The sequence below is a fragment of the Aricia agestis genome, chromosome Z, assembly GCF_905147365.1.
Source record: "Aricia agestis chromosome Z, ilAriAges1.1, whole genome shotgun sequence".
NCBI lineage: Eukaryota > Metazoa > Arthropoda > Insecta > Lepidoptera > Lycaenidae > Aricia > Aricia agestis.
Genome location: NC_056428.1, coordinates 7,303,139 through 7,591,496, shown reverse-complemented (window position 1 = coordinate 7,591,496; position 288,358 = coordinate 7,303,139). Strand labels below are relative to the sequence as shown.

The window sequence follows — 288,358 nt, the reverse complement described above, 5'->3', positions numbered from 1 at the left end:
CCCATAGGAATATGACAGTTTTCATCATGCTCGTATTGCAATTTGCACATAGAAACAGTATACTAATGATATTCACAGACGAAATAAAACAAGTCATCGACTACAAGACGTGTCGCTTTTTTGTCGGTCTGTCTGGTTAGGTATCTCAGACATTACGTATTAATCACTGACACACTCAATTTTTACGACACGTCTAGAGTCTAGACTGGAACGTAGACTACATTGTGTGTTAATCGCTTTTTTTACTGGACCGATAACAATGTTCACTAAAATTGAAACGCGTAATCTATGTATCTGTGGCCATGTTTGGGGTTATTAACGATGAATAGCTGTGTCTCTTTGCAATACAAAGTCGAAAAATTATGTACCCCATATCAAAAATATATTCAAAAAACTAAAAATAAAATATCTGTTTGTCACACGGGAACCGTTTGTTTTGACACAAAAATATACTTGTTGCACTCGGGGACTGTCGCGGTATAGCTATTTAACATATGCAACGTTTAGTTGCACACAAACACCGTGCCGACGTCTGACAACGCCGTAAAAACCGGCAAAGCATTGCCGCAGTTGCCGCACCGCTGTGTGGTCGGAGTGAGGCGTGTTAGGTTTTTTTCGTTACGGAATTTCTTGATTCGGTCCCCGCGCTCCAAGCCCGCGATAAAAGCTATGCAACAGCTTAAAATGTTATGCTGTCTTTCCTCGGAACAAACTATCTATACAGTGTGTAACAAAAATAAGAGATAATACTTTAGGGTGTGTACGTGTTCCTTGTAGAGAGTTCACTGTGAAAGTAGCAGCTCTGAAAGACGAATTTTTTTTTTTCACTTTTGTATGGGCAAGGGCCCGAGCGTCACGAGTTTCCCCATACAAAAGTGAAAAAAATTAGGTCTTTCAGCGCTGCTACTTTCACAGTAAACTCTCTACAAGGAAAACGTACACACCCTAAAATAATATTATCACTTATTTTTGTTACACCCTGTATAGTCAATTACATTATAATGGCTTAAACTTAACAGACGGAACATTAGGAATCAAAATAGAATCAAAACCTCACCTAAGCATCCCAATTCCCAACATATTGTAGCATTTTGCCGTTCAATAACAGTCAGTCGGATGTAATAATACACCTGCAACTTCACCTGCAACGAGATCAACGCACATAATCCATATCCTGTCGGCTCGGGGATTCACATCAAAGAGCACTCCACCCGGTCCACACTCGGTCCAGTGGTCGCGAGCATTTGCATCAATTCAGTTAATTTGATAGCTCAACGTGTGGGTATAAACTGTTTTTAATGGTCTTCCTTTGATATGTTGTGCGGAAACAAAATCTCGATGGGGCCCCCCGGACCCCGTACGATTGGCCTCCGGCCCCCAGCTCATTCAAGCTATTGAAGGGCATGTTTCAGCTCGGTGTTCAGGAGTGGATACGCGAGGGTCAACGAGACCACTATTGAGTTTAGATCAAGGGTGGCCAACACGCGGCCCGCGGGCCACATGCGGCCCGCCGTCTGTTACACACACATTTTTTTAAAGTAAAAAATGTTAATACTAAATTATAATTAAGTACCTACCTACTATAAAAAGCAAACTAAACACTTCTTTTCTTTTAAGTACTTTTAAGATCAACACAATATGCTTTATCTACATAAAGTGGGGCTCACTTTAACATAACGTACTGAGCGCGTGACTGGCGTGTTTTCTTTGCTTATAGAGCTTAGAACAAAAAATGTACTGTACATTTTTTTGTTCTAAGCTCTAATTTCTAATATTCAAAATTAGTATCCGATTTTGACTGTGCGCAGAAATATCTGGCGCGGACTACGAGTATAATACATAAAATTTGGTAGTGCGGCCCGGGGTAAAATTTTACTTCCGAATTTTGGCCCAAGTGTCGAAAAGGTTGGCCACCCTTGGTTTAGATTAGATACACTTTTCTAGCAGCCGCGTTGAGTGTAGTACAGTAGTACAACTTTTCTATTCACGGTAATTAGACCTACATAATATCATTTTCCCGTTTCCACTTATCCACTACCATCCAGATATAATTAAGTATGTTTAAAAAAATAACTGGTCTTTATTTACTTGCTTACCATTATCACCGAAAACAATACGATATTTTTCTAAAAATATATTTAATGCGTAACTTATATTATAATTTAGTTGCCTAAACTTTAATTTAATGAAGTCGCCAGTGTAAATTATTTCTTTGTCTTCTCAATTCTCATAAGTACAATTTAAACAAATGGCTACGAAGACATACTTAATAATACTCTTTTATAAATAATTTTATACAAAGAGGTAAGTATAAAATTACTTGAAATTTATATCAGTTATAATTTTGTTAATTATTGTTATACAGATAAAAACTAAATCCGTAGGCACCTCGTCGTAACCTCGTTTTAACTATAGAGTTTCCTAATTAATTTCTAAGTGTTGTACCTTTCAGAAATTAATATTAAAGCAATTAGCCAAAAATTCAAGCCAAAAAGTCAGAAGGCGGAAATCCTACTATGTGCACATACAAAGGAGGTAATCGCATTTTTCCACGTCCCGTTATAATTTAGTGTCAGCTTCCTGCTGCCGTTGTCTAGACGTCGCGGTCGGCTGCATGGGAACATGCACAAGAATCGATACAAATTACATGTGACAGCGTCCGCGGTCGCTGATGCGACGTGCTCCGACTGTCATGTCCGCCGCGCCGACCGACATTTCGGCGTTTTTATTGAACGCGACATTTCCGAATTGTCGGATACGTTCGAATTATGAAAAAATAGAGTATGTTTGGGCCTCTACGAATAATAAAAACTAAGGAAACGTTTCCTTAGTTTTTATTATTCGTATTTAATTAACTCCCATACTTCAATCGTTTTGAATTTGGTTCCTGTTCGCACACTAAAATAAGGCAATATAGCTACGAAACACTACATTCAAATTGACAAAAAGCTGTTGACAATAATTGTCACTTCTATAATTACACAAAATTTTTGCATGTATTCGGATTTCGGATCTCTTTTTGCATAAAGTATGCATGTATTCGGGTCACATTTTGTAAAATAGGAACAAAGTTTTTGACGCAGTTACTCTTCTTTAGTTTGTATTATTCGTAGATGGGCTAACAAGGTTTTTTGACGCGTAGCTAATGTCATGGACAGTACGATTTGGAGTCAGGACAATAGGTGGCACCAGCGGTCATTGACCTTTCTAGTCTAAAAGCTATGTGAAAAATACTCGCACTGCATTCTGATAACAATTAAATTCTTGTAAAGAAATAGACTATTATAGTTTTTGCGGAAAACGTCTTGGTAACTCTTCGTATGATAAATCTCCAACTATTTTAAATGAGTTTGAAGTGATATAATTCATAATCTGTAATCTGTTTACATCGTGTATACAAAATAGGGACGATATCGCCCTTAGACTAGAAACATCTGTCACTTCATTGTCAATCGCGGTGTGTAATAGAAGACGACGAAATATGACAAGTCCCTATTTTCTTCCTTACCCTCCCCTACCCTATTACCCTATTCCCTCTTAAAAGACCGGTAACACACCTGCAGATCTTCTGCTGTTGCGAGTGTCCATGGGCGACGGAAGTTGCTTTCCATCAGGTGACCCTGCTCGTTTGCCCTTTTATTTCATAAAAAAAAAGTTTTTTGACAGGGAGTCAATAACCGCTACAGACAGAATTCAGTGATTCATACATTCAGAATAAATAATATGCGCATTGCGCTATGCACATAAGCATATTAATTGAAATTTTTATACTAAACTGGTCGCCCGCGGCTCCGCTCGCGTAGATGTCAGTTACCGCTGCAATTTGCAAAAAGCCTACCCAGGAAAGACACGGTCAGCAAAATGGTTTCCAGGTCAATTCACAAACACCGACATTAACATCGACGACGCAGTCATTATCCGCAGGCTGTAAGATTATCTTTCTGTGGATCTTAAAGTTGTTAATGATGAGAATATTTAAATGTAATTAGTAAAAATTAATAAGTTTTCACTTCTGACGGTAGTCCCGGAGTACAACCCGTTGTTTTAGGATAGATAACTAAAGCGATTATTGTAGAGCTTCTCTATAAACAACATTTGACGTTTAGTTATTTTCGTAACAAAATATACTGATGGTCGGGAGCCCCGACTCGTAATAGGGCAATGTAAAGTTACCCATACATACTAATAATATATTATATTCTGTGCCCATACGTAAAACATTATTTTTAACCGACTTCCAAAAAGGAGGAGGTTATAACTTCACCGTTTGTTGACCGATTTTCATGATTCTTTTGTCGTTGTACAGGGTTGAATTCAAATTTGGTATCATGTTCACAAAAGCGGTGATCTGATGATGGCATCCATGAGGAATCGAGAGGACTCCTTGAAATTTGTATGGAAACATATAGTGATTTCGATTTTTTCTGAAGCATTTGAGGTAAATGCTATCAAAAAGTAAGACTTCGTACCAGGTTATGCCCTGAATCTGAAGGTACCGAACAGAACTATTAAATCCTTATAGATACGGGTTCGGGGATTAGGCGTTATTTAAACAACTGAAAGCATAAGTCAACACATCAATTTGATTCATCATTATAATCACAACCATAATTACACCATGGGTCATCACATTATGACCCAATTATTGGTACTATTACTTCAAACGAATGAAATTATTGTACAATTTTGAAAAAGGCACTAATGAATAATTAGGATTATTTCATATTTTTAGGTCATTTTAAGAATATTGTCTTTTCCTTGGAAGTCGGGTTCAATTTTTTGTTAAAAAGTAATAATCGTAAATCTATTCCTACTAATTTGAATGTTTGGCCCTGGGATTTATTTATCGTTAGTGCAAAAGATTTTTTTACAGGAAATTGGAGCCTTTTGAAGGGTACTTATAGGTAATATCAGTAGGGATCATTTGTATTCTTGTTAAGTATATGAACTAATTCACCAGCTGCAGGGCCGGTCATAATCTTCGCTAGTACTGCGCGCCTTGGTAGTTGGTACTTAGCGCCCACTTCGAAACGGGTGTAAATCGCAATTTTTAATTTCACCATAACTTCTAAACCAAACGTCCAATTTTAATCATTCAAAGACAAAATATTATCTAAACAAACTGTACTTAGTGATGAAATAATTTATTTTGATAAGGATTCTCAGCATGAGTAAAATAAATGCGTTTAAATGTAGTCCACAAAAAAATCAAGATTTTTAAATAAAAAAATGGTTGTTGTGCCTCAATCGACATAGATAGGTATAGTGTGTCCCGGACATTTTTGTAGATATTTATAAGATCTACATTTACTTTCAACATTGTATGGTTCTATCTTTTAAAGTTTAGGCAGCGTACGCAAAATAACTAAATTTTCTGGTTGATTTTTTTCACCTTGTGTCAGAAAAACCAAAATATCTTACGGAACCCTATATTTTCCAAAATAAAAAGTAGCCTATGTTACTCGTAGATAATGTAGCTTTCAAATGGTGAAAGAATTTTTAAAATCGGTCCAGTAGTTTTTGAGCCTATTCATTACAATTAAACAAACAAACATACAAAGTTACAAACAAACAAACAAAGTTTACCTCTTTATAATATTAGTATAGACTACTGTTTATAATTACACAATACTTTGATGATTTAGTTTAGGGTGTAACGATATTTGCTGGTATTTAAACTATATTTTATGTGGGTGACTAATTGATTATACTATATATATAGCAAAAAAAAATACTTGAAATGATGTTTCCTTGTGTATCAAAAAATTTGTTTTTCCCAATATGCATTTAAGATACGTAGGGTGAAATGACTAGTGATTGGACAGTTCTAGTCATTCGAGAAAGCACAATTTAACACTATATTTAGGTTGCTTTAAAAACTACCTGTTTTTCTTTAAAATCAGGAGTTCTTTTGCTTTAAAAACAGGCAATTTTTAAGGCAACATTAATAAAAATTGATTTTTTGCTTTTTCCAATGACTGGTACTGTCCAATCTACTAGTCATTTACCCTATACATAATATAGCACTTCTAAAATCTGTGATATACAGGTTGTAACAAAACTAAGTGATAAATGATAATACTTTAGGAATTAGGGTGTGTATGTGTTCCTTGTAAAGAGTTCACTGTGAATGTAGCAGCGCTGAAAGACCAACTTTTTTCACTTTTGTATGGGCAAGCATATCGGCGCGGCGTCACGAGTTTCCCCATACAAAAGTGAAAAAAGTTGGTCTTTCAGCGCTGCTACTTTCACAGTGAACTCTCTACGAGCAACACTTACTCAAGAAGTAGAATATCATTGCCCTCAAGTATTATCACTTAGTTTTGTTATACCATGTATAGCATTAAACTGGACAGAACAATAAACTGTAAAATAGAGTACTTAGAAATGTAATAAAAATATTATAAAAGTAATAAAATATAAGATTCAAGTTTTAATTAATTTCAATCTCGATTGAATAAAGATAACCCTCCTGGCAGTCGGGTAAAAATATTATGCTCATCCCTGATACTTCTAGACACATAATGTTATTTAATCTCGGAGGTATCGTCGGCATAAGGTGTCAGAGGTAAAACTGCTAAGGGAAGTGGAGAATAACATTTGGGAATGAATGGGTGCGGCATGTGGCAGGCGCCAGCTGTCTAGACGCCACCTGAAGGCTCTCGAGCGAGCTCACGGCGTCGATTACCGAGCGAACACCGGACATGCTAGCTGCGACGCGACGGCATTTTACGCGTTCGCGAATTGCACCTCCTTTATTTACGCCTCTATACTCCACTCGGGCTAACTTGTCGCTAGCGGTCATTTACTCCCTGTCAAAAACTTGTCATTTTCCATATAAAACCACGATAAACAATATCTGACACTTTATTGTCAATCACGGTTTATATGGAAAATTACAAGTTTTTGACAGGGAGTCAATGACCGCTAGCGACAACTTAGCCCGAGTGGAGTATAGTACACCGACGCTGCGAAACGCGAAAAATCTGCGAAACAGTAGCCCTAGCACGGCCACCAGTAGAAATGCGAGTACCTATAGACAAACTGTGGACATAAAGTAAAGGTGCTGTTCCGATCTTTACTGCGGCCAATTGCGACCGACAATAATTCAATTTAGCCTGGCCGCACATTGTCCGAATTCTGATCAGAAACAGTTGAATTTCGCCGGACCGCCACCCCGCACACTATCCGAAATATCCTTCCGGCGAGTTCGAGCTCACTCGGCTCAGTACAAAATGTAAGAGACAGCGCGGACGTTCAACTGTTTCGTATCAGAAATTTCGGACAATGTGCGGCTGGGCTAAAATGCCACTTTATGACAGACTATAGTATATGTCATACAGTAGGATATTATTTGAATTTTTAGGGCTATAATCTGTCATAAAGTGGCATTATATTTGATTCTGTTGTCGATCGCGGCTAGCCGCGGTAAAGATCGGAGCGGCACCTTCAGTTTATTTCCGCTATTTGTCTATACTGTCTATACTTAATTGAATTTTTGGGAACGAAAAAAGATCGGAACGCTACCTTAAGTTTATCTCCACAGTTAGTCCATACTTTCGCATTTCTACTGGTGGCCGTGCTAGGGCTACAGGAATAGAGCCAGACGCAATATTTAAAATGTCGTGTGGCGCGGGTGAGACAGTAAATCGGTTCACCGCTGTTTCGCGGTTCGCAGCGTCGGTGTACCTACTAGAAACGTTATGTCAGAATTTACTTTATAATATTTTTAACGAGCTGCACCGACTGTCATGAATTGGAATCCATGTTAAAGCTTTTACTTTTAAAATGTTTGTCCGTCTGCTTGAAATGAGCCAGAACTAAAAGAGTCAGACACTGAAGCCAAGAATATTACAAATTGACCTTTATCGGATTATAAGGTCAATAATAATAATATTATTATGTACTACCTAATAAATTGATTCATAGACAAGTGGGGGACTTGCTTTGGTGGCTTCTTAACTTAACGGTTGAGTTATAATGTATTATAATATCACAACGTATCGCGTAGGCTTCACATAAACTAACCAAATATATATATATATATATTTTTATATAGGGTACGGCCCTCAGTAGTCAGCCTTTTCCAGCTAAATTAATGTATGGTACAATTCAATAAAGTGGCTATAAGATTCCAAGGTCTATTTGAGTCTAGTCTGAAGTAGATAAGTACTTGATAATAGTCTGGGTCTGATAACAATTTCTTCCTATTGATAAGTAGGAAGTGATTTTTCCAGACAACCTTGGTTATAAATAAAACAAGAGTCAATGGAACTTCCTAGAGCCACTGAAGAATATCAACAGCAATTAGTAATGTAATTAGTAATTACTAATTATCAGTAGTTACTATAATGGAATAATAACAAAAATAATTTATTTGTTACTAGATATGGGCATTTTCGTTGCGCTGAAATGTGTTTAGGGTGCGGAAACCGTAATATTTCTGGAATAAACTCTTTTCTGTCATACATACAAACAAATAATTTTAGCAGTTTTAGCATAAAGGTGTAATTAAATATTAGTTGGTTTAAAAGAGACAATATTCTTAATTTTTAAAACAAAATTTAAACAATAGAGTTGTAGAGTTATATAATATGTCAGAAGTCAAGTTTCTATTTTATTATTGTAATAAATTGTTTATTAACCTAGATATTATAGCAACCACATTAAAAAAACCCTGAAAAACAAAGAAATATAAATATATAATCATTTATAAATTCAAGCTGTAGTCCGTAGAGATAGCTTATATTCTAGGACACTTTATGTCTAGACTTCCAATTAAAGAAAATAATACAGAAATAGCGCAATATTATGGTGACCTCAATACAGACAGACAACTCCGCAAACATTTGCCGGCCGCGCCTGCTCCGCAAACGAAGTGCCCTGTTATCATTACGATAGTGCATACATTTGTCACACAAGGATAGGCTATTGCGTACATCTGTTAACAATTGAACTCCCTTGTTTTATTATAATAAAAAAATCGGCCAAGTACGAGTCGGACTCGCGCACGAAGGGTTCCACACCGTTATAGGGGAAAAATAGGCCAAAAATTGTGTTTTTGTATGGGAGCCTTAAATTTTTATTTTATTTTAATATTACAATTAAATACTAAAGTAAGTACACATATAAAAAAGGACTTTGTGAAAAATTCAAGTACCTACCTTTTGCCATTATACATTTTATTTATTGCCATTTGATATAGAGCAAAAAAGGCCGAAAAATTTATATTTGCTGTAAGGGAGCCCCCTTAAATATTTATTTAATTTTTAGTATTTGTTGTTATAGCAGCAACAGCAATACACAATCTGTCAAAATTTCAGAAATCTAGCTACAGCCTGGAGACAGACAGACGGAGACGGACGGACGCACGGACAGACGGACAGACATCGAAGTCTTAGTAATAGGGTCCTGTTTTCACCCTTTGGGTACGGAACCCTAAAAAGATGTTGTTAAATCAGAAAACCTAAACTACAATCCCGAATATAATCAAAATTTGTTCACAAGTTTTTGTGTGAAGAAGCAAAATATATTAGGGCAGTTCCATGTAAAAGTCTACCGTAAACTAAAAAAATAAACTGATTTTGGTATTAAAAATACTTAATTATAGTCACAACATTATGGCACTATTAAGATTTTATAGAAGCAACAATTTCTAAGCATTACTTTTCTAGCAAAGCTGCCATTTATGAGATGATGTCGTGAGCTCGGCTGAATGTGGTTTTGTGTGATGAAGTTCTGACTTAGTTTTCACGTTATGTATTTTTGTCATATTTTGTTACACACTGATTGTTCAAACAATTAAATACCGATATAGCTTTTGAGATTCGAGAAAATTCATTTTTATAAAGATATAATAGGCTTGTAAGATCACAGTGTCGAGTTGTAGTGTCGGTCACTTAAAAATCATTACTTTTGTCTATAACTACAGTAAAATTACTTTTACATCAACAAAATTAGAAACTTTCCGACGTGACGGCGTTACTCAAATGATACCGGCATTAAAAATTTGTCATCGTTTTTTATAACACCTAAAATCTAAAAAATATTTTTGTAGTGTCAGTTACATTATAGAGTCGATCACGCCCAAAAGTAGCGTTTTGTTTGTTATTTTTGCTGATAGACGGCGAAAATAGCTATAGAAAGCAGAGAGAGAAGCAGAAAGCTAAATTATTATTTTAAGAACCTGCCAGACCACCTCAAAGTCAAATAAAATCCAAAATTTTGCGATGTCTGGAAATGGGGAGCAATTGTCACAAAAATCTGGCAGTAGGATATGAGATTATTACAGATATCGCAAGTAAATAAGATAAAATTATTGATTTTTAAACTTTATTGAACGTAAGATAGACCTGCAGAACTGGAAACCTTCTAAAGTAATAGCGACCGAAACTCCATAGTGTCTGGTCGTTCTTACCTCTATAGGGCTCATATAATGGAAAATTTTTAGCTTAAAAAAATGACGAAAGTCTGCCTATTGCTGCCTCTTGGGTTATTATGTTAATAGTTTTTGAGAAGATTTCGTGTTGAGTTATTTTTTGACTAATTATTAGTGATTTCGTTTTTGCGACATTTAAGTTCAAAAAAAGCTTTTTAATGAATTAAATAATTACTGATTAGCTTTTATATACTTTTAGAGTTCGTACTGTACGTGCTGAGATACATACATTTTAAAGTTTAATGTAAAACTACCGACTTTTACCTGCACAAAGTGAGTGTAGTATCGGTCACGTTTTGGGCTGTAGTGTCGGTCACGTTTTCTTTTGCTAATAAATATATTTTTTAAATAACTTACAGGTTATAGGTAACCATTTTATAATAGTTTGTTTGATGTGCTTTCGATAAAAATACAAAGTAGAGTTATTTAGCACACAGAGAGGAAGATTATTGGTGTTTACAAACACTCTCGGAAACGACTTCCTTTTGTATGTAGTGTCGGTCACGTTTATGTTTGACTAAATAAATGCTATTCGAAAACAACAGTGTATACCATTTTTTCTACATAAGTTAACTTGTTTTATCTGCTACAAAGGCATCTTAAAATTAATACTAATAACATGATAGTAACCATAATATATGACAAAATAAAACGCAAGTCGTATCAAATGTAGAGTCAGTCACATATGGAATTGCCCTAATATATATCTCACAAACTTCTGCCTATGTTATAATAATAAGAAGAAATAACTTAAAATTAGGTACAACTATGTACTTAACATAAAAAATAATCAATATAGGTAGGTACTATTCTAAATCTAAATCACGGAATTCTGTCTGTAGCGGTCATTGACTCCCTGTCAAAAAAATCATTTTCTATACAAACTGCGATTGACAATGAAGTGACAGATGTTTCTAGTCTAAGGGTGATATCGTATTTTGCATAGGTACACGATGTGAACACAGTGTGAATTATTATCACTTCAAACTTATAAATAGTTGGAGATTATTATCATACGAAGAAGTACCCCAGACGTTTTCTAATGAAAATATAATCTTCTGTTTCTTTACAAGAATTCAATTTTATTCTTAAGTTATACGAATGCAGTGCGAGTATTTTTCTCATAGCTCCTAGACTAGAAAGTCAATGACCACTGATCCCACCTTAAATTGTCCTGACTATAGTAAAAATATAGGCTTTCGTCAAAATTTTTCGCGCTAGTTATTATTTTGAACTTTGAAGCCAAATTACTAGTGTCCAGTTGTCGTCTATATTTTAATCCTTAATTCGACGGAATTTTTCATCGCGATTTTTAATTTTTTTTTGTTCATATACTTTTCCTTTAGTATCTAAATATGTACAGAAAAATATAAAAAAATTGCCTATTTGACAATTTTCGAGAAAATGATAGTATAGTATATTATACATTGCCGGGTTCCTACAAAACATACTTCCAATATATACGTAAAGCCCGCTATGCAACTCTGATTCAGAGAACATTACATTTAATATTTTTTTTAGAAATAAAATAAATTAAGAAGAAATAATTGGTTTCTAGGCTAAGTAAAGACTGATAATAGCTGTTTCTATAGCCTGTTATATCGATTTTCTTAAACTGTGACATTTATTGGGGATGAAACATAGGGGTAGTTTTAAGTTTCTGCAAAAAATAATTATAAGTGTCCTTTTTTTGGATCTTAAATGTCCACAGAGACTAGTAACAACATTATAGACTTAATTTCAAACGTAATATTCTACAAATTGGAGGTTTTTTTAAGGATTTGAAAATTAATCAAAATTTTACTACTAAGAACATTCGCATATGAAAGCTTCTGAAGCTTCAAGTAAAAGTATTTATCAACTGGCTGATTTCAAAAATCATTTAAAATATGCTTTTAAGGTTCTGATCTGTAAAAAATAGAATTTCAATAAAATTCAGCCATATAACTTACTTATGGCTGGTTGGTAAAAGCGCAGTAATGACAAAAACTATGAAAGCTCTAACACGATGTTTTTTGACCTATAATAGAGTCATATACCGAGAGAGCCTTAGTATAAACATTGGAAAAGATAATATAATATTAAAAACCAATTTAATAGCCATCTAAGTGCCTACTAAAATGCTTTAGTCAAGGAGGTTGGTGAGGATTTTCATCTAGACAGTAAAGATCAATTAGTTAAATTTAACTTGTAAAAATACGTCAATTATCGCGTCCAGTTATACTTTTGTTATGGTAATTATACCTTTTAAAAAAAATCATTGATATCTAAAAAGAAAAGCCTCAAACTAGCAATTTATCAATTTTTACAAAATTATGAATATCAGAAAAACTTTTTTTCAGTAAGCTACATCTTACTCAATGAGTAAAAGAAAACTTTTGTAAGAGCTTAGAGAGGGTAGAAATATAAAATTCCTATAATAACCAAAATATTTCTCATAGAACAATACAAAAGTAAGCTAAGACTGAAGGGGCCGAAAAATTTTCATATAGATATTATCAAATATGAGACCAAACATCGAAATATTAAGTCTAATGAAGATCATGGACGAAGCTAATCCAACAGCTCCAGCTGCAGCAGTTAACAAAAGGTCCAGGATGATATAACTTACTCCACCTTTAATTCGACGAAGTGAAACCCGCTATACATAGAATTTCGTAGTGTGATTTCTGAGAATGCGGCAATGTATAATCGGCTAAACGTATACTTTGGGCATAATTATAGGTACAATATGAAAGCAGATTTCTCCAAATTATTATTCAATCGCATGATTCAGATAGTTGACAATAAATAACTATTGCTAAAGTGTAACTTAGACCGTTATAAATATCTTAAATGACATTATTTAAAAACGTATCCTGCAAACGATCGACTTTGGCTTACATTTTTCGATTTTTTATATTATTTTTCTTTGGAACATTTAAAATAGTATTTTTTTATTAAATATAGAATAGTTTTTTAATAGTACAATACAGAAACCTCATGAAAATATGGAATAATTTTCGAGCTACAATTTTAAAAGTAAACGTATAGCCCACTATTTAGGGTCGAATTGAGGGTTAAAAACTTTAGTGCCCCAAAAGGTCACTAAAGAAGTAGACACATTGAGCTTCAAACTGTCACAATCTTTATAATATAAAATTTCATGTGTATTGTCTATATATACGATAATGGCAAAGATAACATTATCTCACACATACCTGTGTCATGTGTGTGACATATTGACATGGTTTGCCAAGCGCTTTATCGTGTTTAACAACAACTTCTACATAAGTGCCACGTGTGATATAATGTCAGGTGCTTTGTAGGGTTCCGTGCTCGAAAACTAAAAAAATAATCGGCCAAGTGCGAGTCGGACTCGCGCACAAAGGGTTCCGTATGATATGTGATCGAAGGTTCCGTACCGCCCCCCCTTAAATATTAATATTATTTTGTTTTCAGTGTTTGCTGTTATAGCAGAAAAAGTTATACACAATCTGTAAAAATTTCAGAAGTCTAGTTATAGCTGTTCTTGAGATTCAGCCTGGCGACATACAGACAGACAGACAGACAGACAGACGGACAGACAACGAAGTCTTAGTAATAGGGTCCCGTTTTTACCCTTTGGGTACGGAACCCTAAAAATGACTAAGAATCTCGCTGTACGTCTGTATGTCACTACTCACTAGGCTGTGGGTACCTGTCTACCTTTTTCATCACGCATTCGCGTTTCATCAAAATGCGTGATATTGACAAGAGTTAAGATGTTCTTTTTTTAAAACGCCAATGCACTTAATGTGTTGCTTAACTTGCTTATTATATGCCTTATAAAGCTGTTTCCCGCGACTTCGTCCGCGTGGACTTCAGTTTATAGCGCGCGATGTCAACAAAATTGGTGTCAAAAGCTTTTATAAAAAAAAACCCTGGTACCACTTAAATCAAAACAGCTGTGCAGTGTGCACATAATATTTCAATTTTTTAAATTAAACTTTACTTATATTATAATATATTTTATGCCAAATTTTTAAGCTTATTTAGCCCCCCAATTACACAACTTTACCCATAAACTATTTATCATTGATAGGTTTAAGGTTACGTCACTGCATAGATAAAAAGGTATTAAGTATCTTAAATTTGGTTTTTTCGATTGTTATTTCTTTTTTACGTTATTTAATAACGGCCTTTCCCAATATTTGATCTATCTCGGGTTTTGCCCTACCAGAGATAGGAATAGCTCACATTAGACATTAGAGACATATATTTTATGTGTATTGTGAGCTATTCCTATCTCTAGTAGGGCAAAACCAGAGATAGATCAAATATTGGGAACGGCCGTTATTAAATAACGTAAAAAAGAAATAACAATCGAAAAAACCAAATTTAAGATACTTAATACCACCTTTTATAGAAAGACTTTTGGGCAAACGCTACCGCGATCTATTATGAATTTTTGGAACTAACTTAATTTGAACAAATTTACGCATTTTCACCCCCTCACAACGCTTTTTTCCAGTAGAAAAGTAGCCTATGTCATTTCTCAGGCTTTAGACTATCTGTATATAAAATTTCATTAGTTTTGACGTGAAAGCAAGACAGACAGAGATACTTTCGCATTTATAATATTAGTATAGATTTCGCCCTTATTATTTGCATATTATTTTATTTAAGTGACTCAGTAAGTATGCTGATGACCTTAGTTATATAATATGTATTTAGATTTTAGATTGTTCTTCATTTATTTTTAATTTCTTTACAATATCCTCCGCACTATTGGCACCTACACAATTTTGTTTCTGAACACCTAAAGGTTGACTGGTAGAGAATGCCATTTGGCATTAAGTCCGCCTATGTACCAACATTGTGCAAAAAGTATAATGAAATAAATAAGTATGGCACTATGGCAACGTCCATCGCTGTCCCCTCGCACAAACAATGGTCGCAGTCAGTCTCGATTTGTAATAATCCCCCAGTCCCCAGAGGTTTTAACCTCCGAAAATTGTAATAGTGAATGGATTTTTGTTTTTGAGGTGTTATTTTCTTTTTTACACTATAACTTTCAAAGTTTACCAAAAATTTTTTTGTGCTTTTAATTTTTTAGTTAAGTAAGTGCTTAAATAAAAATTAATATTTCACCATATAAAACCGGTCCAAAAAAATTTTTATTTCTTGTTCCTGTAATTTAATGACTCTTATCCGATTGTTTACGTTGAAAATTAAACAAATACACAATTTTAAAAAAAGCAAGTTTGCTTTGCTAAGCTAAATACAACTACATATAAGGTTTTTGCAAAGTTTTTAGAGATTAACGCTCGTCGTAATCAAGACAAAATATAATACAATATAATAAATATATGTTTTAAAATAATATTTTAAGTGCGCTCGCGCGTGCGGAAAAATGCGATCTCGCGGGCAGGCTGCGGGCACGGGCCAACGGGCATGTCTGTGTCCGTACCTAGGAATTAACGAGCAGACATGCGACAGACCTGCCCGTGACGGGCGGCCCGTAGCGTGCGGCTCGGTAGTCAATATATTTTGTATCTGACGTCCGGTCCGGATGAATTGTCAGATGCCGTCTATCGGATGGCAGAAATTTTTAATTGCGTTCCGGCGGGCGTCTGACATTATGTGTCAGATGACTCAGATGACGTCGATCGGATGTCAGTTCAAATGTTTCTGACGGATCGCGCTCTCTCTTACATTTTGTACTGAGCCGAGTGAGCTCGAACTCGCCGGAAGGAAATTTCGGATAGTGTGCGGGGTGGCGGTCCAGAGGTAAACAAGATAGAACGGCGACGCGCGTGCGTTGCTAAGGAATCGAATTTTTGCTTTGCATTTAGTTAGAACAAATAACTTACCCGTAGAAAGAAATACCTCCTTTTGACCAATTCACTTCCATACTTCTGTTTTTACAATTAGACACTGCACAATGAGGCAGTTTTGCACAACCGCTCCGGTGTAATCAAGTCGAGATGTGCGCGCTGACTGAATGAACGTTCAACAAATCTTGCTCACTTGTGCAAGATTAAAACACGCTTACTCCACCCGCTTAGCCGTTCTATCTTGATTTATTTCTGTGGGAAATACTTTGAGTCACGGGAAAGGACATAGGTCACATAGGATACTTATTATCCCGGAAAAAATGTACGGTTCCCTCGCGATAAACGAATTGTGGCGCAACGGAGTTGCGGTGTTAAGTTATATATTTAGGGACATTTATTGATATAAATGTCTCTGAGGTCGGCCGTAAATGCCCTCTTCTATTTTTCATTTAAGCCGTTTCAGCGATTTCACCCATATTTCAGACTTAAAAACACCTCGTTATATTACATTGAACACGATATAAATTATTCACATATAGGTAAATAGATTCACTTACGCAACTTCCATCGCAAGTTTTGACATTTCCATTTAATAAGCAAATTAGTACTTATGTAGTTAATTAGGAAATTACTTGGAACGTTCGAAATTGGAACGACCTACATTTGTCGGATCGATTTTCGGAGCTCGTCCATAAATTGGCAGACAGGTGATCTAGACAAGTGGCTACAGACAGTGTATAGATGCTGAAAGCTTTCGGGACGTCTGCGTACTCGAATTTCAGCTAAAGACCACTATACATGTGTTGAGAGGGGTTTTGGATAAAATTGACATAGGGTTGTAACTTGTAGAGGGGTCTTATAATAAGATAAGATTTAACTACTAATTCGTCTTGGTGATGATACTCTAGGGTGTGTATGAGTCTCCTGTATTGAGTTAAGTGTGAAAGTAGCAGCGTTGAAAGAGTAACTTTTTTTACTTTAGTATGGGAAAATTCCTGATCCTTAGGCTGGCCCATACAAATCACGAAAAAAATTGCGCTTTTAGCGCTGCTACTTCCACAGTGAACTCTATAATAAGCAACACATAAACACCCTAAAATATTATCACTTTGTTTTGTTACACTCTGTATTTACATGCGCAATCTCTTCTATTATCAGTTCACACTCACTCACTAACTCCTTTAATTATGAGTTATCATAATATTAAAAAAATTATACTCTACACAATATGTGATCGTCTCTAATTATCCATCATGGCCGAACTAGTAGAGGTCGTATCGCAAGCAGCTACCGATATCGTGCCGTCCGCGTCGGTCGTCGGAAGGTCGTGCCGGTCGGACGCGTAGCCGGTGCATAAGCTCTGACTCACGGCTGTCTGCTATTGTTTAATGCCCTAAGTCCTAACTACGCCACGATTCACCAAGGGGAGTTTTCACAACGAAGGGATTATAATATTATATATAGTATATTTGTTCATACTATATTTATCTTATATCTTTAAACGAGAAATTTTTGTATATCTATAATTGGAATCTCGGAATCGGCTCCAATGATTTTCATGAAATTTAGTATATAGGGGGTTTCGGGGGCGATAAATCGATCTAGCTACGAATCAGTTTTAGAAAATGTCATTTTATTCGTGTTTTATCGAATACCGAGCAAAGCTCGGTCAAATAGCTAGTATATATTTATACTTACTAGCTGTCCCGGCAAACGTCTCTTTGCCGTAATGTATATGGCAAAGAAATGTTTGTGTTTCGTTGTTAGTTGTATTTCGCCCATATTATATTATTGAAGTAACTAAATAAGTATGTCACCATGGCAACGTCCATCGCTACCCCGTCGCACAAACATTAGTCGCCGTCAGTCTCGAGTTGTAATTACTTAAGTAATTTAAAAAACTTTGGTTAAAATCAGTAAAGCCGTTTCGGAGGAGTGGAATACGCTATCTAACATTGTGAGTTGTGACACGTGAATTTTATATATTAGATATTTAGAATTTACAGTAAATGACGTGCCGGTTGTTTGGTCAACGTAGATATATATGTATTATTATTTTATCATTGTATCAGAGGTCTAGATATTGACGAGGTCGTTTGAGTGGAATATTTAATATTACCGAAAATAAAATAATAAATATGTATAAAAATGGGTTTTATATTTATAGCGCTGTAAATAGAACAAAATATTTTGATTGATTTAGGCGACATGAGAGAACATAAAACTGCGAAAGGTCGACAACTAATAATTTTAATAATGAATCATGTTTTATTACCTTTTCTTTGTTATACAATTAGGATTATTATTTATTCCTAATAATAACCTATTTATTCCAAATAAAGAATTAAAATGCATATTTTTTTTTTTTTATAATTCGTGGTATTATTTATTGCCTTCAAAATGACAGCATTTCTAGAGATAAACAATATAAATATTCATAATACGGTGGTAATATTATTAATTGTTAAAATGATATATTAAGTAAATGCAAATATTATTATTATAGATATTGCATTAATTGGTTCTGATGATTCATGATAGCCAATTTAAAAAAAAAACATAAATCATTATATTATGAGTTCGATTTTTTAAATAACTTCTCAACCACGAGTTTGCGTTATCCAATTTAAAAAACCCAATAATATTGGATACAGTCAATGTGCATATTCCCTGTCCGTTACGCTTACGCGCTAGACGACCGCCCTCCCGCCGACCTTGTCTCGGCTGGGATTTATTGGTGCGCCACCGCACGTCACCAATCATCGCCACGCGCCACCACTCACCACCATTCACCACCACCTACGAATCCCATGACGCACTCCGAAGACTGCAATCGATAGAGTCCACACCGCGAGGTAAGATTTTGCGTTTGCGTAAATAAATAATAATTTTATATATACTTATCCTTATTTTTTATGAAACAATTAAATTGGGTTAGATAAGATACAAAAATAGTATCAAACCCGTATATTGGTACTTATAATAAAAACAAGGAAATACCAACCATTTTAAGGAAAAATCGCGTATTTTTCTAGGTATAAATCTTGTGAAATATTATGCAAAAAATTCATCAACGATTTCCTTACTGTCTAGTCAGTTTATTAAATCCATAGTTATTATATATATAAAATTCTCGTGTCACAATGTTAGCCGCGTACTCCTCCGAAACAGCTTTACTGATTTTAACCAAATTTTATATGCATATATAGTGGGTCTGAGAATCGGCTACTGGGTACTTTTTATATTGATAAGTGCATTTGTTGAACAAATATTAGTAAATTATTACAACTCGAGACTGACGGCGACCATTGTTTGTGCGACGGGATAGCGATGGACGTTGCCATGGGGACATACTTATTTAGTCACTTCAATAAAATAATATGGGCGAAATACTTTATAATACTGGCAAAACAAAGTTTGCCGGGACAGCTAGTAATATTATAAATGCAAAGGTGTCTGACTTTAACATCTTTACGCCCGAACCGGTGAACCGATTTTCTTGGTTATGGACACACTGAGTCCCGGAAAAGGACATAGAATACTTTTCATTCCGAGAAATGGACGGTTTCAGTTTGATAAGCGAATTTCGGCGTAACGAAGTTGCGGGCGTTATAAACGCAAAATTCCGTTAAGGTTATTTATATTCGGGCAATAAAACAAGCGAATCATTGACGCGTGACGAGGGCTCGCCAAAGTCATCGAGGTGACATGAATTTTATAATGTGTCTTACGACACGTAGAGCCAGACGTCTAGACGGTCGGTCGCGTCGGCCCAGCCCTGAAGGCTCTTCAGGAAGGCCGAAATACCTCGCCCCCCCCCCCCCCCCCCCCCGCCGCGCCACCTCGCGCCTCCCCGCCCGCCGCGCCACAGACACCTATTACGCAATATCGCACTTGCACCGATTTAACTTGACAAAAGAGCGTATTTCATTATACATAATTTCTATGAGATTAAATTGTCAACGTGCGGCACGTGCCGACTGGACGTCAAAAAAAGAGTGCTACTGTCATGTATCACACGTCTCCTTTTACCACGCAGTGTTACTGATAGTGACATCTCTCTTGCTCAGGCTTTTGTTTCTCTATTCCGCTAGGTATATTAACATTATGGTATGAACTTATATTTCTGACGGAGACCTACCTTCGTTCTTTTCTCCTCTTACTGTCTCCTACCTCTTAATGTGTTCCAGACACTAGAGAGGTCTAGAGTAGTTCTCTACTTTTTGCCTTGTCTTTACAAAAGAAAGACTTTGACCATTATATATTATATTTTCCAGTTAGTGTAAATTATAAAATATTACGAATGATTATTATTATGTATACGTATATGCCATCAAAATAATTTATTTCAAAAATTAAAATGTTTAATACCTAATTATTTATTATACCATGATAATAATATGCATAATATTACCTCTATAGTAGAGTTTTAAATGTATAAAAATGTTTGTCCGTAAAAATGCAGTTTGCAAATGCACCACTCTGCCCGCAGGGTGCTCAGGTGGTCGATTTTTATCCGCACGGCTCAGTTTCCTAATTTCCTATCCGAAAAAAAAGTGCAGTCTAGTGGCGGCTTAAGGGGAGGGCGCGGTTGGGCGACCGCCCAGGGCACCAAAGGCGTGCGCGAATCAACCTAGCACTTGGCTGATTTTTTCGTACCTATGTATTTGAATTGCAGCAATATTGAGGACGCCGAAGAAATGTCGCCCAGGGCGCTGGTTGTGCTAAAGCCGGCACTGGTCCAGCATTTACAATGATCCATTCCCCTCCTATCCCCTAAGGCCTGTCTTGGATACTTTTTGGGTTTGCCTCTGAGTATCTCTACAAAGGAAAAAATGTGATGGCAAAATGGCTAATATTGTCGAAATGATTTTTTGTTATTATTTGTAAGCAAAATGTTTACCCTCGAGTCTCGACCGAAGTGAATCAGAGTACTGTGTTGTATAATTATTAATTTGTCTATTTTGGATTTTTATAACTTTAGTCAGAACTCAGAGGCAAAAGTATTGTAAAACTATACCCAGTTATTTCCATATATTTTGCCAAAATCACTCGTATACCGTAAGAGCAATTATTACAACATCTCTTACATATACTAATTATGTATCTGTCGATTGTTATCAGTCGAACCCTAATCCAAGTTCCAACCCGCTTAATCTCCCTTGATTGTTACGAATAGTCTCGAATTTACCAATTTGCGGACGGGTTTTGTGCGTGATGCGGCCTTTCCACGTTGGCAAATTATGTACAAACACAAGCAGCTATTATGAACGTGTAGTGAAATGTAAAGGGCATGGGCGTACCAAGGGGGGGGGGGGGGGGGGGGGGGGGGAGGGGCAGGGGGGGGCAGCTGCCCCCCCTGGATCAAGTTGACGTCCCTACTAAGTATATTATCTAGTACTTTTATCTATAAAAATTTAAAATTAAGAACACGAATTTTTGCCATTTCTTTGCAATACAATATTTTTACAACTAAAAACTATTAATTTTTTATTCTTTATAAACACCTAGCTTATGAAAATTCTGATTTGCCCCCCCTGGCCTAGGACCTGGGTAATTTGCCCCCCCTGGCACCAGAACCTGGGTAATTTGCCCCCCTGGCCCAGAACCTGGGTACGCCCATGCTAAAGGGCATATATATTAAGGGCAATCGTGGGCAAAATGAGCGTCTATCGACTGCACACGTGCTATAGACAGCTTCGCAATGTGGTGGCAATGAAAATAGCCTAGCGTTGAGAAGAACTTTATTCCTCAACGATCAACATCATCGTCACCATACAAAGTAATGTAACAAGAATGAGACGAAGCAGGTACTGGGTTTTGCCCTTCGTGTCCTCGTAAAGATCTTTATGATAAGCCAACATCAGAGGTGACCTGTGACTCGAAGAAACCTTTTCGTAGGTCACCTTGAAAAGTGCATTGCAAATTGCAATAAACACTGCACGACAGAGAACTTGTTTCGTTGACATATCATACGTATCTGTTTGAAACGGTCTAAAATTCTTTTGTTTTCTTTGTTTCATGTTACTAGCACTTCGGGCAACTAAATATTGCTACAATGTAACCGGCCGGTCAGGAGACATTCCATCCAAACGGTCGTAGTTTTCACCATAAACGAAAGGTTTTTGGATTGTTGATCGGCCATTCGGTCCATACGTACCGTCAATGCTCAATGCTCACCCTAAAACATAATGTTTCGTCTTTGATGAGGATCTCTATCTTGTATAGAGAACTTCACAATTCACATACGCTACGAAGACTTGGCATATGATGTGTGGCAATGAGACAGTCATTCTTTTTTAAACGAGCTTCGATATAAATGAAGCAGGCAGCCCTGTCGGGCGCCAGGCGGGTGCATCGGCGTCAATGCTCGGATTATTATTTGAGAAGTGCAAATGAATGCACACTGCATATGCTGGTATCTTGCCCTTTCGACAGACGTCAGAGCTAAAATGATTTTTCGTTGGACAGTTATAGGTACAGCGACTGCGGATTTATTATTTATTTTTATTTTATTACTGCATAATGAAATTAGCAATAACGAATTAACGACGACAATGACAAAATATACGAGGTATATTTTGTCATTGTCGTCTATAATTTTCTTTTGTCCTAGTAAGATGGATGACTTTATGATGTGAACAGTTATAATCCTAATATCTCTCAAAGAAAAGTATAGTTCAATTAAAAATAGAGGAAGCTAATCACACATAAAGTAAATGTGTTAATATGTGCATGATGTGCTTGTACTCACCAAACACTAGTAAATGTGCATGATGATAAGTAACAAGTCCTTGGTGGCCTGATGGCCTGTAGGATTTCCTGGGACCCAAAATGTTGAGAAAAAGAACAGAGCTTAATACTTGTTCTTTTCCCCAATAATTATTTTGCTATTGGTTTTGAAATAAGTGACACATGATAATTAGTCATAGCACCTAAGCCTTCAGACCACTTATTATCTTTCCCCAAAAAAAAAGACATTTGGCTACCAGAATCGGCGAAATCATGACACAATGGTGATGAGGGTCATAGATGATGAGTTGAACCTAAGAACTCGACATCTATGACCCTATCTTAGTTAATTGCCCCAAAAAAAATATTGGTAACTCTTAGGTTTTCCCAAAAAAGATAGACATTCGGCTATCAGAATTATTGTCAAAATCGTGACGCATGGCGGCGATTTTGGCGACGATGAGTCAGTCGCAGTAGCGTGACGTGCCCGGTGCCCTGTGCAACATGACACGACTGAACTTGACCTGACCTTCCCCCTACTGTGCCCTGCCATTGGAATGTGCTTATTTATAGCTCACTTGCTAATTCACGCAGATTTCTCTTGGATACATTTCTGTACCAAAAAGTTTAAATGGACAATAATTTGTCTATTGTCTATTGGCACATACTAAATACCACATTCAGCATACTTGGTGCGAAGTCAGTTTAACGATGTAAGTAACCGAAAAAGTTTGGTAGCCACCATAATTATTATGTTTCCTCTGAAATTAATCCAGGCTTAAAATATCCTAATTCATGCCGGCGGTGCCTACTAAAAATAGAATGTAAGAAAGTCCGAAGTCTTAATATCTTAGAGGAGGTTTACATCTTGAAGGAAATATAGCAAAATCAATACATCTATCCAAATTGAAAATTCAGCCGAGATCTACGAACTCCACTATTGCAAGAACCTGACCAACCTGCCTGCACACAAAGCTCTTAACCCAAGAACGAATACAAAATAAAATATTGTAACATATTCGCAAAAAGAGTTACAAATGAGCGGGTAAGTTGGAAGTCCTGTTCAGGCGGCGTGAAATGCATCCAAAGGGCGGACGGCGGCTAAAACACTCGTCGTGTAGCCACAATGGACAGATGAAACCAGTAGGCCAACTTCAAACAAACTGACGAATCGGCGCGGGTACCGCTGTCCGTTGTAAAGGTGCGCGGCCATTGGATCTGAATCGGATTTGTTGCTTTGTAAAAGCAGTTGCATTGTTGCTATAGTACTGCGTGCACTGGATTGGCATTTCTACTCCTGATACCGATATCTGTGCTGATGACGTCATCCACAGTGAACGCTTCATTCGAATTCCAAACTTTTCAAGTTCTGATCTGTTTGCGATATGTGATCTAGGCGATGACAGTTGCTTTGCGAAACCCTTAATTGCCGATGCTGAATCCGAATGCAGTGGACGCACAACATCAGCATTTCGTGAATAACGACGCTCCGTCTGCTCCGATTCCAATCCTGTGGACGCGCAGCTTAAGCATGCTACGAACGGCTGAGGACCGCTTTGACAATGACATGCGCCTATATGACATACTGCGTCAAGCGTATACGTATAATTCCGAGAAATCTTCTTTTATTTCATTAACTAAGTCGGCCTACTGGTTCGTTCTGTCCATTGCGGTGTTGCCGACCACACCCGCCCCTCTCCGCCGCCGCGCCGCCCCCACCCCCGCTTACATCACTCAATATATACGCCTGTCTGATTCCCAAAGTGAACACAATATTGTGCTTTTACATTTTATCGGCTTTTATTTATTCCCGAATACGGGATTAAAGTTACAATGTATTTCGTGCGGTAAGTGTAGCTTTTAGCACCTTTAATGCGAGGAGGTAAAAATGTAGAGATTACGGAACTCTATTACATTCCTAAGGGTATGGTGGTACTAATCACATCGTACTTCCTACTAATCCTACTAATATTATAAAGGCGAAAGTTTGTTTGGATGTATGGATATATAGATGTATGGATGTGTGGATGTCCATACATTATTTCATTTCATGCGTGAAAGAGTAACAAACATCCATATGTTTGTTACTCTTTCACGCAAAAACTACTGAACGGATTTTAATGACACTTTACAATAATATAGCTTATAAACATCAGAATAACACAGGCTACAATTTTAACCGACTTTCAAAATGGGGGAGGTGTTATGTTCGTTTTCTTATGTTCAACGATTACTCCGCCGTTTGTTAACTGATATTCAAAATTTTTCTTTTGGTATGTAGGGTATCATCCCAATTTGGTATTATATTCACAAAAGTGGTGATCTGATGAAGGATCCATAAGTAATCGAGGGAACTCCTCAAAATTTATGGGGAAACATGTGGTGACTTCGGTTTCGTGAGAAGTATTCTAAGCATATGCTACAAACAAGTAAGATTTTGCACCGAGGTATACCTGGTACACCGTGGTTCAGAAGGTGCTGAGAGAACTCCTGATTCTTTATAGATACAAGTTTGGGAGTTTCGGCGTTGTTTTAAGAACGGAAAGCATATGCTACTATGCAAATTACATTCATCATCATCATCATCACTACCATAATATTATACCATGCATCGTCCCATGATTATGAGCCTTTTTATAGTCTTTTAGATCGAGGCTCGAGTTTGTCAAGCGATAATTAAAAAAAATCTATACTTAATATTATAAACCTGAAGAGTATGTTTGCTTGAATGCGCTAATCTCAGGAACTACAGGTCCTATTTAAAAACTTATTTCAGTGTTAGATATCTGATTTATCGAGTAAGGCTATAGGCTAAGACTAATACGACCGAAGAAACTCAGGAAAATGTGGTAAAAACGGGGAAAATATTAGAAAAGGGTTTATCTCACGAACTACTGGAGCAATTTTTATAGCAATATTTGGCACTTATATAGAGTAGACCACGTAAAAAGAGTATTTATAGCTATTTTTATTCGAAAATGTACGGTTTCTGTGAAATTCCTAATTTACGCGGGCGAAGCCGCGCGGGAAATCTAGTGAGTACTAAATTGAACAGCTTATCGCAATAGTTAATAATAGGCTAAGACTAATACGACCGAAGAAACTCAGGAAAATGTGGTAAAAACGGGGAAAATATTAGAAAAGGGTTTATCTCACGAACTACTGGAGCAATTTTCATAGCAATATTTGGCACTTATATAGAGTAGACCACGTAAAAAGAGTATTTATAGCTATTTTTATTCGAAAATGTACGGTTTCTGTGAAATTCCTAATTTACGCGGGCGAAGCCGCGCGGGAAATCTAGTGAGTACTAAATTGAACAGCTTATCGCAATAGTTAATAATAGGCTAAGACTAATACGACCGAAGAAACTCAGGAAAATGTGGTAAAAACGGGGAAAATATTAGAAAAGGGTTTATCTCACGAACTACTGGAGCAATTTTCATAGCAATATTTGGCACTTATATAGAGTAGACCACGTAAAAAGAGTATTTATAGCTATTTTTATTCGAAAATGTACGGTTTCTGTGAAATTCCTAATTTACGCGGGCGAAGCCGCGCGGGAAATCTAGTGAGTACTAAATTGAACAGCTTATCGCAATAGTTAATAATAGGCTAAGACTAATACGACCGAAGAAACTCAGGAAAATGTGGTAAAAACGGGGAAAATATTAGAAAAGGGTTTATCTCACGAACTACTGGAGCAATTTTCATAGCAATATTTGGCACTTATATAGAGTAGACCACGTAAAAAGAGTATTTATAGCTATTTTTATTCGAAAATGTACGGTTTCTGTGAAATTCCTAATTTACGCGGGCGAAGCCGCGCGGGAAATCTAGTGAGTACTAAATTGAACAGCTTATCGCAATAGTTAATAATTAACGAATATCCAAATTCCAAAAAAAAACTCTCACTGAATATATTAAATTAACCGCCCCTTTCTGAAGTCAGTTAAAATAAAAAATAAAAAAAATATTATCTACAGCCGAACATTTAACCTCCTCTTTTTTGGAAGTCGGTTATAAAGAACTGCTCATTTACTTACATTGCATTAAATAAATGTCTGACCATTTTTCTCTAGGCATAGTAATATTATTATGTTTTAGACTCGAGCAAATGTCCAGAGTCTACAGTCTAGACGTAGTTTTAATTCGATGTAACCTTTATACAACCTTTTCGAAATGTTCTCTACATTAAATCGTTATTCTGAATTCATCTTTACATGAGGTTCAAGTATTTGAAGACTATATTAGACGGTACCGTACATTTCTACCAGTACTAGGTTAATACCATCTGCTAAATGCTTCTGATAACACCCATGGTCAGAAACAGAAGGTTTAGATGGAATTTCAGTTCTAAAAGCGATGCAACAATTTTATCAATGAATACGTCGATGTCAATCATTTCTGCTAAGCCTTACAGTGTAGCCTACAGTAATCATGTTTTTCAGTTAAGTTATCCTCAAATTGCATATTTTTATTTTACTGTTTAACACCTAAAAATCGAAAACGGGTTAATGATGGCCACTAACACTACATTCGCATTGAATAGTTGCCAGGCCACAAAAAGCCTCGTTTTTCAATCAGCTTTTTAACCTATCACAATTCACAAGTACCTAGACTTTTCGGTCAACAAAATTGGCCAGTAATTGAAACAAAAAACTGTGTCTACGAGACACTACTATAATAAGGTACGGGCTTATATTTTAAAATCATTTCGTATTCCAGCCTCTCCATAATATCTAAGGGCGGCAGGCGTTGCATCTCCGGAGCTATTCGTTTCTCGAGTATACAGTATGAAGGTGGAATATTTATTGCAGAACAGCACAACCAGACAAGGGATCTGGAGCCGCGCCAGATTCCCTCCCGCTCAAATATTTACGTATTACGAATTCATAAAATTTATTGGAAGATTTCGTAATATTTTATCATTAAGTAAAACATTGAATAACGTTATTTCACTATCTGCTGACTCTACGGTTATATGGTTATGAGTTATGACTTATGAGTAATTTCTAATAAGGTCTCTACAAGACACAGCAGTTAGCTTCCACCATAAGTCCACCGTCTCCCTGATTTAGTGTTTGCGATAGCTTTTTAGGCAGTAGTTTAGATACTTATAAATTGTATACATATCGTCGGTGATTCCGAATATGTAAAAAACTCATTTTGATTTCTAGTGTCCCATGGTAACTTTTTTCTCCACCGTCGATATATGAGCACTTTCGACTTTATGTGAAATCGATTATTAATAAAGTTCAAGACGATTTTGAATGCTAAATGGTCTAGTCGTGCAGCGTGCTCTGTATCTAAATTTTAAGTGATTAGGACTAAGGCAGTAATTACTGTGTGCCATATTACATCTATGTAACAAGTTTATTATTAAGTCTAACTACGAGACAAGTCACAAAATCAATAATTACTTTAATATTACAAATGCGAAAGTGTGTCTATCTACTGTCTGTCTGTCTGGGCCTGTAGACAAGTGGCAAAGCGCTAACGCTAACGCTAACGCTAGCGCAACAAAATGTATGCGATTTGACATAAGCCATCGCTTCGCTAGCGAATACTAATGTCAAATCCATACATTTTGTAGCGCTAGCGTTAGCGTTAGCGTTTTGCCACTTGTCTACGGGGGCTGTTACCACTTTACGCTCACACCGCTCAACCGATCGTGATGAAATCTGGTATGGAGATACTTTGAGTCCCAGAGAAGGACAGTACAGTTTTGATCCCGGAAGTATGAACGCTTCCTGCACGTTAAACGATTTTTTTTGCGCAACGGAGTTGCGGGCTTCATGTAGTATACGAATTCTGAGATTTAATACTCGTCTAGTGTTTTAGAGCGCCGCTTAGCGACCGTTTTCGTGTTTCTCCTTCCTACATTGTATGGCGTATTGGCGTCACGACTCACAGTGTCAGTATGGAGGACACGGCTCCTGAGCCAAACTGGGAGTGTCCGTCTGCCCCCGATATACCTGTCCGCCTGTCCGCAGATTATACCGCAATAACCTAATTACGTCCGTACGTTGTTCACGACCAAATACTATACATAATATTTTGCCTGTTACTAAGGAGTAAGGACCTCATAATCCCGGTTTAAATATCATATCATTTGTATCGTTTTTCGTTTTATAAAAGGCAAAACACAGAGAACGAGAAAGATAACTTAAAGGTTTAATTTTAACTCAAGTCCGGTGTCCATTAGATTTTATGTGGTGAAAAGTTAATACATAACATGCCGCAGTGAGCACCTAGAATCTAGATTATACCTATCTACCATGGTATTTTGTTTATCTGTATTCTCACCAAATTTTATGAAAATAATGTTTAGGACTTAGGTGTTTAGGAGCTTATTGAATGCAATAAAATAGAAAATTATGCTTCAACCAAAATAAGCTTCTTTGATAAAACTTGGGGAAAACGATTCGTTGCTTTCTTTACGCGAATGGACATATAATCTTATACTAATAAAAACAACTTAATTATACTGTACTAAAATATGTAACTCTGTGGCAAAACATTTATTTTTCAGATTATTTATTTATTTATTTATATAACACGGAAAACTTACAGCTAAGTAATTTCGGTGGCAATTTTATGTATGATTATCAGAGAGCCATGTTTTAACCTCTAAATAATATTATATTATATTAGTAGTAAACAATTTAACTACTAACTTCAGTCGTGCAAGTTGCAAAAAAGCTAACTGTTTTGTGTCTTATAAATTCACACTACGACGAGGCGATATCAGAAAAAAAAATACATTAGAATAGTATGAATTATACATTCCGATCGTCAAGTGCCTAGTCTCAATCCGCGTTCTATTTTGTAACCTCTGTTTTACCGTCATAAGGGTCAACAGCACAGAAATAAATCAATTTCTGTGGTGAATTGATTTGTTTCTGTGGTCATCACTCATCATATAAATTCAATGTAATAATACGGGGAGCAAATAAATTTTACTTAACGGCTCCTAAGTTACTAAGAGAGATTTAATGATCAATTATTATCTTTATGTTATCAAGAGTCAAATTTTTCGTGAAATTAAAATTAAGTGATCACTGGTTGCAACACCGCCAACCAACTTGATTTATAAAATGGACTGAGAAACAAGCAGACTGATCGCATGATAAAAATTGATTGATTGATTTGAATTGAATATAACCTATGTCTTTAAAGTGCTTGCAGTGCTGTTGGAATTTACTATATTGCCACTACAGATAACTGAATTAATTAATTTATTTCCAATGACAAATAAAGACAATTTGCAATCCCCAACGGATGTTGGGGATTGTAATAAAATCCAGAAATGCAGCTGCGCACGATAACAAAGTTTTTACTGTTGCTGCAAGGGTAAGTTTCCACCAGAACTAGGAAGGTGTTTTTCTTCATATCCAATATAATCGCTAGGACCTAGGGTAGTAAGGAAAACAAAGCGATTATATTTGTTTTCAAAAACAATTCCTCGCAACGTAATTATTATAGGGGAAGCTTACCCTTACAGCTGTAAAAACACGTGCACCTGCATTTTTGGATTTTATTGCAATACCCAAAGTCCATTGGGGATTTCAAGTTTTTTTATATTTTTCACTGACAATAAAAATGTATTAATTCGTCGGTGGCAATACAGTAAAATTCAACAGCACTGCAAGTACTTTAAGACTTAGATTGTGGTCATCCGTTTTAAAGTAAAGCCTGCGTCTGTAACTAGCATAAGAATCAAACCAATAATTTACCGCTTCAGTAGTTTATAGTAAATATAGTATATATTTACATGCTTGAACTAACTGAAAAAAAAGTTCAACAAAAAAGGAGCATGAACTAAAGCACCAAAAAATTACCAACTAAAAAAAGAACTTCAACATAAAACTAAAAAAAAGTAATTAAACTTCAATGTTGATAAATTTTTAATTTTCTTTACATGCTCGAACTTTGTCCACTGGATGCAGTCGGGTCGTGTACTGCGGCGGGCGGCTGAGGGCGGGCAAAGGTCGCGCGGACGCCGCAAGGACACTGCAGTCGCCCTCGCGCCCTTGCGCCGCCCTGCACCGCCCCCGCCGCACGCTGCATCATAATGACGTCTATGATGTTATTATTCTCTGTACTTCACACGACTTTGTCAAAAGGCGGGTTGTGTTTTAGAGTATGTGTGTGAGTGTGTATTTAATTGTTAAGTACACTCTGCAACCTTAAAGCTTAACGGTTTGCAACAAAGGGTAACATCTAGATTCTAGATGTATCATACACAATAAATTCATTCATCACAATAAATCATAACTTGGTAGCATTTGCCCGCGGGATTCCTCGCATGAAATAATATATGCGTACAAACTTTAAAATACTCTAGTTCTGTTTCTAATAGGCTCCTCCTGAGCGTATGCTTATTGATAGACCAGTGTAGAAGCTTGCTACACTGCTGCACTGCTCTGTTCCACGCTCCTACACCCTGCTTTATTCTACTCTAATGCCTCCGTGGTGCAGTGGTTCAGAGCGTGGCTCTTGACTTGGTCGTGGGTTCGATTCCCGCGTTGGAACCGGTTTCCAACTTTGACTAGAACAATGCAGGCTGACCACCAGATTGTCTGACAAGTAAGATGATCCAAGCGTCGGATGGGCATATTAAAAGTCGGTTCTGCCCCTGGTCTCTCGCTAGTCGTGTCGGTCTTCAGTCCCGCTGGATTATGAGAGTAAAGGAATAAAGAGTGCTCTTGTGTACTGTGTACATACTTGGGCACTATAAAATAACTCCTGCGTAACTGGCCTGGTTAAAGTGAAACAGCCACCATCACCGTAACGGTGTAGGAGGTATCATTCTACTCTAACCAGATGTGACCAACGTCTGCTCTACCCCGCTCTAGCCTTCTGTAGTCTTTTTTATGCTTCGTTATCTTCAAAGGTAACTTTTTTTTTTTAATTTCCATAAATTTTACTAATAATTGTTTAAATACATACACAAATAAATAATTAAATTAACTAATTAAAAATCAGCGCCAACAAAATTACTAATAAAGAGGTACTAACTTACCGAACAAATGCTGAAATAAAAGGGCTCTAAGTTCTCACGCACCTCCAATATTGGAGGAATCTGAAATTGCTCATAGATTCCACATTTATTGGGAAAATTTTATAGGATCATTATCTTTTATAGGTAAAAATTATCTTTTAACACTCAAATAGTGATATTCTTTAAGAGTACTCAGATATTTGCAATATTGTTTTTACTTCTCTATATTACACCACAGCAAAAGTTTCAAAACTATTTACATTCTCATAGAATTAAACGTTACGACTTATGAGTATAATACCCTATTTTTTAGAACTTAAAAGTAATAATTTGTCTCTTATTCCAAACAAGTTTCAACCAGTAATAAGCCAAATATATCTCTACGTTTATTAGCACTAATCGATTCCCTATTGTTAATTGTACACAAGTATTGTGTTATTCGGACGTAAGCAGAAGTAAACTTAAATTGGCTATAAGCGACTTCGTAAATGGTAGTAGCAACGCGCCCGCTCCACCTTTCAACATACAATCTGCTGAGTATAATAGGATCATTGGCCACCATAGAAAGGCTTTCTTTCTGCTGTAGAATTGCTAGTATCATTGGTTATTATAATATTTTCTTTCGAATTTCATGCGAAACGCATAGAGCGTAGACTTCACTCTCGTCAAAAACCGGCTCAGTGCTCACGGACGTGGTCTAGACATTTGATACATACAACTAGGCCACTGTATATTCTATTATACACATCGGTATTCAACTATTCAATCCTCCAATATTTGGACTATCATGAATCATGATGATACTAATTTTTTAAAGAAGAGTCTATGGATAGGTACTATCAGCATTTTTCCCATTCAATAAAAACTGGCTTTTACTTTGAAAGGTTGTACATAACTCAAAGAAATTAGAAGTCGATGACGACGTTAGTAACCACCTCATCGGTCGGTGGAGTTGACAGGCCTTGTCCTGCCAATAACATCCCCTAGCACTTTACACATGGCAATTCAATGGGAGAAAGGGGTCTGGCGACCCTACTAGCTACAGCTAGTAGATTCGTCACAGAACGATATCTTCTTAACATCCTTGAAACTCCACCCAGCTTGAGTGACCGCTCTCCACCAAGCTAATGCCACAACATGGCATGGTGCAGTATCATAGCCGAAGAAATCCGAAAATGTCGGCTCTGCTGGCTACTAATGGGACCAGACACGCCCCTTCAGGGCATCAAACATTATAAAATAGTGATAAATATATATTTATTGTAGTTAGGTAGTTTTCTATACTGGCCCCTAATAGATGACCCTAATTATTGTAAAAAAACACCTCATCGATTTCGATTGTTCTGAATGCTAACGCCGTGAAAGTCGAGAGACATAAGGACTCGCCTAATATGTTCCTTGTCCGCATTACTGTCGCGCGTGTCGTCTACGTGTTACTCAACCCTCAGTATAGTTTGCACTCATGTGTCAAACATCACACGTCCTCAAATCCGATGTCAACGCCTCCTCGAACCTTCACGAATTTAACTCACAATGAGCCGCGATACTTTTGTATGCGCCCGCGCACAATACCTATTCAGATTTATTGAGTCGCTGAATCGACGACCGTCGATCCGACCGCGGCGGCCGGTCGCTCACCCTGCATTATAAATGCATCGTTATATTCTTTAAGGGGACAAAGCGAAGCCCAAATTTTAAACCAGCATAATAATTTAATTCGATCGGCGCGCCCGAGCCGCAATCAATAGCAACATCAAAGGATTTACAGCGCGCCTGGAAGATTGACCGAGGGTTTTTAAGTCGAAAAAGTGAGTATATTAAAGTGGGCAACTATAATTTCCGATTGTTGCCGACGTGGTTTTCAAATTTCAAAAAATTGTGCATACTTTTCGTCCCGGAAAATCGGGTTTACTTTTCGAACAAATTCGAACCAACGTATTTATAAATAAAATTGTTTAGTCGATATATTATACGACGACATCGACGACATTTTGCACATATCGACCTGCTCATGGGCGACGCTCGGATTAAAAATTCGACGCGAATATCTTCCGCTGAGGTGAAAACTAACGGGGTGTCTGTCATACTGTCATACATAATACATAACAATAGCAATACGGCAGGTGCCAAGTAGGTGGCCTGACCTGACATTGTTTTATGATTCAATCGTGTCTCGGCCTCCCATTATGTCCTCCATGTATGTTATGTAACGTACAAGTAGGTAATGGTGTTGTTCGTATTAGAACTCCATCTTAAATATTATTATTACATAGGAGATATTATTGTGTGATACGGAAAATATGTTTGTCGTGTTCAATTTAGCGGTATTTAAAATTTACAAAATGAGATAACAATGTTATGGAAATACATATAGTTGTATTAAAATATATTACACATTCGATAAAACAATATAATATCTGGGAGTACATTTTACAAGAAATTAACGAGTTAAGAACTAAGGACGCAATACACACAATATTTTTCTACTTAATTTTATACATAATATGTCATATAATACAATAAAATATTACATTTATAATGAATATATTATAAGATATGATACACTTTATGGTCTATGGATAATACTACATAAATTATATGGGTTAAGGCTATTCGATTCAGACTTGGTGAAAATTTAATTCAATGCATCATAGCTGTAAGCTTTAATCAATTTAACTTGAATTTTTCGCAATAGATCTTTACAATTCTTAGCAAGTTCGATAACACGTCTCGTAGGCGGTTGAGGGATGATCATCTGCAGATGATCGAGCACCAATCCTGCAACGTACCTCAATTCGGCTTCCTCCTCATTAGTTAGCCTATACTGATCCTTAATTTTTAATTTCTTGATCCTCTTGAGTTGCGCGAACAAACCGAGATAAAACGACTTAACATGGGTTTGTACAGCGTTCCAAACGTGCTCATATTTAACCCTGATTAAATCACTGACGATCGCATCCCCCGGCATACGATTTTCGATTTGCTCTATTTGTAGTATTTCTCTGTCACAGTCTACACAATACTTTCCATACTCCTCTATTTGACGGCGAAACTCTATCGACTGGTTGTCCATTTGGGCCCCCAATTCTTCCAAGGTGAGTGATCCGTTATCTATTTCTTTCAGATCGTGGTTCAGTTTTTCTATTTCATTTTCTACTTTTAAAGCATGAATCAATATCTTACCCGACTTTCCCAGAAACCCTTTTTCAATTTTGCGCCGCAACGCGTTCTCTTTCTTTGCTAATTTTTTATCAATTTTATTTATCAACGAATGGGCTGATGTTTTAATACTTTCGGCGACTACGGATAATTTTGATTCAATGTTGTCATATAAATCATGCAGGTTGACGCAAAAACTACGACCGAATTTTATTCTCTTCTCCACATGGTATTCTGAAAAGAAATTATAATTAGCGATCAAGGAATATTGTAATAGGCAAGAAGTATACAAGTAATTGTTTTAGGATGTGTGTTACATGCAGGAATTGATTTAAATTAATTGTTTAATATACCTATCAATGAATTTAATATAATAATATCAAAATAACTGTTCTAAGAACTACTACAAAATACTTACTCAGCTTACTCCTGCAGTTGTGTCTGCATATCTTTTTGAAATCTTTTAACATCCGTATAGACACATGCAAGTCCATTGCTCTCAGTTTGAACTCATTTTCTAATTGCGGCTTTTCATCAATTTCATCTTGAACTTGTTTCATTATTGGATCCATGGTCGAGTTTTTTAGAACGGCGAGCTCTTCTAGCGTATAATTCAAATGATGAGCGGGATCTCCCACCAAGACTTCAAGTTTGTCGACATGTTTCGAATGGATTTCAGCAACTTCTTGTGCGTGCTCCGTGTAGTTTGACATTATCTGTTCTTTATAAGATTGCCTATCGTAAATGTAGTCAATGAATGTCATTATATCTTCGGCATCAACCAAGCTCTCGTTTGTTGGACACTCGTGATAAATGCTGTCTTTACCCAATACTGAAAAGGTTAAAAATTCATATATAAGTTTATATCACTTTGTGTAATACAAAGTTAAAGGAATAGGAGGAAATATCTCTTAAAGAAAAATTGAGTATCTACTTACCCCATTTTGTCGGAGTTCGTGGTTGTACAATTTTATCTTTTTCTGAACTATGGCTTGCATCGTTTTCTATACTTGAAATATTGCCTCCATCGATTTCTCCACTCGCAATATTTTCTTCGCCGCTTCGTGTGCTAACATCATTGCTCTGATCGCTTTCTCCAGCTGAAACATTGCTGATATCGCTTTCTCCATTTGAAATATTGCTTTCATCGAATTCTGCACTTAAAACATGATCTTTAATGTTTTCTGCACTTAAATTATTGCCTTCGTAGCTTTCTTTATTCAGTGCCATCGATGTCGTCAAGTGTTGGTTAAAAAACACATACATGACTATCAACAGCGAATACAAAAACGTCAGAGACATGGTTAATGTTTTTGACGACTACTCCAGATTAAAAACTTTGATCAAAACAATGTCGTATCGGAGTACTTAGTCTCTGAACAATTTCTATGACATTATTGTACTGAGGCTCTCATTGAAAATATCGCTATTTATTGTACACGAAAAGTGACGGTTATCATAAAACAATAAAGTATTAAGCTTTTCTAATTGTAATAACGTCATAGTCATTGTAATCCTTGTAATATAGGTCATGCCTGGATTTATTTACAACCGCATCAAATGCCTAACAATGTCTTAATTAACAGTTTATCAGTGTTTACCTTAAAATTGGCAATTTTGTTTTTCTGTAAGTTACCTAAACCAATTCGTTAAGATTTTTTTTCTACGTACGGTGAAAAAAACTTGCTTAACCAGTTAATACTACCATACTTTAGTAGACTTAGTAATGTCCTATGAATTTTATAGTATTTTTGGACATTTTTTGTTACATTTCAGTGTAATGAACCAATTTGAGTCGTAAAAATAAAATAGCTACACTGCAATTAAATTTTTATTGTCTCTCTGTAAATAAACTGAAACATACCATGCGGTCGTTCACATCTTTCAACCGAAATTACGAGAACTTTAAACTATTTGATAATGTTTTAGTTATTAAAGAAAGTACGTGCTTAGAACCAAGAACAATTTCAGTGGTATCTTGAGGTACAATTTAAGTAAAAGTTAACTAATAAAGTGTTGGTGCCTGGTAGTAAAACTTTAAGTTACCTAGAGGCTATAGTAATGTTATTTGCAAAGTATAAATGCCTTGATTACACCAGCTACCGAGTAGAGCGGCGAGACAGTGCCCTCGGCCGAGCACATCCATATAAACATACCTAGTGCTTAGACGAGTGCACTGTCCCACCACTGTACTCAATAGGTGTAATAAAGCCCTTACGGCTCCTTAATTATTTTTTTCTAAGGAAGTGAATACAAGAATCCCTCAATTAATCAGTTCGTACTAATAATTTGAGACGGATCGAAAAGATCTTTCACAAACATGTTAAACTGCCCTAAGACGGTTCTATAGTTCCTTGTTTGGGCGGTTATATAGTCTCTAAATAGTTCGGTAAAAATTACATTAATTTTATCAGCGACCAAAAACAGAAGTCTGCGAATTATTAGTAAGTTGTAAAATTTAAAAAAAAACATAAATTCCTTCATTTAAAAAAACCGTGTAGCGCAGTCAAAAAAAGGTATAGGATGTCCTGTCTGACTTTGAGCCTTGAGGCCACACTCGAGTTTAACTGAATGTTACAATTTACATTATACATAATTATTGATTTGTTAGCAAGATAATATAGAGTATTTAGTAACAATTGACAAACTACCCGATTTAGCGATTGCTGCTTACTATCACAGCTTACACTTAGGCAATAGAATCCTCAACTTCAACCTCACAGTCGGGTAAATACAAAATCATTACTAGAAGTTCGGTCGGCTTTTCGTCGCCAGACATTTAACGTTAAAAATCCCTTCCTTCCTGTGAACGGAATCGATAAAGTCAGACTGGTGTAATATTACGTGTATTAAACACGATTACAAGCCTCATTTGTTGGGTTTTAGGTATTCAAAACGGGGTGGCGGTGGGGTGACATGGGGGACACCCCACGTCGGTGGGATGGGGTGGGGTGTGGTCAGACGGCGTTCAAGGTTAAGGCCGGGTATACCTAGCTATATGCAGTCGCTTGCACTTAGTTTTATTGCTTTCTATAACGTATATTTCCAAGTAATATTGGTCGATCGGGTGGATAATTGAAATGTTAATACGGGTCCGGCGGTATTTCGCCCGGAAAATTGCCAATTTGAGCGGTATTATTCTTATGTTTTGATATTATAGCTATGTTACCATTGCCATGATCATGATTTGGATGGATATTCATTGTCATTCATGTACAAAAAATATAATGCTTAAACAAGTGGTTTCTTTAAATATAAAGATAGTTTTCAATTGTTGAACCATACTTTTAACTACTCTGTCTACTCTACATCTCATACGCTAGAATCTTGTTACATTTACGTAACGTTTTTCATAATACGTGGGAGAGCCATGCTTCGGCGCGAATGGGCCGGCTCGACCGGTGAAATACCACGTTCTCACAGAAAACCGGCGTGAAACAGCGCTTGCGCTGTGTTCGCCGAGTGAGTGAGTTTACCGGAGGCCCAATCCCCTACCTTATTCCCTTCCCTACCCTCCCCTATTCCCTTTCCTACCCATCCCTTCCTTACCCTATTACCCTATTCTGATGCTGCGAGTGTCCATGGGCGACGGATGTTGCTTCCCATCAGGTGACCCGTTTGCTCGTTTGCCCCCCCTTATTTTATTTAAAAAATGGAGATTGATATGACTATGATTTTGTAATAATCTACAAATATAAAATTCATGGTATTATGCTCCTTCATATAATGTGAATCTAAAAAAAAAACGACATTCATATTTTGCTCTACCACAGACAAATCTCTCTACCGCACAACAAAACAGCAATTTAAACGGTTCGCTCCTGACTGTTGCCATACATTCAGTTTGACCTTTGGGTCGAGACGGTCACCGTAGTCAGCCGAGGCATCAACGTAATGTAGCATGAAGGGCGCGCCTCGCATTAGTGACATGACGAAATTAGTTACGTGTTACGACACTATAATGTGTCAAAAATTGGGCAAATCCTGGAACATTAGTCCACAGGAAGTACTCTATTCCTGCTCTAACACTATAATGCTTTGAAACGCCGCGCGGCGTCGACTGAGCTATTAACGGAATCATGAAATAAATTTTGGCCCTAAGTAAAGTTGGCCGCATACACGTTTTCTGTATTCGATTTCCTAATGTGGAATTTCGATTTGGAATCCGTGAGACTAGCGCAAACGTTCGTTTTTCTCCACGCGCGAAGTGAGTGCGAACGCACCGGCTTGCACTCGAAAAGAGAACGTACATCAGATAATGTATTTCCTAATTCCATGCATTCCGCATTCGGATATCCGAATACGGAAAATGAATTCGGATATCGAATACGTAAAACACGTGCATGCATGCGTGCGTGCGTGCACATGCAGTCAGCCTAATTGTAATTATTAATATAGTAGTAACTAGTAACACACCCTTTTCAGTTCTTTAAACTACATGGCTGATGGACGATGGTGAGCGTAGATAGATCATTACGAAGCATTCTATAAACGCAATTCACATAATAAAGTATTCACGAAGAGAAATATGCGAATAAATTTCAATACAATAGTTAAGGCCGTCCCCCGAGCAAACGATCGCACCAAACCCCTATTTTTTTAACCCCCGACAAAAAAGAGGGGTGTTATAAGTTTGACGTGTCTGTCTGTCTGTCTGTCTGTTTGTCTGTGTGTGTATCTGTCCGTGGCATCGTAGCATCCAAACGGGTGGACCGATTTTGATCTAGTTTTTTTTGTTTGAAAGCTGACATGATCGAGAGTGTTCTTAGCTATAATTCATCATCATCAGCCTGCTCAGTGCTGGACAATTAGGGTTTATCTGGTTCATGAAAGGCCGTTAGCAACTTGTAGTCGTTTGATGGGTTTTATATTTCATTCTAGTTCGTGACATTTGTGAATATACAATATACGCATACACACGGACGTAAAAAAAAGTATACACATAATAATGGAAAGTTGACCTGGTGCGGCAGCATCGCCTGGTAATCAATAGGATATCCAACTCCTCGCCAACTAAGAGGAGAGGTTTCGTGTTTGGGCGCATTTTAATCGCGACAACCAGTAAGAAGTAGATAAAGTATAAACAGTAAATATTTACATGCTGCTGCTGCAGCATCACCTGGATTCTATAGGAATCGAGCTTCCTCGAGTGAGTATGAACCCAAAGTGGAGGTTTCATGTTTGGGCTCATATTAACGGCCTCTTCGAAAAGGACATTGATAGATGGTAATCATGAGAATATGATTCTGTTGATAGGAATTATTCTGCACTATAACCAACACAAGTTTAAAAAGTATGAAAAAATTTAATTAAGAAATTTTAAAAAACCCCCGCCAAAACAACTTTAAAAAGTAATGAAATAATATTTACTGCCTTTAAGTTCAAATAATTCCTAACTTGTGTAAAGTAATATTTTAGTCCATAATTGTTGTCAAGGTGTGTCGGGGGACCGCTAATGTAGATGTTTAATTTCACATAACAAGTTTAAGGATCAATAATAAGGTAGTTCCCGAACCGGTGGTAGGCAACGTAGTTTCTTCGTTCGACTTTCAAAAAGTGTATCATGATACCCATTTTGAATAAAAAGATATTTTATTTTTATTTTATTTATTTATAATTCACAGCGATCTGAATCGGGATAGGTAATCAGCGACTTGGCGGTTGTAGGTTTAGTTTACTTGGCGGTCCCCCGATACACCGTGACAACAATTATGGACTAAAATATTACTTTACACAAGTTAGGAATTATTTGAACTTAAAGGCAGTAAATATTATTTCATTACTTTTTAAAGTTGTTTTGGCGGGGGTTTTTTTAAATTTCTTAATTTAATTTTATAATTATTGCTAACAAAATCTTTGTATGCTGACCACGACAAAATGATTTATTAGCTGTTATTTACTTAAGTACTTCAAAATTTACCTAAAAAAAATTTAAAACGGGGAATATGTAGTTTATGATATTGTCGATCTATTGGCGTGTGTTTCAAATAAAAGTAATATGTAAATACTAAGGACATGCTGAATGTATGCTTGAATTTTAATAAATTGGCTTTACTTTAGAGCTGATATCATGAGTACTTATAATAAACGAAAATAGAAAATTTAAAACGCGGGAAGGAATGTTAAGATACTGAAGATTATTGCTGTATTTTTGTTATAACTCTGTAGCTTTCAAATGATGAGTTTATAAGACTCTAAATACGGTAAATTACGGATTCTCCGTAGGGAACACCCTTAAAAGATAAATTAGTGAAATTAATTTTCTAGCGGCTACTACGCGCTTCGTAGCATAACGTCGCGAAGCGGAACTTATATTATTAAGGTCATTAATAAAATTTTATTACAATTTCTAAAGCTTTATACGGTCTACGGATTATGTACTCCAATATACAATAATTATGGATTATTTCAAGGATTTGCCTCCGATAAGAAAAAGTATCCGGATTATACCTCGTAAATCATACTTTAAACGGGAGGCAGATATTGGTAATTTTGGTCGTATTTACGTACCTATTTTAGCAATAATTCGTGCTTATAATTTTTCATACATTTTTTGGAACGAAGTTCCTTTTCCCGCGTTCGGACTTCGGCGTAATTAATCTGAAGGCTAGACAGAACGACATTTGACCTTGATTTGACCTCGACACTTTTTTATTAGTACCTGCATCTTAGGGGCAGATGACGCTGATAGTAAGTATTCGGCGTCAATAGATGACGTTTTTTTAATACCTATTTTTTTGAGTGTATAATATGTAGGTAGGTATACATGCTTTTTTAACATAAATGAATAACTTCGTTCCATTCGGGTGTCCCTTGACACCTCTCAAGTTTTTTTTATTTGCTTTTTTGTGTGAATTAATGATGAATCGTCCTTGTGAAGATAAAAAAAAATTATCGTTTCTTTGATTATTTGCAGACGTATAGTATCGATCACAGTGTTTAGCCTAAGTAGTGCGTCACGACTCACGATAGAATTCACTTTGTAGTTTGTGTGACGCTGGGTGTGCGGCGGGGCGGGCGGGGGGCGCGGGTGGCGCGCGGGCCAGACGGAGCGACGGCGCGCCAGACGGCCATTACGTGACGTCACGGGAGGGGACGACGTTATGTAAGCGCGCCACAGATATCAATTAGACACCCAAATTGTCCTGCTATCTTTGTTCGCGACTTCTCAAAGTACCAACTTGCCGACGTGGATGATATGATACGGTAAAACGCCCAATTATTGCCACTCAGACTTCATGCTATAAAAATACTATTGGAATTTGTAGTATTTTGAAACAAAAATCTATCAACAATACACTGAAAAATTGGGTAATTCCCTTTAGGCGTCCAATACGACCGTTTTCCCCCCAGGGGTAAGAAAACGATTATTTCAGGTCTTGCCGAGGCTTGACCTTTCGGAGATAACCTACCTTACCCAACAGTACACACATGCTTACTACTTACGTCATTTGGTCCCTGAGTGAGTTGCGGACGCGGGAACGATCGCCCGCGCGAAGCGGCGGGGGCGGGGCGATGGCAGGCGCAGCACTCGCCGCGCGATTTCATCAGTACCTATTTCCGAAATGCCGGCAAGGACTTGCTCAGGTCAAGCCTGGCAAGACCTGAAATAATCATTTTCTTCCCTCTGGGGTGGAAAACGGTCGTATTTCGGTTCTGTGCCTGCGGCTTGACCTTTCGGAGATGTGTTTAATTATCTGCCGGCGCCCCTTGAGAGCGTACTGTGACCAAAGAAGTAGTAAAGGACTAGAATCACAGGAAATAAAATAAAAAATAAGACGACCATTCAAGTAAATAACAAAAATATAATGTTTTTAAATTAAAATTAGGCACACCATAAAAAGCCTCCTTGGCCTTAACAATTAAGTAACTTAAAAACACAGCCTTATATAAAATCTAATTAGACTATAGGAACTATTAATTTCTGAATCACAGTAAATCACAATAAAGTTGAAATATCTTATTGTTAGTAAGGGCGAATTAAATTGCTTTAAACGCATTATTAAGAATATTCCCATTTTTTGTTCGGGGTTTTTCTACTGGCTTGCAATAGTGTTTGAAAAAATTATCCGATCCCCTCCAGTTCCCCCGTCTTAGAATTTCATCTAACGGAACAAGGTTTTCGAAATCATTCGAAGCTACCGCTGCTCTGATGGAACCTGGACTACAATTGATACCTAAATCTTTAAAAGGACCTTTCAACCAACCCGCAATAATTGCCCTCGAAGCGGCCTTGACTTCGCCTCGAGTGGTAATGAATAAGTTATCTAAGCCCTTTCGCGCCTTTCTTCTATGACCTTAATTAGACAGTTGACCCATTTTATTAAGCTGAAACTTGGATCCCCTGAACATGTCAGAAACCAACCAGATTGGCGATTTTTTGCGTTATCCGTTTTCGAACCGAACCTAGGCCAAAATGTTATTGAAGAGTCTGTTCGCTCACAGTGTTGCTCGTCGATGCTTAAAAGCGTCAAATCATGAATCCAACGACCCGATGCTAACAAAAGAAGTAATGCCACGTGCCGAGACACTTGAAAAATACTCTCTCTATCTGGCGAATGTGACCTCAACCATTCGAACAAATCCTGTATATTCCAAATGTGACTTTGACAATGAAGAAGAAGATTTCTGAATACTAATTGCTTTAAGCATTGCCGTAATTAGAGGATGACTAGCAAGACCATTCTCATGAACGGGGCCGCACAAAGTCACAATTACAGATTTGTGAACGAGAATTGTTGGGTAAGCTAGTTTTTTCGTTCGATGAAGGTGACCGATGTAAGCAGCTAGTTGCTGGGGACGAGGACTACTAGATTTTACCCTATTTGTTTACCCCACAAGACCCACTGCTTCCAGGCTGACTTATAAGTGCGCCAAGTCGAATCCCGCCAAGCCGATTTCACTAAATTTACATCGTCTGGATTTAGACCTAAAACTAGACTACTCCACCCCGTATCCTCCAGACCTCTAAAAATAGATCTCCCATTTTCGGTGGTGGGCGACCGGTTGATAGGTCGATCAGGTTCTTGCTGACATCGAATATCTGAAATGGGGCCTCCAGTGCCCGACTTTTGAGATCCCCTCTCCAGAAGACCTTTTCCCATCGCGGGACCACTATCAAGTACGTTCCCGATGATTTGTTGAGGTGTTGAAGTACCCTGGGAATTAGGGGGGGGAGGAGGAAACAGCCACGCTAGATGGTAGTGCCACGTACGACTGAAAGCATTGACAAACACAGCTTGAGCATCTGTTGCCTCTATCGAAACATAATTCGGAACTACCTTCGACCGATTCGTTGCAAACAGATCCACTTGTGGCGTGCCCCACTTTTGAAAAATAATCTGTCGTATTTCTTTTCTCAGATGCCAATCCGGTAGCTGTTGGCCTCTCGATAAGCAATCCGCTATTGAATTGTAGCGGCCGGGAAGGTAAAAAGCCTGAATTTCTACGTTCAGTTTCGCCGCCAGCAACAAGATGTTCCTCGTTGCCTCCAGGAGTACTACAGACCGGGCACCTCCTTGATTCCTCAAGTATGACACCACAGTTCTGTTGTCGGACTGGATCATTAGAGATCGGCCTCGCACGAAGTCTTGAAATTCTGTTAACGCCCTGTTGACAGCGAATAGCTCCTTCCTGTTTATGTGCCAGCTGGATTGTTGCTTCGTCCACACGCCTGCAAGATGAAGATCGCCGAGCTGAACTCCCCAACCCACATTGGAAGCATCTGTAGTTACAAAGATTGATGGATCTGGAGCGAAAATCTTTCCCACCTTTCCTATGTTCTGGATCCACCAAACACAATCCTCGAGCGCGGGTTGAGGAATCATCACCTTCCGGTTTGGACAAACTTGTAAAAGTTTTCGAGCAGCCCTCTGAAGGTGTCTGCAATGTAGCCGACCCAGTGGGGTTATAAGAGCAGCGAAGCCTAGCCTGCCTACCAGTGTGGTTCCCGACCTCCACGACCATTGACCTAACGTGATGACTTGTTTTAACTCCGATTGCAGAAGCTCTACTTTCTCGATTGACAACGATGTTTGGTTTAGCGCTGTATCCCAGACAATGCCCAAAAACTCTATTTGACGTGTAGGCTTCAAAGTGGATTTTTCCACGTTCAGGCACCAGCCGAGACTCTGCATCAGATCTACTGCATACTCCATCTGGTTTTCGAGAGTTTCTGGATCTTGGTGAGCAAATAGGAAATCGTCTAGGTAAACCAGCACCCGAAGGCCCTTCTTCCTCATTAGACTCGCTACCCACTTGCTGACTTGAGAAAACGCTAAAGGTGCACTGGACGGGCCGAAAGGCAGGGCCGTCATTTGATACGGTTGGCCTGCGTAAGCGAAAGATAGAAATCTCCGGTGAATTGCTTTTATGGGTATATAAAAGTAAGCCTGACTGATATCCAGCTTCCCCAGATAATCGCCGGGCTGAAGAAAATTCGGGACCTGACCCTGATTTATTACGCGGAACTTGGGAGGAGAAAGGTATAGGTTTAGACGACGTAGATCGAAAATCTGCCTTACCTTTCCGCCTGTCTTTGGGATAAGAAACATTCGCGAAAGGAACCCAGTTACGGTATTTGACTTTTTTACTACCCCTGAAGAGAGGAGACTGTCTAGCTCTTTGATCATTGCAGGCGATGGTGTCGTCGCAAAACTCGCTAAATTTTTGTGGAGGGGAATGGAGGGTGGTTTTGTCACGAATGGAATTGTGTTTCCTGATATAATTTTAAGGATCTTCTTTGGGGCTCCTAAATTTTCCCAACGCGTTAAGAAAGCTCCCAACTGTCCCCCCCGGAAGTTGTCAGTAACGTCGGGTCTTTTGTGGCTTGTTCTCCTTTCCTGCTTGACGTTGCTTGTTGAGTAGTTTGGATCTTCCCCCCGACCGAAAAGTCGGTGTGCGAGTTTTGGAGTGATGCGAGGGGATACGGGCCTGCCAAGCTTGTGGGTTCTTCGCCTTGGTTGGGTTAGAAGGTCCCGATGGTTTACGAAAAGCACTGTACCGCGAATTCCTAGCCTTATCCTTCTTCCCCACATATCTCCCAAAAACTCCGTTAGAGCTTCCATTATCCCTAATGAAGCTAGGTAACTCCTTGTCATCGAAGAGGTGAGTAGAGGATGGCACTATGTTGTGTAGGGTAGTGTCCAATACCTCGTTTCGTCTTCTAAATGTCCTCCTTCTCATTTCAATGGATTCTGCGCGGTGAGCGCAAACGTACTGTAAGGGGTTATCCGACACTAACTTAAACTGCGAATCCTGCGCCAAGAGACTTCGCAGGTCCTCCCCAGTACTTGGGCATTTTTTAATTATTGTATTCAGCCCCTCCGCCAGGGCCTTCCTTTGGAGCAATAGTCCATGGGAAATAGTTCCCAACATTGACTCCTGCTTTGTAAGCCAAGGAGATGGTTGTGTGGGTAGGCCTCAGAAAACTGGTGACGCGTGTAGGTGCTTTTCTACATCCTTGTATCTAATTCTGTTCCAGCCTTCAGTGCCTAACCGCTGACACTCTATGCCTTCCTTTTTGAGCTGTGCCGTGGGTTCTGGCACAGGTGGCTCTGCCTCCTACACTCTTGGAGGAAATTCAATTTTGTCCAATACCTGGTCCTCCTGGGGTCTGTCGATGAACTCACTCATATTGGGAGCCCTCCACGAGTCACCGTCCGAGCACAAACTCTCATCATCCTCGTGATCCGATTCAAAGTAGGAGCAATCGTCTAAAACTTGATCATTTACATGACTACCTTGTCCCTCGATCTTTTCAAGGAGGTGGGCGAACATTCCTTCCATTTTCCTCTCCAGAGCCTCGAACTTTTTGTCGGAAGGGGACGGAGAGATTCTCCTTTTCTTGCGGCTGCTTGAAGCTGAGGATGTGCTTCTACGCCTTTGATTCGTCACCTCTGTCTCGGCCAGATTGCCAAAGAGAATTCTGTCTGCCTCCGCTCTTGTATGGAGAAGGGGTCGCAGTGACTCCACCGACTGTTTGAACTCTTTGACTGTGCGAGCTGCCGAACCCCTAATGCGGTTAGCAATTGCTGGTAGGCCTATTATTAAAGCTCTTGTAAAGGCCCAATCGAGAAGCCTAAGTCGTATTTCTCTATAGCATTTTTCGGACAAATGATCAATATCAGGATAAAAAGCCTGAACTAGGCCCACGGTCGGTAGAGCGAATACTAATTTATTTAAACTTGCCGGGTCCACTTTGCTTCCGAAGACCTCTTCTTTGGATGCCAACGACACCTCCCACTGCGTCCATCCCTCGGGGAGACACTCTTGAGCTAAGATCTAAGATCTCCTCATCTTGATCTGGGCCCACACGCTCGTCCAGCAGCTCCCCCAGCGTTATCACACCACTTCCTAGCGCCATCTGCATAATAATAGCTAATGTTACCCAGAAGCAAGGCCATGCGTGTTAGGGGTTATGCAGTCAAAGGCAGTTAGTAAAAATAGAAAATAAGCCACCGCTTTAAACAGCTGTGCCACCCAGCATCTCTTCAGAATAATACTGCAAGAACTGTACCGCATTGCCTAAAATTGGGCCGCGCCGTCCAAATTTGAGATGCGCCGCGCAAATATTCGAGCCGCGCCGCTCAAAATTCGAGCCGCGCCGCTCAAAATTCGAGACGCAACGCCCAAAAAATCGAGCCGCACCGCCCAAAATTCGAGCCGCGCCGCCCAAGATCTGAGCCGCATGGCCCGGAATTCGAGCGGCGCCGCTCGCAATTCCCGCCGCGATTTATTGCCAGGTAGTGAGTGGGTCAGCCTCTGGCAGAAGCTTCTGAGGGGCTGGTGTTTTCAGCTTTCCTCGCTAGGATAAGTTTGTGGATCCGACAAACAAAGTGAGTTTGTGGATGGGATGTCTGACAAACAAAGTGAGTCTGTGGATGTAATATCCGACAAACAATCACAGGCTGCGCAAACAGACCAGAACTTAGGTAGGATACAAGGTTGAGCTAAACTGCATATTGTCTTTTTATATTGTCCGCACGAATCTAAAACACTCACACAGAAACCAAATAAATACTTAAAAAAAAGCCATTTACCGCAATGACAGATTTCATAACAAAAGTTGTTTTTAATTGCATAAGTTATCGAATTGTATACAAATATTAAGAAATTTAATTGAAAAAAGATTCGACTTGATTATCCAACTTTGAAGGCGCATAACAAAAAACATACAAAATATGCTATCAAGCTGAAATTTTGGGAACACTTATTTTTTACCGTGATTTCTTTATTTCATTACCAAAATTCGCTAATCTTTGACCTTGTCATCATCCCTATTAAGAATTACATAAAAAACATGCGTTACTTTGTAATGAAACTTAGGCTTACTCGACAGCTTACGTTTAATCCCTAGAGTTTCTACCCCTAACCTAGTTCTACCCCTAACCGCAGTTAAACACCTGGACATTTATACTTAATTACAAAGATATTTATATTACTTACTTTCAGCATCTTTATATAATTTCTAGATAGAAATTATATGCAGCTGCTAAACAGATGTTTACTACCGATTTTTTAACTTCTCTACCTAGTACCTAGGCCACAATAATAACACAGAGTACTATAATAATAATAAATAATTATTCACTTATTCGTGTGTTTTCATTGTGCTTGTCAAAATTTTGATCCTAACTTACCTAGATACGAGGATCGAGTCCCTGATAGAAGAACGGAGAGTATATAATATCCCACCAAAACATTAAATGTAAAAAGGAGCCAAGCAAAATATTGCATAGCCATGCAATATATCTATCGTAAAAAGTTTTCAGATCACATTCAAGCCAAGCCTTCAACTTATTTTTTAATTTAAATCAACATTCAGTGAATTTATCAATAGTTTTATTTATTTTATAATTATAATAGTGGCTCGGCAATGAGCACAAGAAAAACAAATATAAAACTTCATATTTGGGGTAGTTCATACTTACACAAACGGCATGCGTAAAATGTTTCTTAGTATGTAACGACGCATGTGGACGATGGTACCCAATAAATCCAAGCAGTCGCTGATTATTTCTCTAGTGCGATACCGCGATATAAAGGGAGTGCTACACCATCTATCGAGCGAGTATGGAGTGTAGTTCGCAGTTCTTCGCAATTACACAGTGTAGTTCGCAATCTTTTCAAGAATCCATTTCCAATTCAAAATATTATGGATTCTGAATTGACATTTTGGGTAGGCCGTAGGTATAAGACACCAGCTGTAGGTAGGTATGTGTGGATCAAACACACGTACACGGCTATAAATTAATAATTGCGCCGCTATTAGTGTTGATCTATTCTTGACCGAGGCGTGTGATCGCGGGAGTGTCACATGACAGGTCGTATTTGGGTTACTTGAATCCTCGTCGGGTCAGCGTCGGGTCGGTAGGGGGAGATCGACCCCACGCGTCGCGGGGCGTCCTATTTTTTGCGTCGCAGATTGCCGTAATCGCGGACAGACGACAGGCCAACCGTTAGTTATGGCCGCTCCACTTTAAACCTCATCCATTTTAATTTAACAAAAGTGCCGGCCGATAGCGCGGAGGAAGGACTCATTTCCGCTGGTTGTTTCGCGTCTGACTCACGCCGCTCTCTGCTTGCTATTTGCATGATCGCTTAACCAAAGATTAAGTTTACTAAATCCTAAATAAATATTTAAATAGCAGTGAGGATTGCTGGTTATATTACAGAGGAAAGCCCTAGCATATAGCCATATACAAGATGTAACAAAACTAAGTGATAATACTGTGGCGTTTGCCTATACAAATCTTTTTGTAAGATTTGTATATTTTGCTCTTTCAGCCCTGCTACTTTCACAGTGAAATATATACTTAATATTATCACTTACTTTTGTTACAGCTTGTATAAAGCAGGGATTATATATCCTACTAATCCTACTAATATTATAAAGGCGAAAGTTTGGATGTATGTATGTATGGATGTTTATTACTCTTTAACGCAAAAACTACTGAACGGATTTTAATGAAACTTTACAGTAATATAGCTTATACATCAGAATAACACATAGGCTACAATTTTAACCGACTTTCAAAATGGAGGAGGTATTAAGTTCGTTTTTTATGTTCAACGATTACTCCCCCGTTTGTGAACCGATTTTCAAAATTTTTCTTTTGGGGTACAGGTTATTATCCCAAATTAGTAGCATATTCATTGCAGTGGTGACCTGATAAAGGGATCCATAAGAAATCGAGGGAACTCCTCAAAATTTATATGGAAACATGTGGTGACTTCGGTTTCGTGAGCAGTATTCTAAGTGGTCACTACCATAAACCATTTTAAAACCATGTATCGTCCCGTTTTAAGCCTATTATTGGTTTTATAGCTTTTTATAGTCTTTTATTATATATATATATATATCACTTAAACCGCGGGTAACACTGCGGGGCACAGCTAGTAGAAAATATATATTTCAAGTATGCTCATTGCTCATGTTTTGTATAGCAATAGTTTGTCTTAAGACTGACGAATCTCCAGTGACCAGTGAGCTATACTCCACTCGGGCTAACTTGTCGCTAGCGGTTATTGACTCCCTGTCAAAAACTTGTAATTTTCCATATAAACCGCGATTGACAATGAAGTGTCAGATATTTTCAATCGTGGTTTTATATAGAAAATGACAAGTTTTTGACAGGGAGTCAACTACCGCTAAAGACAAGTTAGCCCGAGTGGAGTATAATATCTCTAAACTATCAAGAAGTCACATGTTCACATACCTATCCTAAAACCCTGCGGATTTTGAACATGATTTTAAGATAGATTTTCTACATGAGACAAAACAGCCTCCAGTCATATTATACCAAGTAAGAATCTTTACTTATATTAATACGTGAGAGAAAAACTTTGTTACCCTTTTTACGAAAAATGGGGAAACGTAGGTGCATGAAATTTCGCACAGTTATAGTTTATATGGTGAAGGGGTGCATCGAGCTAATATTATTTTAAAATTATGCTTTTATCATATATATTTTTAACAAATAAAACGTTACACACACTACGACACTACTACTAGGAAAAATGACAGATTTTTGAGTGACAAGCCTATACATACGAATTATACTCTTTTATTTATGGTTGAAGTCTGCTGACAACAAGTTGACAAATTAAAAATGGATTATTGTTTTTTTTTTATTTAATTTTAGATACTATTAGACAATGCTTAAACGGCCAGTCTGAGATCAGCTGAGTCCCAGAGATAAGAATTGAAAAAAACTATGATGGAGTCAATATTTTTTACAAAATATAGGTAGTAGTCCTAATGTCGTTGCAAGTAAGGTCGAATTTCGACCATTGGGCGATCTCTAGTTAGTTCTAATTAGGTGAGAGGCAGAACCAATTAATAGATCTAGGTCTAGCGATTCTTTCTAAATTCTAGAACATTCGATAGAAAACAATGGCATTCATCAGTAACGCTTCGCTAATGCTCTATTTCCATGCATGTTTCTTGTTATGTATTTGTTGCGTTTGTTGATAAATTATTCGCATTATTCCGGGCGTAGGAAATCTACGTTCCAATATCAACCAACAACATCCAGTATTTACCAAACACTTTTGATTGAAGTGTGCCTTTGTGTTTTGCGTTATGTCTTTGGTGTCCATTGTTGCTCAAATGCGGAACGCTATGTTCCTGCAAAGGTTAGGCCCCCGTAGACAAGTGGCAAAACGCTAACGCTAACGCTAGCGCTACAAAATGTATGGATTTGACATTAGTATTCGCTAGCGAAGCGATGACTTATGTCAAATCGCAAACATTTTGTAGCGCTAGCGTCAGCGTTAGCGCTTTGCCACTTGTCTACAGGCCCTGAAATCATTTTCTCTGGAAATTCATTTCTTCAAGCTGAGAGGTAAACATTTGATGGCAAAATATCTCATCAAAATATTAACTCTTATTATAGACCGTTTGAGTTTTTCATATTATATTAATTATCATTGGTGATTAAAGATGTTTATCGTTTAAAAATGTTTGTCTTCCTCAGCCAGTTCGTGAAGCTTAAACCTAAAATAACAACGGTGTTTTGTTTACGCTCACTTCATCGACCAAAGCTCCGAAGTAATTAAGGGATCACCATTCGCAGGCCATTTTAGATTCGGGAGCGTAATGTTCGCGGTAAATCCGAGGAAAAACCTTTGGAGGGTCATTAAGTGGAATTATAAAGGTTATCACCTTATTTTAACGTTCAGAAGGAATTCATTCGACCCAAAAATTAGGTTAATCCTCGTACATCCGAGTTGGTGCCTCCCGAGCCAGCGGCCATCTGTCTTCCCCTAACGGCCTAAACTAAACGGTACGAGGGCACGTTCCGCCGCTTAATAGTTACAGAACTTACAGAAAACTCAACCGAGATCCTTCTGGGAGTTGTTAATGCTAAAAATATAACTTTTACGACTTAGGTACGCTATAATTGGTGTCTGGCGAGCAATTTGTGATAATCTGATTTCTAGTTTTATAGCTGAAAGATTTTTTTATTGCGTAGATAAATGGGAGGGGCCGGGTCTGACGGATGAACGGTTATAAACATTGTATCCGACTTTACAGACAAAATATTCCTCGAATCGGGCTGGAGGTAATAACGGCGGAGCCAGCACGTCGGCGCCCTAATGCTCTACCATTAAGTCTATTAGACGAATTCTGATTCAGTAACCGACCAACGTTCTTTTGATTTGGGTTTTGGCTCGTGAACTCCAAAACAATCACATTCGAATGATCCCAAAAATAATTGTTTATCTACCTACCTACGTTTTCCTGTTGTTTAACAATTAACGACGCCCCAACTAAAGGGCGAGCAGGTACGACTTAGCTATTTAAAGTTAACTTTGAGTGAATATCTGTATTTATTAAGATAATAATATAATTCGTCTAGACTGCAGACCGCGCGCCGCTCAGCGCAGGCGGGCGGTGCACGGCTGAAGATGAAACGGTTTTGCAATACAATGACTGCATTAGACTGTGTGTATAATGCTGCGGCAGCACATGCGTAGACCGTAGTGCTTCGTGCTTAAGACGATACCATTGGACGATCTGCGTGTATCCTCCAATGGTATCGTCTCATAGCACGAAGCTTCGTGACGATAGACGCATGTGCGGCCACGGCATTCTGGCATTGGAATACTCTATAAGTAGTCTATGTTGTTTTATGAAGAGTTTATGAAAAGAAAATAATATATGCAGATATTTTGGTATTTTTTTTAGTTTCTCTACAATTACTAAGTAGATTATCTGCGAATTTCAAATAGGCATCAATAGAGCAAAACAACAGTCGGTAGTAGATAGTAGATACTATATAATACATATCTAGAATTTAGATTAATTCTAGAGTAACTAAGAGTAGAGTTAAAATGCTTGATTAAAATGAAATAATGCTTGTAGATGGTAGACAATATTTCTACTGTTTCTTTACAGCATAATATTAAGCGGACTCCACACTCGCAGCGCGAAAGCCCGCGAAGGCCGCGAACCGCGAGTGTGGAGAGATTCGCGGCTTCGGGTTCGCGCTTCGCGGCTTTCCCCGACTCCCCGTCCGGTGTCGGTTTTTTGGCCCGCGACAAAGGGCTCGCGAAGCGCGAACGCGAACATTATCCACACTCGCTTTTATTCGCTGTCGCACATAATGTCAGAGCAGCAGCAACAGTGACTTCAACGTCCATTTTACTCAAATGCACGAACGTAAATGGGAAGATTCCGACTGTAGAGGGCCGTATTTATTCGCGTCGTGTTCACGGGGCGCGTTGCATCCGTGAATCGCGGCCGCAATTCGCGCCGCAAGTGTGGAGCCCGCATTACTCAAATGCGCGAACGTAAATGCGAAGATTGCTAGTGTAGAGGACCATATTTGTTCGCGTCGTGTTCACGGCGCGTAGCACCCTTGAATCGCGGCCGCATTTTTTTTTTATGAAATAAGGGGGCAAACGAGCAAACGGGTCACCTGATGGAAAGCAACTTCCGTCGCCCATGGACACTCGCAGCATCAGAAGAGCTGCAGGTGCGTTGCCGGCCTTTTAAGAGGGAATAGGGTAATAGGGGAGGGTAGGGATGGGAAGGGAATTGGGGAGGGTAGGGAAGGGAATAGGGTAGGGGATTGGGCCTCCGGTAAACTCACTCACTCGGCGAAACACAGCGCTAGCGCTGTTTCACACCGGTTTTCTGTGAGAGCGTGGTATTTCTCCGGTCGAGCCGGCCCATTCGTGCCGAAGCATGGCTCTCCCACGTAAAGATTAATTTGCGCCGCGAGTGCGGAGAGAACTTTATAGAATCATACAATATTACATCCTTCAGAATAATATTTTTATACAAATGCCAGTCATCACGTAGGCATTTGAAATTGAAATGGATTAATCTTTGAATTAGTTTTACAGCGGAGTCAACCTGTCGAAGGCGTAGGTACGTTATGCAAATATTCGGGTGTCGGGCCGATGCGAATTGTGAGGTGAAGGGTGCATACGGGCGACGGGCGTCAGACTCACCTTTAGACGTTCGCCGCGGTTCGTTTGCTGTCCTTGACGACGCAGTGTAGAGTCTAGACTAGGCAAACAATGCATCCACTTTACGCCGACTATTTACTGCTAATTAATTATTTTGGAAACATATGCAAATATATTTGTTAGCACCATAAGTAGTAGTTTTAGTATATACTATCAGAGAAGTTGATTTACGTCAAACCCAGCTGACAGATCACAATTAACATTGAATTGACATATCTATACATATAAATAAAATTAGAGTGTCTGTTTGTAATATTGAAATAACCGTTTTTTACTACATGCATATGAATATTTAGATGGTACAGACACCAAAATAACAATTTTTAGAATTTTTGTCTGTCTGTATGTCTGTCTGTTTTTTCCGGCTAATCTTCGTAATGGCTGGACCGATTTTGACGGGACTTTTATTGGCAGATAGCTGATGTAATAAGGAGTAACTTAGGTTAGTACTTTTTAACCGACTTCCAAAAAGGAGGAGGATAGTTTTTTACTTTTTTTATGTTTTACCTATGTATTTTACTCCGCCGTTTGTGGACCGATTTTCGAAATTCTTTTGTTGTTGCATAAGAAATGGTCCAAATTAGATATCATGTTCATAAAAGTGGTGATCTGATGATGTAATCCATGAGAAATCGAGGGGACCCCTTGAAATTTATATGAAAACATCGTGATTTTAATTTTCGAGAAAGATTTCATCTATACATATAAATAAAATTGGAGTGTCTGTTTGTAATTATTTCTCATAGTATTTTACTTCAAAACGCGTGCCTTTATTATTTTCCACCGTTTGTTGACTGATTTTCAAAATTATTTTGTTGCTGTATAGGGTATAAAACGTATAACCTGAATTTGGTAGGTACCAAGCTTACGAAAGTGGTGATTTGATTGGAACTCTTGGATCTTTTTGGGACACACATAGACACCTCAACTAAATCTTTGATCAATCTTCATATTTGTTAATATATATCTTCATATATAAGTATAAACTTCAGCGTAAGTTCTATGTGCAATTTACCGCATAATACATAACCAATTTTCTGAAATCTATAATAAACATAGCACCTACAAGGATAGACAATATTGTATAGCGAGCGATATTTTTGTAGATTTCGAAAAGGGTAATATTTCGTCCCTGTATTGTTTTGTTATGTCACATCTCATAGGGCTTAGGCAGCGTTTTCGTCAAAAGATGGCTTAATTTTTTCCGACATCTCTGACAAATGTTAATATTTTTTAATCAAATGCACATAGAAACTCAACAAATTATATGCCTGAACCTCCCGAGGAATCATTATATCGATTGGTGAAAAGTGCATAAAAATCCGTGAATAAAGGCCTCCTAAATTTATGTAAGCCTCCTTCAAATATATACGTTACTTTGTTTTTAATTAAGTTTTAGTGGCAATAGAAAAACGTAGTTTATGAAAATGTCAACTATCTAGCTAGCGCGGTTCTAAAGATACAGCCTAGAGATGGACATACAGACAGGCTGCTGCGTCTTTGTAATAGAGTAGAAAATTTTCTGTCTTTGTTATCAACTTTTCACATTTTGTTAACGCGGACGAAGTCGCGGGTAACAGCTAGTTAATAATATAATTGCATAGGAATCAACTTCCTCGATCATCGATGGTACATACGGTCTAAGTAAGTAATAAAATAACTAAAGCACGTATACGTACATGGGCGTACCCCTGTGGGTCAGGGGGGGGGGCAAATCACCCAGATTCTGGGCCAGGGGGGGTGGGGGCCAGGCAAATCAGATTTTTAGTTGTAGAAAATTTTTGTTGTAAAAATATTGTATTGCCAACAAATGACAAAAATTCGTTTTCTTAATTTGTATAGATGAAAGTACGAGATAATATACTTAGTAGGGACGTCAACATGATCCAGCTGCCCCCCCCCCCCCCCCCCGGTACGCCCATGTATATGTACTAAAAGTGTATCACTATGAATATATGAAGAAATTGATTCACCATAATTTCTGCTTTCATCTAACCCGACTCCCGGCCCTAAATCGATGCAGCCGTTTCAGCGTGAAAAGGTTACAGACAGAAACTTTTGCATTTATAATATTAGTAAGGATTGACATTTTAAATTGTTATTTCAGAGGTCATTGACATAACATTGAAAATAGAAAAAACTTTTATTGACTTTGGTACGTTTCGTTATTCGTGTTTGGAACACTATAACTGCAAAGACTTTATAATTGTAGCTAGAGTGCTAGACTATAAGCGCTGTACTATTGTCGGTCTACAGTCTACTCTATAAACATTAAACACCCATCGTCCGAACTCTGACCTCATTATCCGAAAGGGGACGGCGTAGTCTACACTTTAGACATAACATGCCGGTACCCACCCACTATTATACACTAATTACTATACAATTTTGTTAAAAAACGACCTAAATTAATGTAGAGTGCAATATTTGGTATAAAATTACAAAATGAAATCAAAACCTGCTTATGAACACAGAATGGGGACGGAACTCATCTATATTTAGGTTATTTACAGAAGCTGTATTTATGTTGTATGACAAAAATGTAGCAACTAGGTAGCAAACAGCAATACCTAAGTCCTAAAAGCTTGTTTCCACTTTGATTAGTACAGGTGCGAGTGTGAAAAGTGATTAGTACAAAACACGTGTGAACACTGTACCTGATTAGTGCAAGCGATTAGTAAACAGCCAACTACAAGTGCTACAAGGCTTTAAATAAACGTGGGCGGGGCGCTGCTGGTAGAGAACTGTCAAAAACATGCCAAAAATTGCGTTTTTGTATGATGGCAGGCGGCAGCGTTAGTTCCTTTTTTCGCCACGTTCATTTAAAACACAGATTATTAATCTGTGATTTAAAGCCTTGTCGAGCTCTAAACAAAGCGAAAAGAACCATGTTCTCTTTTTTTGCGAGTAGCCGTCCCGCGCGCCTCTCCTACGCCTGCACTCGCAGCATGCCTGCTACTAAAAACGTTGGGACACGTTTGTTTAGTGTTAAGTGTTTCGTGCATTCACGCATTGAAAGGAGTACGACAACCGTCAACCATGCTCTCTTTTTTTGCGAGTCGAATTTTTAGTCGCAGCATGCCTGCTACTAAAAACTAGGGTTGCTGAGGATTCCTCTTCCGCTTCCTCATAATGAGGAAGTTCCGCAATATTTTGGGTTCCTCATCCGTTACCGCATCCTCATAAATAAAAATAAAAAAATCCTCTTCCGCTATCGCTTCCTCAAAATTTAAGAGGAATTTATGAGGAATTTCACTGCGCATGCGCGTCGCGTATCCAATATGGCAACGCACACGCCAGAGCGCGAGATTGTATCATTCACTCATCTTAATAAAAACGGGACCCTATTACTGAGACTTCGATGTCTGTCCGTCTGTCTGTCTGTCTCCAAGCTTTATCTCAAGAACGGCTATAGCTAGCCTTTTAAAATTTTCACAGATTGTGTATTTTTGTTGCCGCTATAACAACAAATACTAAAAACAAAATTAAATTAATACATATGGGGGGCTCCCATACAACAAACTTGATTTTTTTGGCTTTTTTTGCTCGTAATCAATAATGGCAATAGGTACGCACTTGAAATTTTCAAAAACTCCTTAATTGTAAGTGTACATTAATGATTTATAATAAAATAAAATAAAAATTAAGGGGGCTCCCATACAAAAAAAAACAATTTTTGGCCTATTTTTTCTCTATATCGGTACGGAACCCGTCGTGCCCGAGTCAGACTCGCACTTAGCCGATTATTTTTGTGTGCGTGTGTTGTGTATGGTACTGAGCTCCTCTTAACTGCTGGACCGATTTTGATGATTCTTTATTCTGTGTGTTTTGAGAACGGTATAGATTCATAGTTTGGTCCACTGGAAAATGCCCTTTTAATTATTTTTTGTGTAATGTATGTACCTAGTTATGTACAGACTGCACAAAGGCTTTTGGTTTGGGTCCGCTAGTATTTATAATTTCCTATCATCCCATTCCTCAACCTCTTCCTCATCCGCATCCTCTTCCTCAAAAAATATCCTCTTCCTCATCGGCATCCTCTAAATTTGCGAGTGACAATTCCTCTTCCTCCTCCTCTTCCTCATAATCACTTCCTCAACAACCCTACTAAAAACGTTGGGACACGTTTGTTTAGTGTTAAGTGTTTCGTGCATTCACGCATTGAAAGGAGTACGACAACCGTCAACCGTTGTTAGTTGCGCAGTTAGTATAATATAAATTTGGCCTTAGCTTATATGAAATATATTTATGGTATTTAAATTACGCGATAATGATGAAATGATTTTGTCGCTTACTTCTATACCATTCCTTGCTGTTCCATTGCTTCTTCAAGCGATCTAAAAATATCCAAGACGATTTTCTACTTTAACGCGGCATCATCTTAAGTAGTATTAGTAGCGATCTGTCAGGTTTGACATAACGTGACCAAATTACGTAGGTCTGCCACCATCCTACGACTCAATTTCTCCAATAGTACATTGCGTTAAAACTTAGATAACTGACACCTCCGAGCACCCTCCGAGTTCAACCGACCACTGCGAGCCACCGTAATAAAAATCCTCGTGAAGATATGCTTAATATTCAGATGGTTTTAATGTCCATTGTGTAGGGTTTCAGTTAATCGCCTCGACATTTCAAACAAACTGACATTAAATAAAAATGCGATACAATAAAATATGAATGAAGATAAAATTCGCCAGGGCTGACACGGGCCTACTGGAATTATCAAGATAATTTATATCTATATTAGATATTTTCTATAATTGCAGAGTATCTGAAAACTGTAATCTGTCAGGAATTTTGAGGCAAGCAATTTAAGGTTACATACTATGACAATAATTATGAAATTAAAATTTCATAGAAATAACCTCTCTTTCATCCGCACGGCAAAAAATATGTACTTAGTCCTGCTGTATCGTTTTACACTCCCAGAATGCAGCCCGTTGTTTTTTTACACTGTGTCTAATTTGTGACACAAAATTAGTAAAAAGATGTAGATCTATATAGTGACTTTGTGAGTGTGACAAAGTGCGCCTACCCGGCAAGTGCACCATTTATTTTCCATACTGCTGATTGGTTATCTCCATAGTCCATTCTCCAATGACGCGCTCTTGCCGAGTAGGCGCACTTTGCCACATTTCGTCTTCTTCGATCTTTTGCATTTAGGCTTTGTCAGCCCTGGCCCCCGTCTAGACGCGTGGGCGGAAAAGCTTCAGCCGACCCAGCCCTCGGTTCCCCGCGACCTCTACGTCACAGTCTACGTTCCGCTACGCAAGTAGGTCACACAGTATAACGCCGCTTTACGTCTAATTTTTTTAAATTTATTTATTTACATCAGGCTATATAAAGGCCCATACAATAACTTCGCAATTAACTTTTGTGAAATAAGTAAAGGTCTGTTCATATTAGACACGATGTTACATTTCAAGTGTGTTTTAACTACTGAAGATAAATAAATATATCATATCGGGATATTTTCCGAGCAATTTCTCTAACAGGTTTACAACTTTACAACAAGGTTTACTGCAGTTACTTCACTCTAATCTGGACGCAGCCTAAGTGCTCACCTCCACTTCGAAAATAAAAAAGATTGCGAGAAATCGGTTTTTATTAAAATTGTTTTTTATGGTTCCGTAGTCAACAAGAAACCGTAAGTTTCGGTCTGTCCGTCCGTCTGTCTGTCTGTCCGTCTGGCTGTCCGCGGTTTTTCTCAGAGATCTTCAAAAAATATATTTTTTATGGTACCTACCTACTCAAGAGGGGATGATTTTTTTCAAATTCCTTTGAACGTAACTGAGATGATGGTCTTAGTAATGTAAAATATTATGTTATAAAATGTGTACATTCATTGACCATACCACAGAATATATATTAGTTGTACCAAACCATACAAAAATTATCAAAAACTAGCGGTACCTACTACGGAACTGTTTATTGCGCAGCGACCACATAACCCGATAGACGGCTAATGTTAAGGATTTCTCTTAACAAATTATTGTGTCAATGTGCTGAGGTAAGCGACGCGGGGGGAGAGGTAAGAAATGCATATTACGATTGGCCAATTCAAATTCACGGCATGTCATAAATCAGAACTAGTGATGGGAAGTACGAGAAGCGCTTGTCAAAAGAAATAAAAAAAACCAGTACATATTTATGGTCGATACTAAGACAGATTTCGCTATCATTATCTAAAGTAAGACCTATAAGTCTGAAAGTATTCGCCTTGCATTAGGCGTCTAGAGGCTATGTGGTCGCTGTTATTGCGCGTGGCCCGACACGCACTTGGCCGGTTTTAACCCTTAACTGACGCTGAAACTCGAAGGCCTAACGGGCAATAAAGGAAAGCCATTTGCATATCTGCAAACTTTTTATAGTTATTTTCGTTTTAATTTTCTTCGGACTCCAACGATTTATTTAATTGTTGTTGTTAATGAAGAGAAATATTAAAGAGGAGCCCGGTTGGTTAATTTTGTAATAAAATATAATATTTTACTGATGTTCCCAGCAACTTCGTAGTGCCGATATTTGTAAATCGGATTACCACCACATTAACACTTTCATCCACAATAAAAACTATAAGGGTGGCTTGCACCAACTTAAAAACTTTAACTGTAATTTTAACTATAACTATCCAGCGGTTTGAGCGTAAAATGGTAATAAGCTCGAATTGCATTTACAAACTTAATATTTAAAAAAATGTCCACAGCAGAACATATAGCCTCTTTTTGAAAGTCGGTTAAAAATGAAGTTACCAATTACCATCAAGTACAAAGGCATATAAATAAAGTATTATAGTACAAAGGTAACAACTTTCAAGATTGATCGTTTACCATCATTTGACATATTTTATGTACTAAAGTAAGTAAGATATTCTCGTTTTACGCGCAACGCTCAGCATTAACGTTCTTAAAACAATTAACATTTCGCAGAGCATAAATATTCAATTTGCAACTTTACATAAGCCTTTTTATGGTCTACTGAATGGATAAGGTTTTACAGACGAAGTGGACGAAGTTTCAAAGTCGTAGAGGACGACCGAGCAGACGTGCAGACTACGTTGTGTTCATAGTTTTTTACCTTTTGTAGCGCCTTTATAACAACGGTTTAAGGATCATTTTATACGAATTCCGAAGTAAAACATAACGGAATAGGTATGTAGACTGCGCAACACACGGGCTTGGCTATGACGCAAACTCTAAATCAACTTATTGTTAGGTAAACTTTGTTAGCGAACACCTATTCTTGAAGTGTTTGTTTCATCGAAAATAATGGCTCGTTTTCTTTCGATATGATTAATGATTATTAGGTATATTTGTCGCAGAGTATAAAGAGGAAAATTAATGATGCAATAATTACTATAAGGGGTGCTACTATAGGTACTCTGCAGTACTGCTATAACTACTAAACTGATTGTTCCGATCCATCGCCAAAGAACTGGTACCTATGAAGTATGAATCACTATCAATCATAATTCATACCATATCGGTGCCTTGGCCAGAGAAATCCCCATTATAATAATTCATAATTTTTGTATTTTAAGAGACGATTCCAGTGTAATAGATCCTCCTCAAACACGATCGTTCGCGAACGAACGGCCGCCCTCGGGATTCGTAGTTTGATCGATATGTGTTTGTGCTGTTGTTATGTGAACAGTGCATGCGAATTAAGAAGTTCCTTTCGTAAAGGATTTGATCTAAACTCCGGCTAAGATTATATTTGTCATTGTATCAATGGACAATCAAGCGACGGCGGCTACTGCCATCGGTGTACGGAGAGAACCCTCTACAGATCCTGTCAAAGCGCAGGGCATTCTGTAAGATACTATATTATCATTTGTTAGATTTTAACGTTGCTTCGGTATTAAATAGGCCGGCTAGGCAAGACACAGAAAATCAGCGTGAAATAACGCGTTTCCTTTTTTGCCAACAGGGTTTGTTTCTGTTCTGGTTTCATTTTTGGACTCTTAATTATTTAAAAATAAGTTTTTTAAATTTTTTCCTCCTACCTACCTATATTCCCAAAAAGGCTCCCAATGACCTATAGTTCCCAGCCTAACCCCTACTTGTCTATGAAGCTTTGTTTTCTCGTCTCGTTGTTGTGGTTAAAATGAGTACTTAAATAAAAAAAAAACTCTAGAGCATCAGTAACTAAGAAGGAGAGAGACGCGGCTCGACTGTGGCATCAGCGCTGGGGGTTCCTCTGCCACAAAAAAGAAGAAGAGGAAAAGGAAGCTTTGGAATTAGGTAACCAGAAAATACTAACATCCTCATGTCAATATTAAAAATGCGAATGTGGCTATCTGTCTATTTTGCTAAATAGACATTCGCATTTGTAATATTGGCATAAGGCGTAGAGATTTTACTGCTGTAAAATCTTTGTACGCTTTACCGTTACATTATGTTTATTTATGTTGAACCGATTATAACAAAAACGGTTCCCGCATGGTAAAATAATTTCGACTCAATACAAAACACAACAAAACAGGCAACCTCTAGTTACCGACGTGTTATAAACGCGGCCTACTCAATAATTCTGTGAATATTATCATTAAATATAATTTCATAGTCAATATAATATCAATGTAGGCTATTTCATTGTCTCTTGAAGGTTTGTCGGTAGACGAGTACAGAGCTGCAATAAGATTGTTAAGGCGTTCATCCGAAGACAGAAAATGCCCGGTCCCCGTGGAAGCCTGTAAGGACTCTCTTCCCTCTACGTCTTCAGGTAACAACAGGGTACTCAGTCGAATAAATAAGTACTCGATCTTGCATTCGAATTTTGACATTTTGCGATGCGTTGGGTATGATAATAAATCCCATATTATGTATTTCTCGCTAAGGGCCGAAATCGGAGACATATTTTGATGTTAACCTACTTTAATACTGAAGGGTTGAAGAGTTTTACAGAAAGTTTTCGGAGTTTATGTCAGCTTTTAAAGCAGCCAGCATAATAATAATTTCAATCTAGTGTCTTCTTTTAACTTTTTTAACGATTACAGGTATGGTGGGACGTCGCGTTCTTTACCCTCTAGAGAAGTTCGGTCCGCTGGTGAAAACGTCCAAAAACTACCCCACCCGGCCGCCGCTGCCACCTGGACAAGTGTACGATCCATACAAACAAACTATGGTCTTCCTCGGGTATGTTTGGTTTATAAAATCAATAAATAATAATGTCAGGTTCTTGCTAAGTGTATTATAAAACCAGCTAAACCTTTTATTAATAAAGAAGAAGCTAGTAACGTATTAGCCGCCCCTATTTAGCATTTAACCTTTACCTACTTAAAAATTTATAAAAACTTAAAGCAGTTTAAAATTTTAAGTTTATGTATTATAAAACTGCGAAACTACTTTGGACGTTTTAACTTTTATGCTTTGTATAACAAATATAAATCTTCAATCAGGAGCGTGGAAGGTGACCCTATATCGCACAAGCAGTCGCCGGCGCGGTGCGAGACAACAGACATGTGGGCGGAGCTACCGCTGGCGGTGTCGCACTTCGATACACTACATTTTGGTGCGAAGTAGCTGCGATTTTGACAGGCTACAGTTTGGTGCAAAGTAACTACGATAGACAATAGCTTGGTTCGCAATAACTGTGACTTCGGCAGATTACAGTTTGGTGCGAAGTAGCTACGATTTTGACAGGCTACAGTTTGGTGCGAAGTTACTTCGATAGATAAATCGTAGCTACTTCATATTGTACTCTGTATAATCTGTCAAGAAAGTGAAGAAATTAAAAAGTGGCAACATCGTAGTGTCATCCCTTTCAAATCAATCTAAGAAAAAAGGGATGACACTACGATGTTGCCACTTTTTAATTTCTTCACTTTCTTGACAGACTATACAGAGTACAATATGAAGTAGCTACGATTTTGACAGATCATAGTTTAGTGCGAAGTGACTTCGATTACGAAATACGCGGTTTTAGTGTAAAGAAACTTCGACAGTTTACAGTTTGGTGGGAAGTAACTTCGACAGAACATCCGAAACGAAACTTCGCAGCTTAGTCGAACTTCAAAGTCTTATTCCTAAGTAGGCAAATACTTAATTAGTACTTGCCAACTTAGAATGTATTGAAGAAGTTGTTGTTGTGAAGGTAGTGCAGTGCCACTTCGACAAATTATGTAGTCTACTTATATTTCGGATAAGATTTTTTACACTTTAGAACTCCAATAATATAAACGACTACTAGGGATTGATTGATAAGATATAATAGCTAAGCTCAGTTAAGTTAATCATCTACAATTCTACAATATAAGTTAACTTAAGGACGCTTCAGTTGGATAAGGAATACGGATACACATTTGAATTGTACCAACTTAAAAATAAATAATTTCATACATACTTTCTTTCAGTCCATATTTCAAATATACAAAAGTTTAAATCCACACCCATTTTCACATTTTGAATCAGCATAAAAAAAACTTCGTGCGCAACATTAAATATCTCACCTGAAACAGAAAGTTTATTAAAAAATAAAACGCATTATTAATTATTATTTAATTGTAATCTATAATTTATCTCTATTGTGTTTCTTAATGGCTAATACAGGGGGTAGCTGGGACACGATGTGTTCTGGCAACACCTCCACTATGACCGCTTCGTCCTCGCCCAACCAGTGGAAACCCGCCAGGTACTATAAAAAATATAAAAATACTAAAAATATTGCTTTTGTTATTGTCACAGAAGAAAAATATTTGTCTATATTCCTAGCTAGGAGATAACTTTGAACAAGCGAGCTGGGTATAATAGTTTCAACTTTCATGGATTATGAATGCGTTTTTGGTTCAAATTTAAAAGGCAATCAATAAGTTAGGTTGGGTTGCACCAGAGGCGTGGTTGAAGTTAAAGTTAAAGTTATAGTTATAGTTAAGTGTAATTTAACTTTAATCATAACTTTGACCGGAGAAATTGACAGATGACAGCTGGTCCAATAAGGTTATAAATGAACGTGGGCGGGGCCGCGGGGGCGCTGCTGGTGAAGGAGAACTGTCAAAAATGGCGTTTTTGTATGATGACAGCGTTAGTTCCTTTTTTCGCCACGTGCTTTTAAAACCTTGTCGAGCTCTATGGTTATGGTTAAATACGCCATATTTCTTAGGTTTAGGTTTAAATCTCCTTAACAACCATTGCCTGCAGACTAAAATGTTGCAAACTAGTACATGGACCTAAAAATCTGAAATTAAAGATATTCATTCTTATTAAGACTATTTCTTAAAGGCAATTTCTTGCCTTTCCCAAACAAGTCAGTGTACTGTGATTTATATGATATTTTCGATTATATGATTTTGGAGCCGGATTTTAAAAACATTGATTGAATTTACATTTCGTATGTTAGAAGGTATTTTATTATACAACTGTGCTCCTTCAAATGTAATTTTTTTTCCATAATTTGTGCGTGTTTTTGATAGCACTAGAAGACTGGCACGTCGGTTACATTAAAATTAAGATCCGTCTGTACTTTTTTATTGAGACATTTCCATATAAAAATACAAGTTGTAAATGTATGATGGTGTCCATTTTTAACTTTAACCAAAGATTTGACATTTTGCATTGTAGTTAAAGTTATAGTTAAGTTAAAGTTAGTTGGTGCAACCCAATCTTAATCATTTGTAAGAGTAGCACACTCTTACCTTCACTGGCACGATGTTTAGTCCCATGTTACCGGCTGAACCTTTCTGTCTCTTTTTCTTTTCCTCTGGACCGTCACGGTCGTAATCGTTCTAAAAAAATAAGACACATCATAAAGTAACTGTATTATTCCATGTTAAAGCACAGTCTATAAGGAGTTACCATGCAGTGGCTGGGCAAGATCTAATATTGATGTGAGTAAGATATATGGTTGGTAATAAAAGCCCTATCTGAGGTTATTACTTTATTAGGTAAAAATTAACCATGTGCGAGTTGGACTCGCGCACGAAGGGTTCCGTGCCACTATAGAGGAAAAATAGACAAAAAATTGCTTTTTGTATGAGAGCCTCCCCCCGCCTTAAATATTTAATTTATTTTGTTTTTAGTATTTGTTGTTATAGTGGCAACAGATATACACAATCTCTGTAAATTTCAGAAGTCTAGCTATAGCGATTCTTGAGATACAGCCAGAAGACAGACAGACAGACGAACAGACATCGAAGTCTTAGTAATAGGATCCCATTTTTACCCTTTGGGTACGGAACCCTAAATAATAGTCATGAATATTCTGTACACGAGTTCTTTACCTTAGCAGTCCTATCTAACCCTACAGCGAAGTACAGCGTGCGTATGATGTCGCGTTTAGAGTTATTTTACCTCTGAGTTTCGGCTAGAGTGAACCTTATTTTGTACATTATAAGGATCATATTTACCTTAGCAGTCCTATCTAACCCCTACTGCAGCGAAGTACAGTGTGCGTATGATATCGCGTTCAGAGTTATTTTACCTCTGAGTTTCGGCTAGAGTGAACCTTATGTTGTACACTATAAAGGTCATATTTACCTTAGCCGTCCTATCTAGCACCCACAGCGAAGTGTCATCAGTGACGAGTATGGCGTCTCGTTGCGGGTGCGGCGCCAGCGAGCTGGCGGCGACGGCGCGCGACGTCCACGCCGCCGGCAGAGAACCGCCCGGCCATTTCGTCACCACTTTGTTGAACAGATCGTACTCGATTATCTGGAAAATAAAATATTTCGGTTTTTTAATCGGACCGAGCCAAGTAGAGCAACAGAGGCCTTAGAGACCCACATCTACTTTAACTTGCCGAGTCATCATCTCGAGCTGTCAAATGAAACCGAAATTGATTTACGTCTGTGTGTAAAAATTTGTTTAAGTACGTATATATACTTACACAAGCATCTTTCTAAGAGATTAAATTTATTTCTTTGGATGCTTCATACCACGTCAGTCTGGCCCCATTCTAAGTACCTGAAAAACTTGTGTTACGGGTACCAGACAACGGAAATATATTTAATACTTTTATACTATGTATATATATTTAAGATTTTTATTTTATTATGATATACATATTTAATACCCATCCATGACCCAGGAACTTTTAAAACTTTTTTGTTCCGTCGGCGGGATTCGAACCCGCGACCCTCAGCTTGAGCTACCAACAGCCCACCAACTGAGCCACAGAGGTCGTCATTGTTGTCGGTCGTCAAATTGTCAAAGTGCCGATAAGTGGCAACTGGACGTCAAACAGATGAAAAAAATTGGTTCTGCTGTCATGTATCACATGTCTCTTTTTAACACGCATTGTTACTGATAGTGACATCTCGCTTGCTCAGGCCTTTGTTTCTCTATTCCACTAGGTATACTAACTTTATAGGTCATTAAATATATTGTTTTGTTTGATTACTAGAACTAAAGTGCAAAAAAATATATACAGATTACAGCCAAACATATTATTATAACCTCCTTTTGGTAGTCGATTAAAATACTTTCAAAGTAACATCTCACCTTCTGATCCACATGTACTGCAACCAACGTCTCCTTATCAGGATGGACCATCATGGCGGACGGTACACATCTGTACTTGGGTAGGGTGGCGTGGTATTCAAACTTCTTGGAGTCCGGTCTTTGTATCCACACCGCTACGTCACCCTTCATGCCCGCGGCCGCCAGGTATATCGCACCAGAATTAGTCCTCTCAGATAGAGTGAGATGGATTAACGAGTTGGATTTCAAATCTGGAATGCATTTTCTTTAGGTTAATTTCTCGAGTATATACAGATTTGTTTGGTAATAAACCTAAGCCATTTTCAGAGAAAAAGGTAAGAGGCGAAAAAATAAATATTAAGAGAGTAAGTACTATCACAGACATTGCTTAATAGGCAGAAGGCGAACCTATGTACACACCATACAGAGTATAACAAAATTAAGTGATGATAATATTTTAGAGTCTCTCTTTCATCACTGCGGGGCTAAAATGGTCACATTTAGCAATTCCTCTCAATCAATTCAGCAAATGAATTGTCAAAACTGTCAAACTGACAAATGTCAAATCAGTATAAAAATACAGAAATGAATTGCAAGCAGAGTTGCATTTTGCGATTTTAGAAAAATGATTCATATTATGATTCATATCGTGATTCGTGATTCTTCAAAGCGACCATTTTAGCCCCGCTGCTATTTTACACCTTATGCTCGATTTACACGGGTGACTAACGGGTCGATTTTAGTCGCGCGGCAAGTCACCAGTCGAATCCCCTTGTAAAGCCGAATCGCCACGCCATTTACACATTCTACAAAAATCGCCTGTGCCGCCCGAGATCTCCGCTATGTATTTGCAGCAAGCGATCGCTTGCGACTGAGCGTTTGCACGGTCGATTTAAGTTACCAGCCGCATGCGGACATTGGCCGCACGACTTTAGGGCTTGCGGCTTTAGCCGCATGCGGCGTAGTCAAATTGCCATTTAGACGGTCGATTTTCGCCGTGCGGCGTAAATCGTGTGGCTTTAGTCACCCGTGTAAATCCACCATTATCATACCATCAGGAAATCAAACACACCCTAAGGTATATATAGGCCCTATATATACCTTAGGGCGTGTTACACACCCTATATTATAGGGTGTGTATGATGGACACGCAAAACAAAGTGATAATACTAATTAAGGGTGTGTATGTGTCCTTTATAAAGTTCACTGTGAAAGTACCAGTGTTGGTTGTGAGTTGTGACTTGTGATATGACAAATCACAAGACCGTAACCACGGAAATAAATCAAGATAGAACGGCGACGCGCGTGCGTTGCTAAGGAATCGATCGTGTCAATTTTTGCTTTCCGTTTAGTTAGAACAAATAACTTACCCGTGGGAAGAAATACCTCCTTTTGACCGATTCACTTTCGTACTTCTGTTTTTACAATAATTAGACACGGCACAATGAGGCATTTTCGCACAACCGCTCCGGTGTAATCCAGTCGAGACGTGCGCGCTGACTAAATGAACGTTCAACAAATCTTGCTCACTTGTGCAAGATTGAAACACGCGTACTCCACCGGCGTTACCTTAGCACCGCCTTAGCCGTTCTATCTTGATTTATTTCTGTGATCGTAACCCTTCCTTTTATCTTTAAATACTGCTACTTGTCAAGTAAAAAAAAACTTACGTTTCTCCGTATCTATACTCTGAACGACTGCTGCGGCGGCGGTGGGGTCTACGTGCAGTATACACACTTGCCCCGCCCAGTGCGCCGCGAGCGCGCGCGAGTCCGCCGCGAACACTGCTCGGTCGCACCGCGATATACCGCTCACTAGCACCTTCGATACTGAGATATTCTGCTCATCGTCCTGAAATAAACATATGGTTTTTTTTTTATAAGCTACAGGTTGGTCTAGCAAAGAATGAAGCAAAAACAGTATCATCTCTTTCTGAGATTTAGATAAAAATGAATAAAAGTTTTGTTGACGTATGAAAGTTAATTGAAATGGGTATAGTGATATTGTAAGTCCACATTCAGCACATGGAATTCATAAATAATTATTATTTATGTAGTGTTACTTTAGTATCAATAAAACAATAAGTTTTCTTGATTTACACTTGCTTTTTATAATGGCAAAATTCTATGTTCCCATAAACAAATATACATGTCCAATAAACAATTTTTCCCAAGTGTAGTACTTACGCAGTCTAATTTTAGTATCCTCATGTCGCTATCAGTGGAGTAAACTACCATCTCTCCACTCGGGGACATGGCGCAACACAATATTTGCTTCTTCTTCTTACTCTGTATTGAAACCAATTTTATTGGATTCTCTGTGATAGTCAAGTTTTGTTTGTTTGACTGTTTGTCACCATTAAACATAGTCTGACAGTCTTCTTCTAGATTGTTACTGTCTTCTTTACTTTTAGAGAGGTGTTTTGTGTGTGTTTTTGCAATTTTAGCTTCGCCACTCTTGTCTGTAGCATATGAACCCAGCTTCCATACTTCAATATGGTTACTGTATCTATAAAAATATACAACATTACAATACTTTGCAATAAATTGTTATTATTATTTATACTTAATACAAAAATGACAACATTTTATACTTATGTACTAGTTAAAACATTATCTGGCTGGATATATTAGTATATTAATAAACTGTAAAAATCTAATATACCACACCTTAACAGTAATAGCTTATTCTCAGCAGCAACAAAGGTCCTGGGGCCTGGGATCATGGGCGGAAGTCTCATCACCCACTTGGGTGGGTAGCTGGACTGTGTGAGGTATCCATCTGACCCTAGAGATATCAGTTTGTTGCCATTCAATATTAATGACCTGAAACAAGCATACACAGTTTGTTTTCAATTTATGACCATAACATCACAATCTATAAAATATTATGTAAAATATAATAACATTCACTAGTGTTGTGATTTGCACATTGACACATAAATATAACACAATAAACAATAGTATTAAACTGTTTTAAAAAAACTTTTATCACTATAATTAAATTAAGTGTGAAACCAAAATATGTATAAAGATTTACATGCCTCATCATCAAAAGTAAGTAAAACTTACAAGGGATCAATCTGGCTAATCGAATTCTTCAAGTAAGACGTAATAATAAGTTCAAGCAGTTTGAATGGAAAAAAATGTTTGGGAAAATTGCTCAAAAAATGTTAAAAGGTATTAAATTTCAACCAAATACTAAAAATGCGCAATAATTACAGAACAGTACATTTTTGTCGGTGTACCAGCAAAGGTATTTTCCGTATCGTACTGACCTAACATCATGTTCATGTATATTCCTCTGTATGTTTTTCACCCACTGAGCTGTTGACTGTTTACCACTGCTATTGTTAACCTTGATAAAGTTTACAATGACAGGATCAACTCCACTGCAGTACAAACTGTTTTCATCTTCTGAGACAACTAAAGACAATATGTCAGCTCTGTGTGTTGTATATGACTCAATCTGAAAAAAGAAAAAAATTATAGCAATAAAAGGTTAGATAAAGTACAATAATGGACAGCCAAAGAAAGGCCTATGTATTTTTTAGCGTATTTGACAAAGAATAAGCTTAAAAAGTGATAATCAATGTAAAAATCAACATAAGGCAAAGTATTTTAAGGACATGCATATGCAAACTGAAACTGAAAATATTACCTGTTCCCCTAATTGACCATCCCAGAATGTGAGTCTACCAAAACTGTCTCCTGACACAAGGACATTGTCTGCCAGCATGGCCAGGGTCCACACTATGTTCTCCCTACCCTTTCTGCTCACAGACATCCTGCAAGTGGCATGTCCAGTTTCCACATTCCACACTCTTATGGTATCTATTGAACCTAAAATTTTAAACTTTAGTTTATACTAAATGGTAAATAATTGTTAAAAATATTTAAAATTAACTCCTGTTCAAGGGTGTCACCAGCCAATGGCGCAAGGGCCCCCCCCCCTTGCTAAGTTGACTTTACCTTCTACAATTCATACTTTTCTCATTCTCTACGAATGAGAAATGTAGGTATGAATTGTAATTTGTAGGTAAAGTCGACAGCACATGAAGGTTTTCACTTGTACTACAAGCCTTACATCTACAGTGATTGTAAAAACAGTATCTTAGTACTATAATATAATAAAAATACTATATAAATATATATTCTGTGACAGTACAGAGTCCAATGTGTAAAGCTACGAGCACGAGCTCTTGACTATGCAATAAAAAACTTGTAAATAAGTTATAATAACATTGTATTTTTTTTAATTATCAGATTTTAATTTATTGTGGTCATTGTTTGCATTATATTTGGCAACTTTTTTAGAATCTCTAGGGGGGGCAGCTGCCCCTCTTTGCCCCCCCCCCCTGGCGACGCCCTTGCTCCCATTAAACTATTTTTCATGGTACAAAAGATTCTCTATAATAGACAGTAGCATAACACATCAATCCCAAACCTGATTGTGCCCGTTGCATAACAATTTAAAATCTATGGTGTCTGCAATTCCCACGATTGAGGTATTAATAATAATACTCATTCATAATTACCTGTTGCTAGAACATTGCCATTCTTGTTAAATTTACAGCACATTATCCGACCTTCTTGCTTGTCAAATATTTTTTTGTAAACTATTTCATCGTTTTCGACGGAATAGAGATTTAGATAACCTTGTTCTGTGCCCACAGCTACTAGGGTATTGTCAGAATTAACGTCGAGACACCACGCCGCATAGCCAGTGAGCACAACATTCGTTTTTATAGCGAGGGTGTCCAGATCCCATTCGATCAAGGCTCCGCTCAAACCCGTTGATAGCAGTCGGTCGTGAACCCAACCTAAACCTTCAACCGACGTGTTTTCAGTGCCCGGTATGAATTTAAGCAGAAAGGGTGCATAGTTCATGTCCCAAATTTCAATAGTAGCATTGCCTCTGAAATATTAGTATGAAAATTATGAAACCTTCAAAGAACTTAACTTTTTTGATCAAATGCAATCTCTAACACGTACCTGGCTAGCGCAAGAAGTTTGCTAGTTTTATTAAACGCCACACAGTGAATTGATTCTGGCTTAGGATTATAATAGCGCACTCTGTGAATTTTACATGCCATTTTAAATAATATTATTGAAATAACACAAGCAAAAATAATTATAAAAGAATTAGGAAATCTTAGCCGCAGCCCATGTATATAATAAGTCTATGCCGCAGCCCGTAAAGCATGGTTTTATTATGACATTGTCATAAAACTGTCACTGTCAAGTTGACGTTGACGACGTTTTTTTTTTATTATGGCACTTCGGCTATATAACCATGGCCAGTGTCAAGCATTGAGGTACTATATACTGGAGAGAGCCTTATATCGGTATATAAGCGTCAAAAGCGTGTAATGTTATGTCCTACTTACTAGGACATAACAAAGGAGTCGGTCTGCATATTTCATTTAATAAAAGTATTATTAAAGGTTTAATAAAGTGAACATTTAATGCTAGATATTGTTGAGTTTTGTGGTTCCGCTAAATAATAAACCATAAGAATGGTCAAAGAATGCCTCAAACACGTGGATTAAACATTAAATACGTATGTTTTGAACAATGTTTTTTGGGCTTTTCAATCGGTATTTTTGTAAGCTAAAAAGATAATTTATAAGTTTATTAATCCCTTATTCGTGCTATATAAGGCATTAGTGCTAAAAATGTCACATCAATTAAAAATTGCATAGCTTTTTACGTGTGTTTACGGATTCTCATCACTTGAACTATAGTTAATCGATATCATGATATAGTTCATGAACTAATTGACTTTCTTTCCTGTATCATAATGTGCTTCGAAATAATCGACAAATAGAAATATTCAAGAAAATAAACGCAGACTACTTGTATGAAAATAAGCACAAAATGGCCACGCGATGACGGGCTAAGACTACATATTCTATACTATAATACTTTATCTATGGTGTCAAGTATTATAAATGGCGGGAAAACAGTATTGTCATTGCATTAATTGCAAACAATTTTCGGCATGGTTTTTTATATCGTCAGGTCAAAAGTCTAGTCAAAGTCGAAGTAAAAAGTCAATACAGTCAAGGAGTCAAGTCGGTCAATTTAGTATAGTGGTTGACGCTTTACTGAAACTTTCGATGGAGTTTTGGAGGGAACACAAAATAGCTCGTTTCTGCATATTGCATCACTTTCCTACACTTGTGCACAATAACGAATATCTACCAATATTACACATTAAAAACCCCACTAACACAATTTTAGGAAAATCATATAAAAACTCAATATCACTCTTTCACATTCACAACAAAACTCCGTTGACGACGTTCACATACACCTACACGTGAATAGTATTTTTTTTCTTATTGGCAGGCAATGATATTCTACTTATACAGATCTGTTACGTCCATACTATTTTCCGGCTTAAATCTCTTCCGAACAATTTTCAAATTCAAAATTGCAAACATTGACAAATTTGACAGATAAGTGAAATAAAAGATACGAAAAACCATTAACATAAAAGAGACAGATCTATTTTTAAACATCGAATCGTATCGCTGTCTCTTTCTTCGCCTAAGCTATGACGAAAATTCGTTTTTTTTTCCAGATTGTTCGAAAAAATAATTGAAAATGTAAATAATCGAGGTATTTATTGCTATCAAGACATGTGGTAAGAGACCATGTGTTTTGTTTTCTTTTGAGTCATAGTTGGTACATTTTCGAAACGCGCATCACGTCATTTTCAATTTATGTAGGTAAGACAAGACGGGGCACGTTCGTGACTGCGCTCGATGCAGACTAAACAACAGACGGCCCAATTGGGCCGTATTTGAATCTTCACAACGCGCACGGTAGTAACATATCTGCTTTGAGTTTTTCATCCTTCATCATCAATATTATCATGATTCTAAGGCCGTGTTCGTCGGCGTAATTTTTAGCGCATTCGCTGCAAAACCTAGTTATTGCGCATGTCCAAATCATGTCATGCCATGGCAACGACAACTGTTTACGACTTGACATTTAACCCAATTGCAATTATTTGGTGGCGTTGCAATGAACAAACCAGTGGGAGAGCCATGCTTCGGCACAAATAGGCCGGCTCGACCGGAGAAATACCACGCTCTCACAGAAAACCGGCGTAAAACAGCGCTTGCGCTGTTTCACCGAGTGAGTGAGTTTACCGGAGGCCCAATCCCCTACCCTATTCTCTTCCCTACCTTCCCCTATTCCCTTCCCTTCCTATCCCTACCCTCCCCTGTTACCCTATTCCTGGCCTGGTTACGCCATAAAGTTAATATACCTAGCACTATCAGTAACACTGCGTGGTAAAAAGAGACGCGTGATACATGACAGCAGCACTCTTTTTTTGACGTCCAGTCGGCACGCGCCGCACGTTGCCAATTTAATCTCATAGAATTCATCTTCAATCATGCTTGTGTAAGTGTATAGGTACACATATTTTTCACACAAATGAAAACCAATTTCAGTTTCGTTTGACAGCTCGAGATTGTTGCTTTATTCCGCTAGGTATATTAACTTTATTGGTTACACAATGTTACACCAACTGTTGTTGTTGGCGTTGCCATGGCATGACATGATTTGGACATGCGCAATAGCATGCGCAAATGTTTTGTGGCGCATGCGCCAAAAATAGAGAAAATTCATGACATTTACTTCTATTTCTTTCGAACAAGGTGCAAAATGAAAAAGCATTATTTGGGGCTCTCACGTTTCATAGATTCGGGTGTTTCCGTGATTGCGACAATTTGCGAAGATTTGCATGCGCATTATTAATTTTGGAGTACTATACTGTGAATAATGTGATACCTACTGTGATTCGGCCTATAAACACCATCAATATAATCACGGAATCGTGATAATATTGATACGTGTAATACCTGCCATTATGTGTCGAGTATATTATTGCGGGAAAACAATAATCTTACAATAATTTTCAGCATCGTTTTTCTATATTGTCAGGCATAGAGGAAAATAATACACAATATGTTGTCAGGTCTAAAGTCTAGTCAAAGTCTCAATACAGTCAAGAAGTCTAGTCGGTCGATTCAGTAAAGTGGTAGACGCTTTTACACAAACTTTCGATGGAGTTTTGGAGGGAACACAAAATAGCACGTTTCTGTATATCACATCACTTTCCTACACTTGTGCACGATAACAAATATCTAATGGTTAATATCCTACCAATGATGTTCTACTTATACAGATCTGTTACGTCCATACTATTTTCCGGCTTAAATGTCTTCCGAACAATTTTCAAATTCAAAATTGCAAACATTGACAAATTTGACAGATAAGTGAAACAAAAGATACGAAAAACCATTTACATAAAAGAGACAGTTCTATTTTTAAACATCGAATCGTATCGCTGTCTCTTTCTTAGTCTGAGCTATGACGAAAATTTAATTATTTCCAGATTGTTCGAAAAAAATTATTGAAAATGTAAATAGTCGAGGTATTTATTGCAATCAAGACATGTGATAAGAGATTCCATGTGTTTTGTTTTTTTTTTTATTCTTAATTGGTACATTTTCGAAACGCGCACGACGTCATTTTCAATTTATGTAGGTAAGACAAGACGCGGCACGTTCGTGACTGCGCTCGATGCAGACTAAACAACAGACGGCCCAATTGGGTCGTATTTGAATCTTCACAACGCGCGCGGTAGTAATATATCTGCTTTGAGTATTTCATCATTGTATCCTACCAATATTAAGTACCGTACACATTAAAAACCCAAATAACACAATTTTAGGCATAAAGTTAATATACCTAGCGGAATTGAGAAACAAAGGCCTGCGGGGCTAAAATGGTCACATTTAGCAATTCCTCTCAACCAATTCCGCAAATGAATTGTCCAAACTGTCAAACTGACAAATGTCAAATCAGTACAAAAATACAGAAATGAATTGCAAGCAGAGTTGCATTTTGCGATTTTAGAAAAATGAATCATATTATGATTCATATCATGATTCTTCAAAGCGACCATTTTAGCCCCGCTGAGCAAGAGAGATGTCACGTAGGTAAGAGACGTGTGATACATGACAGCTACAGCACTCTTTTTTTGACGTCCAGTCGGCACGTGCCGCACGTTGACAATTTAATCTCATAGAAATCATGTTCAATCATGCTTGTGTAAGTGTATACGTACACATATTTTTAAACCGATTCCGGTTTCGTTTGACAGCTCGAGATTGTTGCTGTGGCGGCTATAACTTTATGATTTTAGGAAAATAATAAAAAACACAACATCACTCTTTCACATTCCCGGCAAAACTCCAAGTGAATACTTGAGTCTAAGGCCCGTATAAATAGTCAGTCAGTACTTAATATGCGACCCGGTCTCAAGATGCCGTTCGGCTCTGCGATTGGTCCAAATTTTAACAGCCAACCAATCACAGAGCCTGAACCGTGTCTTGAGACCGAGATGCATCTTGAGTACTGACTATTTATACGGGCCAAATCGATGTTGTGATTTGAGATTGGACTAATTACTCTTTTTAACTAACATTTTCCTTAATGTGCTGGAGATTTAAACTAAAAAATATCTAAAATAAACAAAAGATTATTTTATCGCCTTAACCATAGATTGTGCTTTCAGCTTTCTTCGTGACAAAAATGAAAAATAAAACATTAAAAAAATACTATCATTGTCTATGGTTTCAAATTCTTTCTTCATCTCGGGTTATCGTGTGTGATGATATTTTTTTGTTGAATAATTCGTGTTTCTATTGTAATTAAGAGTTGTGACAATCAACTATTAAACATACAATAATGGGCGATAGTAACGAAACTCAAGCTCTTCTAAGAGATAGTGTTATAGATGGTAATAAAAAAATTGTTTTGACAGCTGATGATTCAACTAAATTCCGTGTTATTTGTTACTAAACAATGCAATTAGATAACTATATTATCCAGTTTGTATTATGCAATTCGCCTGTTATATACTTATCAAATGCTTCAATATTTTAACAGAGGAAGAGAATGTTAGTACAATTTCGCCGATCGGGCCTGACGAGGTGCCGCCGCCGTACGAGCAAGCTGGACAACCGATGGTTACCTGTCGAGTATGCCAGGCTATGATAGACATATCGGGGAAAAGAGAGCAGCACGTTGTAAAATGCTCTGAATGTAATGAAGCCACAGTATGTATTTGAATCTATATATCTATATATAATAATCAGTCTTACTCATAATAAATCTCAATGGTCTCAGAATTCTTTTGTTACATTTTTCTTTTGCAACATTTACTAAATATCGTTAAAAGTCATATATAGTATAATATGGTTAGACATTATAAACTACATAATGAGTTTTTAGCATCACCCAAATAAACTTTTGATAAGCAATACGTTATAAATAATTCAAGAGAGATAATATTTATATCTGTAATGGCATAGCGCCTGTAAGTCTTGTTGAGGAATTGTAAGTTTTACTTATTTTTGTGGTTAACCTATAACTATGGACGCGCAGTCTCAGAGGCCGCTTGTACCCTGCAAGAATCGCATCTACCCTACATCCCCTTAAGCTTCACTCTTGCGGCGCCCAGTAGCTTCAGTTTTAGTCGCAAAACATATTCTGAAGGAAAAAAAATCGATGTCGACTGCAAATTTGCATAGTTATTTTCTTTTGTACTTCGAGTGTGGTCTGTGAGACCGCATGCCCATGCTCCCCATACAAAGAATATGATTTCATTTGTTTGTGTTTTATAAGTAGTATGCAATCAATGTCTATATAAAATGTCTTGAAAGAACTTCTACTTATGTTTTTATTTATATTTATACTTGGTATAAAATAAATTACAATACTTTGCGATCCGAGATTCGAACGTTGGCGGTCCGTTCGGTCCACCTGTTCCTGACCGCTGCTTTAAGTGCTTAAACTTACAATATAATTTATAATATATTATAATTTTGGATATTTAACCCATACATTCCATAAATCAATAGTGTGTTAAGTCATATAAGCTAAAATAATACAAAAAAATCTTTTAATTACTTAATTAAATTAAGAAATTAAAAAAAAACCCCGCCAAACAACTTTAAAAAGTAATAAAATAATATTATATATGTTACCCTCAAAGACCGAAAACGCTCAGTTAGCGAAAAAAAGGCTCACAACGCGACGCGCGGCCACGACACGTTCTGGTAATCACAGAAAATTAATACCACAAAGCGAAATTCGTGTCGTGGCTGACGTGCTATTCGACCACAACGCGTTGTGGTAATCGAGAAAAGCCATGACGCATTCTGAGCATTTAAAAACAGCCACGACGCGAATCCATGTTGTGGCCCTAATGAAAACGGCTACGACGCGTTCTGAAACCAGGTTAGTTACTCAGGAGTAATTTTATAGCGCCCAAGTGTGTGCGCAATACACAAGAGCAATCTGGTTTCAATGAAACTAGGCCAGTTACTCAGGAGTAATTTTATAGTGCCCAAGTGTGTGCGCAATACACAAGAGCACGTTACGCAGGAGTAATTTTAAAGTGCCCAAGTGTGTGCGCAATCGTCACAGTGTGGGGACTGCTAACAGTGTCTTTTGCATTTTGTGTCACTGATTGTCTCGATACTATAATGTTTTGTGAAATCAAACATCTACATTATATATACAATGTGTCCCGACACCGGTGTCCGATCCTTTAATGTCATGATATAGATCATATCATAGGTATATTTTATAGACAAATTGGCCCTAATATTTTTTCTCTCCCTCACGGTTGTAAAATGGCAGCCTTTTTAATTTTTCTCGGGCTTTCACACTAATCTGACCAGTACTTCACATGTAAATATCCTATGAAGATAAAAAAGGTCTCATTTGATAGCTGAATTTGTGGACTACGCTTACATAGGCAATATGTTATAAATTTCGTAGAATTAAACATAGAAAAACCCAAGTTTAAGAAAAAAAAATTGTGATTTTTTAATAATGGCTTCATACTAATCTGACCACCTCATGAAAGTATGAGCGGTCTCTCAGACCCCATGTCCATAAGTATGTTACAACTTTTAGATGTCCATAGTTAAAGGTTAAATTGGTAACATTTATTGACAAAAGTAATAATTTACTTACAGCCCATTAGAAATGCACCTCCTGGCAAGAAATATGTGCGATGCCCGTGCAACTGCTTGCTCATTTGCAAGTCATCGTCGCAGCGTATTGCCTGTCCGAGAGCTGACTGCAAGAGGATTATCAATCTTGCCCCATCCCCTGTGACTCCGCCTGTTCCGACGTTACCTGGCATGTGCAGAGTTGTGTGTATACACTGTCAGGACACATTTTTGGTAAGTTTTCAATTAAGAGACATTGTTGATGGACCTACATCATTTGGTAGAATTATGTCAACTTAATGTAAGTCGTCATCTGTCGGCACTCAGCTTGGTTTGACAAAATGCAACCAAAATACGTAGGTCCGCCATCTGCTATATATATATATATATATACACAATTGGAATCTCGGAATCGGCTCCAACGATTTTCATGAAATTTAGTATATAGGGGGTTTCGGGGACGATAAATCGATCTAGCTAGGAAACATTTTTAGTCTTTCTATCGTGTTTTATCGATAATCGATAAACTGAAAAATACGACTCTTCCTGACATCTATTGGCGAATAATAATACTATTTTATGAGCAACTATACTGTACTCGGTGAAACATGGCGGTAGCTGTCATTGACTCCCTGTCAAAAACTTGTCATTTTCTATACAAAGCCGCGATTGATAACATCTGACACTTCATTGTCAATCGCGGTTTATATAAAAAATGACAAGTATTTGACGGGAGTCAATGACCGCTACCGCTATGTTTCGCCGGGTACAGTATAATCGCTTTAACAACACAACAACAGCTAAAGCTATTCCAACAGATGGCGTTGTTAAGTAACATGAAGCAATGAGTGTTTGCTATACCGAGCAAAGCCCGGTCATCCAGGTACTATTCAATTATTCATGCAATAATTATAACAATAATAGTCAATAATATGTCTAGAACAATTAATTTTTTACTGGTTTAATAATTTTTTGGGATTCCAATGTCCTTTGATAATTTTATCTAAAACAAAATATTTCTATGTTTACCAAACACACACAACAAATATCACCTTGAAGCTTTATTGGATTCAAGCAAATTGGGTCATCAGTTACAATCTTTTAAGCCCGGGCTCACATTCACTTTAAATTAATAATGCTTGAACTATATTGATTACCAATATTTCTAACATTTCTATTTCGTTTGGATGAATTTGTATGGGTTTTAATAATAATAATTTGGTAATACAAGGAGGTATAAACTGCGTTTAAGTCTAAATTCCATACAAAGTTTTTTTAAATAAGGGATTAGGACAAACATACTTTTTGTTATAATTTATATTTACTTAGTTCAGTTGACAAAGTTATTTTAAAAAGATTATGCAATATGCCTATGGTTGATATTCTTTAGCTATAAAAATGTGTTCTTTGTATATTAAATATTAAGGTATGCCAAGTAACCGGTTTGTTTGTTAATTAATTCTTAAAACTTCGGATTTAACGAAAGTCTAGTATATATAATATGCAAAATAAATTGCAGATATGTGTGATTTAAATTAATATTATGATAAGTGAAAACAAAGTTGATAGGTTTTTTTTAAGGATAGGCAGCTATTTCCGTATTCACTTTCATTAGTAGTAAGTGCAAGTTATTAGGGCAGGTAATTAGTTATAAGGAGAAAGTAAGTGTGGATAGCGACTGACTAGTGCAAGTGATTTGCCGGCTGCGTAGTAACGTGATTAGAACTGTATTCACTTTGATTAGTGATTAAGTGCGGATAACCTGTGCGGGTCATTAGTGATTAGGAGAAAGTAAGTGTGGACAGCAACTGATCAGTGCAAGTGACTAGTCGGCTGCGTAGTAACGTGATTAAAAGCGTGTTCTATTTTTTGCGAGTGCAAGTGCGAGTACCCACGTCCCGCGCGCCCTTCCTCCCTTCACTCGCAGCGTGCCTGCCAGCTATGAAATTGAGCTTTATTTTTTCTCAAAGATCAGGTAGACCTTCAGATAAGATGGATCATTTTAGAATGTTTTGATCAATTTTGAATTCATTCTGGGGACAATGGAAATAGTGGGGGCTAATTAATTATAATTATCACTATACCTAATTAATTTTTTCTTTCAATTTAAAGAAAGTTTTTAATTTATCAAAATAAAGAGACGACCTCTGTGGCTCAATTGGTTAAGTGCATGAAGCTAATACAAATGTACGGTACACGCGCGATAAACGATTTTTGGCGCAACGGAGTTGCGGGCGTCATCTAGTCTAGTATAAAAGTATTAAATATTATATTTCCGTTATCTGGTACCCGTAACAAAAGTCCTTCAGGTACTTAGCACGGGGCCAGACTGACGTGGTGTGAAGCGTCCATAGATATGATAATATTATTATATTATTATACTAGCTGTTGCCCGCGACTTCGTCCGCGTGGACTTCAGTTTATAGCGCGCGATGTCAACAAAATTGGTGTCAAAAGCTTTTATATAAAAACCCTGGTACCCCTTAAATCAATACAGCTGTGCAGTGTGCACACAATAAGTAAATATTTCATTTTTTTATATTAAACTTTATATTTTATGCCAAATTTTAAAGCTTATTTAGCCCCCCAATTACACAACTTTACCCATAAACTATTTATCATTGATAGGTTTAAGGTTACGTCACTGCACAGATAAAGTACTGAGTTATTTAATACCGTAGAATAGATATAACAATCGAAAAAAATCGGAACTTAAATGTAAGATGATACCACCTCTTATAGAAAGACTTTTGAGCAAGCGTCACCGCGATGTAGAAGACGCACGGCGCCATCTATTATGAATTTTTGGAGCTAACTTAATTTGAACAAATTTACGCATTTTCACCCCCTTACAACCCTTTTTTCCAGTAAAAAAGTAGCCTATGTCCTTTCTCAGGCTTTAGACTATCTGTATACAAAATTTCATTACAATCGGTTCGGTAGTTTTGGCGTTTGGCGTGAAAGCGAGAATGACAGACAGACAGAGATACTTTCGCATTTATAATATTAGTATAGATTATGTGCACACTGCACAGCTGTTTTTGGGTATTTTCATATTTTGATTAATTAAGGGCCGCGCCCGGAATGGCAGCGGCGAGGCGAGCACTTTCAGCGCTGCCATTACGGTGTAGCGCGGCCCTAAGAGGGGTACCGGGGTTTTAAAAAGTTTTTAAATTTGACACAAATTTTGTTGACACCGCGCGCTATAAACTAAAGTCCACGCGGACGAAGTCGCGGGCAACAGCTAGTTATGAATAAAAACAATATAAGTATAATAAAGTAAGTATGATTAGTTCTGTTACAATCATAAACCTATAATGCTAAAGACCAACAAAGAGTGCGAGAGAGAAAAAAATCCTTTATGGAATTATAACAAGATGAAAAGAGAGAGGCAGTCTAATGAAAATTGTTACAACTTTTATTTGACAGGTCGTCAAAAGTCGTCAATCGTTTTTATGCCCTTTCGGTATTTCCAATATATTGTTCAATTTGTTTGTTATTTTTAATAAATATTATTATATTTAAAACTGGTGACTTGTGCTGTAAGTGATTGCAGTGTAAATCATAAGAACAATCCTGAAAAATATACATTTCACAGGTAATTAATCTTCATGTCCTAATTGCTACGATGTGTTTATTCTTGCTATATTCTGTCTTCAGTTATCTATTTCAAATAAAATATTGTGAATCCTCCCTTTTACTTTCATATTTTGCGTAACTAAAGGTACTATTGTTCTTATATTACACAAATTTTGAAGAAAAATATTGCATCAATTTTTTCCACATATACGCTAGTGCTTGAATCAAATTTATCGATATGATTATCGATATTTAATATTTTACAATAACATAAAACTAAATAAAAATCATTCACTTACCTTTATATTTATCACCTTAAGCCCGGCCGCACATTATCCGAAATTTCTGATCAGAAAAATTCGGACGCCCCGCCCCGCTCATACATTTTGACACGTCAGAAATTCTGATAGTATGCGGGGTCTACAACAAAATGTATGAACAGCGTGCGTTCCCCGGGCGTCCGGATTTTTCTGATTTTTCTGATTTACACTGCAATCACTTACAACACAAGTCACCATTTTTATGATGATGATGATATATAAATGATTAATGTAGTTATCATAGTAACTTATGCTTTTGGTTCTTTAAACAACGCTGAAACTCCCAAACATGTATGTATAAGGAATCCGGAGTTCTGTTCAGCACCTTCGGAACCGTGGTATACCATGGGGAAAAACCTTACTTTTTGGTAGCATATAATCAAAATACATCATATAAATCCAAAATAACCATATGTTCCCATTTGAATATCAAGGAGTCACCTCGATTTCTCATGGTTTCCATCATCAGACCACCACTTTTGTGAACATGGTACCTACTCGGAACAATACAATGTACAACAAAATAACAATTTTGAAAATCGGTTCACAAACGGCGGAGTAATCTTTGAACATACATAAAAAATATATCCACAGCCGAACGTCTAACCTCCTTCTTTTTGGAAGTCGGTTAAAAATATTATGATATTTTATGATATGTATTTAATTGAAGAATAAAATGTGTGTTGTTTACTTTCAATGTAAGGGATGATTTAGATAGATTTTACCTGAGTCATAAATAAGTAACTTTATAATGTGTTATTTACCCGTATAAGAACCTCATGTCATAACATATCCGACGATTGAAAAATCATTCCAAACGAAAATGTGTATCTACTTTTCAATCGTCACCTTTTTTTGCCAATAATTAAAATTTATGATACCTAATTTGAAATACAAATTCTGTCAAAGTTGCATATTATTTATTTCTTGTAGAAACTCAGGTAAAATAACTCGAACGGACTATACTATCGATAGCAAAATACTATACTATCGATAGTAAAATATACATCACTAGCACACGCACACATTGACAGATCGAAAGTGGTCACGCATTTTCGGGTTGTCAGGTGGTCTATACGACAGTATATATTAAGTCTATGGTTACAATAATGAAGTAAAAAATAAAACGCCATCTGTTTTCCTATATTAGAATTAAAATGTTGATTGCATTGATATATTTTCTGGATGGAATCTAGGCCAACACGGTACACTCGAACTCCTTTACTTAGAAATGCAGTAGGAGTTCTATAAGATAAGATAGATTGATTATTATTATACCAAGTGATAATATTATTAAACATAATATTCTAACGTATTAAAAACTATAAACAAAAACATAATAATTAATAAGTATGATTAGTTCTATGTTACAATGAAGTAAAAAATAAAACGCCATCTGTATTATAACAAATATATTTCTGGATTTTGTATAATATTATACATAAAATATATTTAAGATTTTTGAAATATTATTTTAATACACATCCAAGACCCAGGAACATTGAAAACTTTTTGTTCCGCCTGCGGGACTCGAACCCAGGACCCCCGGGATGAGCGCTGGCCACGCGCAATGCGAATTAATTTTCATCGATATTTTCATGGAAATAAGATATTTTCCCACATCAAAATGTAGCCTATGTCCTTTCTCAGACTCTAGAATAACTGTGTACAAAATTTCATTGCAATCGGTTCAGTAGTTTTGGCGTGAAAGCGAGACAGACAGACAGAGATACTTTCGCATTTATAATATTAGTATGGATTAAAAGTACAAAAGGACACCTTTTCAATTACTTCCATATTAATCTATTCTTACTAATATTATAAAATATGCGAATGTGTGTCTCTCTGTTTGTCTGTTACCTCTTCACGCTCAAAACTCAGAACTGATTTTGCTGAAATTTGGAATGGAGATACTTTGAGTCCGGGAAAGGACATAGGATATTTTTATATCCCGAAAAATCACACGGTTTCCGCGTGATAAACACATTTTTGCCACAACTCTAGTTTTAGATATCTAGTTTTATATAAATACTTTACGGTTAAATAGTTTTATCTAGTTCTATACCTACTTATTAAAAATGAAGGACATGTCAAAATGGCAGTTGTATTTTCGAAACTTGCAAATTCAGCTTCCAAAAGAGTTCCCGTTTCAGACAGCACCGTATTTAATACTTCTTTGAGTACTTCTTGCAATTGCAAGCTCGCTTCTTGATGTTCGGCCGTACTCGCATGGTTGACAAAAAACAATCGCTGGTTGACAGCTACTACTGAATTTACTAAATAGAGCCACTAAATTATCACTAAATAAGAATTGGACACTACTTGCACTACATACCTACACTCCACTGTCTCAATTACTAGTCACTTGCACTTGTACTAATGAAAGTGAATACAGGCCATAATGGATTTTAATGGAGTTTTATAGTGGATAGGGTCTAGACTCTAGAGAGATTTAACAGAAAGGTTTTTTTACACATTATAAATGCTATTACTACAAGGCTAGAGTGGGTAGTGAGTAGTGACCCACTGTAGCTTTGTATAATGTTGATTATAACCAGAACCAGTTGAACCGCTATTTATGTAACTTTAAGCCATCACGAAATGCGTAGGTGGTTTTAAAACTAACTCTATTTCGCCTTGATGTATGATACGTGCAACAAGCACGGCGGCCGTACGGCCATTTTTACTATGGTACGGCAGCCCTTATGGTAACTCGGAACGGAAGTAGTTATAGTCCACGACTGATTGCTCGGTGAAACCATATAGACCGGGAGATGGTGACACAAAATTATTGGTCATTTGTACCAGGATGGCGGTTCTTCCGGGGTCTAGTTACGTAAAGGCAAAAATGTATGTGGGCAAAAAGGAAAATGATGGTCATAGCGCTCGCACTGACGACCCAAACGCGTCGGATAAATAACGAGTGTCGAACGATTTGTTCCACGAAAATGATTGTATTTTCAGATACTCGAAAAAAAAGAAGTAGGCGGTAGTGTAATGCCATTAGAGATGAAAATTCCCCGGAAAGTTTCCATTTCTAAGGAATATTTCCTAAAAACTTCCTGAAAATTTCCAAATTTGGAAGTTTTGAAAACTGTCATTTATCTTATAAAGACAGTTGTGACGTTTATTTTTAAATGCAAATAACACTAAAGTTACTTACTTTTTTATAGTTTTGATTAAATTAAACATACTTTAGGTATAAAATATGTGATATGAAAGTATGTCTACTTTATTATCCAGTCGCATGATTTAGATTGTTTTTATAAATATTTATCTAAGATAACATTATTTTCAAACATATATTCCTCAGGATTGACTTCGCTTTACGCTTTTCGATTTTTTATATTATATTTTTCTTTAAAACATATAAAATTGTATTTTTTAAATAAAAACTAGAATAGTTTTCTAATAGTAATACAGAAAATAACATTTTTTGAAGTATACGTGTCTCTATTAAGGGTCAAATTAACGGCTAAACTTCTTTCCATCAATCAGCTGATTTGATCTTACTCATCTACACTACTATTATAAAGAGGAAAGATTTGATTGTTTGTTTGTCTTGAATAGGCTCCGAAACTACTGGACCGATTTGAAAGATTCTTTTACCATTGGAATCCTACATTAATTCTGCTGAACATAGGCTAAATTTTATTTTGGAAAAAAATAGGGTTCCGTAAGATATTTGGGATTTTCGGACGCAAGGTGTAAAAAATCAACCAGAAATGTTACTTTTTTCGCGTACGCTGCCTAAACTATAAAAGATAGAACCATAAAATGTTCTAAGTAATTGTAGATCTTTTAAATATCTACAAAAAAGTCCGCGACACACTATACCTATCTATGTTGAGTGAGGCACAATAACCATTAAAAAATCTTGAAATGTTTTTGGACTACATTTAAATGCCTTTATTTTACTCATGGCATTAATTCTTATCAAAATAAATTATTTCATTGCTAAGTACAGTTAATGTAGATAATATTTGGTCTTTGAATGATTAAAATTGGACGTTTGGTTTTAATGTTATGGCGAAATTAAAATATTACGATTTCTGCTGCACGTTGCGAATTGGGCGTCGTCAAGGCGCGCCGCGCGGGTGTGCTCGCCCAGAGAGTCCACGTAAATATTAATTATTATTACCTCGATCATGGGAATCGCATACACAATAGATTTATTATATAATAGTTATGCGACAGCCGGGTGCCGCTTCATTGATGGGATAATATTAGAGTGCTTCATTAATTCATTACGTTTTGAATGACTATTATTTTTGATTGCTATTATAATTAATTTCTATAACTATAAATCAAACATAACACTTGAAATATAATAAAATGTGTATAATAATTATAATATAGTAGTTACAGGCTAAATAGTGTAAACCATTTTTATGTTCTGCTTAACATAAAGATTGACTAAGAAATAAAGATTGAAAAAAAAAAATTTTAAAAATCAATGTCCACCCGTGCGAAGCCGGGGCGGGCCGCTATACTTACATAAAAATAATTACGTATTGAATTGAGTACGTCGGTAAATTTTATTTTTTTATAGAAAAGTAATATTTTCGTCGGTAAATATTACTTTTTTATAGAAGAAAAACTATTTTAATAAAATTCGCAAATGTTTCTGAAAGTTTCCAAAATTTCGGAAACATTGGAAGTTTTCACGGAAATTTTCCGGTAAACTTCCTGACACATTCCAAAGTTTCGGAAACTTTCCGAAATTTTCAACACTAAATGCCATACTTCTCGTGTGTGACTTACAGCCCGCCATACCGACGCGAATACATTAATTTTAATAAAACAATTCAATCATTTGTACCAGGCTAATTTTTGCATAGCTAATCATCGTCGAGTAGCCATTCACAAAAACCACCTTGCCATACTTTTCCGACAGTTCCCAATGGCCGCCATACCACTTGCATGCAAAGGAGTAATTTTTTTTCGCCAAACGATTTGTACCACCCTGAAACTTTTTTTAACAATTCCCTGTATGATTATAAATAGAAGTCTGATAATACCTGTGGGAGGTGGCGAATGTGAACAATATTTTTTCAAAATACTACCGCCTACATCTTTTTTTTGACTATCTGAAAAAACAAGCATTTTTGTGGAACAAATCGTTCGACACTCGTTATTTATCCGACGTGTTCGATTAACGGCGTTTGGGCCGCCACGCCAGTGCGAGCGCTATGACCATCATTTTCCTTTTTGCCTTTACGTAATTAGACCCCTGAAGAACCGCCATCCTGGTACAAATGACCAAGAGAATTTTGTGTCACCATCTCCGGTCTAATATGTGTGTAATAAGTTATTACAAATTATTATTATTATTATCAGCCTACAGTGTCCCACTGCTGGGCAAAGCCCTCCCACTTTGCCTACAATATAATAGATTATAGAGATAATATGCATTACAATTAAACGTCATAAAACATTTAATACTTAAGGTGACTTTTGTTTTAACGCTTCTAAATGTTAATGTCGCAAATCGTAATATACTGTACATAAGTAAATAAGTAGATAATAATAATCAAATGGTACAGAACCTACTTATTATAGCACAGTGTATGTGGTTGATTCTTATGTCGTCGCCACAAGGGTCCTGACAGAGGTAATATTACAGCTATGAACGATCTGTGGGGAAGTATTTGCTACGGTAGTTGCGCGGTCGGTGTTGTACATATCGTATTACATGTGACATAGACCTTCACAGTCATTATATCGTGGCCTAGGTTTTATCTGAGTGCGACTATTTTTAGGACAACGTTACTTTATCGGTTTATTTTCTGTTAAATTTCTAGATTTAATCCTATGCTGTACTAAGGAGTAAAGGTCTAAGGACGAACTGAACATTAGAAATAAAAATTTACCAGTCATAGCGAACAGAATAGCAATATTTTATAACTTTAGAAACGACAATGTTATTATGTTGACCTGCAGTCTATTAGTTATCATAATAGTGTGTTAGTCATGTTAAATAGAATAGAATAGAAAATTCTTTATTTGTACAACTTAAAATTAAACTTAACTATGTATGCACATAATACATAATATAGTCACCCAAGCGTAATAATTATACACACAGATGGCTGAAAAAAGTGTAATTTTTTATGATGCTTACAAAATATTATATCTCACGAATCTCTCTTCCAAATTCCAACTGCAACTTCCATTATACTGCATAATAAATAATTAATAATGAAAATGTTATGTATTCCAGTATCAGCTGATGAAGAACTCTCCCGTGCGGTGCCCGCACTGCCGCAAGGTGTCGTCCGTGGGGCCGCGCATGGCCCGCGCCAAGGGTATCAAGTTCGCGCTGCTGTCCCTGATCTTCTTCGCCATCGCGCTCGGTGTGACCCTGGGCACGCTCTCCGCCGCCAAAACCCACGGCGGTGGTATCTACGTGGCCTACGTGGGGGCTTTCCTCCTCGCCTTCATATTAGCGGGCCGAGCCATCTACTTCTTCGCGATGAAAGTTAGCGTTATCGAGGGCCCCATGTAATCGTGATCGGGTTGCATTATAGATTTAATCGTATAGGCTCGGTGGAGCGGTCGCATTGCGTCGTCGCGTCGCTGTAAACCGACATTTTATGTTTTTGGTATGCCACATCGATGCATTGCGTCGAAGGTGTTTTAACGAAACGGCGGACAAAATATAGAATAGAAGTTTAAAATGCACTGCGCTGTCGATACCTTGTGTTGTCACTTGTCGCCCCAACGCAGCTATGTGGCAAACAAATTATCCCTTTTGAAGACGCGACGCAACGGAGTAGTGTGGCTTCGCCCTAACTATAAATTAAGTTAGTCACGTAGTCCGCTCGTCTAAGCTTGACCGTTTCAACCGTGACTTATGAAATTGACGCATTCCGTAGCAGATTGGTACGCGGCGATAATTCGCTCCAAATCGAATGGAACTAAATACTGACTGGTGACATTATAACGTCCTCAGTTTCTGAATCACACAACTCGTTGCTGAGGCCCACTAGCACAGTCTGGACTCTGGATTAATGCTGTTTGTCAAAATATGCTTTTTCCACGATTAGCTTAAGTTAAGACTGGTGCAAGTTGGCCTAAGGCTCTTGTCACACAGCCGTTTCTATTAACAATCTATTATGCTATGTGCTGCTAGTAAAATATAATGTTGTGTGATTCTTCAGGTAATATTTAGGTTTACTGTATGTGATAACGACGATGGGAGTATTGTGTAACGATCGGGGTGCCTTCTATGCGTTTGAAAAAAAAATAAAGGTTTCTAGAAGGTGATATACGTTTCTACGTCTAGATTCTAGAATTTGCGACGTGACTAATGACTATTATTATAATAATCTAAAACACAGTGTGTTAGTGTAAACACCGTTATCCTTGAAACCATCAAATGAGCCCGTCAAAATAAACAACTTTTGGGAACTCAAAAATAATGCCGCGGCCGTCTACATAGTTACATAACCACACGGATGCCCGGATCGGCAATTTGTATGGGTATGAAGATGGATTTTTTTGAGTTCCCAGCATTGTTCTCATAGAAAAAGTTGTTCATTTTGACGGGCTCATTTGATGGTTTTAAGAATAACGGTGTTTACAATAACATCTTGTATAATAATAAGGTAAAGGCTAAACTTTGTTTTCCACGTTATTTTGAATATAAGCAGCATTTTCCTGTTTTTTTTTACATTGTAATTTATTCTGTTTTTTTTTTTACTTGTGGCACAATATAAACGCATACTAGGCACACACCGATATTATATCTTTGTAAAATGTAACCGACCCTACTGAATAAAGCAATATTATTTACTTTAAGCCTATGTAATAAAGCCTAGTTTATTTTTCATTCTAGTTCTTGTATTTTACTTTATATTAGCTATCATTTAAGTGTTTTATTAATTTTCTATTTTTACTATATTAATATACTTTTATTATTTACCATAAGCATGCAAAACTATAATAATATAAAAAAATATACCTACGTTCAATACAATTTGCGAGACATTTTTTGAAAAACAAGTTCAGTTTTTTTTAATAAATTTGAATTGACACAGAAACGACTAAATATTATGTTGAAATTATTTTTTCCTCACTTATAATGCAGTCACTAGATTGCTTTTCATAATAACTAATATAGATCCTCTTTCATAATATAGCAGATAAAATGTATAAACGATAACCTACAGCGCCACCGTTTGCTTTCTGATTTGTAGCTAGATGTAAAGTATAAAATTAAACACTTTTTACGAAAGTTTTATAAAATTTGTAAAACATAACATAAGATATACAATTCAAGTTGGCCGACGATCGTACAAAACACAGAAATAGATTTTCATACCTATAACTGTGATATCACAGGAGCGCTTTAGTCATGGGAATACCCGTACGCGCGGAATCGATTTGAAATTCGCTCTTGTGACGTCACAGTAGGTATGAAAAAAGTGACACGCTCGTGTTCATACAAATTGGAGCGACATGGCGCTTCTATCTTGATCTATTTCTGTGGTTTGTACGATAGTCGGCCAACTTTAAATTGTAAGTCTGCGGGGACCCTTAAATTTGCTGATTGTATATTGTTAGGTATTGTAAGCCCACCGGTACATACTAAATTCACAACACCGATCAAAGTGTAGACAGGGAGATTCGAATACTCGTAGAGTCAATGTAAACTATTATGGAATATTACGCAATGGTCGCAGCAGAGGGCGCTATTTGCACATACAGTAAATAGCCCGACCAAAACATGACATGTTCATATCAGAATATTGACAGAAACGTCGAATAACGTCGAACAAAACTTTATTTACTATCTGTGCTGCCGTCTAGCGTGAAAACATTGCAGTAATATATCCTATTTTATGTAATTTTCGTTCCGACCGGGTCTTTTGAATAAAGACCCGGTCGGAAAAAACTAAAGGGACACTCGAAATATTAACTAATTGTGTTAAATATTAGTAAGGATTTTTAATCACGTTTGGTCACAATAAAGGTGGCCATACACGGGACAATTATCGTAACGATTTATCTCCTCGACGTTAAAATCGAACGACCAATTGTAAGTGTGTAGCAATATCGCAAACGATTTTACGTTGAAAAGGTCGATTGGACGATTTTCTTGACGATCGATCGAAACGACAAATTGTCCCGTGCACCTTAAAAGGGCTACGCAACCGGATATGTCAGTCACAATAATATAAAACTCTTGTAAGTATATAATTTTAATCTTGAATCTCTTTGTATATTTTTAGGCGCAAGGAACATTTTGCGATCAATTAAACTTTCAGGGGCAAAAATCTGAAAGTGAGCGAAGCGAGCGAGGTAGAAAATACTTGTTGTGTCAGAAATTTTGTTAATTTTACGTTAGTACAGTCGAGACCGCAGTCCGCACTCCGCACTAACCTTCAAACGGGAAACTGACGTTTTACGTCAGTTACGATTGTAAAACGTCAGTTCTATGGAACGTAGAGTGACGAGTCGCGTCGTGTAACGTGCTCTTACCTTTACAAATTACGATCTACAACTTGACCTCAAGGCTCCAAGAACATTGCTAGTCGCTTGCCCTGCTGCCTCTATGAATTATATCTATGACGACGTATAATATTTTGAATATTTTTGTAGCATAAATAAAGTGTAATGGTACAGATTACAAATTTTCATATAAAATATTTTATTTTTGGTTGTGAAAATTTTTGATAATTAAACAATTTTATCTTTCAAACTTAAAATGTATACTGCAGATTAGTATTATCTAATTGTTGAAAATTAAGAAAGTATAGAATGTTTAATAGTCGAATTTCAACAGCTTGGTTTTGAATAAACTTAGTAATATTATCGTATATCGAGTTATGTAATATGAAGAATGAAGAATATTAATTATATGTTTGATATAATGTAAAATTCCCTGCGCTGCTTACTGAAATTTGATCTCGAGTGTGACTAAATATTATATAAAATTAAAAATATGAAGAGATTAGTCCTAATAATATGAATTGCAACTAAATATTGTTTGTACAGAAACCTTTTTTATTACTTGCGATTTTAAAAGATTACAAACTTTAAAACTTATGTAACTACAAACATTTGTATAAAAATCCACAATATTTGTCTCCTAATAGCTAATACATGTATAATAATCACTAGTGTGTGTCTGGACTAGAAAATCTAAATACATATAAAGTTGATACCTATGGGCCTAAATTTTTCTCCCATATTTTTGATGTTCTAACAATTCTGTATCAGCTGTAACACCAAGGCATACTACAATATAAATAATATACAGCATACGATCTTCATACTACACCGCCCGAATCGGGCGTGATTTGAGATAAATTATTACTATCATTCCACTTGACACCACCAAAACTCCAATCAAGTTTAAGCAGTAAAGTTTTTATTTATCTGTTACTCAAATGGTCATCTTGACATTGACTAGGGTGGTGTCATATGATTTCATAATAGGACACCACCGGTGGTGTCGAGTCGAGTGGAAGGAACGAATTATTAAAACAATACAATAAAGCTGTACACCTAAAACTTGAATCTGTGTTCAGTCTTGAGATACTATAATTTCATTTCTGTATAATATTTATACTGTGTCCCTAGCCTGGAGTAGTTTCTTACTATTTTAAAGACGTATCCAAAATTATGTTAGTTATATTTAACAATAAACGAGTTGTAACAAGTTAATTCCATTTCAAAATATACTTTCTAGTCTATGAATTGAATGTTAATGTACAATTTAATTTCTTTCATTACATCAGCTCTATTTAGTGTATTATTTGGCGATGTAAAAGTTATTTAATAAAATGGTTAATGTAAATCAATGTTTCTTTATTGTTATGTTCAAAAAATTCTGGATACTACATAGCCGTTTATTATTCTTACCTATGATATTCTATTATATTGATTTTTAGGCTATTAGCTGAACCATGTGGCGGTCATTGTCTACTAATTAATAGATTCATTAAAGTGTAAGGCCAAGTCAGCAACACATTAGCTTAAGTGCATATAAAATATATATCTAAGGCCCTAATATACTTATTTAAATTCATTAGGACCTTATACTTTTTCGGTGAGCGAGTTTCTTCACGCCGGGCTCGTTTCCGAAATGGTGGTAGGCAGTAGGCACCATAGTTTCGATGTTTAAAAGGTGTAATTTGACACCAATTATTTTGAAAAAAAAAACATTATTTTATTTAATCTAATAATAAATGAAAATCAGTATTCTAAATTAGGTATTTATTTTGTAATTAAATATAATTAATTATTAGATACATCCACCGCATTAGAAAAGTGCTACAGTTAAATTCTTAGACAAAACTTTACATCCAAAAGATCTAAATACATACTAAATACTAATCATTGGAACTTAACAAAACTTATAGGAAGGAGCTTTGATAAGGATCAGGATGATAGAAATATCTATTACTGGGTTGATTATTAAATATTGCTTAAGTCCCGTCGCCGGATAGAGAGAAATTCGGTAATTTTCTATAGCTGCTTGTCTCTTTCGGTTTTCACTCACACAATAAAAGTATCTCGTTTGCTCGCTCATGCTTTGTGAGCAGGATGTCGTATTTTAACGCGCTTACGAAAGAGACAACAGCTGTAGAGCTGTATATATCTTTCGATCGCTGTGTCTCTTTTTCCCACGACCAGACTTCAGTGGCAATAATTATGTGTCTATAGGAAGAACAATATTAGGAAGATTACTTGTAAATAGCTACATAATATACCAGAAGGTATACCATTAACAAAACATATTGTGATTAATAATAATATAACTTATCATGAACATCTAGTTACACATTCTATAAAGGAAGAGCATTTTTCAATAATTGCTGATTGTAATTATTAATCTAAGACTGGGTTGCACCAGAGGCGTGGGTAAAGTTAAAGTTATAGTTAAGGTAAATTTAACTTTAACTTTACCCTTAACTTTGCCCGGAGAAATTGACAGATGACAGCTGATCCAACAAGGTTATACGGGGGCGCTGCTGGTAAAGGAGAACTGTCAAAAATTGCGGTTTTTGTATGATGACAGCGTTAGTTCCTTTTTTCGCCACATGCATTTAAAACCTTGTCGAGCTCTATGGTTATAGTTAAATATGGCGTCTTGATAGCGTCCATTTTTAACTTTACCCAAAGAATTGACATTTTGCACTGTAGTTAAAGTTAGTTGGTGCAATCCAGTCTAAATGTTAAAAAAAATATTCTTAAGACGACTAGACGTTTATTTGAAAACTCTTTTTATGAAAAAATATTTCTAAATCACATGCTATTTATTACTTTTTACTTTTATTTCAAAAAGGAATGTTGTAAATTGAAAAAAAAATGTTGAGTAAAAATAAGACACAGAACCAAACACAAGTGCGGTTCCTGTGAGCTAGTAAGTTCAAGCTGTCGATCGACCAATGAGTGGCGTGTAACTTATTTAGATGCTTTGTCTCTCTCACTCAGTATGAAGGAAGCAGCGACAAGACTTCTATTTTTATAATAATAAAAAAAAAAAAACTTACTCAATTTTTTAATTATAATTTACAACCCTTATCTATTTTATTAAGCAGTTCTCCGATAGTATTAAATTATCGGATATATATACAGGGTGTAACAAAAATAAGTGATAATACTTTAGGGTGTGTATGTGTTCCTTGTAGAGAGTTCACTGTGAAAGTGGCAGCGCTGAAAGACCAAAAATTTTTTTCACTTTTGTATGTGGAAACTCGTGACGCTCGGGACTTTGCCCATACAAAAGTGAAAAAATTTTTTCGTCTTTCAGAGCTGCTACTTTCACAGTGAACTCTCTACAAGGAACACGTACACACCCTAAAGTATTATCACTTATTTTTGTTACACACTGTATATATATATCCGATAATAATATACTTAAATTAATACTATCGGAGAACTGCTTAATAAAATAGATAAGGGTTGTAAATTATAATTAAAAAATTGAGTAACAAGGATTATAATGTTACGTATTTATAGACGCAAACAGCATAATATGGAGATATTTTTCCGTTAACATAATTGCAGTGATTTTTTGTTTTGTGCAAGTTCTTTGTTTATAGACATAGACATAAACTTTTTAAATGTTGTATTTTGTACTAATGTTGTAATTTAGGTAATTTATCCCGACATAAAAAAATAGTATTTTATGTCCCAAAAGTTATAAAATTAGATTTTTTTATAAATAATATGCACTGATTAAAGCATAATGACAGTACTCTACATTATAGTTACGTAGTAAACATCAATAAAAATAGGTAAAAATCATAACTTTAGAATATTATGAATATTGAACAAATTAATATCTATGTTCACCTATCTTAACAGGTGAAGCAAAAATTCACAAAAGTGAAGCCATCAAGAAGCCATTGACTTATCATTATGATATTGTCATAGTGACAGTTTACGTAGAGCAGGTTTTTGTTCTTTATATTTTGCGCTCACATGATAACAAAGTAAAGTTTGCGCAGCCAAGAGAGATCAGGATCACATAACGCATTATAAATAACTTAATATACAACTATACAAACATAATATGACTTAACGTCGTTCCACAAAAGAGGCTAGGACAAAATGCTAAATTATACCCCATATATTGATTAAAATATTTACTAGACGCTAACACAAATCGGTTGTCTTTGTCTTTTCAGTGCCTTATCCAATGTATCAGAAAAAGATAGCAACATTAATTAGCTAAAGTAAATATTTTTATTAATAAGGGGGCCTAAGGTCTGTTTCATTTTAAGCGGCATAAGAATCATCCATTCATTTTCCATCAACTTTTCCCACTTTTTATATTTAGTCTATACATTAAACCTAGAAAGGGACAATGTTATTTTAATGTGATTTACTGTTGACTCAAAAATAAATAAATAAGACCCTTCGACTGCAAGAGAGATGCCCGGTTTGTGAGATTTATTAAGAGCGGACTGCCAAATTTTGCTGTGTTTTCTAATAAGTATTACGATCCCGGAAGACGATTGACTTTAATGAAATTGAGATTTATATAATCATTGTATATTTATCTGATATTTGCCTGACGGAAAACACGATTCACTTATTTTGACTCGATAGTTATATTTTTAGAAATTATGAATCTTTAGCTGGGCTTTTCAACAAATATCTGTTACACTTATTGAGTTACTATCATTAAATAACTTGCACTACTACAATCACACACTTTATAAAATAATGGCTAAATAAAATATTAGTATTGTACTTATTTAATTTTTAAGTAGGTAATCATCAAAAACATTTTTGGGACTTATGACCTTTACTTTCGTGCTGTAGCGGGAACCATTGTTACGCAATATTATTCACTATTAGCTCCAGCCCAAAGCACAATGCTCGGTGGCACGATTCATGGATACATTATATCGAGATTGAAGGATAGCGGAGTGTGTAGCGTGATATTTTTGACAGCTGGCTCTTAACAAGAGCTTACACTGTTGATAGGTTACCGTTATAACGCTAGTTGAAACCTCAAAGACGACACGTCCGCGCTCTCAACCACCATTTCCGATAATCCGTCACAGATAATCCTGCCTTTTGGGTGACAATTAAAACAAAACAGACCTAACTTAAAGCATCTAGTGCCCCTTGTCGTAGGTGTTCTTGTGTTGGTAGCCGGTGACGTAGCCGGAGCCGTCGACGAGATCCTTCCGGCCGGCGATGCCCTTCCCCTTCCCGGAGTCGTCGAAGCGCTGCTTGTGGGAACCCGTGTACTTGCTGGTGTCCGTCAGCCGGTCCACTGCCGCTGCGGCTGCTGCTGACTTGGTGGTCTGAAATGGGAATTATTTCTGGTAAGCGAGACATGGACATGGATACTTAGACGGTACCTAATACTAAATGCATACATAACAATGAGTTCAAAAACATCGATTTCAAGTTTTGGGCCCGGCACTCCTATAAGGTTCGATACGCTACGTCCAGTACGAATACGATCTTAGAGCAGGGGCTCCCAATCTTTTTCGGCCTGCGGCGCAGTTACACGTTACAATATTTCGTCACGGCGCAGCGCTCGGCCCTACTCTACCTAGCTATTACAAAAACATACATTAATTATAACCACCTTTAATGATTATCTATAGATACCTACGTTAAGCAGGTAAATAATTATAAACAAACGAGCTTTTGCCCGCGGCTTCGCTCGCGTTAAGAAGTTTTATTATATACAAACTTTAATCCCCTATTTGAACCCCTTGGGGTTGGAATTTATTAAAATCCTTTCTTAGCGGATGCCTACGTCATAACGTCTATCTGCATGCCAAATTTCAGCCCGATCCGTCCAGTGGTTTGGGCTGTGCGTTGATAGATCACTATGTCAATCAGTTAGTCAGTCACCTTTGAGTTTTATATATATAGGTAATATTTACTTAATCATCTATCTACCTGCTTTAAATAATTATAACAATTTTATTTTATGATATTTGTGGTTTAGTATAATGATGGAGGATCGACTCACGGCGCCCCTCTTGCCTTTCCGCGGCGCACACTTTGGGAACCCCTGTCTTAGAGGATTACCTAAAAGAAATCATAAGGTTATATTTTTCTTCATTTGTAATTTATCGTTACGAACCATTCGAAACCTATTTTTGAACTATGTCCCTACTTAATACTGACATTATATTTTGCTCAGGCATTAGGTGGTAGAATTAACTCTACTAAAAGTCTATATAAGTCCATGGACCATGGTAGAGTTTCGTTTGGATGACTCTTATTAATGGCATAAAACTTACATGTGGCGTGATGCCGGGTTGCCCGCAAGTCGTCAACTTCTTCTTGATCTCGTCCAACTCGACTTTTTTGCTCTTGGCCAGGTCGTCCAGGAATTTCTGGTAGTCGTCGACGCCGAGTTTCATGGACTTGAGTTTCTTGAAGTGGATGGCCGTGTCTGTGGTGGTGATCTTCTTGCCATCTATCACCTTGGCCTGCTTCATCCACTTGTCGCTCTGCGAGAGGGTTATCTGCTTGCCGTCAGACTTGGAATCACCAAACTTGGAGAACATTTTGAAGGCATCCTGAAATATTAAATATTTTGCTTAATGATAGGTTACAAATAAACATTCTGTACTGTGGTAGAATTTTCGTTTGTTAAAAAAGTGTTCGTTTGTTGAACAATGTTTGAGTTGCAAATGAAAGGGTAGCGTAAGTAGTCTTGTCCTATCGTCACAAAAGTTACACTAAACTTTAATACACTTAATTACTGATACAATATCTAAGGAACTTTAGTACATAATGAGTAATGACCTAAATAATAATCTGTAATATCAAATCAAAATGTTGTTTAAATTCGGGGTACATTGAGTACAGTATAGTGATTAATGTCAGAATGTACTTAATTGCAAAAGGCAGCGCAGAGTTATTTTAGTCCAGTAAAGCTATTAGCTATCCCTAAGCATTGCATGTCTGAAACGTATCAGATAACCGCCAAGGACGTAATCATGCAGCGTTAAACACTTCTAAGTAGAAAATATTATTCTTCAAAGTAAAATTTCGAAAAACTTTCTAGGAATTAAAATAACAAAGACGTTGAATGACCAACTAGTTAGATAAGGTTAGGTTCTTTCGTCAGTTTACGAGAGAAGATAGTGTGCTCAAGGCTCCAGCTCTTGTTCACTGCGCACACACTTATGCAGTATGCAATACAAAATTGCTCTTGCTTAGCTGGTTTCCATATGAAACCATCTACCGCCACCGAAACCTATGTGGGAGGCTTTGTATGATTATAATTTTCAGGGCGTGGAGTAGGCACCTTGAAAGTCATGGCGTCATCCTTGCCGTTGGCCGCGCCGGGCGCGCCGCCATTTTCCAACTTGACGTCTTTCACCTGCTGCGCCACTTGCTCCACGCTCGTCTGCTCCTCCGACATCCTGGAAAATGGAGATCAAGGTTATGTACCATCCATACTATATAATAGTTGTAAAAATATTGTATTACAAACAAATGGCAAAAATTAGTTTTCTTAATTTTTAATTTTTATAGATAAAGTACTTAGTAGGGACGTCAACATGATCCAGGGGGGGGGGGTACTCGGTACGCCCATGTTCCCACGCAATAAACGAATTTTGGTGCATCGGAGTTGCGGGCATCATCTAGCAATCTATACTATAGATACTATAGTTTTATAGTTATTATTATAATAAATGAATTACGCAATTATTGTATTTACGGCAGAATGAATTACGCGGAAACTCGACAATTTCTCAGCAGTTCCCTGTTTCCCTGTTCTACTCAATGCCCTTGAAGGTCCTTTGGTTTTTTGTTAATATTAACTCACGAAGTATAGAAAGGAATAAGTACTTAATTATTCAAAACTCAAAAGATTAAAATGTCCGTATCCATTTTCGATATCACGAATTACCTAACTATTTAAGATGCATAGTTGTATCATTAGGTCAAAATATGTTTTGGAGTTTGAGCTGGGCGACCGCCCAGGGCGCCGGATAAAAAGGTGCGCTGAAGGCGAACAAAAGGGGCGCCAAATTTTCTCAACACTATCAGCACCCTGGGCGCCGAAGAAATCTCGCCCAGCGCGCTGGTAGTGCGAAAACCGGCCCTGGCTTCTACAACCTTAAACCTTCGTACATAATATAGATAGACTTTAGCTTATAGACTTTAGCTCCCGATAGCAAATTAAGTATTCGGCGTTAACAAAAAATTGTTCTTATCAAATGTGCGTTTAGAACATAGGCTGGCTAACAAAAAGTAAAAACATTACAAAAAAATCTGCTCTGTAAAAAAAATACGCTTCGGGTAGATAGATACATAGTCAGGTAGATACTAAATATGCCGGCATAACATGTTACCACAATAGTCAATACCTATCTATAAGTGCACGAGTATAAGGTTGCGATGATGTCACACAGAAAAACTTGTATACTTCAGAGGTATTTCTCCGGATTTTAAAAGTGATTTTTATGCCGTAAGTGCCAAGGTCTCCGTGGAGGTAAAATGTGCCTGTATGACTATCTCTTTTATTTTCCGCGAGTCTATAACATAATATAGGACCTGACTACACCTACCGAGTAGGTAGAGTGACGAGATAGTGCCCTCGGCCGAGTACACCCTTACTAAACTTGCCGAATGCTCGGCCGAGAGCACTGTATCGCCACTCTACTCGGTAGGTGTGATCGTAGCAATAGGTATCGGAGACTCACGTTTTGCCGCTAAAAACAAGCATTACATCATCGACCTTGGCGCTAACAGTTCGCCATGATCTATTCGTAAACAACAGCTGATGCTCCAAACACATTTCCAGAATATTTTTTTTAAATAAAATGAAGTAGTTTTATCTTTTGTTACTCTGTTATCGTCAGCGACTTAAATAGAGCTATATAGGTTGAAGGCTTGATTTATTGTTTGGAGACATATACATACGTAGAACGGTAGAAGCTAGTAGGTAGACTGCAGAGAATGGTAAGCTAAGAATGATAGTTCTTCCATTAGTTTTAGGTTGAGAGCTATTGCATATTATTATTATTACTTATCTTGTACTTATTATAAAAATATTAAAAGAGGCTTACGTGTTAATAAAACTAGTAGGTAGGTACGGGGTACCTGTAGTGATGAAATCATAGTAAGTAATTTTGTAGAATGTCATCGTCTTTCTAAGCCATAAAGCTCTGCTAGGTATATTAACTTTATGTTCTAAACTCTTATTTCAAACTATATTTACATACTAAAGTTTCAATTGTTTCAGTTTATAAATGTTTAAAATGATACGATTACAAAACGGTCCGGTTTATACATGAGAATCAATATTGATCGATATGAACGCTAGGAAGCTCACTTGAAATGAGAATATAGATCAGTGTCCGACGCGACGCTATTAACACAATGGGAGCGAAACGGGAGCACTGCAACTTATTCCATTTTCAAATCGAATAATATATTTGTGTCTACTAGAATCAAAAACCGCAATGTCCAATAATGATTTTATCGGACATTGCGGTTTTTTATTCTAGTAGACTAATATGTGTTAAACTTTTAAAATAAGTACTTAATTTTAATAATTTCGATACGTTGTGAGTAGAGGTTTCTCCGTCGGTACGGTATAGGATATATTATGTAGTAGATTTCACAATAAAATTTGAGAGAAATTTCAGCTATTTCGCTGTTCTGATTTCGTAGGTATACTTAATAGTTTTTACAGCCTCTTGAACAATTATTATCCCAGTTCGTCATATTATTACCTGCTGATGTAAGTATGACGACCTCTGTGGCACAGTTGGTGGGCTGTTGGTAGCTCAAGCCGGGGGTCGCGGGTTCGAATCCCGCCGACGGAACAAAAAGTTTTGAAAGTTCCTGGGTCATGGATGTGTATTAAATATGTGTATCATATAATAAAAGTCTTGAATATATGTACTTATAGTATAAAAGTATTAAACATATTTCCGTTGTCTGGTACACAACACAAGTCCTTCAGGTACTTAGCACGGGGAGAGACTGACGTGGTGTGAAGCGTCCATAGATATTATATTATATTATTATTTTGATTAATGTTGAGCTATCACTTCCCAAGTTATATTACTTAAGTCATAACTTGCGAAATCCTAACTCAACTAGGTACGATGAGCTACTTATTTACCTAAGTATATGAAAATCATACTAAACTTATTGTCGATCCATGCAGGTTGCAGCCGCTAAACTTTGTTTAAAAATTATGAGTAACGATATTACATTAAACCTATTCTCGTCTGACCCATATTTCAGTGTTCCGGTCACTTTGGGCTGTGATAGCTTTTATTAATAGCTGGATAAACATATAACATACAAGTCGACTCGCATAGTAAATGTGGGTTAATATGTCAACAGCACACAAAGAACTTTTAGCTGGAAATTAAGAGTTCCAAGAATTAAGGGGCAGTGAAGTTTTTTCTATTTACTTAAACTCGACATAGTTTTAAGATATTCTTCTATACTCTACACTCTACAGTACCTGCGCCTTAGTGGGCACTGGGCAGATACCATCCAAATAGAATACGGTGCCAATATTATACATACCAATAGAACGGTGAACCTCATACATCAACCCAACCGTCAAATCAGCTCAAGTTAGGTACTGACAATTAAAATAGGTACGGTATCTGGTTAGGGAATCGAAAATTGTTCAGGGGACCCGAGTTCGATGCAATAATCTATTGAAAGTACAACAGTAAGGAATCATTAATTCTTTGACTCAGTTAAATTACTCTTCACGTAATATGATTATTCGTAGGTATAGAGATACCAATTATTATTATTGATCATAACTGATCATAATTGACCTGCTGACCTACAATGGTTTGACGGTGATGATGATACTTAATTATAATATGAAGTCATACTATGCGACAAATTCAAGTAGTTATAAACATAGGGACTTTCACCGACTGACACCATAGACTAAACAACAGCTGACTTTTCAATAAGACTATATTTAGCTCTGTCTTCTACGAATAATAAATAGTTTTTATTACTTATTTGTAGTCTGTCTTATAATAACCCAAGTATACATAGTTAATTATCAGTCGACCTTGAAAGTTACCATTAGCGAGTATATTAACTACGCTATAACACGACACGGTAAAAGAAGAACTAAAGTTATTTGAATATGCGTTCCCTAAGTTCAGTGTGTTTCTGTAAAGAAATTAGATTTTGCGTGACGTAAAGTAAAGCTGTTTTTCTTCACTGTAAAGTTGCGATTAGGCCTTATCTTAGCTGCGATTTGTTATAAACTTGACCTTTGAGTCTCTGTTACCGTCATTTTGTCTCAGAAAATGACGGTAATAGAGACTCAAGTTTATAGGCCACCATATTTAATAAAATAAAATAAAACAAGTAAAAAGTGAAATGAACGTGACCGAGAAAACTTTCTAAGATTTGTAAGAAATAAAACACACAATAAAATAAATATTTTACTTATATTAGGAGTAAACTATTATGCCTCCTTAAAAGTCTTAAGTTTTATAAAATCGTAGGCGCTAGGTATGATAATAATACACGGCTTGAAAGTTGAATAATATATTTTGAAAAATCCATAAAACCTGTTTAAGGCATTCATGTTCATGTAAACGAAGTAATAAATGAGTTATATGAGACAATACCAGATACTGTACATACTTATATATCATTATGCTACACCTCTGCAGAGCTGTGGGTGCTACAATAGCTATATATCTAGACTGACTGATATGACCTACATGAAGGTAACATATAAATGCTACGAATCTCCATCTTTGCAAAATTTATGCGCCATTTAAACGACGCGAGGTAAAGATAAGGCTGTCGCTTGTATCTAACATTTTAGAATTGACTGGTCAAGGATGCAGGAAAATAAATATAACTTGTTAAAACAAACATAGAGATGAATTTGTAAAGGTTACAGATGACTCAGTAGGAAATATGAAATTAACGCCAAATTGTGCACAGCGAAGCCCACGGAGCTCCGTGGCGAAGCCGCACCATCACTACGACTAATGGTTATTTATACTAATATTATAAATGCGAAAGTATCTCTGTATGTCTGTCTGTCTGTCTGTCTGTCTCGCTTTCACGCCAAAACTACCGAACCGATTGTAATGAAATTTTGTATACCGATAGTCTGAGAAAGGACTTAGGCTACTTTTTTACTAAAAAAAAGGGTTGTAAAGGGGTGAAAATACGAAAATTTGTTCAAATTAAGTTACTTCCAAAAATTCATACTAGATGGCGCCGTGCGTCTCTTACGTCGCGCTAACGCTTGCCCAACATCTTTCTATAGGAGGTGGTATCATCATACGTTCGAGTTTCGATTTTTTTCGATTGTTATTTCTTTTTTACGTTATTTAATAAGTCAGTACTTTATCTAATATTATAAAGAGGAAAGATTTTATTGTTTGTTTGTCTTGAATAGGCTCCGAAACTACTGGACCGATTTGAAAGATTCTTTTACCATTGGAATCCTACATTAATTCTGCTGAACATAGGCTAAATTTTATTCTGGAAAAAAATAGGGTTCCGTAAGATATTTGGGATTTTCGGACGCAAGGTGTAAAAAATCAACCAGAAATGTTACTTTTTTCGCGTACGCTGCCTAAACTATAAAAGATAGAACCATAAAATGTTCTAAGTAATTGTAGATCTTTTAAATATCTACAAAAAAGTCCGCGACACACTATACCTATCTATGTTGAGTGAGGCACAATAACCATTTTTTTATTAAAAAATCTTGAAATGTTTTTGGACTACATTTAAATGCCTTTATTTTACTCATGGCATTAATTCTTATCAAAATAAATTATTTCATTACTAAGTACAGTTAATGTAGATAATATTTGGTCTTTGAATGATTAAAATTGGACGTTTGGTTTTAATGTTATGGCGAAAATAAAATATTACGATTTCTGCTGCACGTTGCGAATTGGGCGTCGTCAAGGCGCGCCGCGCGGGTGTGCTCGCCCGGAGAGTCCACGTAAATATTAATTATTATTACCTCGATCATGGGAATCGCAGCCACAATAGATTTATAATATAACTAGCTGTTGCCCGCGACTTCGTCCGCGTGGACTTCAGTTTATAGCGCGCGATGTCAACAAAATTGGTGTCAAAAGCATTTATAAAAAAAAACCCTGGTACCCCTTAAATCAAAACAGCTGTGCAGTGTGCACATAATATTTCATTTTTTAAAATTAAACTTAATATTTTATGCCAAATTTTAAAGCTTAATTAGCCCCCCAATTACACAACTTTACCCATAAACTATTTATCATTGATAGGTTTAAGGTTACGTCACTGTATATTATATAAAGTACTGACTTATTAAATAACGTAAAATAGAAATAACAATCGAAAAATAAACTAAGTGTATGATGATACCACCTCTTATAGAAAGATGTTGGGCAAGCGTTAGCGCGATGTAAGAGACGCACGGCGCCATCTAGTATGAATTTTTGGAACTAACTTAATTTGAACAAATTTTCGTATTTTCACCCCCTTACAACGCTTTTTTCCAGTAAAAAAGTAGCCTATGTCCTTTTTCAGGCTTTAGACTATCTGTATACAAAATTTTATTACAATCGGTTCGGTAGTTTTGGCGTGAAAGCGAGACAGACAGACAGACAGACAGACAGACAGAGATACTTTCGCATTTATAATATTAGTATAGATAGTTATGCGACAGCCGGGTGCCGCTTCATTGACGGGATAATATTATACTGCTTCATTAATTCATTTCGTTTAGTGTAAACCATTTTTATGTTCTGCTTAACATAAAGATTGAGTAAGAAATAAAGATTGAAAAAAAATATACTTATTTAAAAATCAATGTCCACCCGTGCGAAGCCGGGGCGGGCCGCTAGTATTATATACAGTGACGTAACCTTAAACCTATCAATGATAAATAGTTTATGGGTAAAGTTGTGTAATTGGGGGGCTAAATAAGCTTTAAAATTTGGCAGAAACAGAATATATAAAGTTTAATTTTTAAAAATTAAATATTATGTGCACACTGCACAGCTGTTTTGATTTAAGGGTACCAGGGTTTTTTTAACCGACTTCCAAAAAGGAGGAGGTTATATGAGTCTACTAGAATCAAAAACCGCAATGTCCAATAATTATTCTATTCTGTTTTTGATTCTAGTAGACTAATATGTTCGGCTGTGGAGATTTTTTTTTATTTTTGTATGTTCAACGATTACTCCGCCGTTTGTGAACCGATTTTAGAAATTTTTGTTTTGTTGTATTGCAATCGAGGGAACTCCTCGAAATTTATATGGAAACATATAGTGATTTTGGTTTTATGAGAAGCATCCTATGCATATGCTACCAAAACGCAAGATTTCGCAACGAGGTATACTACGGTTCCGAAGATACTAAGAGAACTCCGGATTCCTTATAAATACAAGTTTGGGGGTTTCGGCGCTGTTTTAAGAACTGAAAGCATATGCTACTATGCAAATTACATTCATCATCATCATCATCATCATTACCACGACAGGGTCACCAATGTCACCAAAATTGAACATAACAAATTCAACCTTAACTCCAGAGCGTAAGGCACACATTTGACATTACTTCTGAGAAGTAAGTTGCTTCGATACTAGGCGGCCGAGCCGCAGCGGCCAGGCCGCGGCTGCCATCGAGATAGATATCCTCGACAAATATCAACCGAGTGTCCCATCACTGTAGACCGCCATGTTTAGTTCTTGGCAATATGGCGCCGGCCACACTTTTTTATAGTTATGTCGCTTCCATCTGTTTCGTTATTCATTAGTTTATCCTATACATAACTTTATTGTATCATTAGCTAATGAAAGTTTAACTGGTAACTTCAGAAACAGGGCATTAGACTATTAAAATTTTATCAGAACTTTTGTTCTATTATGTAGTTTATATACGTTTTAGGATAATTACGTTTATTATAATATGAGAACAAATTTTTTTAGCAGTTATTTAAATATTTGAGATGTTATTATGATCAGTTTAAAAAAATATTGAGCAATTATTTATTTGCTAATTACAACGTGATAGTTTACTAGGTAACTAAAAAGAGTGAAATTATTATTTTTAACAAAAAATTAAAACCGACTTCCAAGGTAAAAACAATAATAACATCCTTTAAATAATATGAACTAAAAAGTATTAAATATTTTTTCCTATTTAATTGTGCCTTTTTCCGAATTCGGCTAAACTCTACTATTTCTGTACTCAATCTTCATAATTTTGAAGTCGGTGCCAGTTAAAAAAGTTTCAAATATTCTGGCAGACTGAAGATTCAGCTAAGTATATCTGGTACCGACTTCAAAATGATGAAGATTGAGTACAGAAATAGTTGAGTTTTAGCCAAATTCGGAAAAAGGCACTAGTAGATAGGAAAAATTATTTAATACTTTTTAGTTCATATTATTTAAAGGATGTTATTATTGTTTTTACCTTGGAAGTCGGTTTTAATTTTTTGTTAAAAATAATTTATAAAAGCTTATGACACCAATTTTGTTGACATCGCGCGCTATAAACTGAAGTCCACGCGGACGAAGTCGCGGGCAACAGCTAGTAGTTAATATAAATGCAATGAGTGTGTCTTTTACTTCATAACGTCCAAACTGCTGTAGGTACGCTTTTGAAGTGGAATGAAAATCTCTGTGTCCGAGACCTTTTCTCGGACACAGGGATTTTACATACCTAGGAAGTTTTTGTCGTGGAAAATGTATTGCCTTTAAACACCTTTTTGCGTAAACGAAGTCGACGGAAACAAAAACAAAAATTTCAAATCCTAGATACATAATATAATTGCATAATATTAATATGTACGATCTATTTTTAATCAAAATGTTAATGGAGTTAAGCAGCACTATGGACTGTAGCTTCATGTTTCGACAAAATTACTTTTTGCATCGTAATTGAGGGAGATAATTGACTGCGGCTACCGATATTACGCGAAAATGTCGCTAGCCTATAACGCACTCTATCTTTTATCCGCTTTAATTGATCGTATCGAGGAATTCACGAAAAAAACATAAAAGAAGCTTTTAAAAAAACTCAATGTACTTAATATGTGTAGATACTAGATAATTTAGTAGTTAACGATTTTCTGGTGTTTTTTACCGCTATCGCACAAGGAAATGCTGCGAATATCTACGAGTATATTGCCTTGGGCCAAAACTAAAAGTCATGGCTTGCTTAGATCAACATAATATAAATTGTAATATCCCTTATAATAAAGGAACCTCAGCACGTTGGGCCTTGAAGCAGTTTGAGAAGTTGTTTAAGCATTAATAATATTAATACTAATTAATCGACGTCGGTAATGGCCAATATGGGTCTCTAGTCTCTACTCTCTAGAGCAGGGGTTCCCAATCTTTTTTGCCTGCGGCGCACTTACAAATCAATATTTTGTCACGGCGCGGCGCCCTTCTCTACCTAGGTATTACATAAATAAACACCTTTATTGATTATAGTTAGGTTAAACAAGTAAATAATAATAAACAAATACTTAATCATCTGCCTGTTATTATGTATACTTAATTCATAATATTATTATTTTATTTTATAATATTTCTGGTTACCGTATGGATAATTATGGAGGCTCACCGCTCACGGCGCCCCTCTTGCCTTTCCACGGCGCACCCAGGGCGCCGCGGCGCACAGTTTGGGAACCCCTGCTCTAGAGTTTAGACCCGCTATACTCAACCTGCGGCCCGCAGACAACTATTCGGCCCGTTGGGACTTTATCAGAGGCCTACGTGAAGTTACAATTTTTTAAATTTTTAATTTAATTCACACCCATTTCAGAGTTGTGTAAAATAGTGCAAATTAAAAATAGTGCAGTCTTCGTGAAAGTAGAGAAAATCGCAACTTTTCAAAAACGTTGTATTTTTAACCCCTTAAAAATTTTTGACACCAAGACCAAAATATATTTGTGGCCTGTATAAGAACAAGGTTAAGTGCGGGTTTAGACGTTCCTAAGTACTTGTATTGTTCCTATCATGGGCTAACGCATAGAGGCCGCAAAAAAATTATGGTAGCTAATCTAAAATCTAATGGTGTGCATTGAAGAAACGGATAAACATGGCTAGTTATTAGTTTGCGTCCAAACGGACGGATGTACATACCTACGTACATTTTGGAGTGTTGTTTGACCATTTGGTTGAATTGACGTACATTCAATGCACACTCGAAGTTCTATATGTAGATAAGAAGACTTATGAGTCTTCTATTATAGTGTCGGCTTGATTATCAAAATGCGTAACTCCATTGAAATGAACTTTAGAGGAGCAAATATCTATACTTTTACATTAAGTGTAACACCTCAAAATATCAAATTGCTTGCCGAAAACCCATTAACGAGCTATTACAGTAATTTCACAGTCCGCCGGTAGCTGCTAATAGGTGCTGAGGAAATTGTGTGAGGGTTGTAGGCGCGTCGCTTGACCTATTTATAGCTGCAGGCTATTGCTCTCGGTCTTCTCGTTAATTTTTAATCGATGCTTAAAGTCGCAAAGTGTGTACAAGATGCACTATAAGATACTTTAGATACCGTCCTTTTTGATCACACGTTATGGTGTGTCCTTGTCTAACACGTTCAAATAGTCGCTGAACTGACAAAGACTTTGTATGTAATATGTACGCAGTGTGGATCTTTTTATTTGGTGTCTTTGCTGAGAAAGAATATCCATTATAGCCTATTTAAATACTCGATGGCAATGCCAAATGGGTAATAATTTTGGCAGCCTAGGTTACGTAGTAACTATTAGTAATCCAGTAATGGTGTCAACAAATTCGTATAGACTAATCTTATATAAGTAAGTATAAAATTCTCGTGTCACAATGTTCGTTCCCGTACTCCTCCGAAACGGCTTGACCGATTCTCATGAAATTTTGTGAGCATATTGAGTAGGTCTGAGAATCGGCCAACATCAATTTTTCATACCAAAAATTATTTATATGACAAAACAACGTGGCCGGGACAGCTAGTAATATAGAAAATACATCCAGGAAATAACTAAAACATCACCAAATCCAATGCAAACAAATCAGCATGTAAACACAGATTTTCCGTCATACAGACGTGCTTGTGCCTTGTAGCTTGAGGGAACACGAATGACGTCATCTGCGTCGTCACTAGCACTCTGTATAGCGCTGATGAGTCATTGTGGAAGCTAGAACCCGCGACCTTATTAATTAAATTCTCCTGGGTGATGAATGTGTCATTAGTTAACAAGTTCTACCTATTATGTATGTTATACCATCCAAATATTATGATTAACCAAAAATGCGTGTTTTTTCCGTAAATCATAACACACCCCCTCGTGGGCAGGATGAAAATCCGTCCAGTATTTTTTTATGGGCTTACTAGATAATATTTAATAAAACCTAATAAACATATTTTATTGTAAATGAACTTGAATGCGTCGATTATTATTTATTTTGTCTATGATATAAAAGCAATATAATAAGTACTTAGTTGATAGTCGATACTTATTAGATTAACATGTTTCACACATGAAGAATAATAGTTATACGGTGTACCTAGTAATATCTAAAATATCGTTTCTAATATTTTCTTAATCGGATTAAGAGTCTTAAGAAACAGGAATGTGAGGTTTTCTCGATATTATAATTTATGGTAAAAAAAGCTTTAAATGGAGGGAAACGTTGAAAGTGAAATGGCGTGCGAAAACTAGATGAGTGAACGGCCTTGCTACCTCCTGACACTTTCCCTGGAGGTAGCACGCTAACGCACGCATGGTAATATTACTATTTATGTCATTTAAATATTAGAAGACAGGTATTAGTGACGTAGTAGCTTTGAGAGATTTTGCGGCGATTAACTTGTGTATCTTAAGTCTTAACTTAAAATAAGTTTTTTTTTTCTGTAAAGAGAAGGAAATATGCTATACTTGGTAGTAAGTACTAGCTCTTACTGAATATAGTGTCACATATTCTTATTTCCTATAGGTGTATTCAGTAATAGCTGATGATGAGCAGCACAGGAAATAATATAATATAGGGAATGCCCTTTTTTAAATTGGAGTATCGTATTGAGTAAGTAATTAATTAGTTATTATTTGCGTTTTTACAAATCAGAACAACAATTTTATTTATCGTTGGCTGAACAATTATTGCTTTCGAGGCTAAACTTCAATTAGGTATTGTGATCATTGACAATATTTTAATATTAAGGACACGGGACACGGAGCAATATTAAACAGCTGAATACTAATTGGCTGCTGTTAAGCATTGGTGTTTCATCCCACATAGAATCGGGTTTTGAGTTAATAATGCAGTTTTGTTCTTTATAACATATGGTTTACGACAGTGAAATCCATTTTTTTTAAAACCAGCTGTAGCATATTCTAGAGTACAAAAATGGTTAATGCTTATTCCTGTACGTGATGTTTTGTATATAGCATTTGTGTACTATGTTTCTAAAATGATTTGCGCTTATACCGCTGAACTAATTTTGATTAAATTTTGTTTGCAGATACTTTGAATCAATTAAAATGACATTAGATACTTTTTTCCGGAAAATGTACGGTTCCCGCGCAGTCAACGAAAATGAATTTGGCTTATGATATCGATATATAGTACATGTAGATATTATCTACGTAAGATTTTGGAGACGGACATAGGATAATATTTTTTATTATGGAAAATGTTCGGTTTTCACGTAATAAACTTTATTAACTTGCGTTTAAATTGCTGAACCGATTTTGATTAAATTTAGTTAATGTAGAAATAATTAGTTTATCACGTGCAGAGTTGGGCAAAAAGTAATTAGTAATTTTAATCAGATTACAAATTAATCAGATTGATGAAGTAATTGTTGTGCATCTGAAATTACCCGTAAGTTAATTAATTAATAATATGTATAAAATATATTCTAATTTCAGTTTGCAATTAGATTAATAATTTAATTAGACTAACGAGTGTTTCAATAATTATGCCCAATGTCCAATGCTGGTAATTATAATAAATAAAAACCGGCCAAGTGCGAGTTGGACTCGCCCATGAAGGGGAACCCTTCAGCAGCAGCAATAAGGTTAATTTCTATGAAATAAAAATTAAAAAGGTTTTTGATTTATTTTTATATTTCAGTTGATTTAATGAACTTAGGTAATAAATTACCTAAGTTCATAAGGTTTACCATTTATCACCTAGAAATAGAACTACTTGCTAGTTAGATGCAACGTAGCGCGACGCGGTAGCGTCGTCGTAGCGAAAGACGTAGCAGCGTAGCGGGAGACGTAGCGGCGTAGCCGTAGCATTTTGAGTAAAAACATTTTTTTCAAAAGTTATGTATTTCCTTTCCATTTATTTTCCATTGTCGTGGACTATTCATACAAAACATTGTTATTATGATTATTAAAAAGCGCGAATCATAAAATACAATAGGCCAAGGTCATAGAGGATTTGCCGCAATAAAACAGCTTACATCACACACCCGTAACAGGAAATTAATAAAACATTAGCTACGGTGACAATTACTGCGAAATGCGAAATTAATAAAACATATACTTAATATCTTAATAGGCCTACCCGGTAAAACTATACTACATTATAATACCATACATTATATTATACGATATTATAATGTATGGTAAAGTTATAAGATCTTTAAAAGAAATATAGATTATATTTCTTCTATCTAATAATAGCTAATCTCAGGAACTACTGGTTGTATTTGAAAAATTCTGTCAGAGTTAGATAGCCTATTTATCGAGGAAAGCTATAGGCTATATTTTATCGCGCTAAGACTAATAGGAGCGAAGAAATAGAGGAATGTCTGGAAAAAACGGGAAAAATTATTTTAAAGGGCTTATTTGAACGCGCTAATCTCAGGAAGTACTGGTCCGATTTGAAAAATTATTTCGGTGTTAGACAGCCCATTTATCGAGAAAGGCTATAAGGCTATATTTTATCACGCTAAGATTAATAGGAGCGAAGAAATAGAGAAAAATGTGGAAAAAAACGGGGTAAATTATTTGAAAGGGCTTATCTCACGATCTAATGGAGCAATTTTTCTGTTATTTGGCACAGATAAGAAGTAGACCACGTGAAGGATCATAAGCTATTTTTCGTGGACAAATTTGTCTGTATTATCTTATTTACGCGGGCGAAGCTGCGCGGAACGTTATATTTCGCGTGGTCACGACATCTCGCGTAAACGGCTGGGCCTATTTTGCTGAAATTTGGTACAAATGTATCCTATGTTCATGAAAATGAACATAGGATACATTTTGTCCCGGAAAAATGTACGGTTACTGCACAACATACTTTTATGATTTGCGCGTAAACTATTCAATCTATTTTGATGAAATTTGGTATGGCAATACTTTCAGTCTCGGGAAAGGACAAGGGATACTTTTTATCCCGGAAAATATACGGTTTGATACCTATTTTGATGGGCATGGAGATTGGAGATACTAATTTGAATCTGGGACAAGGAATGTTTTTTGTCCCGGAAAAATGTGCGGTTCCCACACAATTTTCCAAAACAAAAAAAAACAATATACTTTTCTGATTTGCGCGCAAACGACTCAATCGATGTACAGGAACAACTATAAACTAAGGTCCACGCGGGCGAAGTCGAGGGTAACAGCTAGTTTGAAATACGTAGCTACAGTTTTAAAATGTAGAATTTATGATAAAGTTACAGCTTAACAACTTTGAAATAATACTAGTTAGTGTTTTTTTAGCGCTCACTAATTACTAGTAGACTGTATAGTGTATAGATATTATTAACGAAGATGTAACACACGTAATTTGGGTGATATCACCGTGTTTTGTTTCTGAAGCCCGAAGGTCACTGCAACTAAGCTTGTGTGACCGACGCCTTATCTCAAATTGCATGATTTTGTACGTAGCGATAACGTAACGTTTCCTGATAGGTGTTATCTAATAAATAACTTTATTTATAATATTATTAAAGATTAACAATGTTATGATATAATTCCTTGGAGTTATGTTTTTCGAAGATGATAATAAATTATTTTAATTTATTATCATCTTCGAAAAACATAACTCTAAGGAATATAAAGAAAGTAGATAAGCACAACCATGAAGCACAACTCAAGCTATAGAGGTAAGGCTTGCAGTTAAGTATTATAATTTAACTAGGGAAAAAGAAAATGTTCCATTGTTTAAATAAAGTAGGCGCCAATTTTCACAAAAACAAACTGAGCGTCATCAGATTTCTATCGTTTTCAGTTTACATGGTTACAGGAAACTATGATTATTTTCATATTCTATAAAATAAAATTAACTGTCTATTTAGCTAGTACATTATTTTCATTAAATCGTTTAGTAGAGTTACTCGCCTTAGAATCAGCTTTCGCGGTAAATACATTAAAAAAATATAATGTTGGGGTGATGGTTTAAAATTTCTTACAGATGTACGAGTCTGTAGTTATAAAAATTTAAAGATGTAAACACTGCGGTTTGAAAGAGTCCCCTTAGCCGAGGGGTTGACGAGAGCTTAGGATACCTCTCGACACTTACTTATGTATTAACCCCTTTTTTATTTTCTATAGTAAGATATATTTTCAAGAAAACCCAAAAAATTAGCCTTCCTAAAAAACTAGCGAAAATAGGGTTCGCTACGCACGCATTCCCATTGTCCCTCGCGATTTTCGGGGGTGAGATTCATCTAAAACATTAACGGAAATTGCCACAATAAACACACAAATTAGGCAATATTAACGAGTATTTTAGTGATCATATACACCACTATAACTGTGGAATACTCACTTGGGTTATACAGGTAATATTATCACAATAATTCACACTAGCGGGCGCAGCGCGGTCGGTAGACTCGGCGGCCAGGAGTAGTACTGTTGAGTCGAGTGTTGACAAACTGAGAGGCGCGCGCGACAGCGCACGCGCGCACCGCCCTCCCTACCTAACTATAGATAGACTAAACATATATATATTATCTCTATAATAAGACCCATTTTACGCATTTGATATCTCAAGGCTGTCGGAAGTTATGTGGGAGAGGCACGGCACGAATGGGCTGTCTGAATTAATGCAACGGCCTCATAGAAAACTGGCGTGTGAAAAGGAGTCAGCTGTGTTTTGCCGAGCAAGTAAGGTAGCCGGTGTCCCAATGGGTGTTGACTATCACGTATCGTTAGGTGATTCATATGCTAGTTTCCTCTTTATTTAAAACTAGATGATGCCTGCAACTCTGTTGCGCCAAAATTCGTTTATCGGGTGGGAAACGTCCATTTTCCGGGATAAAAAGTAACCTATGTCTTTTCCCGGGACTCAGAGTATCTCCATGCTAAATTTCAGCAAAATCGGTTCAGCGGTTTGAGCGTGAAGAGGTAACAGACAGACAGACAAACAGACAGACGGACAGACAGACATACAGACACAATTTCGCATTTATAATATTAGTACGGATAAAGAAATACACTGCTATTTTCTGTAATAACAGTTTTCCGGCAGTATAAATATCTAAGAAGTATAATATGATTTTCGTCATAAAGCTTATGCTTTTTCTAAGTTTTTTAAAATCTATTTGAGCTTATACCCTACGCGCGTTTCGTATAAATTTGAGCAAGTACGGTACGATATTGTAACTCAATACGATACAAACCTGTTAATAACGGCGCATACACACAATGTTACAATTTTATAAACAGGGATCCCCGAAGGATACACTGGAGGACAAAAGGACTTACTCGCTTGCCTTGCGTGTTATTTAGCACAGATAAATTTGTAACCGGATACAAGTAAAAAACATAAAAAAATAGCTTAACATGTTATATTAAGAATAAAAAAATAAATCTTAGATAGAAACGTTATATCACAATTTCACTATTTAACATGATAATTTCACACCTACAAAACATTGACGTAAATGCAAAAATATAAAACATATCTAATACTATTGCAACAAATACTTATTGTACTGCTATTGTAAAATTTCCAATCATTCTCACAAACACTCTTTTAGTAATGTTTAACACCACGTTTAGAGTGTTAGTATGAATAAAGGCTTATAACTGGGGTGCAGAGAGGCGTTGTGAACATAATTTAATTATGTTCAGTATTAGCAAGATATCACATTTCTCTATCAATTGACTACTTTTTATCTTAAACATTACCAAGGCCGACAACTGTTCAACTATTATCCAAATTATGTTCCTAGTTATTACATAGCTTCTAACCAATTATAATTTTTTAACACATTGGAATTATTTACCACAATTAAATTCTCAACAACTAGTCTACTGATTATATTACATCTAAAGCATCCAATTACGCATTTAGAGATGAGATAAAAATTGTACTAGGAAGCGGTAAGCTTGATTATATCGCCGAGTTTCGGCAAGACCACATCGGGTAGCGGTTGCTTTCGCTCAGTGCGAATTCTCTCCAAGTCTTTGACAGACGTAACTCCGGTCAGAACCAGCAGAGTTTGGAAGCCACAACGGACCCCAAATTCGATGTCTGTGTTACATCTGAAGAAAGAAAAAATTAATTATCATATAGCATACAGCTTACCAAACTCTGTAAGTAATATAACTTTTTGGGGTGACACAGAAATAATGTCATTGCAAGCAAAAACATAAAATAAGCACAATATTAGGGACCGATTTAGGCCAGGCGCGCACTAGCGGCCAGGCCACAGCGGCCATGTCGCGGCGGCCATCGAAAGTATGGTGGCCGCACCATATATATATGGTACACCATAAAGTATGGTGCGCTTGGTCTATGGCGGTTTCATACTAAGGTGATTAGCTCGATGGCCGTCGCGACCTGGCCGCTGCGGTTTGGCCGCTTGTACGCGCCCGGGAGTAGCGCGACGAGAATACAAGCGCTGACGTATGCAATAGACTGTAGAATGAGTGATAATTCGCACGCATCGTACTGCACAGCGGCCATGTCGCGGCGGCCATCGAAATTATGGTGGCCGCACCATATATATATGGTACACCATAAAGTGTGGTGCGCGTGGTCTATGGCGGTTTCATACTAAGGTGATTAGCTCGATGACCGTCGCGACCTGGCCTCTGCGGTTTGGCCGCTTGTACGCGCCCGGGGGTAGCGCGACGAGAATACAAGCGCTGACGTATGCAATAGACTGTAGAATGAGTGATAATTCGCACGCATCGTACTGCACAGCCTGCTTGTGTGTCATGTATGTCCCTGTAGTGCTCTGTACAGTTGACTGTATAACTGTATAGGGTACCTAGCAAAAGTCAAATCTACATAACTTCGCAGTCAAAATTATCGAATACTAAATGACGCACGCAACTCAGTTGCGCCAAAATTCTTTTATCGCGCGGGAATCGTACATTTTTCCGGAATAAAAAGTATCCTATGTCCTCTCCTGAGACTCAAAGTATCTCCACACCAAACTGCAAGCAAAATCGGTTCAGCGGTTTGCGCGTGAAGAGGTGACAGACAGACACACTATTAGAATAGATAAGGAAAAGATCTATGTTCGCGTCACACTCAATCAAATAGAAGACTGCATTCTTGTTATAGAATGAAAATTTTTACCTGTCACCAATCATCAAAGTCCTAGCAGGATTAAGACCAAAAGATTCAAGGAATTTCCTGACATAGTCATTAGGTTTTCCGAGCACTAGGGCTTTCCGTTCTGAGCAAGTCTCAACGGCTCTCACTAATGTGCCCGTTCCTGGAATAATAATGGAACTGGACTTTGGAAACCTCTCGTCTGTATTTGTTGCTATGAAGAGGCATTCCTCTTTGGCAAGATAGGAAGCAGCCTTCATGAACTTTGGGTAACTAACATGCTCATCAAAACCAACAACCACAGCCCCTACTTCTGGGTCCAAGTCAGATGTGGTCATTGATTTGAAGTCTGGTTTCACAGGATCCGGCTGAAAATAAACAAGAGAGTGTTATTACCATCACTATTACCTAACATGATATTATATTTAAAAAATCCTAACTACTTAATTAATGTACCTAGTGCCACTATCAAGACTAGTATGAGTTTATGAAACTCAAACATAAATGTAACAAGCCCTTTTACACCGGAATACCACTTACAGAGTAATAATATAATAATGTGATATGTAAAAGGCTCACATAATGAGTGGAGGAAACTGGGAAACCATATCTATATTAACTATCAGAGTGTCTTTTATAATTAGCAAGAACAAAATAAATGTTTGATCTAATATTGTAGTTCATGATAATACTTACTCCAATGCCAATATGCCTGATGCCAACAGCTTTCAATTCATCTCCAATACCATTGGAACCAATAAGGTATACCTTCTTTGTGAACCCAATACCTTTTAGGTAATGAGCTACTAGGTATGCAGTTGAAAGAATTTCTTCCTGAAGGGTAAATAAATACAACCTTAAAATTATTTATTAGGTCAACTTATATAGCTTACAATATTAATTCCTTGATCATGAGAATCGCAGACACAATAGCTTTTCAATTATTTTGTGGCAGCTGGGTGCCGCTTGGGGTTTGATGGGTTAATAATAAATTAATTAAGTATGCATTCAACAAAATAATACTGTCTTATACATAAGTGTTGGTTTGGAAATGTCAGCGTTTTTATGTCTGTGGCTTTTAGATATTAGCCCAAGCATATAGACAGCATAATAAATAGAAACAAATACTTACAGGCTCAGCTATGAATCCCATCTGTTGAGCTTTAACAGCAAAGTCGCTACGAATCTTTGTTGAGTTATTTGTGACATAGAATATTTTTTTACCTAATTTTCTAAAATAGTTTATTGCGTCAGCCGAACCAGGTATAGAGTTATTATTAATCCACAAAACTCCTGCAAAACAAATAAGTTTTTTTAAGAACCTACAAAGTTTTCCTTTTATGGAACATCAAGTTTAAACCCATTTGGCATGGCTTCTTTCGATATACGTACCATCACAGTCTGTGAGTACTGTGTCAAAAGAGTTTAAGAAATCTTGTATTTTGTCTGGGGAAGCCTCTTCCAAGTTATAAACAGCTGATTTAAACATTCTTACGCCGAATTTAACCGAAACCGGTGGTGATACTTCCGTGGTGCAGTTTAACCTATTAAGTAGTTTAAAATTATTTTTCAAGTTTTTGATAACTGAAAACATAGTTAACTATATATTTAATTTGAAACCTTACTGTAAAATAGTTGCGCTTATATTCAAGTAATTTCAAGATTATTTTAGTTTTCAGTAGAATAACAAACCTCACCTTAGCACGAAAAGGGCACAAACGTCAGTGTCAACTGTCAGTCAGCGATTGTTTTTTTAATTTATTATGAGCTGGAAACGAGTCCTTTGCTCCAAAAAAAATACAATAATAATACAAAATACAACAGATTAAAATTAAAAAAAGGAATGTCTTTCTTCTATGTTGGTTCTCACCACAGGCTCTCACCAATGTTCACACTAAGCCTATGCACAATTTAAACTTTTTCCATCCTTGAGCATATATAACGGTATAAACATTTGAAGAAATTGTAATTAGACAGTAAATCTTCTGGGCGGCGGGGTACACTTATATCTTCATTTTTACAAATTTTATCTATTTCAGAGCAAAGTAAAATTCTGTCCAGACCTAGTGCTTTGCAATCAAAGATTATATGTTTGAGGTCAGCATCATTTTCTAAGCTTTTGGGGCATTTTGCATCATCTAAAATTCTTATTTATGGAGGTGGGAGGGGACCAAGCAATGTCCAAATCTCATCCTTGTTATTACTGATGTGAATTTTCTTGATTCAGACTGTACAGTGTTATAACCATGGGATTGAAAAATCTTTCTTTATGTCACTGTACCATTTACCCTTATTAACCTTTACTATATTCCAGATTCTTTTCCATACCTCAAACATTTCATCTTTGACAGTCAAAAAGAGGTCTGTAAATGGCACTTTTATGATGTCCTTATGATCCTCATCTGGTAGTCCTCTAGAGGCTGTATCCGCCCTCTCATTTCCAGCAATTCCTCTGTGGGAGGGAACCCATAGAAATTCAATATTAATGTTATTTGACTAATTCATGTAGAATGTTTTTGATCTTAAAAATTAAATAATTACTTTTGAAACTTAAATTACTATTATCTAAAGCTACTAACACACTTTTACTATCTGATAAATATACATGAAAATTATTTACATATGACAAAGTTTTTATATATTGTAATGCCATATAAACAGCTTAACATTCGGCTGTGTAGATAGAACACATATTACTGATTATAAAACATTTGGTAACATGCAGAAATTCATCATAATAAGCCGATTTAACCTCATCTATAGTTTTCGACCCATCTGTATAGATTTTGTAAAAGTCTGTTTTCTTTTCTATAAAACTGAGAAAGTCGGTCTTACCATAGATGTCTCCAGTTGTTACCAAATATTTTTTCTCTAGAGAACCTTCAAAGTTGTCATAAATTGGCCATAGATCACTAGAATAAATGTCATTTGTCATATTTAAAACCAACTGTAACAAAGTCGGCATCTGTGGCAAAATCAGTTTGTTATCTAAAACCATAAACCTATAATGCTACTAACTGCCGTTCCCAATATTTGATCTATCTCTGGTTTTGTCCTACTAGAGATAGGAATAGCTCACTATTGACATAAAATATATGTCTCTAATGTCTAATGTGAGCTATTCCTATCTCTAGTAGGGCAAAACCAGAGATAGATCAAATATTGGGAACGGCCGTAAAACCATACTAAAACCATAGACATAATATATACTGTAAAACTATACCATAGACATATAGAAATTTATGTTCATTTACTAGTGAGATGATTTCATATTACATTTAACAATGATATTCTATGTTACTAACGTAACATTTAACTTGAACATTACATTGACTTTTACCAAAAGTCATTATCTGAGCTTTTTGAAGAATTAATATTTAGTTTTAGTTTGTTATTATAATAATTTAACAGTTGCATAAGAGCTAAATGAATATTACAATTGGCCGAGCGTAGTAGACGATTAATACAATGGACACAGATAACTATATCATCAGCATATTGTAGAACATTAACACCTAATACTTTTACATATTTACAAATTTGTGATGTATATAAATTATACAGGATTGGAGACAATATCGCTCCTTGCATTAAGCCTTTATGTGCAAATTTTGGACCATGTAGTATATGTTAATAAAGGTTTTTAGTGAACATTTAATGCTAGATATTGTTGAGTTTTGTGGTTCCGCTAAATAATAAACCATAAGAATAGTCAAAGAATGCCTTAAACACGTGGATTTAAAATTAAATTCGTAAGTTTTAATAACGTTTTTTGGACTTTTCAATCGGTATTTTTGTAAGCTAAAAAGATAATTTATAAGTTTATTAATCCCTTATTCGTGCTATATAAGGTATTAGTGCTAAAAATGTCACATCAATTAATAATTTGGCTATAAAATTGCATGGCTTTTTACGTGTGTTTACGGATTCTCATCACTTGAACTATAGTTAATCGATATTATGAACTAATTGACTTTCTTTCCTGTATCATAAAGTGCTTCGAAATAATCGATAAATATAAATATGCAAGAAAATAAACGCACACTACTTGTATGAAAATAAGCACAAAATGGCCACGCGATGATGGGCTAAGACTACATCTATATTATAAATTATAATATAGATGTAGTCTTTTATTTCGAAGCTTTTTTATGGTAAATCTCAAATGAGGGATTTTCATTTATATTTATTAATTTTAATTTTAACAATCTTAACTAGATGGCGTAAGGGTAGACACTTCTAGATTTTCTATTGGTTCCTCACCGATCTGAAATTATCTGCAGGTTGGCATCACTGACTACATATGGGTTGTGTTTCCAAAAAATATCAGTGTACTGTCAAGTGTGACATAGATCAAAATATCTTAAACCTAAGCGATCATTGGCCTAAGCGATTAGGCCAGTACACTGGTAATAGTTTAGGAACACGCTGACATAATGAAAACTTGTCAAACTGAAATTTGACAACTGAAACTGCCGATCCACACTCGCGCGCGACAGCGCGCCGCGGATCGCGCATTCTGCCAAATTTACTGATCCACACTCGCAAAGTTCGCGACATGTTCGCAATGTTGTCACTTTTTAATTTCTTCCCTTTCTTGACGCACTATAGTTTGCGCTCTTGAGCCGTATTTATCTTACTTTATATTATAAACTAGATGTCCCGCGTGGCTTCGCTCGCGTAAATTATTAGGAATTTTACGGAAATCGAATATTTTTTTCGCAACAAAATAGCTTATCTCTTTTTATGTAGTCTACTCTATATCTGTGCCAAATAACATACAAAATTGCTTTAGTAGTTCGTGAGATAAACCCTTGCTAATAATTTTCCGTTTTAACCACATTTCCTCTGTTTCTTCGGTCCTATTAGTTTGCGTGATAAAATAGCCTATAGCCTTCTTTGATAAATGTGTTGAATCGAATAAGGCCTCCTCTGTAAACCTCCTTTGTTATTAAAAAACATACAAGTGACAATTTGTAAGAAGTGAGTCTAAAAGGTATGTCTCATATTAGCAAGATATAAAATTAGTAAAATTAATGTTGGGAAAAGTTTATGAGATGAGAATATATATTGTTACAAGAGAATTAATTGTTTTAGTTGAAGTTTAGAATCCCAACATCCAGAAGGCCACAAAGAGTAGTGGTCATTTTGGTCCGTGACGAGCCGGATCATTTTGGTCCGTGACAAGGCGGATCATTTTGGTGTTTGAAGATCCGGATTCCGGTGGTTTTTTGTCCAATGCGTGGAAACCAATGCTAGATTGGCATTGAAGCGCATCACGTCGGTACTGAAGTATCAACGTGCAGCAAGGAGAAGCTGCAGTTGGTACCACTGTCACTGTAAGTGTGGCAGTTGTCACCAAGCCAAGCAGACAAGTTGGTGACAAGAGGCAGTTCCGGTGGACGGCGTCAAGGGGCGCTGCGAGTTGGACGGATCGTCGGAAGGTGTTGCCAGGCTGTCTATTCCAGAGGATTGAAGATAGAGGTCTTCAACAGTGAAACGATAAGTGTGGTGAAAAAGTTGTGAGTACATTTTACAGTCCATTTATAAAGAGAATAATCGAAGCGGAATAAGTATAGACAATTTTGAACCTTAAGTATTAGTGAGTTGAAACTTAGAAATTTTAAATAGATTTAGTACTTAGAATAATTACAGTTAAGAAATTGTGTTCATACGAGGAACCTATGCCCGATTTTTGATTTTGTATTAAGTTTTCATACTTGTAAACTTTTTTAGAATTTTTTACTTAGTGAAGTTACTTACAAGTTACAAGGTTAGGACTTGGAATTCAGATATTTCTTGACACTTGTAAAGTTTCATAAGATAATGGAGGCGCTATATAAATTGCAAATAAATAAGAAGTCTGTAATTGAAAAGGCTAGAATAAATTTAAGAAAATCGCCTAAGGATAGGATTACACGTGGGTATATCAGTACTCGATTAGATTTACTTGAGCAAATTTGGGATGGATTCTTAAATACGCATAATGAAATAATTCAAACGGCTTCTTTAGATAGTCAAACTAAAGATGAATATTTTACTGATGAAATTTATGAATACGTTGAAGAGATTTATATAGATTACAAAAGTGAATTAAAGGAATATCTCGAAAGATTAGGTAGTAGTTCAGTAAAATCAGTCCAAGCCAAGTCTATTTCTAATGATAGTGTTAAATTACCGAAAATTTCTATACCAAAATTTTCTGGTCATTATTCAGAATGGCCAACGTTTAAAGATTTGTTCGAATCACTCATTCACAAGAATGAGAGTTTAGATGATGTTCAACGATTGCATTATTTAAAGGGTTTGTTGATAGGTGAAGCTGAACAACTTGTTCGACACATACCGGTCACTTCATCTAATTATGAAGAATGCTGGACTCTGTTAAAAGGCCGATACAATAATAAAAGATTTCTGTCGAACAGTTTGTTGAAGCGCTTAATGACTCAAGGTAATGTGACGGAGAATAATTCTAGGTCTGTTAAGTGTCTGTTAGACACTACGATGGAGTGTTTAAATGGTCTGAAAAATCTTGGAATTGACGTAACCTCTTGGGACATTCTAATAATTTATATAATGAGCGCGAAGTTAGACATTGAGTCCCGCAAGCTATGGGAAACTCAAATTAGCACACTTGACGAACTTCCCAAGCTATCGCAGTTCAAAGATTTTTTAGAGGCTAGATTTCGGGCGCTAGAATTTCTTGATGAAAAGTCAGTCAAGCCGAAACCAAATATGATTGCAAGTTATAGCAAGTCTAAAGTACATCATGTTGTAAACCCTGATAATAATGTCAATGTGATTCATTCTTATTGTGAATTTTGTAAGGAACAACATAAAATAAGCAATTGTAAACAGTTTGCTAAAGAGAGTTACGAGTCACGTCAACAGTTCATCCAAAATAGTGGCTTATGTTTTAATTGTTTAGGTCCCAACCACGCGGCCAAGTTCTGTAGATATAATGCTTCGTGTCGCATTTGCAAGCGGAAGCATCATTCGTTGCTACATCCTAAAGTTGTTTCAAATTCGACCGCCTGCAACAACGTTGCAAAGGTAAGTGTCAAAGGTAAGCGGTTTCGAATATTCAGGAATCGCAATCGGATGGTGAACACGCCACAAATGTAATATCGCATTTTTCTAAGGAGTCAGTTTCATCACAGGTTTTGTTGGCTACAGCTCTTGTCGAAGCACAGTCGAGAAATGGGTCAACACAACTCCTTAGAGTTTTGCTAGATCAGGGATCGCAGGCGTCTTTCATAACTGAAGATGCAGTTCAACTTCTTGGACTCGAAAAGACGCCAGTGAAGTCAATGATTTCAGGAATAGGTGGTGAGAACGGCGAGTTAGCGTCTGAGAACATTGTTTCAGTGACAATTCACTCACACCTAGATCCAAGTTTTAGTTGTAAAGTCAAGGCGTATGTTCTAAGGAACATTACATCTCTATTGCCATCCACTAAGTTTGTACTAAGTCACTGGCCTCAGTTAGAAACAATAAGCTTGGCAGACCCAGCTTATCATACGCCTAGTAGAATAAATATTCTACTTGGCGCAGAAGTTTACGGCCAGATTTTGAGAGATGGTTTAATACAAGGCCCACCGGGCTTTCCAGTGGCACAGAACACAGCATTAGGCTGGATTTTGTCAGGCAAGATATCGACGCCGAGTGATGCAGTCAATTGTCATCATTTAGTAGTTAACGATTTGGATCAGATTATGTACTTAGAAGCTAAATTCAAGAAAAATCCCGAATTAGCATGGCGTTACTCAAAGGTATTCAAGGAGTACAAAGATATTGGTCATATCAAACGAGTTCCACGTGATAATTCTAAAATGGATACATCAGCTGTTTATATACCACATTACGCAGTCGTGCGAGAAGACAGGTTGACAACCAAAGTGCGTATCGTTTACGACACCTCTATGAAAGGACTAAATGGAGTATCTCTAAACGATGATATCTCGGTAGGTCCTTTGTTGCAGTCGCCATTGCGGCATATCATTATGAAGTGGCGAATGCACCCCATCAGTATCTGTTCTGATATTGTAAAGATGTACAGGCAGGTGAAAGTTTCTTCTGAAGATACTGATTACCAGAGAGTGATATGGCGTGATGATCCAGGATCTGAAATAGAAGAATATCGATTATTAACGATAACGTTCGGCACAGCTTCAGCTCCTTATCTCGCGATGAAGACTTTGCAGCAGACAGCAACCGACGAAGCAGCACATAATCCTAAAATATCTGAAATAATAAAAAGGGACTTTTATGTAGATAATTTAATGACAGGTTGTCAATCAGTACAAGAAGGAATACAGATATATTATAAAGAAATAAAGGAAATACTTACCAGGTGTGGATTCCAGTTGCAGAAGTGGGTGAGTAGCTGTAAAGAACTTGATAAGGAAATTTCTGAAAGAGGAGAGGATTTCGGAAGTTGTGTACAGGACAGGAATAGAAAGGATAAGGATATTAAATGTGATGAGGTTATGAAGATACTAGGAATAACATGGGATCGTGAATGTGATGAATTTAAAACAACTCAGGGTCCATCTTGGCTAAGAAACCAGTCAATAGAGTACACAAGACCTAAGTCTATAGCAACAAACATGGAGCAAAGAGCTTTTAAAATACACGTTATTACAGATAATGTAGAAAAACTTCCTTTGTGGACAAAGTATTCGACCTTACAGAAGCTAGTGCGGGTTAAAGCTTACTATAGAAGAGTTTTGAAATTTATGAGACAATATAAGAATAAGAAAAGATTTAAAGAGTGTCTGCAGAGTGAAGAGATAGAAGAAGCATTTAAGGTATGCATACGACATGTACAGAAAGAGAAATTTCAAGAGGAAATTAAAGATATTAAGAAGGTAGGACATCGTAAATCAAGAAGTAAATTAAAGTCATTATGTCCTATAATAGATGAAGAAGGAATTTTACGTTTTAGTGGTCATATAGAACATGCCAATTTGGAATTGGAATGTATGGCTACTAATGCCATACATTTAGAAGCCATTAGAGATTTATCTGCTGACGGGTTCATTGCAGGGTTCAAGAGGTTTGTGTCACGTAGAGGATTGGTGAGTGATAATATGTGGAGCGACAACGGCTCTTACTTTACGGCTGTTAAAGAGCTTCGTCATTTCGTGGCAATTGAGCAATCTTCTGTTGCTGAAGATATTAGAGAATGGGTAGGTAATAATGGTATTAGTAGTTTGAGACGATGGCAGGTTACCCAGCAAATGGTGCAAAATTTCTGGAAACGCTGGTCCGACGAATATCTCATGTACATGTTGCAGAGATACAAATGGGCAAAACAAATACCTGAGCCCAACGTGGGTGATGTAGTGTTAGTAAAGGAGGACGGCTTGCCTCCGGCTAGGTGGCTTATGGGACGGGTAGTTACTAAACACCCTGGTAGTGATCAGATCACGCGGGTCGTAACTCTCAAATGCAACGGCTCCTTAATTAAACGACCCACGTCTAAGTTGTGCTTACTACCTGTATGTGAATAATTTGTTAATTGTTTTATAGTACTATTATATTGTTATTGTTAAAGGTATATGTTGGAGTTTGTTTAGAAAAGTTTGTTTAGTTAATGCACTAAGCTTACGGTGGGCGGTTGTGTTTAGTTCTTATTGTTTGTTAGTTTTAATTTTTGTACCTGCCTAGTAGTTAAGGACATTACTAGATGTCCTTGGTGGGCGGCATGTTGAATCGAATAAGGCCTCCTCTGTAAACCTCCTTTGTTATTAAAAAACATACAAGTGACAATTTGTAAGAAGTGAGTCTAAAAGGTATGTCTCATATTAGCAAGATATAAAATTAGTAAAATTAATGTTGGGAAAAGTTTATGAGATGAGAATATATATTGTTACAAGAGAATTAATTGTTTTAGTTGAAGTTTAGAATCCCAACATCCAGAAGGCCACAAAGAGTAGTGGTCAAAATGAGCTATCTAACACTAAAATATTTTTTTATCGGACCGATAGTTCCTGTGATTAACGTGTTCAATCAAACAAATAAATATTTTTTAAATCGCTTGACAAAATCGAATCTTGATCTAAATGACTATGAAAAGTACCAATGGGTCATAATAGGCTCATAATCATGGGATGCATATAACTTTATAAGGTATAATATGGTAGTGATGATGAATGTAATTTGCATAGTAGCATATGCTTTCCGTTCTTAAAGTAATGCAAAGGAGTTCTCTCAGCATCTTTCCAATCTAATCATGGTATACCTTGGTGCAAAATCTTACTTGTTGATTGTATAATATGCTTAGACTACTTCCCACGAAACCGAAGTCACCACATGTTTCCATATAAATTTTAAGGAGTTCCCTCGATTAGTCATGGCTCCCAGCATCAGATCACCACTTTTGTGAGTATAGTACCAAATTGGGATGACACTCTGTACGCCAAAAGAAAAATTTTGAAAATCGGTTCCCAAATGGCGGAGTAATCATTGAATTTAAAAAAACGAACATAACACCTCCCCCATTTTGAAAGTCAGTTAAAGTTGTAGCCTATGTGTTATTCTGATGTATAAGCTATATTATTGTAAAGTTTCATTAAGATACTTAGTAGTAAGTAGCTTTTGCGTGACTCTTTCACGCAAAAGCTACTTAGGTACTACATTCATACATCCATACATCCAAACAAACTTTCGCCTTTATAATATTACTAGCTGTGCCCCGCGGTGTTACCAGCGATTTATTTAATATTATAAGTTATTATGTTATTAAATATTGAATATAAGTTATTGGTAATTATAGACAAACTGAATTGAGTTTGATCATCGGAAACATAAATTTTTGATAACTGAGAGATGGATGTTGATTATCCTGTTAAATTGCTATTGTTTTTAACCGACTTCTAAAAATAAGGAGATATAATAGATGACATATATTTTATGTTCAGATGTGTTTTTTTTATGATTTATGATTAACTTTTCTGTTTGTGAAACAATTTCCAACTTTTCGCAGTGTAAAGGACTGTGAGATGGAGGACGGGACGGACGGAGGGCACATCTATACTAATATTATAAAGCTGAAGAGTTTGTTTGTCTGAACGCGCTAACCCCATTAAGTACTGATCCAATTAAAAAAACCTTAACCATTTATCCAGTAAGGCTATAGTAGAGTGTATCAGGAGTTTCCAATCTTTTTGAGGCTGCAGCGCAGTTACATGTAGAAGACGGGACAGTTACGTGTAGGAAATGACACTCAAAATCTGTATATTTAGTTAGTCTGGCGCAGGAGACGGGGCGGAAGCCTAGGAATTTCAAGTGTCAAATGACACTCGAAATCCTTATGTTTAGTTAAGGTAACAATAAATTTTTATGATTAATTACTAAGTTTGTTTGTAAATAGGATAATTTAAAGTCAGCAGTAACGACACGATACCATTTCGTTAAAAGAAAGAGTTCCAGGAGAGGTAGGGGAGGGGGTTGGGGGGGCCGCAGCCCCCCCCCCCCCCCAAGCAGGAGACCGGGCAAAAGCCTATTAATCAATTTTAAAAAAATTAAAAAAACACCTCCTCTATTCCGGAAGTCGGTTAAAAATGTTAACCATTTGTTAGTCCAGGATATCAACTAACAGCTTGTAAATTTTTGTCGAAATCGGCTTACAAACATCGGAGTAATCGTTGAACAAAAAAAAAATCACATTAAAACCAGCTGTTTAAGCGTGAAGAAGTAACAAACATACAAACTCACAAACTCACATACTTTCGGTTTTATATAATTAGTAGGATAACACTCGAAATCCGTATGTTTAGTTTAGGTTAGAAAAAAAATACTTTTATAATAAATTACTTCATTTGTTTGTTAAAAGGATAATTAAAATTCAGCACTAACGACGCGATATAATTTCGTTAAAAGCAACAGTTTCAGGAGGGGTGAGGGAAGTTTGGGGGGGCTGCGCCCCCCAAGCAGGAGACGGCGAAAGCCTATTAATCAATTAAAAAAATTTAAAATAACACCTCCTCTATTCCGGAAGTCGGTCAAAAATGTTAACCATTTGTTAGTCCAGGATATCAGCAAACAGCTTGTAAATTTTTGTCGAAATCGGCTTACAGACATCGGAGTAATCGTTGAACAAAAAAAAAATCACATGAAAACGAACATAACATATCCTCCACTTTGAAAGTCGGTTAAAAATGTAGCCTATGTGTTAATCTAGGATGTCAGATACTTCCTTGTAAAGTTTTGTCGAAATCGGTCCAGCCGTTTAAGCGTGAAGAAGTAACAAACATACAAACTCACATACTTTAGCACTTTGGATAGGGATGTTAATATGGTTATGGGTCTATAATTGCTTATTTCGGTAAATTTTAACAGTAGTTTAGCAAATTTTGTATCAGTCGTGTTGGCAACACTACCTGACGGCTCGCGGCGCGGCTCGTGGCTCGCGACTCGCAGTGCTGCCAGACGTACGAGCTACGAGTAAAATTAATGGTAAAATTCCAAGACGGCGAACTTACGCGGCAATCTTTAAGTACGCGAACTTTAGGTGACACACAGGCGAGTAAGGTACAAATATATACTTAGTAATCTGTGGTAAGGTCGTTGAGCGTCCGCGTACTTACTCGCGTGTCTGTCACCCCCTTTATCACTTCTTATCGCCAACTCATCGTGCATCACCAAAAAAAGTCATGACGTGGTCATGTGGACAATATTCATTCAATATGTTATATGACCCATAGACTATATATACTGTAGGTTTATGATATGACCAAAATCACCAAAATGACAGCTGACTGCTGAATTCAAAAACAAGATTTTGTATTGTAAAAAATGTAGATCTTAATTATTTATAAGTAATAAAACGTTTAAAAATTTTGGGAAATTAAGAAAATAAGAAAACCTATGATTACAAATTACAAAAGGAGAACAAAACTTCAATCAAAACAAACCAAAATTTTACATCTGTTACTTACAAAATATTTTTACAGGTAAGTTTATCTAATATATAAAAATACTAGCGACCCGCCCCGGCGTCGCACGGGTATAAAATATATAGCCACTAAAAAAATTATTAAATTCACGTTAACTTCACGTGGTCTACTTCTTATCTGTGCTCCAGTAGTTCGCGAGATTCAAATAATTGTCCCCGTTTCTTCCACATTCTCCTATTAGTCTTAGCGTGATAAAATATAGCCTATAGTCTTCCTCAATAAATGGGCTATCTAACACTGAAATAATTTTTCAAATCGGACCAGTAGTTCCTGACATTAGCGCGTTTAAGTTAGCCCTTTAAAATAATTTATCCCGTTTTTTCCACATTTTCCTTAGCGTGATAAAATATAGCCTATAGGCTATATTTTATCAATTAATTAAGGCTATAGCCTTCCTCGATAAATGGGCTATCTAACACTGAAAGAATCATCAAAATCCATTACATAGTTTTAAATATTAAAGGGAACAAAGGGACATGAGGGAAAAAAAGCGACTTTGTTTTATAATATGTATAGAAGTCGGGTTTTCCTTCCTGACACTATAACTCCAGAACGCACGAATCGATTTCCACAGTTTTGCATTCATTGGAAAGGTCTCGGGCTCGGGCGGGTTAATTATTTATTATAAATATTGTCTTCGTTTAACTTGAGACCATGCAGATGACTTTGTACTGTATTCCTATGGAAATCCCAGGAACCGCTGCCTTATTATTATAAAACTAATTACTCAAAATTAAAAATTATTAAATTAAAAAGTATAAAATTATTAAAGAAAGTAAAATTCTAACCAAGTTATCATACTCTTTGATTAAAACTTATAAAATAAAATAGTCAAAAAATGCAATGAAATCTTTCTTCTATTTAATATCACTGTATATTTGCAAAATATATAATTTTTTATTTGAATTCTGTTAGCCTCAAAACAAAATTTTAATAAGTTTTTAATTGTATCTAGTGTAACAATATATTCCTTTTGTTTACAGAATAAAATGTCAGAAGAGCAGAATCAAACCGTTGTAGAAACCATTAAAGGAAACATTAAGATATTGAGGTTCAACCAACCTAATAGAAAAAATGCTGCCGACTTGAATGCTTATATAAAGATAAGACAGGCTCTCAAAGAAGCTGCAGACAATTGTGATATATCTATGGTCATACTAACAGGTACAGGAGACTTCTACTGTAGTGGTAATGACCTCAAAGACCACAGAGACAAAGGGCCTGAACTGACCAATGAGTTACTGGATAGAATAAAAGAAATGGTGATAGAATTTGTATTGTTTCCTAAACCATTAGTAGCAATTGTCAATGGGCCGGCTGTAGGCATTGCTGTTACAACACTAGCATTATGTGACTTTGTCTTCGCAGCCGAACATGTAAGTTTCCTATACTTAGGCAGGTAACTTTATGAGCACTTGGTGGAACTGGATATTCCCCATATTTGTATTTTGATGTAATGTGTACAACATCTATATTCAGTGGTGGTCTTACCCATTGCGAGGCCCTAGGCGGCAGGTCTTTGCAAGGCCTTTTGCCATTACAAAAAAATACCTTGCGAGGGCTCTGCAAGATCAAGGCCCCGGGTGATGGCCCTGTTTGCTACCGCCTAGGGCCACCACAGTCTAAATTCTATGTTTTAGTAATATTTTTTTATTTTGGGCACTATCTTATAATTGATCTACCAATAACTAATTTCTATTAGCAAGTACCTAATAATCACTTTTTACCTCATCAAAGAGACCTAATTACTGAACCTAAATTTTAATGTTAAATGACTTTTTTAAATTTTCAGGCTTACTTTTATGCTCCATTTACAAAGCTGGGCGTTGTACCTGAGGCATGTTCTACTTACACATTTCCAAAATTAATTGGTTACAGAAAGGTAAGAAATCAACCCCTAATACTACTGTAGTGTCAATAGTCTGGGTTCCCTAGAATATTCTTTTTATTACTATCAAACTAATTTTTCGTGAGTAGCATTTTAATAAGACGAACAACAATTTCCAGAGAAATAACCAGAGATAAAAAGGATTTAATATTTTATTTGATGGTCCTAAAATATTGATTGTTCAATTTGTAGGACAATATTACTCTTAAATTATATAACTATAATTAACCTATCAATATACAAAAAACCTGCTCGTTAGGGTTCCGTTTTAGGGTTCTGTAATCAACAAAACTTGGATGACTACGGAACCCTAAAACGGAACCTTAACCTTTAAAAAGCTGAAATACGTATTATTATATTGACAAAAGTCAGTATAATGTGATATCTATAGGTATATCATAAAGTATGTCCCAATAGGTATCAAATGATTTACAATTCAACACTATTCACTATTCCACCATGTCACAATAAGTGCACTAAAATTTTATAGCAAATTGAGATAAGAAATATGAGTTATCGGCTCACCTTTTACTTTTGGACTTTTATTTGATGGGGGACTATCTGCTTGCGTCGCAACATCATCATATTCCTCTATTTCTAGATCATATTTTCTATTTTCTAAAAAATCATAAGTAACCAAAGGTTGACATTCACTGATCAAATTACGATAAATACTTACCTCGGAATCTATTTACTGCCATAATTAAACCTTCAAAACCATAAACACTGCTAAAAACAAAATATATCTGCAGTAACTCAAGAAGGACTAATTTTTAACTAAGAAAAAGGCTTTTTATGATTTTACCTCTACAGTGCCAGTGGACACGCCAGGTACTTGAAATTTTCACAAAGGCCTTAATTATAATATGTGTACTTTAATAAATAATAATAATATTTAAATAAAATAAATATAGGCTCCCATAAAAAAAAACACATTTTTTACACCTATTTTTGTTTTATAATGGTACGGAACCCTTCATGCGCCAGTCCAACTCGCACATGGCTGATTATTTATACTACTAGAAAATCGTGGTGGCATTGAATGTATTCAAGTACAATCAATTAGAGCTCCTGAAATAAATATAAAAGTATGGAAAATTAAACACAATCTTAATATTTTTAATGATGATATATTTTTTTTTTTATTTCAGGCACTGGAGCTACTGCTGCTAAATCAGAGAATATCCTCGAAGGAGGCTGTGAGCTGTGGACTAGTGAATAATGTTTGGGGGATAGAGGAATTGGAGGACAGGGCTTGGGAGAAGATAGAAGTGATTAACAATATTCCAACTGATACTTTTGTTAAGGCAAAAAAATTATTTAGACAGCCCATTTTGAAACAATTGCTCGAGACTAATGATGCGGAAATAGACACCTTAAAAACTTTTGTTGGTTTAAGGAGTAGACTGTAGGTAATATAATGCTAATGGTTCCTGTAATAATTGTATTTAATGTGATATTTAAAAAGTACACTGTACACATCAGGCGAATGTAACACTGTATAAGTTTTCCATGGGTTTTTTTTTAAGAGAGATTTAAATTTGACTTATTTAATATTTTAATAGTTTGTATCTTATATCTTTAAACGAGCAATTATTGTATACATATATATATATATATATATATATATATATATATATATATATATATATATATATATATATATATATATATATATATAGCTCAGTCAAACAGCTAGTTATAATTTATACTGTACCGTAAAATGGGGGGAATCGGGTCACTTTCCAAGTTCAACATTGATTATTGATTTTTATTGACTTTATCTTAAGATTCATAAGAAAAAATTTTATCAATAGAGTTCCGGTGGTTCCTAGTTTTGTTTGCAATACATTACAATTTTAGTTTATTAAATAAAATATACAAAAAGGTCCAAAAACTTACTAGACCCAATTCATCCACAGTCTGGGGTGAAAAGGGACTCATATGGGGTTAATAGACATTTTTGTTAGGGCTGCCACTTTTCTGATGTTTCCAAATAGGTACTACCTACTCAGGTAGGTACTTATATGAAATAATGTTTTGGCATAGCTGTATAGGTATGAGGTATATATTATACAAGAATTAGTACAAAATCAAACAACAGATCCAATCAAGCATTATCACATTATTATATTTTTATATAAATATTGAGTCACTCTTCTTCGTCGTCTTGTAACTCGTCTGGAGTTGCGACTTGCGTTCCTGATCTTTAAAATTCCCAATCCCTCACGCACTGAGCAAAACACAACGCATGCGTTGTTTCACGCTAGTTTTCTATGAGGTGATGGTATGTATCCGGTCGAGCCGGTCCATTCGTGCCGAAGCATGGTTTAAAGGGGAGTTTAAACAACAAACACCTGTACGAACAATGATGATAAAATAATAATACTAGAATATGTCCATCGTGACAACCCTATCCATAAAGACCCAATTCACTGGATGAATTGGGACGCCTATGCGTCCCAATTCATCCAAATTAGGTCCCTATTAAACCCATATTCGGCCCAATTTCCCCCACATACGACCCTTTACACCCCGATTTTTTCTTAAAACTACCTTAGTGATAAAAAATTTAAATACTATTTAAAAAAATACTTAAATCCACTTACTTTCTTACTTATTCAATGCCTGAATATCCGCTATAACGGATGCGATGTTCACTTTCACACAATTATTCCAAATTAGTAAAGGAAATTAAAATATTTTTCGAAGCAAATTTCAGACGATTTTGACTCTAACTCTTTGAAGACCGTTATTTTCATCAAATTCAATGACAGGACGAATTTTTGACGACGCTTTAAATAAAAAAGCTTACCATAGAGTGTAAAATTAAAATACTATGGGAAATTAGGTTTTCTAAAAAGGTCACACTTTTGACCCAATTCTCCCTGCAGACCCTAGTACCCCCAATTTACGGTACTGTATTGTCCAACTTAGTACAAAGGTGATTTGTTGATTTACGGGTTTACGAGATTACGGGTTATATATTTTTATATTCTATAAAAACTAGATTAGATTTTACAGAAGAATAAAGGGTATTATACATTTTGTAGAAGTTTTTATGATTTTGTATAGCCCTCTTCAATGCAATATTAACTAACTCCATACTTCCATATTATGTATCATAATTGATATTTCTCTTTATGTTTGATGTCTTGAAGATGAGCGTTTACACATGCAACATGAATTATATTGTCTTCGATATTTTCTACCGAAGTAAGTAAGTGCCGAAGAGGCTATTCACCACTTAATTTGACAGATGAAGTATGGAGAATCTGTCAAAAAAGTTGAAATTGCCTATTCGTCACTTTATCAGAAAGTGGTGAAATAGGCCCTTAAACATTTAAACAAATATTGCTCAGTAAATGATGAAGATTGAAGACAGGTAAATGTTTCATACTAAAACACATCTAGGTATCGGTACCATATCGGATGTCGTACCACTCGTACCGCGTAGTATGAACACCCGCTTAGGCTTTAGTCATAAAGTCTATTTATGACTAGAGCCTAAGCTAATAAAGTTTATTTATCTAGTTGGTATGTAACATCATAGCCCTCTAGATTTCGACCTATTTAAAACTAAGGAAATTAATTAAAAATTAATTTGTTGCAAATAAATAGCAACAATGCGTTCTAGATCGTCGAGTCTGTCTTCTATAACGGATTTGTTTCGGCCCAGCAACCCGACCGGGCTGCGGTCTAGAGATTTGAGCAGCACTCGCCTCAGCGCACTCAAGAAGGAGATACAGACGGACGCGCATTTGATCCCTTTGAGTGAGTACTGACCTATCTTGATCTATGTCTGTGGATCGACCGTATTTGTGTCAGTAAAGTGTCTTTACAATGGGACATTATTATGTATTTAAGTTACTAGCACATATTAGGCCGGTATAAACACTTAAGATGGTACTTATTAGGGATGGATGGTTGGAGGGTCAGTACTTAAGATGCGCCCTGGTCCCAAGACGCGATTCGGCTCTACGATTGGTCAAAATTTTGACAGCCAAACAATCACACAGCCTGAACCGTGTCTTGAGACCGAGATGCATCTTGAATACTGACTATTTATACCGGCCTTACACTGCAACATCAAAGCAAATCTACAGGGTGTAAGAAAACTGTGATAATACTTGAGAGTGCTGAGTGTGTATGGGTCCTGTATAGAGCTCATTGTGAAGGTAGCAGCGCTGAAAGATATGCCTTACATAATTTTATGGACGCCCCAATTTTTTTTTCTTTAATTAATACGGTCTCAATATATCACAGACACAATATATTTTCAATTGTTATGCGGCACCGGGTGCCGCTTGGGAGTTGATGGGTTAAATAAAGGGCTTTTACCATACATGGCATGCCAGCTCCATCAAAACTTATAACTATGATTGAGAACTAATAAAATATCTTATACAAGGTTTCTGTCATATGTGTACCAAGCCTAATAAGTAAGTATATAATACAATATTTAATGTATCTACTATCTCGTCCACAAGAGGATCTATACACGAACCTCGAGACGGATCCCGTAAGCGGGTTGAGGAAGGAGCAGGCCCACCGTCGTCTGGCGTACGACGGACCGAACACGCTCACCCCCGCCACGCAGTACGGATGGCCGCTCCTGCTGTTTAAGTCGCTGTGTACTGGTGAGCTTGTGAAATATTACGAAAGGTTACCTGTATCATTTAAAAATAGAAGGCTATCAAGCGATCTTCGTCATGTCTCATAACAAAAGGCTACCTATTTACTTCTATTTACTGGTAGGATTGACCCTAACTCTATACCTACTTAGACTACTTAGAGTAACATGTAGATATATCTATAACTAAATGTTGCACGTCACTCCGTTATGCAGAAATTCGTTTATGGCGCGAATCTTTTTCCCGTCTTTCAAAATATCGCCATACCGAATTTCATCTAAATCAGCTCAGCGGTTTAAGCGTGAAGAGGTAACAAATAGACCGACAGACATTCGCACTTACAATACTAAGGAAAAGTATTCCGTCAAAAAACGCAAACAAAATATTGCAAATTTTGCAATAATTAGGTGGCCTTGAGCGGTATCAGGCTGACGTTTCAAGTTACGTGACAGTTCGAAAGGAGCCACATTTAAAACGGTAAGCGTGTTTACACACGCGCCGCAGCGGCAGCGGCACCGCCCGCGCCACCGCGGCGGCTCCGCTGCATACTCATCCTTGTACCCTTTTCACACGTTCTAAACCGCGGCGGGCGCGGCGCCGCGCCGTGTGTAAGGGCAAATAGAAACACAAGGATCAGTAATGGAGCGGCACCGCCGCGGCGTGTGTAAACAGTCTATTAGTATGGGAGTTACGTTTGCTTAGTTTTTATTATTCCATACCAACACAATAAAATGAGTGATGAGTGATGACTTTATCGCATGGCGTCGCGTTACAATTTAACACAAATAAACCTCAATCGTTAGGATCATTGGAGTTAGCTATTTGTCATTTAACTTACTGCGAACAGTTACTACTTTGCATTAGTAATAACAATAAATTCTTTATTGCATTAATTATTACAAACAATAACTACTTTTGAACCACTTCCTAAGCTACTTCTGAATATTTTTAGGTTTTTCAACTTTGATATGGCTGGGAGCGATTCTGTGTTTGACGGCGTTCGTCATAGAGCGCGCCACCAAACTCGACCCCGGTACGGACAACTTATACTTGGGATGTGTTCTCATAACGGTCGATGTTATATGTGGCCTCTTCAGTTTCTTCCAGAATTATCAGAGCTGCAAGGTAATCGCTTCACCTACCAAATCAAAATAATACCGTATGTTATAGGAAACATAACGCAACAATGGTGCAGCAAAGTGATGTCGCTTTTTGAAACTTGTACGGGCTGTACCTTATACAAGTTATAACAAAACCAAGTGGTAATACTTGTGCCTATGTGTGATGTCTCCCTTATAATATAGAGTTCACTGTTTAAGAGCTCACCTGACTCTAAATATCAAACATCGTCCTTCTCTCTTCACACTCACGCCCGTCTTTCATATGCCAGGTGAAAAAGGACGGCGCGGAATCATCGCCGAGTTAGTTTTACTTAAATAAAAGACGAACTATAATGATTATGAAAAAAGTGTTTTGAGCAAATTTAGGTTTTATCAATACCTTTTTAGATATTAAAAAATATTAAAGAAAAGAAAGCAAACTTCGAAGATCCAAGCAAAAATGTGTCTAAATAAAGGTTGTTTGTAAAAAAGAAACTATCGAGCATTTTTTGAGTAATCGTGTTTTCGTCTTGAGCATTTATTCTTTATGAACTGAAGTTACTTGTGTCAAAAAATTAGTTTTCTAGACCTTACAGATTTTGAGATCTAGGTTAAAGTATGTAGTCAAGTTAGGGTCATATGGGCTCTTAAGTAGCAGCGCTGACAGAGTGCTGAATTTCAAGACGCTGGGGGGGCTTGCCCTTTTCCTATACAAAAGTACTCTACTACTACAGCACACACATCGAATACTAAATAATACTCATACACACTTTAAAGTAATTATTATCACTTAGTTACATCCATGGGCGTACCCAGATACCCAGACGATAAAATAAACGTCAATTTTCCTGGCAAGTGGGAATTAAAAACGTACGTTACGTACTTACTCTGCGCAAAATGAAATGTTCGAAACAAAATATCTTTTGAGTCAGATTAATAAAAGTCAATTTTCATGATTTTTTGTTTCAAATTTTCAATATACCCCACCATCTTCTCGAAACAGGTATGCTGCCCCCCCACCCTCCCCCCTAGTTAAAATCCTGGGTACGCCTATGTTTACATCCTGTATAGGTATACTGGAAATGTGTTGCAAATTGCAACGTATAGTTCCTGTACGTTATATTATACAAAGAACATGCTATCTGCAGGGCATCACAAATTCAAAACTTGCACCATGTCGCGTTTTGTCCGTAGCTTCACTGCCTTTGCGGGGTGCATCTTCGCTGCGGTTGTCCTCATACGATTTCATACAAAGAACATTTGGCCGTTACGTGTCGCGTCGCTTCGGTGTAGTGTAGCTACGCCTGGCGGGGTCTCAGCTTTACAATAATGATTTATTATACCTAGATTATAACAATATTTTAGATAATGAAGTCTTTTAAAAGTATGATACCAATGCACACACGGTGTACTAGAGATGGCGTGTTAGATACAGAGATGCCTGTTCGAGATTTAGTCAAAGGGGATATTGTTGAAGTGAGGGCTGGTGACGTCATACCTGCAGATATACGGATTATAGACAGCAAAGGGTTCAAGGTTGGTAAGATCCTTAATTCAAGAAGTTACGAAAGGATAGGCTAAAGTCCAAACCGGCAACCAAGGCTAGAAATTTCATATAAAATATCAAAATGTGCGTATAATTCTGCCCAGTCTCGACATTTGATCATAGTTCGCCAGCTACTTGCTTCCTTCAACTGTTGACGTTGGTCGAGTACCACTTTGGTGCGGGGAAGTTGAAGGAGGCAACAATAATATGGACAGTAACTAAGTACCAATAAACCAGACACCGTATTTTCTCGAGAAAAAAATCGCCATGCCTACCTAGTTTTGTCATAATCTATTAAGCTCTTGAGACGTAAATTGATAATGCTTGTACTCCAGCAAACTGCGTACAGTATGAACTAAGCCAGGGGTTCCCAATCTTTTTCAGCCACTTACAAGTCAATATTTTGTCACGGCGCCCTACTTTACCTAGCTATTACAAAAAAATACATAAGTAAACACCTCTAATGATTATAGCTTATTTAAGCAGATAAATAATAATAAACAAATATTTACTCATCTGCCTGCTTTGTATAATTATTATTATAATTTTATTTTATAACATTTGTGGTTATGGATAATGATGGAAGATCGACGCACGGCGCCCCTCTTGCCTTTCCACGGCGCACCAGGGCGCCGCGGCGCACAGTTTGGGAACCCCTGAACTGAGCTATATTTGCAGTATGCTTAGGACCTTTTCTTTATCATCATCAGGTAGACAACTCGTCACTAACGGGCGAGAGTGTGGCGGTATCACGCAGCAACGTGGAAGGTACAGAGAACATTCTGGACTCCCCCAATGTCGCCTTCTTCTCCGCGCTATGTGTCGAGGGGTACGCTAAAGGTATCTTGATTTAGCTACGTGTGCCACTCGGGGACTGCGGCGGTAAAGCTATTGCATAGTATTTTTTATCAACTCATGCAATTATAATTTGCATACGTCTAGTCGCACGCACACAAGTCTGGCAACGCCAATGGGTGTGTTAGGTTTTTTCGTTACGGAATTTGATTCGGCCGCCGCGCTCAAAGCCCGCGATAAAAGATAATAATTAATGAAAATTAAATTTTCCGCTAACTTAATCTTAATATCTCACTGATGTTAGTGTCGTTAGGTTACCGCTAACCTAACCTGAGTGCCTGCAGGTCAGAGTGTGTATGTCATTTGGCTGTGTTGGCCACTATCCGTACCTAAATGTCTCACACTTAACCTTACTCTCTCGTTGTCGTTAGCTGCTAACCTAACGATCCAAAGACAAAGTTGAGACTACGAGAATACTTTTTGGCTGTTTAATAGAATCCGGACTAAATCAAAGCCGCATTAAATATTGGCTTGTATGTGCTTACGGAACCATGTTAATAAATAGTAAATCTTATATCTTTAAACGAGCAATTCTTGTATATATATAATTGGAATCTCCGAATCGGCTCAAACGATTTTCATGAAATTTAGTACATTGGGGGTTTCGGGGGCGATAAATCGATCTAGCTAGGAATCATTTTTAGAAAATGTCATTTTATTCGTGTTTTATCGAATAACGAGCTCGGTCAAATAGCTAGTAAAACATAAAAAAGTAGAGACACACAATAATTAAACCGTCACAAAAACGGCCGAGATTGAAAATCAATAGCTAACAAATTGTTGTCGATTTGTATCGCAAATTAAATTCCAGTTATCAAACAGCGCACCGTGAGCGCTGCGCTGATATTGAACGATTGTCGTTTGTTTTCCTATTGCAACAACCTTTTTTAGGGTTACGTACCCAAAGGGTAAAAACGGGACCCTATTATTAAGGCTTCGCTGTCTGTCCGTCAGTCTGTCTATATGTCTCCAGGCTGTAACTCAAGAACGGTAATAGCTAGAGAGCTGAAATTTCCACAGATTGTGTATATAATATGTTGCCGCTATAACAACAAACACTAAAAACCATAGACATACTAAAAACAAAATAAATTAAAATTTATTAATAATAAGAACAATTGATTAAGTGATTTTTTGGGCCTTTTTTGCTCTATATCAATAATAGCAATAGGTAGGTACTTGAATTTTTCACACGATCCTGAGTTTTATGTATACTTTAATATTTGATAATATTATTAATATTTAATAAAAAATTAAGAGGGGCTCCCATACAAAAAACACAAAATTTGGCCTAATTTTGCTCTATAATGGTACGGAACACTTCGTACGCGAGTCCGACTCGCACTTGGCCGATTGTTTTATGAACACCTCAGTAAATTAATCGTACATGGTGTGAAAAAATCGATACAGGAGCTCTTTAGTGTTTAGATTTATTTCTGATAAAAATCAGTAACAGATGAGCTAGGGGGTGATTAAAATATATAGTTATGTAACCATCCACCAGTTACGACAACATCTATTTGAGAATCATAAAGCCTTAAGACAAATAAAGTATTTGTGTCGTCTTTTTCGCTTGAATCCGTAATACAGAAGCTAGGCACAGAACACCGTGCTTAAATAAATAAGAACTAAATATCTTTAAATTCAAAATAGGTATTAACTTATTATAAATACACTTTTTGAAAGTCAGGACGTGGTCGGGACTATGATGCCTGGTGATGACCACCGGTTCGGGAACTAGCCCGGCGAGAAGAACCGACGTCAGAAACTCGCGCGGGGCCATCTTTTACCAAATAGATGGGAAAATTTATATTTTGAAATAAAAAATAACAATGACTTACAGCTATGTAACAAAAAATAAAGTAAAGTATACTGCATCATGCATGGGGCCACCCTATTCCCAGGGTGTGTTATTTTCGATTAAATCATTGACTTAAGCAAATAAACGTTCTTTATCTGTTTTTTATTTATTTATCCAAGCTTATGTCTTACTGCGTACATCATCAGGTGTAGTGCTATGCTGCGGGGACCTGACCGCGCTGGGCCGCGTTGCGGGGCTGGCAGCACGACTGCAGCCGAAGCCCTCGCCGCTAGCCCAGGAGCTGCACCGCTTCATGCGGTACGTGTCCGTGTGGGCTCTTACCCTGGGCTTCGTCGTTGCCACCGCCTGCTTCGCCCTCGGATACCCCTTCATGCAGACGATTATTTTCGTGATCGGAATGATCGTTGCGAATATTCCTGAAGGCGAGTTATGTACTTTTGTTACGGGCCCGATTCTCAGACCTTGAATATAGCTTTGTTTGTTATTTTACTCGCACGTACACATAAAGTCGTGAATCAAACAGCATAGGTGAAGAAGGTATCAGAATCGAGAACTAGATCGTTTCTATTCAATTATCAGATAGTGTTACCTTGAAGAACACGTGCCGTTTACTTTCTTCATGCGAATAAAATAGTTAAATACTATAAAATGCAGTTAAAGTATCAGGTAGTTAAAATATCCACTTACGTAGAAAAAAGACTTAACACTCGTAATTCCCTTTAGGTCCACTTTCGCCACTCTTGGCCATTGTCAATTATTATTATTTAAAAAGAAAGAGAGAGAGACCCTAATCTACTCGACCTCACAGGCTTACAGCCAACCGTAACTGCCTCCTTGACACTAACCGCCAAGCGGATGGTGTCTAAGAACTGCCTGGTGAAAAACCTGGAGTCCATCGAGGCGCTGGGCGCGTGCACCACCATCTGCTCCGACAAGACGGGCACGCTCACAGAGAACAAGATGTGCGTAAGACACATCTGGATGTGGAATAGGGAGTTTATGATGGCAACTGATGGTGACGGTTAGTCTAGAAGATTTTTATTAGGATTACCTATTACCCATATTGTTATAATTAACTAGCTGTTTCCCGCGACTTCGTCCGGGTCAACAAAATAAGAGTAAAATATATCCTCCTTCTTTTCGGAAGTCGGTTAAAAAGTAGCCTAAATTATTCCTTACTACATCAGCTATGTGCCTATAAAAGTCCCGTCAAAATCGCTCCAGCCATTTCAGAGATTAGCCGAAACAAACAGACAGACAGACAGACATACAGACAAAAATTGTTAAAAAAATGTTGTTTTGGTGTATACACCAAAACAACATTTTTTTAACAATTTTTGGTGTATACACCAAAACAACATTTTTTTAACAATTTTTGCTACATATACGAATTTTATAGTTAAGTTTTTTACTACATATACGAATGTATATACGCTATATATAGCGTATATACATTCGTATATGTAGTAAAAAACGGTTCTTTCAATATTACAAACAGACACTCCAATTTTATTTATATGTAGTATGTATGTATGTATGTATAGATGTATAGATGTACCTGAGTTTTATGCTAGTTTGATTTTAGACGGCTTTAAGTAGCAAAATAAAGCAAGTTTGATTTTAATGACACAGCAGTTTCTTTACTGCATGATATTTATACTATGCAACAAGAAACGATACTGTATAATAATTATGGTATTAATGCTAAAAGTAAATTTAACTTAAGTGTTATTGTTTCAGATTCTATGTACCAGCACAAAGGTAAAACGTAATTGCATATTCTTTCTCGTAATGTAGTGAAATAAACACATCTGCCCGAGAATCCCCAGCGAAAAAAGTATATGGCTGGTTTTACAGTCACGCGTTTCGGCAGCGCCGTCGGAGCGCGCGCGTTCTAAGATGTAACGAACATACGGGCGAACGGCGCTGCTCAAGCGCGCGACTTAGAAACGCAACTACTACCCCCATACATCTTCGAACGCGCGGCGCTCCAACGGCGCTGCCGAAACGCTTAACTATAAAACCAGCCTATATGTATTACTTTACTCTCATTTTGTACTGTTAACTGTATGTTTTGTATGCAACGTTGTATCACAATTCACAGTCCATAACATGAAATGACCTTTTTCTGTCCCGCTGGCGTGAAAATGATTGTGCGATATTAAAAAATACTGAATAGAAAATGATTTTCAGCGTTTGAGCATTTAAAAATATGTGCCGCGCTGTGTAGCTCCGCTACCGTCGAGAACGAAACAATACGGGGCGACGCCTCGGAAAAGGCGATATTAAACTTTCTACTCCAGTTTAATGATCCCATAGGAATTAGAGGAAATTTCCCCAAAGTTGCCGAGATTCCTTTCAACTCCGTCAACAAATACCAAGTACGTAAAGTTTTTTGCCGTAATATAAATTTATGTAGCCCACTTTTGATTTTTTTTTATTTTACATTATGTATAATCTTTTCTTTGTAAGAACAATGCTAACAAAAGAAGTATGATCAGTATAAATTTAGAGCTACAAAGTCAATTCTTTGTAGCAGGGCTACGAGCTACGTGGCAAGTTCTACGTAGCAGGGCTACGAGCTACGTGGCAAGTTCTACGTAGCAGGGCTACGAGCTACGTGGCAAGTTCTACGTAGCAGGGCTACGAGCTACGTGGCAAGTTCTACGTAGCAGGGCTACGAGCTACGTGGCAAGTTCTACGTAGCAGGGCTACGAGCTACGTGGCAAGTTCTACGTAGCAGGGCTACGAGCTACGTGGCAAGTTCTACGTAGCAGGGCTACGAGCTACGTGGCAAGTTCTACGTAGCAGGGCTACGAGCTACGTGGCAAGTTCTACGTAGCAGGGCTACGAGCTACGTGGCAAGTTCTACGTAGCAGAGTTAGGGGCTACGTGGCAAATGCTCCGTAGCAGAGCTATGGACTACGTGGCAAATGCTCCGTAGCAGAGCTACGGGCTACGTGGCCAGTTCTCCGTAGCAGAGCTACGGGCTACGTGGCAAATGCTCCGTAGCAGAGCTACGGACTACGTGGCAAATGCTCCGTAGCAGAGCTACGGACTACGTGGCAAATGCTCCGTAGCAGAGCTATGGACTACGTGGCAAATGCTCCGTAGCAGAGCTACGGGCTACGTGGCCAGTTCTCCGTAGCAGAGCTACGGGCTACGTGGCAAATGCTCCGTAGCAGAGCTACGGACTACGTGGCAAATGCTCCGTAGCAGAGCTACGGACTACGTGGCAAATGCTCCGTAGCGGAGCTACGGACTACGTGGCAAATGCTCCGTAGCAGAGCTACGGGCTACGTGGCAAATGCTCCGTAGCAGAGCTACGGACTACGTGGCAAATGCTCCGTAGCAGAGCTACGGGCTAAGTGGCAAATGCTTCGTTTCGAAATACGAATCGAAATTTTTGTTTCATTTTTTCTCTTATGTTATAATATTATGTATATCTGACAACTTACGAGTAAAACAATGTTAACCTGCAGATGAGTATCCACTCCGATTCTCAAACAAAATACCTACTCGTCATAAAAGGAGCACCTGAATGTATTCTGACGAAATGTTCCACTATTATGGCTGAAAACAAAGAGGTGGCCATCACTGAAGAAACTGCTGCAGTCATAGACAAAGTCATCGAAAATTTGGCAGGCACTGGTATGTAACTTTCTGAGCACTTTGAATGCCACGCGAAAAAGAGTTATAAATACATCAATAGTTAAAAACTTGACCACGCAAACGATAATAATATAGCTTAAGATGTTACCAGAAACATAAAAACGTATCTATTTGCACCTTATTTATTACAATTGTATTAAAAAAACCCTTTTCTCTTAATTCGTTTGCCGTATTAAATAATTTACATAATATTTTCAGGAGAACGAATTCTCGCATTTGCTGATTTACAAATAGATGCGACGCAGTTTGACTTGAACTTGGACTTTGACATGGACGAAGCTAACTTCCCCCTGAAGGATCTCCGGTTTCTGGGACTCATGGGACTGATCGATCCGCCGCGGAAAGAAGTAAGTTCCTCAAACATAAAATAACCTTCTCATGTGTGCAAAAATGTCTTGGCTGTTTTATTCAAGACATAATAAAATAATAACCATATTAAAGCTGATCGAATGGTTAGTAAAGAAGTAGCAAAAGTCGCAAGAGTCGTTTAAAACTCTATAAATGTAACACAATTACATTCAATTTTTTACAACTATGTTCAAAAACAGAATGTTGTGTTCATCAGCGACTGCACTTTCTACAACGACATCTACAAATATCCGAATATCAATATTAAATAATTATACACCTTCCTTGCACTTATTCCACTTTATTTGTATATAATATGTATATATAATAAAGTGGATATATATAATGGATATATATAATGTGTATATATAATAAAGTGGAATAAGTGCAAGGAAGGTGTATAATTATTTAATATTGAAGATGAATTTCCACCAAGAAGTGACAGTTCATTCAATATCCGAATATCGTTACGGTATAATATAATCACTTTTACAAGTTATGATGTAACGTTGATAAGTTTATATATTATTACTATATAAACTTATCATATAGATAAGTTTGTATATTATTACTAGTTAGTAGTTACTCACTACCTACCTAGTCTCGTAGATATTGTAAATATGCAAAAAAATACTCCATCCTTTTTCACTGAGAGATCTTAAAGTTCATACTATAGGTGCGATCAGCGATCGAGCATGTGCGTTCAGCTGGCGTGCGCGTGATGATGGTGACGGGCGACCACCCGGCCACCGCGCGCGCCATCGCCTCCGACGTCGGCATCGCGACACAGCGCGACTGCCGCGTCGTCACCGGCGCCGAGCTGCGCCGCATGACACCCGACCTGCTCACCAAGACGCTGGAGAAGCATTATGAGATAGGTTCGATAGTAAATTATGATACTGACCTTGACGTACCAACTCGATATTTTTTGTTGCCTTGGAGAAATACGTAATAAGTGTCTGAAGATACTATGCCGAATTTCCGCGGCGGAAATTCAGCATGATTACGTCAGCAATGTCAAACGCATACAATATAAATTCGGCATAGTGTGTTTAGACACTATGCCACAGTTTGGTCTTTAAAAAACCTTCCGATCCACGTTTTTTCAAATCCATATTTTTTTGAAAATATTTTTAAAAAGTATTAAAAAAGCACATTATTTGTTATGCGTTAAACTGTGCAAAGTGGCCACAACTTTAGTATGATTATAATAATAATTGATGGAAATAATAATAATGATTGACGAAATAATTGATTGATTGTCTCGAAGTGTTCGCGCGCACATCACCAACTCAGAAGCTACAGATAGTGGAGGCGTGTCAGAAGCTGGGCGGCGTGGTGGCCGTCACCGGCGACGGCGTCAACGACGCGCCCGCACTCAAGTGCGCCGATATTGGCATATCCATGGGTATCACGGGATCACAGGTACGAGTAAGTTTATAATACTGCAACTGATGGTAGTGTAGACAGAGTTGCCCCTCTAGTCGTGAGAGCTTGCGTTTACACGTTTAAGGCTGTATATTCGGTTCCCTGAGTAATGAGTATATTGTATAATATATGTACTTTTAGGACAGAAAAAAACATTCTAGCTTGGAAACTTGGAAAACAGGATTTAAACCTGCGATTAAATTAAATTTTTGAGTTTTTTCTTTACATATATTTATTTCAATTAAAATGAAGCGAAAAAATAAATTAGGAAATAAAAAATCGGTTTTATTTTAGAGGGAAGCCACAGCTTTTATACACAAGGATCTTTCATTTTGATTAATCTTCAAAATGAAAGATTAAGGGTAGCCGATGATAGGAATGGGTGATTCTACAAAAATTGGGTAACTCGCTGTCACCAGTCAATATATATTAAATCACATTATATTTTAAAGATTTTATGCTTAATTTTAAAAGTATGTAATCTCCTTTAAATGGTCACTCAATTTCAGATACGTAATTTAATTAGAAATTGTATAAAATTGAAAGAGTATGCTCAAAACGTCAGTTCTTTGGCCTGTCACAAACCCAAAAACGTTCAATCAAGAGACTGTACATCAGATTCTACGATTAATTTCAGAAAACTTGATATATAATTACAATCTTTAATGTACGTAATGATGAATGTCAGGGCTTTCATAATGTAAAAATATTTAATGTATTTAAAAAAGAGGGGAAACTTTGTCATAGGTTTCATTCGTCAGTCCTTTGTGTAACTTTCAAATGCAAAAATTTTCACCAAAAAACACGTATACATGGTCAAATACCTATTAATCATGTTCAGTTGGTAATATTGTCAGCTGAGAACTGCAGCATTTCTTTGCCATTAATACAGTATGAATGCTAGCTCGTCAGATATGACATAATCTTGCGCAGGGCCAGTCAAAAACTCAGTACTATGGGTAAGTCGTTAATTCCTTATAAATCTTAATTTTATTTTGATTTCTATACTGGTTACTATGATTAGTAAAAATGTAATATATTGATATTAGAAAATACGAAAAGAAACATTAACTTTAATTATAACCTTAAATTTATGTCGAAATCATCAGTCCTTTGGCGTCAGTTCTTTGCCTGAAATCGTGGCAACGGACTGACATGTTGCCAGAGTACTGATGTTTTTTTTCTTTAAGATCACTTTTATCACAACAAAAAAGGTGAAACATTAACTTTAATTATAACCTTAAATTTATGTCGAAATCATCAGTCCTTTGGCGTCAGTTCTTTGCCTGAAATCGTGGCAACGGACTGACATGTTGCCAGAGTACTGATGTTTTTTTCTTTAAGATCACTTTTATCACAACAAAAAAGGTGTGTTAACCGTTTGTTTACTTATTTTAGTGTAAAACATAATGTCGTTTACCATAAAAGACAAATTTGACCGAAGGATTATATATTAAATAAGAAAAGAGAAGCTGAAAATACTTTTTTTTTTATTGTTTATTAGGGTAAAAAAACAATATCACAATATAAAATACGTTTACACACAGTCTTACTCTATACATATAAGTAATTGTGATATCCACATCATTTACCACATATATAAAATGTAAAATGTATTTAAGTTTAATTATAAGTAGTTGAGATTTTAACCTTGATTGATTAGCAGGCGGCACCCTAGCCCTAGCTACTTTCTTGCCGAGAATCAAACTATCTCTTCAAATAAGCTGAATTAGCAATGAAAAACATAGATTACAAAATGTACTTAAGAAAAGGAGAAAGGGCAAAAAAAAAATGTTAAAGAAACCTCTAAAGCAAACGGTTAACTTGAAAAAAAAATGGTCAAGTGCGAGTCAGTCTCCAGCACGAAGTCCTCGTGCCATAAAATTGCAATTTTCGTATGAGAGCTCCCTTTAGGTGTTTATTTTATTTTAATTTTATTATCTACTATTATAGAAGAAAAAAATAGTGTTTTGTGAACATTTCAATTGCCCACCTGGTGCCACATTGACTTTGAGTTGAACATTGAGTTAAAAGGACAAAAAAGTATATTCTTTGTATAGGAGACCCCTTAAATATATATTTTGTTATAATTTTATTGTTTATTATTAAAGTAAGAACAAAATTGAGTATTTTTAGAGTATTTAAAATTACCTGGTTGCATTATTGACATCGAGCAGAAAAGGGCACAAAAATCACGTTTCTTGTATAGGAGCCCTCTTAAATATTTATTTTATTTTTATTTTTGTATTTCCGTTATAGCTGCAACACAATTATACGTCATTTGTGAAAATAAAAACTATCTAGCCATCGCTGTTCTTGAGATACAGCCTGGTGACAGACAAATAGATAGACAGATGGACGTACTGCCGGACAGATGGACAAAAAACGAAAACTTTAATTCTGTTGTTTGTTGATATTAATTATTAATGTATACTGTTAAGGAAAAGTACTTAAAAGTAAAAAAAAATATTACAAGTGTCAAAATTCTTATAATGGTGTGATAGTGTTCTCCCCGCATTATTACAAAATATTTTTCGATATTTAACTTACTAGGAACTTGATACATTAAAATAATTAAAGTGATATAATAATAGTTTATGCGGTTAATAAATGCCACATATGTCATATATTTCTAATGTGTTTGCATTACAGGGACCGTGCAGAGCGATGACACTGCCACTAGTGACGAGTAGCCGTAACTTTTACGAAAATTTTATTGTCAAGCTCTAGTCAGGCTACAGAAAATTATAAGATTTCTTGAGAAATTTGAGTATTTTCAAGAATTATTTCAGTGTGTTGTATTCCCGGATGTTCTAATACATACAAGAAAAATAAGGCAAATCGAACGATGTAAAATTTTACTATTTTCTTATTATGATGACTATTTTATTATTATGATATAAAGTTCCATGAATGTTATGTGTAGACTTGTAAAAACACTAAATTTTGTAGCTTATAAACGTAAATTCATTTTTGATGAACACAATATGAACCTAACCTATAACCGTTGCTTCTTTCAGTAAACATCCAAACTGGCTTCCATGTTAATTGATATAGGTACATACATAAGCACCGCTCATTTAATTGGCATAAATTTGCATCAAAAGTAAGGATAATTTGGAGAATTCCTGCCAGGAATTCAACACTGAGTATAGTATTGAACTTGAACCATCTTATCAAAGTGTTGGTTCTCAAAAGGATGATTCTTCAAGTAGGAAAAAGATTAATAGTGCAGTCTTTGTGTTTTATTTAAAGAAAACTTATATAGTGTTTGCACTGATGATTGATGAGGTACACTAGTTAAAACTTAAAAATAGTGACAGACAAAAGTTGTAAAGATGGTATCGAGCGAATCGCAGAAGGTTGATGAAATAAAAGCATTTATTTTAGTGAACTTGTTTTATTTTATTAATCCACAAGCATTTTCAGTAATTATTATAAGTATTTTTGCATCTTCATTATTTTATTGCAATATTTATCAAGTTTTTACTTTCTATGCTGATGGATGCTACTAATTACTTTTTCAGATATTTTCTTAGATAATTAGATAAGCTTCATACATTTTTATTCACGCTTTCGTTCTTTGTTTACGGTTAGAAACTCATCCATACTCAATATTATAAATGCGAAAGTGTGTCTGTTAGCACTTCACCCCCAAACCGCTCAACCAATTTTGCTGAAATTTGGTATGGATTTACTTTGAGCCCCGGGAGAGGACATAGGATACTTTTTATTCCGGGAAAATGTACGGTTCTCGCGCAATAAATGATTTTTGGCGCAACGGAGTTGCGGGCGTCATCTAGTCTTTTACTTTAATCCATCGATCGCGGATTCTTGGAAATCTGTTGTTGTTCTCGCGGCCACATGTGGCAAACTGGAAGTGTAAGTAATAAATCGTTTTATAGTCTAAAACATAAAAAAACACTTATAAACTAGCCGGGGTCAAAGAGCCAAAATCAATGACAAGTTACTTCTTTTACTCGCATCGTGTCGCTGCTGTCGAATTACGACGCCCTCTATAGTTTCTGCACGGTCCATATATATCAGTACTGTGTCACCCTCGTCAGTCCTCTGGCAGTGAAATTCAGAAAAATCAAAATATTTTAAAAAGTAATTAAAAAAAAATGACTGTCCCGATTTGCAACAGTATATTCATTATATTACCCATCTTTTAAACCCCTTAAAGATATCTAAATTTACCATAAAAACTACAGTAAACAAAATATCCCTAAAAGTTACCCAATTTTTGTAGAACCACCCGAATAGATTAATAGAATTGAATGTACTGTATGTACTTATAACTTAAAAATGTTATTGTAGGTGTCTCAACACACAGCAGACATAATCCTGATCGACGACAACTTCGCTACGATAGTGGTGGGTATAGAGGAGGGGCGGAAGATATTCGACAACCTGAAGAAGTCCGTCTGCTACATACTCATATCTAACGTCCCGGAGATCTTCCCCGTGTTCATGTTCGTTCTGTTCTCCATCCCGTTGCCTTTAGGTGAGAATTTTTCTAATGAAATAGACTAATATTATTAAAAAAACTGATTCCAGCTACAAAATAATGTAATCATTTTGACATCACATAACAATATACCATACTACCATAATAGTTATAATTTAGGTTAAGTAAGTCCTTTTTACTTTTTTATTATTATTTATTTTCTGTTTTGTATATGTTGTGTGTTGAGAAAATAAACGTATTTCTATTCTATTCTAATCCTTTACTTCTTTACTTGGATTAGAGAATAGGCCAAAATTGGTAGACGCAAGACCAAGAGCAGTTTTTCTGCTTCAGAAAAGATTCAACTATTTACAAGAGTAATGATGATCCCATGCGTGTTTCCTAAATTTTCTTTCCCATTGGCAGGCGTAATGACGATCCTATGCGTGGATCTCGGCACGGACATGTGGCCGGCGGTGGCGCTGTCGTTCGAACAGGCGGAGTCCGACGTAATGTCCCGGCCACCGCGCGCCGGCCCGCTCGTCTCGCCCCGCATGCTCGCGCTCACGTACGGACACCTTGGACTCATGGAGTTCGCGGCCGGCATGTTCGCCTACTTCGTAGTTATGGCCGAGTTTGGATTCTATCCGAAGGATCTTTTTGGTAAGTGGTGACTAAAAATAAGGGATATTTGAACTAATAAGTGACGAAATGCTTGTATAGAGTCCTTCAAGACTCTACCTACATTACTTGATCCTAAAAGACCAGAAAATAATAGAAAATTGGCGCGTTTTTTGTTAGCCAATCACATTATTTGTTGACTCTAAATAACTCAAAAAACTTCAATTTAGTTTTCTGGATGTGGCGACAGGCGCTACAATGACATACCTGACAATTTGCTACCGCCCACGGGCCAGAGCCCCATATACTAGTAATCTGTGCAGAGCCCAAACCACAACAGCAACACAGGGTTGCGGCGTCGTATCGTAAAAACAACATCGCACAGAAATGCGATGTGATGTCGCAAAGCAAAAGTTACATCAGAATTCGGATACGACATTGTATGTACGATGAGCAAGATAGGACTCGCGCTGTCGCATCGGAAATTTCCGCGATGCATTCTGCTGCGTCTTAAACGCAGCAACTCAGTGTTGTGGTGGCCCTACTGGCCGACCAAAGATTCGGCTTTTAGAATCACGGTTGAAATATATTGCCCAAGCGAGTGGGTATACCGGCGCATTACACAGCAGCGCTTTATAGGCATACGTAAACAATGGGACTGCGAAGCCGTGAACGATCTCCCGGACTCGCTGGGCCAGGAGTGGACGTACTGGGAGCGCAAGGAGGCGGAGCGCGCGGGGCAGGCCGCCTACTTCGCTGCCGTCGTGGTGGCGCAGATGACCAACGGTATCATATGCAAGACCAGATACAACTCCATCTTCCACGTCGGTAAAGCAACCTTTTCTTGGTTCCGTTCAAATCAGACAGCAACGCGACGCAATTTATTGTAGAGACGCCTTGCAAATCTGTCGAGTCGCGTTGCTGTCTGAATTAACCCTTACTATACTGCACTCGGGCTAACTTGTCGCTAGCGGTCATTGACTCCCTGTCAAAAACTTGCCATTTTCCATATAAAACCACAATTGACAATATCTGACACTTCATTGTCAATCGCGGTTTATATGGAAAATGACAAGTTTTTGACAGGGTGTCAATGACCGCTAGCCACAAGTTAGCCCGAGTGGAGTATATTACCTTTAAACACTAAGGCCCGATTCGACCAAACTTGAAGTTACACGAGTATAACTATCATGAGAATAATTTTACTCCTTTAATTTACTCTAGGATAATTATTATCGTTTGCATTTTACCAAGTTACTCAAAGAATATGAAATAAAATGTCAATTATAGTTCACAATGACACCGACCGTGACAGTTGACACCCTGTTGTGCAACTATTCTCAGTTTAATATTTACTCCACCAAAATAGCCCGTGTAAATATTTACTCCCGTGTAATTACCTCATTCTTGGATTAGAAGTTGGAAAAACGCAAAACCAGCTTACTCTTAGATTAGGAGACAGTTATACTCGAGTAAAATTTTACTCCAGTTTGGTCGAATCCGCCCTTATTATGACTACAGCCCCTCTATCATGAGCTCTTAAAGCCAGCCAGAATACTGACTGGCTCGCATTTTGGTACCATGACCTCTATTTTCCAGCCAGTCAGTGGTCACGTGACACAAAACTCACTTCTCCATTGTTAACTGAGTAATAATTTCGAATCATGACAACACTTCTGACATAAGCTCGCTTGCTTTTACGTCAAATACAGCAATTCAATAAACACCAACCAACGAGTAGCTTTTACTGAATAGTTTACATTTTAGTAATTTTATTTATTAATATTACATACTTTTTAGTCTTAAATTATATTGCTATTTAGTTGGTTAGTTACTTAATAAGTTATATTTTAGTCTATAGCATATATTTTAGTGAAAATAATTCGTTATTAAAACCAAAAAACTAAACATTCGAAGTGTCCAAATTTTTGGAAAACGATTAAGTAGGTATTCTCAAGTTAATCACGAAGTGATACATAAGAAACGTAGAGACCTTAGTAATCCATTTAGTGTTAGTGAGGTTTCAGAATAATAACATAAGTGAGGTGTAGTATACCTATATGTCTAGTCAACAATAAGGTTTGCATTTGTGCGATGAGCTAAGACTGCATTGATTTAGTACACAAGAAACACATACAAGGTATAAGGAACACAAGTGTTGTGTATAATTACTTACTGTAAAACAAGTATGAATTTTCACCAAAAACCTACAGGTACAATCTTATAGTTGCATTGTAGGTTTTTGTGTTATTTCACAAACTATTTCCTTGTAAATCTGAAGTATTATTGGTATATATGCATGATAAACACTGCACCAAAGAGGTAAATTCAATATTAAGTACTTACTTACTTTTAACAAGAATTTTCAGAACACAACCTTTTAAACTTTAGATGTATGTATAACATGCTCCGGATAAACATTACACACCTAAACTTCTAGAAAAGTTAAATAATTGATAATATCATAGAATCCCAATTAGCTAAATTCTCATATGAGCACTTTTTCATTTAAGTATAACTTCTTCTCTTGACTACAATATGGTATTATATGATGGGAATAGTGTAAATCACTAAATTTTACTCAAAAACAAAAACCTACATTATAGTACTTTTCCAAAAAAGACTTACTTAATAAGAATTGCATAACAAACATATGGAACTTATTGTTCATAAAACATAATATTATCATAGGAACATATATTATTATGTATTACCAAAAATACTTTTGTACTTACCTCAATAATAATAATAAGTATTAGTTTTATATTAAATTAAAACTTAAAATACATGAGGACTTACTATGTACTTCTTAGGAACCTATCTTAGGAGCATTTCGTACAATCTTTTGATTGCAGTAGGTCTTTGTGTTATTTCACAAACTATTTCCTTGTAAACCATGCATGATAAACGCTGCACCAAAGAGGTAAATTCAAAGGTATTACTTTCTCAATAACAAGAATTTTGAGAACACAACCTTTGAAACTTTAGATTCATGTATATTCACGAATAAATATTGACACACACACATACACCTAAACTACTAGAAAAGTTAAATCATTGATAATATAAAATCCAAATTAGCTAAATTCTCATATGCACTTTTTCATTTATAACTTCTCTTGACTACAATATGATATAATATATAATGGGAATAGTCACTAAAACTCAAAAATATAATCCTACATTACTTATAGTACTTTTTCCAAAAAGACATAACAAAAATTGCAAAACAAACATACTTATTGTTCATAAAACATAATATTTTCATTGGAACTTATATTATTATTACCAAAAATTCTTTTGTACCTCAATAATAATAATATTAGTTTTATATTATTACATTAAAATTTAAAATACATTTTAAATTTTAATGTAATAAGGACTTTAGTAAGTCCTCATGTATTATACATTTTAAAAAGATGTGATCGTTTTAGGGACCTATCAGACAGAGTGGTCACGCGTTGAAGCATTTGCGTTGGAGCAGTCAGTGTGTGACTGAGGAGCAATTCTGACACATTCAGAACTCCTCCTGTGTGAGTATATAGAGATACTCACACGGGAGGCATTCTACAACATAATACAACACAAAGAACACAAAACCCTTGACCGCTCTCTGTCTGAGATATCCCAGGCAATTTCCCATAGTTGCAACTTGCAATGCAGTTTCTAATTGTTATTGGTTTGCCAAATAAAAGTCTGAAATTATAATATTGTTTTTATCTTTCATCAAAAGTTGGTATTTGAACTCCTTTAATAATAATAAATTAATATTTACACAAGGGATATTTGATTCATCTTCTTTGATTTTAATTGACAAGACCTTGTTTAAGATTTCCGCTGTATAAATATTTTTATAAGTATAATATAAAAGAGATTTAACACTTGCCTATCTGATACTAGGTTGATAATAAGGTTTAAGACAAATGTAGTACCTATTGATGAAAGCTGTGTATGAATATGTATCTAAGGTAGGTATATTTAAGTGAGAAAATAAATGAAAAAACATTTAAAAACGAGTATTTATTAAATTTCTTTTAATTAAAGCTTTTGAGTGAATATATATTATCTTCCTAGGACTTCGTCATCATTACACTTGCAATTCTTTATTATAAAATGTAGTACTTATAGTATCTCAGTGTTAGCAATCATCCTTTATCCTGAAAAATATTTGGTTCAGCGTACACAGTACTAATAATGTAAAATGCCTTACAAGGCACGAAAAGGGGATTATTAAACTTATAAATTGCCTGTTTATGTTACAATAATACCCATTTGAAAGCTCAAAAAAACGTAGGTGTTCAAGAATGAGTTCAAGTTCAACAAACTATGTTCAACTCATGACATCAACTCTGTTGTAATGCATGTAATTGTAATCCACAAGTTTGATGCATTTCTAAGACTTTTTCATGGTAGATTATTTAGCGTAAGTATCAAATAGGTATAGGATATAATAAACTTATCAATTTCTTGCTTAAAACATAATCTCTATAAACTTAATAACAATATCTAATTATCTTTTTTTTTTGTCTCCTTCTTCTTCTCTTTTTTAATTGCCGACTCAGTTAGTTGCCAATGTCAGAGAATTCTTTCTCCTCTAGATCGCCATGCTTGTGATAATATAAACATGAAGGAGTGTTATTTTCTCAGTGTTTTCATAAAGGGCTTATAAAATACCAAAAAATATAAATAAAACCATTTACACATTTATAATAATTACCTTTAAATACAATAAATCGGTGCAAAAGTAACTATTCCTACATTGACCACGTTATATATTAGAAAATAGTATATTTTATAATAAAAAATATCAATCTTTTTTTAAACTATATTTTCATCTTGATTTACAATTTTTCCGTTAGTCGTTATGGCTAAGCCATTTCAATTCCTAAAAAAAAAACAATTCCGTTAGTCAAATTTGACGTTCGAGTTTGACATTTCTTAATCCAGTTCAGAGACAAATATTACAGGTTAAAACCGTTCAGAAGTAAAAGTGCAAATGATACCGAAACAGAACCACTCACTTTACAACTGTTTACATACCTGCACGGATTAGCTCAGGTTTTGACAAAGTTAATGATAGGGGTCCAGATACTCAAAGATTAAAAAAGTGGTGTCACTGAGTCTTCGCTGTAAGATTTTTTGTCGCCAGACTGGTGTGTGGAACTATAATAGCTGTAAAGATAATTGCTGGACTCAGGACTGTTATCAGATGAAATAGGTGTTTCTCAATTTCAACCAAACACTGAAAACTAAATTAAATAAACGTTAACTATTTTTTATGACTTTATGAACTATTTTACAGAGCATTTATGCAATTACTTAGAGTGAGTTGCACCAACTTACTTTAACTATAAATTTAACTATAACTACAATGTAAAATGTCAAATCTTTGGTTAAAGTAAAAATGGACGCCATATTCAACCATAACATTGCGCTCGACAAGGCTTATTAGTACACGTGGCGAAAAAAGGAACTAACGCTGTCATCATACAAAAACGCCATTTTTGACAGTTCTCCTTTACCAGCAGCGCGGGGGCGCTGGGCGGGGGCCCACGTTCATTTATAGCCTTGTCGGACCAGCTGTCATCTGTCAAATTCTGTGGTCAAAGTTAAGGTTAAAGTTAAAGTTAGCCTTAACTATAACCATAACTTTGACCATAAATTTAACTTTAATCACGCCTCTAGTGCAACCCAATCTTAGATTTTGTGACTGTTTTGCCAATTTTCATTTTACCTTAATAACTAGAAAATTCTAGGTTTCAGTTAAAACTTGTGTAGTGTACCTAATTATTTCATGAAGGATATACAGATAGTAATTTCAAACCAATTGACTGGAAACGTGCCAATTGAATTTAAATTTATTACATTTGGTTTATCTAATTCGAAGGAACGGAAGCCGGATATCCAAAACAATTAGCGTCCGACCTTATCACTCGCCGCATTTGAAGGATTCTCTCTGATGTGGCAAAATCCAAAATGACTGACATTTTGGATTTTGATCTAAAAATTTTTGTAGGAGCAAAGATTATGTTGCTATTTTTAGGATTCCGTAGCCAAAGCTTGTACTAATAGCCATAGCTTATACTGTGGCCAAAGGGTAAAAACGGGACCCTATTACTGAGACTTCGATGTCTGTTCGTCTTTCTGTCGCCAGGCTGTAACTCAAAAACCGCTTTAGCTAGACTTCTGAAATCTTTACAGGTTGTGTACTCTTCATTTGTAGGAGATTTAATTTTGTCCACAATTTTGTTTTAACAAACCTAAAATTTCAGGTATGCGGAACATGGTACTTAACATGGGTCTAGTGTTTGAGCTGCTGTTGGCGTGTTTTGTGTGCTACACGCCGGGACTCAACACTTTCCTGCGAACCTATCCTCTGCCGTTGAAATGGTGAGGTACAGAGCCTATCGAATGTGGAATGATACTGTGGTCATAATCCGTTTATGCTGTAAAAATGAAAATTAAAACTATTCTCATTTTAACACCTCCATCGTGGGTATCGCAGACACAATAGATTTTCAATTGTTGTGCGGCAGCCGGCTACCGCTTCTGATCGATGGGTTAAAAATGCGATATTCTGTGTGTCTGTTTATTACCTCATCACTCATAAGTCGTCACGCTTAAATCGTTGAACCTATTTTGATGGAAATGGTCATACATTCAATCTAAGGATAGTTTAAGACGTACGGTTATAGTGCAATAAACGAAGATGCAGGCAAAATTTTGTTATTACATAATTTGCACATCTCACCGAAATACCTTTATACCGGTATCGAAGAATTTAATCAGAAAGATGGCGGCGAAAACAAAAGCCATAAATAAAGACAAACTGCAAGCACAGACAACCCAAATGTCTTGGCGAGTTATTGGCACGGCGCGGTATTAATTTGACCCAATTCCCGCTGAAGGTGCTCCCGCCAGCCCCGGCCCGCGGTAACAGCAGTCTCGATTATCCGGATTGATTATCGCGATTTCATACCTTTAGCCCCCTGTTGGCCGCCTGAGTGCGCCATTTAATAGTTATTTACCAAACTGCAACTGAGTCAAGAGTTTAATAGAAAATGTTAGAAGTTTATTTTAAAAGTCCTCATAATTTCAACATAAGTAATTATTTATTCTCTCCGTGTTTGGCTATAAGTTTAGCATTAAATTATTCGGTAAGGTAATCGTAAAACTGGTTATAAAATTGACATTCGAAAATTTCGAATTCTGCTAGGGCAAATATAGATTCATGTGTTTTATAGGACATTCATTCGGCCGCCATCACGATGGAATACTTGGGACAATTCCATAGAGAAATATACACGGGGCAGACAATTCTAAATAACGAAACGCAATAATTGATTTGTTAAAATTATTATTTAAATTACTCGAATTATAATAAAACTTTGCGAAAACGCTCTAACTGCCTCAAACAGAGTGAGAACATTTATCAAATTCATTCAAAATTTTGACATAGGCCCCATACATTGTCTGTCTTCATTAAACTGAACGTTAATCATAATCAAATGTGTCTGTGTGCGGCGGTTAGTCCGGTAAATCGAACGCCATGTGACCCAATTCCCCGCTGCAGGTGGTTCCTGGCGCTCCCCTATTCGGCGCTCATGTTCGCTTTCGACGAGCTCCGGAAGTATTGTATAAGGAAACGACTCTTCCGAGCTTGGTACAATAACATTACACTCTACTGATATTGGAGTTATTACATACTTGTGAAGTAAAGTAAAAGAAGATAGAGGTACCTATAGTATTAAACGTTCAGAAAGAACATTGTATTTAATTTTGACGTAGGTTACGTTTAGTTCGTCAGACACAAATTACAGATTTTGACGTGGGATAGCCATGATTCGGCACGAATGTGCCGGCTCGGCCGGAGAAATACCACGGGCTCACAGAAAACCGGCGTGAAACAGTGCTTGCGCTGTGTTTCGCCGAGTGAGTGAGTTTACTGGAGGCCTAATCCCCTACTAACTAGGAAATAGGAGAGGTCCTATTTCCTTCCCTACCCTCCCCTATTCCCTTCCCTACCCTACCCTATTACCCTACTCCCTCTTAAAAGACCGGCAACGCACTTGCAGCTCTTCTGATGCTGCGAGTGTCCATGGGCGACGGAAGTTGCTTTCCATCAGGTGACCCGTTTAATCATTTGCGCCCTTATTTCATAAAAAAACAGATTAATGGCTAAAAAGTACATAATAAAGGAATGATCAGTCCGTCAATCAACTGGTTAAACCCGAGGGTTAAGCGTTCAGTTTCGCGTCAATCTTACCAGATTGATAGTTCTGGTTATAGTTTAGTATAGTTTAAACACTGAGATTAGTTTAGTTTGTGCACGTACACTTTTCTTGCATCGCAATTTTCAATCTTATCTACAAAAGGTTGACTAGTTCGTCTTTGGTACATTTCTTTTCAATAAGTAATATATTTATTAATGTATCTTTCATATTGTGTCTATATTTTGGTGTGCAATAGTTTTTATTATTATTATTAATGGACTGAACTGACGAGAAACTGAGCGTATATGATAGACTAAAGAAAATATTTCTCTATGGTGTAACCTACGTCATAAAACAAAAACACTTTCAAATTATTTATATGTCAACTAAACCTTTTATTACACTGACCTAATACACTGGACAGGCGATCGCTATCAATAAAATATTCCTATTTGAAAGTCGCCATATTGGCGCTGATTGCTATGTGAAAGCAGTAGTGAGTGTACTTGGAACTATTTTGCAAATGGCGGTTGTCATTTTCTATATAAATTAGTTCACAGTACGCTCAATGCGGCGCTTCAAATCGGCATAAGAAATAGCTGTCATTTTGTACGGCATAGCCTGTCCATTGTATTATAGAGGTCAGTGTTTTATTAGAATTGAGATTTGTAAAACGATTAAGCTTCTTGTTTTTATCACCTTTAATACTCTGTATTTCCTAAAGTAATGATCGTACAGTAAAAATGTTTAGACGTAGTTTATAGGAATCTGGATATAATTAATGTAGAAGTCACTAAAGATATATTATAAATAATTTTCGAATCACAAGCAAAAACCTTGAAATAGAGACCTTTCCCCCACCACCGGATCGTGTCCCACCCTCGGGACTTTTGGTATATTCATCTGGTCACCTTTAGGAATAACAGTACCAATTTTCAAAACAACATGAATTACTCGTATTTGGTCTGATCGACGATTTCGAAACTAATTTAAGTCTACAAGCGAGAAGGGTTATATATTATATTTTGTAATAATAAAACAAAGTCTTCGAGAAAAAGGAATATATTTTCATATCTAACATCACAAAAAGATTTAAAATCTATCGTAATTCCGCAACATCGTAGATAATATAAATCATTTAAGTAACACAACTGAGCAAAATTATGTTTTATCAGTAAATAACACTATACACACAAATAAATTATACATCTATATACAGGATACACACAATGTATAAATACTCTCAGATATGCACACGCGGTTAAGGCACAGGTTAAAATAAACATGACAATGTTTACATGTTTACACAGGAGTCAATTCATTAAGTACAGTGTATAGTACACCTATAATATTAATAAAAATAGGTAAATAATTCAAAAGTGGATAAAGTCTCAATTCTTACACTTGAGACCGTTTGTCCACCGTCGCCGTCACCGGGACGTCACCGACAAAAATTAAAATAAAATGCCACTTTATATACCTAGGCTATAGGCTTAATGTCGTGCTTTTAGTGATGTAGAGCAAAATTAAACCTGTAGCTTAGGCTACGAATAATAAAAACTAAGGAATCGTAACTCCCATACTATTACCGTTTTAAATTTGGTTCCTTTTGATCTGTCATGTAACGTCAGCCTAGTACCGCTCACCTAAATATTGCAAATGTATCAATCAAATGTGTCACACCTAAGGTACACTTTTTTGAGCATGTTTTTGACGGAGTTACATTTCCTTAGTTTTTACTTTTTATTATTCGTAGAGCTTAGGTCATAAAAAGGCCTCTAAGGCTGGTTTTATAGTTAAGCGTTTCGGCAGCGCCGTTGGAGCGCCGCGCGTTCGAAGATGTATGGGGGTAGTAGTTGCGTTTCTAAGTCGCGCGCTTGAGCAGCGCCGTTCGCCCGTATGTTCGTTACATCTTAGAACGCGCGCGCTCCAACGGCGCTGCGAAACGCTTAACTATAAAACCAGCCTATATGATTTTTCGTCGGTGACGTCTCAGTGGCGGCAGCCCGCAGCCGTGGACAAACGGCCTGACTCAACTCGTTTCTTCTGATGCTTTTATACCATCTCGAATTTGTGAAGAATAGAGATAGAATCTTCGCTATACTCTACTTTGTATATATTATAAATATTTGATATTATTTTGATTATATTTCTTATATTATTAGGTAATAATTTGGTTTTATTTTACAACTTAACTAAACGCTTTTAGGTACGAAGTTAGGTGCATTCCAGTCTAATTTATTCTATTAAGTATTATGTTTACGCCGGTTTCTATTTTATGACACTTTTTGCTACAATAGGTACAGACATAATACAGCGGTATTTTATTTCCAGCATCCATTTCTAACAAAGAAGCGTATCTCGACTTTGAAATAACAATAAAGGTGACCGTAAAAATTTCATTGCTACATTAGGACATTAATAAAAATGTCTATCATTTAGGTCTTTTTACAGCGGTTTACAGCGCGGTTGACCCATTTCAAAACAATCAGGTGTACAAAATACAACATGACTGGTGAATTATTGATTTAAAGGCAAGTCATTTTTTTCCAAAATAGCTTTATATTAAATTAAGTAATAAATTTAAATGCTCGGTAGAAAAGACAAAGATATAGAATAAAATATGTATGTAATACCTATTAAGTCTCAAAGATACTACAACTTTAAGTACTTGTACTTATTTGAATACTTTTTAAATCTATCCACACATAAATATTAGAATACTAGTATAATAAAAAATTAACTCGGATTTTTGACAATATTTAGGTCTATGATTTAATATAATAATTACCAGTAAAATATATTTTAAACTTATAAAGTATTAAAAATTGTGTACGTCTGAAAGTAATAAGTAAATCCGAAATCCGTCCGAAAGGAATAAATGGCATTTTTTTAATATTATCGTAAGTCAGTGCTTCATAAATGATAAGTGTTTAAGAACTTTACAATCTGAGCTATGGCAGCGTGAGAGAAAAAAAATGTGATTTCTCATCTTCTATTCAGTCTATATTCAAAATCGTAAGTATTAGATAAGTACGTCAAAATAGTTCAAAGTACGTACATAAAGACAATCACTTAGTAAATATAAGCCACGCACAATTTTAGGAGAACTCGGCAATAATTTAAGAGGATACCACAGCAGCTAGAGAAATGAAAAAAAAGTACGTGTAATATCTATAGCTGTCTCCCTTACCTCAAGCCTATACCGCAGAACGCGATAGAGACAACTGCAGAAAATCCAGAAAATCAACGATTCGTTGTCCCCTGATTCCTTCTCCAAAACTTAACCGATTTAAGTACTTTTTTCATTAAAGATTAAAAAAAGGCTTGAGCTGTGTTCCTATGTTTTGCTTTTTTTGTAAAATCTATCCAAATCTGTTTTCTGGACGTTTGAACACAGTGGAAAATCTGGCCATTTTTTTGGGTTTTTGAACGTTCATATCTTATTTAATAATTAAATTATGAAAAAAAGGAAAACATAGGGACATTGTATTAGTGGCCGTAGATATTCAGGAAAAAAATTATAACTCTACTAGCATTATCCAGGGAGGAAACAGGGGACAGCGTTTGTATGGGAAAAATGGCGGTGTGGAATCCTCTTAAGGGGACAATGCAGTGTTCCATTTTTATGTCTCTTTAGTGGGGCGAAGATTGAGCGAGGCGGGTGCGCGAGCGGTAACACGCTATTGGTAGATCAGTGATCAGACGGGTCGTGATTGGTAGACCGCGATCAGACGGTGACACACCATTGGCAGCTTTTGTACGTCACTGGTATATTTCCCCTTCCAGTTTTGCCGAGTGATCTTAAGTAGTGCGTGGCCTCCACTTAAATTTAAATGTTCTTATTATAAAGAGAAAAAATTAATTTCTTAAATTTCTTAACTCAATCTCACAAGATTAATAAAACACTGTCAATTCGATCTAAATGTAAACATTTCAAACTTGACGTGAATAAGCTACATTTTACTTGGTAGCATTATACCACACGCTTACTTCTGACTCGTTCAGAACGCCCCTTGCGTGAGTATCTCTATATAACGAAATACAACACAAAGAACGCAAAACTGAACGCTTGAACGCTTGACCGCGTGACCGCTCTCTATCTGACAGATCCCTTAGATCAAAATTATTCATATTGAAGAATACACTATTTGACTATAAAGTTGATCTTTGTAAAAATAATTATAATATTGCACGGACTTTTTACCATTATTTTAGCATAGGTATTTAATCGTTAGGGTCTAAATTTTATGATATTAAGATCAATTTCCTAAGTCGGTAACTATATTAATAATATTTACGTCAATATTGGTCCTACTTATATAATTTTCGGCTTTTCGCATGAAACGCACTGAGCTTACAATATTTAAGTAAATATAGTAAGTATCTATTTATTTCTTAACATTTTAATAATTTTCTTTTTAAATAATACCTATTACCTATGTCCTATAACGAATTTATCGTTATTAGATACTCGAAAACACTAAGTAGTCAATAGTCATCCTCAGTTTCCAACTAGTAAATGTCTGACATTTCAAAACACCTTACAATAATAAAAATAATTGATCTTTTGACATTAATAGACTTTATCATACCTACTAATTAAATAATAATTACTCACAGAATATTTCCACTGCTGACATAATGATCATATTGCACAATATCAAAAATAACAACGATATTATTGATGTAAACATAAACTAGTCAAGTAGTCATGCTACGCGCAAAGTTTTAAGATTGCTCGTCGAAAATTGTACTACCAGAGAAGTCGATTTAAAGCCAGATGGCGGACCTACGTGATTTGGTCGCGATTTGTCAAACCAACCCTACCAAATGACATAGAGCCGCCATCTGCCTATGAATCAATTTCTTCGATGGTTTGAACATAAAGTTAATATACCTAGCGGAATAGAGTAACAATCTCGAGCTGTCAAATGTAACCGAAATTGGTTTCATCTGTGTGTAAAAATATGTGTACGTATACACTTACACAAGCATGATTGAACATGATTTCTATGAGATTAAATTGTCAACGTGCGGCACGTGCCGACTGGACGTCAAAAAAAGAGTTCTGCTGTTATGTATCACACGTCTCTTTTTACCACGCAGTGTTACTGATAGTGACATCTCGCTTGCTCAGGCCTTTGTTTCTCTATTCCGCTAGGTAAGTATATTAACTTTATGGGGTTTCAATAATTTGAATTGAAGGCGCCGATTGCCATCTCCGCAGTTTCTAAGAACGATCTCAAAATTGTGCGTGGCCATTATTACCCTGACATTTTGGGATAGGATTTGTGCTTGTTTTAATTTTAAATAGACAAACGGACTTTTACAAGGCGTTTAAAGAGCAAGCAATTTTGTTTGTTCTCATATTACGTCATTTTAAAATCAGTTAACACTGTATGGATTTTTGACGAGTCATCTTGGTCATTATTATTACGTTCAAACATAAATTAATATTTGTGACGTAAATATAATTTACTAAACAAAAACAGTGCCTGCGCAACTATTTCTTTGTCTTATATCCTAATTTGTAACTCATATCTAATTCACGTTATAATTTCAGATCAAATCCACCATCATCAGATCTCTTTTCTCTAACATACTAATGATGATTAAAACTTTTTTAAACGGGACTTAACGCGACTTATTCAAGTAGTAATGCTACTACGAATACATAATTTTTCTCGACGTTTCGGCCGTGTTGCCGTCGTCGTCGAGAAAAAGAAACGTCGAGAAAAAGTATGTATTCGTAGTAGCATTACCACTTGAATAAGTCGCGTTAAGTCCCGTTTAAAAAAGTTTTAATTATAATGCAACGCGAAAGTTTAAAATGTTATACTTCAAATAATCAGTTGAGGTCACAATTCACATTAAACCAGAATTAAGTACTAGCTAGTAATATGAAACGTAACTAAAGTACTTTTGTTAGGAACCAACAATCCTATCCAAAACTTGAAAATTAAGTTATGGGACTTAGATTTTCCAGAAATTAAGGTACATGTTGTATGGATTTCAATATTCTAATACGTTAAGGTGTCATCCCATATAAATTAAAATTTTCAACTATAAATTAAAATGTTCCAATTCTCTACTTTATTAAGGTACCGTCTCCTATGGATTTCTAATTCAATGAAGGTGCCGTCTTTTCTGGATTTCAATTTGCTACTAAACAAAAGTGCCGTCTCCTACAAATTTCTAATAAAAGAGAGTGCTTTCTCCTTAAAGGCTTGCAAATTTCTAGTAAGTTAAGGTGCCGTCTCCTATAGATTTCAATGTTCTAGTAACTTAAGGTGCTGCCTTTTAAATTTCCTAGTAAGCCGTGCGCTGCATACCTGGGTTCAGGTGCTGCGGAGTCGGGAGGGTATTTTGCTCTGAGCGGTGCTGCTGCGCATATCGGCGAAGGAATGCCGCGCCTTCATCAGGGCCTCCTCTCTGAACACGTCGTCTTGGATGATCCGTTCCAAGATCTTAGCTACAATTGTCGACGGTGGTACATGCGGATTCCCTGCAAAAAGTTCGCATATAAGACGAGATTACACTTAGAAATGTATTAAGAGACAGAATTACTGTAATGACATCTACTTATGGTACGGTAAAATATTGTTGCTCGTGGTCGTCGGCAAAGACCACAAAACTAGAAAGAGAAAGCGACCGTGTGGCCAATACGTATCTCTCTCTTGTAGTTATATAGTAATTAGTAGTAAACTCTCAGTAGTAAACTAATGAGGGACAAACCGCCGTACTCAGAGACATTTAATTACTATATATTAACCTTCAATTTAATGAAGAGTTTGACAGATAATTTAAAAACAGGGGCTTATGTCAAAATTTTAAATTAATTACAATTAAGTAATTAATGTTCCACTCTGAGTACGGCAGAAAGACAACAATTGGCCCGCACGCGGCACGCTCGTTTCATCTCCTAACCCTTTCCTATCTATTTCTACGCTACAGGTGGATAGGGAAGCCATATCTCAAAGTGTATGGTTAGAACAAATTCAAATTTATTTCTATAATCTTAAAAAAACAGTGATATGAAAAATATTTTCGTTTTCCACTCATATTCAATGTTATCATTAACGTATGCGTGCGAAAATGTGTCAATTCCATACATGCGTCTAGTATGAACTGGCTGTGACTAAACAAAATCACGACTTAATTTAATTGTGAATGGTTTAAAAAACAAAACGTCATCGCGAAAAAAAAACATTTTTCAGCGATGTGATTTTCCCGCGTCTTTTGTAAGGAAATGAGTAATGGGAAATTAAGTTTGCGCAATGTTTTTTGCTTGGCTTTTGCTATTTCGTTAACTGCACATCAAACTCTACATAATATTTTAAAGCTCAAAATTCGTGCCATACGGACATTTTTGTAATATTTAAAATAAACAACAAACAACAACAAATAAACATATTAAATAATACGGAACCTATGTATATAATGCTTCAAGAAATGAAAACATCAAAAAACTATCATTAATATTTTAACGATCTTAAGAACTTTACATACTATGACTTTACCTAACAGTATGACGTAGCAAGAATATTTAGGAGGCCAGAGAGATAAGTAAATATTGTAGACATATGTAAACAGGAAAACATCCAGGCAAATTACATTGTGTAGTACAATCAAGGAAAACGAACGTTAAGCAGATGAATAATGAATCATATCCTAATCATATAAACACGGTTCTTTGGCGACAACAATGGCTACGGAGTTCGGACAATAACACAACCAATTTCAGATGTACAGTCTAGAAAAGATCGATAGACTGAATTTGTATCTTGTAACAGAATAAAATTGTACAACAGCGTAAAGCAAAATGTTTGTTTGACGCCAATATTGCTCACCTGTTGCATCATTATCTAATACTGTTGCAAGATATCCGAATTAGCTTAATCAGCATGGTCACCATAGAAAAGCTTTTACGGGAACGTAGGTGACAGATTGGAACCGTAAAATATGTCACTGTTTCTAATATTTCGCATTTCTACTATGGCCATGCTAAGCCGGTTGGCGGCGACCATACATCAAACTGCTAATCAAATTCCTGGTTCACACAACACAGATAATAAAATACTTACTGTAGGGCTATTTCTGGCACTTGATATGTCGGCGATACCGGCTTCATGAAGCGGCAGACTGGCGTGCAGTGCTCTGTTAGTATTGTTAGTACTGTTAGTAATGTTAGTACATTCCGTTCAGATTCATTTTGGGTCAAATGTAAACAAAGCTATACGGGATATTATAGAACTGCCGAGTACCGACTTATAACATGTTGTTTGTCGCGCAATAAAGAAATACAATGTCGTATTTATTTCTTCGAATTTTAACTTTTGTTTACATTATTAGATCGAAATGAATAGGAATGGTACAAGCGAGTATGGAAGAATTAGACATGGTATAAAATACGTACCTACAAGCACACAATCTGAATATACATTGTTAGCAATATGATTTTCTCTACGCATAGAAACCCTTAAATACATTCTCAATGTGGTTTAACCTAAATAAAATTAGCATCTTTTGAGTAAACAAGATTTTTCCTCTTGTGGTTAATTTGAGGAAAACATGTCATAACTGCTCGGCAGGTACTCGAAAATTAATTCATCATTATTTTGAAAATCTTATTTTTTAAATGTTTGTTTAGGTTTTAGTTTTACGTGTAATAATCGATACTAATAATTATTATACATGTGAAAGCGTGTCTGTTTGTTTGTTACCTATTCACGCAGAAAAAGCTAAAGCGATTTTGCTGAAGTTTGGTATGGAGATACTTTGAGTCCCGAGAAAGGGCATAGGGCTTACTATCCTAGAAAAATGTACGGTCCCCGCGCGATAATCGAATATTGGCGCAACGAAGTTGTGGGCGTCATCTAGTAATTTTATAATAGCCAAGACAGAACCTGTCTACGGAGGTAAAAGCAACTACCTACGTCAAAATAGTTAATGATTATAAATTATAATATTTCGTCGTTGAAGTTCTAACACCACGTAAGTTAAAAATAGCAACTTTGTGCAAAAATGGCTCGCTTTAACTAATGTGGAACAGCTATAACTTTTAAGCGTCATCTTTACTGATTCAATTTTCGTCAATAAAACTTATCGAAACAATATCTAAATATCAGTTGGATATAAAACATATCAGTTATTGGTATGACTAAATTCACCTAATCAGAACTTTACAATTGATGCTACACAATGTTTATCAGATCACTGTTTAATTACAGTCATTTATTAGGTAGCCAATATTGAAGCAGTAACCGCAAACACCAATAATGCTGGGAACTGTGTACTAAATGCAATCATCAACTGTATCGTCAATCATGTAGTGTTTAGAAAGTCAAAAATGTATAACGCTTGTTAATAGAATAGAGACATACTGTATGATTAAGCTGGCGCGTACTTATTTAGTTGTATCTAAAAAAAAATACATATTATATTATAACAAAGTCGCTTTTTTCCCTCATGTCCCTTTGTTCCCTTTAGCCCCAATTTCACCAACGACTGTTAAAGTTAACGCTCGAATTAGTATCATGTTACCTCTTTCATTTTTCTTATGAATGAAAGAGAAGACATCACATTTTAACAAGCTGTTAGCGGGGCTTAAGCCCCAATTTCACCAACGTATGTTAGTGTTAACCTTTAAAACTACGCAACGGATTTTGATGTTTCTTTCAGTGTTAGATAGCCCATTTATCGAGGAAGGTTATAGGCTATATTTTATCATGCTAAGACTAATAGGAGCGAAGAAATAGAGGAAAATGTGGAAAAAACGGGGAAAATTATTTGAAAGGGCTAAGTTGAACGCGCTAATCTCAGGAACTACTGGTCCGATTTGAAAAATGATTTCAGTGTTAGATAGCCCATTTATTGAGGAAGGCTATATTTTATCACGCTAAGACCCAATTTCACCAACCTATGTTTGTTAAATCCTAACGAGGCATTACTTAACGGAGCTTAGAAAATTAAACAGACTGTTAAAATACTTATGTCCCACAGTAAAAATTTAACAGCGGATTAGTAAATGCAATGTTAAGTGAACAACGAGTGAACAACTGTCAATTCGTTCATTCTTGTTATAAGGCGACGAAATTGCAATGTACGAGATTAATACGACATGTTTGCTGCAATGTGTCACTTTCTTCTATAGTAGTATAATAGTAGATAATGCGACCAAATTAAAATATCATTGATCGCATACATTTGTTACGCTATAATAGTTCTTCTTAATTTATCAGGTTAATAATTATTATAATTATTATCTGTCAAAGCTGAAAACATGAATCATAATACAAACTTTTATTTACATATTTCGGTTTGGTAATTTTGATACAAGTTAGTATATTTGCAATGTCAAGGAAAATTCGAAGCTGAATTTTTGGCAAAGTGAAAATAAATAATTATTCATAACTATGTAAATAATTAATAATAAGGACGTAGCGGAAACATGGCGGAAAGACTCAAAATTCAAAACAGATTCTTTTATTGATATTGCATATTATTGTCTTTGAAAGTTGTTATTTTGACTCATATAACCTGCCTGTTAAATATTTAACGGACCTCCATAGCAGGAATTAAATTTAACACCGTGTTAGGTGATTTAACATGACATTAGGGCATGGTGGAACGCTCGATAGCTCTAACTGGCCATTAACTGATTAACAAGACACTATTTATTTAACATTGCTTGATGAAACTGGGTCTTAGACTAATAGGAGAATGTGGAAAAAACGGGGGAAATTATTTGGATTGGCTTATCTCGCGAACTACTGGAGCAATTTCTATGTTATTTGGCACAGTTAAGAAGTAGACCACGTGAAGGATCATAGGCTATCGATTTTAATAATTTTTTCAGTGGCTAAATATTTTATACCCGTGCGACGCCGGGGCGGGTCGCTAGTAAAAATATAAAGTACAGACTAGGCTCGGCCCGCGTATCTCGATTTTGATCGTGAATATATTTAATTATAATAATATTATGTTTATACTGCTATGTATCTGTGTATCAAGATTTCAAACTCTTGATTGACTAATAATAATAACTAAATGAGTGACATCCGATTTTCCCACAATTTGAAAATGCAAAAAAATATCCATCCCACGATTTGTACTCTTGTACTCAGATGGAGAATAATAGCCAATTAATTTTGTCTGTTGCAAACATGTTAAACATAAGCATTTTGTAAATATTAGTGTATTTAGTAATAGTTGTCTTGAATTTTATAATATTATAAGGCTCGATTTATATGCGTGCCGCGTGCGACAGCGCCGCTATTTAAGTAAATCGTTACCGGGGCCGTACCACGAAACAATTTTGAGACTCAAACAATCGAATGAGAAAGCCGCGTCCTACTCTAACAAACGAGAGATGGCGTTGTTTAAGCAGCGGGGCTAAAATGGTCGCTTTGAAGAATCATGATATGAATCATAATATGATTCATTTTTCTAAAATCGCAAAATGAAATTCTGCTTGCAATTCATTTCTGTATTTTTGTACTGACTTGACATTTGTCAGTTGACAGTTTTGACAATTCATTTCCTGAATTGATTGAGAGGAATTGCTAAATATGACCATTTTAGCCCCGCAGGACGCAGCAATCTCATTCGATTGTATGAGTCTCAAAACGGTTTCGTAGTAGGCCTCCTGATCTCGCGGTGTAGCGGTCAAACTGCTCGTTCGCGCGGACGTAAATCAAGCCTTAGCGTAAGACTAGGGTTACAAGGTCAGTCTGGTTAGTTCAGTCCATCAGTCTGATCCAGACTGACAGGCGATCGTGTAACCGTTTGATTGACGGACTGATAATTTTTTTATTATGTACTTTTGAGCCATCATTCCGTCGTCAGACTCAGACTGACGGACTGAACTGATGCCAGACTGACCATGTAACCTAGACTATGTAATACTTAATATGAATATTAATTTATATCTAGAGATCGCCCAATTGTCGAAATTTGACCTTGTTTCAACGACATTACTGTCTACTACCTATATTTTGTAAAAAGATATTGACTTTATCATATTTTTTTCAACTCTTGTCTCTGGGACTCAGCTGATCTCATACTGGCCGTGTAACAGATATACACAATCTGTGAAAATTTCAGAAGTCTAGCTATAGCGGTTTTTGAGATACAGCCTGGCGACAGACAGACAGACAACAAAGTCTTAGTAATAGGGTCCCGTTTTTACCCTTTGGGTATGGAACCCTAATAAAATATTATAATTCGTATGTATAGGCTTGTCTCAAAAATCTGCCATTTTTCCTAGTGCGTGTGTTGTAGTGTGTGTAATATTTTATTTGTTATTTTTTTTTATGATAAAAGCATAATTTCAAAATAATATTATTAGCTTGATGCACTCCTTCACCATATAAACTAATGTGCAAAGTTTCATTTACCTATGTTTCCCCATTTTTCGTCAGTTTTACTCTCGCGTATTCGCATAGCTCTGTACTTTAAAATAAGTTGAGATTTTAATAATAACTTACCAGTAAGTCCTCTGTAGCCAAATATTCCACAGTCATGCATTCTCATTGAGTGTTGCTCGTGCTTTATGAACTCTTCTGTGCTTATGCCTTTGAGCTAAAAAAATTATAGGGTTAAAATTATATTAAGTATAAAAATGTCAAGTCAGTTTTAAATGGAATTTTTTGACTGTTGTGAATGGAAACTATTGTTGACATATGGAGAAACTCATGGTTGGCGAGGCCTGAGCCACTTTGACGCAAATCGCAATTCAAAATTGTGCACTGTTTGGTCCACTATAATACTACACAATTAAAAAAAACCCAAAACTTACTTTAGAAGGACTAAGGAATCTATCAGGTATTCTTTGTAACTGCTGCTGTTTCTCACTAGGCCCAAAACCCAATGCTAAAAGTACTGATTCTGCATCCACTCTCCGTGCTCCCAAGACATTTAATACTGAGCTTCCACTTGATCCGCTGCCATCAGACTGTGAAAAAAAATATCTTTTTAAAATTGGAAATTTCTAATAATAATTATAATAATAAAGCATGTTAATATACTGTTTTTTTTATAAACAATGTGATATGCTTGTTGGTTAAATGAGAAGCACAAAAATTCTAAGTATAAATGGTTTTAACAATTACATTATTTTTCTGAGAATTCAGTTTAGAATGTCATAAGAAGCCAAACAATAAAATTCTTGTACAAATGCACAAATTAAAGTCTCATGCTAACTTAATTAACAATCATTAAAATAATTTATTAGTCTCACTTTAAATTAATAAAACTAGTAGTAGTAGTTTTATATTGTAGTTTAAACTATTATTAATATGTCCTTGTTTACCTGTAGAGAGTGATCTCTGAGCAATGGGTTTTTGAACCTTGGTGGGTTTCCTTCAGACTGAATTGAATGGTCTCGTTTTAATTTTGATTTATTTTTTGTTGAAAAAGATTTAGTTTCTAGTAACTTTGTTTTAATAGATTCCTTATCGACAGGCACTTCTGTTTTGTCGCTATCATCATGTGGGAGATCAATATTATTTTCTACTACAGTATTCTCAGTGACAGTGTCCTCTGCTTTATTTTCATCTGATTTTGTGTCTGTTTTCTTTGATTCCTCTGCAGTTTCAGCGGCACTACTCTGTTCTGTAGTTGTAACAATGATGGGAGTCTCTACATCTGGAGGAAGTGAGTCTAGCCACTGTTGCACTGGACTGTTCCGTCTCATGTCCTCTATTACACCACTTAACCAACCTCTAACTTTTCGCTCTAGTATCGAAGATACAGATTCGTTGAATGTATCAGTGTGTAATGTATCTGCAAAAAAATCGAAATTTAAAGTAAACAATTCAAATATTTTGTATGTAAGTTTAGAATGCAAGGAAAGGAGATTCTTCCAAGTTACATATTCTGACTAGTTTTAATAGTTATTGCAAAAAGCCATCTCAATCTACTACACAAAGGCATTTGGTATATTCAGGCGTTCAAAAACTGATAACGATTATGCTAACATGTTTGTAACAAAATACATCTACTTTGTTTTGGAAATTCACTTTTAATGAAAAAATTGCAATTTACCTACAAACACTATCGAACAAACCTGGTTTAGGGTCCATCTTCTTATGAATAGGCTGCATGCAAGAGAGGATACATATAACGAGCGTGCAGATACAAAACTTGGATTTCTTACTTACGAATGATAGAAATAAATCTTAATACATTAATTTGAACTTACCAATCTCTTGAAGGTCAAAGTACTTGATGGTATAGCAAAAATCCCAAGTGTTAGGTACGATGATAGACACAATTATACCTAAAATGCACTTAGAGAGCAAAACGAAATATTCACAATAAAATCGAAATAAACTAAAATGGAGAAGTTCTCGAAGCAACAAGCTTAACAATCTAAGAAAATAACTAGAAATAGATTAGGCTAAACTGACATTGACATATGACAGACAAAGTCAATCAGCTGACGTATGTACTACTCCTTCTTTTCTGTTAAAAAAAAAATGTTTTATTTCTGAGTAAATTTGAATCAAATTTTTTCAGAATGTCTACCTGATGCCTACCACCGGCTCGGGAACTGGGAACTGGTTTTGTGGGACAAAATGTATCCTATGTTCTTTTTCGGGACTCAAAGTATCTTTATAAGTACCAAATTTCAGCAAAATGGGTCCAGCCGTTTACGCGTGACGTGGTGACCATTCGAAATATAACGTTCCGCGCGGCTTCGCCCGCGTAAATTAGATATTTCACAGACAAATTAGTCCACAAAAAATAGCCTATGATCATTCACGTGGTCTACTTCTTATTTGTGACAAATAACAGAAACATTGCTCCAGTAGTTCGTTAGATAAGCCCTTTCAAATAAATTCCCCCGTTTTTTTCACACTTTCCTCTATTTCTTCGCTCTTATCAGTCTAAGCGTGATAAAATATAGTCTATAGCGTTTATCGATAAATGGCCTATCTAACACTGAAATAATTTTTCAAATCGGACCAGTTGTTCCTGAGATAAGCGCGTTCAAATAAGCCCTTTCAATTAATTTCCCCGTTTTTTTCACACTTTCCTCTATTTCTTCGCTCCAATTAGACTTAGCGTGATAAAATATTGCCTATAGCCTTCCTCAATAAATGGGCTTTCTAACATTGGAAGAATTTTTCAAATCGGTCCAGTAGTTTCTGAGATTAGCGCGTTCAAATAAGTCCTTTCAAATAATTTTCATAGCGCGATAAAATACAACCTATAGCCTTCCTCAATAAATGAACTATCTAACACTGAAATAATTTTTCAAATCGGAGCAGTAGTTCCTGAGATTAGCGCGTTCAAACAAACAAACAAACTAACTAACAAATTCTTCCGCTTTATAATATTAGTATAGATTAGTATAGATAAATATTATTATATTTAAAAAAGGTGACTTGTTATGTACTTACTTGATTGCAGTGTAAATCATAAGAATAATCCTGAAAAATATACATTTCACAGGTAATCACAGGTATACATTTCTTCATGTCCTAATTGCTACGATGTGTTTATTTTTGCTCTATTCTGTCTTTAGCTCTGTATTTCAAATAAAATATTTGAAATAGAGAGCACGGACGTAAAAAAAATAATAGAGAGTAATAAAATATTTTACTTTCATAATATTTTGCGTAACTAAAGTTACTATTGTTCTTATATTACACAAATTTTGAGGAAAAAATTTTCATTTAATTTTTTTACATATACGCTAGTGCTTGATTCAAATTTATCGTTAAGGTTATCGATATTTTACAATAACATAAAACTAAAATAAAAATCATTTACCATTATATTTATCACCTTAAAAAGGACATATTATATTATTTTCACGATTATTTTGAAGTAATAATTATCTTTTGACATACCTAGTATACAATATAAAATAAAGGTTTCACAGATCAGTCACTTGAATCTCATACTCATTAAATGTAGCTTTCAATAATATAATAGACAGTTCTCTGACAGAATAGGTATAACTGCAACTTATATTATACTTATTAATAGGACTGGTACCGACTTCAAAATTATGAAGATTTTGAAGTCGGTACCAGTTATACGTGGGAGAGACATGCTTCAGCACGAATGGGCCGGCTCGACCGGATAAATACCACGTTCTCACAGAAAACCGGCGTGAAACAGCGCTTGCGCTGTGTTTCGCCGAATGAGTGAGTTTACCGGAGGCCCAATCCCCTAACCCCTTCCCTACCCTCAACTTTTCCCTTCCCTTCCCTTCCCTACCCTCCCCCATTACCCTATTCCATCTTAAAAGGCCGGCAACGCACTAGCAGCTCTTCTGATGCTGCGAGTGTCCATGGGCGACGGAAGTTGCTTTCCATCAGGTGACCCGTTTGCTCGTTTGCCCCCTAATTTCATTAAAAAAAAAAAGATTGAGAACAGAAATACTGAGTACATAATAAGGATTATTTAATACTTTTTAGGGCGGATTCGACCAAACTGGAGTAAAATTTTACTCGAGTATGACTGTCTCCTAATCTAAGAGTAAGCTGGTTTTGCGTTTTTCTAACTTCTAATCCAAGAATGAGGTAATTACACGGGAGTAAATATTTACACGGGCTATTTTGGTGGAGTAAATATTAAACTGAGAATAGTTGCACAACAGGGTTCAACTGTCACGGTCGGTGTCATTGTGAACTATAATTGACATTTTATTTCATACTCTTTGAGTAACTTGGTAAAATGCAAACGATAATACCATAGAGTAAATTAAAGGAGTAAAATTATTCTCATGATAGTTATACTCGTGTAACTTCAAGTTTGGTCGAATCGGGCCTTAGTTCATTTAAGTATAATATTATTATTGTGTTTACCTTCAAATCGGTTCACAAACGGCGGAGTAATCGTTGAACATACATAAAAAATATATCCACAGCCGAACGTCTAACCTCCTCCTTTTTGGAAGTCGGTTAAAAATAATTGTAATCAAAAGTATTAGGGAGTGCCTCCGCTGCCGGCGCCGGTTGCCGAAATTGCTGCTGGCGCCGTTTTCCGAACTCCGAAGTTTGCCGAAGTCACGCGATGTTTGCCGAATAGGCTGCCGGCGCCTATTCGGCAAACATCGCTTGTCAAACAGAATAATGATCAAAAACATCAGACTTGAGCTAAATGACTATGAAAAGTACAAATAATAAGGTCATAATAATTGTAAGGATGCATAATTATTTGAATCCTTCGATCGGGGATTGTCGCGATCAGCGGTGCTCGTATGGGGCTTGAATCTTGGATGGGTTAATGGTGGTGACGATGAAGATGCTGATAAATGTGATCTGCATAGTAGCATTTAAATACAATATCTTTGCTTCTTTAAACAACGCTGAAAATCTCTAATATGTATAAGGAATATAAATATAAAGAATCTGAAGTTCTGTTCAGTACCTTCGGAAGTATACCACGGAGTTTATAACTGTAGCAGCTGTGGTGCAAAATTTTAATTTTTGGTAGCTGAAAAAAGATAGCTAAGGTAAAGCTAAGCTAAGAAAATGCATCACAAAAAACTAAAATATCCACAGCCGAACAAATAGGTACCAAACCTTCACCTTTGGAAGTAAGTAAAGTCGAATATATAAATTGAGATTATAATTATTATTTTTTTTTTAAATTTGTGCATCGGCACTGGAACCTAGCGCTTTACGCATTATCACCGGCTCCCATTTTGAGTGCCAGCGCCGGCAGTCGTTGTTTTATATCTCGGCTGCCGGCAGTATACTTACCGTAGTTCCCATTACTGATATTTTTTTAAATAAAATATAATATACTATGTGTGTTGTTTACTTTCAAATTTTACTTTCAATGCAGCAATGTAAGGGCTGATTTACCAGATGGATTTTACCTGAGTAATAAATAAGTAACTTTATAATGTGTTATGTGTATATTATTTATATTATTATTACCCCTATAAGAACCTCATGTCATAAGTCATACCATATCCGACGAATGACGATTGAAAAATCATTCCAAACGAAAATGTGTATCTACTTTTCAATCGTCACCTTTTTTGCCAATTAAAATTTATGATACCTAATTTGAAATACAAAATCTGTCAAAGTTGCATATTATTTATTTCTTATAGAAACTCAGGTAAAATAACTCGAACGGACTAAACTATCGATAGCAAAATACTATACTATCGATAGTAAAATATACATCACTAGCACACGCACACATTGACAGATCAGACAGTGGTCTATACGACAGTATATTATAAGTTTATGGTATAGACTGTAGTGTTTATACTTTATCCCTTCCTGTTCTGAGACCGTGCATCAGCAAAATAATATTAGGGTGAATATGACTAGTGATCACAGAATACAAATGCTAGTGATTGGACAGTACTAGTCATTGGACAGAGCACAGTTTTTCTTAAAAATCAGGCGCTCTATTACTTTAAAAATAGGCAATTTTTAAAACAACCTTAAATATTGTGTTTTTATGCTCTGTCCAATGACTAGTACTGTCCAATGTACTCGTCATTTACCCTAGGTCCTTGTCATATGAAATTGGCGTTTTGTTGCAGGGCCACTTTGATCCCAAATATCTCCCTTTTGGTTAAGAATTCCAAATTCAAAATATATTATTTTTTCATATTATTTTATGCCTACTTAATTGGTACATTTGAGTTTGCAAAAATAGTCATTCATTTCTTTTTTCTTGATTAATGAAGTGAAAACTTCTTTAGGGGCGTTGAGCACTTTTGTGGGATGGGTTAAAAATGTGAAACTCGCGTCATATTCTCGTGCTGATCGAAAAACCGTAAGACGGTTGGAGAGTAGTGTTGTAATTTTTTAATTAATTAACGCCTCCGTGGTCTAGTGGTACAGAGCACGGCTCTTGACTCGGAGGTCGTGGGTTCGATTCCCGCGTTGGAAACATGTTATTTCCAAGTTTGGTTAGGACAATGCAGGCTGATCACCTGATTGTCTGACAAGTAAGATGATCCATGCGTCGGATGGGCATGTAAAAAGTCGGTCCTGCGCCTGATCTCTCGCCGGTCGTGTCAGTCTTCCGTCCCACAGGATTATGAGAGTAAAGGAATAGAGAGTGCTCTTGTGTACTGCGCACACACTTGGGCACTATAAAATTACTCCTGCGTAGCTGGCCTGGTTTCAATGAATCCGGCCACTGTCACCGAAACCGGTGTGGGAGCTATTATTATTAATTTTTTAATCGATTGTAAGGGTTTCGATTAATAAAAAAAAAATAGATTTTCATAAAAAATGGGTATAAAAAAATAATATGCACAACGTTAATAATCAAGTTTTCACTTCCAAAGAGAATATAATCACTACGTGTTCACTTCTGCCAGTACTCGTTCATAAATCATACCGCACAAATCACAATGGAAAAATTGAAATATCGCTTTATTTACGAATATGAGTTCTACCGTGGCACGAGTGCTGCAGAAACAGCTCGAAGATTAACAATGTGTATGGCGCTGGTGCATCAGTTTAAATAGAAGTCTTTGCGCTGGTGTCGCAAAAGAAAACACGCTACGGTTTTGGTTCCAACGTTTTCGTTTTGGAAATTTCTACCTTCAGAACAAGCCCCGTGGTCCGTGGACGACCCGAGACCAAAATGAATAATGAAGAATTAAAGGCTATTGTGGAAGCGGATCCATCACAAACCACTTCAGAGTTAGCAGCAAGCTTCGGTGTAAGTGATAAAACTGCTATAGTCCAATTGAAGCAAATTGGGAAGATAAAAAATCTTGAAAGGTGGATACATCATGAATTGAGTGAAGCAAACCAGAAAACACGCGTCGACTGCTGCGTTACATTGCTCAACCGACACAATAATGAAGGGATTTTAAATCGGATCATTACTTGTGAGTTGTGATGAAAAATGGATCCTTTACGTTAATTAGAAGCGTTCGTCGCAATGGCTGTCCCCTGGAGAACCAGCCAAATCCTGCCCTAAGCGAAAATTGACTCAGAAAAAGTTACTTTTTTATGAAAGAAGGGGGCAAACGAGCAAACGGGTCACCTGATGGAAAGCAACTTCCGTCGCCCATGGGCACTCGCAGCATCAGAAGAGCTGCAGGTGCGTTGCCGACCTTTTAAAGAGGGAATAGGGTAATAGGGGAGGGTAGGGATGGGAAGGGAATCGAATAGGGGAGAATAGGGAAGGGAATTGGGCCTCCGGTTAACTTACTCACTCGGCGAAACAACGCAAGCGCTGTTTCACGCCGGTTTTCTGTGAGAACGTGGTATTTCTCCGGTCGAGCCGGCCCATTCGTGTCGAAGCATGGCTCTCCCACGTATGACACGTATGGCAATAGTCCACCAAAACACTTGTGAGTGTTTGGTGGACTAGTCCGGTGTCGTTCACTACAGCTTTCTAAAATCTAGACAAACGGTTACAGCAGATCTATATTGTCAGCAACTGCAAACCATGATGGAAGAACTATAGCTGCTAAGCAACCAAGGCTGGTCAATCACTCTAGGCTACTGCTGCTTCAGGACAACGCTAGACCACACACTGCAAAACAGAACGCCGCAAAACTGGAGGAGCTGCAATTGGAATGTCTTCGACATCCATCGTACTCCCCGGACCTAGCTCCAATACTAACTTCCTACAAGGAAAAAAATTCAACTCTGATGTGGCAGTCCAAATCACATTCAAAGAATTTATTGACTCTCGTCCCTCCGTTTTTTTTAGTAAAGGGATCAACGAACTACCCTGATGGCAAAAATGCATCGATAACAATAGTACATACTTACTTTGATTAATTAAATATATTATACAAAAAAAAAATCGACCAAGTGCGAGTCGGACTCGCGCACGAAGGGTTCCGTACCATTATAGAGCAAAATTAGGCCAAAATTTGTATTTTTTGTATTATAATAGTCAAGTATGTTGTATAGTAACGACAACTACTTTAACTAATTAGACGTAGGAAACATCTAATTAGGTATATATAGGTATATATATATATATATATATATATATATATATATATATATATATATATATATATATATATATACCTATATATACCTAATTAGATGTTTCCTACGTCTAATTAGTTATATATATATATATATATATATATATATATATATATATATATATATATATATATATATATATATATATATATATATATATATATATATATATATATATATATATATATATATATATATATATATATATATATATATATATATATATATATATATATATATATATATATATATATATATCTTGAGAAATGTATCAAAATGATTGGAAATGACTACTTATATACCTAATTAGATGTTTCCTACGACTAATTAGTTTTTTTTTGTCACTTAAATAATACTTGGTCGCGTTATTTGCAAATTGCGTGTTAAAAGTAAAATAATATTATGTACCTAAATTAAACATGGGGAGAAATAAGCACCACAAATGTATAAATAAAGAATATTTATTTTTCTATAAACACATTCCTCTTTGTATTATCAATAGCTCACATCATATAAATCGCGGATCGCATTGGGCATTCGTCAACGAAGTCGTGTGCGTGGATGGAGAAGAGTTCAGCGGATGGGCCGCGGGCCGAAGTCGAGACGAAGCGCCCAGCGCGCGCGGCTCCTTAGCTAAACAATTTGTGCATCGAGGTCAGGTAAAGATTACTTTAATCTCTAAATCACATTTGGACACTAATATACATGTATAACTACTTTCAACGAGTGTCAATATTGAGCAGTACGAGGGGTGCCGCGGGAGCGCGCGGCGCGCAGCCTACGTCACGCGGGCCCGTACGCGCAGTCGCCGCGGCGCGCGCCCGCCGTCTCCTCGCCGGGCAGCACGGCGGCGCGCCGCCACTGGTCGCGCACGCGCTCCACGTCCCGCATCACGCGCACCACGTTCATGCCCGCCAGCTTGCGCACGTCCTCCTCGCTCCACGCCGGGTCGCGCAGCAGCTCCGCCAGCAGGTGCGGGTAGCGGGACACGTCCTCCAGCCCCTCGGGCGGCGCGTCGATGCCGTCGTAGCCCGCGCCCAGCCCCACGTGCTCCACCCCCGCCACCGCTCGCACGTGGTTGATGTGCGCGACCACGTCCTCCACCGTCGCTCGCTCGCCGCACGCGACCAGCTTCGCGTAGAAGTTGATCATGACCACGCCCCCGTTCGCGGCGATCATCCGCAGGAGGTCGTCGGGAACGTTCCTCGACGAGTTGCACAGCGCGGCGGCCCCCGAGTGCGAGAACACCACCGGCGCCTGCGACGTCTCCAGCGCGTCCCGGGCCGTCTCCTCGCCGGCGTGGGAGAGGTCGACGATCATGCCCAGGCGGTTCATCTCCCGCACGACGGCGCGCCCGAACTCCGTCAGGCCACCGGACGTGCCGGCGGCGCGCGCCCATCGCGTGTCACAGGTGTGCGTCACGGTCAGGTAGCGGGCGCCCAGCTGGTAGAAGGCGCGCAGCACGGCCAGGGAGTCACCGAGCGCGTGGCCGCCCTCGACCCCAATGAGTGAGGCGATGCGGCCGTCGCGGTGCGCGTCAAGCAACTCGGCGGCATCGGAGACGAGGGCGAGGTGCGCCGCGTTCATCTCCACTATCCTCTTGATGACGTCCATCTGCTCGAGCGCCAGCTGCACGGCGTCGCGGTCGCGCGCGCCGCATGGCACGTACGCGGACCAGAACTGCGCGCCGACCTGGCCTAGCCTCAGCCGCGGGATGTCCGTGTGCGACCAGCGCGAGCGCGCCCACGGCTCGAGGCCCTCCAGGCCAGCGCTCAGGTTGAACTCGCCGATTTTATTGTGAAGAAATTTTCTAACGTTCCACGCCAGGTCGTTGTGGCCGTCGACCAGGGGCGTGTCGCGCAGCATCCGCCGGATGGTGGTGAGGCGCTGCTCAGGCGTGGCACGGCCGCCGCCACCGAGCACGAGGGGCAACGCCAGTGCCAGCGCCAGTGCGGCCAGCACGACGAGCGCGGCGAGCGCGATGCGCCAGCGCGGCCGGCGCGGGAGAGGTTTCTCGTCGGAGCTGCCTGAAGCCGATGCGGAGAGGGAGTCTGGAGCCCAGCGGCCGCACCGCTCCGCCACATCCGGCAGCGAACCAGGGAACGTCATGCCCTCTGGTACTGCCGCCTGAAACAAAAGATAGGTACCTATGTTACATAAATAATTTACATAGTATTTTGTTCGTATGAAAGAATGAATATTTTTTCATATTTATATTAAGGTTTTTAGATTAATAAATAATAACTAGAGATCGCCCAATGGTCGAAATTTGACCTTAGTTTCAACGACATATTTAGGACTACTACCTATATTTTGTAAAAAATATTGACTTTATAAATTTTTTTTTCAACTCTTGTCTCTGGGACTCAGCTGATCGCAGACTAGCCGTGTAAGCATTGTCTCCTAGATTCAATAAAAAAACTATAGTCCATTTTCAATTTGTCAACTTGTTGTCAACAGACTTCTACCATAAATAAAAGAGCATAATTCGTATGTATAGGCTTGTCACTCAAAAATCTGTCATTTCTCATATGGGTGTGTCGTAGTGTGTGTAATGGTTTTAAAATTTATGATAAAAGCATTATTTCTAAATAATATTAGCTCGATGCACTCCTTCACCATATAAACTATAACTGTGCAAAATTTCATGCACCTACGTTTCCCCATTTTTCGTAAAAACGGTTACAAAGTTTTTCGTTCGCGTATTAATATTATTATGATGATGATATATAATCCATATTTCACGTCATAACTTATATATGAAAACTTCTTGGGATTCATTATTAGGTAAATATCCCTATAAATCTGTATATCCTTAGTGCCTTATCCATACTTACTTAATACTATAAATGCCAAAGTGTGTCTGTCTGTCCGTCTGTCCATCATTTGTCCGTGGGAGAGCCATGCTTCGGCACGAATGGGCCGGCTCGACCGGAGAAATACCACGGCCTCACAGAAAACCGGCGTGAAACAGCGCTTGCGCTGTGTTTCGCCGAGTGAGTGAGTTTACCGGAGGCCCAATCCCCTACCCTCCTAGAAATGCTGCAGTTGAAAAACAATTCGTTACCCCAGGAGGGTACCAACTGCGTTGGAGAATTCCTCTCTGGACGTCCATGCTCAGGAACCCCTGGAACTGAACGTGGACGTCCAGGCTGCCCCTCGTATTCTGGGGAGGGCAAAACTGCGCTCCAATCTGCTCGGGGCAAGAGCAAACACACAAAGGCACCCCCCTCGATATTAAACATGGACTTTTGTAATATCAGAGGATTACACTCCAACCTTAATGCCGTCCATTACCACCTTGAGACGGAAAAGCCGGCTTTGCTCTATTTAACCGAGACGCAGATATCATCTCCGAGTGACACATCATACCTTTCCCACCCAGGGTATTACCTCGAGCACTCCTTTCTACCCAAAGCTGGAGTGTGTGTGTATATCAGAGATGATATCAGCTCTCGCCGCCTCAGCAATCTTGAGGTCATGGACCTATCAAACTTATGGCTCCGCATAGATTGCGACGACCACCCTCGCGTCTATGCGTGCCTATAAGGTCCCATAGTGGTGACCCCGAGACGGACCACTCTTGGAGCACCTACAAGCTGCTTCAGATTTTGTGCAGCAGCAGATCCCATCCGCAGAGATCATAATACTTGGCGACTTTAATGCTCACCACGCCGACTGGCTCAATTCCAGTAAAACTGATCACGCGGGGAGATCTGTCTGCAACTTTGCCCTTGCGAACGACTTGACACAACTGGTTACTACGCCTACGCGAATCCCAGATGTGGATGGTCAGAATCCTTCCTTGTTGGACCTCCTACTGACTTCAAATCCTGACGGCTACCAAATATCCGTAACCGCACCACTTGGTTCATCGGATCATTGCCTTGTTAGGAGTTCTGTGCCACTTACGACGGTGTTAAGACAGCGCGCTGTTAAATACCGTCTTGTGTTGCACTACAAGTCAGCAGACTGGGATGGGATGCGGTCGTTTTTTGCATCCTATCCTTGGGGGCACGTATGCTACTCGCCGGATGATCTCGACAACACTCTGTTGCTGATGTGGTGATGCAGGGGATGGAACTTTTCATTCCGTCCTCTGTAGTGCCAACTGGCGGCAGATTTCGTCCCTGGTTTGGTTCATCCCTCAAAAAAGCTCGCCGGAAGCAGGAGGCTTACCAATCCTGAGCCAACGCAGTGTCTGCTCGGGATTTAAATACCAGCTACTCAAGAAAGAGATTACTCGGGCAAAGCAACAACACATCAATAGAATTGGCAAGAGACTTGAGCGCCTCCCCTCGGGAACCCGTGCATTCTGGTCTCTGGCCAAAGCTATTGAAGGAAATTTCAGCAAGCCAACCCTACCATCCCTACACGTAGGAAATGGATCGTTGGCCCAGGACGCAAAAGACAAAGCCGATCTTCTGGGCAAGCTCTTTGCGTCAAACTCGACCCTGGATGACGGGGGGCAGAAACCGCCGACCATACCGCGATGCACGAGCATCATGTCGGATATACGGTTTCATCAGCGCTCAGTGCGAAAAGCCCTCTGTTCTCTTGATATCCAAAAGTCGAGTGGTCCTGACGGAATCCCGCCTATTGTGTTGAAAAAGTGTGCTCCAGAGTTGGCTCCGGCCTTGACGCGTCTTTTTCGGCTCTCCTATTCCACTGGCATAGTCCCGGCTTCCTGGAAGACAGCCTTGGTGCACCTGATCCCCAAAAAAGGTGATCGCTCAAATCCTTCCAACTACAGACCAATCGCTATAACCTCTCTCTTCTCGAAGATAATGGAATCCATTATCAATAGCCAGCTTCTTCGATACTTGGACGGCCAGGGATTGCTAAGCGACAAACAATACGGGTTCCGTAAGGGTCGCTCGGCTGGTGATCTCTTGGCATACCTGACTCATCGTTGGGCTCAGGCAATTGAGTCGAAGGGAGAGGCATTGGCTGTTAGTTTGGACATTGCGAAGGCCTTCGATCGGGTTTGGCATAAAGCGCTGCTATCAAAGCTTCCATCATACGGGCTGCCCGAGAAATTATGTAAGTGGGTCACTAGTTTCTTAGCAGACAGAAGCATAAAGGTCGTAGTTGACGGCAAATGCTCGGAAACTCAGTCTGTTAATGCTGGTGTCCCTCAGGGCTGTGTGCTATCGCCTACTCTATTCATACTGCATATCAATGACATGTTACAAACTAAAGGCATTCATTGCTATGCGGATGATAGTACAGGTGATGCTTTATATACCGGCTCCCCTAATATTTCTCGGCAAAATGTCACTGAGAGTCGAAACGAACTTGTGTCTAAGGTGGAGAATTCATTGGAGAAGGTCTCTGAATGGGGTAGACGTAACTTAGTCCAATTCAACCCCGCCAAGACACAAGTCTGCGCGTTCACCACTAAAAAGTCACCAATGGTCGTTTATCCTCGTTTCGAGGGCACATCTTTAACCATCTCCCCTAGCATTGAGATACTTGGCGTCAACATATCGAGCGAAGTCCAGTTCCGATATCATCTTGAGGGTAAGGCCAAATTAGCCTCGAAGAAGCTTGGCGTTCTTAACAGAGCGAGACAGTACTTCAGTCCGGACCGACGCCTACAACTCTACAAGGCGCAGGTTCGGCCTCATATGGAATATTGTTCTCATCTCTGGGCAGGGGCGCCAAAATACCAACTGCTCCCTCTGGATCGTATCCAACGAAGGGCTGCTCGAATTGTTGACTGCCATAGTGTTTCAAACAGCTTGGACCCCCTGGAATTACGCCGAGATGTTGCTTCACTCTGCATCCTCTATCGGTTGTATCACGGGGAGTGCTCTGAGGAATTGTTCGGAATCATACCACCTGCAACTTTTCGCTATCGTCCCACGCGAAAAACATACCATCCTCATCACGTTGATGAGTGGCAGTCTTCCACAGTGCGTTTTTCGCGTAACTTTCTGCCGCGCACTGTAAAACTCTGGAATGAACTGTCACCAGCAGTATTTCCGGACCGATACGACCTGCAAACCTTCAAGAAAAGAGCGTATACCCTTTTAAAAGGCCGGCAACGCACCTGCAGCTCTTCTGATGTTGCGAGTGTCCATGGGCGACGGTAGTTGCTTACCATCAGGTGACCCGTTTGCTCGTTTGCCCCCTTATTTAATAAAAAAAAAAAAAAACTGTCTGTTACCTCTTCACGCCCAACCGCTGAACCGATTTTGCTGAAATTTGGCATGGAGATACTTTGAGTCCCGGGAAAAGACAATATGATACTTTTTGTCCCGGATAAATGTAGGGGATTCCGCGCGATAAACGAGTTTTGACGCAACGGAATTGCGGGCGTCATCTAGTTAAATATAATTGTGTGGACTGTGGTAAGAAAATGCATCAACAACCCTTACGGTACTTATATATATATAGGATTGCAGCGTTAAACGTTCCTTAAGCCTTATAATATTTTATGCAAATAAAATGTAATTACTACAGCAATTAAGGCTGTTGCCCCTTCCCGGTTCCACGTATTTGCAGAAAAAACGTATTTGTTCGGTGGTAAAGCGTTAAAATAAATGAGCAATTATTTACTAAAGTATATAAAACACGACATCCGCAATCAACAATAAACTGGAAAATATTTTATTGCTGAGAAATATTTTTAATGATTTGATATCTTTTGTGAGGTCAGATGGCCATAATATTGATATTAAAAATTAAAATATTATGTATACCTTAGCGAAAAATGTTGTGTTCCCATGCGATAGTTTTCTGGGTTACGAGTATGTAGTAGTCATTGCAACAGTTCGTGACCAAAGCATTCTTACGTCAAAGCCAATCGTATACTTATATGTTGTATATATTTATTATGTACTACCGACTACGAATAATAAAAACTAAGGAAGAGTAACTCCGTCAAAAAAAGTGCACCAAAAGGCTACAAAATGTGACCCGAATACATGCATATTTATATATTATGTACTTGTTAATACCTAGTCAAAACAGCAAATAACGAAAATGTTTTTTCCTCCATATTAGATGCAAAGCAAATAATTACCAAGATAGATTCACTATGTAATTATTAGCTCGTTGTGGGTCTGACTCCCAAAATGACAACGCTTAAGCAACTAATAAAATACATGTTCAGAAACTTGTAGTACATAACAATAAACATTCTAAAATACGCAGTAAGAGTAAACGTCCTTTCACCCTTTTTGAATCCTTATCGATAAAAGCATTGGGAAACATAAAGAGATCTTGACCTGGCTCACGACGACGCGCGACCGCGTTGCGGCACAGCTACATAAGTATATTTGTTATTACTCCTGAGGTTGTTTGCTTTCGAGAAACTTCTACGTTAAATTAAGAGTTCCATCGAACCATATGGCTATTACTAAAACTGCAGTCGTAATTTAGCTTTTACGTGCTTTTGTAGTATAGTTAGTAGGAAATTTCTATAGATTTCTATAGAGATTTTATAAAATGATGCATTTAAAATCTTTACGGTTTTATTATTAAACAAAAATACATGCATGTGGCACTCGGGGACTGCCACGGTAAAGCTTAGCATACCGTAGCATTTTTATCAACTCATGCAATTATAATTTGCATACTAATTGAATTGAATAATATTATACATCTGTTCGCACGCCCACAAACACCGTACCGAGGTCTGGCAACGCCGCATCGCTGTGCCGGTCGGAGTGGGGAGTGTAAGGTTTTTTCGTTACGGAATTTCTTGATTCGGTCATCGTGCTCAATGCCCGCGATAAAAGCTATGTAATAGCTTAAAAATAAGGACAAACAAATGCAAGTGGTTAAATGGCTACTCCAACATAAAAGACAAATACAGCAATATAAATGAGTCCTGTTTACGTAGTCACTATTAAGTATTATTTTTCGTTTAAGACCCCTAATGAACACGCTCTACAACTTGAGTTATACTTCTGGTGACGCATTATGTAAGTGTGTCTCAGACCCGGCAGCGGGCGTATCTGTAGAATTCGTCTGTATAATTACACTTTATAGTGCAAATGATGTCCATTTGGCACGGAGCACTGGCGAAGGAATTCGAAAGCTGCATCTATATGTATTAGCAGGAACGACAATAATATGCCGCGTGTTCAATTATGCGAGGGAAACACATAATATGGGGAGGTGCTAGGGGGACCTGAATAGCCTCTGACCCATTTACGAGGGGAACTGGCGCGAATGGCCGCTCGCTGGGATTTCGCAGGCTCCAGATTAATACTGTAGGTGTAACACTAGCTGCAAAAAATACAGTGGACGCGTTACACTCCGCGGCGCGTGTAACTCATTTGATGTAAAAGTGATCTAGTATTTTTTAACTTACTTCCTCGTTAAAATAAGCCTCTCATTTAAAAGTGAAGTTTAATTTTTATCACATCTTTATCCATTAATTACTCGATATTACATATCATAGAATACTATAAAATACACTAATAAATCAAATAACAATAAAATTTTTCCTTCTCTATTCCACTTATCTGATAAAAACGGGGCAAAGTACAGTGTATAGTGTAATCGTCGGAGTGAACTCGGGAAACCGCAATCCACTCTGAATAATCAAACCGATGTATAATGTATGTCGGTAGTTAAATTATGGCCGAATATGTAAACACCAATCGATGGTTTAAACTGAATTAAAAATACGTGCAACATACGAACCACGTGTTTTATTGTGTAAAGCTTTTGGCAGAATTTCAAAAGGATTTATCCGACAAAAAGTAAAATGATGGGTACAACATTTTTACACGTAAGAATCTCTGAAATAAAATATAAACTATACGAAAACAGCAAAATAATTTACACTATATTTCATATTTTCATTACACCAGCTAGTTTAATCTACGCGCGTCACGCGGAATTTATTATTCTAATGAAAATGCATTTTAAGTAAAATTTATATTTTCTGGCGGCGGAGTTAATAAAAAATAATGAACGTATCTTCCACCACCGGACGCCTGGTGTAAATAATCTCTTCCCGGTCCACAAACTTTTAATGGACGCTCCAAATGAGAGAAGCAAATGTTTGCGGATGCTTGAGGCTTGAAAACCTACACGGTACTACGACGCCTCGTACTGCCGGGATGGAGTGAAGTTGTAAAGTAAAATCTTATAACGGGTGTGAAACAGTTATTTTGAATTTAGAAAAAAGCTGATCTGTTTTTATACAAATATCATTATCAACTAAAAAATCCGCGTCCACACACACCGCATAAATAAAGACTATTTATTTTGTCCAAAATGTAACAATTTAGAATAGTTAATAGATAAGAACAAAACGTTGCGTTACAATAACATACATTTAAAACAATGATTTACACGAATGTATTTGTAACCATTTCAAACTCGACTTTATTTACCCGCATGTTTTCATATCGTGTCTCGCAAAATTGTCAAATTATATTTTCCATTGTCTGTTTCTGTTGTTGTGTTCCTATTATAAACAAGAGCACCTATTATCTCGATTGTTCTCTGCATTACTTAGAAGTATAACGTAGGAACTAGATATTGCCTGTAATTTCGTTTACTAATAAACGCAGGAAACCTGCATTTCTTTGCAATTGAAACTCTTCTTCTCGGAACTTAAAAAGAATTTCAATATTTAACTAAATCGATTCAAGCGTAATAATGCAGATTAATACACTATCTGAAAATCCATGGACGTACAAAAAAAGAACTTCTTTTTCTTTTTTTGTACGTCTATGTGAAAATCTTATGGACACACTTTTGCATTTATAATATTAAATACCTGTTACGCCAGTATTATAGTACTCTGTGTTACCTGGATGACCGAGTTTTGCTCGGTATGGCAAACACTCATTGACTTCGTGTTACTTAATAACGCCATCTGCTGGTCGTTAAAACAATTAGTTGCTCACAAAATAGTATCATTATTCGCCAATAGATGTCAATAAGAGTCATATTTTTCAGTTTATCGATTATCGATAAAACACAAATAAAAAGACATTTTATGAAAATGATTCCTAGCCAGATCGATTTATCGCCCCCGAAACCCCCTATATACTAAATTTCATTAAAGATATAAGATATCAGTATTAACATGGATCATAGGTTTAGTTATGATATAAAGGTAAATGGTATGTTAACAAAAGTTGGACGATGTGGGTAAATTATAAAGTAATAAGTTTGATCCTTGTACCTGACTATTAGATTTGCAATGTTAGCCGCAGGCCAGTATTATAGTACTCTGTGGCCGCAGTTTCGACCGCAGATTTATAATTAATTGAAATCAGCCATAACCGGACCGCTATAAACAATGCTAAATATAATTTTAATATGAGTAATGAGCTCATTAATAAACATTAATACATTAACTGAGGCATGTAGAATGTGATTGTCAATAAATTTTATTATTCCCTATTTGTTAAATTAACCAAAGTTCAATCTATCATCATATATTCTCTTTGCTTTATAGTTCATTATAACAAAGTTTGAAAAATGAATGTTATTTTAATTTTTTCCATTTCAATTTTGCAATGATTAAATGTAAAACGTTCCGAAAATTGCCGAAAAAAATAAAAGCATTTTTTTAGAACCAGTGTCTTGTGAAATGACTTAGTGGACACTAATTGGACGGTGACAACGAAGGGCATTCAAATTTTCTTTTGATATCACTGCAAGTAAACAATGTCTGCTGACTAAAAAAGGTTCAATGAAAAATTAAAAAAAACGCTGTGTTGTGCAAAGCCACCGTAGCACGATAGAAATATGACCAAAATACATTTATCATTTTCTCTTTTATTATCGTCTGAAAATTAAAATTATGCAATATGTATTTGCAACTTTAAAGACCATAGAATAAATATAACACAACGCGGTTGCTTACAACTAAGGGTGAGTTGCACCAACTTCTTTTAACTAAAACAGAATTTCAAATGAGCCGTCAAATCTCTAGTTAAAGTAATAACGGACGCCATATTTAACGATAACCTTAACCTTAACTATAACAACGCCTCTGGTGCAACCCACCCTTATTTGCTACAAACGTGCTGCAGATAAAAGGTTCGTAGCAATCGCGTAGCAAACTTGTAGTCACCGCGTAGCAAATGCGTAGTCACCGCGTAGCAAATGCGTAGTCATCGCGTAGCAAATGCGTAGTCACCGCGTAGCAAATGCGTAGTCATCGCGTAGCAAATGCGTAGTCACCGCGTAGCAAATGCGTAGTCATCGCGTAGCAAATGCGTAGTCACCGCGTAGCAAATGCGTAGTCACCGCATAGCAAACACGTAGCCATCGCTTAGCAAACACGTAGCCATCGCGTAGAGGACGCGTAGCAACGACGTAGCAACGCCGTAGTAGCTTCGTAGATTTACAATATTATCGATATAGAGTGCACTTACCTATTTCTATTAATACCTTTGGAAAAAATAAATATGCTGCGTGTATTAAACAAATAAAAAACTGAACAATGTATACTCGTATGTATAATCTTAGTACTTAGCGTTAGTACTTAGCGTAGAGCACATTGAAACGTGAGAAAGCGTTGCGATATGATGAATTTTAAATGCCATGCAAAACTAAACTTTATTGCTGCACAAGAATATACTCGTTTCAAAATGCACACTGTCTCGTTGAGTTGCTATGTGAAATCCTAAGTAGGTACCAAGTAACAACATAACACAATATCTGTGTTAATGTATTTTAAAATTTAATCATAGCTTTGGATTCGAGTAATACCTGGATGTCGTCAAAGGGATTAGATGTTGTTTTGTAAGAATATTGTTTAGAAGACAAATAATATCGTGAAAGCCCCGTAGCTCGGCCACAGTAATCAAGGATATGAGAACGAGAAAAATGTGATAAACATTTATGAACGCGGTCGGTTGAATTCACAAAACTAATTATACGGAAGCTTTTCTTCTGTAAAGGCTTATTACATCAACTCGGATACAGCCGCCTTAATGGCTGAATTACTAAACTCACTGGCTTGAGAAATTCCTTTTTTTTCTGATTACGGTATACTTTAAGGTATTCTCGAAATGGTGCCACTCTTATTATATTCCAAATTATTTTGTATTCTGATGACAAATTTAAAAGTAAAAATATCTTGCCATTAAAAATATAACACATCGTGTTTAACAACGACCTAAAACATTACTGTTCCCATCAAATAGACTCAATATATCACCATACGAAAACTGTTTTGCGACAATAACCAATTTTTTTCATATCTCCCGAGCGGGGAAGCTTTCAGGAAAGAATTTAAAATTTATACCGGTATCGGTAGGTGGATGCGGATGTCAAATATTTGTTCATCTCCTTTGCGAATATGTAAAGTCGTGTTGCGGCGGCGGTGCCATGACGCTTTGGTATTTAAATTGATAGCACCCACTTGACTCCGATCCTGCCCGTCCTCCCCGCCCGCCCTGCTCGTCTCGCTATAAACAAATAGGACAAATTGTTTATTTTCTTTTCGCTTCGACGTCTGACTTATGAGATGGTATTTCTCAGGACGTTAAGGTTGCAATATTAGGCTTCTGAATTTGTGTGTCCATTTCATATACAAATAGTGTTTTTTAATATACAAGCATATATACATTACCGGATACAACTATTTTCGCAAACGATGTCATAAAAACTGACCCGGGAGATAAACATCAAACAAAAATTGCATTTAGTATCCCTCGGCTCAGCCATTGCACCGTCGGCGACATAATGTGGCGTGAAATTCGCTAACCCTTTGCGAGGCTTTACCGGACGAGGCTTGGCCGGGCAGAGGCTGCTCTCTCAGGCGGACGCGCGCGGCTTAACGAGTCCGACGCGTAATTAAAAACAATCGACGTGGTGCCCCGGAGCCCCTGCCGTAGCCGAGTACGCCCCTGCACGCAATTATCAAGTTTATACGTTTTAATTCCGTTTTATGGTTACACGGTTTGGATTAATTTAAAGTTATGTACTAGCGTATATCTTGCGCAACCGTATATAAGCTTATACGGTTGCGCAAGATATACGCTCACTTTTCAAATTGCTTTTGACATGAGGAGTTTGCGAATTGCGCTATTTTAAATAAGTAAAAAAAATCTAGAGGTTTGTGATTTTTTAGGGTTCCGTAGTCAACAAGGAACCTTTATAGTTTCGGTCTGTCCGTCCGTCTGTCTGTTCGTCTGTCCGTCCGCGGTTTTGCTCAGAGACTATAGGACCTACAAAGTTGTAATTTGGCATGAATACACATTACACATGTTAATGGTGCCGACAAAATGGTACATGAAATCTTAAAAAAATATTTTTTATGGTACCTTCCCTACACATCAAGCGGGGATGAAATTTTTTTTCGCGTCCACCCCATTGTATGGGGTGTCGTTGGATAGGTTTTTTTTAAATATTATGAAAATTCATAGATCATTTTCCGATTTAGGGATCCGTTTGTGAAATATTAAGTTTTAAAGTAGAAAAAATCGTTAGAGTCCAGTGTCCCCCACTAAACGGTTGCTTCTGGAAATGTAGAAAAATTCACGAGAGTAGGAAATATGCTTAATTTCTTAAAACTATCACGGCTAAGAAAACTTCATAAGCTTTTGAGTTAAAGTCGATCGACTAAAAACAATGTATTCGGCGAAGTATAACGGAACTTTTCGTTCAAATTCCTTGGAACGTAACTGAGATGATGTTGTTAGTAGTGTAAAACACGTTACGAGTATTAATGTACCATCGAGGAAGTTGATTCCTATGCAATTGACAGACCAACGTTATTTGGTCGAATATGTCAATTCAATGTTAATTGTGATCTGTCAGCTGGATTTGACGTAACGCAACCCAACTACTTAGATCCCCAATTTCCATAGAAATCAACTTCTCTGATAGTACTTACATTAATTGCAACCATACAAAAATTATCAAAAACTAGAGGTACTACGGAACCCTATATTGCGCGTGGCCCGACCCGCACTTGGCCGGTTTTTTATTTTATTTTACTACTAGACGTATAAATAAGCGTCTAATATTAATATAATTACTATAAGTACAAAAATACTGCAGACTAACAATAATTTAAATTACGCTGAATTTAACACTACAGAAACTAAAGTTGCAAAGAGATAAGAACTTATAACTTTGTTGTAAAAATAAAACAAAAATTAAAATTTTAAAACGATTATTTACCAACTTGAATATTAAGTGAAATTTATTCAAAAATACATTACTTTTGAGCTCTTTGCAAATAAAATCGTGTTCGTTTTAAAAAGAAGCCGAGCTACAGCTTTTGTTGTGAATTTTCATTCGAGTTAAATCATGGATAAGGACGACGAATATGCGATAGAATTCATAAACTTTTGACATACATTTCGCAGGAATGTTATCTGACATACTATGTGAATATATCAAAGGATATATTGTATCGATTTCGTCTAGGCCCTTTGTGCTGTCGTTCACAAATGGGTAATAACCTGTTCTGAGGTAATAACCCATTTGTGTATGACAGCACAAAGGGTTCGATATTGATATCTGTTTTTAACGATTTTCTTTTCCATGTAATATAATATTACATCCATTAAGATAATACATATTTTTAGGGTTCCGTACCCAAAGGGGAAAAACGGCCATTACTAACGGCCATTCCCAATATTTGATCTATCTCTGGTTTTGCCCTACTAGAGATAGGAATAGCTCACAATTGACATAAAATATATGTCTCTAATGTCTAATGTGAGCTATTCCTATCTCTAGTAGGGCAAAACCAGAGATAGATCAAATATTGGGAATGGTCGTAAGACTTCGTTGTCTGTCCGTCTGTCTGTCTGTCTGTCGCCAGGCTGTATCTCAAGAACGGCTATAGCTAGACTTCTGAAATTTTCACAGATTGTTCATATCTGTTGCCGCTTTAATAACGATTAATACTAAAACCAAAATAATGCATTACGTGATTTTTTGGCATTTTTGCTCGATATCAATAATGGCAACACTTGAAATTTTCACAAAGATATATCTGGATATATTATGACGTGTTCTTTAAGAATAATAATTTATAACTAGAGATCGCCCAATGGTCGAAATTCGACATTACTTGCAACGACATTAGGACTACTAACTATATTTCGTAAAAAATATTGACTTCATTATAGTTTTTTTTCAATTTTTGTCTCTGGGACTCAGCTGATCTCAGACTGGCCGTTTAAGTATTGTCTAATAGTATCTAGAGTCTGGCTAGCGAAAGATGAGACTGGAAAAAGGCGGCAAATTCAAAAAATCAACGTATAACAACCCTGTCTATAGCCGGAATTACAGTTTTGATCTACGAACTACGAATAATAAGGTTTCGTAGTTTTTATTTTTCGTAGTCCGTGGAACAAAACTATAATGCCGCCTATAGACAAGGTTATTATACGTCGTTTTTTTTTAATTTGCCGCCTTTTTCCAGTCTCATCTTTCGCTAGCCAGACTCTAAAATTAAATAAAAAAACAATAATCTATTTTCAATTTGTCAACTTGTTGTCAACAGACTTCAACCATAAATAATAGAGTATAATTCGTATGTATAGGCTTGTCACTCAAAAATCTGGCATTTTTTCTAGTAGTAGTGTCGTAGTGTGTGTAACGTTTTATTTGTTAAAAATAAATATCATAAAAGCATAATTATAAAATAATATTAGCTCGATGCACTCCTTCACCATATAAACTATAACTGTGCGAAATTTCATGCACCTACGTTTCCCCATTTTTCGTAAAAAGGGTTAGAAAGTTATTTTCTCACGTATTAATATATATTTATAATAATATTTAAATAAAAATAAAAAAGTAAGGTACATATCCCATACAAAAAACACAATTTTTGGTCTATTTTTGCTCTATAACGGTACTGAACCCTTCGTGCGCGAGTCCGACTCGCACTTGGCCGATTTTTTTAATTCTTTGTACTTTTTTAAAGTTTTAGAACTACTTTCTTTTCTTTCTAATAATAATAATTATAGACTATCTTTTCTTTTAATTACAAAGATAACGGTTTTTTAAAAGCTTTTATTTAACTTGTTCTGTATGTATGCAAGTATGTATGTTCGGGTGAAATTTTGGAACTCAATTTTGAACTAACAACATTTAACCGATTGAGTTAAAATTTTGCATACACGTTTAGTTTGGATTGGATGTCAATGCATGATATCCAATACCATCCAAGATGGCGAAATAGTTATTTTCTATGCAATCCTTCAATATGGATATTAAATGAAAAGGCTTTTTGAGAGTAAGTCGAAAGCAAATGTAATGTTATTCTACATCCAATATGGCGGTCCATCCAAGATAGGGGGATAGTTATTTTTCAAGCACTTCTGCAATATGGGTATTAAATAAAAGGACTCTTGAGAGTAAATTGAAAAGTAATACATGTCTGGAATAGTTATTTAATATTTATAATGCACTTCTGCAATATGGGTATCAAATGAAAGGGCTCATTGAGAGTAACTCTAAAAATGAATGTAAAGGAGTGGATTTCAACAACTTGCATTTGTTATATAATATTGGTGGAAATTTTTGTTTCCACCAAAATTGGGGATTAGGTGTTTACGGGAAACTGGTACGACAACCACCACCTAGACAAGTTAGCTTGTGACAGAATGAATTGAATGGCGTATTTTTTTGCTTCAAGAATCAATGATATTTTGTAAAAAATTTGTTTTACACACCCTCTTACCCACCAAAATTTACCCACCAGACTTGGAATTTGCGAGAAAAATGGCGTATTTTTTATGCTTAAGGGATCAATGATATTTTGTAGAAACAATGTTTCGTAAATCCCACCAAAATTTAAAAATTCTCCGTAGACCTAAACTGTGTCATAAAAACTCAACTACAGAAGTTAGTACAATAAAATTTATAGATAATGAAGAATCAACTATATAAAACGACTACACAAAAATAAAAATCTAATCCAGTATCAAGTTTTCTGTTAATCGGTCTAGATATTGAGTAAAGGCCACAAAGGTAATTCAGCGACAGGCCACCAAAATTGGAAATCACCTATTTATGTTTATTTTCTTGGAAAATAATAATTATTTAAAAAAATAAGGATAGGCCCCAATTATTAGCGTAACTTTTTATTTTGAAAATCAAAAATTAAAACGATATCTTGGAAAAAATAAGATAGTTTTCAGCCTTGCCGCGCAAAAAAGCGGTTTGGGAAATCCAGTCAAAGTCATTCTACATGAAATTTGGCGGCTCACCAAAGATACGGGCATAGTAATTTTCATAGACATAATATTAGCATTATAGGTTTATGGTAATTTTTAAAGCACTTCTGCAATATTATGGATATCAAAATATGAAAGGGCTCATTGAGAGTAACTCGAAAAACGAATGTAAAGTTATTCTACATCCAAAATGGCGGCTCATCTAAAAGGGGATAGTTATTTTTCAAGCACTTCTCCAATATGGGTATTAAATAAAAGGACTCTTGAGAGTAAATTGAAAAGTAATACATGTCTTATTAGCGAATAAATAAAAGTCGTGCAGGATAATCGAAAGTTTTAGTTATTCTTAATCAATCACATTTGGTATTTTGAGATCAAATGATGGTGATGTGACACCCCGGGGATGTCATATTAAATTTTGCCGTTGATTTTTACAAATTCTTGAAACAAAACAAACTACAATTAAGTAGATTACTGCCGCACTCAGAGTGGAGCATTAATTACCTAATTGTAATTAATTAAAAATTTTGACATGAGCCCCATACATTATCTGTCAAACTCTTTATTAAATTGAAGGTTAATCTAAATCCAGAGTAAAACTAAAAAACAAAAAATAAATTATAAGCAAAGAACTTTTTTGAAAAAGCTTTTATTTAAATACTTACTCTAAAAGGGAAAAAATAAATTTCTCCTTATAAATTTTAACTATTAAGTTATAACCTTAATATATTATACAATTTGCATGATAATAAAAGCTATTTTTTTATTAACCCCCGACAAAAAAGAGGGGTGTTATAAGTTTGACGTGATTGTCTGTCTGTCTGTTTGTCTGTGTGTGTATCTGTCCGTGGCATCGTAGCATCTAAACGGGTGGACCGATTTTGATCTAGTTTTTTTTGTTTAAAAGCTGACATGATCGAGAGTGTTCTTAGCTAACATTCATCATCATCAACCTGCTCAGTGCTGGACAATCAGGGTTTATCTGGTTCATGAAAGACCGTTAGCAACTTGTAGTCGTTTGATGGGTTTTATATTTCATTCTAGTTCGTGGCATTTGTGAATATACAATATACAATACATTAATGGAAAGTTGACCTGGTGCTGCAGCATCATCTGGTAATCAATAGGATATCCAATTACTCCTCGCCAACTTAGAGCAGAGGTTCGAGTAAGACGTAGATAAACAGTAAATATTTACATGCTGCTGCAGCATCACCTGGATTCTATGGAACCGAGCTTCGTATGGATGCAAAGTGGAGGTTTCATGTTTGGGCTCATATTAGCGGCCAACCGAATCGAGATAATCAGCGACTTGGCGGTTGTAGGTTGTAGTTTACTTGGCGGTCCCCCGACACACCGTGACAACAATTATGGACTAAAATATTACTTTACACAAGTTAGGAATTATTTGAACTCAAAGGCAGTAAATATTATTTCATTACTTTTTAAAGTTGTTTGGCGGGGGTTTTTTAAATTTCTTAATTTTATTTTTCTTTTTCGAGTATATATTTACATATAAGCGTTTTTCAAAAAAGTTATTTTGGTTATAATTGATTAATAATAATAATTTACGTTGCTTTAAAGTTATTGTTATATTTAAATGATACTAGCTACTTGACCGAGCTTTGCTCGGTATTCGATAAAACACGAATAAAATGACATTTTCTAAAAATGATTCCTAGCTAGATCAATTTATCGCCCCCGAAACCCCCTATATACTAAATTTCAAGAAAATCGTTGGAGCCGATTCCGAGATTCCAATTATATATATATATACAAGAATTGCTCGTTTAAAGATATAAGATACATGACTTTACAAAGACAGTCTGGTAGCAGTCAGTCAGTGTCGAAACTTTGTGTTGAGCGTCTCATAAACTATGCCGCATGGAAACTTTAAAGATACTGTGAGCTAGTTGTTTCGGTAAATGATTTAAGACGTAACTTTATCAAGTAGGTACTTTCTTGTGCCAGGTTTCGGATTTTAAATATTTGTTCAAGAATCGCCATGCAAGCATACATTTTGTAAAACTTTCAAACATTTTATTTATCGTTATTATTGTTTAATCTAAATTCTATTAAATAAAAGTTCAGTATGATTAAGTAACATTATTATTATTATTCATAAATTATACAAGAGAAAATATCGACAAAAATGATTTACCGAAGTATGTTCACATAAAAAGTGTGAGCCGACATTTTGAGGGGTAACCTAATTTTTAACAGGTCATCTTTAAAATTAGATGGTCCCTCTCGAAGCCTCAGCCTGATTTAGCTATTAATCAATAACCTAAAACTGGACTCTGCTGAAATTTGAGCAGACACTAGTTCAATATTCATGAAAGGCTATTATAAAATATATTATATATATTATAAACTTATATTTAAAACGATAAGTTTAAGTAACAGTACTTTTAGACCTGTTAATTGTATTAAAAGATTTTACTTCTATTTAATTGATAACATTTAGATGTTATCAATTAAATAGAAGTCTTTGGATGTAATTGGCTTATTGGCTGCGTAATTTTTTTGTCATTAGACACATAATCAACAAATATTTAAAACATTTAAAAAATTATTAAAAGTGTTAATATTATGTAACAATCAATTTTATTATATTCAACATAATGTTGATGATAGTGTAAGGAAAAATAGGATCACAAAGTGAAAACAGAAGTATTTACTCATTCATTAAAGCTCACCGAAAAATGTACACCCGTAATGTGAAATGGCATTGCCCGTCCCACTTACAGATAAGTAATTCAGAGAATGCAATGTCCGTACAAATAAATAGTCGAGAATAAAGGACAAAAATATTTGAGTTTTGTTGTAGGTTTTATTACAATTTAAAAAAGCGAGAGTGTGTAGTCTACTGCGTTGTATAGAATTTATTCTCTTCTTACGTGATAGGTTATTATTACGAATTAAGCCCGTCACTGACTTAGCTATAATATATATTAATATTTTTATAGCTAAGCATATTACTATATATGTTCTATACTTGCGTGACCGCACACTCGGCTATAACATATATTTCTGGTAGCTACTATAATATATATTATAGCTAAGTCTGTGACAGGCTTTAAGGTACATGTTGGAACCGAGCGACACGCGCCAACTGCAGACGGCGTGTCGTCGCGACACTACTGGTTTTTATGTTTTTCTATGAAATACCCTCCGCAGCTGACACGAAGCTAGTGACAGTTCATAGAAATACATTAGTCTGCTGCCGCTTCATGTAGCCGGCTTCCAGGTTGTACCTATACATAGAAACCAGTAGTGTCGCGACGACACGTCGTCTGCTGCCGCTTCATGTAGCGGGCTTCCAACTTGTACCTCTCGCCTCTTAGGCAATATACTTATATTATTACGAGCTTTTGCCCGCGGCTTCGCTCGCGTTAAGAAGTATTATTATATACAAACTTTCATCCCCTGTTTGAACCCCTTGGGGTTGGAATTTATCAAAATCCTTTCTTAGCGGATGCCTACGTTATAACATCTACCTGTATGCCAAATTTCAGCCCGATCCGTCCAGGGGTTTGGGCTGTGCGTTGATAGATTAATCAGTCAGTCACCTTATATATATATATATATATATATATATATATATATATATATATTCGTGTTTTATCGATAATCGATAAACTGAAAAATATGACTCTTCCTGACATCTATTGGCGAATAATAATACTATTTTGCGAGCAAATAATTGTTTTAACGGCCAGCAGATGGCGTTATTATGTCACACGAAGTCAATCTTGAGTGTTTGCTATACCGAGCAAAGCTCGGTCATCCAGGTACTATAATTATTATATAGATTATGCAACAACCGATGAAGAACATATTGTGCTAAAGTTTGGCGTACGGATGATGAGAAATTAGGGGCATTTACCTATAATACCCATCGTATATAAATAATAAAAACTATAGTAATATATAATATAGTAAAAATCGGCCAAGTGCGTGTCGGCCACGTGCAATATAAGGTTCCGTAGTACTGCTAGTTTCTGTTTTTTTTTAATAGTCAATGATGTACATTTATAACGTGATTTACACTACTAACATCATCTCAGTTACGTTTAAAGGAATTTGAACGAAAAGTCCTTTAAACTAGTACTTCTCCGAAAACATTTTTTTAGTTCCTCGACTATTACTCAATAACTTATGAAGTCTTCTTAGACGTGATAGCAACCGTTTCATAGCTGGTAGAACCGTTTCAGGGCTGGACTTCGACGATTTTTTCCACTTTACAACTTCATATTCCACATATGGATCTTTTGTGAAATATGAAGTTGTAAAGTGATTTGAATACTCGTAATATTTTTAAAAACCTATCCAACGACACCCCACACGATGGGATCGATGCGAAAAAAAAACATCTCCGCTTGATGTGTAGAGGTACCTCCTTTCTTCCTCCTCCTGTGAAGATTTTTTTTTAAAGATCTTATATACTATTTTGTCGGCATCATCAATATGTGCATTCATGCCGAATAAAAGCTTTATACCTATCCTATGGTCTCTGGAGCAAAACCGCGGACAGACAGACGGACAGGCGGTCAGACCGAAACTATGAGGATTCCTTGTTGACCACGGAACCCTAAAAAAGCAACTAAAGGACAATGATTAAATAATCGTTGTCACATACTCAGATCTACATAGCTACAGAAGCCCATCAAAAGATTTAAACTAAGAGATTTGTGTCTGGCAATCATCAAACGGCGTCGAAACAGATCGTATTTTCGTTTAGGGCCATTACACACTTTAACGTGCGTGTTTATGACAACGTCTACACAGAATGTATGTCAACACGAAACACAAAACGAAGCGTCTGTGACGATGCAGGCGAGACGCGCTTCAAGTAATCCATACAAAGGGTAAATAGGAAAAGTGCACGTTGAGCTAAATGCAAAACGCATGAATACTGGTACAACTCCTCTTAGCCTAGTTAGCTTCAAAGGCATTTCGGGTTCAGTATTGAACCCAATAGTATTGGAGGCCACTGAACTCCGTAGGGTAGAGCTGCCTCTACCCTACGGAGGTTAGGTTCGATATAGGTTTGCTCTGGAGTAAACCTATATCGATTCGAAATTATTATGTCTTACGATAATATACTTTTGATATAGTCTCGATATCTTAATAGATATACAAGACTACATCAAAAGTATATTGACATAAGTATATGGACAGCGGGCAGCGGGGCGGGAGCGCCTAGAGGCGCGGGAGCGGCGCGAACCAATGTACTAAGATATTTTATATGGAACCGGTTCCATAGAATGTATATTAGTAGTACCAACAGAATTCCCACTTGTGAAACCCGTTTAAAAAAATAACAATTCATGATTCGATACTATAAAGTTCAAATTCCGACCCCGCAGTACTAGGTGCCTACAATTATATTTGCCTACATGTGTGCTCTCTTTCTATCACGTAAGAGGTACCCTTTCTGACGAAATCAAAATTGTCACCTTTTAGAAAATAAAATAATCTTCTTTTAATTACTATACCTACTAATTGCAAACTTTTTTATAGTAATAATCAAATTTTAGTAACCCAACGTATATTTTATAATAGTTTTATATTCGATTATAGTGTAGGAGCTGGTCAGGATTTTTTACAACTTAAACATACTAATTATTTCTTAGGTTTACGCGAGCATCACTCAATATATTACAAGGTTCAAACACTTACGGATTTTGTCGCGGAGCACTTTTATCAATCCCGACATTTCGGCTACTTTACAGCGGCCGTGGTCACGGGTCTTAACATAATAACTTGTTTTTATTTATGTGTAGTATGCGGTTTGTTTGTAACAAATTGGTTTATTTGCTATGTTTGTGTATTTCTTTTTCTTTTTTTTGTATTTTAAAGTCTTAAATTACTTTATTGAAATACTTCCTTGCCTTTTTTCAATTGTTCATATTTATCAGATTAACAACGATTCTGTCACAGCGGTTAAATCAGTACCTACGTAGATATATGCGACGAAAAAATCTTGCGCGCGCGTCACCGCTTGCTTGTGAGTCCTTTGTGATCTGCCCCTTTAAAGGGGTACTTACAGTTCGATACCTAAACGCGCGAGTGGGACAGGCCTGCCGGTTCTCGAAAACAGCGGCGCGGAGAGCGGCCCGTTGATTTCGAGACTGAAGCTACGAGCTACATGATGGTATGAAATATGAATCATGAAATGTTAACACATGTTATGACATGTTCTGATTGGTTAAAACTCCAAGAATAGTTCAATCATATTTTAAGACAACACGAAATTCGTTTATCTAAACAAAAGTAGATTATTGAGAAGAATTTAGGTTTATGCGATTAAACTGTAGTGTACGAAATTAAAAAATTCAACGGAGAAAACTTGCTTAATGCATTTTGTAAACATTGCCGTTTTTCAGTTTTTGTCTAACGTTTGTAAAGGCTTTCAGCAACGGCAGTTGTACAACAGGGAGGCGCTTTCCCGCGCGTCCGGGCAACCTTTTCTCTTGTTTTGCTGCGCGGCCTAATTGGTTTCCGGTAGTGGATGGTTTTGTAGCCACCGGAGTCGCAATATTCAAACTTGATGTCAAACTCGTATTCGCATTTTTATAATAAAAGGTTGACGCAAATACCTTGTGATTCGTAGCGAAGTTTATTTACGTTGAAAATTTGGAGAGCTTTTAAATATTATATTCTAGACTAGATGTCGCCCGCACATGCGTTGCGTCAAAATTCGTTTATTGCGCATTTTTACGTGATAAAAAGTATCCAGCTATGTCTTTTCCCGCGGTTTTAATCTGTTCAGCGGTTTGGGCGTGAAGAGGTAATGGACAGACACTTTCGCGTTAGTAATATTAGTATGGATTCCAACATTTTAAACACTAGCCTAGGTATCATCACATGGTTGCTCGAAGTTATTTTGACGAGAATTAACTTCATGGAACTTCACATTACAGGTAATGAATTCTCAAGTCCTTTTAGTACTTTTTCATTAAAATGAATTTCATACTACAAGCTGGCTGTAAACGAGGACAATACTTTTTAAACATGAATTACACGGTAGATGCGATATTACGTTATCGATCGCTTCCCGTGGGCTGTCTTATGGCTGGGCGGGCGGCTGAGGCGGCTAGGGCGGCGATGCTCGGCCTTGGTCCCAGTAATTGGGATGACGAACTCCCCGAACCCCGGGTCAGGGGCAGACTGGATTGTCGGACGAGGTCTATCGGAACGATATAATCAAACTGATGAACTGATAGATTGATACTAAAAGAATTAAAATATAAAAAAAAGTTTGCGTTTAAAATATCCTATGAAAATATCATAAATAAAAAATCGGAAGAAAAGTAAATTGGTAAGTCAGTTTTGGATAGGTTTTTATTTTATATATATATTTATTTATTTACATATAAGTAGGAGCTCTCATCTATTTATCTTCGTAACCATTAATTAGTATTTATATGTTCACTAATGAAAGTCTACACAAATGAAAACTTGCTCCAAAATCTAAAAGGTAATGTAGTAAAACTACTCGCTAACATGATGAATACAACTGCGAAATGCGCAAGATTACATTTAATCAAAACGTTAGAAAAATCTTCTCTGCAATCGGATAAAGCATTTCATTTCAACAAGCTAGGAACAAAAGAGAACAAGGCCACACAACCTTCATCTCATACATTTAATGTTTTCGACTGCAGCCACTGTGACTTAAAGCTTTGTTTACGTATCTTCAGAATATGTTTAACAAAAGAAAACACGAGCCTACTCTGATTTCACGATCTCCAAGAATTACCTCCAACAATAAAGATAAAAGAACTTTCCGGCCTATATTTATTGAGCACGAGATTAAAATCTGTATCAAAGAACCGTAATGCAGTGTGAAACAAAACATTACTAAGCTTTTACTTTTTACATTACGTTCTCTTATCTCAAAATTAGACGCGCCTGATTATAGGTTTGTTTAATAAGGGACAAACGATAATACGGGTTACCTATTAGAAAGCAACTACCGTCGCCCATGGACACGAATTTTTAGACAACGAATTTTTCGAAAGATTACTTATAGGTTTGTAGGTCGTAATCGTCCTGTGAGTGTCAACCTAGTACTGGCCATCCGCCCAGTGCTAAGGGACTGGATCAGCAGAGAGACCGGCGCCCTCTCCTTCCGACTGACACAGGTACTTACCGGGCACGGATGCTTCGGTCGGTACCTTTGCGAGATCGTTGGAAGAGAGGAAACACCAAGCTACCATCACTGCGACGCGGATAGGGACACGGCTGAGCATACCATGACGGCCTGTACCTCCTGGAGTGGACAACGGACGGCCCTCAGGGCTGTCATTGGCAATGACATCTCACTGCACGCACTGATCCGCTCGATGCTGTGCGGTCGAACACTTCGCAAAGGAGGTGATGACTGCCAAGGAAGAGGCCGAGCGCATGAGAGAAAGGGAGGCGCTTGACTCTAGAAGACCCACAACGTCGCGCCCACAACGGCGACAACCTCCCGCCATAGATGGGGATGGGATGGTGATGCGCAACGTGCTCCCGCGCATTGCAAAAGGAGAGGAATGGCCTAGACAAGCCCGCACTGGGGCATCTGTTCGGCCTGGGGGGCGAGGAATCGCCCTTCCGAAGAGGGGTCTGCCGACCACCAGGCAGACGACCGCTGGTGGAGTTGCGGTCGCGTTGTCGTACCCGTGGCTACGTCGTCGGAGAGAGGGCGCACCGACAAGTTTTAGTGGGTAGGGCTTAGTTATCGAGCGAGTCCCACATTTAAAAAAAAGTTGTAATCGTCCGGAAAAACTACTGGCAACAGTTCATTCCATAGCCTGTGCGTGACAGAAAGTTACGGGAAAAACGCATAGTGAAAGACTGACTTTGGTACCATGTTCACAAAAGTGGTAATATGATAATGGGATCCGTGAGGAATCGAGGGGCCTCCTTGAAATTTGTATGGAAACATATAGTGATTTTGAGTGAGGTAAATGCTATCAAAAAGTAAGATTTTGCACCAAATTATACCCTGGATCCGAAGGTACCGAATAGAACTTTTGAATCCTTATAGATAGAGGTTCGGGGATTTCGGTGTTATTTAAACAACTGAAAGCATAAGCCAACACATCAATTTGATTGATCATTATCATCAAAATCATAACTATACCATGGGTCATCATATTACAACCCAATTACATATTGGTACTCTTCGTGATATTTTGCATTGAAGCAGATGTTTTTGATGATTATTTCGCTTTTTGTGAACTGATTTTCAAAATTCTTGTGTTGTTGTATACAACAACACAAGAATTTTGAAAATCAAAAAGTATACAAAATTACGAAAGTGATGAGCTGATGATGGGATCTATGAGCAATCGAGGGAAATCCTTAAAATTTATCAAAACACTCAAAGTGTTGTTTCTATTAACTTAAACATATGTTACGAATAAGAGAAATTTCATACAAAGGTAGACCTTCGTCTCAAACTTCTCTTATTGGTCCAAAGGCACTGAACAGAACTCCTGAACCTTTTAAGATAAAAGTTTGGAAATTGCAGCATGCCTTAGATAACTGCAAGCATTCACCAAAATTTTGCTTAAAACAGTAATGTAATATCCAGGATAGTTAATATTCGTAGTGTATATCACGCATAAAGCCTTGTCTTGTAGATAACTAAAAAGAGTAAAATTATATTTCACGAATTTTTACATATTGCCAAAACCGTGCATTAAACTGAGTTAATATTTTAACACATTGTATAAAATTCTATCACCGAGGGACTGACCTGGAGAATTTTTTAAATTACGTATATTTATCGAGTTATTAAGAAAAACTAACTAAAGTCTGGCATATGAAAGTGAGTGTATAGAGAGTTAAGGATAATGTTTAATTTTTTTGCTTTATTCGCCCTCTTAATGGATGTTTGTGGCTGATGTAAAAATTTAGAGGCTCTAGTAGATATTTTTAGCTAAAAAACTCGCACAAACATTTATCATAACGAAATGTAGTACGTAATAAAAATAAAACTAAAACACAAACTTATAAGTTGTCAATGGAACATGAAATATGAAGTTGTGTAACGGTTGAGTCGCCTATATCGTTATTTCCTTACGAACTCCAGTCGAGGAAACTTCCTAGGATTGTTAGCAAAACGGAGCATAAAGTAAAAAGTGTAAAATTAAACTTTTCAAGTTAGTTTTCAGTTCTCAAAGATTATTGCGAAGCGATTGCATATTTCTCATATCTTATGAAGTTTAAATTCATGAATTAAAGTTTTATAGTGTAACTTGATAGCGAATAATGTTTTTTTAAGATAATGTTTTGAGTTTGCATCATATGTAGACTGAATTCTAAAATTTTTATAGTATGATAGACATAATTTTATATTATAAGTTGTTGCATAGAACCAAAACTAGGTACAATGCACTATCAAAGAAATTGTGTAATGGGCAGATGGCGGTCCTACGACATTCGGTCGGGTTATGTCAATTCGGTCGTTGTCTGACGGTATTTTACTGATAGTACAACAAAAGGTTTCCATTGACAGACCCGCTTAAGAAACCTTTTACTAAAGGTTTTACTAATAAATTACAAGAATATTAGGGTAGTTTTTAGGTGAATACTATATTTTATGTTGAAGAATGCACCTATAAATGAGGATAATAAATTTTAATGAAATTGCTTGCTGTATAAATTAAATGCTTAATGTTTTTCATAATAACCTTTACGGAAGTTTTAACTATTACGCCTGTATTAGGTAAACTTTGTAAGCATTGCGAGAAATACTAAAACTACAAAGTAAATATCTATTGTTAACTTACAACTATCCAAAAGAACATAAAACTAGTAGTTATAGCTGTAGCTAGTTTTCAATAATAAGATCCAGACTATTTCATACTAATATTAAAACTTGAGAGGTGTCAAGGGACACTGAAGTTCGAGTTTATTATTTCATATACGTACAAAAAACCTGTAATCACTCAAAAAAAAATTTAAAAAAATCGTCTCAATCATACTAAAGTTTCATCTAAATCGGTTAAGTCGATTAAGCGTGAACAGGTAACAGACAAACAAACAGACAAATAGACAAGCAATCAGCAGACACAGTTTTTCATTAGTATGGATTGTTATACCTAAACAGACAAACATCACTATACGATATCATAAGATACGAATCTTTTGTATTTAATGCTGGCACTTCACATGGCTATTTACGTGTTTGATGTATTCGCCAACAAGTAGTTATGTCTATTGTGCAATCACCATGTGTAGACGGTATGTTTAACAAAGTATTGGCCTTATTTGCCTATTTGACAAATATGACCAATACCAAATACACTAATGCTTTGTCGGTTTTTGACGCACATCAAAAGAGTCAAGTACACAAATAAACCGGTGCTGTTAACTTTACATTTATATTTTCAAATTTCAGGTGATTTTCAGCAAATTTTTAGTCGTTTTCAGTGTTGTATCGTGAGCGTAAAACAGCGGAAAACAACAATTTGTATCCCGTTTGGAGATTAGTAGTAGTATTTTTTCTAATAAATATTCGAAGTATATAATTACTGACATCCGACATGGCGACCTCTGCAGCTCAGTGGTGAGCGCGTTGGTAGCTCAAGCCGGGGGTTGCGGGTTCGAATCCCGCCGACGGAACAAAAAGTTTTCAAAGTTCCTGGGTCATGTATGTGTATTAAATATGTGTCATATAATAAAAATCTTAAATATATGTATAGTATAAAAGTATAAAATATATTTCCGTTGTCTGGTACCTATAACACAGGTCCATCAGGTACTTACCACGGGGCCGGACTGACGTGGTGTGAGGCGTTATTTGCTTGTTTGCGTGTTCGTCAATAATGTTGCCAAATACAACAAATAGCCAATAGCAAATACAAATAGCCATGTGAAGTGCCAGCATGATATCAGTATAAAGATGTAAGAGGAGAATTAATGACAGTCACCTTGCTTCCTGGGCACCGGGAGCTATTATGAGTGGGACCACAAAGAAGCATTGTGCGTTCCCTGAAACAAAGCCTTGACCTCCAGAGTAAGGAAATTACCCAGGTAATAAATCAGCTTTAAGGTGAAACCGCACTATTATAGTGGGACACGACACGACGCGACACTTCACTTCCATATAGACATAGAAACTTCTGATCAGAAAAATTCGGACGCTCATACATTTTTACACGTCAGAATAATGTTGATAGTATGCGGGGTCCAAACACGGAACAGAGTGCGTTCCGGCGGGGCGTCCGAATTTTTCTGATCAGAAATTTCGGATAATGTGCGGCCGCCGCGCCGGCCGGGTTTGCCTGCTCAATGTGGTATTCCTGGCATACTTTGATCCTCTATGGAATTGACCAGTGGGTGGAGTTGAGGAATTAAAAAAACCTTTTTTTTTCAAAATTGGCAAGTTTTATAGTCTGCGAAACTTAATTTGATTTATCTATAGGTATGTATTTTTATTGCTATAGATTTAATTAATTAGCGTTAATATTAATAGTAACATAAAGAAGGAGCATTAAAGTATCTTTCTATATTTTTTTATAAAATAAGGGGGGAAAAATAAGCAAACTGGTCACCTAATGCCAGATGGAAAGCATTAGAAGAGCTGCCGGTCCGTAGCCGGCCTTATACGTTCTCTTTTTGAAGGTTTGCAGGTCGTATTGGTCCGGAAATACTGCACGATGACAGTTAGTTCCAGAGTTTTACAGTGTATTGTATTTATATCTGTATGTATTATTTCTATAAAAAAGTATTATGTTTTAACAACATAAAAGGTAGGTTTCTCTTTTGTACTCCTTTATCTTTATTCAATGCAATCTGTTAACAAATCAGAACCAGGACGCGCAGGCACGTCCTACAAAAAGGTTTACCTTTAAATCTGTATAAATAATGGACGCGAGGTGTTCTCAATTCGAAATCGGAAGGAGTACACGAGACTCGGAAACGGTTGTAACAGATTTAAACTGCCATCTCATTCTCATTTTGCTGAATGCGTAATGCGATCTGAATATTTAAATGCGACTATCTTTCGGATTCACGGTATGTTGGCCACGTTACTGGACATATTTTGCAAATGATCTTTATTACGATCTTTATTACTGCACTGTCACTATCGTGAATATGTAGAGCGACCTTTTCTTTAATTATACGATCTACTTTACGTTGTCCAGTGTCCAAAACTTGTCTATTTAGATACAACCATGTTTATAACATTTTATTGAGATTTGAGAAAGCTTCTCGGTGATTGTGAATTAGAGACACGAGCAGTGCAAAACCTAGTTATAACTGGAAATTGGAATAACGCACTTTTTCGAGATAAAAATTGTCCTATGTGTTGATCAAGAACCGCAGCAGTCAAATTTGAATAATATTCATTCAGCTTTCTCACAAACTTACATATTAATAATATTTTAGTATTTATAGACTGTAGCCTCACATTGTAAGTGATACACACGATAGTTGTAAGTGATAAATGATAAATTTTACAAGTATTTTTGATGATCAAAATGTATCACACTGACGTACAAAAACATTCGGAATACCCACCCGAAATAATTAAATAATAACGCATAATGCGGATAATAATTACTCTAAGACTTAAGAGTTTAACCCAAAAATATACCCATGCGGCAGCTGACGGGTAAGTTAGAGACGAAGATGTTGCGCCCGGGGAGATATTACAGAAACTTACGGCGGCCGGGGCAGTTAGGCGCAGGGATGTCCCCGGAACTCATTTAACGAACACATTACCCTTTATTAAGTTTATCATTGTCCTGAATGTTTGTGTTTATACGCGGTGTTATATAAATGACTTATTGGAAGTCATGTACGAAATAGTCGCCATTTCTCTCTTCATACTGTTGAGTGTTGAGTCCATAACTATAGTAATATAAAGAAGAAAAACTTTTGATTTAATGTAGTAATGTAATGTAGTTGCATTATTTAAATATTTGTCATTTTATTTGTTACGATGAAAATGCAATCTATACAAAATACAAAGGGGTCATGTGTGTGTAGGAGGGCATTTTCAAAAAAATGTGTACCCCTGGTTTTTACCTTGTCCCTTGACTTCGCTACAGATTATTTGTAAAAAATTACATACTAACATTTTGTAATTTTAATGTAGGAGCAAAAACAAGTTTTCTTTTATTAAAATACATTCACGTTTGTATAAAATTTTATTTAGTATGAGATTTATAAGGGTTTTTAAGTACCGAAACCTATTAAATTCACCTGTCCCCTTCCCAGAAGTTGTAACAAAATCTTTAATAACTATTTTTTTTCTTAAAGTAAGTTACTTAAAAAACATATGTTAGATTCCTAAATACTTAATGTATCAATTGTTATTTCTTGTTATTGAAAAATCTAACATAATTTAACTACAAATTAATTAAAATTATAATCATGAAAAAACAACCCGGCCGGAATGTTCGGTTTAGTGACCGTTTTTTTTAGTTTTATAAACATACTACAAAAATATTTTCGGCACTAAATGATAGCACTACATTTCATTGTACATCGAGAAACTTCAATTTGAATTTAGTAGTTAAAAATCTGCTACGAGACGCGGACGCAGGTTGGATGGTTCTTCAGGAACGGTTTATTTGTTCAGATAAGTGACCATATTTTGTAAGCATTATTATACTTTCTCCAACTGTTTTTACTGTTGACACGTTGCAAAATTAGCTTAGTATTTAGTAAAAAAAATGAAATTGTGATAACTATTATCGGTTATTTACAAACACTTTAAAAGTAAAAGAAAGTAATATTACGTGACTTCCGACTTGTGACTTTTCGTATGGTCACATATAATGGAACGGACAAGTCACAACAGGCGGAAAGCATAAGGCTTAGTTCACATTTTAAATAAATTATTTTTTTATTCACAGATTTTATTAAGAAAATTGGTGATTTTTAAACTGGTACGATTAACGTACAAATATATTTTTTATTACTTATGTGTTAAGGTGACGCCGCGTTAAAGTAAAAAACCGTTTTGGATATGTTTTAGATTGCTAGTTTTCTTTGCATCTAGACATCGGATTATATGCATTGCATACTTGCATATGCAAATGCATATTATAATGTCACTTTTTAGGCGATAGTGCGTATTTTGGCAATTTTGCATATTTCGGTAGTTTAACTTCTATGGGCATTAAGATGGCAATCGGAAAATGTTGGTAGACAATTATTATTGGCGTATAATAAATAAATAAAAACTAAAAAGGCTTTATTTCAAGAAATTAAAAATTTTGATTTTATGAAATTATAAAAATTGGCGCTTTTATTAATGTCACTACCGGAAGAGTCTTAAAAATAATAATAAATTTTAATATTAAGTTACTTTTGATTGATTGATTAAATACTGACAATGAACTTTAATTTTTTAGCTTTAGTCATTGCTGAGAAAAATCGATATCGCTACAGCCAAATTATAAAGGCGTCGACTTTACTTAACAATAACAAATATACTATTTAAAATTTAAGTAAGTACCTAAAAGTTTTTTTTTTTTAATAATTTTGATTTTATTTCCACTACTTTTCTATCAGTAAAGTTGAAAATCATTTTGTGTCGTTGATATTTGCAGATTTATAATAACTAGACATCAGATTATATGCATTTGCATACTTGCATATGCAAATGCATATAATGTCACTTTTTAGGCGATAGTGCATATTTCGGTAGTTTAACTTCCATGGGCATTAAGATTGCAATCGGAAAATGTTGGTAGAAAATTATTATTGGCGTATAACAAATAAATAAAAAGTCTTTATTTCAAGAAATTAAAAATCCTGGATTTTATGAAATTATAAAAATTGGCGCTTTTATTAATGTCACTACCGGAAAAGTCTTCAAAAAAATAATAAATTTTAATATTAAGTGACTTTTGATTGTGCATATTTTGTGCATATTTCGACCATTTTTCGTGCATATTTGCATGGATATTTCGGCACTTTGATCGTGCATATAATCCGATGTCATTAATAACTTAGGAATTCGTAGACATGTGAACACATCTTTATGATTATGAGATGTTCGTCCCTCTAATTAATGAAGTTAAATCTATGAAATCAAATAATTTTTTACTTTTATAAGTAGTGCAACAATAAAAATGTTTAAAGAAAAGGTTTTTGTGTTATAAAAACTTCTTTATATATATTAAATATTACTTACTCATGTAAAAAAATGAAAAATAACCTAGTGGATAGGTCACATAGTCACACTATGGATTAAAAATAATTGCTACTCTTGTTGATCCTTGAAATTATCAATTTTTTTTTTAATAAACAATTAAATATGCATTTCATTAGATTAAATTAACGAAGAAATCCATTTATTGCTGTATTTTTTTGTATTAAATTATATTTTACATTTAGTCGCACAACGGAATCTGTTTCGTCGAAAATTCGATTTTGTTTCAATAATATCAGAATAATATAAAGTTTTCAGCGTTCTTTTTTACTTATTCCATTAGTTCAATATTTTTCCTTGTATATGACATTCAAATAAAGGTAAATAAATGACCTTAAAAAATATAGACATATTTTTGCAAGGGTACACGTTTTTTTGAAAATGCCCAGGAACTAGGAGTGCACTTCTCTTTTTTGAATATTTGCGGATTGTGGCTAATGTGAATGTTTTCAAATTCAATTCCATTATCAATATAGATGGTAGAACAATACAATTATTATTATGATAGCGTGTAAAGAGCAAATTTTAGATTTTCCGTATTTAATTATGTGGGAACTTTCCAAAAACATTTAAAGAGTATTAATAAAGTTTTTACAATCCCATGAGTCATGACTCATGCTCAATCAATCAATAGAAAAAATTACAATAAAAATATTGTGGGATGTGATGACAAACATTATTAAATTATGGAAATAATTGACGAAACATGGAAAAAAAATCACCCAAAAACCCCAGTTCAGGTTGTTTTGGTACCATAGACTAGAATATACTTATCGTAGTCCACCTCGTAACCTATCCTGAATTTCGAAATGTTTGTATTACAAAGCTCATACGAGCTGGCAGAGACCTCTTATCACGGACAATGTGTGCCAGTGACGGACCGCCGGGGCTAGGGCGGGCGGGGGCGGGCGGAACTCGGATTGCAAAACGAACGCAACTCGAGATCTGTGGATACGGCCTCAATGGATATTTCCTGTTCTGATGCAGTTGATTGAATCGTGAAATTCTTTTACACAACTCTTCAAACCTTGCCTTGGCGATTGTTATTTTTTGTGACAACATTTTTCTATTTAAATGTTCTTATGTGGTTGAAAAGATATTGAATGTATATATATACTTATATATTGCATAGAAATATTGTGATTGTTTTTTATGTAACAATTTACGAATACTTACCTTTAAAGTAGGGAAAATTAGAGATAAAACAAAAGAACACGGACAATGTTGCAACTATAAAAATTTGTAATTACAACATTGTCCGTGTTGACCCTTTCTTTCGTTTGATCTCTACTTTCCACAATCATATCATAAAAAATTCTACTAGGTATGTAGTATACACGTATAGTACGTATTTTATAAAAGAAGAATGTAGATGATGTCTGGCATGTTTTGATGGAATGTGTCAAGAATAGAAGGAACAGAAATTTACTCATCAACCAATTTAATATAAATCTTTTAGATGTGGGATGGATTCTGAGTTGTTTGCACATGCCTAGGTCTAATGCAGCTTTGGCTGTTTACAATTTATTGATGGAAGTTGATGAGTGAATACATTAACGGCCGTTCCCAATATTTGATCTATCTCTGGTTTTGCCCTACTAGAGATAGGAATAGCTCACAATTGACATAAAATATATGTCTCTAATGTCTAATGTGAGCTATTCCTATCTCTAGTAGGGCAAAACCAGAGATAGATCAAATATTGGGAACGGCCATAAGGCGGATACGATGGGGTTGACATGTCTATTGACAAAAACCCCCATAAAAAATAGAAAAAAAAAAGAAGAATGTTACAGTAGCCAGCTTTATAACAACTACATATTTACCGAAGTAGGTATACTAACAATAGTACATATAAATACAGTTAAAAATAGCACTTTGTTTTTATAAACGTGTGGGATGTTTTAAACTGAGTTTTACATAATCAAAATGTTAAATTTTTTTAATAAATTCAGGTACCAGGACCAAAGTGGACTAAAAATGAGTCTTACTTTACTTATTTTCAAATGGCTAATACTTATATATAATTTGTAGATTATTGTTCTGAACTAGTATCATGTAGTGTAAGACACTTTTCAATGACCAAAACTATTGTCAGACGTTTTAAAAACGACGAGGCGAAAGGCGATACGGTGACGATCCCTTTCCGAGTTGATATGTGTGCTGTGGCCTTTAACCAGTTGGCTAAGCGTCATCTAGCTGTAGTGTTGAATGTTGCAGTCAACAAGTCGGCTAAACGACGTATAGCCGTGTGATTGAATGGCTTTTTTAACCAGTCGACTGCGATATGTATACCATTATTTATATTCCGTATAAGACAGCCTTAAAGGTGCAAAAGAAAATGTTATGATGCCGACATTCTCGGGGCAAGTTTGTCAACAGGGGTGTTGAGTTCCCGAAGAACTTGCGTTTTAATAAAACTCTCATGGGAGCTCCCGTGTGCTGAAGAATATTAATAAAGTTAGCGAATTTATCTTATTGTACAAGTTCCTTGTTAAATACCGCCTTAAGATCCAACAAGTCGTATGTCGTGTAGATTGTACGCGTATGTTTTAGTCATTTTTAGGGTTCCGTACCCAAAGGGTAAAAACGGACCCTATTATTAAGCCTTCGATATCTGTCCGTATATCTGTCTGTGTGTCTCCAGGCTGTACCTCAAGTACCGCTATAGCTAGACTTCTGAAATTTTCACAGATTGTGTATATATATGTTGCTGCTATAACAATAAATACTAAAAACCAAATAAATTAAATATTTAATACAACAAACGTGATTTTTTTTTGCTATTTTTTGCTCGATATCAATAACGGCAATACATAGGCACTTGAAATATTCACGAAATACTCAATTTTATTTTTACTTTAATAATTTATAAAAAAAATGAAATAATTAAGGGGGCTCCAATACAATAAAATTCAATAGTGCTGGAGTTTTCTGTCGATAAAACTTTTTGATATCTATAATAATTGTATTGAAATCTCCGATAACCGATTTTTATTATCAAATACATTCATTTGGCCGTATCAGACTGTACCACTAACCTCCATTATACAAGTACGCTGGACTGATGAAAATGAAATGACAGCTATTTTTTGTGCCTATTTGAAGCGAAATCAGCTCCCCCATTGTTAGGGATAGGAGCTAAATTTGACGTAAAAATGACGTTTGAAAGTCGCCATCATGTCGCCATATTGGCGCTGATAGCAGTAGTGAGAGTATTTGGAACTAATACTAGTGATGTACAACTGTCTTTTCTATTATCGATGAAATGTTTCCAGATTCAGATAATGTCGACCATTAGGACAAAAATATTAAATTGAATAATACAGACGCTACATATTTGTATTAAAGATTACAGACTTCCTCTCCGTAATTTAGATAAGGTAAGTGCCTTCTTTTGAATTAGTTGCATGTTGGCAGCGAGTGAGCGACGAGGTGTAGCGTTAGAATATCATTGTGTCACGTTTTTTACTTAAATTGCCAAGCTGCGTTTTTAGGAAATACAAAAATTATATTACGCGCGATTTGTAAATAAACTAGTACCAATTTATATAATATATTAACTTTATAACTGAGTAAATTGATATTATATTTTTATTTTAATAAATTTATCAAGTACTGATGGATTGTTAAGTCTCGCGACAAGCTTTTAATATCATGCAAATTGTATAATATATTGATTATTATAACTTAATAGTTAATTTTTTTAAGGAGAATCTTATTTTCTTCTTTTTAGACTATTTAAATAAAAGCTTTTTTTCAAAAAGTTTTTTGTTTATAATTTATTTTTTGGTTTTTAGTTATCTCTGCCTAGATTTCTGCATGACTAAAAAGTTAAATTTCATTTAAAAAAAAGTGACTGGATTCAAACGGGCATTTTATGAAACCCGGCTGTCAGTCACGTTATTTCACGTCACGTCACGTAACGTCACGACACTATACGTAACGTCACGTCACGTAACATCAGGTAACTTCATGTCACGTGACGTCACGTAAAGTCACGACACGTAACGTCACGTCGCGTAACGTCACGTAAAGTCACGACACGACATGACACGACTTGAATATTATTTTTCTTTACTCACAATGAGCCCTTTTATTTGATACCCATATTGCAGAAGTGCATTAAAAATAACTATTCCCGTATCTTGCATGAGCCGCCATATTGGATGTAGAATGACGTTACTTTCGTTTCGAGTTACTTTCAATGAGCCCTTACATTTGATACCCATATTGCAGAAGTGCATAACAGAACTATTCCCCTATCTTGGATGAGCCGCCATGTTGGATGTAGAATGAAATTACATTCGTTTTCGAGTTACTGTCAAAAAGCCCTTTCATTTAATATCTATATTGTAGGCCTGCATAGAAAATAATTACTTCGCCATCTTGGATGGTCGGCCATATTGGATTTAGAGTGATGTCACATACCATATCGTGCATGGTCATCCAACCTAAACGCGTTTGCAATATTTCAGCTCAATCGGTTAAATATATCTACCTTAAAATTGAGTTCCAAAATTCCACCGTAACATACATACTTACATACATACAGAGCAAGTTAAATAAAAGCTTTTAAAAAAAGGATGAAAAAGTTACGTGAAAGTTAAGTACATGAAAACATCTAGTAATTAATTTTTATTTCGATATTTTCCAAGATTATCGACAAATTATTTTAATGCAAAAAATTAAACTAAAAAAGGATAGAAAATACGGACGACAAAACGTGATAAGGACACTGATAATCGTGTGACATAGAATAATCGCGCATGCGTGCCGATGTGCAACTCAAAGTGTATAGCAATCCTTTTCTATATCATTCGTAACGTATTATCTGTCGCATTCATTGTTGTAATTTATAGATATACCAGAGGTAGGTATTTCTATGTCGTACAGGAACAAATTCAGAGGACCGCTTTGTATGAGCATACGCCATCTTTAATAAAACATCATTGCGCCGAACGCGCGATAAGGAACTTCGTTCCAAAGTCAGTCATTTTACGTTTGGTTCACATAAGAATTCTGTTTTGTGTTGTGTTGTTTGATACCAAACGGATTGTAAAAAGCAACGAAACTGTATAAATGCCAGATAAAGGGACGATTGATTGATTGACGCGGTGTGATTTCTTTTAAATATTTTTCTAATAAAAAGTACTGAATTCACAGATTTCAATTGCGTGAGACGTCTTGCAAATCTCTTATCTCAAATCCATACAAATTTAGAAATGCATCTACGCGTCGCGTTGCGGTCTGAATTGACCCTAAGTAGCAGATTCCGGGTACAGGAGTACACCCGTGAGCCCCGGCGCCTGTAACGATCCTCCGTCCGCCCTGACCTTGAGAACACCCCACAACAAACTCCAGATCGCTGCGAGATAAACGCCGTTATAGAGATAAGAGCTTAAAAGATAGCGAATATTAACATATAAGAGTTACTGGCTGACAGCGCGTAAAATACTACATACCTATTATATGTACCAGTTCTTTGATACGGAAGTATAACTTATAAAGAAAAAAAATGAATACGTTCTGTCCGTTGGTTGGTCTCGAGTTCGTCCCTATTTCTGTGATATGTTATCAAGTTAAGAGCGGGCTGCCAAATTTTGCTGTGTTTTCTAATAAGCATTACGATGCCGGAAGACGATTGACTTAAATAAAATTGAGATTTATTTAATCATTGTATATTTATCTAATATTTGCCTAACGGAAAACACGATTCACTTATTTTGACTCGATAGTTATATTTTTCGAAATTATGAATCTTTCTGGGCTTTTCAACAAATATTTCTGTTACACTTATTGAGTTACTATCATTAAATTACTTGCACTACTACAATCTTTTACAACAACATACAACTTTATAAAATAATGGCTAAAGGGTAGGGCTAAAGGAAATCATTATATATATATATATATATGTATATAGGAGGATAGCGGGGTCTGTAGGCAGGGCTAGCGTGCTTTGATATTTCTGACAGTAGGCTCTTAAGATGTCTTGGACAATGCAAAAGATACGCTATGACACTCGTAAAGATTAGAAGTAATTTAGAAGGTATGATATTTTTTCTGTTACAACTATATTAAGTACCTACTAGATGACGCCAGCAACTCCATTGCACCAAAACTCGTTAATCGCGCGGAAACCGTACATTTTTCTGGGATAAAAAGTGTCCTTTCCCGGGACTTAAAATATCTCCATATCCAGCAAAATCGGTTTAGCGGTTTGGCCGTGAATAGGTAACAGACGGACACACTTTCGGATTTATAATATTATAGGTATGTAAGTATGGATATTAGTTACTTACAAGTACAAGACGTAATCTTAATAACATAACATGCGACTTGCAAAAAAACAAAAACCTGCAAAGCACGCAAAATACACAATTAAGGCAACGAAAAAAGAATTTAAAACCTCAAAAGTGCTGTTTGTAAAAGTTTTGTATCGCGATAAATAGATGAAAGAGTTTTACAGAAATTTACACTGTTCATAATAATTATAAAACATAAATTACTATTTAACTATCACGCTAATCCCATCAATTTAAATAAAAAAATAATACCCCGACTACTGCTTTTATTGAGCAGAATATTAGTCATAGTGTTAACGATTTGGAATATGTTCCAAATATTTATTTAAATTAGATAATAAGACAATGGAGGACATCTCTTGCACAAATGAATTAAGTTCAAGTCTAAATGTTGAAAATCCTACCAATAACTTGATAGACTCAATTAAACTGAGGAAAAATAAATGTAATTTGATTAATCTGGTGCATCAGAATTTACAAGGTATGGTAGGTAAAGAACTTGAAATTGAGTTATTTTTAAAGGAATTTAACATTGATATTATGTGTATATCTGAACATTGGTTCAGATCACATGAACTCATTTTCAATTTCAATGATCACCAGATAGCAAGTTCGTTCAGTAGAGAAAATGCCATTAGAGGAGGCTCTCTAATTTTAATCAGAAACAATTTGAAGTTTAAGGAACGTAAGGATATCGTGAGTCTCTCTACTGAACGAATAATAGAGGTGGCCTGCATAGAGCTGAGCCATCTAATCATTGTGGGCGTATACAGGCCTCCATCAGGGCTATACGATTCTTTTGAAGTAACAATGGAACAAATTTTGTCAAAAATATGTGCATCTAATAAAAAGGTTATTATATGTGGTGATTTTAACATTAATTTATTAGATTTAACCTCCACTACTGTTAGATTCACATCTTTATTTCAATCGTATAACCTTTACAGTTTGTTTCAGGAACCTACAAGGGTCTGTGAGACTACAGCCACTTGTATTGACAACATATTTACTAATCTTATTCCTGATAAAAAAGAATTAATTAATAAGCTAAGTTCTGATCACTGTGGACAAATAGCTTCTTTTAATTTGAAATGTGACAGTGACGCGAAGAAAAATCTTGTGTTTATTCCTGTGACCACAAAACGTATTGAGCAATTTAGAAGTAAATTAAATTCAAATATCCATTTATTGGATAGGTCACACAGCTCTGATGAAGCTTTTAATAAATTATTTAAGGTGATAAGAACTCAATTTAATTCAATATTTACTTCTAAAACAGTTAGAAACAGTAATAAAAAAACTAAATTTATTGAATGGGCAACAAAGGGGATTAAAATTAGTAGAAAAAGATTATATGAACTATATGATGAAAGGTGTATTAACAATAGTGAAGTATTTAAAGCATATGTTAAAAACTACTCAAAAACCTTTAGAAAAGTTTGCAAAGCTGCTAAAGCCCTGTACATAAAAAACAAAATTAAACGCTCTAAAAATAAAATAAAAACAACATGGCAGGTTATAGCTGGTGAGACTGGAAATGTATCCTGTCGCAGCTCTGATTTTGAACTATACTTTGAAAATAAAAAGATTACTAATGATCAAGAAGTTGCGACGGTCTTTGAAAAGTTTTTTGCTGACATTCCGGTCTCAACGACTAAAAATTTAAATTCTTCACCTGAAGCTGCCGAAAAGCTACTCAGAGACAATGTAAAGGAGTGTGATGTCAATTTTAAGTTTAGAGAAATTAACCCCAGAGATATTATTGATACCTTTAAATTGTTGAATATTAAAAATACTGCAGATCTCTGGGGCATGTCTACAAAAATTATTAAATCAATAATTGATATCGTAGCTCCTCATCTAGCAATGATTTTTAATAACTGCATAAAAAATGGTGTTTTTCCTGACTTGATGAAGCATAGCAAGATTGTTCCTTTATTTAAAGCCGGGACTAAATCGGATCCCACTAATTTCAGGCCTATATCGATTCTACCGACCTTTAGTAAAATATTTGAAAAAATTATTTTAAAACAATTACTAGTGCATTTTAATTCAAATAATTTGCTGCACGATAACCAATACGGATTTACTAAGGGTCGATCCACAACGGATGCTGGTATAGGACTTCTTTGTAGTATTTTTGAAGCTTGGGAGGAGTCGCAGGATGCCTTAGGTGTGTTTTGCGATCTCTCCAAAGCCTTCGATTGTGTTGAGCATGCTACATTGATCAGGAAACTGCGCCACTACGGCATAAAGGACTCTGCTCTCAGCCTTTTGACTTCTTACCTTAAAAATAGGACTCAAAGGGTTGAGGTAAATAGTAAAAGGTCCAATGGAACCAAAATAGAATTAGGTGTCCCACAGGGATCTATCTTAGGCCCATTTCTTTTTCTCATCTATATAAATGACTTACCTTATCTAGTAAAGGATAATAATAATGAGATAGTGCTTTTTGCTGATGACACTTCACTTATTTTTAAAGTGAAGCGACAACAGTCGAACTACGACGAGGTAAACAGTGCTCTCTCAAAAATAGTACATTGGTTTAATGTTAATAACTTACTTTTAAATTCTAGTAAAACTAAATGTATAAAGTTTACTTTGCCCAATGTTAGGCAAGTCCAAACCAATGTGCTATTAAATGATGAGAAGATGAATTTGGTAGATAACACTGTATTCCTAGGTATTACACTTGATAGTAAATTACAGTGGGGTCCTCACATTGCTAATCTAGCAGGTAGGCTCAGTTCTGCAGCATATGCAGTCAGAAAAATTAGAGAAATTTCTGACGAAGACACGGCACGATTAGTATATTTTAGTTATTTTCATAGTAGGATGTCATATGGAATCCTTTTATGGGGAAACGCTGCCGACATTAATACAATATTTGTGCTGCAGAAGCGAGCCATACGTTCTATTTATAAAATGTCTGCTTTAGAATCTCTGAGAGATAAATTTAAAGAAATTGGTATTCTAACTGTTGCTTCTCAATACATTTTGGATAATGTAATATATGTTAGAAAAAATATAAATAAATTTAAAGTTAAAAGTGACATTCACTGTAGAAATACTAGAAATAAGCACAAGCTGGACATGCCAGTGATCAGACTTAGTAAAGTCAGTAAATCTTTTAAAGGTCAATGTATACGCCTTTACAATAAAATCCCAGAAAACGTTCAAAATCTTTCCATTAATAAATTTAAAAAAGTAGTCAAAGAGCGTTTGTGTGCCAAAGCTTATTATAAGGTCAATGATTTCATAGAAGATGGCACATCTTGGGAGTAGGATGGCTTCTTGCAAGGCTACTTCTACATTATTATATTATGACTTACAATTATGTATGTTGACATTGTATATAATATTAAGTTACAAAATTGTAAACTTTATTTTAAAAGAATAATTTTTCTCTCACTTTTTTGGTAAAAAGTGGAACCCGTGCGAGTTTCTTACGCCGGTTCTTCTCGCCGGGGTAGTTCCCGAACCGGTGGTAGGCATCAGGTAGACATTCTGAAAAAATTTGATTCAAATTTACTCAGAAATAAAACATTTTTTATTTATTATTTATTTAATCCCATCTTAAAATTATGTCATTAAACGCGCATCTAAGAAGGGCCGGATAGTATTACTACTAATTAGTAATAAGTAAATTGTTTTGTGTCGTATTAAGTGGGCGACCTCAAAGTGGACGATTTTATAATTCATTTTTATACTTGAAAATAAGCCCCGAATTGTTTCGTTTTCTAAACATAGATACCACATTATATTTTCAAGAATTTGATCTCGGCAAAAATACGATGCATCTTTGTGATTTATTTTCTATCGAGAAAATTTTAAGGTATTGTGTTTTTGCTCAGGTCGAATTCTAGGAAATATAATGATGTATCTAATTTTAGAAAACGAAATAATTTGGAGCTTTTTCTCAAGTTTATAAATGAATTATAAAATCGTAAATTTTGGGTTAGTCGCCCCCTTAAGCACATTAAGTAATCTCGTAAGCTAAGAGCTACAATATTGTCGCTCGAGACAAAGAAGGGAAATTACGAACAAGGATCGGTTTAATGTTGTGTTGTTTCATGTATGTATTAAGTTTCTATTCACAACTCGCACTGACTTTGTAACAGTTAAGCAACCACAATAAGTAGTTCTTAACATAACATAGTTGATAGTAGTGTAAGATTATCTTGATTTACGCATTGAGAATAAGTTACTATACTGTACTGTCGCACTCTTAAAGTTAAATTTTTAGAGAATAGCTTATATTTTAAAAACGCTGAAAAAAGCGGGCGCCCGGGCTTAATTACTCCCACTTCAATATTACCGATTTCAATTTAGCAAGAAGTGACAGATAATGAGCACGTTTAATCAGTTAAGTGACGGCTGTGCAACATTAACGACGTTAATTCGGTGGAACCGAAACTAGGTGGTGACCCACAAACACCGCCCGCGCCGCTGCCGCGATTTACATGCCGCCTGCTGCTCCACTTTACGTAACTACGCCGGGCCAGCACACGGCAGACAACACGACAGAGACCCCCCCCCCCCCCCCCCCAGCACCGGAAAACCGTATTAACACCACGAGCAAATCAAACATGTTACGATAGCGAGGGTGACGGGTGATAGAGTAAATAGGAGAGGGAGCGTCGGCATGCGAGAACGGGGCTCAACGTACGTGGGCGTGCGGCGAGGTGATCGCGCGGCAGATGCAGGCGTGCGCGGCCGGCGCCACATGGTAGTCCATGTAGTTGCCATAGCCCATGTGGTCGCACGTGCAGGCGCAGGTCTCGATGTGCCGGCGCAGCTCCAGCTCGATCTCCCAGGGCGGCTCCATTGGCGCCCGCGGCCTGCCGCCCCGCCCGGGACGGGCCCGGAAACATGCACGTACTAGCGCGGGGCGCGGGGCTCGCGGGCCGCGGGGGAGCGCGTGGACGGCGCGGCGCGGCGCGCGACGGCACGCATGGCGGGGCTACCGGCGGCGAGTGCCGCGGTCGCGAGCCCGGCCAGCCCGGGCGCTCGCCCGCGCCGGCGCTTGGAGCTCCACGTGACGTCCCCGCGCCGCCCGCCGCCGCCCGCCCCCGCCCCCGCGCGCCCTGCCCGCCTCCGCCCGCCCTACAGCGCCCGGACGAATCTTACATATACGATCATCAACCGTCAAATTGTCGCGGCTGCCGGTACGTGTTCGCACCTCCGCCGATTGCTCATGTAAATTACCGCATGCTCCCGCTGTACGACGATGCATTCGACTGAACGATAATAATATTACATGTACCAATTAGTTTCCTGCCACATTATTCAAGATTTATGAGAATCTTAATTTCAAATTGTGCCTATACTCGATATACATACGTAAATATGTAAATTACACTACTATAACTAAGAAAATTAGTCTATAGAAAAGTAGTACTATAACATTAAAATCTTCCATGATGAAAATAAACGTAAAAAACTTTATAGCTCAGTCATTATTTATACCTGGATAAAAACCGGGCTACGAATAATTAATACTAGTAGCAAGTCATTCAGCTGACGTCCATATTCAATTATAGTTTATTGATTTCAGAAATTTCTAATGTTTTCTTGTAAACGAAGAATGATTTATTTTCATTTATTATTGAATATTGTCGCAGGTATGATATAAAATATTAAAGGTGTCATGCATTAAGCCATCCAATGAGTTAGAGATCCCTTAAATGAAAATTTAATGTTGTAAATACATTTTTGAATTTACTTGAATATACAGCCAATCCACATTCTTCCTGTCCCTCAGAAATCATCGTTTTTTAGCGACAACTGTTATCATTAGTATGGTCGGTACCTGATAGAATATAAGTATTAATTAATTATTATAGCTCGTTATAACATTTTCATAAATATCATCTGCGTTTTGTAAAGATAATTAATATAAAACCAAATAAACTAGTCATATCACAGCTACGGAACCCTCTATGCTTGTCCCCGCTCGCACCTGGCCGGTGCAGCTGTCGACGCGAGCAATAACCGTCGGACGGAATAACCGTTATTTTCTGATATTTTCTGAGAATTTCCATTATGTTTGGTGCGCTCCTTAATCGCACCAGCGCGGTACAATTTTATATGCAGTTTGGACTCCGGCAAACATCAATTAAGGGAGCAAATGAAATGCCACAGGCTTTCTCAGTTAACTTATTAATTTATTGAGTAAACGTGACTCGAGGGAGAAGCTATTAATGAGAATATATTTTTAGTTCATTGATCGAGATATACTATCTTTATATTACTTAATACGCGAGAGAAAAACTTTGTATCCCTTTTTTTTGTATTTGTATCCCTTTTGCCGAAAAATGGGGAAACGTAGGTGAATGAAATTTTGCACAGTTATAGTTTATACTTTATATGGTGAAAGAGTGCATCGAGATAATATTATTTTGAAATTATGCTTTACATTTTTTAACAAATAAAACATTACACACACTACAACACACACACGATGAAAGATAACAGATTTTTGAGTGACAAGCCTCTACATACGAATTATACTCTTTTATTTAAAATCAGTTGAAGTTTGTTGACAACAAGTTGACAAATTGAAAGTGAATTATAGTTTTTTTTATTGAATCTGAGATACTATTAGACATCTATTAGACAATGCTTACACGGCCAGTCTGAGATCAGCTGAATCCCAGAGACAAGAGTTGAATAAAAATATGATAAAGTCAATATTTTTTTTACAAAATATAGGTAGTAGTCCTAATGTCGTTGAAACTAAGGTCGAATGTCGACCATTGGGCGATCTCTAGTTTTCATTATTAGTTCAGCAACTCAAACTCCAATTTTAATTCAAAATTTATCTTGTACTATAGGTATACTCTATTTGAACTTTAAATCTAGAAAATATGATTACCACCATTTTTACTACCAATTCGGCGTACGGCATAAGAAACTCTAAAAATACCCTCATAAAAATAATGTTACAAACTGTTATGACTTTTAACTGTGCAATCGTTGTCTTCTGTCTCATTCGTAACGTTCTAATTTTTTTTTAATTCATTAGGATAGCACTGCAGCCATGAAGATTATTTTACAATAAAAAGGTATTCTCAAGAACTTACATAAAATTATGCAGCAACGGGTGTAAAGTTTTGGCGAGAAATTCCTTTTTAAGCGATTCAGGTGGTAAGCAGGAATAACATTTAAAGTTTAGTTTAGCGCTCATAATGTTAGCTTGTTTCAGTTAATTTTTGGTGAAATGTTTTAAATGCTGAATTATTTATACCAATTACAATACTACTAAATTAATGAATTGATTTAGTAGTATTGTACCTGCATAACTATAATCATTAGTTACTATCATAAAGTTAATATATCTAGCGGAATATATTAACTTTAAGGTTATTATACAATATACTGTTAAATAATTATGTTATTAGTATAGTTCAATTTATTTCATCACACCAAAGCCACGTATTAAAAAGTATAAATAATAATATGTTTAGTAACAAAGTCAGTTTTTATACGATGAATAATTTGATGAAAATCTATAATAACTATTCTGATTACATCATCAGATATATTATAATAAGAACTTCTTGTACAGATGAAAATTGAAAAGTGATCTCCAATTTTAAATAAAGATGCGGTCTCACGCTTCCGCAAGTTGAAATTTAAAGAGTTTGAATATTGAATTGATTCGTCAGTGAGCACATTCCAAAAGCAAATAAAACTCAATATCGGGAAATTTAAAATCTTTGTTATATTTCCGATGCAAACCGCGCGCGCCCGTTTATTAAAAGAATGGTAATACTATCCAAGTATCGCTTCCCACGATTAATCTTGGGCGCGATCTACGATCATGATCATAATAATTATAATTTAGAATCTTGAAAAGTAATTAATTTTGCAGGACCATAGTGAGACATTTCGGTAGTAATCGTAAAACATTTACGGAAACATATTAAGTATTTGTCATAGTAAAAGTACGAAAATTACTGTGAGACGTTAATCGTTATGTAACAACTTTTACGGTATGCAGTAATTATTGTGCTACGTGTAGTTACACCGTTGCCGTTCTACTGTGGGTACTGTGCGACGACTTGATACGCCGAAGACCGTATGCCGCAGCCGTAGCAGCATAGTTACAGTGCTACGGGCAGCTGCACCGTAGCCGTAGCTCCTTCTTTTTGGAGGTCAGTTAAAAAGTTAAAAATGCAACACAAGCTGCGAAAAAATTTTGTGATGTTTATGGACCTAATGCAGTATCTGTGAGAATAGCACAAATTTGATTTAAGCGTTTTCAACACAGAGAATATAATCACTACGTTGTTTTCAATCCGGAAATTTTTATATTATAGATGCACGTCGCTCTGGTCAATGTTACGGACAAAACTGATGCCATTTTTTTAAAAGTGGACCATGATCGGCATATTAGTAATAATTACGATGTAGCTGAAGAACTGGGGATTGACCACAAAACGGTTTTGGCACATTTGAACAGAGCTGGCTACACAAAAAAGCTCGATATTTGTGTGCCTCATGAGCTCACTGTAAGAAAGATCTTATGAACCGTGTACTCATTTGTGATTCTTTATTACGACGTAATGAAAGCGAACCAATTTTGAAGAAGCTGATAATTGGTGATGAAAAGTGGATCACGTACGACAAGAACGTGCGGAAAAGATCGTGGTCAAAGACCTATCAGGCTTTACATACTGTGGTGAAACCCGGGTTAACTCGCAACAAGGTGATGCTGTGTGTGTGGTGGGATTGGAAGGGCATTGTTAATTATGAGCTGTTACCGCCAGGCAGGAACTGTACTGCGAAAAACTGATGAAAGTAGAGCAAGAAGTTGAGAGAAAGCGGCCGGAATTAATCAACAGAAGGGGTGTGGGTTTTCACCATAATAACGCTAGGACCTCACACATCTTTAGCCACTCAGCAAAAATTACCCCAAAATTTTCATAGCAACGGGATCATGTCTCAACCAACAAGATGGCAAAAAGTTATCGAACAAAATGGCACCTATATACTTTAGAGTTGTCAATTGTAAATAAACTTTATAAAAAAACTTTTATAATGCGAAGAAACTTTTTCCCCAACATAATATAATATTTTAATTTTAACCACATAATATTATGCTCCTTGGCTTATATGTCTACAAATATACACAGAAGGTACCAATACATTATTCTTCTATAATGGTCTAGGGTCCCTTCATAAAAGGAAGGTCCTTCTATGAAAAGATCCTAGGCTTTTTTTTAATTTTTTTTTTGACTAAAATTTTTTGGGAAACCCACTTGCAATACATTTGTTGACATACATAATTGAATATAAAATACTTTTCATCCACTAACCAGCTCGGTGAAGGTCCTTCTATGAAGGGATCCTAGGCCATAAGTAGACAATTAAGATTTGTGAAAAACATTTATTTATTACGTTTTCTATAAGTTGATTGTTTAATTTTAGGTAAAAACCATAATTATATACTTAGATATAAAATTCTTGTGTCACAATGTTAGGCCCTGTACTCCTCCGAAACGGCTTTACTGATTTTAACCAAATTTTATATGTGTCGTAGGATGATTTGATAAATCCGTGTTTTCGCGAAATCCCTAGAATTTTCGCGAAAATTCGATTTATCAAATCATCCTACGACATCGTAGGATGATTTGATAAATCGAATTTTCGCGTAAATACTAGGGATTTCGCGAAAACACGGATTTATCAAATCATCCTACGACATATGCATATTCAGTGGGTCCGAGAATCGGCTACTAGGTACTTTTTATATTGATGAGTGCATTTGTTGAATAAATAATAGTAAATTATTACAACTCGAGACTGACGGCGACCATTGTTTGTGCGACGGGATAGCGATGGACATTTCTATCCCGTCGCACAAACAATGGTCTTGGTAACATACTTATTAAGTCACTTCAATAAAATGATATGGCGAAACAGGTACTTTTTTATGAAATAAGGGGGCAAACGAGCAATCGGGTCACCTGATGGAAAGCAACTTCCGTCGCCCATGGACACTAGCAGCATCAGAAGAGCTGCAGGTGCGTAATAGGGGAGGGTAGGGAAGAGAATAGGGGAGGGTAGGGAAGGGAAAAGGGTAGGGGATTTGGCTTGACTTTATATTATGGCAAAGCAACGTTTGCCGGGACAGCTAGTATACTTATATTATTACGTTATATGATATTTATCAATATCATATTATTAATCATTAATAATTATATTATTACTTTACAAATTTATTATATTATTACGTAATATTATGTACTAGGTGTGTATTTATTTTATAGGATAGTATTTATATGTACTTAATGTATAATGTTAAGTTTTTATGATTTGCTTTTAATTGTAGTTATACTTTAAGTACAACGCCGTTTCTTCAGCATATTTTTTGTTTCCTTTTTTTTTCAAATGTTGTCTGGAAGAAATTGCTACTTTGTAATAAGGCTGCCTTTGTGTACTCTAGTCATTTTATGTTTTTTTTTGTTATAAGTGTGTTGTTATTGTAACTGTGATTGTGCACAATAAAATATATTCATTCATTAATTCATTCATAAATATTGAATACTGTTAGTTAAATACGTAATGGTCCTGTTCTTTAAAAAGCACAAGGTTTAAGCTTTTTCTGTCCATTATTTCAGAACTAAAATTTAAAACAAAGGAGTCTAAGGGCGTTTGTGCACTACACCGAATTTTACCGTCCGGCGTTCATAACTTTCACGTTTGCCATATATAAATAAGGTAGAAAATCGAGATGCCGCGCCGCGCCGGATGGTAAAATTCTGTGTAGTGCACAAACGCCCTAAGGAGGCTTCCAATTTGAAAAACACGCCCTTTTCAGAGTGGAGGGTAAACAGTGTCTGGCGCAGACTAATATCTACCTGACGACGGGTTAGCAGTTGAGGCTTAAAGCTTAGAAAATTTTTGTAATAATACATTGCCCTCACATTGAGTTAAACATTAAAAGTAACTCCTCAGTTGATGCCTTCGGCCCAATTAAAATCTGTTTACGAAAATGGAAAAAATCTGTATATGAAATATAAATCTGTATATAAAAAATAAAAATGGATTTTCAATTGTGTTAGCCGCGCTATAACCCGATAATGGCTCAACCGATTGAGCTAATTTTAAAACAATCCTTGAACTCCAGGAGTTTATAAGTGACATGAAGTTCACTAAGACATCTAGTATAAAATATACTATTAACATTTTGTCAATTATTTCCATACTACCTACCTCTAAATTGTGAATTAAAATTAAGCTTTATTTTCAGTAAAACACTGGGACAATGTACTTTTTCCGCAAAACTAGCTTATGTGTTAATTCAGAACCCAAACAAGTACCGTGATAGTTGTTTTTTTGCGTGAAGTACAAAGGTACATACAAACTTTTGCTTTTCTTATAGTCTTATGGCACCATTGTAAACATTTTTGAAAAAAAAACAAGCTACTTCTAAAATAATTAAAAAGTTGATGGTGATATATGTCTCCCAACATACAAATACTATATCGAATACAGAACGTGGTTTTGCATAATAACATAATACAGCACACACGTACACAGACATTATGTTGGTATAATATTATTTTTAAAAGCTCAGGTGCGACTAAAATGCTTTTACATTGTGAAAACACTTAACCACACATTAAATATAAAAGAATTCACTAGGAAAAGAACAATTATATTTTTATTATTCAGTTTTATGTTTGTTTTCCTTAAATTTTATTCCAAAAATAACTTGACATAATATAAGTATACTAAAATTTATTAAGTGTCTAAGCTTAGGAAATTGTTTCAAATGTGTATAACTAATATTGCTCAAATTTCTATAGTAATTGAATAATACGCCTTCATACAACGTACACGTACAATTTCTCAGAAATTAAATACATGCCAAAGAGAAACATTTCTTACCGAAATTATATTATCACATGTGTCTTCCGGCATAAAAACTATGTCCTTACATGAAATTTAAAGTATATACATTATATACGCATTAAATTGGTTCGGCAGACGGCAGTTTAAGAGTGCAGAGGTAACGGACACACTTTCGGCCTTATTATATTATATATATTATCTTTGAAGATGGGTCTACTAACTTGTATGTGTATAAATAGATTATAAGAGAGCTAAAGACGAAAGCAAGGGTTACAAATTCCATGGGACGCCATTAATTGAGCCTTTAAAAATTCGTCGTACTGCGTAGAACCTTTTTTACTGAGACCCTGAGCTTAGAGGGTGGGTTTGCTTTAAATACATACTTAACACGCATTGAATTATTATTTTTAAGATCTCCCTTTTTTGGTATGTGCTTCAATAAGTGAGTTCTAATAATTATAGTCTACTTAGTTATTGTTTAGCTCTACTTTTACATTATATAAATAGAAAACTACTTCTTAACAATAGAATGGTGATCAACTTCAACATTAAATTCAAAGATATCAGGTTTTCAATTTATACTTGGATTCGTGCAGAAATCATAAAACAAAAGCACATTCGTAAGCTTAAATGTATAAAATATTATTGTGTACTATTTCTATTCATTTCATTATTTCCATAAACTTCAATTCAAATGAAATATTAATAAAATCTGCAACGCTCGCAGGATTCAATTCTGCATCCAATCACTGCATTGATTGATTCCTTCCGATACGGACTTTTAAATATGTATAGCGACTTACACCCGCTACACCTGGCTGCTATTGTATTATTATACTTGTGAGAATACAGTGCTCTCATATAGAATTTATGTAGAGATATTCTTAATTCTTATGTATCACTGAATATCGCCGGCAACTCCGTTGGGCTAAAAGTCGTTTATCGGAAACCGTTACTTTTTCCGGGATAAAAAGTATCGTGTGTCTTTTCGCGAGACTCAAAGTATCTTCATACAATAAATAATAAATTCCATCAAAATCTGTTCAGTGGTAATAGACAGACAGACACGCTTCCGCAGTTATAATATTAGTATGGATGTATACAAGTAAAAAAAAATTCCCGAAAAACGTCATTATTGAAAGTATACGTATTGTATAAGCCATAACGTATTGTGCCATATGTGCATTCATATCAAATTACAGCTTTGTAGGTCCTATAGTCTCTGAGCAAAACCGCGGACAGACAGACAGAGAGAGAGAGACGGACGGACAGACCGAAACTGTAAGGGTTTCTTGTTGACTACGGAACCTTAAAAATTTACCTTCTTCATGAAATAACAAAAAAATCTAAACAATGTAAACAGAAATTTAATTTTCATCGAAGATAATATAAGCGATACAAGGAGGCGTAGGAGAATTAATTTTCCAGTTAGTGAATTCTTGATGAAATTAGAAAGCAATCACGATTCACGACAGCTAACGGGCGGGACGCGCTGCCATATTCTGTACATATTGATAGATACCTACTTCATCATGGATGTAATCTACATTGGCAGGTCTTTGGTAATCTATGTAAATAAAAATCGGCCAAGTGCGAGTCAGACTCGCGCACGTCGAAGCGTTCCGTACCGTTATAGAGCGAAAGTAAGAAAAAAAAATGTGTTTTTTGTATGTTTTGTTCTTAATTGTTTATTTAATTTTAATTTCACTATTAAATATTAAAGTACAGTATATAATTGAAAATTTTCTAAAAATTTCAAGTGTCTACATGATGCCATTATGGATTACGAGCCAAAAAGGCCAAAAAAATCACGTTTGTTACACCCTTTATTATTACGTTAGGGTAACTAGAATGAGTGTTCTTAAATAAAATCCTTTTGCTAACTGGATTCCGTTTATTGCGCAAACGACTGTTGTTGTGACGAGTTGCTGCACCAAGAACACTCTGTTTAGTTCACATGTTTGTTCACCACATGCATCGAACATAGATATAATATAACGACACATGATCACATCGATATATTATAATACAAATTGTGTCCCCACACGTTTGTTGTATGGGAGCCCCCTTGTGATATAAATTTATTTTGTTTTTAGTATTTGTTGTTATAGCGCGAGCGGCACCAGAATTACACAATATGTGAACATTTCAGAAGTCCAGCTATAGCGGTTCTTAAGATACGGCCTGGAGACAGACAGACAGACGGACAGACATCGAAGTCTTAGTAATAGGGTCCCGTTTTTACCATTTGGGTACAGAACCCTAAAGATGAATTTTGTGAGCTAGCTAATACTTGAGAACGGTTTATGAACTTGAGAAGATTTGGCTCATTTGAGTCTGTAATATTCGTGGGAGTCCAAGAAAGGTTTATGTACGGAGGGAAAAGATACGAAGTTCACCGAGTGATCTTGTAAGCCATAGAAAAGACTGGTAACACTACCGCTTTTTTTATTTTTCTTTTTATTACCTTTAGTTGCAATTGATAGCTACGACAGAAGAGTTCGAAAGCAAATATTATGTTACTGTATTTGATTTAACAAATCACATCGTTTAAATATGGTGGTTGGGATGCCATAATATATAAAATTCTAATATATTTCTAACTTAGCAGTAAACCTATCAACGTAGAGATTTTACTAAAGGCTCAGGTGCTCCTCTCCTGTAGTTCAAATACAACGCCCGACAGAGGCGAGGTAACGAGAAGTCGTCATGACGAATCCCAACTAATATTCTATAGTAGGAATGACGAGACTGGGCACAAAATTTCATACAAAAATCGACATTTCATATTTGTGCCTCGAGGCTTTTAGTTACTACTTTTTATACTTTAGCATGTTTTGTAGCTACATCGGATCATTAATCCCTACAGTTTATAATTTGTATTATAAATGTGTCTGTCTGTCTGTTACCTCTTCTAGCACAAACCACAGAACTTATTTTACTGAAATTTGGTATGGAGATACTTTGAGTCCCGGGAAAGGACATAAAATACTTTTTATCCCGGAAAATGTACGGTTCGGTACGGTAATAAATGAATTTTAGCACAACAAAGTGGCGGGGGTCATCTAGTAATGTCTAGTATAATATATTATGTAAACTCAAAAATAATAATCTAACTGTAAACAAGAAAGTGTGTTAAAAGGTTTTCCGGCCACTCGCTGCGGCCGCGTGTATGTTTGCCGGGATCCTGAGTAAAAGCTCTAGTACTACGAGTACCATTAATCTTCATAACAAATGAGTACTAAAAAGGAGAGACAGATTTTTGGTTTAACCTTTCGTAAATATCATCATCATCACCACTTACTTTGTCAAAAAGCTTTTATTCTCTTACGAAAATAATGAAAACCAAACAATGTATGCTAATGTGAACTTTCCAAGTAAGTAATTGTGATATCTAGTAGTATGCATAAATATCTCTAGTATAATCTCTAGTAGTATATACCTAGTCTATGCAAACCTCTCCAAATCTTGTAGATGGAATGTAAGAAAATATTTTATATCTGTAGGTAGTAATAAAGAACGTAGTACACGTTCTTTTCGTCAGCAAATACTTTAATTTTCTGTCGCAGTGTCTTAAAATCCATGTAACGCAAACATACCCAAAAATTAGGTAAATTAAACTGATGATGATGAGTATACATAACCAGCGAGCATATTCTGTTCGGCGAAATCAATGCAGTGCTTGACCAATAATTACTTGAATAATGTATGCGGCCTCATTGCGGCTCCATACCTGTCGGCCGCTATGTGCCCATTGTAATGTAAAATCTAATGCGCGCTAATACACCGAAAATAACTGTATGCGACGCAAATTATTTCGGGTTTATCAGGTCCAATAACCGCATATTAAGCGCATTAGTTTCGAATGCGTTGCACACTAATCTAAAACAAAACAAGGCGCGGATTTGTTAACTTTTTAACCGACTTACAAAAAACGAGGAGGTTCTATGTTCGGCTCTATATATTTTAACGTAACGTTCGGCTGTAGAACGTAGGTACAATTGCGTGAGGACGGTGTTTTTCGCCTTTGGCTCACATAACTCATTGTGATTAATCTTTACTCTTTATGTGTGTGACAACTTACAGGGTATACAAAGTAGTGTTTTTTTTTAAGTGGCTTTAAATTTGTCTAATATATTTTAAACAATTGATGATTAATATAGGTTATACAGAATATATTTTTGATCATAACTCAAAATGTTAATATGCGAATGTAGCAAAATTGTCTACGTTTACTAAAGCAGATTGATTGAAAAGTTACAAGATAACGTGCGATAAATCTGTAAAAACAAAATGGTTTTCGGGAGCGTTTCGTGGCCCGGTCAAAGCTCCGAAGCAATTAGCAGCCGGGTGTAGCACATTCGCGGTTCCACCCATCAATCTTAAGTATCACATATTATCTATAGAGCGATCAAATCAATTAACGCCCTCGGATACATTCGGCGTGTCATAACAAAGGTGCTCAAAAGTTAGGGTTAAATGATTTCATTACGATCGAGTTTCGATTTTGTTTGTTGAATTGGGCCGAATGGAGCACGGAGGCTGCATGCGCGCGCACCCGGGCCGCCGGCCGCCGCGCCAGTCGGCATGAGACGCGCGCGGAGTGTCACCGGGCCCCTGCGCCGGGCCCACCCCGCCTCGGGGGCCACCTGGAACGTCCAGGTACGACACCACATCTATTAAATACGACCCTGAAATCACCGTACCCGCCCCGAAATATCACTGGGAGCAATTCCGTAACGCTAGCCCCGAGTTTGTAGCATCAAAACATTAGCCGTTTGAGGAGTTTTGTGGTTCGTAAATATGATCATTGGCCACAAAAGACTCAACAGTTGGCTGAAAACTTGTTGCGCACGGATCGTTTTGAAATCACAATATAATTATTGTCACACCCAGAAATGAGATCATTCATCTTTTTGACGTGTGCACTCAAAGGGGTTTGGGTAATATTGGCGTCATTTTCAAATCTCGCGGCCACTCACCAAACCGGCATATTATGAAAGAACATATCAAGGGGAGTAAACTATAGAGTTTTAGAAATTTACTTTTAATTGAAAATACGAACTTAAAATGCCTAATATCTTGGCTCCGATATAGTTTAGCTATATGTCCCCCATAATAGTTATGGGGGACATATAGCTAAACTATATCGGAGCCAAGATATTAGGCATTTTAAGTTCGTATTTTCAACTAAAAGTAAATTCAATCATAACATGAATACTCAGTAAAATAAAAAAAAAACTGAATTATTTATTAGCTTAAAGCCTTGCTCGATAAATGGGCTATCCAAAAAAAAGAATTTTCAAATCGAACAAGCAGTTCCTGAGATTAGCACTTTTAAACACACAAACACTTCAGCTTCATAATATTAGTATACAAGGTATAACATAACTAAGTGATAATACTTTAGTGTATGTACTGTGTATGAGTCCCTTGTATTAAGTTTACTGTAAAAGTAGTAGCGCTCTGAATAGGGTAGACGTAACTTAGTCCAATTCAACCCCGCCAAGATACAAGTCTGCGCGTTCACCGCTAAAAAGTCACCAATGGTCGTACATCCTCGTTTTGAGGGCACATTGAAAGACTTGGCGTTAGCATATCGAGCGAAGTCCAGTTCCAATATCATCTAGAGGGTAAGTCCAAGTTAGCCTCGAAGAAGCTTGGTGTTCTCAACAGAGAGAGACAGTACTTCAGTCCGGACCAACGCCTACACCTCTACAAGGCGCAGGTTCATCTTCCTACTCCTCCTATTTTCTTCTGATTAATTTCGTTGGGGGCCCCCTGACAGTTTAGCATGTCCCTCGGGCTCCCTGAGATCATATCAAAGGGTTTTCATGGTCGAATACCGCTGTCAATCCCGGCGACACAGGAGATACAGTGGTAGGAATGTGTGATGAGCCAAAACCCGTTTAAAAAAAAAAGAAGCAGGTTCGGCCACATATGGAATATTGTTCTCATCTCTGGGCAGGAGCGCCAAAATACCAACTGCTCCCTCTGGATCGTATCTAACGAAGGGCCGCTCGAATTGTTGACTGCCATAGTGTTTCAAACAGCTTGGACCCCTTGGAATTACGCCGACATGTAGCTTCATTCTGCATCCTCTATCGGTTGTATCACGGGGAGTGCTCTGAGGAATTGTTCGGAATCATACCACCTGCAACTTTTCGCCATCGTCCCACGCGAAAAATATTCCATCCTCATCACTTTGATGAGTGGCAGTCTTCCACCATGCGTTTCTCGCGTAACTTTCTATCGTGCACTGTAAAACTCTGGAACGAACTGTCACCAACAGTATTTCCGGACCTATACGACCTGCAAACCTTCAAGAACAGAGCGTATTCCCTCTTAAAAGGCCGGCAACGCACCTGTAGATCTTCTAATGTTGCGAGTGCTTTCCATCAGGTGATCCGTTTGCTCGTTTGCCCCCTTATTTTATATAAAAAAAGAAAGAATTATCACTTACTTTTGTTATAACCTGTATATATAGATACAAGCATAATAATTGTTCATTACATCATTTATTTTTAATTTTAGTTATTCGTACATTTTAGAAGAATGACCAACCAACATTAACCATTCAACATATAGTTCGATAAGGCTGTATATGAACGTGGCGAGAAAAGGAACTAACGCTTCTATCATACAAAAACAGCATTTTTGACAGTTTTCCTTTACCAGCAGCGCCCATTGACATCATTGACATATTCATATTTGAAAGCCTTGTCGAACTGTACAACTAAGCGCCGTCATTTAATGAGTTTTTTAACTATTTATTTTTCTTTTGCAAAAAAATGCAAATCCATTTTTTCTCGAATTTCTTAAAGAGGGCCGTTTTTTTATATATTTTGTGTAAGTAAATAATTAATATTCTATAAAACATTCCTGCAGCAGCTGCACTTCTATAATGAGCCGGGAAGTAGATTAAAAGCTAGACTGAAAATTCTGCCGAAAGGTGGCGTCCAGCGTCATACAGTATGACGCTAGACGCTACTTTTCGGCAGGTATGACTCATGTCATACCTGCCGAAAGGTGCACTATGGCACAGAATATACTACCAATATATTATACTACCAAACTATGGCCAAAATTCGCTAAATAGTAGAAATAATCGACATTATATTATGGGAACAACACCCTAGAGTCATTTTACCCACAACACATTAATACAAAAGAACAATAATTACAATTGCCTAATATTGCATCCGGCCCTTTGAAAACCACTGTCTAATGAAAGACATGAAAAAGAAGTCTCAATTCTGGCTATATTTTAGTCGGACAAGAATTAAACCCAATGTGAAAATATGTTTGAAAAATTATTCATATTTGACGCGGACGAAGTCGTGGGCAATAGCTAGTGAGAAATCCAACATATTAATATACCCTTTCTACATCTGGTTGTTAAGGATAACTACATAAAGTAACGTTAATTACTATTGATTTCGTTCACAAAAGGTGCAAAAATAAATATACTAAAATAATCGTAGCTCAGCTCCGATATTACTTAGAATAATTTTTATTACTAATATATGTTTCTCTAATGTAGTGCTACAAAATAGTAATGGTTTTATCCCTGGCCGCTGGAAAAAAAAATGACGCCACAGGTCTATACAAAGTTACCCAATGCCCATTGACACCATGATAACGTATCAGTGCAAAACAATACAGGTGGTATTTGCACTACTACGTTACGTTTTATAAATTACTGTTTATAAAATTGAATGTTTCATTGTATATTTTTTTATAATAAAACACTCATTTTATTTTAGAAGGTAGATAATTTGTAAGATAACTTATTTCTTTGGAGGCGTAGACACATATTAAACTATATTTACAAAGATAAGATAGAGACCTAAGAATATCGATGTAATTTTATCCTGAAAGCTATCGGATGATATTGAAATAATTTTAGTGGTACATAGATTTATTTAAAAAATTGTCATGTATTTAAATTACTAATAATCACATTTAATTAATACGCTTATCACCATCTTAAATTACTATAAATTATTGATTAAATTCCTGTAAAAAACAGTAATGGTGTTAATGTTCTGAGAATGATGATAGTGAACTAAAAGCCCTACGCGTCGCTTTTTGTTTGCGCGTTTTCAGCTTTTGTACCTGTTTGTTTACGTTCTTGCTCAAAGAAAAAAGTCCGTCTAAAGCTATTTGGACAGACGAATAAATAAACATGGCGACGTTTCAGACAAAAGGAGCTCTGACTTCGTAAGGATCACATTAAAACTTAAACTGAGGCGCACGTCATGTCTGGACTCTGAACAATAGAGGGGTACGACGTATCATATTATAATATGTGCGCTCGATGTTCATACTACTACGAATATTTTGCGACTCAATTTCCGTTTTTTTTTTTTTCATGTTAATCAATAGTTCATAATTATTAAGCAATTACAAAGTATAATTAAAAGTGATATATTTTACACATAATTATTATTAGGCACTAGTAGTAGGTAAGAAAATATAAAAAATAATTTTAAAATTTATATTTTTAATTTTTATTCAAGAAAACATAAATAAAAGTTAGGCAGAGCACCTAGGGGAAGGTGCATGATGAGGTATCTAAGGAAAGTACCAAAAATACAGTATTAATCATTACGTTTATTATGCTTATTTATTTATGGCACAATGTCTTATTTATATGACTACAATTTGGCATAGTATTTGGGAGATGAACTTATAGCATTTTTTTAAAATAAATGATTTAATAGGAGCTTTCGAAAAACCATCTTGCCCCTTACCATGGGGTAAGATGGGGTAATGAAAATGGGGCAAGATGGGGTAGGCTAATCCAATCATAATAAATACAAATATGAATTTCTTGCGTGTTTTCATCATCCACACCAGAACAACCATTGTGAGCCCAACGTCCACAAAGCTGACAGCCTACCAAACCTTCGGATGATTTCAGAAAACCCAATATCAAATCTTACCCCAAAGGCTGACTTAGAAAAAAAATATTTCTCAAAAAAAATATATTAAACTGCACGTTTGTCCAACTATACCACAACAAAGTACACAACACTGACAACCATATACGAGAAAAGACATAAATTGGGTAGGTAGTCATAATTACCTTACAGTTCCTTACTGTTTTTAACTGTGTCAAATTCAATGAGTAAGGAAACAGATGGAGGCGATATAACTACAAAAAAGTGTGGCCGGCGCCATATTGCCAAGAACTAAACATGGCGGTCTATAGTGATGGGACACTCGGTTGATATTTGTCGAGGACATCGATAAACTAACATGTTATAAGTGAGCGTCCTGTTATATTATATATTATATTGATATCAAAAATGATTTTATTTTATATTATATAAAAAAAAAACATTTTTGCCTATTATGTATTATAGAGGCAAAATAGGCAAATATGTTTTTTTTTTTTTTTTAATATACAGGAGCCTCCTTAATTTTAATAAAAGTATTTAATTTATTTTAAGTTTATTAATTATTATTTAAGTTGCCATTATTGATATCGGGCAAAAATTACCAAAAAATCGGACAAATACTAGTTGTACTCGCGCACGAAGTGTTTACAGTTTATTTTAATTTTACCATCAATTATTATTATTATTAAAGTATGTATACAACTGAGTATTTTGTAAACATTTCAAGTGCCTATTTTTTTCGCGATATATCGAGATCGATATTGATATTTTTTCAAATATCGATGTATCGATATATCGATATTTTCTTGCAATTTCGACATCCCTATAATACGACACTTTGACAGTTTATGAACCGGAACATAAAATGGCGGACCGGCCTCAGTATTTTGATTTGGTAGAGACCATTATTTCGAGTCCACTTATAAAAGTCAATGGTCAAATTAGATCGACGAGACACTCAACGTGATTTTCGTTTGTAAACAAAAAACGTATGAACTTCCACTCACTGTTTCTGTCGCGCTGATGGTTGATCGAGTATGGCTTCCTATTGGCCTATTGCTCTCTGTTCGCAAGAGTCTAGTTTCTTGTATCTTGCGTGACCCCATCTTACCTCGCGTCCCAGTCATGCCCCCCCTTCCTCTATAGCTAAAATAATTTGCCAATGATTTTGACGATCTTAGATTAAGCATAGAAAAGACCAGAAAATGAGAAAGTAATACAAATGATTTAAATAAGAATTCACGTCGTGGTACTTTAAATATTGAGTTTATTTTTAGAAAGACAGAATATTTGATATCTAAGACGCTGAATTCCATAAGAAGCTGTTGACCTATAAATCGCATTTCAAGAGGGTTCCAAATCTTCTCGCACAGACACACACGAAAGAACCAAACGATTCTACTTGACGTCACTAAGCTCCTCAATATATTATGTAGAATTATATATCACCTGGTTTCGTTCAGGTTTTATAATATAAACCTTTGTTTTATATATCTATCGCTTGAAACTGCATCATAATCGGCCAGGAAGTTAGAAGATCTTAGACGGAAGCGACTTAATTTTATACTGAATAGAGATAAAGTTTTCCCCCTAACTAATAAAAGATCTAACCTCCCAACGTTACTAAATGTTTTATCCTCGTCTGTCTAAAGATTTTAATATTCTGATTATAATATAATATTAGGTCCTTACATAATATGAAATTGGCGTTTTGTGTGGGAGGCGATTGTTGTTCCATCGTTGCATGTTCTTCCATCATGGTTTGCAGTTGCTGATAATAGATATCTGCCGTAGCCGTTTGGCCAGATTTTAGAAAGCTGTAATGAACGACACCGGTACTAGTCCACCAAACACTCACAAGTAACTTTTTCTGAGTAAATTTTCGCTTAGGTCAGGATTTGGCTGGTTCTCCAGGGGACAGCCATAGCAACGAACGCTTTTTTATCGTAAAGGATCCATTTTTCATCACAAGTAATGATCCAATTTAAAATCCCTTCATTATTGTGTCGGTTGAGCAATGTAACGCAGCAGTCGACGCGTGTTTTCTGGTTTGCTTCACTCAATTCTTAAGGTACCCACATTTCAAGTTTTTTTATCTTCCCAATTTGCTTCAAGTGGATTAAAGCAGTTTTATCACTTACACCGAAGCTTGCTGCTAACTCTGAAGTGGTTTGCGATGGATCCGCTTCCACAATAGCCTTTAATTATTTATTATTCATTTTGGTCTCAGGTCGTCCACGATGGTTGTTCTGAAGGTCGACATTTCCAGAACGAAAACGTTGGAACTAAAACTGGTACAGTTTTGGTTCTGCGACACCAGCACCATACATTGTTAATTCCTAGAGCTGTTTCTGTAGCATTAGTGCCACGGTAGATCTCGTATTCGTAAATAAAGTACTTACTATATAATCTGGGAGCACGGCAGTGCTCCAGCCAAGCTTTTTAGCAAAGGTACGGCCCTAGCATACTTTTCTCGAAGCGGTTCGCGGCTTTTTCACACCCCCTTTATCTTCGATGTTAACAAAGCTAGGGATTTAGAATTTCGGTGACTAGGAGCAAGTATTAAAACTAGCTTAACCTCCAAATTACTGTGGCGTAGTGACTATAAGTAATAAGTATACGTTAACGTACATTAACGTAAAAAGTTTTCAGATGGATTTATTGGGTACCATCGTGAACATTCGTCGTTACACACTTTACGCTTTACGCTTGCCGTTTGTGTAAGTATGAACTACCCCAAATATGAAGTTATATATTTGTTTTTCTTGTTCTCATTGCCCAGCCACTATAATAATTATAAAATAAAGAAAACTATTGATAAATTCACTGAATGTTGATTTAAATTACAAAATAAGTTGAAGGCTTGGCTTGAATGTGATCTGAAAACTTTTTACGATAGATATATTGCATGGCTACGCAATATTTTGCTTGGCTCTTTTTTACATTTAATGTTTTGGTGGGATTATAAGCATGGAATTAATACTAGCTGTACGTAGTACATATTAATTCCATGATTATAAGTTACTCTATGAAATAAAGCAATGTTTCATTTTTTCCATTGTGCGATATGAACGACTCCAAAGAAAAAATAATCAAGAAAAAAACAAATGAATGACTGTTTTGGAAACTCAAATGTACCAAATAAATGAATATATAAATTTTAATTGGAATTGGAATTCTTAACTAAAGAGGAGATATTTGAGATCAAAGTGGCCTGTACAACAAAACGCCATATGTAAGGGCCAAAGGACCTAATATTATAACCGGTGGTAGGCCTCATGTAGTCGTTTTTAGGGTTCCGTACACAAAGGGTAAAAACGGGACCCTATTCATGAGACTTCGATGTCTGTCCGTCTGTCTGTCTCCAGGCTCTATCTCAAGAACCGCTATAGCTATAGTTCTTAAATTTTCACAGATTGTGTATTTTCGGTGCCGCAACAAATACTAAAATAAAATAATATTTAAGGCTCTCATACTACAAACGTGATTTTTTTGTCTTGCAATAGGTAGGCACTTGAAATGTTAAAAAAATAATTAGTTGTATTTATACTTTATTATTTAATAATAAAATGTAAATAAAATAAATAATTAAGGGTTCTCATACAAAAAACACATATTTTTCCTATTTTTGTTATATTATAATAGTACGGAACCGCGCCGGAACCCGAGTCCAACTCGCACTAGGCTGATTTTTTAATTATTATTAATGTTTATTTCTAACCCGTTTAGATGTTTTTTTATTTCATTGGAAATTCCTTAATTTGCAATTATTGCATTTGGAGATTCCTGAAACACACTTTACTTTCAGGTGGTGAAGGGAAAAATGAGTTCACAATGCCTTTGGCACGCCTGTCGCGCGCTCTCCGCTGGACTTCTGCTTATGCTTCTAGGTGCAGCCATGGCTGTTATAGGTGAGGAATTTTTAGTATGAAACTAAATATTTTAAAACTTTTGATATGGTAGGTACGATATTTGACAGAACATTTATACACTTAAAACTTTCGTAATTTTCGTCGATAATGTGTATTATCAAAATGGCCTCAAACAGTGGCGAAGTGGAAATATTTTTTGGCCATATCACTTATTTTAAATAATGATATTTTACCTTTAAGAAAAACCTTTAAAGATATACTGAATTACTGTCGGGAAAAGTTCAGGAAAAGCTTTTCTGTTTATATCACAACAATTTTTATAAAAATATTTTAATATACGTATTTTATTAATAATAATTTATCTCCTTTCAATTACGAATTGCATCAAAAAAGAGCTAGTGATGATGATGTATGCTACTTTAGAATCTTAAAAAGAACTGTCCCACTTTTCACTTTACTTTCAGTCTAAGTAGGTTTCACAAGAGTGGCGGAAGAAAGCAATCGTGTGTTCCATAAATGTTATATCATTAACGTGGCTATATAGTCACATATGTGAGCTTCACTACCGTTTTAGTTTTATGTTACACACCATGAAAAGAGTCACAAAATTTCATATTAAATGACAATACGTATTTGTATGAAATTTTGTTAGTATCTTTACGATTTAGGTCATATTGTCGAGATTTGTTTTTTGGCTTAGAGGGCCTAGTTCATTAGTGTTCTAGCCGCGTACGAGTCAAATCTTGCTAAAGTTATAATAATTGCAAAATTAAATTGTACTTACACTATATTATTTAATATGAATTTAATAAGAATGAAAGTAAAAAAAATTGAAAAGTAAAAGTACTCGAAAACATTATGGTCCTCGGTGCACCGAATTGAAAGGTTTTCAAAATTTTACCTATCTCAGATCGCCTAAGTTGCCTAGTTATTTCTGGTAATAACAGTTTATTAATTAAAATAGTTGTAATTTACCCTTGTAATTTTTTCGGAATAAAGTGTACTTATATACGTTCAGTAGTTTTTGCGTGATATTCCACGTAACAAATACGCGCAAACATTTTGGAAATATCATTTTTTTTATATTTTATGCTGTCATGTACACACATTGAAACGGGCACAACAGTATGAATACAAATTGCGTGATCATTGATAAGGGCAATTCAAAGGCCGAACCACAACCGTAGCTGTCAGTACTCAGTAGATAAGACGACAGCTTTGTGCGTACAACTACCGACGCGTTACATATTATTATGTTAACATATTGTATCATAAATACTGCCGATACCGACCCACATTCCCAATGTATATATAAGTATTTCCAATATGTCAGTATGTACTTATTTACATCGTTCCAGAGGCTGAAAGCTGGATTGTATTTAAACATGATTGCAAACAGCAACTGGGCGCTTGGCGCATATAAATATATTGACAAAGTATCAGCGTCGAAAATTAGTGATACTAGTTTCTTCTGTCGTATTGCTACGTACGTTGTTGTCGTAAATCAGCTATAAAATGTGGAATTTACATATTAATTATTGTATAGTACAGTTCAAATGTTCTTTTTTGTGATGTCGTTCTATGCTGGAAAAGGATTTGAATACAAAACTAGAATGTTAAAAGACTTTTTTTTGTTGCCTCTAAGTTATGGGTATAAATAATACTAGAGATCGCCCAATGGTCGAAATTCGACATAGGACGTAGGACATAGGACTACTACCTATATTTTGTAAAAAATATTGACTTCATCATAGTTTTTTTCAATTCTTGTCTCTGGGACTGAGCTGATCTCAGACTGGCCGTTTTTAAAAGGCCCATTCACGGCAGGACTGCACGGCAGTCCTGCAGTGAATGGGCCTCACTGATTGCTTCACACTCGTTGTTTCCGGCCGGCAACACCGAGTGTGAACCAATCAGTGAGGCCCATTCACTGCAGGACTGCCGTGCAGTCCTGCCGTGAATGGGCCCTTTTAAGCATTGTCTAATTATTATCTAAAATTAAATTAAAAAAAAACAATAATTCATTTTCAATTTTTCAACTTGTTGTCAACAGACTTCAACCATAAATAAAAGAGTATAATTCGTATGTATAGGCTTGTCACTCAAAAATCTGTCATTTTTCCTAGTAGTAGTGTCGTAGTGTGTGTAATGTTTTATTTGTTAAAAATATATATGATAAAAGCATAATTTTAAAATATTATTAGCTCGATGCACTCCTTCACCTTATAAACTATAACTGTGCGAAATTTCATGCACCTACATTTTTCCATTTTTCGTAAAAAGGGTTACAAAGTTTTTCCCTCACGTATTAATATATAGATAAAAGTTGCGTCTAACACCTTACGTTTCCGTGTCCCCATTTGCATACTTTGCTTAAATATGAATCGCATTAAAAATACAAGTGTTGGGTACTAATATTTCAACTACGTGGTATGTTTTATTCACAAGTAAGGTGCTCCATAATGGACAAGTGTCGCCCGACGAAATCATTTGCATTTCAGCTAGTATTATAATATATTTAATTCCTAAATGCTTACTACACGGTAATAACTGAAAAGACGATTTAATAAAATATTCTTATCCAGGTAATAAATCGTTTCAAAGACTAGCACTTTGAATTATGTCCTTATGTCCTTGAATAAAATATTGCTTACTCTTTCATGAGAAGGTGCTATGTTTTGAAATCCATAAGTACGAGCCAGAAACATTCGCGCTGGAAAATACCAACCTTACCAAAAACAAAAGAATTCCTAGTAGATTGCCTTTCGGAATTTAAATTCGGAATTAACACGAGAGAACAAATCTGTGCACAAAACCCAGGCAGTATGTAAAAAAAATAAAAAGCCGTCAGCCATGAAAGCGAGAGCATATTTCCTGTGCTCCGCTCCGGCGACGTTTCCCGCCAACCGACGTCCGTGATGGAACATACCGCCATTCAAACGTTTATATGCTCGGTTTTATTTGCACGATGAGCAATTTTATTTCTTGGGTATAATTTTCTAACGCAAAACAAAAGGGATTTATGTCAACTTCTACACGCACAGACATATTATTTATTAGGGAACTGCAACAGGAAAAAATTACGAAACAACACCCCACATTCATTTTGTCATTACATCATTCATTTTTCACGCATTCATTTTTCATGGCGTATCCAGCTGGTCAGGCGCCAGAGCAACACAAAAATCCGATTTTAAAATAATCTACAGATAAGTAATATTATGTACCTAAACACAGATATTATGTAAACTACACTACTGTACTACTCTGGCTGGTTGCGTTTAAAAAACTGTCTTTAACGTAAGATTAGATGTATATATACGCGTGGATATTTGTTTTGGAAACACTTCTGTTAATAGTTTCGCTAGTAACACCACTTAAAAGCAACCGTATGTACTTACTAAAATATATTTGAATCTCATTCCCAAAAAGAGCATAATTGAATATTAAGCAATTCCAGTATAAATCATTACAGTACTCCCAAATTATTAATGCGCATGCAAATCTTCGCTAATTGTCGTAATCACGAAAACGCCCGAATCCATGAATCGTAAGAGCCCCAAACAATGCACTTGCATTTTGCACCTTGTTCAAAGAATATATAATATACCCGGTGGTTGTCCGCTGTCGCCGGTACTTCAATAAGTGCTATAACTCACCGGTAAGACGTCGCGGCGTTACCATGGTAACGTCCAGCCAACGTCAGGCGCCTTTACGTCGCTGCAAAGCGCTGTTTTTCTTAAAGTTAAGTTTAAACAGCGCTTGCAGCGACGTCTTCTGACGCTCGGGAAATACGACCGTTGCCGAAAAATTACGAAAATTTCTATGCGCATTATCACTTTGGGAGCACTCAGTACAGGTACTTATTAGCTAGTAATTAGAAGCCAAAACTGCGCCGTAAACAGCAATAACCGACTTTAGGTAAGCGGGTAAGTGACAATTACTAGTGCGATCAATTAGTCGGTTTGGCGCGGCGTGTCAAATGACTGCTCCAACTGCACTAAATTACGTTCTCTGAAATTGAAGCCGTAATTACATAACTACGTAGTCAGCTTTCGTTTGGGTCACTTTAGACTTTGAAGGAGCGATATTTTAGGTCACATTTTAAATCAGCATTTGAAAGTTCTTGACTAGTTTTTCGCAAGCAATTAGTAAAATGTTGATAAGATAATGGTAACACAAAAAACCTACATATAAAATTATTGTTACCTATTGACAGACAATAACTCAATGTTATAAGAAGAACCAAATAAAATTATTGTTACATAGTTTCTAGTCCGCTGGGCTACGGAAACAAGTAACAACAGTAATTAACAAATATTATTATGTCAATTCAATGTATTAGCTGTGATCGGTCGGATGGGTTTGACTAATGCGACCAAATAACTTAGGTCCGCCATTTGCCTAGGCATAAATTTCTCTGATGTACTCTGAGTGAGTTCTCTGAGTACCTACACTACATAATTTAACATGACTCTAGTAAATTTTTTTTTAATTATTCAGGGTACTACGCGGACACGCTTTCTGTGGCGGAGGAGGTGCGGGGCAATGCGACAGTGTCCGTGAAGGACGAGGCGCGCGGCTTCCATCTCAACAACCTGTCCTACGCCGGACCCATCGTCATGGGCTTCGGAGGTAATACGATAAACCAGTGTTTCCCAACATTTTTCACGGACCCCTAGGAAATGAGTGCAGTTTCCACAGGCCCACTTAATAAAATAAACAGCAAAAAATCTGATTATGTCATGAGATGACACCGCGGACCCCCATACATATACTGCGGACCACAGGTTGGGAAACATTGCATTAATCGCCTCCATTTTCATGCTTTTTGTTTTACTTTATATTATGTTCCACTATGTTGTTCTCTAAAAAGCTATCAAGATAATTGTGGTATCGTCCTCTACACATAACTAACTAACACATAATAAGCTAACAAGGTACCTAACAAAATTATTTGCATTTCCACCTCGGAAATATAATACAAATTATAAGTATAATTCAAACTAACAACAAAGTGCCTTTGTGAATAGAGTCCCGAGCACTGTCTAGTGTTAACATTATTCTTAAATTCCAATGTATATAGTAATATATTTAAATTGTATAAAGTTCAATTTAAAAAACCACAGCCGAAAAATAACCTCCTCCTTTTTGGAAGTCTGTTGAAAAGTAGAGAGTGATTCACGAAAATGGATGGTAAAGCATAAAGTACTCGTCATCCATCTCAATAAGTAGCTTTTATGAGCAGTTCTACATTGTGCGGCAGGATCTGAAACGAGGCTACAATTAACCAACTGCAATTTGTCGGTAATGGATTTCGATTGTACGTAACTTTGTTCACAGTCAACTGCAGCCATTATTTTATTAGGTTGGGGAAAAGTTTCTTCGCATTTTATATAAAAATTCAAAAGGTTTTTTTTCATAAAGTTTATTTACAATTGACTAAAGTATATAGGTGCCATTTTGTTCGATAACTTTTTGTCATTTTGTTGGTAGGGACATGATGCCTTTGCTATAAAAATTTTGGGGCTTTTGATGAAAAAACTGCGACTAGTGGTTTTGGGCAGTCCTCTTGTGATGTCAACCTGACACTGCCTAAGGAATTCTGCAGTGACCGAAACAGGTGAAAATCTGAAGGTGCAAGGTCAGAACTATACGGCGGATGCAATTAACACCTCCCAGCTAAATTCTCGTAATTTTTGCTGAGTGGCTAAAGATGTGTGAGTTCTAGTGTCATCATGGTGAAAAACCACACCCCTTCTGTTGATTAATCCCGGCCGCTTTCTCTGAACTTCTTGCTTTAATCTCATCAGTTGTTCGCAGTACAGTTCAGAATCAATGGTCCTGCCTGACGGTAACAGCTCATAATGAATAATGCCCTTCCAATCCCACCACACACACACAGCATCACCTTGTTGCGAGTTAAACCGGGTTTCGCCACAGCCTGTGAAGCCTGACCGGCCTTTGACCACGTTCTTTTTCGCACGTTCTTATCGTACGTGATCCACTTTTCATCACCAGTTATCAGCTTCTTCAAAAATGGTTCGGTTTCATGTAATAAAAAATCACATCTGTAATATCTTCGAAAATATTCATTTACATCATATGCTGGAAAGGGCCATATAGATCTACATTAAATCAACAATATATTTAAGTTATTTAATTGGATAAGGATTAATGCTGTATTTATTAAAATTGCTTAGAAAATAAGCCATTATCTGTCGTAAAATGACAAAAAAACGTTATTGCGGGATATCGATAAGAGATAGACATATACCATCGCGGTGTTTTCTGTAGACCTTTTCAATGTGTACAATACTTGGTACATTATTTTGATAAATCTCATAGGGTTCAGCCTGCGTTTGCAATGTTAGCGGAAAAAATGTAATTATTTACTAAACACACATTAGAAACCCCAACAATAACAGTATTTCCCCACTATTGAATGAATGTACCGAGATACCTATATACCGATATACCAAGATACCTATAACCTTCCTCTTGAATCACTCTATCTATTAAAGAAAACCGCATCAAAATCCGTTGCGTAGTTTTCAATATTAAGCTCGGCCGTACATTGTCCGAAATTTCTGATCAGAAAAATTCGGACGCCCCTAAAAGGAACAAAGGGACATGAGGGAAAAAAGCGACTTTGTTTTATAATATTACTAGATGTCCCGCGCGGCTTCGCCCGCGTAAATTAGAAATTTTACAGAATCCGTAGGTACATTTTCCCATAAAAAATATTTCCCCCGTTTTTCCCACATTTTCCTGAGTTTCTTCTGTCGTATTAGTCTTAGAGTAATAATATAATATAACCTTCTCGATAAATGATGAGTCTTACTCGATAAATGATCTATCTAACACTGAGATAAGTTTTTAAATCGGACCTGTAGTTTCTGAGATTGACGCGTTCAAGCAAACATACTCTTCAGGTTTATAATATTAGGTAGATATAGATTTTTTTTAATTATCGCTTGACAAACTCGAGTCTCGATCTAAAAGACTATGATATGGTAGTGATGATGACGATGATGATGAAGAAGAATATAATTTGCATAGTAGCATATGCTTTCTGTTCTTAAAACAACGCCGAAACTCCCAAACTTGTATCTATAAAGAATCAGGAATTCTCTCATCACCTTCCGAACCACAGTATACCAGGTATATCTCGGTGCAAAATCTTACTTGTTGGTAGCATATGCTTAGAATACTTCTCACGAAACCGAAGTCACCATATGTTTCCCTATAAGTTTTGAGGAGTTCCCTCGATTACTTATGGATCCTTCATCAGATCATCACTTTTCTGAATATAATACCAAATTGGGATGATACCCTATATACCAAAAGAAAAATTTTGAAAATCGGTTAACCAACGGCGGAGTAATCGTTGAATATAAGAAAACGAACATAACACCTCCCCCATTTTGAAAGTCGGTTAAAATTGTAGCCTATGTGTTATTTATTTAATATTTTAATCAGCACATGAATTGAATAACAAAATTTTTTTCTAATTAATCGTAGCACCATCTGTCAGGACAAACTAAAATTGAAATAGAATAATATTGAATGCGATGATAACGCCGTCCGCCGGATCTAATGTAAAACATTCCAAAATCAACAACTCCTTATAAATAAGAAATTAATTGAAAAAACATTTTCCAGTAGACCAAACTGTAAATCTAAACCATTCTCGAATCTCCACGAACACACACAAAAATTTTCATCAAAATTGGCCAAGATAAGATAAATCCGTTCAGCCGTTCTCGAGTTTTAGCGAGACTAACGAACAGCAATTGATTTTTATATATATAGATTTATCTTTCGATTTCTATATAGTCTTATTAAAAAAATAATCGGACAGAGTAACAACTTAAGTTAGCTAAAATAAAAAAATAATCGGACAGAGTAACAACTGAAGTTAGCTAAAATTGTGTTTATTTATGTACTATGTATTTTGAGACTATGCAATTTTGTCGCGTTCGCGATTCACTTTCACTTTTGTTGAGTTTCAGAACGCGATATTAGGTCCTCCAACGCGCACGCGAATTTGAACTTTATGCAGCGGTAATAAATTACAAATTGACTCTCCATTTTATTTAGAAAACGTTTGTATGGGAAATAGAAAAATGCTGTTTTGAGGATTTTCCCGGCAATTATTCGAATTTTTCTCACCTTTTAAACCTTCCCTAGACCTCCACGAATAATTCAAGACCAAGATAAGATAAATCCGTTCAGCCGTTCTCGAGTTTTAGCGAGACTAACGAACAGCAATTGATTTTTATATATATAGATGTATAGATTATTATAGTACACATATTATAATTAAGGCCTTGGTGAAAATTACAAGTGCCTACCTGTTGCCGTTATTGATAAAGAGCAAAAAAAGCCAAATAATCACGTTTATTGTATGGGGCCCGCAAGGCGCAATTGTGATAATATGAAGTCACAAGCGGTCAGGGGACTATTATGTTTATAGGCATTCAAAGTTTCGAAAAATATTTTTCGAAACTTTGAATGCCTATAAAATAAAAACTACTAGGTATTTTTGACTGCAACAAAAACTAGTGTATTTGTATACATACAGGATTTACTGTGACAAAATTTCAAGCAATTTGGCATACCTAGTACCATTCTCCATTTTCAGGGTTCATCGTAGTGGCGGCGTGCGTGATGACGTTCGAGGCGCGGGACAGCGCTGCGAAGGTAACGCCGGCGCGGCCCCAGGCGCTGCCCCGGCCACTGCCTCGGCGCGGGCCCCCGTGCGCGGCCCCCGCCCGCCTCGACCAGCTCGGCATCTACCGCCTGCCGCACGTGTTACCGCTGCCTCACGCGCCGCACGCGCCCACTCACAGAGCGCGACCACACTGCCACAAGTAAGTTTCGCTCGAAAATTTACATACGGTATAGATTTTTGCGATTCCCTCAAGCATAATCCAGTAAAATCATACCTAAGCTAAGCATTTGAGATTACGTCATATTGCAATTTTATATTTAGTGGTCGCAAACCTTTCATTGCTCGATGCTTTGAAACCCAATGTGATGGACCGCGTATTCGGGCGAGTGTGGGACGAACGTATGTGTACAGAAGCGGCGAGCGGGTAAAAGATCGCACTCGGTTCGGTTCGGCGCCGGACCTCCGCAACGGTAGCGCGCGCGCGACGCCGTCGCTTACGGCGCTACGTCGCCCGCTGCGCCGCTACGCGCTCTCAGTAGACGAGCCACCACATTCCGCTGTCAGGTATTCCACGCATTCAGTCCCCGCTTTACGTCATATTAAATGCATAATTTCAAACTTTACTGCATAACAATCTAGTAAAACCCTCTAGCGCATTCAATTAGACCAGCCTGAGCATATTAGAATAAACTAAGAAGTACTTTAAGGTTAGTTTAAAATAACTTTTAAATTTATATTGTAACACATGCCGAATCTTAAAATACTATTACTGGGGCTACACTTGAAAATATAAAATAGAATTAAATTCAACTATTTCACATAAAATAATTAAGCAACGAAATTATGAAATAAGGTATGGTCCTATTGGTTGATGATCAGCGCAAGCGCAGTGGAGTCGGAGTGCGGATCGCAGTCATCGTTAGCGTTGGAACTGCACGGCGCGGGCGGCGCGAGCTCGGGCGTGACGCTGCGCGTGCGCGACAACACGCGCGACACCACGCGACGTCGGCCGCTTGCGCGGCAACCGCGTTTGCGCGACGACTCCGCGCACCGTGAGCATACCTTTATATTCTATCATCAAGGCTAACCCCATATATTAACATTAGAACGACCAGTATAAACGAAGAACGCCTGTATAATCTATTTACAGTTTACAGAATAAGTTTGAGTTAATATGACTGAGATTAATTATTGCACGTTGCAATAAATTACGGTATATTTTTTTCCTTGACAATAAACTGATAGATAGGTTTGATGTAGCTACTACCATTTTTTTTTAACAATTTAATACCTTATTTTACAGCGTCTGGAGAAATTTTCAATAACATAAGCAACATTCCGGAAATATCGAGGTAAATACATTATGTATCTCAAGGTTAGTAATTAACCTTCTCCCTTTTGAGTATTGCAATTTGCACTTCTCTAACAGTCACTATTTCAGAACTTTATTATTCTGTATATTATAAATAATAAATACGGTACACATTTCTTTCATGCTCAATTTTTTTTTCAGAAATAGAGAGGGTAGGAGTGAAAGTTATTTAACATTGGAGGCCGACGAGCGGGCGAGCAGCGCCCCTCCCGCCCCGCAGCCGTCACCGACGCCCACAGTACATATAGTGAGTATCGACGTATCGCCCTCGAAAATACAGGACACGTGTATACTCATAGAGGAGTCCCCCAGCCAAGAACACTCCCACAGCGAAGCGAAGTCCACCTGCAAAGTAATTTCACCCAGCGAAGCGAAATCCTCCAGCGTAGAAATACCCAGCGAAGCGACGTGCCCTAGCGAAAAGACGTGTCCCAACGAAGCGACGTGTCCCAGCGAAGCGACGTGTCCCAGCGAAGCGAAATCCCCTGACGTATAAAAATGCTCAAGTGTCTGAGTATCACTGCTCAGAGTTGATATTTGAGAACAATTTACACGGTTTATATTATTGTATATTTGTAACCCAGTTGTCTATTGTTACACATTAGTGGTTATGTGTCAGCAGTCTCTTAATAATGGCCTTAGGGACAGTTTTGGAGCTTGTTGGTGGAAATGGAGACTTACTGTATGTAGTTTCAAAATAAGTATGTAGCTTCAAAAATACTATTACGTCTAATTTAACGCAAAAAAGCTTCGGTTTATTTTTGTGCTATTTATGCCTAGTTTAGGTAACATTTCAGAAAGTTACAATCGGCCTAACTTTAATGCACATCATAAATCATAATACTCTTATGAGTTTTGAATTTGAAGATGAAAAATCGAATCTAAAGAATCTAATAATAACATTATGTAAAGAAATAAAAAGGAACCAACAATAATTTTGCCCTAGATAACCAATAAGAAGTTGTTGAACTGAACTATGACAAAATTACACATATTTCGCTTCTGGTAATATTTAGTATTGTATGCATTTTTAAATACACAGCATTTTTGAAACTACATTGAATTAGAAGTGCGAATGTATTTATGTGGCATTTTCTTGTACAGTACACAATCCATTTTATTTCAACCGTAGATGGACCATGGAGAGTAGAATATAACGATATGTAGGTGATTCTAGGTTTATATTTTTGTTCAACTTTCCTTCGCTTTTTCGTTTAAACGACCCCATAAGATAAAAGACTGATAAAAGCGAATTTTTGTAATAAAAAGGAAAAATCCACGTTAAATGATCACTTTTAAAAGACTTTGTAACTACGAACATACTATGTGGTAAATATTTGAGGTAAAAATAAAGTACATGTGTATTTTTTTAATATTTGTAATTGGTATATTCTTTCGTAAAAGTATTTCTAAACTTTTTTATAAATGTTATTCTATACACATCGTCTACGTGATAAAATTCATCGTGTCAACCATACGTTTTGACTACTTTCATCATGATTAGTTTAAAAAAACGTGTTACTTTTAATTGCCCATCAATTTGCCCATGCTATTTGCATTGGTAATTTTCTAATCACTTTTACAAGAACTCAAATAATTATGGTTTCTTAAAAATATAAAATACAAATTAAAATATAAAAGTAGTTCTCATAGGCTTTGAAGTTACTGTACCTACATATTACTTTACCATCAATAGTAATAGTTTAATCAAAGTTTAACAAGTTTTAAAACATAATTCATGTAAATTCATAGCTAAGAATTATATCAATTAGATATTGCAAAAGAATCGTCCATAATACTTCCTTCCCGAGCCTTTATCGTCTTGTATAAGTGTGATATATAGGGTGTATTTTCCTCTAACTAGCTTACTTCTAAAATAGTGATAAACTGTATTGATAGATAGACTCTTTAGGTAACAAAGACTATAAATTTCTATCTATTCTTCTGTTCTTTTGCAGATTGCAACTTTGATGTATGTCATAGATTTACAACGGTTTCATAAAAAGGTATAACCTGGTTAAAATTTCTTGATACTCGATTTCATGAAACGATACTATGAGTGGGAGCCCAAATGGGGGTCCGACCTTACACTACCAGCTGCGTCTCAAGATATTTTCCCGGGTAGTGATTCAATAGTAATAGATGAAAACCCGGCACTCATAATATTATAATGATTAATTCATAAACTACGTACGAAGTTGAAGATATTCGGTTCCAAGATAATGTCATGTCTGTAAACTTCGTTTACGATAAAAGCTAAAGTAAATATTTTACTGTAGGTTGTTGAAAATATATGAGTTAAATCCTACAAAAAAAACATAATGTAAGTATCTGTATTTCGTGTTACAACCATAATATATTGTATTCTGTAATAACAATACTAATTCTAAGAATATTTCTAAAAAGACAATATAAAAGCAATAGATATAATATAAAAAAGAAAATAAGTGTCACGTTTTGTAATAGAAATATATGTTGTATAATGTATAGGTATATATTATTCGGTGTCGTAGTGGATGTATAATATTAACTAATAACTAACATGTGTTCTAATAGGGTACGATTTTTCTCTTGTTGAAATTCGTAGCAGCACGATCTTTTATTTCTAATTTTTATACAGACTCAAACCGTTTTATACCATTGCATTACTTAAGTATTAAATACAAAATTCACTTTTAGACGATTCTCATGCACAAAACTTTTAATGTTCAATCATTTTACAGGAAATAATAATGAACATCAGTCTAGCAATACAATTAAAATGTCAATTAGTGAAAATCCAGCATGCAAATTACTTAACTACATCATAGCTTTAATTTCTACATAAATATGTAGAAATTAAAGCTATGTATACATAATATGTAAAATAAATATATAGTAAGTATATAATACGAGCTTTTGCCCGCGGCTTCGCTCGCGTTATGATGGATTATTATATACAAACTTTCGTCCCCTATTTTAACCCCTTGGAATTGGAATTTATCAAAATCCTTTCTTAGCGGATGCCTACGTCATAACATCTACCTGCATGCCAAATTTCAGCCCGATCGGTCCAGTGGTTTGGACTGTGCGTTGATAGATCACTATGTCAATCAGTCAGTCACCTTTGAGTTTTATATATATAGATTTAAGTTAATCAACAATCACTAGTCTCCCCTAGTCTAATCCCGTTGCTGCAAAACATTACAATATGATTTTGCCGCAATACTTAAATATTAGTTTTACATATATAATACTACTACTTCTTTCTATTTACTAGTTAGTACTACTATCAGCTACGAAGAAAGACGAAGTTTTCTTATCCTCAGCTCCTATACACATCGAAATTTAAAAATATAAAAGCGTAGACAATCGCTAGATTAATAGAACACTTTTTCTTGTAAAAGGGCCCATTCACGGCAGGACTGCACGGCAGTCCTACCGTGAATGGGCCCTTTATGTGTATATACAAAAATATCGCATAATATCCAAATCACAAAGAAATAAGAACTAGCATGACCGTGTACTAAGAGTTCCCATTATTTGTATTATTGTTTTAATATCCAGTATCACTTTATGTACATAATATTGGTACCTCAGCCTAAATAGAAAACAAAGGTAGTCTTATGAACAACAATGTGAGGCTAGCTCTTTTCATTAAAGTATAATGTGACAAACTATGCTAGTGCACTAGTCGACAAAACGCGAAGTAACTAGCATAGTTCTATGCATGTGTGCGTGTAAGCGCGAGTAAACAAGGTACGAGTAGCACGTAGTTGTACCAAAAGCGATGTGCTTTTTAGGGTTCCGTAGCCAAATGGCAAAAAACGGAACCCTTATAGATTCGTCATGTCTGTCTGTCTGTCTGTCTGTTGCTATACTATTGAAACTTGTTAAGTAGATGTAGTCTGTGAACCGCATTAAGATTTTGATATAAAAATGGAAAAACCATAAAAAAATTTAGGGGTCCCCATAGGAACAACTGAAACAAAAAAAAAATTTCATCTTACCTATGCGTGTGGGGTATTTATGATAGGTCTTCAAAAATCATATTGAGGTTTCTAATATTATTTTTTTCTAACCTGAATAGTTTGCGAGAGAGACTCTTCCAAAGTGGTAAAATGTGTGTCACCCATCTAACTTCTAAAGTATGATAAGTCAAAAAAAAATATATGATGTACATTACTATGAAAACTACCAACGAAAATTAGTTTGAACGAGATTTAACAAGTAGTTTTTTCTTTACGTCATAAATGGTAAACCTTAAACCAACAAAAAAATATATTTCATCTAACTTATGCGTGTGGGGTATCTATGGATAGGTCTTCAAAAATCATATTGAAGTTTCTAATAATTTTTTTTCTAATCTGAATAGTTTGCGAGAGAGACTCTTGCAAAGTGGTAAAATGTGTGTCGCCCCCTCTCTAAATTCATGATAAATCTAAAAAAAATATATGATGTACATTACTATAAAAACTACCAACGAAAATTGGTTTGAACGAGATCTAGCAAGTAGTTTTTTTACGTTATAAATGGTAAACATTAAATAAAATTTCATTAAATCAACTTAAATATAAAAATAAATCAAAAACTTTTTAATTTTATAAAAATAAACCTTATTGCTGCTGCGGAACCCTTCATGGGCGGGTCCAACTCGCACTTGGTCGGTTTTTTGTTTTGTTATTTGATCTGAGGCACTGTGTTTAAAATCTAAATCTTGGTGACTACTAATATTTTAATAAGTAGACCCAATATTTATGCTGATGGTGATTCTGCGAAAATGTTAACGTATGAAGTGATTTTAAGTTGTCTGATCAACGAAAGTCTTTATAATTTAACGATTTTTACATAATGTAAAGTGAGAATGCTTGTCTCACAGGTTTTATGAAAAAACTGGAATTCTCAAGAAAATATTGATTTAATATCTTGATTCATATATTTTAGATTTGAGATTTCAGTAATCTTCAGATCTTTGCTCAGCACTAATCATTTACAATGTTTTGCACAATATTTTACTGAGAATTCGGTTGTTTAAAAAAATTATATTAATGTATTATACCGTAGCTGTACTTGATCCAAATGGTTGTTGTGATGTCTATTACAATTGTTGAATAATTCTTCGTTTTATTTATCCTACATATTTGACACAGAAAATATAATAATATCAGTGCTCGACCGATGCTAGTAGAACTTAGATCCGTAAAGTTTGACTTTAAAATTTCCATGGCCGGTAACGAATTGAGATAGGTGCGCAGTGGTCAATATCCATCCAGGGTTTGGATAATCGTTTACGAATATTAGGAAAAGTTGCGGTATCTCAAGAACCGTTATAGCTAGAGTTCTGAATTTTTTACAGATTGTGTATATCTGTTGCCGCTATAACACCAAATACTGAAAACAAAATAAAATTAATATTTAAGGGGGCTCTCATACAGAAAACATGATTTCTTGGCCTTTTTGATCGATATCAATAACTAGCTGTTGCCCGCGACTTCGTCCGCGTTAGTATAGTAGATCACAATTCACATCCCAAGTATTATTTATTGTACAAAAATTTTCAATGTACAGAATTGACTTTCCTACGATTTTATTATACATATATAGATGTTCCGCGCGGCTTTGCTTGCGCAATTTGGGAATTTCACGCAACCGTACATTTTTCCGCAAAAAATAGCCTTTGTTCCTTCACGTGGTCTATTCTTCACGTTTGCCGTATAACATAAAAATTGCTCCAGTAGTTCTTAAGATAATAAGCAATTTCAAATAATTTTCCTCCGTTTTCTCCACATTTTCCTCTATTTCTTTGCTCCTATTAGTCTTAGCGTGATAAAATATAGCCTATAGCCTTTCTCGATAAATGGGCTATCTAACACTGAAAGAATTTTTCAAATCGAACCAGTAGTTCCTGGATTAGCGCGTTCAATTAAGCCCTTTCATATAATTTCCCACGTTTTTCCACATTGTCCTCTATTTCTTAGCTCCTATTAGTCTTAGCGAGATAAAATATAGCCTTTAGCCTTTCTCGATAAATGGGCTATCTAACACTGCAATAATTTTTCAAATAGGACAGTAGTTCCTGAGATTAGCGCGTTCAAATAAGCCCTTTCATATAATTTCCTCCGTTTTTTCCACATTTTCCTCTATTTTTTCGCTCCTATTAGACTTAGCATGATAAAATGTAGCCCATAGCCTTTCTCGATAAATGGGCTATCTAATACTGAAAGAATTTTTCAAATCGGACCAGTAGTTCTTGAAATTAGCGCGTTCAAATAAGCCCTTTCATACAATTTCCCCCGTTTTTTTCCACATTTTCCTCTATTTTTTAGCTCCTATTAGTCTTAGCGTGATAAAATGTAGCCTATAACCTTCCTCAATCAATGGGCTATCTAACAGTAAAATAATTTTTCAAATCGGACCAGTAGTTCCTGAGATTAGTGCGTTTAAACAAACAAACAAACAAACTCTGCAGAATTATAATATTATAGTATAGATGACAACAGGCAGGCAGTTGAAATTTTCACAGAAGCCTTAATTATATGTGTAAGTACTTTAATAATCTATACATCTATACATATAAATAAAATTGAAGTGTCTGTTTGTAATATTGAAACAACCGTTTTTTACTACATGCATATGAATCTATATACCTACGCTACATACACCAAAACAACATTTTTTACAATTTTTGTCTGTGTGTCTGTCTGTTTGTTCCGGATAATCTCTGAAACGGCTGGAGCTATTTTGCCGGGACTTTTTTTTGGTAGATAGCTGATGTAGTAAGGTGTAACTTAGGCTACTTGATAACCGACTTCCAAAAAGGAGGAGGTTATATTTTACTTTTTTCATATTTGTTAGCGGATTATCCATCTTTGTTATTTACTATGTTGACGTGGACGAAGTCGCGGGTAACAGCTAGTTAATAATAAAATTAGAATATAATTCAAATTTAAGGGGGGCTCCCATACAAAAACACAACTTTTGGCTTATTTATTCTCTATAGCGGTACGGAACCCCTCATGCGCGAGTCCGACTCGCATTTGGCTGATTTTATTGTAAACATGGTATTAAATTCGGGCAATTTATACAACAAAAAAGAATTTTAAAAATATGACAACAAACAGCAAAGTAAACGTTAACTCCTCCGTTTTTGAAAGTCGGTTAAAAAAGTATCTAAGATGTTGACCAGAGATGTAAGGTATCATCATGCTAAATTTCATTGAAATCGGTCCAACGGATTCAAAGATTAGCCTGTACAAACAGACAAACAGACAGAGAAACAAAAATTTGAAAAACAGTTAAAATGTCATTTATACTACTCTTCTAACATGCCTCTGACTAGTTTTTTCAAGTTTATTTTCAATGTACAAAAATTTTACCTCTACGATTTTATTATAAGTATATAGAAAGGTAGATAGATAGATAGATAGATAGATGGTCCGTAGGTACTAGCGAAAACACAATATCTTAAAAGTTTCTCGATAGAAAAAATACAAAGATATATTGCATTTAATTTTACGAATATTTTATTTCTTTTCAAAACGGTGCATTCAAATGAGTCATTAGTTGAATGAATAATATAAAATTTTATTACCGAAGGACGGTACCTACTAGCGGATTTTTCTAATATTGTATATTTATCGAGTTATTTAAAAAAACTAACTTCGCGATTTTTTTCTTTATGCGCCCTCTTAATAAAATATTAGTAGAAGTTTATGTCAAAATCTTTATTCAATTAAAGTTAAGTAATGAGTTTCATGATCAAAGATCATGAGTTTTAGTAGATAATGTTGTTGTTAGGTATTTCATTTAAATTAATTTAATTAGTGTAACTTAATATTGAAGTCAATGCTAACTTTATAGATAGAACTAAGAGAATACCTGAGACGCCGACCGCTTTCTAAACCAACCCAATGGCAACTGAATCGGAATTTCTACTCGAACCTAGCAAAACAAAAAATACATTTAAGGCTTCCTTTAATTATATCACATTTAATCATATTTGCTTGCGCAGCGTATATCTACAAATCTGTGCTCCGAAAGCTGTTACTAATCCTATCATAGGCGGATAATCCAGGTAATCTTATTAGCGGATAGATGACATAAAAAACGGGTGGAAGCGAGGTCTGGCAGCAGTCAGTCTGTGGTATGGGCGACCGAGAACACTGCCGAGGGCTGCTCATGGTATGATTCCCCCCATAGACATGGACAAAAACGAGACCTACCACCTCTACGGTGCGTACTTCGCGCCATTAAGGTATGTCGCATTATTTCTTTCATTTATTGATATCAATGATATTTTTATATTTAAGTATTTATTTTATCTAATATATAAAAATAAGTCGGTTTTTTCTTCCTGACGCTATAACTCCAGAACGCACGAACTGATTTTCACGGTTTTGCATTCGTTGGAAAGTTTCCGGGCTCCGTGAGGTCTATAGAAAAAAATCAGAAAAAACTTCAAGAGAAAAGCTTCCTGCTTTCATTTTATGGCAGGGAAAATCATTTTATGGCAAAACAACGTTTACCGGGACAGCTAGTTTCCCATAGATATGAATCTTTTCGAAAACTAACTTAATTGGACTTCTTTTCAAGTCAAGCTACCCGCAAAGTTTTTAGATCAACTTAGAACGTTTCCTGAAAATTCTTCAGAATTCCGCGCTGAATTTCATTTCGATTTTAAAATTTAAGCAAGCCAATGGACTTTATTTCAATTTTGAAATATTTATTATTTATCTTTTTAAGCGGCAACAGCCAACGCTTCAAAATCTCTTCTCTTTTTAAATGGCGAAGGCTTACTTTTTTAGATCAAGCGATGCCGTAGAGATGCTGGGCGAGGGTCTGACGGGCGAGGACCTGGCGCAGGTGCCGGAACACTGGCTGTCGTACCCGGCGCCGCCCGCCAGCGCGCACACGGCCCTCGCGCTGCTATACACGTTCTTCACCGCAGCTGCACTTATCGGGAACGGCCTTGTCATATTTATTTTTGCCACGTAAGTTTTCTTCACCTTTAAATAATATTGAAGTATATTCTACGCAAACAGTTAGGCTACAAGTTGATTTTTTTGTTAATTGTTTTCAAAAACATAAAATTGCTGCTTTTCTCAGATAAAACTTTTCGTGAGAACCCTAAATTTTGACCCTTGAAATTTATTTAAATCGTACTTTTCTTACAGAACAAAGAGTCTCCGAACCTCGAGCAACCTTTTAATTCTACAACTAGCAATATTAGACTTTATAATGATGGCAAAAGCACCGATCTTCATCTACAACAGTATAATGCGCGGTTTTGCGACGGGCGCCCTGGGCTGCAAGATATTCGCCCTAATGGGCTCCTACAGCGGCATCGGTGCTGGCATGACCAACGCTTGCATCGCGTACGACAGGTATACGAGTATTTCATAAAAAGAAGTCAGACTAGAGCAGAAATTCCCAAAGTGGTCCAGGTGTCCACGCAAGACTAGACGGGGGTCTATGTTGGCCCTGATAAAAAATGGGGATCCACAATTGTAGGCAGGTATCCATGTAAATTATTTTGGTTTGCAGTGGTGAAGAACTTTTAATCACTTTATGTAGGCTTAATTTCTCTAGAAAGCATTTAAAAATATTATAATTCCCCTAGGCCCTAGCCTAACTTTGCACTTTTGTAGAATAATCACTATAATCATTTTGTGATCAAAGTTTATATCGCGTAGAGCGTCCTTCGTGTTAATGATTTACTAACACAAAGTTAGAAAAAAAACATCGTGGTGATATATGCGTGTGAAACTCTACACGCATGTCACCAGGCAAAACAGGACTTTAAATACATTTTGGTGTTTTATTTATTAATCAGTTTCCTAATTTAAGCGAATACAATATTCTCTCCATAAACTCGAACTTTTACAAACTTTAGCTTCATAGACATTGGACACTTTTTCATTTGATTTTTTCTCATTAATAAGCCTATATTATAGACTAGCGACCCGCCCCGGCGTCGCACGGGTATAAAATATACAGCCACTGAAAAAATGATTAAAATCGATAGCCTATGATCCTTCACGTGATCTACTTCTTATATGTGCCAAATAACATAAAAATTGCTCCAGTAGTTCACGAGATAAGCCCTTTCAAATATTTTCCCCCGTTTTTTCCACATTCTCCTATTAGTCTTAGTATGATAAAATATAGCCTATAGCCTTCCTCAATAAATGGTCTATCTAACACTGAAAGAATTTTTCAAATCCGCCCAGTAGTTCCTGAGATTAGCGCGATCAAGTTAGCCCTTTCAAATAATTTTCCCCGTTTTTTCCACATTTTCCTCTATTTCTTCGCTCCTATTAGTCTTAGCGTAATAAAATATAGCCTATAGCCTTCCTCGATAAATGGGCTATCTAACACTGAAAGAATCATCAAAATCCGTTGCGTAGTTTTAAAGATTAAAGGGAACATTATTTCAATATGAGGGAAAAAAAGCTACTTTGTTTTATAATATGTATAGATATCATTTTAACGTTAAGCGTTCTTATAGGCATTCCACAATAACCCGTCCTCTAGACGGGCGGCTGTCGCAGGGTAAGGCGATCCTGATGGTCGCGTGTATATGGATCTACGCGACGCCGTGGTCCTTGATGCCACTGTTCGAAGTATGGGGACGATACGTACCAGGTATTGTGAAATTTTCTATTCTTTATTTTTTTTACGGATATATTTAATGATTATAATGAAAATAAGTGTGTGTTTTCTCACGCTTAAGACCGCGATTATTTCAAAATTGTAATACAAATTAGTAAAAATAAACACGCGACTTTAAATAATTTAAAAAGAATTCTTTAAGAAAGTGATTTAAGCCGCTTAATCACTTAGACCAGCTAAAGAAGCCGTATCGGTGTTAACTCTAAAGCAAATGAAAACATGTGGAGCTACCCAGCTACTTGTCCCTTCTTAGAGCGCGTTCAGACGTGCGCGTGTTCTGCGTGTGATCTGCTGGAGCGTATGGGAAAACAAGTGCGAGGCACGCGCGCGGGTTCGACGCGGATTCAGCGCGTGCCGCGCGCGTGTTTTCCCATACGCTATATTAGAACACACGCACGTCTGAACGCGCTCTAATAGTTCCTATATGCAGCAAGCCCTTATAACAGCTCCATACGTTAAAGGTCGTCTTAACTTGTAAAGCAATCTATTAGCTGAACCTGATGGTATCCTCTTATGAATAGGTTCAACTTCTAACAAAATCAACTTACGAGAGCTCGTAGTATTAAGACAACCTGATCCCTAGTGTTTACTAGTAACAAAGTCCTAAAGGTGCGGGTCCACCGGATCGGAATCGGAGCGTACGCAGCAGACGGATTTGTTGCTTTGTATTGATTTCTACGGTACTGCCTGCACTGAAACGTCATTCCTGCGCCTGATAAATTATAAATGACGACGCTCCGCACCGTACGCTCCGATTTCGACCCGGTGGACGCGTAGCTTTGGTGCCCTCTCAACGCGGATCTTTTTAAAACACCCCGTCAACCAACAGAGGGTTACTTGACGTCGTGCACGTTCGACTACCTGAGCAACACGTTCGACACGAAGCTGTTCGTGGGGTGCATCTTTCTGTGCAGCTACGTGTTCCCCATGACCATGATCATATACTTCTACAGTGGCATCGTGCGACAGGTCTTCGCGCACGAGGCTGCGCTGAGGTAAGCCTGCACCTTGTAGTTGACAGAAGTAATAGGTAAGAAGGCGCTAATCTAATTTCGAGCAGTACAGTAGAATGGACTGGTAAAAAGGTATTTACCTTAAAATTTAAGTTTATTTGTAATCATATTTGTAATATTTTTTGTAAAAAGCTGTTTTTGCCTTAATAAATAAATAAAATTCTCTGAAGAAAAAATTCCTGGTAATCTTAAGATATTATTAGCAGCAGTTTAGTTGCGACGGAAAAAACATACCTAGTACAATCAGGGAATAGATTTAGAGGCCGCTCTTACGTACATGGGCCATCTGCCTATAGGAATCAATTTCTCTGATAGAAAACCTCTTTTGCTTCGATGTAGCTGGAAAAAAAATAATGGTTTAACTTAGTTTTTATTATTTGTAAGTTTAACTACAAAGTAATAAGTAATACTACAAACTTAAACTAAAACAGGGAACAAGCGAAGAAAATGAACGTGGACTCTCTGCGCTCGAACCAGAACGCGGGCGCGGAGTCCGCCGAGATCAGGATAGCGAAGGCGGCGCTCACCGTCTGCTTCCTGTTCGTCGCCTCGTGGACACCCTACGGCGTCATGGCGCTGATAGGGGCCTTCGGAGACCAGAACTTGTTGACACCTGGGGTATGTTGAATGATTGCAAGATATTAAACATAACGTCTACAGATTTTGTATCCTATGACAGGCTAAAATTTGTTAAATATATCCGAATAAAATATATTAAGTAATGAGAATAAAGAATAAGAACAATAATTATTTATTAGACACAATTAACTATCGATAAAATCACACTAAAATAGTAATTTAATATACTTACTTTGAGTGAAGTTCTTTCCTCTTAGCACCCACGTAGCATCCTCGTAGCACCCGCGTAGCACCCGCGTAGCATCCCCGTAGCATCCTCGTAGCACCCGCGTAGCACCCGCGTAGCATCCCCGTAGCACCCACGTAGCATCCTCGTAGCACCCTCGTAGCACCCGCGTAGCACCCGCGTAGCACCCGCGTAGCATCCCCGTAGCACCCGCGTAGCATCCTCGTAGCACCCGCGTAGCACCCGCGTAGCATCCCCGTAGCACCCGCGTAGCATCCCCGTAGCACCCGCGTAGCATCCTCGTAGCACCCGCGTAGCATCCCCGTAGCACCCGCGTAGCATCCTCGTAGCACCCGCGTAGCATCCCCGTAGCACCCGCGTAGCATCCTCGTAGCACCCGCGTAGCATCCTCGTAGCACCCGCGTAGCATCCCCGTAGCACCCGCGTAGCATCCCCGTAGCATCCTCGTAGCACCCGCGTAGCATCCCCGTAGCATCCTCGTAGCACCCGCGTAGCACCCGCGTAGCACCCGCGTAGCATCCTCGTAGCACCCGCGTAGCATCCTCGTAGCACCCGCGTAGCATCCTCGTAGCACCCGCGTAGCATCCTCGTAGCACCCGCGTAGCATCCTCGTAGCACCCGCGTAGCATCCCCGTAGCACCCGCGTAGCATCCCCGTAGCACCCGCGTAGCACCCTCGTAGCACCCGCGTAGCATCCTCGTAGCACCCGCGTAGCATCCCCGTAGCACCCGCGTAGCATCCCCGTAGCACCCGCGTAGCATCCTCGTAGCACCCGCGTAGCACACACGTAGCCCCCCCCCGTAGTTTCTGCGTAGCACTTCATAAACGTTATATTGTACGTAGGAGAGTTTCTCATTTAATCATAGGCTTTAGCTTATATTTAATAGAAAGTAAATTCACCGAAAAGTGTAAGTTTAATGAATATTATTATTATGTTACAGGTGACGATGATACCTGCTGTGACGTGCAAAGCCGTGGCGTGTATCGATCCGTGGGTATACGCAATCAGTCACCCTAAATATAGGTAAATAACAAGCATCTTATAAATTTCAATTCTAAAAATGAGCATAATCATTTTTATAAGAAACCAGACGAGAAATGTTCCTGGCTTATTTAATTTTTATTGATAGTTCTTCATCATTCAATCACTTTATTATATGAGACGCTGAATCTACAGGGTAAACGTATATAGAAAAGAGTCTGCTCTAGAGCTTGGGGCCCAAATATTGTAATTAGCTTATTGGGACTACCTACAACTACTACTAGGTACTCGTATAATATATATTAAGATATAATATAAAAGTTACCTACAATACTCAAGAAATACGAACTTACAGGCAAGAACTACAACGCCGTATGCCGTGGCTGCAAATAAACGAGCCCAGCGACACCGCCTCCACCGGCACTACCGGTACTACGAACTCCGCCGCCCCCGCCTCCGCCTAGACTATAATCACATAGCCTAGACTATAACGGCATCGCCTATAACGACGACAACGCTTACGCTACGGCTATAACGATGACGACGCTCAGACTAACGATGTCTCTCTCAAACGACTCGGCTAGATCATGGACTTAAATTATTATGAACGAAAATTTAGAGTAGAACTGCAAAATAACGTGAGAAAACGCGTTCTTAAAGTAATAAAAAAATATTTTTTGTGTAAACTTAAGCTCAAATGTTATTCGCATTTTGTACTTGTGTCAACACACGACTCGGCTTGATGACGGACTCGATACTGCTACACATGATGTAATGTGGAACGAAATGTTCTGAATTATGAATTATAATAATGAAACAATAAAGAAGCATACTATGAAATGGGATTTTCTTTAACACAGCAAAAAACAAAACTGTGCAGGCTTGGGAGACTTAAATGAAAGATGTTTTTGTCGCGACTGATTTTTATTAACTAACTAACGGCCGTTAATTTTTATCAGTACATATTTTCACACACATTTTTGAGTCAATGTTAAATTCCACTTTTCACTTAATAACAGTCTTATCTTCGTAAAATATAATTTTAGTCCATTTATTTATTTAAATTAACTTCAATAGCCCCTGTACCTGCTGCGCAGCGCTGCCGCAAGGCAGCACTGGCAGGGTCGCCATGCAATGTGCAGGCTTGGGAGACTTAAATGAAAGATGTTTTTGTCGCAATGGATCTTTATTAACTAACTTAATAATTAATTACCCTAACTTATATAGGAGGGAGGTGTGACATACACTACAAAACCTTGTACGATATATTTTTTAATTGTTAATTTTTATTATACCATTTGATTCAGGCAACCTGGTCCATATTATAAATACCTTGCGCCTCTACACGATGGCCCATCGGAGTAGCCCATTACGATGGCCCAGCGTGTGGAGGACGGTAGTGGTGTAGGATGGCTGATGGCGCCAGCGATGATCGTGGGATGGCGACGGTGTCGGTTTTTCTGCCGCACATCAAAGGGAATGGCCCAGCGTTGGCGGTACGCAATACGCATCTACACGTGGCCCATACCCATAGTCTGTGCCCGACCGCGGTCGAGTGAGGAGGTCCTATGACAATTTAGGAATTTCATTCAAAATGACGAGTAGGTGGTCTCATAATGAATGATGTTTTGTCACAATGTTAGTTACCGTACTCCTCCGAAACTACTTTACTGATTTTTACCTTTATAATAATAATAATAATATATAATATATAATATATCTGTCTGAGAATAGGCTACTGGCTAGTGGCTACTTTTTATATTGATAAGTGCATTTGTTGAAAAAATTATAGTAAATTATTACAACTCGAGACTGACGGCTCACGGCGCCCATACTTTGTTTGTGCGACGCGATAGCGATGGACGTTGCCATGGTTCTATACTTATTTAGTCACTTCAATAAAATAATATGGGCGAAATACTTTATATGGCAAAACAACGTTTGTCGGGACTGCTAGTAATATTATAAAGGAGATAGTTTTTATGGATGTATGGATGCTTGTTACTCTTTTCCTCAAAAACTACTGAACGGCTTTTAACGAAACTTCACAATAATATAGCTTATACATTATAATAACACATACGCTACAATTTTCCCCGACTCTCAAAATAGAGGAGGTGTTATGTTCGTTTTTTATTTGTGCTTAACTATTACTCCGCCGTTTGTAAACCGATTTAATTATTTTTTTCTTTTTATTCCCTCTTAAAAGGCCGGCAACGCACGTGCAGCTCTTCTGATGCTGCGAGTGTCCATGGGCGACGGAAGTTGCTTTCCATCAGGTGACCCGTATGCTCGTTTGCCCCCTTATTTCATAAAAAAAAATATTACAATCTCGCGGTATTTACAATCTTATAAACATATTGTTACGGACACACAGGGCCATCTAGCGGCGGTCCAGCGAAACTGATCAGGGCAACACAGAATATAACATAAATCCCCTACTCGATACTAGATGGCGTTAGGTGTACCTACGAGTATTTTCTAGAAATATCCCATACTTGGTTACGCATATCGGGTTTATTCTGGGATATTCCGGAGAATTCTGAGATTCGATCCGGCCCGTATAAATAGTCGCAGACAGTCGGGCTGATAATTCAGTTCGATTCGAGCTATCAGGAAGACGACTTCGGAGTGAAAACAAGCGATCAACAGTGAGTTAACCAGTGAACCTGCGACTTGGCGACGACCTAGGACAGTGATAGTGCTTAGTGATTGAACCTAGTGATTAGTGTTTGGACTTAGTGCTAAGTGTTGTGACATAGTGTGTGCTTGTGTTACCTAGACTTAGTGAATAAAGTCTTCAAGAGAGTCAGCAGGTCTTTCTCTCCAAATCCTCGAACCCTAGCACGTAACAATATTTAACAATAATAACTTGTTCTGTGAGATATGCATATATAAAATTTGGTTAAAATCAGTAAAGCGGTTCGGAGGAGTACGCGGCCTAACATTGTGACACGAGAATTTTATATATAAAGAAAGAGAAAGATATACTATATATATGTTTATGCTATATATAGATTAGTTACCTGTCAAGTTTAAATAACGTGTACCGTACGTTGTCGTCGCCATGATTTTGACATGCGCAATAATAGGTTCTGCAGCGCATGCTCTAAAAATTACGCCAATGAACACGACCAATTATATCATACTTTCCCTGCGTTCCATTTAATGTTAATAATCGGCCAAGTGCGAGTCGGACTTCCGCACGAAGGGTTCCGTACCGTTATAGAGCAAAAATTGGCCATTGTGTTTTTTATATGGAAGCCCTTAAATTCTTATTTTATTTAAGTAAATATTATTATTAATTATTAAAGTACACCTGAAAGGCCTTTGTGAAAATTTCAAGTGCCTACCTGTTGCTATTATTGATATCGAGCAAAAAAAGCAAAAAAGTCAAGTTTGTTGTATGGGAAATAAACTTAAATATTAATATTATTTTAGCCGTGTTCGTTTAATTTTTTCGCAGTTTAGCAGCTGACTGCCAACTTCATAATTGAGTGTCATGTTCAATAAAATACTAACGATTTTAGAACATGACACTCACACTGACACTAATTTTTAACTTTGCGCATGCGCAATGTGCACCGAAAAACGAAACGAACACGACTTTTGTTTTTAGTATTTGTTGTTATAGCGGCAACCATGCGGCAACAGATAAGTATACACAATCTGTGAAAATTTCAGATGTCTAGCAGCTAGACAGACGGACTTACAACGAAGTCTTAGTAATAGGGTCCCGTTTTACCCTTTGGGTACGGAACCCTAAAAACAATCGAAACTCTCAAAATAGGAGGCATTTTGAGCGGTTTTGATCGTTTTTAACATTAAATGGAACTTGGGGTTGATCACGTCGTGTTGGCGGCGCGGCGACGTGTCGGACGCTTTCCGAAGTCTTCCCCGAAACCTCCGGTAGATTATGCCAGTCGGCCATTCCTCTACCTCCACCAGATACGTCATTTACTCTCATCATAAAAGAACACCACGAGCGTCTGCAGTCTCGTGGTGAGACTGCAGACGCTCGAAAGTAAACTCGGGTGGATAGTGACGTCTTCTTACTGATGTAATCCACGATGTCCTCGACATCAGTGGACCAGTACAGCAATGACGCAAGCTTCAGGTAAGTATATTATACGGTATACCCTCAGAAGTACCTAACTTATCTATACCAATAGTGTCACTTCATTTCATTCGCTATTTAAACAATGTTGCCCGCAAATTTTTGCTATAATGCCTTTGTCACAGGAAACCGTATTTTAACTTTTTTCCGCGATTCGTCAATTTTCGCGAATTTCATCAAACGGTTTCAATGGTTTCAGCGTTAATCAAAGACCTTTAACGGCCGTTCCCAATATTTGATCTAATGTGAGCTATTCCTATCTCTAGTAGGGCAAAACCAGAGGTAGATCAAATATTGGGAACGGCCGTAAATGGTGTGAATGGGTACAATGATATTATCTATGTTACTAACGTAACTAGATTGGAAGTTTACGGTAGCAACGCGTTGCCACTTCGAAGATGCCTGCAGGCATATCTCACATACATAATGACATAACGAATATATGACTTGACATTGTCTTTTGAACAAAAAAGTGGTTACGCATTTCTGAGAATCTTTTGTAAGACATTGCTACTCTAATTGAATGGGTAGGTACTAAACAGACAGACACACTAAAAAGTCTTTCTTTTAATTATAACAGACTAAACAGAATTCAGGAATCAGAAACCTCAGCCCTAGGTATACATTAAAAAAAATACAAAATGTTTGTTGTGTTTCTGTCACTGTCATAAACTGTCAAGGAGTTTTGCCGGGAATGTGAAAGAGTGATGTTGTGTTTTTGTATTATTTTCCTAAAATTGTGTTATCTGGGTTTTTAATGTGTAATATTGGTAGGATATTAACCATTAGATATTCCTTATCGTGCACAAGTGTAGGAAAGTGATGCAATATCCAGAAACGTGCTATTTTGTGTTCCCTCCCAAACTCCATCAAAAGTTTCAGTAAAGCGTCTACCACTTTACTGAATCGATCGACTTGACTTCTTGACTATATTGACTTTATACTTAGACATTGACTAGACTTTAGACCTGACGGATATGACGATTTAGAAAACCGATGGTGAAAATATATATGTATAAGTTTTTCCGCCATAATATAGTATACTAGCAGTCGCCCGCGGCTCCGCTCGCGTGGATATCGGTTACCGCTGCAATTAGCAAAAAGCCTACCCAGGAAAGACACGGTCAGCAAAATTATTCCCAGGTCAATTCACAGACACCGACATTAACATCGACGACGCAGTCATTATCCGCAGGCTGTAAGATTATGTTTCTGTGGATGTTAAAGTTGTTAGTGATGAGAATATTTAATTGTAATTAATAATAAGTTTTCACTTCTGGCGGTAGTCCCGGAGTGCAGCCCGTTGTTTCAGGATAGATAACTAAAGCGATTATTGTAGAGCTTCTCTATAAATAACATTTGACGTTTAGTTATTTTTGTAACAAAATATATACCTTACTGATGGTCGGGTGCCCCGACTCGTAATAGGGCAATGTAAAGTTGCCCATACGTAAAACATTATTTTAACCGACTTCCAAAAAGGAGGAGGTTATAACTTCGCCGTTTGTTGACCGATTTTCATGATTATTTTGTCGTTGTACAGAGTTGAATTCGAATTTGTTACCATGTTCACAAAAGTGGTGATCTAATGATGGGATCCATGAGGAATCGAGAGGACTCCTTGAAATTTGTATGGAAACATATAGTGATTTTGATTTTTTCTGAAGCATTTGACGATTCCTACTAATTTGTAGGAATAGATTTACGATTATTATTTTTTAACAAAAATTGAACCCGACTTCCAAGGAAAAAACAATATTCTTAAAGTGACCTAAAATGTGTGAAATAATTCTTAATCTTCTTATTCTTATATTCTTATTTATTTAAGGTTAGTGCAAAAGAATTTTTTACAGGAAATTGGAGTCTTTTGAACTTATATTAAGCAAATCAGTAGGGATTATTGGTATTCTTGGTATATGAGGCTATGAGCTAATTCACCAGCTGCAGGGCCGGTCATAATCTTCGCTACTGTGCACCCCCGCCTTGGTAGCGCCCACTTGGAAACGGGCGTAAATCGCAATTTTTAATTTCGCCATAACTTCTAAACCAAACGTCCAATTTTAATTATTCAAAGACAAAATATTATCTACACAAACTGTACTTAGTGATGAAATAATTTACTTTGATAAGGATTATCAGCATGAGTAAAATAAATGCGTTTAAAATGTAGTAAAAAAAAAACAAGATTTTTTAAATAAATAAAAGTTGTTGTGCCTCAATCGACATAGATAGGTATAGTGTGTCGCAGACATTTTTGTAGATATTTGTGTAGGTGAATATCAAAACCCGGCAAGTCACACCTATACGGTACTCGAAACTGAACAACGAATGGCGCTAAATTTGAAATTTAGTTATCTTTATGTTTCTTTTTTCCAAATCACGATAAGTCCCCAAAAACTGTATAAAAACAACGTTTAAAATCGACGATTTATTTCAAAACCCGGTACGTCCATTGACAAATCGAAATCAAACTCAAGCACGTCCACTTCGACCAATCACAACTAAGAATGGCGTCCAAGATGGCAGCCAGTTTGAAGAATTTTCGAGAGAAAATACACCTTGCTGTCGTCGACTTTATTGAATTCAGTGAGAAAAATCTAAGAACGCAGTATACAAATTAGTGTGGTGACTGGTGAATCCTGAAAGAGCACAGAAGATGTCTGTGTCAAAAGTTATTAATAATAAAAATGCCGAGAATAAAGTTAAACTACATTGTAATAAGATGTGTTTTATTTTATGGCTTAGTAAAATATTCCGATGAAATAACCCTCAGTACGGGATTGTCAAAATAAGATTTATCAAAACTAGGTAAGTCCAGTACCTATTTTTCTAAATCCGATAAGTCCACAGCGATATTTTTCAAACTCCGATAAATTTCGACAGTATACACCAAACACCGATATGTCCAAACTTTAACAAGGTTTTAAAGCGTAATCTCTTATCAAAACTGTATTTTTATATTTTCCTTTACACACTACCTCCGATATAATATCCGAATACCTGAAAATTCCAAGAAATACCTTTATCAATAGACAAAAACATATTTCTCTCGTTTGCCAAGTTTCGCTTATGGTGGACTGGAATTTGATATTTGCCTAAAACTTTATAAGGTCTACATTTACTTAGAACATTGTATGGTTCTATCTTTTATACTTTAGGCAGCATACGCAAAATAAGTAACTTTTCTTTTTCTGGTTGATTTTTTTCACCTTGTGTCAGAAAAACCAAAATATCTTACGGTACCCTATATTTTCCAAAATAAAAAGTAGCCTATATTACTCGTAAATAATGTAGCTTTCGAATGGTTAAGGAATTTTTAAAATTGGTCCAGTAGTTTTTGAGCCTATTCATTACAACTAAACAAACAAACATAGGCGTACCCAGGTTCTGAGGCAGGGGGGGGGGGGGCAAATTACCCAGGTTCTGGGCCAGGGGGGGGGGGGGGGGGGGGGCAAATCAGATTTTTCATAAGCTAGGTGTTTATAAAGAATAACAAATTAATAATTTTTAGTTGTAAAAATATTGTATTGCAAACAAATGACAAAAAATCGTTTTCTTAATTTTAAATTTTTATAGATAATAATATACTTATTAGGGACGTCAACATGATCCACGGGGGGGGGGGCAACTAATACAATACAATAAAATTAAATATGATTAAAGATCTTTGGATTACAATGAAATCTTTCGATGCATAGAGAAAAATAATGATCCCTCTTCTCTGAGTTCATAACTGCGATTGAACTAAGCGAGAATGTACATGATCGCACTCGGGCAAGGGGTTCTCACACGAGACTCTCGCCCGAGAGCTCTCGGCGAGAGTGTACAGCCGACATAAAAAAGGCAATGCATTTGTCACAACTCACAAGTCACAACACAAACCATAGATAAAGTATTATAGTATAGATGTATTCCAATCATTCCAATGAATAAGGAAAATGTAGTCAAAGAGAATATAATCACTACCATATACGACAGTATATATTATGTCTATGATCACTACCGTACGTTTTAAATGTAGCCTTACGTCGTTCCCAATATTTGATCTATCTCTGATTTTGCCCTACTAGAGATAGGAATAGCTCACAATTGACATAAAATATATGTCTCTAATGTCTAATGTGAGCTATTCCTATCTCTAGTAAAGCAAAACCAGAGATAGATCAAATATTGGGAACGGCCGTTAGTCCGCATCGCGCAAATAAGCACAAAATGGCCATTTTGTGCTTATTTTCATACAAGTAGTGTGCGTTTATTTTCTTGAATATTTCTATTTGTCGATTATTTAGAAGCACATTATGATACAGGAAAGAAAGTCAATTAGTTCATGATAACGATTAACTATAGTTCAAGTGATGAGAATCCGTAAACACACGTAAAAAGCTATGCAATATTTATAGCCAAATTATTAATTGATGTGACATTTTTAGCACTAATGCCTTATGTAGCACGAATAAGGGATTAATAAACTTATAAATTATCTTTTTAGCTTACAAAAATTCCGATTGAAAAGCCCAAAAAAACGTTGTTCAAAACTTATGTAAATACATAAGTTTTGAACAACGTTTTTTTTCAACCCATCGATCGTGGAATAACGAGACACAATAGCTTATCTATTGTTATCGCGGCCGGATGCGGCCGCTTAGGGCTTCATGAATTAATGTTAAATCCACGTGTTTGAGGCATTCTTTGGCCATTCTTATGGTTTATTATTTAGCGGAACCACAAAACTCAACAATATCTAGCATTAAATGTTCACTTAAAACCTTTTTTAATATTTTTATTACATGAAATATGCAGACCGACTCCTTTGTTATGTCCTAGTAATTAGGACATAATATTACACACTTTTGTCGCTTATACACCGATATAAGGCTCTGTCCAGTCAAACTAAAGGGCCCCGAAGACGATCAAACGGTTTGACTCAAACACGTAAATTTTGGTTTGACTCAAACCGATTTGATCGTTTACAAAGCTAGTTTGAACGGTTTGTCAAACATTTACGTGTTTGAAGCTTGTTTGATGAAATTTCATATTTTCGTTGTGTTTGACGCGCCGTTTAATCGTGTTCCGACACGTTTGAAGGTTTGATCAAACCCGGCTTAGTTTAGTGCTGGATTATGAAGAAGAAAAAAAGAAAGAATCTGTAGTTTCGAGCACTTTCTGTAGATGTTCGTGGGTAAAACGATATTATGTTAGTCCATAGTCCATACCATTCTTTGGACCAGTCTTTTTTTTATGAAATAAGGGGGCAAACGAGCAAACGGGTCACCTGATGGAAAGCAACTTCCGTCGCCCATGGACACTCGCAGCATCAGAAGAGCTGCAGGTGCGTTGCAGGCCTTTTAAGAGGGAATAGGGTAATAGGGGAGGGTAGGGAATAGGGATGGGAAGGGAATAGGGGAGGGTAGGGAAGGGAATAGGTTAGGGGATTGGGCTTCCGGTAAACTCACTCACTCGGCGAAACACAGCGCAAGCACTGTTTCACGCCGGTTTTCTGTGAGAACGTGGTATTTCTTCGGGCAAGCCGGCCCATTCGTGCAGAAGCATGGCTCTCCCACGTACATCTTTTTTTTCTCTTCTGACAGAGGACATTAACGTTATAAACATAAGATAAGAAAATCGCGATCCTCGTTCTAGAATCTAGAGCATCTTCTGCATCACAAGACGTGTACTCGACAGCGAGTATTGAATGAAACTGCGCAGTGTCGTTTGACAAACCGTTCAAACCGACATCAAACGGTTGCATCAAACACGTAAGGTTTGAATCAAACCGTTTAATCATCTCCTGGGCTCTTAAGGAATCGTAACTCCCATAGGCCATACTAATTGTTTTAAAAGGCCATTCACGGCAGGACTGCACGGCTTGGTGTTTCCGGCCGGCAACACTTAGTGTGAACCAATCAGTGAGGCCCATTCACTGCAGGACTGCCGTGCAGTCCTGCCGTGAATGGGCCCTTTTATGCTAGTCGCCAATCGCCATATTAAAAAAAACAAGAAGAAGAAAATTACGTCCCAAAAATATTTGTGGTGATAAAATCAGATAAATAAAATAATAATAAGATCTGGAATTTGGAAATCACAGAATACAAATTACTCTGTTGGAAATATATAAGTAGCTTCAGAAAAATCTTGGATAGTCAATCTAAAATACCAGTTTAGTACAATCACAGAAGTAAATCTTCGTTAGTCGAACAATGGAATAGTAACATTAACAAAATCCGAAATTTGGTTTTATCAACCCTAAAAATGGACAAACTTACCTTGATATCCGGAACACTTTTTATGACCGCAGATGTTTTTGCTATCGTTAGCCTTGCAATGCCCGATTGGATTATTACTGATGTTGGAGGTAAGAAATCTACAAAACTGGCTCATTGCTTTTCTCTGTATTTTTCTACTTGTTTCCGTGAGTTTTATGACCTTCAAATTATGCATAAAGTATCTGCAATTTAAAATTTTTATATTTTTCCTTTTATTGTTTATCTTACCTAAGATATAATCTTTATCACTTATCAACAGGTGACACTAGGCTGGGTTTGATGTGGTCATGTATAACTCTCTACAACAGGCCTCAAGTTTGTTTCACACCAGACCTCCAACCTGAATGGCTCCTAGCCCTGATATGTATCTTCATGGGATGTATCTGCATTACTACAACTGTCATTCTCCTAGCATCCAGCCATTTTGATAGAAATGTTATCCCATATGCAAGATGGGTAGGATTTGCTGCAAGTAAGTATAATATAATTTTCCTATCAAATCAGATTTTATATAGCTAGGTGTAATATTAAGGCAAGACAAGGGCCCGAAGTGTCATGAGTTTCCCCATACAAAAGTGAAAAAAGTTTTGGTTTTTCAGCACTGCTACTTTCATAGTGAACTCTCTACAAGGAACATGTATACACCCTAAAGTATTATCACTTATTTTAGTTACACCCTGTATAATTTTTTAACCAGGTACTTATATATTGTCTATTTTAAAAGTAATTTGTCGAGGGTCTTCAGCAAATCGATTTATTACGTCTTCTGTGAAAGAATTGCTCATATCTTTTATAAATTTTCTATGAAAGTACTAAATTTTCGACAAAAGTACTAGATAAGATACTTAGTAGGAACATCGGGAAGGGGCGGCGTCGTTGCTAGGGTTGTTACCTACGAATTTAAAACTTTGACAGATTCTCTGGACGTGTCTCTCTTTGGTTGTATTGTTGTTTGTGTTTTGGCACATTTGATTAAAATTGTCAGAATCCAATTTTGAAATCTTTATTTTAAATATTTAAAAATAAATTATATCAGTATCAGTACATTCCATTCATAATCCTAGTGAAACCCGACGAATTTGACAGATATTGAAACCTGTCCGTTTCTTTGCAGTGGAACTACTGGTTATGTCTATTGTGGAAGAAATATGTCAAAGTGACAAAAAACAAAATCAGTTTCTAAACTGTTTTTGTTTTATAAAGGTGTCACAGCATTGACCTCCATTAAACAAGTATGCTGGACTTATGATACTCTTTGAAATGACAGCTATTTTTGTGCCTATTTGAAGCGGAATCAGCGCCCCCAATGTGGGGGAAGAGAACTAAATTTGACGTAAAAATGACCTTTGAAAGTCGCCATATTGACGAAGATAGCAGAAGTGAGAATACTTGAAGTTCCAAGTACTCTATACTAGTAGTAGTATCTATATTAGTGATGACAACCAATAACGATTAAGCTGTCATTTGCAATTTACGTCTGATTTAGTTCTCTTCCCCCACATTAGGGGCGCTGATTCCACTTCAAATAGGCACAAGAAGCAGGTGGGTATCATAAGTCCAGCGACCAGCGTACTTGTATAATGGAGGTCAGTGGTCACAGCCACTATTAGACAATATCAAATACTTATCAAACCTCATTGGTGTGTTTTTATAGGCAACATACAAAATCGTTACAAAATTTGAATTATTTTTTCAGTGGTTGTTTTCTGCTTGGCTGCTGTAATATTTCCAATGGGTTTCCATGTGGATGAGATCGGTGGCCAGCCCTACCAGCTACCCAACAGCCACCAAGTCGGAATCTCATATATATTATTTGTTCTCTCGCTTTGGATAACTGTGATATCTGAGCTATTTGCTGGAAAAGTATGTTTACCACACTTTTAAGTATGTTAATGATTTTTAATGATAGTTTTAGGTATTAACATTTATTAGTAATATTAAGTTCTAGAATCATGGTCTGTTATTATATTTGTAAAATATGTAGACATTCTATAGATTTTTAACAGTAAGATGTATATTTTATAAGTTTATTTCATACATTTTCTATTTGCTTATTTAAGCATTTATGTTATTCCTTAGATCTGAAATTTTAAATAAACATGCATAAGTTGGCCAAATGGTGTAAGATAAAAATAATTGTGTATAAATGTGAAAACATACTGTACAGAGTATAGACTATAGAGCAGGGCTTGCTAAACTTCCCAACAATACAATTATTACACGGCCAGTCTGTCATTTTCTGACTTAATTAATCTGAGACTGTCGCAGGAATTAAGTCTAAAACCATAAAGTTAATATACCTAGCGGAATAGAGCAATGATCTCGAGCTGTCAAATGTAATCAAAATTGGTTATCATCTGTGTGAAAAATATGTGTAGGTACGTATACACTTACACAAGCATAATTGAACATGAATTCTATGAGATGAAATTGTCAACGTGCGGCACGTGCCGACTGGACGTCAAAAAAAGAGTGCTGCTGTCATGTATCACACATCTCTTTTTACCACCCAGTGTTACTGATAGTGACATCTCTCTTGCTCAGGCCTTTGTTTCTCTATTCCGTTAGGTATATTAACTTTATGTCTAAAACATAATAATCAATAGGTAAAGTCAATATTTTGACAATAGAATATCAATAGAAAAGCGTTGAAATTTGAAACTTCTAATAATTTTTTTTATATGAGGTCGAATTTCGACAGTGGAGAATGCTACCTAATTTTCATTATTAGCAGTCCACATTCTCTGAGTTTCATATCAAGCGGGTCATCGGCGAGCAGAAATTCACGTACGAGGAGTTTACTACTGTTCTCCAACAAATAGAGGCTTGCCTCAACTCAAGGCCACTCTGCGCGCTCACTGAAAATCCAGAGGATCCTGTTTTAACTCCGGGACATTTTTTAATTGGAGGTCCCATCATCACCAGGCCTCAAACGGAACCTGAGTCTATGTGTTTATCCTTTGATAAACACATAGACTCAGGTTCCGTTGATGGCAACTCGTTCAATCTACCAATAAGCAGTTTTGGAAGTGTTGGTCGTCTGATTATTTGCAGCAGCTACAGGTTAGATCTAAATGGAAGAAAGAAGGAAAGAATATCAAAATAGATGACATTGTATTAATTCCTTACCTACTCCTACCTACTCCAGAATCAAATAACACGAGGTCTCGGCGTCCTCGACGTATTAACTTTAAAAACTTTTTTATGACTGTTTTCATGTTTATGTCATTCCTTTTATCACCGAGCTTGCAACAAGTTCTGTGCGTGTTTTATGATCACGCCTGTAAACACAAATCAAAGCATTTATTTTGATAAAATCGCGGACCTTCAACATATAAGAGACGAATGGGCTCTTATTATTTTTTATAACATGTCTACATATTGGCAAAGCTGAGAAACCATTAAAAAATATGTTGAGCACATAAAGGAGAATGGGTCTTCTCAAGATTATCAATCTATTACCTTGCAACTGGAACACGAGCTTGATGAGATAGATCATTTTAATCAGCTGCTGAAAAATCAATCAAACAGAAGACAGAAGGGTTAATTAATGGAGTTGGTTACATTGCTAACTCCTTATTTGGTGTCCTAGATGAAAGGTTCGGCACGCAGTATCAGCAGGACATAGAGCATATTCAGCAAAATGAGAGTCATTTACAAACACTTTTACATAACCAAACTCTTGTCATAGAGGCCGAGTATAACATAGTGAAGAGGCACGAGGATGTCATGCAAAAACAATTTTCTCTTATCGATAATCATATCAAGGATTTGGCTTCTGAAGTGTATCAAGTTAAGCAATATTCATCACGTTCCACTTATATAACTTTTTTGTCGTTAGTTGCTCATATCATCATTTCCAAAATTAGACGTATTCAGGATACTCTCATCGCCACTCTCACTGAAATTAATCAAGGTCATATCAGCACAAACTTTCTATCACCGGAGCAACTGCAAAATCAAATAAATATAATATCAGGTCGTTTGCAAAGGGAGCTCGTGCTACCGACGGACGGCTCAAATGTTATTTAGCTTTATAAGCTACTGAGAGTTGCCGCGAGAGTCACTGACAAATATTGCTGAGGTAAAGATTCCTATACTAAACAACGAAATTTTTGAGCTCGACAAGATCATAAGTTTACCTAAGAAGAAAGATCAGAAGTACTATCAATTAACTACGAAATTTCCCTACATCGGGTTTAATATCAACAAGGATTCCCTTATCCTTTTATCAGAATCGAATCTTCAATCATGTCGGTATTTATCAAATGAGAAAGTTTTATGCTTTCTTAATAGCCCTGTTCATACTACGGAGATAAAACAATAAATTTGTGATGTCAACATCGTCGACGGCGATACTGACCTACCGCTATGCAAGTCGGAGCTATCGCGTTGCAAAGAGCGCTGGATAAAATTACACGCAGATAACGAATGGCTGTACACCTGTTGCGAACAATGCAGTGTCCGGCTGATTTGCCCAGCTGGGTAATCCCAGCTGGGCAAATCGTACTCCGTTGCCTATCAGTACCTGTGACGTAATCGTCACAGGTACTGATAGGCAACGGAGTCATTCGCTTAGGTCCTATGTGCATTTTGAAGGGTGATGATTTTACAATTTATTCCCACAACTACTTTAGCAACCGATTAGATCAATCAAAAGCTCGAAATACCCCAGTCCTCCGTCTTGAATAATATCATTAACACTTCCTCAATCGATATACCTAAGTTAGAAAACCATGAAGGTGAATTGGAAGTTTTAAAGACGCAGATATCAGAAATAAAGGAACAATCAGCTAATAGTATGGACTTTAGTGTGCACGATGTCCATCATTATGCTCTGGGATACATCATGGTCAGCTTGTTCGTCATCATCGGCGGTGTCTTGGTGTTTCGCCGACTTCGACGGAGGCGCCAGCTGGCGGGCGGGGAGGCGTCCCGCGGCACGCGCGACACGGACGCCGCCCCTGCTGCCGCCCCCGCCCCTGCCGCTGGCACGGGAGTCCAGCGCAGTATTAGTGTTAGTGATGTGAATGTGCTAAATAAAAAGGCAATTAGTGAAGTGTTCTCGAGTGTCCCGAATGTTCGAAATGTATCTGGTGAAATCAGACAATCAGTGCTAAGCCTCGATAAAAGCACTTCCCCTATGTTTAGTCATTCTGTTAGATTAAGTGAATTGAAAGACTAAAGCTATCATGCTTATATCATAACATAAATATTGTGTTTGCAAATAATTTACTCTTTTGTTTTTATATTCAACAATAATAATATAATTTTACCTATCACTTTTTATATCATTTTTATGTTTATACTTTTTACATTTTTAAAATACAATTTTTATTACGTAGTCTATAGTGTATCATTGTATGCACGGCCGTAGCTAGAGGGGGGCATTGGGGGGCAATGCCCTACCTTAAAATCATAATGCCCTACCTTAAAAATACCAAAACCCAAGAAATCAATAAATTATGATTATTTTTTTGTACTTCTGCCCTACCTGTAACCAATGCTGCCCTACCTCAAATCTGACTGTAGCTACAGCCCTGATTGTATGATGTAGTTTTTAATTTATATCAACGTCGCCATCTTTCGGGGGGCGCAGGATGTACGGGTTGTTGCCAACCGTACATAATTAATATGCTTACACTTTAAGATTCAGTAATGTCGCGGAGCATATTCATTTGTATTACGATTAACGTAAAATAAAGTCAGTTATCATTTATCCATCAAAGGGAGCGGTTTTATTTTATCATCTTCAATCGTTCTCCCTTAATTATCATTTATCTTTATAATATTGGTTGTAAGGCAGGCTGCAGCAGTAGCCCCTACATATAACTTATTTACAAGTTTTTTATTGCATAGTCAAGAGCTCGTGCTCGTGTAGCTTTACCACGAAGCTAAAACAAAGCTTTACACATCTCTCTCTCTCGACTCTGTACTGTCACAGAATATATTATAATTATGTATATAGTACTAAGATCGTCATGATCGTAGAATAAAGACTGATCTGATTTTTTCAATTTTTGGTTTATTGCACAAATCGACTTGTATTTATGTGTTTTATCGACTGATTATAAAATTTTATAAAAAAATCCACTAAATGCCTGATTTATAGACTAGATAAACGACGGATTGGTGTGACCGTAGTATAACGACGGATTAAACAATGCGTCTGAGTTCGGTGGACGGCGCCGTCCCCCACCCCCCGCTCACCGCGGCGGATGGTCAATACCGTCCCTGTTCTACGGTTACGCGTACTTTTTACTCGTAACGCACTATTTAATATTTTTTAAAGAATATTAAAATAGTTTATAATACGTATTAGGCATATTATGTAACTCGAATAAGTTCAAAATATTATGCATTCAAGGTTAAAACGGATGTTAGCGTTTGTGCAAAATGGTGATAATATTATGGGTAAGTGAATATCATAATATTTTGTTGCTTTTTAAAGACTTGAGATGCTGTTTACTTATAAATTAAACACTTTCGCTACATTAAATAGAAGAACAGTAGAAAATTGATTGTTACGCGACCGAATTCGACCGAACAGAAGACTTAATCTTCTTAGCCACCGTACAACGACGGATTTAATAAATCCGTCGTTGTTCTGAGGACTTACTTTTTTGGTATATGATATTAGTATTTACACTGATTAAGCTTTATAAAAGTAACTATATAAGAGTCAAAACTCTTCTTTATTTTTTCTGTAGGTACTTTTTTATTGACGGAATTAACCAATCGTCATTATTCTATGGATCATTTAAGGGCGT

General features: G+C 36.6%; 14 protein-coding genes across 18 annotated transcripts; 8 read left to right on the top strand and 6 right to left on the bottom strand.

The window, feature by feature from the left end:
- Positions 1–34,592: 34,592 nt before the first annotated feature.
- On the bottom strand, positions 34,593–36,551 carry LOC121738925. Its single transcript, XM_042131204.1, has 3 exons — positions 36,073–36,551; positions 35,553–35,966; positions 34,593–35,368 (listed from the first exon to the last, which is right to left on the bottom strand). Exons 1-3 carry the CDS (start codon positions 36,434–36,436, stop codon positions 34,611–34,613), a joined length of 1,536 nt encoding a protein of 511 aa, XP_041987138.1. The 5' UTR covers positions 36,437–36,551; the 3' UTR covers positions 34,593–34,610.
- A 25,795-nt stretch (positions 36,552–62,346) lies between these two features.
- LOC121738926 lies at positions 62,347–64,278 on the top strand. Its single transcript, XM_042131205.1, has 5 exons — positions 62,347–62,429; positions 62,753–62,859; positions 63,224–63,340; positions 63,615–63,753; positions 64,017–64,278. Exons 1-5 carry the CDS (start codon positions 62,347–62,349, stop codon positions 64,138–64,140), a joined length of 570 nt encoding a protein of 189 aa, XP_041987139.1. The 3' UTR covers positions 64,141–64,278.
- An 830-nt stretch (positions 64,279–65,108) lies between these two features.
- On the bottom strand, positions 65,109–73,201 carry LOC121739122 (U3 small nucleolar RNA-associated protein 4 homolog). The gene is made up of 11 exons (XM_042131454.1): positions 73,026–73,201; positions 72,569–72,948; positions 71,692–71,873; positions 71,309–71,499; positions 70,701–70,856; positions 70,218–70,539; positions 69,702–69,882; positions 68,053–68,282; positions 67,090–67,263; positions 66,249–66,338; positions 65,109–65,251 (listed from the first exon to the last, which is right to left on the bottom strand). Exons 1-11 carry the CDS (start codon positions 73,124–73,126, stop codon positions 65,126–65,128), a joined length of 2,133 nt encoding a protein of 710 aa, XP_041987388.1. The 5' UTR covers positions 73,127–73,201; the 3' UTR covers positions 65,109–65,125.
- Positions 73,202–77,700: 4,499 nt separating this feature from the next.
- On the top strand, positions 77,701–91,311 carry LOC121738408 (type 1 phosphatidylinositol 4,5-bisphosphate 4-phosphatase). Its single transcript, XM_042130436.1, has 4 exons — positions 77,701–77,856; positions 78,006–78,175; positions 80,105–80,314; positions 90,203–91,311. The coding sequence occupies exons 1-4, from the start codon at positions 77,805–77,807 to the stop codon at positions 90,485–90,487; spliced, it is 717 nt and encodes a 238-aa protein (XP_041986370.1). The 5' UTR covers positions 77,701–77,804; the 3' UTR covers positions 90,488–91,311.
- A 6,912-nt stretch (positions 91,312–98,223) lies between these two features.
- LOC121738409 (tubulin polymerization-promoting protein homolog) lies at positions 98,224–116,309 on the bottom strand. Its single transcript, XM_042130437.1, has 4 exons — positions 116,185–116,309; positions 100,730–100,847; positions 99,714–99,995; positions 98,224–98,756 (listed from the first exon to the last, which is right to left on the bottom strand). The coding sequence occupies exons 2-4, from the start codon at positions 100,844–100,846 to the stop codon at positions 98,565–98,567; spliced, it is 591 nt and encodes a 196-aa protein (XP_041986371.1). The 5' UTR covers position 100,847; positions 116,185–116,309; the 3' UTR covers positions 98,224–98,564.
- An 881-nt stretch (positions 116,310–117,190) lies between these two features.
- On the bottom strand, positions 117,191–120,634 carry LOC121738407 (glycerol-3-phosphate phosphatase). 2 transcript variants are annotated; one of them, XM_042130434.1, is made up of 6 exons: positions 120,624–120,634; positions 120,319–120,470; positions 120,059–120,219; positions 119,623–119,760; positions 118,951–119,294; positions 117,191–117,905 (listed from the first exon to the last, which is right to left on the bottom strand). In XM_042130434.1, the coding sequence occupies exons 2-6, from the start codon at positions 120,413–120,415 to the stop codon at positions 117,734–117,736; spliced, it is 912 nt and encodes a 303-aa protein (XP_041986368.1). In that variant the 5' UTR covers positions 120,416–120,470; positions 120,624–120,634; the 3' UTR covers positions 117,191–117,733. The 2 variants fall into 2 exon arrangements, with proteins under 2 accessions (XP_041986368.1, XP_041986367.1); XM_042130433.1 differs by lacking the exon at positions 120,624–120,634 and having other exon boundaries at positions 120,319–120,535.
- Positions 120,635–131,771: 11,137 nt separating this feature from the next.
- On the top strand, positions 131,772–152,809 carry LOC121738534 (enoyl-CoA delta isomerase 3, peroxisomal). 2 transcript variants are annotated; one of them, XM_042130667.1, is made up of 5 exons: positions 131,772–131,885; positions 132,872–133,264; positions 133,681–133,770; positions 134,928–135,219; positions 152,787–152,809. In XM_042130667.1, exons 2-4 carry the CDS (start codon positions 132,878–132,880, stop codon positions 135,186–135,188), a joined length of 738 nt encoding a protein of 245 aa, XP_041986601.1. In that variant the 5' UTR covers positions 131,772–131,885; positions 132,872–132,877; the 3' UTR covers positions 135,189–135,219; positions 152,787–152,809. The 2 variants fall into 2 exon arrangements, with proteins under 2 accessions (XP_041986601.1, XP_041986600.1); XM_042130666.1 differs by lacking the exon at positions 152,787–152,809 and having other exon boundaries at positions 134,928–135,316.
- Positions 137,355–162,161, top strand: LOC121738531 (sodium/potassium-transporting ATPase subunit alpha-like). The gene is made up of 18 exons (XM_042130662.1): positions 137,355–137,550; positions 138,267–138,416; positions 139,363–139,535; positions 140,876–141,046; positions 141,767–141,896; positions 143,919–144,155; positions 144,542–144,754; positions 145,474–145,494; positions 145,927–146,114; positions 147,216–147,384; positions 147,604–147,752; positions 148,430–148,631; positions 149,024–149,178; positions 153,502–153,688; positions 154,058–154,294; positions 154,892–155,080; positions 160,525–160,642; positions 161,826–162,161. The coding sequence occupies exons 1-18, from the start codon at positions 137,403–137,405 to the stop codon at positions 161,938–161,940; spliced, it is 2,952 nt and encodes a 983-aa protein (XP_041986596.1). The 5' UTR covers positions 137,355–137,402; the 3' UTR covers positions 161,941–162,161.
- A 6,107-nt stretch (positions 162,162–168,268) lies between these two features.
- On the bottom strand, positions 168,269–176,842 carry LOC121738532. 3 transcript variants are annotated; one of them, XM_042130664.1, is made up of 6 exons: positions 176,537–176,577; positions 175,781–176,253; positions 175,268–175,423; positions 174,957–175,050; positions 170,553–170,625; positions 168,820–168,973 (listed from the first exon to the last, which is right to left on the bottom strand). In XM_042130664.1, exons 1-6 carry the CDS (start codon positions 176,571–176,573, stop codon positions 168,937–168,939), a joined length of 870 nt encoding a protein of 289 aa, XP_041986598.1. In that variant the 5' UTR covers positions 176,574–176,577; the 3' UTR covers positions 168,820–168,936. The 3 variants fall into 3 exon arrangements, with proteins under 3 accessions (XP_041986599.1, XP_041986597.1, XP_041986598.1); XM_042130665.1 differs by lacking the exons at positions 170,553–170,625; positions 176,537–176,577 and adding an exon at positions 176,672–176,842 and having other exon boundaries at positions 168,269–168,973; XM_042130663.1 differs by lacking the exon at positions 170,553–170,625 and having other exon boundaries at positions 168,269–168,973.
- Positions 176,843–183,870: 7,028 nt separating this feature from the next.
- Positions 183,871–227,944, bottom strand: LOC121739280 (dipeptidase 1-like). The gene is made up of 2 exons (XM_042131647.1): positions 227,715–227,944; positions 183,871–185,552 (listed from the first exon to the last, which is right to left on the bottom strand). Exons 1-2 carry the CDS (start codon positions 227,871–227,873, stop codon positions 184,209–184,211), a joined length of 1,503 nt encoding a protein of 500 aa, XP_041987581.1. The 5' UTR covers positions 227,874–227,944; the 3' UTR covers positions 183,871–184,208.
- Positions 227,918–228,289, top strand: LOC121739520 (serine/arginine-rich splicing factor RSZ22-like). Its single transcript, XM_042132020.1, has one exon. It carries the CDS (start codon positions 227,918–227,920, stop codon positions 228,287–228,289), a length of 372 nt encoding a protein of 123 aa, XP_041987954.1.
- An 11,208-nt stretch (positions 228,290–239,497) lies between these two features.
- On the top strand, positions 239,498–257,721 carry LOC121739027. Its single transcript, XM_042131341.1, is given in 7 exon segments — positions 239,498–239,572; positions 247,625–247,727; positions 252,192–252,323; positions 256,336–256,573; positions 256,780–256,929; positions 257,245–257,417; positions 257,669–257,721. Coding segments are annotated over 7 exon segments (924 nt in total).
- Positions 257,722–265,833: 8,112 nt separating this feature from the next.
- LOC121738587 (opsin-2-like) lies at positions 265,834–272,048 on the top strand. Its single transcript, XM_042130747.1, has 8 exons — positions 265,834–265,970; positions 266,521–266,706; positions 266,890–267,099; positions 268,224–268,360; positions 269,217–269,382; positions 269,832–270,018; positions 271,168–271,250; positions 271,564–272,048. Exons 1-8 carry the CDS (start codon positions 265,900–265,902, stop codon positions 271,670–271,672), a joined length of 1,149 nt encoding a protein of 382 aa, XP_041986681.1. The 5' UTR covers positions 265,834–265,899; the 3' UTR covers positions 271,673–272,048.
- Positions 272,049–281,419: 9,371 nt separating this feature from the next.
- On the top strand, positions 281,420–283,491 carry LOC121738719 (uncharacterized protein C16orf52 homolog A). The gene is made up of 3 exons (XM_042130945.1): positions 281,420–281,677; positions 281,848–282,060; positions 283,285–283,491. Exons 1-3 carry the CDS (start codon positions 281,575–281,577, stop codon positions 283,470–283,472), a joined length of 504 nt encoding a protein of 167 aa, XP_041986879.1. The 5' UTR covers positions 281,420–281,574; the 3' UTR covers positions 283,473–283,491.
- Positions 283,492–288,358: the final 4,867 nt, after the last annotated feature.

Coding starts and splice junctions, on each gene's coding strand:
- LOC121738925 (XM_042131204.1), bottom strand. CDS start 36,436: ATGTCTCTGACGTTTTTGTATTCGCTGTTGATAGTCATGTATGTGTTT. Junction 35,967..36,072: donor ACGAACTCCGACAAAATGGG/GTAAGTAGATAC, acceptor TAACCTTTTCAG/TATTGGGTAAAGACAGCATT. Junction 35,369..35,552: donor CAACTGCAGGAGTAAGCTGA/GTAAGTATTTTG, acceptor ATTTCTTTTCAG/AATACCATGTGGAGAAGAGA.
- LOC121738926 (XM_042131205.1), top strand. CDS start 62,347: ATGGACAATCAAGCGACGGCGGCTACTGCCATCGGTGTACGGAGAGAA. Junction 62,860..63,223: donor AAAGGAAGCTTTGGAATTAG/GTAACCAGAAAA, acceptor TGTCTCTTGAAG/GTTTGTCGGTAGACGAGTAC. Junction 63,754..64,016: donor CAAACTATGGTCTTCCTCGG/GTATGTTTGGTT, acceptor ATCTTCAATCAG/GAGCGTGGAAGGTGACCCTA.
- LOC121739122 (XM_042131454.1), bottom strand. CDS start 73,126: ATGGCATGTAAAATTCACAGAGTGCGCTATTATAATCCTAAGCCAGAA. Junction 71,874..72,568: donor TGGCAATGTTCTAGCAACAG/GTAATTATGAAT, acceptor TTAAAATTTTAG/GTTCAATAGATACCATAAGA. Junction 69,883..70,217: donor GGATACTAAAATTAGACTGC/GTAAGTACTACA, acceptor TGTTTATTTCAG/GACGATGAGCAGAATATCTC.
- LOC121738408 (XM_042130436.1), top strand. CDS start 77,805: ATGGGCGATAGTAACGAAACTCAAGCTCTTCTAAGAGATAGTGTTATA. Junction 78,176..80,104: donor CTGAATGTAATGAAGCCACA/GTATGTATTTGA, acceptor ATTTACTTACAG/CCCATTAGAAATGCACCTCC. Junction 80,315..90,202: donor ACTGTCAGGACACATTTTTG/GTAAGTTTTCAA, acceptor TATGTATTCCAG/TATCAGCTGATGAAGAACTC.
- LOC121738409 (XM_042130437.1), bottom strand. CDS start 100,846: ATGTCGGAGGAGCAGACGAGCGTGGAGCAAGTGGCGCAGCAGGTGAAA. Junction 99,996..100,729: donor ATGACGCCATGACTTTCAAG/GTGCCTACTCCA, acceptor TTAATATTTCAG/GATGCCTTCAAAATGTTCTC. Junction 98,757..99,713: donor AACCCGGCATCACGCCACAT/GTAAGTTTTATG, acceptor TTCCCATTTCAG/ACCACCAAGTCAGCAGCAGC.
- LOC121738407 (XM_042130433.1), bottom strand. CDS start 120,520: ATGTTTTCAGTTATCAAAAACTTGAAAAATAATTTTAAACTACTTAAT. Junction 119,295..119,622: donor TCAGGCATATTGGCATTGGA/GTAAGTATTATC, acceptor GTTTATTTTCAG/CCGGATCCTGTGAAACCAGA. Junction 117,906..118,950: donor ACTTTGATGATTGGTGACAG/GTAAAAATTTTC, acceptor TTCTTTCTTCAG/ATGTAACACAGACATCGAAT.
- LOC121738534 (XM_042130667.1), top strand. CDS start 132,878: ATGTCAGAAGAGCAGAATCAAACCGTTGTAGAAACCATTAAAGGAAAC. Junction 133,265..133,680: donor TTGTCTTCGCAGCCGAACAT/GTAAGTTTCCTA, acceptor TTAAATTTTCAG/GCTTACTTTTATGCTCCATT. Junction 133,771..134,927: donor AATTAATTGGTTACAGAAAG/GTAAGAAATCAA, acceptor TTTTTATTTCAG/GCACTGGAGCTACTGCTGCT.
- LOC121738531 (XM_042130662.1), top strand. CDS start 137,403: ATGCGTTCTAGATCGTCGAGTCTGTCTTCTATAACGGATTTGTTTCGG. Junction 137,551..138,266: donor CGCGCATTTGATCCCTTTGA/GTGAGTACTGAC, acceptor CTCGTCCACAAG/AGGATCTATACACGAACCTC. Junction 139,536..140,875: donor AGAATTATCAGAGCTGCAAG/GTAATCGCTTCA, acceptor ACAATATTTTAG/ATAATGAAGTCTTTTAAAAG.
- LOC121738532 (XM_042130663.1), bottom strand. CDS start 176,573: ATGCAGCCTATTCATAAGAAGATGGACCCTAAACCAG. Junction 176,254..176,536: donor GAAGATGGACCCTAAACCAG/GTTTGTTCGATA, acceptor ATTTTTTTGCAG/ATACATTACACACTGATACA. Junction 175,051..175,267: donor GATTCCTTAGTCCTTCTAAA/GTAAGTTTTGGG, acceptor TAATTTTTTTAG/CTCAAAGGCATAAGCACAGA.
- LOC121739280 (XM_042131647.1), bottom strand. CDS start 227,873: ATGGAGCCGCCCTGGGAGATCGAGCTGGAGCTGCGCCGGCACATCGAG. Junction 185,553..227,714: donor TCACCTCGCCGCACGCCCAC/GTACGTTGAGCC, acceptor CTTTTGTTTCAG/GCGGCAGTACCAGAGGGCAT.
- LOC121739520 (XM_042132020.1), top strand. CDS start 227,918: ATGCACGTACTAGCGCGGGGCGCGGGGCTCGCGGGCCGCGGGGGAGCG.
- LOC121738587 (XM_042130747.1), top strand. CDS start 265,900: ATGATTCCCCCCATAGACATGGACAAAAACGAGACCTACCACCTCTAC. Junction 266,707..266,889: donor GTCATATTTATTTTTGCCAC/GTAAGTTTTCTT, acceptor CTTTTCTTACAG/AACAAAGAGTCTCCGAACCT. Junction 269,383..269,831: donor GCGCACGAGGCTGCGCTGAG/GTAAGCCTGCAC, acceptor AAACTAAAACAG/GGAACAAGCGAAGAAAATGA.
- LOC121738719 (XM_042130945.1), top strand. CDS start 281,575: ATGGACAAACTTACCTTGATATCCGGAACACTTTTTATGACCGCAGAT. Junction 281,678..281,847: donor GATTATTACTGATGTTGGAG/GTAAGAAATCTA, acceptor ACTTATCAACAG/GTGACACTAGGCTGGGTTTG. Junction 282,061..283,284: donor ATGGGTAGGATTTGCTGCAA/GTAAGTATAATA, acceptor TTATTTTTTCAG/TGGTTGTTTTCTGCTTGGCT.